Source organism: Anabrus simplex, chromosome 6 (assembly GCF_040414725.1).
Source record: "Anabrus simplex isolate iqAnaSimp1 chromosome 6, ASM4041472v1, whole genome shotgun sequence".
NCBI classification, from domain to species: Eukaryota; Metazoa; Arthropoda; class Insecta; order Orthoptera; family Tettigoniidae; genus Anabrus; species Anabrus simplex.
Window position 1 is genome coordinate 167925970 of NC_090270.1, and position 288358 is coordinate 168214327.

Below are 288358 nucleotides of genomic sequence, written 5' to 3' on the forward strand. Positions count from 1 at the left end.
TTGCTTAAGATGTATTTGTTTAGAGAAAATATTCTTAAGGCTTATTTTTATGTGGTTTATGATGGTGGAAATGATGAAAACTTTCGCGTATTCTGTGTCAATCGCATCTTAAGATAACTTATGTGTACTGATGTCTTGTATCTGTTACCTACCATGTGTTAGCATGGTTTTGCTACTCCGCTCCAATTGCGTGTGATTTCGTTGTTGACATTGTTTATTTTGTGTGTAGACAGAGTATTTATTTACCGGTGCCCGTGTATTATTCCCCACAACTGTCGTGCATGATAGAACGCTTACGTAAGTGCCAGACAGTGAATACGTTTTTTTTTTTTTTTCGTAATGGAATTCTGAGGAACCTTGAATACTGTATTGTTCGTTAATATTATGTGGGATATCGTTGTTATAAGAGGTAAACCAGCGACATTATCACCCCATCGTGTGTTTCGTGGACCGTATCTTGCATAGGACCGGACTCGAACCAACATGCGCTCAGTTACAAAGCTAGGCGACTATTATTGTACGACATTCTGTGAACTTGGTACTTCATCGTCTTGCGGAGCGCCTAGCACGAGCAGAAAACCGCTGCCCAGTGCCCAGCGGCGCCGCCAGCCTGCTTACGTGAAGAAAAGTAATCTACGAGAGACAGAGAAACACGTAAACTTTCTAATTTTTTTATAACTCTTCTCCCTGCTCCATCACCAGTTGAGAAATGTGCTGTCATGTGATCATTAACATGGGACGCCATTGGCCATTTTCGTGCGTGCTTATTTTGTCGTTCAAATGAACGAAGTAGTTCATTTGTGCGCTCGCGGCATTTCGTTCAAATGAACGAAGTCGTTCAAATGAACGAGGTAGTTCATTTGTGCTGTCTTCATGCAAGCAGCCCTCGCGCATTTCGTTCAAATGAAGTAGGTAAAGCTATCTTAGCAACAGCACCAGCGGCGCAAGAGAGATATATTCCATGCTGGACGTGAGCTAGTACGTAAGTTTTACAATAGATGGTGCTTGCTTACGTCTTCGTCCTCCTTTAATATGCTGTATGCTCGCGCGAACGACTCGTTCAAAATATTTGAACGAACTCGTACTAGTTCAAATAAACGAGTCGTTCAACACAGTTCGCTGTGAGTAGGGATGGGTCCAGTCAGTTCATTTGCTTGAACTAGTTCATTCGATACCGTTCATCGCCTTGAGTCGTTCAAATGAACTAGTTCAAATGAACGAGGTAGTTCATAAGCAGGTGAGAAATGTGCTGTCACGTGACCATTAACATGGCACGCCATTGGCCATTTTTGAACGAGCTCATTTTGTCGTTCAAATGAACGAGGTAGTTCATTTGTGCTCTCGCGGCATTTCGTTCAAATAAACGAGGTCGTTCAAACGAACGAAGTCGTTCAAATGAACGAGGTAGTTCATTTGTGCTGTCTTCATGGAAACGCTCTCGTGGCATGTCGTTCAAATGAACGAGGTAGTTTATTATGAGCTCTCTTGGCAACAGCACAAGCGGCGTGAGGAGAGTTAGTTTACCGTACCGCACGCGAACTAGTACGTACATTTTACAACAGATGGTACTTGCGTACGTCTTCGTCTTCCTTTAATTTAATGGCAAACCATACAGCCTTGACCCCACCCCACCTCCTTCGTTGTTTAAAGCTCGGTGGTTTTAAGGGGCGTATGAATCAGCTGTTTGAGAGAGAAGAAGCTACTGTATTTACTGCCTTTATACACGGGAAAACATTGCACTAAGGTGATAATTGTCCTTTTTATCTGTTAAAGAGCTGGGAGGACGAACCGTATGAAACGTCCTATTAATAAGGGATGTTCCTGAATAGCTAACTAATAAAATGTCAGATGTAAGTCCTTTAAGGCGTTTGCTGTATAAAACTAGAGTTTCGTCTTAGGCCTGACATTACACTCATCAAAGTGGAATGTGTCAGGCCCTATCCACTGACGATGACTGGGTGTATGCACGTGAATTTATCAGAAGCCCATTAACTTTTGATATGCTCTATTGGTTTCAAAAATCTAATTCCCTCATCGATAAACATTCCCCATTAATATTACAACATATTACAGTGAGTTGTGACTGACATTATGAACTTGATATGCGGTCAGCTGATTCTTAACCCAGACGTAATTAATAGTTTCGTTGTCAGGGAAGAAATGTAGGAGATACACAATTTCAATTTGTCTTCATCACACCATTGTTAAAGCGTAGTTCTTTGCTCTATTCACTTGATCATAAGAATGTATGGTAATTTCGAAGGAATATGATAGAAAAATATTTTGTATGCGACAAAGTGACAATAAATACGTACATAGGTTAATGGGAATGCAAAATTCCCTCTGTAGATCAGTAGTCTACTTCCGATCAGCAAGATTGGGGGTTCAAACCCGGCAGAAGTACTCGGATGTTTGAAGGGCGGAAAGAAATCCGTTCGAAACTATATCGTGCGATATCGGCATGTTTAAGATCTCTGGTAACACATATGGTGTTTACCTTAAGTCAGTCAGATCACCCTCCTGGTGAAATAAAGCAGAACGTCAAATCAAAATGCCTGTACATGGTAGCTGAAGCATACTTAAAATAATAATAATTTATTTATTTATCTGTTTACCCTCCAGGGTTGGTTTTCCCCTCGGACTCAGCAAGAGATCCCACCTCTACCGCCTCAGGGCAGAGTTCCGGAGCCTGAGACTTTTGGTCGGGGGATACAACTGGGGAGGAGGACTAGACCTCGCCTAGGCGGCTTCACCTGTTATACTGAACAGGGGCCTAGTAGGGGGGGGGTAAAAAGGGACAGACAAGGAGGAGGGAAGGAAGCGGCCGTGGCCTTAAGTTAGATACCATCCCGGCATTTGCCTGGAGGAGAAGTGGGGAGACCACGGAAAACCACTTCGAGGATAGCTGAGATGGTAATCGAACTCACCTCTACTCAGCTGACCTCCCGAGGCTGAGTGGACCCCGTTCCAGCCCTCGTACCGCTCTTCAAATTTCGTGGCAGAGCAGGGAATCGAATCCGGGCCTCCGGGGATGGCAGCTAATCACGTTAAGCACCACACCACAGAACAGAGGTGGGCATTATTATTATTATTATTATTATTATTATTATTATTATTATTATTATTATTATTATTATTATTATTATTATTATATTTTTGCTAGTTGCTTTACGTCGCACCGACACAGATAGGTCTCATGGCGACGATGGGACAGGAAAGGACTAGGAGTAGGAAGGAAGCGGTCGTTGCCTTAATTAAGCTATGGGAAACCACGGAAAACCATCTTCAGGGCTACCGACAGTGGGGTTCGAACCTACTATCTCCCGAATACTGGATACTGGCCACACTTACGTGACTGCAGCTATCGAGCTCGGTATTATTATTATAATACAGCAATTGAATGAGTGCACTTGTTACACACATGACCACTTCCTTTTAAAATTAAAAATTTGGGCTTGGAGCTGTAAAAACGGTGGTAGGGTGATAGTGATTACATTTTTATACAGGGAAACTGAACAGTTTTTAAAGCCCAAAACTGAAATATTGATAGGCCTATTTGAAGGGAAATAGCCAAATTTTAACTCCTGATTCACCTTAGCGTAGTTTACGGTATTATTTGCTTAAGATGTATTTGTTTAGAGAAAATATTCTTAAGGCGTATTTTTTATGTGGTTTATGATGGTGGAAATGATGAAAACTTTCGCGTATTCTATGTCAATTGCATCTTAAGATAACTTATGTGTACTGATGTGTTGTAATTGTTACCATGTGCTAGCATGGTTTTGCTACTCCGCTCCAAATGCGTGTGATTTCGTTGTTGACATTGTTTATTTTGTGTGTAGACAGAGTATTTATTTACCGGTGCCCGTGTATTATTCCCCACAACTGTCTTGTATGATAGAACGCTTACGCAAGTGCCAGACAGTGAACACGTTTTTTTTTTTCGTAATGGAATTCTGAGGAACCTAGAATACGGTATTGTTCGTTAATATTATGTGGGATATCGTTTTTATAAGAGGTAAACCAGCGACACTATCACCCCATCGTGTGTTTCGTGGACCTATCTTGCATAGGACCGGACTCGAACCAACATGCGCTCAGTTACAAAGCTAGGCGACTAATACGACATTCTGTGAACTTGGTACTTCATCGTCTTGCGGAGCGCCTAGCACGAGCAGAAAACAGCTGCCCAGTGCCCAGCGGCGCCGCTAGCCTGCCTCGGTGGAGAAAAATCATCTACGAGAGACAGAGAAACAGGTAGACTTTCTAATTTTTTATAACTCTTCTCCCTGCTCAATCACCAGTTGAGAAATGTGCTGTCATGTGATCATTAACACGGCACGCCATTGGCCATTTTCGTGCGTGCTTATTTTGTCGTTCAAATGAACGAGGTAGTTCATTTGTGCTCTCGCGGCATTTCGTTCAAATGAACGAGGTAGTTCATTTGTGCTGTCTTCATACAAGCAGCCCTCGCGGCATTTCGTTCAAATGAACGAAGTCGTTCAAATGAACTAGGTAAAGCTATCTTAGCAACAGCACCAGCGGCGCAAGAGAGATAGTATTCCGTGCTGGAGGTAAGCTAGTACGTAAGATTTACAATAGATGGTGCTTGCTTACGTCTTCGTCCTCCTTTAATATGCTGTATGCTCGTGTGAACGACTCGTTCAAAATATTTGAACGAACTCGAACTAGTTCAAATAAACGAGTCGTTCAAATGAACTAGTTAGTTCATGAACGACCCAACTCTAGCTGTGAGACGTGCAAGCGTAAACATCGAACGCGCTGTTCTGTTGTGTATTGTGAGGTGGAGTATTTCTAGGGGTATTAGTACAAAGTGAAAGAAGACGGTAAGCTTCAACATTAGGAAAAGTATAGTAAAATGTGCATTTCCTGATAAACTAAACAAAACCGGGCCGGCAGAGATTCATGAGTGGATTGAAGCAGTTTTAAAATTCAATGTAGATCAAGTGGAAGCAATACAATTGGACAATTTGGAAACAGCAGTGTACATAAAATTAACCAGCAAACTTCTGAAGGGGTGAATTCTGACTTCAACAGCAAGAAAATCTCAGGTAAAGAATTTCAATGTTTCATTTTGGAAGTAATTATAACATGTGCTGATGTGTACACGAAACTAACACGTAAAATGAATCTTCCTATTGAAATGGTGAATGAACGCGTGGCAACTTATTTCAGTAAATATGGGAAAGTTAGGGAAATTAGTAACGAAAAATGTTCTTCTACATACATATATAATATATACAGATGGTTCATGGTGTGGGTTACTGTAGTCACGTCCTAGTTCACGGTTGAGTGGCCTAGCAAGTGTTACAGGTCGTTACTGGTAATCAATTATTATAGCAATGTGAGAATGTTCAAGAACCAACAAGACGGTGGGAGTGGAATGGACTTATTATAGAACAGGAGACGTGTGCTATGCAAACTACCAAATGTAAAACTTGCCAAAACATATTTTTATCAATAAAACTTTGTTAAAACACACAGTCACGAACTCCACGTTTAGCTTGAGGAGAGCTCAATATACAGTATACTGGTCGAGGTGGGGGACATACCGATTCTGATGATTAAGGATGTAGAGAGGGGCTGAAATCCGTAACGTCAGCGTTAGGCTGCATCCTCAGTGGGTGATTTTTTTTAAATTTTTATAATTTGCTTTACGTCGCACCGGCACAGATAGGTCTTATGGCGACGATGGGACAGGAACTGCCTAGGAGTGGGAAGAAAGCGGTCTGGCTTTAATTAAGGTGCAGCCCCAGCATTTGCCTAATGTGAAAATGGGAAGGTACGGAAAACCATCTTCAGGGCTGCCGACAATGGGGTTCGAACCCATTATCTCCCGAATCAGTTGGTGATTAATATGGCGCGATTGCAAATAGATTACGTCGTAAAGCGGCGAATAGCACGTTCAATGCGGCAAGCGGCGAAGGTGAGTAAAATCGTCGCACCAGGTACTCTTAACTTTGGAGCGTGGGTCGGCGACCTTGGGGCTTTTATCTTAGTGCTGTCACTGGTTCCACTTACTTCTGCTAGGCTGCTCACTTTCGTCTGTCCTATCCGACCTTATCTGATCAACTCCTATTATTTTCCGACCCGACGTCATTACGTTTCCGAGGCCTCGGGAGACTTTCATTTTTACGCCGTTCGTGCCCCTTGTATTTCTTGTACTTCTTTTTCGAAATGACCGACCCCTCCTCTGATTAGAGTTAATAGAGAATGGTTGCTCAGTTGTACTTCCTCGTAAAACAATCACCACCACTACCGGTATGCCACGAACCTGCTACGCTGGCGTAGCAGGGAGAAGAGGTGATACTCCTACGTGGCGCGTCGGTTATGTCCCATTTGCGATCACAGCAAAAGTTGTCCCATTTGCGATCACTCCCATTACAGTGGAAAATAAGAATATGAAGAAAAAACAGTTCGTGTCCCATTTGCGACCACTGTAAAATTATCAGCAGCCTGTCAGGGATTTCCAACGTCCATGCAGCAAGAGCGTACTCCTCACAACCTCTCTCTTGAAGGTTTGTTTTACGTCGCACCGACACAGATAGGTATTATGGCGACAATGGGATAGGAAAGGGCTAGGAGTGGGAAGGAAGTGGCCGTGGCCTTAATTAAGGTACAGCCCAGCATTTGCTTGTTGTGGAAATAGGAAACCACAGAAAACCATCTTCAGGCCTACCGATAATGGGATCTGAACCCACTATTTCCCGAATGTACTCTCATCTTTTCGCCCTATCATTATAACTTAGAATTATAATTTTTTCAACTTATTTTAATCTAAACATTATCTTAACATTAAGTTCTGGAATCTTGTACATCTAATCCGAGCGTATAGACAGAAATTATAATTTTATTTTTATAGGTGAAAGTAGGCTGAGTGGCTGTGCGTTTTAACGCGCTACGGCTATGGAGCCAAGTTCTGCATTCGGGAAACGCGTGGGTTCGAACCCCACCGTCGGCTGTTCTCCGAATGGTTTTCTGTAGTTTAATTTTTCACTTCCAGGTGAATGCCGGTGCAGTTCCTATCCGTAGGCCAGAGCTGTGTCCTCCCACCCCTTCACCATAACACATTTCATGTTCATTAGCTCCTCAACTGAGGTTGTGCCAGGAAGGGCATCCGGCCGTAGAAACATCCCGTATAAATTAATCTCATCTCATCCCGACCCAGTATCAAGAAACGAGACTAAGAGGTAGACATGCATACAGATAGATGAAAGTAGGCTAATTATATTTTGAGCGGCTGCTTACTTAACGTGTCAGTATGAAAAATCGAACAGTTTGAGCATTATTTAAGCAACAATTTAATAGTGGCCCCTACTGTAAAAGAAAGTGTAAATTAACTGTCAAGTTTGAGACGAGCTACAATTGCTTCAAAAAGGTTAGCACGATTGAAGAAGCACAATGTTACAGCAAAATACTTTGTTTTAAAATTGGGAAGTGTAAAATTGAACGGTTTTAATACGCCCATTTTGTCCTACTTCTTAAAACTCATTTAACCACCTTTACATCCACAACCATCTCGTAACTCTAAATAAAAGGTTCATTTGAGTCCTGTTTATTCTGTTAGTCCCGATATTAACGCATCAGTCCCAAACGGTACGTATAAGTAATTTAATGAGTTTCAACATACGATTCGTAAGAATCCTAGTATGTACTGTAGTTTCGCCGGTTACTTGAGGTTTTTTTTTTTTTTTAGTGGCTTTACGTCTCACCGACACAGACAGGTCTTATGGCGACGATGGGATAAGAACTGGCTAGGAGTGGGAAGGAAGCGGCCGTGACCTTAATTAAGGTACAGCCCGAGCATTTGCATGGTGTGAAAATGGGAAACCACGGAAAACCATCTACAGGGCTGCCGACAGTGGGATTCGAACCCACTATCTCCCGGGTGCAAGCTAACAGCTGCGCGCCCCTAACGGCACGGCGATGTCTTCCTGTACCAGTTAGCTCTACGCCCGGCCGCCTTTGCCCCCAGGAATTAACCTGGTACTCATTTTTTGGTGTAGGCTGAGTGAACCTCAGGACCATATGCACCTCCGGAAGTGGAAATCTCGTTTCTTAAATTTTACGACTTCCTGACGGGGATTCGAACCCACGTCCTTCCGGGCGAACCGAGCACGCCTTTACCGCCTCGGCCAGGCAGTCCCTATACCAGTTCTTCAGTAGGGAATTCCCTCACAGCAACCTGTACCTGACTGTTTGTATGTCATTTTAAGAGTCATTGATCGCAAATGGGACAATGCTTAACCCGTCAAAAATAAACTGGTCTTGTATTCTACCTGAGTGATCGCAAATGAGACTGATCGCAAATGGGACGACACCGGCGCGTCCCAGGTGGCGGATAGGGGGGTCCTAACCGGCTTGCCGGCGGACTTGAGGGAAATCAAATACCTCTCGCGGACCAAATACACAACCCCCTGTGGGTGGGGGACGTCGACGAAGAATACACCCACGGTATCCCCTGCCTGTCGTAAGAGGCGACTAAAAGGGGCGACCAAGGGATGATTGTCTTGGAACCATGAAACTACTTGTGATTAGTACCACCACGCGGAGAACATCATGGGTCGCTTTTACTTGCGCGTAGTACCACTATGTTAGGTATCAAATAGGTTTGTGATCACTAGCACACAGGAGCACCGTGCGGTCGGCTTTTGCAGTACCTGTGATTAGTACCACCATATGAGCAGGACCATGGGATGATAGCTACCATGGTTCTGCCTTGCCTGTGATTAGTACCCACTATATGAGGAACACTACGGGATAGTGGAAGGTCCCTGTGGTTAATACTCTTTTGCGTTGCCTGTAAATGGCGCCGCAAAGTGAGAAAAACATAGGTCTGTATTATATGTCGAATTTCATAACCTGTGAGAAGTACAATAATGTGTGGAATACTGCAAGTCTCTGCTACTTTTGATTAGTACCGCAACATGACAAATACCATGGTTCTACGTTCCTAGCGATCAGTACTGTTATGAGGGGCCGATAACTTGGATTTTGGACCCCCTTTAGACTGCAAGCATCATCGTTTCAGTGTTGTGCTATAGCAGCAGTCCCTTGGTCAGTAATCCTATTCTTTTACGTCAGTTTGCGTGAATGTAAAGCATTGCGGGTCGCATCCACTGATTGTTTTAAATTCATGTCTATCCATTCGTTCTTCGTACTCACGCTTTGAATTCTGGTCAGTGGAGAAATTTAGACTATTAATTTGTCATTCCATTTCGTCTCATTTTGTACCATTAGGGGCCGATGACCTTGATGTTAGGCCCCTTTAAACAACAATCATCATCATCACTACCGGTATGACATCATCGGTTGATGCACTAGAGCCGCAGACTTGAGAACAGCTAACAATAGCTCTGGACTCCGACGTAACAACACGTGATGGGAGGTGTCCTTTGAATCGTATCGGTGAGTTCTACAATAGCGATTTGGTGCGAAGTATTCCTCTCTTCTGCAATATATCGTGTCATTTGGACAATCAGTTGCTTCAAAATCACCCAGAAGATATTTGAAAGGATAGAGCGGCTTGTCAGAATTCCAAAACGTGCAAGATCATGTATGCCGAAGTTCAAAAGGCTTGTTGGGAGCTTCTCGAAGTTAAGGCGTCCGAGCGTGCGTTCAAGGGAAGGCGAGCACATCTACAGCTCCAGTGATGCATTAATACGAGGACCAATTCACAAGTCATGGCAACTACTTCTTTTCTCTCGAAGAATGTCCAACACAGGAAATATACTAATTATATTGTGAAAGTGTACGACAAGGACTTTATAAAGTTTGCACCATATGTGGTAGTCTCTGGCAAGGTAGAAGCAGAGGCATGGCTTCTAGAAATCACTGTTATATTTGTTTTAGTCTCATGCTACTTGTATACAATCACTTGTATGTATCGCACAAGCTGCTTAACATCCGTAAAAGTAGTCTCCTAGGTTGTCTGAAAACACCATCGGCTGCATGAGATACCTACCTCACGTCGGAAGGCTTGAACAACGCTTTGTTCGTTGGCAAAGCGTAATAAGATCGAAGTCACAGGGACTATGATCTACGCAGGCTGCTAGACTTCGGGTACTTTCATTACGCACCGCTGTCTTCAGACGACGAACATAAGCCTCCTGATCATGGCGGGAATCATGCACCCATACCCCCATCTGCCGGCAACATTACGAAGTTCATGTAACGCACTTCAAATGTATATTGCCGCATCTTCGAGAAATTAAAAATAGTTACCATGACTTCTGAATCAGCACTCGTATCAAACCCATACTAACGGGACTATTCTTTCAGACAATACCTAGCATGCGGTACGCTAAGTATTCTACACTGCCTGAGAAAAAATTGAAGCACCCAGAAGGAGAGGAGGAAAAGAAATAAAATTTCACGTGTTGAGAGGGTATGGGATGTTATTTTGGTGACAAAATCGAATCAAATTTACAAATAACCTGGAAGTACAAGCCCACACTGCACACCCTTAGGCCTGGATGCATGCTCGGATTCGGTTGGGAAGGGTGCCATAAAGCCGTTGTATCCTCTCTTGAGCCAAGCTGGCCCACAACTTTTACAACTGGTCCTTGATATCCTGGATATTGGCACTGGGACAGAGCGGGTGTCCGAGCTGGTCCCATACATGTTTTATCGGTGACAGGCCTGGGGAACTGGATGGTCTTGGGAGTACCTCAACATCACGCAGACAGTCCACAGAGATATGTACCGTGTGTGGACGCGCATTGTCCTGTTGAAAAATGGCACCACGAGTCTGTCGCATGCGAGATAACACACAACGTAGGATGTCCGTGACGTAGCGTTGTGCCGTCAGAGTTCCCTCAGTCACGAACAGCTGTGACCTGAAGTCATACGCGATGGCTCCTCACACCATGACGCCAGAAGTAACACCGCTGTGCCTCTCCTTAACATTGGAAGAATAGGATCTATCCCCAGGTCGCCACCGTACTTGAAGACGATGGTTATCCGCGGTAGTGCAGAACCGCGATTCATTGCGGAACACAATGCGACACCACTCATCAGCAGTCCATGCTTCGCGGTCATGGCACCACTCCAAACGCAGTTTGTGTTGTGCTGTTAACAGTAGTCTACTCTCCGATATTAATCTACTGTAAAGGGAGTCCTTCCTTCTTTATGGTTCTCTCTCATTTTTATAATCATGTTCACAATTTTCCTCGTCGATATGATCCGATGACTACGCTGGCCCACAACTCTTACAACTGGTCCTTGATATCCTGGATTTTGGCCCTGGGACAGAGCTGGTGTCCAAGCTGGTCCCACACATGTTCTATCGGTGACAGATCTGGGGGTCTGGATGGTCTTGGAAGTACCTCAACATCACGCAGACAGTCCACAGAGATCTTAAGACAATCATGACAAAATCCATTGCCAGTTTTTCTCACATCTGATCTATTTACATATAATAGTTAATGCATAAAATTATTTCAACTGTTTAATAAATGAACACACAATTAGGTAGAGAAAAACACGAACAGAAACTGTCTTTGCAACTTCTTATTGCCTAATGCTCATTAATTATTTGAAGTCTTAGAATATCACAATAGTGCCCATCTGTTGATGACAAAATTAACAAATAACAAATGAATGAATCACACAAACGTATATCACACTTTTATACAGTCCATCTTGATTTTTTTTAAATTACCCTTGGCACTTCCAGCACTTCACACTTACAGAACACTACTTAGCTGCTCTACATGTTCTCCCAATCATCTTTTCCTTTTCGGACATTGAATGCACGTTAAAACATAGTCACTTATCTCGGACATTCTTTCGAGTTCACTGTAAGGCTCAGCACACAGTCGATATAACAACCTAACAGTAACACGACAACACTGTTCAGTTGCGGTGGTTGTAAACTAAATGCAGGGCGGATCACCCATTCGCGTGCGATATATGTGTTTGGACGTCCGATGATACACTTCAACATCTGTTTAAATTTATTCCACGTCAGTCGAATCTTCGCACAAGTTGTAAGTCGGTGTTGGATTGTATCTTTATGTTGACAGAAGTTGCACAAATCCGTCTCCATCATACGAATATGATGAAGTCTGCTGTTTGTCGGTATAATGTCATGGATTATTTTATACCAACTTCCTTTTACTGCGTCTGGAAGTATGCTTGGAGATATTCCTTCATACTCGATTCCAGTTGATTATCATAGCTGCTTTTCGTTTTGTTAGGGGCTAAATACTGTAGAGACAGTATACTGTTATAAACCTTTCCCGTTGAGACATCTGGAGATGTGACGACGTCCCTTGGCATATGACTTAACTCGACTCTCAGTCATCTTGCGTGAGGTGCATGATGATGGATGTCATAATAGGCGGGTGGGTTAATGCGTTGTTGAAGACTGCAGCATCTCGTGAGGAAATTCTTCGATTTATGATCCCCTGCTTTACGAAACAGCTTTAAGTTTCTTGTTAGAAACACGGTTTTTGCTTTCTGTTTAACATCGATTAGTCCCAGCCCACCCTGCGATTGAGGTAAGGTGAGTGTACTTCTGTGAAGTCGTATTAATGATCATTGCCAAATGATCCAACCAACAACCGAAATTATTCGTTTACCAATCATCCTTGGTATGAGAAGGATTTGGCTCAGATCCCATATTTTGCTTAAGCAGTACATATTCACATACATTATTCGTTGTTGCAAGAGGAAAGATCTATACCTAACCTGTCGCATATGCCCTTTACAAAATGCAAACCGTCGGCCCACTCAGTTAAATCAGGTCATTCCCAGAATTTTAGTTTCTTGTGTTAATGTTACACACTCTAGAAGTACCTATTGCACACGGCCCATTTTCCCAATTCACATCGCCTTTGTCTTCTTTGGGTTCAGGTGAGCCCCGGAATATCTCCCGTAATCCTCGATTACTTTGAACAAATGCTTGATATCAATGTTTTGATCTAATATTAGATTAACGTCATCTGCGAAGGCGACAATACCTAGATTACTAGGACTGAAAGTTGCTGTAGATTGCTAAGAAGGGGTTCTATGGAGAGAACAAAGATCAACATAAACAGCGGACACGCTTGTTGTACTTCTCTATGGATGTGGATTGGCTTTGTTAAATAACCATTCATGTTAATCCTTGAAGAGCCACCAGTAAGAATTTTACCCACAAGAGTCGTGAATCGAGTGTCAAAGCCAAGGGCATTTAGTGTTTCACTTATATATTTGTGGTTTACCCTGTCAAATGCGTGGTCAAAATGTAGTGATATTAGAAGTTTCATTTTATTGTTATAATATCCCGAATTAAACATAGAGAATTTATTACACATCTTCATGGTATCGCACCAGACTGCTGTTCGGATGTGGTGTCCTCCATAAACACAGTTAGTCTCTTTTTCACACATTTAGTTAATAGCTTATAGTCAAAATTTAAGAGCGTCATGGACCGAAAGTCAGATAACTTGGTCGGATTTGTCATATTGAGAAGAAGGACCACAAGGCCTTCTTTCGTCTTGTTGATGTTCCTTCCTGTAGTACAAGCATCATTCATTGCTGCAACAATTTCATCTCTAATGATGGACCATAATATAATGTAAAAGGCTCTTCCTAGACCATCGGGGCCAGGAGATTTATTCGGTATTGCCTGCTGGATTTCCACTAAGATGATGTCTTGGGTCAAACTTTCTTGTTCCCTATGCTGAATTCTTCCTCGTAACGTTAACAATTTCATCGTATCCAGGAATGGGAGCAAGGTCTTTGGTTGCCACTTCTTGCAACATAACTAGGCCTATATCCACGTCCTGGTCACGAATAATCTGTTTCAGAAACGACTGTTTACTTGCATTTTGAATACAATTTATATTTAGTGTCATCAGTGTGTATGTTAACAGCATACTCGTGAAAAGATGCATGATTCTTCTCCTAATAAATTCAACGAGGATGGGGAGAGGGACTCTATCGTCTATCTCCTGTAGCCGCGGGTCTCTGCTGTTGTATGGCTTCTGTGTTTTCTCCCTCGAGGGTCGATGTGTTTTTACTTTTGTTTTGCTTTTCGAAATGGCAACTTCTTGGCTTTCTTGATTCCCTGACATCGTCTCTTGTACTTCCATTAAATTCGAGATTTCCGCTTCGATCTCATCGTCCCGTTGCATGCTATTAGTCGTACTGTCTTGAATAACGCTCTTGTTCATTGTTTGAATACCTATGCCCCCTCTCCTGGTTTCTCTAGTGTCTTAGCATTTATTATATTCTCCGCTTTAGTGTTGACAGGTGTGTTTACAATTTCCTGTTCAAGGTTGTGTATTAGAGAAAGTTCTGTTCCGACATGACCTTCATTCTTGTGTTGAGTACTATTGGATCTTTGTTGTTGCTCGTGTTCGTCTTGTGGTGATACCTATATTTGTTGCTGTGTGGATATGTTTTTCGCTGAGGCTGCATGGCTGACTTGTGTTGGCGTTAAGGCATTGGAGTGAGTAAGTGAGTGATCAACTGCGTGTTGTTCTGCAGCCTGTGTTTGTACTGGGGGAGGTTTGTCTTTGTGAGGTATGCTTGTGGGTATAGTATAGAGCGCTAATACAGCGGATGAATCAGTGTGACGTCCCTGTTCGCAATTATATCACTAGGTAATCTGGGCCCTGTTTTGTTGTTCTCGCCTCGCCTAATGGTGCAATCTTGTCTAAAATGATCCGTAGTGTTGCAGTAAAAGCAAGATGTAGGTTGCCCTTCAGATATTACCTGCGCTTTATATCCCTCTATGGCCACGATTGGTGGTATGGCATAGCTCTGATACCACTGTAAATGTTATAGAAGTAGGCTGAAGATCATCTTTCATTTCTGATTTCCCAGACTTTCCTATTCTGGCTAAAAAAATCGGCATTTCTGTTGGTAGGTTCATTATTCTGACCAATTTACTACAAACATCTGCACAAGTTATAACAACATCAGAGAAGGAACCATTAAGTTTTTGTACCTGTGATTTTACGTTTGTAGTTAGCAATATCTTCTCCATCAGTAGTTTACTGGTTAGTTTAATATAGACAGCGGTTTCCAGATTGTCGAGTTGAATGGCTTCCTGTTGATCAAATGTAAGTTGTAAGGTTTGCTGAATCCACTCATGAATTTCTGTTGGCCATGGTTTATTTGTCTTGTCGGTAAATACACATTTTATTGTATTTCTCCTAATGCTATTGGTTGCCATTGTCGCTTTACTTTATTTTACTGGAAAAAATATTAACGCGCCAACGTCACACGCAATGAATGCAGTGTACAGAGAACCGCTCACTGCCCCAGCTCAAACCGGACTTCCAGTTGACACGATTGAACAATATTTCCATGTCAGCAGTGCTCGTCAGACTGCTGCTAGTCTCCGATCAATGGTGCGGGATAACACAGAAAGTTGCGCAAATGTGAAGGGGTTACGATGTGCTTAGTACACAATACGGTGATCCTTCCCTGTGGTGTTCAGATGTGGTCGACCGGAACCTTCACGATGAGTATGCCTGCCCTCACATTCCCAAACAGTCTAATGTCAAGCCACTGTTACATCTGAATGCACCACAAATCTGGACATTGTACTATTCGACCAGCCGGAGACCCACTATTGAGGCCCGTTTCATACTTTTTCAGGTGCTGAGAACGCTGTCCCACACGAGTATGCGGTATCTTCATGTACTTAACAGCGATCACTCAACATCTGACGCTGTTCACGTGCGTTATACACTATACCTTACCAGGTCTAGTAACAACACTAAACACGAGCTACACTAATGCAGTCTGGTGACATTCTGCCTGTCACAAAAAATTGCAACTCTAATTTACATACCCGCCAATGGTGTGTACTAAGTTACATCGACATCCGACCATTTTCTCCATGCTTAAATATTTCTGTCAGGCAGTGCACATTAAAACTTGGGGCTATGACCCCGACGCAACCCCTTTCCATTTTGTTTTATCACACTAACGAGTAACCAGTTATTTTTCGACAAGTCATGCATCAAATACACAGGAAACCTGCTTCAAGAAGAAGATGCATATGCACTTATTTTTGGAGTTATAACTAGATTTGGTGGGCTCCATTTTTATAGGACTTGACAGTTCAGGCAGCGTATTCACTTTCCAGACACAACATTTTGCCTACTTGCTCTACACTTTTAAGAAATACCTGCTCCACTAATAAGCTAGCATAATTATATATAGCCTATTATCATCTGGACGAAAAAAGCTTCTTATTGTGAAATGAGTGAAATCCATTGAATGCTTCCCAAGATGAGTCTCACGTACACACTCACAAATACTTCTCTCTATAATATTAGTACGGACAGTGCTACGAGTTCCTGAAATTCTCGTTATAAATGCGCTTATTTCCACAGTTCTTTCAATATTGTCAGTATGAGTAGAGTCCTATTAGATACAAGAAATTTTACACCATACATTCCAACGCAAACCTCATAGGATAGGAATTTACAGCGAGAGATAGAGAAACAGTTTTTAATTTAGTGATTCGTATCTTTCTAGGTACAGAAGGTATCTACCCACCACAGACAAGAATAATAAGGTAGGTGTGACCAATTATTAAGAACTGAGACCGAATTTTCCTCCGTTTCATCCACTCTCTTCAGAGTCACAATATTTATAAGATGTCTGTTGAGGTCTGTTGGTCTTTCTCTACTTCCAATTACTCTTCCCATGTGGGTGGAGGTGGTAGAATATATTCACAGTATATTATGCCTGTCATAAGAGGCGACTAAAGAAAGGATCCTGCCGGGCTGAGTGGCTCAGACGGTCGAGGCGCTGGCCTTCTGACCCTATCTAGGCAGCTTCGGTCCTAGCTCAGTCCGGTGATATTTGAAGGTGCTCAAATACGTCATCCTCTTGTCGGTAGATGTACCGACATATACAAGAACTCCTGCGGGGCGAAATTCTGGCACCTCGGCCTCTCCGAAAACCGAAAAAGTAGTTAGTGGGACGTAAAGACGATAACATTATTATTATTATTATTATTATTATTATTATTATTATTATTATTATTATTATTATTATTATTATTGTACAGGAGGTACACCCACCCCGCGCATTTAAATGAAGCGCCCTGGAGAATGCCATCTGAAATATAAACCTTGCAACAACTAGTAAAATAAATTTGAACATTTCTCAACAGATGTCGCTACTATAAACTTATGTTGTGCCCTCTAGTGTAAAGATGAACTATTAAAATACTAGATGAATTTTGTACGTTAAGGTTTCCTAAACTGAATTGTTTATACTTTGTTTTCTATCTCTTCCCGCCAACTTAAGAGGTTGGCCAATGAAAAATTATGTAGGCCTACATTTATTTTTCTGCCAATCAAACTTTCTGGTATTTATTTCATTATGCAATGAGAATTGGGGCTGTGTCAGGGCCTTGGCCCAGAGTTTCCCCTCGCCTATAAAAGCAGGTACATTTTCGGACCAGGTTGTCTTAGTGATTGCTCCAGTCTAGAGTGTGTTCGTAACAGAGGCGGGGGCCACCTCATCTATCTTCTTGAGGTCCACCAGCTCAAGGTAATGGCAGTTCCAGTTTAAAATCTGATAGTCTTTCAAAGTTAGATGGAGGGGAAGGTTTCAAATCCTTAGTAATGTAACTTTATTTTCTAAAATGTAAATATCAAACTTTAAATGTAAAATTCAAGCAAGCTGAATTAACTTAACCGGAATCAGGGAATAGAGAGTGAGGTACGCTCTCGCGTTCTCTCTCAACTTGATTTTGAGGTGACTATTACTTTTTAACCTTTTCTATCTTGTAATTTCTGTAATTTAAATATTTTTCTCCATCTAGTCACCTCCGTAGTATAACCGGAATCAGGGAATAGAGAGTGAGTTACCCTCTCGTGTTCTCTCTCAACTTGATTTTGAGGTGACTGCTTTTGAAACTTTTTTAACTTGTAATTTCTGTAACTTAAATTTTTTCTCCATCTAGTCACCTCCGTAGTATAGGCTTAGCCTCTGTAACGTCGGGTCATAAGCCCAAATAGGGTTTTATGCATTTATGTAAATTTTAAGGAGCGCAAGTGCTCGCCCCCTAACCATTTTGGTTTTTGGGCCAATAACTCTTACCTTTTGTTTTTACCGAAGGCCTTGTAGAATGGGTACATGTTACCCCTGTTAAACTCCATTTCGTTCATTTCAGGTTAAATATACCAGACTGTTGAACATATAAAACAGTGAATACTGTTTAATTTTGTTAAATGTAGGTTGTGCCTTTGACAGGCCTGGAAAGTGTGTATTTTCCGAAATAGATTACTAAGTGTAAACTTGTAGAGCAAGGATGCTCTTACTAGTGGTGTGAAAGAAATTGGGCGATCCGTCTCCTTAATGGAATGCGCTCAAGAAACATTTGTAAATTAGGAGCTTCAAGCTCAGATTGTTAATTGTCGATTTGTTGATTATTCTGATTTTTCCAACAATGTACCTAAGCTAACGAGCTAGTTCTGTACCTGAATTGTTGCTCTCTTAGCAAAGTGTAAAATTTAAAATTTGAAAAGAAAAAAGAAGAGAAAGAAATATAGCTCTAATTTTAAAGTTTTAAATTAATCTTCTGACTGTCTTATATCCACCCATTTATGCCCGCACCTTCTTTCACCTGTGTGATCCACACTAACACGGTAACGATTATTATTATTATTATTATTATTATTATTATTATTATTATTATTATTATTATTATTATTATTATTATTATTATTATTATAATATACGTACATCATCATTATAGACCGTTATGCCTTTCAGCTGCCTGCTGTTATTTCTTGATGGATACAGTACTTTTGCATCCATCTCTTGGCACAGGCCAGAGTAAAGTGTAGCTTCCACTGAAGTCCCAGTCAACATCCATGGCTGTGACAATATGGAAGTTGCTGGGGTATGGGTAGTGCTGAGTAATGACATTCAGAGCATGACTAGTGCATCTGAGTGTTATGAAAGGTGCTGGTCATAGGGTCAGTCGTGCTGCAATAGTACTTTCTGATCCAGTGAGGAAAGCAATGGCAAACTACCTCACTCCTCATCTTGCCTAGTACGCCTCATTTTGGTGCTGCCATTGGTTTTTGGGGTTTCCTTATAACCGCATAACCTTGGATGGTGCTATTTGAGGATCCAACCAGCCTCTGGGCTGATGACCTAACAGACAGACATGCCTTTCAGCGTTCAGTCTACAAGTCTCTGCGAATTTACTAAACGTCGCCAAAATCCTCTATTTGCAACTAGTGCTGTGGCTTCATTTAGTTCTACACCTCTTATCTTTAAATCGTTAGAAACTGAGTCTACCATCGTCACCTTGGTCTCCCTCTACTTCTCTTACCCTCCATAACAGAGTCCATTATTTTCCTAAGTAACCTATTCTCTTCTATTCACCTATCATGACCCCACCACCGAAGCCGGTTTATGCGTACAGCTTCATCCATCAAGTTCATTCCTAACTTAGTGCTTATCTCCTCATTCCGAGTATCCTCCTGCCATTGTTCCCACCTGTTTGTACCACCTATCATTCTCGCTGCTTTCGTGTCCCTTATTTCTAACTTATGAATAAGATATCCTGAGTCCACCCAGTTTTCGCTCCCGTAAAGAAAAAATGGTCTGAAAACAGACCGATGTAAAGATAGTTTCTTCCGGGAGGTGACTTCCTTCTTACAGAATACTGTTGATCGCAACTGCGAGCTCACTGCATTAGCCTGCATTAGCTTTACTGAACCTTGATTCAATCTTACTACTATATTTCCATCCTGGGAGAGCACTCATCCTAAATACTTGAAATTAACTACCTTTTCCAGCTTTGTATCACCAATCTGGCATTCAATCCTCTTGGATTTCTTACCTACTGATATCAATTTAGTTTTCGAAAGGCTAGTTTTCATACCATACTCATTGCACCTCTTTTACAGCAGGCTTTCGGCACAATCTGCCATTAAGACTAAGCCGTCAGCATAGGCTAGACTGCTTACTACATTTCCACCTAACTGAATCCCTCCCTGCCACTTTATACCTTTCAGCAGATGATGCGCGTAACCTACGAACAACAAAGGTGAAAGATTACAGCCTTGTCTAACCCCTGTAAGTACCCTAAACCAAGAACTCATTCTACCATCAATTCTCACAGCAGCCCAATTGTCAACATAAAAGCCTTTGATTGATTTATAATAATCTCCCCTTAATCCCATAGTTCCCCAGTATGGCAGACATATTTTCCCTCGGTACCCTGTCATATGCTTTCTCTAGACCTACGAAACATAAACATAACTATCTATTCCTCTCGTGGGATTTTTCAATTACCTGGCACATACTGAAAATCTAATCCTGACAGCCACTCTGTGGTCTGAAACCACACTGGTTTTCATCTAACTTTCTCTCAACCACTGATCGCACCCTCCCTTCAAAGATGCTAGTGAATACTTTGCCTGGTATACTAATCAATGAGATACCTCGATAGTTGTTGCAATCCTTCCTGTTTCCTTGCTTATAGATAGGTGCATTTTCTGCTTTTGTCCAATCTGAAGGTACCTTACCAATACTCCATGCTAATCTTATTACTCTATGAAGCCATTTCATCCCGGCCTTCACACTATGCTTCACCATTTCAGGTCTAATTTCATCTATTCCTGCTGCTTTCTGACAGTGGAGATTATTTACCATCCTTTCCACTTCCTCAAGCATAATTTCACCAACATCATTTTCCTCCTCCTCATGAGCTTGGTTGTTCGCAACACCACCAGGAACATTTCCTTTTACGTTGTGAAGATGTTCAAACTATTCCCTCCACCTCTCCAGTGATTCCCTGGGATCTATTATGAATTCACCTGAATTACCCAAAACACTGTTCATTTCCTTTTTCCATCCCTTCCTAAGATTATTTATTACTGTCCAGAAATGTTTCCTGCTTCTTGACCTAGTCTTTCCAGGTTATTACCAAAATCTCTCCACGACTTCTTTTCGGATTCAACAGCTATTTGCTTTGCTCTGTTTCTTTCATCTTCGTACATTTCCCTGTCTGCATTAATATTAGAAAGGATCCTGGAAGGCTCTCGTGCCACTAGCTGAATCTGCTATTGCTTCCTCTTACTTGTGGCAGGCTCCTCGCTTTCATCTTTCCTATCTGATCCCTCTTGGTCTTGGATGTAGACATTTTCTAAGACAAGTAATTTGAAATTCTGCTGTATACTCCGTTGATGTACGGTATAAAATGTCTGTAGTTTCAGAACTATACTTGGACTCGTGAGCGTTACAAAAACAAGTTTTAAAATTGAAATCATTTCTAAACAATATATGCGACGACATTGTTCAGCATCTCGTTTTGAAGAGAGGATGAATATACCCAGCAAGCAGAATCTGACGTCGGTAAGAGGTAATGGGGTGAAGCAATATTGCCGCCATCTTGAAGCATTAAAACAGTCGTAATGAACGGCTAACAATTAGATTAACTCTGGACTCTGGCGTGGAATATTCATGTCCTGCCTGACACCCACCATATTTGGAGGGATGTATTTTGCTATCTCGTGTCTACTTCGAACTAAAGGTTCATTCCTCTACCAACTCTCGGCCGCAGTCTTATCAAAAAATGAAGTTTATTATTGTAACCTTCATGAACGTGCATTTTGCCGATATTTCTTTCCTTCATCTTAAAGCTTTCAGTGGACTTCCATCGTACAAAACTGATCTGTATCTCCCTTATATTAAAATAAAAACTAATCTTGCATTCATCTCGATCATCTCGAACTAGCTCCAGTTTCCCCCGGTGCGGTGAATGAGCGCTCTCCATTTACTCCTGTCCATGTAAGTGTTTTCTTCCATAACCTGATGCAAATCCAGGACTCGTTCATTTAGATCATTTTTAATTTGATTGATCCACCTCTTTCTTGGCCGACCTCTTGATCTTTTGCCTTCGATTTCCTTCTCAGACCACACTCTTACGCTCTTTGTGGGTCCATTCTTTTGACATGAATAAACTATTTCGCTTTGAACAGTAAATCTTGCATTATTGTACTTATATTTATACAGAAGTTTCTCCGTATGGTATTGTACAGATTTCATTCTTTTGTCATAGTGATGATGATCCAATGTGGGAAGAAATTCAGCGACGAATTAGGCAGCTTGAAGAGGACGAAAAAAGGGGTGAGCTCAACACCTTAGTTATACATTTTCCTGAAGAGAAATTTTCTCGCTTAGTACCAGTCATATAGAATTTCTACATTACAGTATTTACTAAAAGCAGAGTAATGATGATGATGATGATGATGATGATGATGTTTTAAGGGGCCTAAAATCGAAGGTCATCGGCCCCTAAAAACAGTAAGCAAATGTGTGTGAGTTTAACTGCTTAGGAGTGTGAAAAACTGAATTAATGCTCTACTCTTGGTAAGTAGTCATGTAAGCTCACCGGACAATAAATTAGTCACACTATTGCACATACACAGATGGATCGTTAAGCCATTACAGATGGCACAGCGAACGAGTCCCGTGCTCAACAGCACGCGCACTGCTTCTACGTGAGCATAAAAGCAGTAGCGATGTTTCAAGCGGACAGTGTACATCAACATAGCTAGATGTAAGGATGTGACCGAGTGGCAATCGTGTTTGGCCGTGCCCATGGCCATAACGTGAGTACAGTTGCTGTATTTGTTGGTGTTTCGCAGCGGACTGTTCATCTTGTCTACAAGCAGTGGTGTACTACACTTGGCCACGAAACATGACGTCAGAAGTGTGGTCGGGTAAAGCTCCTGAGTGAGAGAGATCGGAGACGCGTTTCACGGCTTGTGAACAAAAATCGCTTCCATATCCGACAGGAATTGCTGCAGTCAGTTAATGAAGGTTCATCCCAATCTGTTAGCGAGAGAACATGGCGACGGGAATTGCATGCATTGAACATTTGGAGTCGGTCACCTCACAAGAGGCCACCAAAGGCCAAATGAAGCATTTCATCCTTGATGTGTGCAACATTCTAGGTGATCAGGTGTTGCCTTTCAGTCAACATCGGCATGATGAGTAAGTTCATCTGGCTGGACGCGTATGTGGCTGGTTTTATGAACACTCCTCCACCCTATTACATATCGATTGGGCTGCAAAATCACCTGACTTGAACCCCATTAAAAATCTGTGGGGCATGTTGGAACAGCAGATAAAACGCAGACATCAGCACCTCCTCAGTTTGGTGGGACTGCGCGGTCAAATCCTCAGCGAGTGGTTTAACCTGGAAGCGATGTACCCGCGCAACCTTGTGGACTCGCTAAACGAATCCAGAGGTGGAGTTGCATATTAAATGAAGCTTGTAATGATTTCTGCAGGGTTAACTAATTTTTGTCCAGTGTGCTTATTACCGGTAGTGTTACGATTTTATAATATACTTACACATAAATGGTTGCATTACATCTTCAATGCTGGAGAATAACATTATTAATTTATAATTAACGCCTCATGGGTAAATGAACAGCCACGGAGGGCCAAGATCTTAGATACCTGAACTATGTGCAGGAAAGATTCATGCAATGTAATTTTGTGTATGGTTTCCCACTGACTCGTGTAATATAGGTGTAGCAACCTACTTTTAGTCGTTTTACTTCTGATTTTCTCTTGTTGTACTAACCTACAGTTAATTGGGTGGCTAAATCTCTACAAAATAGAACTCAGAATTAGAGTAGGTGAAATGTTATCTGACGCTGTAATGGCCGAGAGGAGTTGTCCCGCAGCGCAGTGTTATCGGACCTTTATGTTTTCTTATGTATAAAATTAACATGAGTAAAGAACTGGAATCAGAGATAAGGTTATTTGCGGATGATGTTTCCATGTACGCAAATGCAGGGGGATCTAGGCAATGTTGTGAGATGAGTTGGACAGCGGACAATCGTTAATGGGATGAAGAGTCAAGTTGTAATCTTCACCAAGAGGACAACCTCTCTCAGTTTTAGTTACTGTGTTGATGGAGTGAAAGTACCTCACGAGGATCTCTGTATGTACCTGGGTGTTAATATAAGGAACGATCTTCATTGGGGTAACATTAACGAGATTGTTAAGGGTAGGTGGTAAACCCTATCTTTACAATGTTAAATTTGTCAAATTCATGATCCTAATTCGCAAGAACTTTAGCACAGAAATCAATAAACGTTGCCACACTGAAACAATGAGGCTTTGTGCGTATGCTGATTGTTGTTGTTGTTAGTCGTTTAGTCCTTTCCGACTCTCCGTGTCCCCATAGAACAATGTGCGCCATTTCTTTCTGCCGTGTACTATTCTCCGAAGTCTTTCTAAATTGAGAGTCGTAGCTTCCTTCATACCACCAATCCACCTCATCCGTTGTCGCCATCTTCTCCTCTTACCATCAGTCTTCCCAGCATTAAGGTCTTTTCCAGTGAATCATGGTTTCTCATAATATGACCGAAGCACTTTAGTTTTTGTCTGAGTATTTGACCTTCCAGAGAACATCCTGGGTTGATTGCATGTAATATGGATTTATTAGACCTCTTCATAGTCCATGGAACTCTAAGGAGTTTTCTCCAACACCATAATTCAAATGCGTCTATTTTTCGACGTCCATCCTTTCTTACTGCCCAGGTCTCGCTCCCGTACATTGCTACTGGGAAGACCATAGCCTTCACTATATGAATCTTCGTTCTTAAAGTTACGTATCTACTCTTGAAAATGATATCAAGGTTGGCCATTACCTTCCTCCCACGGAGCAAACGTCATTTAATTTCATAGCTGCAGTCGCCACAAACAGCTTATTATTTTGGAGGCTAAGTAGATGAAACTAGGAACAACCTCCATGGTTTCACCGTTTACATGTCACGAAGTGATGGGTTTAGTTGCCATGATCTTTGTTTTCTTGACATTCAACCTTAGTCCAGCCTTTTCACTTTCTTCTTTCACCTTCATTAGGAGATACTTTAGTTCTTCACTTTCTGCCATCAGGGTGGTGTCATCAGCATATCTGTTATATTTTTCCCACCAATTTTAGCTCCAGTTTCTGTTTCATCTAATATGGCAGTCCTCACCACATACTCTGCGTATAAATTGAATAAATAAGGTGGTAATATACAGGCTTCACGTACACCTTTCTCAATATTGACCCATTCTGTTGTTCTATATAGGGTTCTCACCGCAGCTTCCTGATCAGAGTAGAGATTCCTCATAAGGCAAATAAGATGATATGGTATTCCCATAGGCCGGCCCCGCGGTGTAGGGGTAGCGTGCTTGCCTCTTACCTGGAGGCTCCGTTTTCGATTCCCGGCCAGGTCGGGGATTTTCACCTGCATCTGAGGGCTGGTTCAAGGTCCACTCAGCCTACGTGATTACAATTGAGGAGCTATCTGACGGTGAAATTGCGGCCCCGCTCTAGAATATCAAGAATAACGGCTGAGAGGATCCGTCGTGCTGACCATTTGACACCTCGTAATCTGTAGGCCTTCGGGCTGAGCACCGGTCGCTTGGTAGTCCATGGTCCTTCGGGGCTGTTGCACCATGGCGTTTGGTTTGGTTTGGTATTCCCAAAGTCTTGAGTACTTATCACAGTTTATTGTGGTCAACACCGTCAAAGGCTTTAGCATAGTCAATAAAGCATAGGTATAAGTCTTTCTGGAATTCTCTTGCTTTCTTCATAATCCAGTGAATATTAGCAGTTTGATCTCTGATTACTTTGCCTTTAAGGAAACCGGCTTGTTCTTCAGGTAGTTATCGATCTACATACTGCCGAAGTCTATTTTGCAGGCTCCTGAGCATAACTTGGCTAGCATGCGATATAAGTGCAATTGTTCGGTAGTTTAATCATTCTTCAACACTGCCCTTCTTTGGAATTGGGATGAACACTGAGTTTTTCCAATATTTTGGCCATTGCTGTGTTTTTCATATTTGCTGACATATTGAATGTAGCACTTTCACAGCGTCCTCTCCTATGAATTTGAACAGTTCTGCTGGGATTCTATTATAACCACTTGCCTTATTGTTTGCAATACTTTCTAGGGCCCACCTGACCTCACTTTCTAGGATATCTGGTTCCGGCTCTGACACCACAGTAACTTCATCATCAGGAGTATTGAGATCTTTCCTATACAAATCGTCTGCATATTCCCTCCACCTTTCTATAAACTCCTCTGCTTCTGTAAGATCTTTTTCATTTTTATCTTTTATCATTCCAATTAATGCCTGGAATCTTCTTCTCATGTCTCCAATTCTCGATTAAAGATCCCTCGTCTTACCCAGTCTGTTATTTTCCTCAACTTCCTAGCACTGTTCATTCAAAAAGGCATTCTTATCTCTTCTAGCTAGTTTCTGAAACTCTGCATTTAATTTAGACACCTTCGATATTTCCCCTTTGATTTTTACATTCCTTCTTTCTTCTGCTATTTGTAGTGCTTCACCCGATAACCATTTGCCTTCTTCTTATTCTTTTCCTTGGGAATATGCCTTTCCGCTGTCTACTTAATAACACAGCACACTTCTCACCGTAGCTCTTCTGGGACTCTATTTCTTAAAGCTGATCCATTAAATCTGTTTCTAACCTCTACTGTATATTCAAGAGGTATGCTATTTAGGTTGTATCTGCTTGATGGTTTGGCTTTGTCTATCATTTTTAATTTAAGCGGGAATTTGGAAATTAAGATCTCGTGATCTGATCGAATCAGCCCCAGGCTTTGTATTGGATGATTGAACAGCGCTCCTCCACCTCTGGCCACAAAGTATGTAGCCAATCTGATTCCGACATTTACCATATGGCGAGGTCCAGGTGTTTAAAATCAACATGATCAACATAATCATTCATAAAACAAAACTAATTAAATAAATTTTAATGCTGTTATTCTGTCAATTCTGAACCACTGGAGAATATTGGACAGACTGATTATAGATTATTTGGCCTCCCCAATCCTCGGTTCAACCCTGGTCCATTGTTTTAAAAATTTGCTTCCACAAAAATAAAGGTAAATAACTTGCTCCATAAAGTCTAATAAAAGGCATAAATCATATTGAACCTAAAAAATTAGATATGAATACCCTTAGTGACAATAAGTTATAAGATGAAAATTTAGAAATCTTAGGTGTCGTTTGGGCAATTGAAACAGTGTGTTGGTAATGACCAGTGAGTTGTCTTGAAAGAATTCTAAGAGTCTCTGTACAGCTTCATTTGTTGTGGTAAGGCCAAATTTTTCCGTTACTCCATCTACAGTTTGATTTGTTACTTTGGCATTCCGGTCGTCAATAATGAAGACGACATCCTTTTTCGGTGTTAACTGTAGCAATTATCGTTCATAGAACTGGTCAATATCTTCCTCTTAAGCTTGTGCCATTTCACTATTCGTAGTGGGGTTTGTTTGTAACGAAAATGGTGTCTACGCAATGAGAACGTCAGTGATAAATGTCAAAGTATTCGTAAATGTTGAAAGAATGATGTCTTCATCAGGCACTTGAGGGGAATGGAATATAGAAGGCGGTGAGAAAGAAAGACGTCAGAGTATTGTTAAAATTTATTATTGAAAAATAACATTGGACTTCACTGGAGACACATTAGCAGAACGCTACGTGAATAAATTGGAAGAAGACTAGTCCTGATTAAGGAAGACTAATACTACAAATAATAATAATAATCGTCTACGGGAACATCGCGAGACATCGGCGATAAAAGATTTATTTAACTCTGTAGAATTGAAATTGTACAGGCGGACCGCAGAACTTCTGCATCAGTACATCACAAGATCCCAGCAAGGCGACGTATCAAACGCTAAAGTTTAATCTTGGAAAGCTGAATAATACAAATAACGGTCGCTCAAGATATAGAAAACGTCATATTACAGTCAGAGTGAAGCCTTACTAGACATCTGGAAAAACTTTAAAAACATTATAAGAGATCATTTTAAGAAGCGGTAGTCACAAAGTAGAAATAGTACATAGCAGGCTGTGGACGTATTTTTCTGTTCCAATCGCGCAAGAGACAAGAGACATCATGGGCTAAGAAGCAGAGGCAAGAGCTACCTAGGCTATGGCGGCACGAGTTGACAAATCCAGCCCATGACGACCGGCAATGACCTAGGACCGTCCCAGATGTTTCCGAAAGGATGAGAAGATGCCGTGAACCCAAACACAGCATGTCCTAGTCAGCGGGACATATGCCAACAACGATGGAGCAGGAGGAAAGATAAGTCATTAGCCAGTCCTTACGTGAGTAACGTAAAATAATATTGTTCTTTTTGTGGAAAGTGCCATTCTATACTCTATGTTTTTCTTCATGATAAACGAAGTGCTATCTTTAATTTGTCCAAAGAAGTGTTGTTGCGTGAAAAGACAACCAGAGTAATGACGTTAGAGGTTATTAGGTAATCATCTACCATGAATAAAAAAATCTATTACTGTACGAAGTGGTTACCCAGTGATAATTTAATTTGCCTTTCGCAATGCTGTCAATGTTATATGAGAAGAGGTTAAGTTAGCTTCAGTGTGATTACAACGACATTAAAGATATATAGACTGCTATCTGCCGACCATCTTTGAATCACTTTGAACTTCTGGCAGCCATGACACTTGTAGGCAAAACAAACGACAAGTGTCATGGCAGAGTGACGGTACTTGTATAGACGTATACGTTAAATTCGTTATTCTTTGTGTTTCATGCAATAAAACCGGCCTTAGTTATGATAAAAATCTTTTTAAAATACATGTATTAAATGTACAGTAGAAGTTGTGTGATGACAGTGTTTAACGAATGTGAATAATTCATTTGTGGTTATGTGACAATAGACTGTTGATTCTAAGGTAGCTCCAGATTCCTGTAATTGACAATATTTAATGAAATAATGATGAATGCTCAAAGTAAGTAGGGGGTTACGGTTCACATGCCAACCATCGCCAGTTCACTCGTAAGTGCCGTGAAACGCTATTAGATATGTTCATTAGGGAACAGTTTGTTAGGATACGGTATGTCAGCTGTTAGCCCATATAAAAATGTAAACTAACAAAACCTCAAACTAATACAATAGGATGAAATATCTGATCATCTTGTAGGTACTGAACGCAAATATACAAAATTAATACACCATAAACCATATTATAAACACAACTTCTATTAAAAATATCACTTCATAATTGACATAATTTTGTACTCTATTGTACTACCTATAACATCTAAGTAGAGATGGAAGAGTTTATGCTCATTATAAAAAACCTAACTAAAATAATTGTACAAACATACACCATATTTTACACTGTGGTCTCTATATATACACAAGCAGGCCTATTCAAAAGTAGATTATAAGTGCCATCTCCATAATACTTAAGGAACAATTTGCTATGACACCGTGTCAGCTGTAGCCTATACAAAAATATAAACAAACAACTTCTAGTATAGTAGAATAAAATGTTTAATCGTCTTGTAGATTTTGAACGCAAATATACAAAAGTACTAAAACAGTATTATAAGCACAATTTATGTTGAAAATGTCACTTTATAACTGACATAATGATATACTGTTTTGTAAGTGTCTACCTACTGTAGAATCTCCAAGTACAGTTGAGACAGTTCCTGATCATAATAAAAAAACTAAAACTAAAATAATTGTACAAATATACACCATATTTTGTACTTTGGTATCTACATACACACACAAATAGGCCTATACAAATGTAAGGGGTTGAACTTAACATCAGATTATTAACCGCTAGTTCAGTTAAGTACAAATCAGATAATTAAAACTAATACAATATCTCAAATGAACCATAATTTAGATTTCCCCCTGTAGTTGGGGGATGCAGATTTAGAATACACCCATGGTATCCCCTGCCTGTCATAAGAGCCCACTAAAGGGGGCAACCAAGGGATGATATTAAACCCATGTGATTACTTGTGATTAGTACCGTTATGTGCAGAACACCATGGGGCGACGTTACTTGCGACTAGTACCACCTTGCGAGGAAAACCACAGGTCTACGTTACAAAGAAGCAGTACCATTATCTGAGAAACACTACAGGTCTGGGTGTTGTTTGTGATAAGTGTCATTACGTGCATTCCACCAGTTGGTTCCACTGTGTTCAGAATGGGACTGTGTTACCTATAAGTAGTACCACGTTATAAGGAACACCATGGGTCTACGTTGCCTGTGGTTGGCATCACTTTGTGAGAAAAACCACAGGTTTGACTGGCGCAGTGATAAGTACCACTGTGATGAAAACCATGGGTCTGCGTTGCCCAAGAGTAATTCCATTATGTGAGGAACATGATGGATTTGTGTTGCCTGTAGGCATTACCATAATGTGATACACCATGGATCTAAATTGCCTATGATTAGTAGCACTATGTGAGCAACACCATGGTTCTGCATTGCTTGTGAGTAGAACCCTTATGTGCAAAACACCATAGGTTTTTGTTACCTGTGAGTGGAACCATTATGTGTGACATACTATGAGTCTACATTACTTGTGATTAGTACCCAGCAATATAATAATATGAAATTTAGTGCCCATGATAGTACCATGAGCCTATGTTAGCTGTGATTAGTACCACTATTGGAGGAACAACATAGTCCTGCTTTACCATTGATTAGTACCATTATGAGTGGCCGGTGACCTGGATTTTAGACCTCTTTTAGATAAGTATCATCCCAGTACTTAAGGCATTATCATTCGTTTTAGACTCCAGTTAGGGGATACATTTTGAAATTTTCAGTTTCATTTCATTCACCTCATACCATTAGGGGCTGATGACCTAGCTGTTAGGCCCCTTTAAACAACAAACATCATCATCATCATTTAGATTTTGGCCTCCATTTTTACAAAAACATACAGAAAGTGAGTACAATTTTAAATATAATAAACAACCTATCAATAAGCACTTACATAATGATGTTTAATACTGTAGACTGCATCCTCTGAATTTGCAAGTACCCTGGCGAACAAAGTTACTGTCCTTTAAACAAGATGAGCTTTGTGAACAACTGGCGTACAGATTTTTGATGCAAGGTGTAGGATTGCTTCTTTGCTATGTGATGCAAGCGAGCCTCAAAATAGATCTTCAGGAGTAATTTCAGTAAAGTGGAATAATGTGATTCTTCACCATATTCACAAGATGTAAATAAATGGTCATAAGCCGTGAAATGTTGTGTATCGGACAGTAGTGAAAAAACTTGTAGTTGAAGTTTCAAAATTTAGTTCTTTTCAGGTTTTAGATTCATACTGACATTGCATCGCAGCACTCGTTCAGCAGTTTTACACAATTTCACTATTTCCTCAGAAGCACAAAGCAGACCACCCCTATCCTTAACCTTCACCATCAGACAGCTTCCTGGAGAACCATTTATTATGGAGAGACACTCTTCACATCTGACGGTTTTACTGGCTTTTTTTACAGTCCAACCAGCAATATATTCCACAACATTTTCAGAATATTCTGTCGATTCTGAAAAGGCAGTAGAGCAGTATGCATGGTCATTAACTGCACCAAAAGTTACATGAAAGCTGTTAGGATCATGATCTGGAGCTATATTTAAAACAGGTGTCTCATCTGGGATACAGTTTCTAGACGAAGATGGTGTTATTTGTGTTAAGAGACATCTCCTGTATGCAGACTTGAACTGTAAAGCAGTAGGATAATTAGAATTACCTCCACGGTTCCTGATGGTTGCAAAGAATAATTCTAAATTATCTTGGCTGAGCTTTTTTGTTAAAAGAAAGTCTAACTTAGGGGTTTCTGTCCAAATAAGTTCATTTGAAATACCTCTGATGCTCATTAAATCCAAAATGAAGCCAAAAATACCCACATACCTTCGAGATTTCAAAAGTAGTGTTCTATTAACATCATATAATGATTTCAAGTAGTCAATTGAATCATTTATAAAACACTGGAGTGGTAATTCATTCTGTTTTCTTACTGGGCTCTTTTTGTACTTGCCCATAGGATGACATGAGTTTAAAACATCAAATATATCATTAATTCTTTCCACAAATATTGCTGTTGATTCTACATCAGCAAATTCTTCAAGGCCCAAGTTACGTAGAAACCTGAAAGCATCTGCAACTGACTGACTCAAGGTTTGTGCAGCCAGTTTCACTTTCATTTTCTGTTGCTCCCATTGGATGTGCTGCTTTGATATTTTGTTTGCAACATGCAGTCCTTCCTTATCTTGAATTTTGTGGAGCTGCTCAAAGTAAGTCCAGTCTATGAGTGCCTCATTATGACATAAGGTCCTCTTTTCAGCAAGTAAATTTCGAATTAACTTCAACATGTGAGCTACATCTAAAAAGCAGTAGACACTAGATGAATTGCATGGATGTGGGAAAAAGCTTGTTATGGGTGCATTGTTTTCATCAAATTTTATGCCTAATTCCTTTAGCATGCTAATATTTGAGGCTAGGCCATCGCAAGTTAAACCAATACATTTTGCACCTGTATCATGAAGTTTCCTCAAATACTGTAGCACTAAATTTACTTTAAGCTGGCTAGTTAAACTGTTAACTAAACAGTAACCAACTGGTATCTTCCATGAATCATTGACGGCAGTGACCATAAAAACCAGTGCTTGTGTTGCTATTGGGACATCATCATCTTCAAGTGACCCATGGCCTAAATCACAAATAGCCCACAGCTTGAGTTCCATCAAAATCAATTTGTTGCTTGATCGCCATTTCATCAAACATTAGACATAAATATAAATTATCCTTGCTAGCAGCCTTCTCTTTAATCTTTTCAAATGCTTGCTCAGTAAAACCAGGGTCTCCATTTACATTAGATGCCCATTTTCTGATTGTACTTGGGTTGGGAAGAGGAATATAATTTCTAATATAATTGTATGCTTTTGATGAGTAAAATTGTAAAGTGAGAGAGAATTTCTTAACATCATCTGCATATAAATTTTTCTTCTTTCCCTGCAAGAGATTTGCAATGAAGTCCCCATAAATGTCTCTAATTATGGGCTCTCCTACAGTGCACAATCTCTTGGACAACCCTCTCATAGTTTGCTCATATGATATTATTTTTGACTGCTGTCGTTTCACTTTTTGTTTTGCTAATTTTAGTTCCCTTTGCAGTAAATGACACTTGGACTCCAAATGTTCAACAGTTTTTGCCATCTTACGGGGACTGGGGAAGAATGTAACTGTGATCACTTTTAACTGAATCAAATGTGTGTATAAGATTATTATTTTCTTCTGACTCTGAAGACTCATCATCAGTACTACAATTTAGATTCCTTTTTACTGGTGACCTCCTTGTGTTAGGTGATAGTTTCCTTAGATGTGGAGAGAAATCAAACTTTGAGGGTACAGCATTATCCTTCAGGTATTTTCTGTCATTAGCATACCTGAAAAACATAAATAGATTTGAATTTATATTGTTTATATGCTGTATTTTACTAATCTTTGATGTCAGTTAGAGCAGTAATGAAAGAAAAATGTCATGGCACTTCAGTTCTATCCCTGTGGGAATCTCAGTTTACTGGTTTCTCTGATCATAACTGAAGTGGCCACTGTGGTGGCTCATTTGCTAAAATGCCTGCTTAGGTTAAACCTGCTGTCAAACCTAGTTACCAGGTTCAGGATTTTATCAGAGATTTTCCCTTGCCCCTTTTTCATAAGTGTCTGGTAAGTAATAGGTAAACTGTTTCACCATTAAGGCATTCATCTCATTATCACTGACTTTAATCCTGTGAAAGACCTAGCAGTTTGGGAAAGCATTCTTTCTGATTATATTAGACATGTTTGCATAATTAATAACTGGTTTGACAGAAGGCAGTTTGGGTTTAGGAAAGGTTATTCGACTGAAGCTCAGCTTGTAGGATTTCAGCAAGATACAGCAGATATCCTGGATTCAGGAGGCCAAATGGACTGTATTGCGATTGACCTATCTAAGGCATTTGATAGGGTGGATCATGGAAGACTACTGGCAAAAATGAGTGCAATTGGACTAGAAAAAAGAGTGACTAAATGGGTGGCTATATTTCTAGAAAATAGTACTCAGAGAATTAGAGTAGGCGAAGCTTTATCTGACCCTGTAATAATTAAGACGGGAATTCCTCAAGGCAATATTATTGGATCTTTGTTTTCTTATAGATATCAATGATATGTGTAAAGAAGTGGAATCAGAGATAAGGCTTTTCACAGATGATGTTATTCTGTACAGAGTAATAAATAAGTTACAAGATTGTGAGCAAGTGCAAAATGACCTCGATAATGTTGTAAGATGGACAGTAGGCAATGGTATGATGATAAACGGGGTTAAAAGTCAGGTTGTGAGTTTCACAAATAGGAAAAGTCCTCTCAGTTTTAATTACTGCGTTGATGGGGGTGAAAGCTCCTTTTGGGGATCATTGTAAGTACCTAGGTGTTAATATAAGAAAAGACCTTCATTGGGGTAATCACATAAATATGATTGTTAATAAAGGGTACAGATCTCTGCACATGGTTATGAGGGTATTTAGGGGTTGTAGTAAAGATGTAAAGGAGAGGGCATATAAGTCTCTGGTAAGACCCCAGCTAGAGTATGGTTCCAGTGTATGGGACCCTCACCAGGATTACTTGATTCAAGAACTGGAAAAAATCCAAAGAAAAGCAGCTCGATTTGTTCTGGGTGATTTCCGACAAAAGAGTAGCATTACAAAAATGTTGCGAAGTTTGGGCTGGGAAGATTTGGGAGAAAGGAGACGAGCTGCTCGATTAAATGGTATGTTCCGAGCTGTCAGAGGAGAGATGGCGTGGGAGGAAATCAGTAGACGAATGTTTGAGTGCTGTCTTTAAAAGTAGGAAAGATCACAATATGAAGATAAAGTTGGAATTCAAGAGGACAAATTGGGGCAAACATTCGTTTATAGGAAGGGGAGTTAGGGATTGGAATAACTTAACAAGGGAAATGTTCAATAATTTTCCAATTTCTTTGCGATCATTCAAGAAAAGGCTAGGAAAACAACAGATAGGGAATCTGCCACCTGGGCGACTGCCCTAAATGCAGATCAGTAGTGATTGATTGACAACAGGAGCTTAAAGTTAAATTCATTAATTCATAAATGAAGAGTTTAACTTCTAGATTTCATTTCTCTATTTTACATGTTAGGCTCCACATATTGGAGGAGCTAAGCATCTTTCCCCTAATAAGAATTTATATTGCTGTAGGCTAATAATAATTTTTACCTGAAATCTGAAGGTATAAAGTGATCTGAACATAATCTGCTTGCATTGGTTGGCTCCCAATGGTCTCTCCTTACTGCAATCAACCATTTCTTTAACAAAGGTGTATTGTTCAAAGGAAACCTTGAAGGAAACAAATGTGTCATGATTAGAATGGCCTATGGGATATGAAATTGTGTTTAGGCCTATACTGAAATAATTCGCAAATACCTAATTGTTCATACATACTTGTGAAATGTAACGTTAATCCCTTTCTGATGGCGATTGGTGCAGTTAAATGCTACGCACGACGTGGGCATCTTGAAAAATAAAAACTCGTATTTTTACAACATACTACTGTTCATCTTCTTCCAACCAAACGACCGCCAGATTTTGTGGGCTTATTTCATGAAAAGTTTTTTAATTATTAATGTCAACAGTGTCTGCAAAACGTCTGGACTTTGCAACAAAAATAATCACATCTACTCATGAACTGATAATACGGCTGAGGCTAAAGTGACACGTGGCTTGGCCAGTCTCAAAGTGTCAAGTTCTCTTGCCTACAACTATCATGGCGGCCGTAGTTCACTGAACTTCAGACACGGGCGCTGTAACGAGTATGTTTAGCAGTCTATATATATCTTTAATGTCGTTGTGTGATTATAATGCGACATTGTGATGAACATTAGGCATACGTTAGGGCATGTACTATTAAGCTAAGATGGAATGAGATCGTATATAAGATGTAATAACGTCGTAGGAAGATGTACGGAGATCTTTTACGGATTTTTATATACATTGAAAACAGAATGAAATAATCAGATGGATGACTATGATGACAGAATAACAAGCGTTAAGTTGAGATGAATTAATATGATTATTGTAATGTGGAGTGAAACACGAGATGTGTAATGTGAAATGAGTAATTTATATGTGAAGAATGGTAGAAGGTTATGATGAATAGTGTTGGTGATGATTATTGTTTCGTCGTAAATGAAAGTGTAGATTATTTTAGTTAGCGACGATAGTAGTTCAATTTACGTAATTCGAGATGGAGAATGGTTATAATTAGTTCTCAAATGTCTGTTAATCCTTCAACAAGCCATATATAGCACTAGTTACGATCTAGATAACGTTCCTATGTTGACACCTACCTATTGGATCATCAAATAATTCCAGATAGGAAGAGTAGCACAAACGTAGCCTGTATTTATACGATTTCTTCTCATCACAAATATTCTCATTCAGATAAGAAAAGCTAGGGAGCTTATTTAATTGCATTAATCGATATCACTGGTAACGTCCCTTCATAATTGAAGGCAAGTAGTAATTGGTAGGATCTTCTTACCAGCTATATCACTTGATATCCAGGAGAATCTAGTTGATTAGTGGTCAGATATGAATGATAGCACAGCAACGGATTGCATATGATTATAATATGGTCACTTAAATTACATTTTTGAAATTAAAAATTATTTGAGTGAACAATTTGAGTAAATATAGGTCATGACATTGCGATCATGTTATTTTAAAAGAAGTAATGACATAATGAATTGTCTTTCTCTCCATAATACCAAGAGTTTTGAAGTTTTTCTAGTGAAATATGTTAAATATATGTAATAATTAAGAAAACATTTCCTGATAGCAAATGGTACTGATGATAATTATGAACAGCTATGATCAAATGAATCTATCGCGCTGTGATGTGATTAGATTTTTTTGTAAAAAACAAGAGTTCAGGAAGCATTTCATGCAACGTTTAAGGAAAGATGATAGCGTGATTTTAATTTCTATTCTTTACTTAATCAACTCAAAGGATTTGCGTCAGACACATTTTCATAACTCCCAATCAAGATTGTAAATACTGTAAACATATTTATTCTTTTTATTTAGTTGGAGGCCTCTAATTTGACAACATTTTAAGCTTAATTGATGAGACATGAAGTCAGTTGTTTATTATTTATTCTTCAACATAACATTCAAAGTATTTAATTCACCTTCTAAGACTTTTTTATTTATTATTAATAAATAATAGTATATAAAACTTAACTATTCTCTCAACGATTTCCTAGGTTAAGTTTTTAGATTTAAGTGATTGTTAGTTGAGGATTAGAGTATGTCATGCGGAAACTAACCAGAGATCGAACAGGAGACGTCCGTTACGAGGGTTAGGTTTAGCTGACAGCGTATCCCGGTGATCGTCTGTCGATGCGGAACCCATAGCCCAGAAATCCGATTTACTTAGAAATTAATATTATATCCGAGCTAGCCTGGATCTTACGCGACTCGACCTGGACGCGGGAACGGCGCAAGCTTCGGTGATTGGAGCGTAAATTTGTTTGACAGTGATATTAAAAGCCTGGCCTTGAACGTATCGGCATCATTCTATCAGTTTTAAAATTGCATCCCATTATAGTGCTACGCACCCTGTTGCTAGCTATGAAGGCAACTCAATTTTTCCTTTGGTTTTTATGTCCAGAATAGTAGACCATGTAGTCATCTGTTGCAAATTCACCAATACCAGTCCATCTCACTTCACTTATTCCCAATATATGAACGCCCAGTCTCTTCATTTCTCGCTTGAGTATGTCCATCTTTCCTTGATACATGGATCTCACATTCAAAGTTCTTAAACAATACTGTTCTTTGTAGCATCGCACATTTCTTGTGGCTTCTCAACCTAATCCCCCTTCTCCGCAGATCAGACTGAGGAACTTGAAACTCTGGAATATTTTGAATTGAGCAAAGCCATGGGGCTTTCTTGGGAAAATTACAGTGGTGGTTTCCCATTGCCTTTCCACTGCCCTCCAATCCTGTTGGCTCACTGACCTCCCGCTGGGGTTGAAAACCCAACCTTCCCCTGGATTGCTCAGCTTGACAGGTGCACCACGGGTAGGCAGAATTTGGAGAATTGATGTGTGAGAGGCTAAGTGAACTCTCTTGGTGAGCTCATATATTCGCATCACACCCCTGTTTCCAGCCAGAGTCTCAAGATGTTCGTAGGGACTCCCCCATTTCGTTTCCTGGGCCCGCATATACTGATAAACTTTAACAAATAATATAGACCAACAAGTACATTTTTCCTTAAAAGTCAAATTTAAAAAAATAAATATGAATTTGCATTGCCATAAGTTTTTAAAATACGTAAGTTAGAAGTTTTGAACTGTGTCAGTACATTTTCAATCCAAAGAAGAAGATATGGTGCAAATTTCATGTTCCTAGCACTCGTGGTTCTAGAGAAAAGGAGCATAAATTTTAAAAACAGATGTTTCGAGGTAAATTGAAAAAAAGATGAAGGATACCTAAGTGCATTTCTGGCCTATATTCTGGATCATCTGGATCAATTTTTGCATCTTCACATGATCTCTTCACCTTCTTCTGTTGCTTTGTGATGATCACTTCAGCAGCACAACCGGTTAAATCACCAGTCTGATGTTTAAATCCGCTGTCAAGGTTCTTGGGATAACGACAAGAATGCTCCTGCTGTCAAAGGAAATCACTCTCCAGACCATAACTCCAGTGTGTCGACTAGGTAGACAGCTTGATTCCAAGCGCTCACCTGGCCTCGTCCTTACCAACCTACGGCTATGACTGGCACCACGCCAGAAATTGCTCCTATCTGAGGCACAACAGATCTCCAATGAGCTCTAGCTTGACACCAATGAAGTCGCAGTTGGCAGTTACTCGGGGATGGTAACATGAACGCTATAAGACATATGGCTCGGAGCTTTCCCTCAAGTAGTCGCTGTGTCGGTCTGCTGCCAATGGCTGCTGCAGATGAAGTACGATCCAACACAGCCATGTGGCGGAATGAACAGCCACCTTCTCGTAGCCCTATTATACGGCCTCGTTCAAACTGCTGATACTGTCTTTTTCGCCTCTTTAAGGGTATGTTTGACTCACAACTACTTCACAACGTCGATACCGGACGATAACTAACGCTCACGAAGTGCACAAGTAAACTTGCTTTGCAAGGTCATAGTGGCGCAACTAGCCCATTCTTCGTCGACTAGGACGTAAATTTGAATAGGCGTCATCTTTCAGACGTGCAAACACGTCTCCTGAATTTCGTTTATCTAGCACTACTCCTTCCTGGTGCTGGAATTTCACTTTCTACCAGCGTACATAGATAAAGTAGATAGCACAGACTTACGTAAGTTTAAGGTTTTATAGACTGCCGAAAACACTAATTATAACACTATTACATACAAGTAAAAATACACCTATTAAGACAAAAAGAATGGCATGTTTCATTCCTCAAGAATACCCTTAGATTCTCTCAAATCACTTTCAATCATGCCTATATACTCTATGTACAATATTGTTTACGATGTGTAAAATTGTCAATTGAGAGTTGTTGATATTACGAAGAAGTTATTACAAATAATATGTAGTAGTACTATGTGAGCGAGGCTAATGTTGTGGAACCTGCCTTCTGTCCACTGGAGAGGGGAGAGGGTTATGTTGCTCCTTCAAGTTGTAATGCATTTTATGTATTAGAGAATAAATGAAAGTTAATGATTTTGATTAGCCTTAATAAAGTATGGAAACGAATTAGAGAGTATCTTGTAAGACATTGTTTTTAGATAAATAATTAATACCCAAAAAAAAAATCGTCTCGAATTGCGAAAGACGCTGAGTAAATTCAGAAAATTTACTACAGTTAAGACTATCTTAACCCGTATTCCAGATATATGTCAGAAATTTCCTTCTATGGGATTCATTAAGCGGTAATGCAACGGGTGCAAATGCTGTCCAGATGTTAATTAAGTAGTGCGAAAAGGGGGAAAGTTTTTACGTGTATCATCATATCGGTTGGCTTGGCTTGGCTTGGCTTTATTAATTTCTATTCTTTCTTTTAATATCCAAAGATCTGCTTTTATTAACGACTTTGTTCCGTGTGGAGGGGAGGGGAAGTAGGGGAGTGAGGGAATTATTGTAGGCCATGGTTCAGTCCATTGGAGAGGTGGGAGGATGTTTCTTCTTCTTGTTATAATGTTTTTTTTTGTATTAGGGAGTAATTCAAGCTAATGATTTGATTAAATAAATGTATGGAACTGAATTGGGGAGTGTTATTTTTAATGATAAATAATATCCTAAAAAGCCGTCTCGAGTGGCGAAGGATAGAGAATTGAATACGGATAAGAATATCCTAACCCACATTCCAGACATTCTTTGTTTAATAGTATGTACTTTTGCGGGTATGTTATAGGAGTGTCTGTTCAAAAGGTGCTATAAGACAGTTGTGGAAAAAGCGCAAGAAACGTAAAATTAAAGGTACATAGAACGTACCCATGCTCGGGTTTGGTACTACTTCTAAGAAATTACATCTTTCTGATCTGGATTGCTCACGGCAATCGATAATATTCAACTACTGTAATGCACGTGGACGAGATACTGATTTATTTTCTGGAAGCGGAAATAACACATTTTGAACAGACACTCCTCAGTTAGTGTTTTTGACAGTCTGAAAAACCTTAAAGTTACGTAATAAATAAGTCTACATTCGAAAATATGGCTTCCTTCTTAACAAAATATGTATAGAATTAGAAAAAATAATGTACATGATGCTGCCATAATTGCACTTTCAATAATACTGTGAATATTTCTCTTTCCAGCTCGCATTCGTAAAAAGATGACGAAATACATAAGGTAAGTCCAGAATTGATGAGAACTACCAGTATTGAAGAAGCCCAGTGATTTTACTCGTGTGTAATAAGGCCAATTTAAGGAGGCGTACTCCAGTTAGTTCAGGTAAACCAGGTTTAGAATGTAAACACGTCAAGTTTATAACATTCAAGTGTACGTCCCAGATTCATGATGTTTTAGTGCTTCGTGCGGGAAAATTTTAGGATTACATTTAGCCTCAGTATAATTCGTTCTTTTGAATTTTCCATAACTCAAGAAGTGAACATGCACCGTGATTTTCATGTTATTCAGCATTCTTGTTCGAGGCCAACGAGCGTGTTTCCCGACCATTTTCCGCTTATATGCCCTCCTTTGCTGTTTGTTTTACGTCACACCGACACAGAGCCTTATAGCAACAATTGGCTAGGAGTGGGAAGGAAGCGGCCGTGGCTTTAATTAAGGTACAGCCCTAGCATTTGCCTGGCGTGAAAGTGGGGAAAACGCGGAAAACCATCTTCAGGGCTGCCGACAGTGGGGTTCGAACTCACTATCTCCCGAATACAAGCTGATAGCTACGTGATCCAAGCCGGTTTCTTTCCAGACGCCCGGAGAAAGTTCAAATCCATGGTTGCTCCAGAGTTCTCCGTCTCTTTCGCTGAAAAGGTCAGACAAGTACGGGTCTCCCCACAGAGTTTTGTATCAAGCATTAGTACACAGCAAGCGTCGATGTCTTAGTAGTCATCAACAAGATGGACAAACAACTAGAGATCCCAAGAAGTTATTCGTCCTCCTGGGAAGAAAACAAGCCACGTTCGGCTGGAAAATTCTCGCCTACCAGGGCGGGTGAAAGACTTTCCCAACTAGGGCTGTAAAGTCTTCCAGCGTTCGGGCGAGAAAGGAGCAGAAGGGGAAGCCACTACACGGTTGGAGGGGAAGCCTTCTCCCAATTGGGTATCACCACAACCCCGAAGAAGACTGGCATACCACCTGCCGGCTCTCTCCCAAGGAGTCCAAAAACGGTGGGCAAGAGCGAGAGTCCACGACGCCCCATTCCTTGGTCCTTTGCTGCGAAACCTAGTTCTCCAAGGAAGTAGTCCCACCGCTCATGATCGGCGAACTCACCCTCTACGCGGTGCTCAGCCTACACATCTCCCTCTTCTGAGAAGAAAACGGTAACGCAGACAAAAATAGACAGAAATGGAGAATCTGACGACAACGACCGAGAATGGAAGATAGCTGCGCGAATGAAGAACAAACAGTTGACCTAATTTCATTGCGCTACTCAATAACATAATGACACTATTGCAGTGGAAATGCAATAATTATATTCGTCGCTTAGCTCAGATACGTTAATTGATGTCCTTTAATGCGGCCACCATAGTCTGTCTACAGGAATTTCATTTGAGACCTGAACACGACACGAATATGAGAAGATTCCGTATTTACTCCAAGGACCGAGTAGCTGTGGGTGGCAGGGTAACTGGAGCGCGTTCGTGCCCCATTATGTTCCAACATCTTCGGTGAAGAAGTACCGTTACTAACTTAACTGGGCGCAGTTGCGGTTCGCATTCCGCTGCCAGAATTGACAACGGTGTTCAACGTGTACTTCCCACCGGACTATGATATTTACATGCATGAACTGCAGGATCAGGTCACTCAGTTACCTCCTTTCCTTTTGCTGGGAGATGTGAACGCGCGAAACACCCTCTGGGACTATTCATCCTCCTGCGCATGTGGGAGGATGACGGAGCAATTGAGCAACCTGTTCGACCTTTGTGTGCTCAACTCGGAGAAACTACTACTGTAGCGCAAATGACATTCTCCCACCTAGATGTCACATTGTGTAATCCTGTGCTAGTTCCCCTGTTACGGTGGCAAGTATACAGTGACCTTTGTTGATGACCACGTTTGTTCCGTTACAACTGGAATTCTGGATGCTGCAAAGGAAACTATACCTTCCTCATCTGATATCCCCCGCCGGAAACAGGTCCCGTTGTGGACCGACGAAATTGCAGCAGGCATACGTGATCGGCGATGGGCTTTTAAGCATCATCATCGGAATCCTTCATAGGCCAACCACATGGAATTTAAGCGCTTGAGTGTTGAAAGTCCATTTCCTGATTCGAGAGAGTAAGAAATTTACGTGCGAAAGGTGTCTTTCATGACGGCACATACTCCGTCATCCGCTTTATGTGTGACAGTGGATTAATCAAGGGTATGCGAATTGCAAGTGCTCTATTACTCAGGGAACTTACGTCCCCCGTTGATTCGTTAATGAATTTTTCGTCTTAATATTATAGTTTTTGTTTTATTTTGTAATTCATTTCAAAATGTCTTCGTTGAATAAATCATGTATCGTCGCCATAAGAACTATCTGTGTCGGCGCAACGTAAAGCACAATAGCAAAAAGTGATTTTACTTTATTTTTTCCACTTATTTCGTTCAGAGAGGATAGTTACCTAGTTGTGCTTCCTCTTAAAAACAAAAGTCACCACCACCAGCATACTTCGTTATTGCAAGTGTGGATAGAACTCCACCGCATCGTCAGTGCATACAACTCACCAACAGTATCTTAAATATCAGTTGATGGAGATATAGTAACGATTCCTTTTAGGCATTGCATATCACATCGCGTCACATTCTGCAGACATACAGTTTAGTGCGAGGCAGGGGATCACTACCTCTCCTTCGCCTCCAGTATTTCGCATTCCTATAACGAGCCTGGAGTGGAAATTGAAAAGTACAGTCGCGCTGTACATGAACACGGATCCTGGGCCGACAAAATTCACAATCAAATGCTAAAAAATTTGAGCGACCGATGTGTCGATGATATGGAATAAAGGAGTGTTTCCATCTCTGTGGCGTGAGGGAGTTGTAATACATATTCCCAAGCCAGGTAAAGACCCAAAGCTCCTGCATAGCTACAGGCCAATATGCATAAGAAATGGCATCTGCATTTTATTAGAAATTATGGTAAACCGACGACTTGTATGGGTATTGGAAGAGAGAGGTCTGCTGACTAACTACCAGTATGGTTCTCGCTCTCGTCGGTCTGCCACTAATCATGTGGTTAGACTGGAGAGCACCGTTCAGGAGTCCTTCCTCCAGAAGGAGCGCCTAGCCGCCTATATTGTGACCTGGGAAAGGCTTACGACACTACCTGGTGATATGGGGTTATCTCCACCTTACACCAGTGGGACTTTCGGGAAAATTTTCCTACGTTTATTTGAAACTGCATGTCTCCCAGCTCTGTCAAGTCCATGTAGGTAATGAATATTCTCAGGATTACGTTCAGGGTTCCCCACTGAGTGATAAAATGTTCGTAATTGTCATAAACGGCATAGTTGCCGCTGCTGGGCCGGCGAGTCGTTCCGTTGCTGCATATAGACGAGTTAGATCTACATTTGTGCTCCGGAAGGACGAAGTTTGCTGAGAGACAGCTACAGCAAGCTGTTAATCGAGTCGATAGATGGGCCCTATAAACTGGTTTTCGATTTTCAGCGACGGAAACCTAAGTTATACACTTCTGTCGACGTCGTCTTGTGTTTTCTGAACCAGAGCTCCGCTTGTAAGACAGTGTCCTTCTTGTGGTAGACACCTGCAGGTTTCTGCCTCTCCATTTTAATACGAGAAATAGGCGGCAGCCCAGTCATTCGCCAGTTGAAGGTAGCCTGCTTGAAGGGACTTAACATTATTTTCTCAGCGGTATTTCGTGGGGACTGACCGTATGGTGGTGCTACTTTTTTTTTACACGGCTACAGCTCTTTTCCGTTAAGACTATGGTTATGGTTCGGCATCGAGACATGCGCTAAACATTTAGACAGTACACACCATAGTGGTGTTATGGTGACAACCAGACATTTTCGTAGCAGCCCCATTCCCAGCCTAGTAGCTGAATCGTTCAAGACTCTCTCTTGTCTTATTCTTCAAGCGATCGCTACTTTGCGATTTTTTATAATCATCTTCACATTTTTCCTTGTCGATCCGTTTTTCATTTGTTATTGCACCACTTTGAGTATATGGTAACACTTTTGTTAGGTGTCAATAACATTTTCCCTTTGGTTTCTCTGTTTAGACTTTTCTACTACTTCCACTGTAATCATCGGCTTTCTACTTCTACCTTGACGCGAATACGAAGCCCAGTACAGTCCTGCAGTGTTTTACTGCGCGATGAAAAGCAGTCCGATTAACCGTGAATTCGGAATTAGTGAAATCCTAAATACTGAAGGTTTACTTTAATTGAACTTCATAAACCCGAGTTTCCTAACTCAATAATCACGATCATTATCTGACGTCATCTAAAGCCTGTGTATGTTTCACAGGCCAGAAGATCTGGCAATGTATGAAGAAGGTGATCCTAGTGTAGCGGAGTTCCCTCGACGAGGCCGTCCCTCCAAGAAGACCTCTCTGGAAATTATCGAAATAACAGGTAAGCTTAAATACAGAACTAATCATAAGGATTTTCTAGTGTAGGGCCGCTCAAACTTTCTCGTATGGAGAGTCAATAGTTATTAAAAAGGCAGTTCGTGGGCCACAGAGTAGTATACATTATGCCTTATTATTATAATATATATATATATATATATATATATATATATATAATTCGCTGGGGCCATCAAGGACCACGTTAAGTCTTGTTGCATTTGACACTGAACTTGGCCTTCTTTAGAGCCCAAATTTCCCTCATTCTTTGTGAGTGGGCCTGCTTACGCTCCTCTGTCCAAGGGGCACCGTGTCTTCTCTTCGGTTGCTCGTCTCGGTTTAGCCCGTTCGTCAATATTTTCTTGCGGAAGAGATCTCTGTTAAGGGCGTCTTCAGCTGAGATATGGAGCATTTGCAGGTCTTCTTTAGTATTTCTAAACCAGGGAATAGTGGTTTTGGGGTTTGAATCAAAAAAGTGAAAGATTTCTTTAGTTAACTTTCTTCCGTCCATTCTTTTAAGATGACCGTAAAATCGTGCCCGTCTTTTTCTGATTGTGTCAGTAATTTTCTCTATTTTGCTGTAGACTTCCTTGTTGGATCTCTTTTGATGGATTCCATTTCTGTACTTTGATCCCAAGATTCCTCTCACAATTTTGCGTTCTCTTTTCTCCAGTTCTTCAAGGAGTCCTTTGTTGGCATTTAGAGACAGGGTTTCGGCTGCATATAGAACTACTGGCTTCAGAACTGTTTCATAGTGACGTATCTTGGTGTTTTGGGAAAGGCATTTTTTGTTGTAGATTGTGCGGGATGTTTGGTAGGCTATTTCCAGTTTGCGTACTCGCTCCTGAAGTGCTTCTTTGTCCAGTCCATTTTTCATGATGATCTCACCCAGGTATTTGAATTTGTCTACTCGGGTGATGTCCCCGTATTTTGTATGGAATTTTGGTGGAGCCTCTTTGATGTTAGTCATTACTTCTGTTTTCTCAAACGATATCTGCAAACCAGTTTGTTCGGCAATTTCCTTTAAAATTTCAACTTGAACTCTAGCGGTTTCTATGTCGTTTGAGAGAACAGCAATATCATCGGCAAATGCTAAGCAGTCTGTTGCGATCCCCTTGGATTTGGTTCCTATTCTCAATGGACTGTAGTTGGTTTCCTGTAATCTCACCCGCCAGGTTCTGATGATCTTTTCAAGAACACAGTTGAAGAGTATCGGGGATAGCCCATCACCTTGTCGGACTCCTGTTTTGATGTCAAAGGAATGCGAGAGACATCCGTGGAACTTCACCTTTGTATTTTGTATCGGTCAGGGTGGCTCTAATTAATGCCAGCAGTTTCAAACCAACTCCAAATTCATTTAAGATGTTTAGCAGGACTTCCCGGTCAATGGAGTCGTACGCTTTCTTAAAGTCCACAAAGACAGACACATACTGCTTGTACCTTAGTGTACAATATCTGATGATCGTTTTGAGATTTTGGATCTGTTCAGCTGTTGAGCGACCTTTTCTGAACCCTCCTTGGTATTCACCTATTTGATGTTCGACTTGTGCTTCCAAACGCTCCAGGATAGCAAGTGATAGAATTTTGTAAGTCACGGGTAGCAAAGATATCCCTCTGTAGTTGTTGATGTTCTTCATGCTGCGTTTTTTGTGTAATGGATTTATTATTATTATTATTATTATTATTATTATTAGCCTCGCTATTAGTAAACATATAAGAACTTCGCACGTTGTCTTAGTGATTAGTGATATTATGCTAACTAATCCAATTTTATAAATCAAGTAAAAACATGCATGCAGTAAATTCCTAGTGAGAAGCGTTGAACTGTTTTTTTTTTAAGATAACAAAGTACTGATGCGCCGTTTAGGTGTAGTGGTGCTGTGTAGTAACACGTCTTACAGCTGACCATCACGCACCGTCAGTGTCGATCTCAGTCTTGATCATCAACTTGGAGAATGTTTGCTTCTCTGTTCAGAGCTGAATATCTTCTTTTGGCAACAGTTTATATAAGTAGGTCATTAGGATAAAATATTCCCTTCATTGTGTCATCGCATTGCTAGTCCAGTATTTCTAACTGAAGTTCACCTTGCGCTTTCTCAGCTTCATCCGCCTGTGGGTGGGGGCGTTAGAATAACACCCACGGCATCCCCTGCCTATTGTAAGAGACGATTAAAAGGGACTCCAGGGGACTATGACCTTGCGAGAATGGGTTGGCGACCACGGGGCTCTTAGCTGACTCCTAGCAATGCTTCCACTCACTTGTGCTAGGCTCCTCACTTTCATCTTTCCTATCGGACCTCCCTTGGTCAACTCTTGCCCTTTTCCGACCCTGATGGTATTATGTTTGCGAATGCTAGGGAGTCCCTCATTTTCACGCCCTTTGTGGCCCTTGTTTTTCTTTGGCCAATACCTTCATTTTTCGAAGTGTCGGATCCCTTCCATTTTTCCCTCTGATTAGTGTTATATAGAGGATGGTTGCCTAGTTGTACTTCCTCTTAAAACAGTAATCACCACCACCACCACTTTGTCCTCTTCAAAGGTGAAGAAAACAAAGACATTTCCGAATCTTTTGTACAAAATCAGTAAATCTGGACGCATATTGGTCTTCAATGCTCTGAATTGCTTTTGCGAAAGAATCGTTCTTGAAAGGTATGTCAGCGTATTGGTCTTGTAATTCATTTTTGGAAAATGTATCCAGTTTCTGTCAGATATTTGTTTTCTGAATATAAATTTCAATTGAAATTATTTTACTGCACAGTAAGCAGCATTTGATTGGCTTATCTTTCTCCTGCAACACTGTATTCAAAGTGTTTAAATGTTTTGTCATATCGGCAAGGAAAGCTACGCAGGATAGCCAATCGGCTTTCCTTTGTCTTCAAGAAGTTGCCGGATATCCTGTCGAAGTGCAAAATATCGTGCCGATGTGTATCCGCGGCCCAGCCATCTTCCTCCTTCCTCGTGGTAAATTACGTCACCATATTCACTGTTGAGTTCATCCAAGAACGTTTTAAAACTTCGGTGTGTTAAGGCACTACTTCGAATGTCATTGATTAATTTCATGGCAGTCTGCATACCTCCAGTGAGATCTAACGCCTATTTCGGTGCATATTGCAATGAAGTTTGTGCACCATGCCACCGCCCCTTCCCCCTACCAAAGATACCACTTTTTTCTTTCCACCATTCCCGGATGAATTCCCGACATACATAGTGCACCATCTGTAGTTATAGTGCAGAGTTTAGTCCACTCAAGTCCGACACTATCAATACATTTCACTACCTCTTCAAATAAGTCGGTCCATTTTGTGGTACCATACATGCTTCTCACTCTTGTAAGCTCTTCAGCTATAATGAAATAAATATTCACACTTCTAACAAATATCAAAAGTTGAGCAGTATAGCTTATATCAGTGCTCTCATCATATGCGATGGAAAAATATTCAAACACCTTGCCTTTTTTTAAATAAGCTGCTGCTGCCGAACAAAAGCTTTTCCATGTTCCGCAATCAGCTTTAAAATCTGATACCTTACTTCACTGTTTTGTGACCGAGCAAGTGGCCGTGCTGTTAGGGTCGCTCAGATGTGAACTTGCATTCGGGAGATAGTGGATTCAAACTCCACTGTCGGCTTCCCTGAAGGTGGTTTTCCGTGGTTTAGCATCCACACCAGGCAAATTCTGGGACTGTACCTTAATTAATGCCACGGCTGATTCATTCCCATCCCTAACCCTGTCCTATCTCATCGTCGCTATAAGACCTATCTGTGTTGGTGCGTCGTAAAGCAAGTTACAAATTGAATTCCTTGTTTCACACTTCCACCTTCTAGTAAAGTTCGTTGTTTTTTCCTTTTTTTGTGATTTTAGCAAATAATTCTTTAACTTTAGTTATACGTTCATGGTCAATAAGTTTATCAAAACCATGAGAATGTTTCGTCTGATAATCTCGTTTAATATTGTACTCTTTCATAACTCATATGACTATGAGTTCACTGCATATAACGCAAATCACTTTACTTCCATGCTCTTTCACGAAATAATTTCCCACCAAGATTCGTTAAACCTCTTACACTCGCTATCAATCTTGCGCCGTTTCGAAAGTATTTTACACTTGTAGGAACAAACACGCAGTGCACATTAACAGGTTTCAAACACAACTGATGACAAAGAACTAAAAAAGCAGGCTGAAAACCCAAGCGATATAGGCAAGGGTAACATAACTGTATTGAGAGGAGAATGACCTGATTGTTATTCCGGAGAAGCTGTGCTTGAGCAAAGAGAGGGCGTTCTAAAAATACATACTTTCCTTACCATTTACCTCCTCTGTCACGCATTCCTTGGACCAGAGTTCCATAAACAATAGTTATTATTGCGATTGTGAAGTTTTTGCCTAAAACCAAGGAAAATAGTTGCAGCTTCTATGTGTTGCCTGTGTACTTTTCGGGTGTCGAACTTTGATTCTGTAAGGCTAACGCCCCTAAGCCTGGGGCCGAACGTCCTAAGCTCCGAAGGCTTTAATTACTCCTATACGAGCAATAGATACATATTAGGCCTTGCACCATCTCCATAGCTCCATGTACAAGTTGTGAGCCCCTAAGATAGCTCTCTAAAGATAGGCCCATAAGAATAGTGTATAGCGGGCATCTTGCCGTTAAGTCTCTCCCATGCACCCTCCCAGCACGTGGCTCTGTTTTGTACGCACATCACATGACTCAAGCACGAGGATCTTTCACCGGGCGTGAACAACAAACAATCGCAACCACCCCAAAATGACGGACAACGCCTGCCCGAACCGCCATGGCATCCCACCAAACAAAATGGTTGACAACAAGCCACAGGCACGCCCACTTTACCCTATCAACGCTCTAAACCGCGCCCCCTCCTACTTTATCCCCACCAACGACCTAAGGCACGCCCCCACCTACACTCTTAGCCATGCCCCCTTAAACCCCACCGCCCTAAGTCACGCCCCCTTTACTCCCACCACCAACCAATTACTAACAAGCCATGCTCAATCTCAGCGGAGGAGGCCTCCTCCCAGGCGCGTGTGACGGAGGCAGAAGCCCAGGATTTACACTACTATTATTCTCGTAGGTAACCTGTCCTCCTCCATTCGCCTCACATGACCCTACTACCGAAGGTGGTATATACATACCACTTCATCAATCGAGTTCGTTCGAGTGATGTACGTATTTTTACTCAAGAAAGGGTACCTGAGGCGAGGCTCTTAAAGGTAAGGATAAAGTATTGGCGGAGTTTATTAATATTCATAGTACAATCACTTACCTTGTTTGTAAACACAGCCTGGGAGAAGAGGAAACCCTTAGGCTATATATAAGACCACTGTGCATTGTTTGGTATGGAAATTTACGACTTATTTTCTTCCACCCATTGATTATTTCATTTTTGTTTACAATTTTGGATTGTTGCTGCTTGTTATGTAGCTTATTTTAGGGAGAGCACTGTACACCTTCACAGAGTAGTGACATAAGGAATTACAGCCATACTTAACAGTTTTTACAAATTGTGTATGGACTCTCTCAGCTCTTCGGGTGTTATATGAGTGTATGCCAGAGTTTCTGCTATAGATAGTGTTTTTATGAACCACATTATGCCCAGTTTGATCTAGCATCATAGCTGCGACTCTATCACGTATGCAGTTGCAGAACATTGCATTTCTTGTCAAACTAATTCTTGATTTTATATTACCAACCTTAACCCATATAATCAATTTCTCTCTTCTATACTCCACATATCCAACACTCTGGAAGAAGGCTATTATGCTACCTCTTCCGAAAAGTCAAACGCCTTCTAACGAGGGAGACTATCGTCCAATGTGTATTTTATCAGCTTTATCTAAAATCTTAGAATATGTAGTCCATAAACAAATGTCAGAGTACCTTCAAACGCACAATCTCCTTAATCCTTTCCAGTCCGGTTTCCGACAAGGACATAGTACAACTACAGCCTTACTCAAAGTGACTGAGGACGTTCGACAAGAAATAGACAGAGGACGAGTCACAGTTCTAGTACTACTAGATTACAGTAAAGCTTTTGACAGCGTAGACATTGACATATTACTTGTAAAATTGAAGGTTCTACATTTTTCTCAGAGTACGATTACTTGGATGCATTCCTATCTTCACGGACGTCAACAATGTGTGAAAGGTAATAATGGAATTGTTTCCTCGTGGTGCCACGTGAAGAGAGGAGTCCCTCAAGGCTCTGTACTTGGACCTCTTCTTTTTGCACTCTTTGTGAATGACATATCATCGAATTTAAGACATTGTAAATACCACATGTACGCTGACGACCTTCAACTCTACACAGACTCCACAGCACAAGACTTTCAGGAAAATATAGACTTACTAAACATTGACTTACAGCCTGTTAGTGAATGGTCCGCTGCCCATGGCCTGCAATTGAACCCTACAAAGTCGCCGAGAGTAATCCTTCAGAATGTTGCAATTCCTTTTGTACCACAAGTGAAGAACCTCGGCGTTATCATGGACGAACGCATGACTTGGTCTGGACATATCTTACATGTCTGCCAAAAGGTTTTCTCTGCTCTTCATTCTTTATATAAATATAAATACATATTTCCAATAAAACTTAAGCAGAAATTAATCGAGGCTCTTGTAATGCCACATTTCGATTATTGCGATGTTGTTTTCAATGATGTGAGGCCACTGCTGTCCCTAAGGCTACAACGCGCTCAAAATGCATGTGTGAGTTATATATGCAATCTAAGAAAATATGACCACGTGTCATCATCTTTCCTAGAACTAGAGTGGTCGCGACTCCACGTTCGCCGTAATCATCATACTCTGTCTCTCCTCCACCGAGTCCTTACTACATCTTCCCCATCTTACCTTTCTTCGCGTTTTCATTATTTTTCAAATGTGCGTAACAGAGATACACGGGCTCAAACATCAGACCTGCTCGTCATTCCTCACCATCGAACTGCAGCATATAATAACTCATTTTCTGTATTTGCCGCCCGAGAATGGAATCGCTTACCGGATGACGTCAGAGGAATATCAACCACAAGGTAATTTAAAAGAGCGTTAAGAGGTACAGCAGGATACGAATGAACTGTGCATTTCTAGTCCTTTACTGATGGTGTTAGTACATTGTTACCACTAGTTATTATTATTATTATTATTATTATTATTATTATTATTATTATTAGGCCTATTATTATTTTTGTTGTAAGTATGTTTATCTCACTGGGGTGGAATTTTATTTCTGTTATAAAGTATTTAGATTGTCTTTAACTGTGCTATACTTAGTATTAATTACGGTAGTGTTAACTTTGATTCTACTGTATGTACAAATTGGTTTAGTGTAAGAGAAGGCCCAATGGCCTTAACTACGCCAATAAAGACAGTTATCTATCTATCTAAATACTCCGTAGGCGTTAAAGGCTGTGATTTATAAAGAGTTTTAGTGATCCTTTTCTTTTGTAAAGTGTCAACTTTCACAAAGAGTTCCTTACTTACTGCAATATCCCCAGACAAAATCATATAAGTAAGGTGACTTTCAATGAGAGCTTGGTAAATAGATTTAAAAACTTATGGTTGAATTTATGTCGTGGTCTGTGGAGCACTCCAATTATTGTTGGAGTTATTTTTTGCATATAACTTAGACTTGCTCGTTCCAGTCATTGAATCTATTTTTAAACCCAGAAATTTGATAACTTGTAATCTTCGTAAAGGCTGATCGAAATATGTTAATAAAAAATGAAATGGCGTATGGCTTTTAGTACCGGGAGTGTCCGAGGACAAGTTCGGCTCGCCTGGTGTAGGTCTTTTGAGTTGACTCCCGTAGGCGACCAGCGTGTCGTGTTGAGGATGAAATGATTATGAAGACGACACATACACACAGACCCCGTGTCATCGAAATTAACCAATTATGGTTAAAATTCCCGACCCCGCCGGGAATCGAACCCGGGACCGCTGTGACCAAAGGCCAGCGCGCTAACCATTTAGCTATGGAACCGGACAGTATGTTAATGAAAGATCAAGATGAGATTCACATGAGGTCTTGTGAAAAATGATGTACTTGGTCTTGCTAAAATTGGTTATACTGTTGTTTACAAGCCAAGTTTGTAATAAGCTAATGGCGTACTGTATTTTTACTTCAAGTTCCTTCATAGAAGTACCAACATAAAACAATATATGTATAATCTTCAAATAGAGACAGTTGTCCTTCTAGGGACCCTATATCATTCACAAATCTTAGAAATAAGATCAGACCCAGCTCTGAACCCTGTGTCGGTGTGATGTAAGACACACTGTAAAAAATATTTATAATTTGACACCAAAAGGGAAATCCGAGACATCGTTCGTCAGGACGAGTTGGCCGCTATATAAGAGCCCATTTTGTCAGTACCGGGTTCGAGGGAAATCGTTTTAACTTCGGAAATATCAGTCCGATTTCAAAAAACGAAATGTCGTTTGGAAGCCTATATCATACCCTACAAAACGACTTAAAATCATTTCAGTTGGAGAAGCCGTTAATGACGACTGCCTTTTTGAAAACAAATTGTGAAATTTTAGACACATTTTCATAAATTTCAGTTTTAAATCTCAACAAACCAAGCAAAAACATCCGATTATGCCTACCACTGCTAAGGTGACTAAATGACAAATATAAATGGGACCATAAACAGTTCTGCATGACAAAATCGAGTGCGCAGCTATCAAAAGAATATCTTCAGCGCAAGAAGAAGGTTACACAATAATTTTTATCTTATGCTAATGTCTCGTACTGTGTTCTCAATAAATAGAAAGGGATTTATAGATAAGGTAGCAATTACAGGAGAAATAAGTAATGAATACCGTATTGTTTAGTTCATTAAGAATATGTAATCGTCATTATCGGCCATTACAGAGGACTGTTGAGCGTTATAGGTGCGAGAAGGTTACACATATCTTTCCAGTCATTGCAAGTATAAAAAGACGAAATAAAATTACTTTATTTTAGACATTTTCACACATTTAAAGTTAACGGCAGTGCCACTCCGCCAATTTTTTTCGATTTGTCTCAGTGGGTTCTTAAAAGTGTAGGACAAAAGGATATCAAGTAGTGAAAATTTGAGAAAATTATGGTGGTAGGATATAAACAAATCTTTCTTTCGTAAAATATTGCGAAATGTGGACAATACCAGGCTTCAAAATATCAAAAACGCATTCGAGAGGATACAGTGGCTAGTCAGAATTCCAAAAAAGTTCAACATCACCAATGCAGAGTTTCAAAATGCTGCTCGGGAGTATCTGAAAATTAAGGCAGCCGAGCGCCGTGAGGCTAGTTCCGCATTGCTGGAGCCTTAGTCGAGCACATCTACGGCCCTGAGATGGAAATAACTCATTGTCCTGAAGACGTGTACATTTGTTTATAATTAAGAAATAACGTCTCTGCAATTTTGTTTTAAACCCGTACTGACTAGATACTTCATTTCAGTAATAGCTATCACACGGTACGTATTTTATGTGACCCATAACATGCCCGCTCAAATTTCTTCTTTTCGGAGGAAAATCATTTTACAGGAGCTGAAAACAACCCCCAAAATATGAGTGCAAATAGGTAGTAGTTTTACCGTTTCATATAAATAAATATGTTATTTTTCTTTTGAACAAAAGGAATTGCAAAATTAGTGCTGCCAAGATAATTGAAGAATTCACTTTATGCATTTTTCTCTTTGATGTAATAAGGGACAAACTACCTCGAAACTAAAATCAGATACCAAAAAGCTTTCTTAACGTGATAAATGAAATATTCTGGCAAAATGTGCGCTATAATTCCCCTTAAAACATAAAACATTTTCACATTTCCTCGAAAAATGTGTTTTGCGAAAGATAGCTACTTCTAAAGGCATATAGGTAATGATTCTTCCGAAGAGAAATTAAATTTAAGCCAACAAAACCCATTGCAAACCTTGTATTATATATTTATATGAAAAAGTCGCATCAATTCCTTATTATAAATATCCATCATCCGATGAAACGGAAGTAAACCATCTCCCAAAAAATTTACAAGTTAGTTGCCGAACGCGACCAAATTCAAACGAAAAATTGTGGAAGAAAATGTGTGTTAGACTTAATTTTTAAACAAAGTGGATGAGCTTTCATATTGTCTAGAAATACATATTATATTCACGGTGGTAGCTACCCCTCAAATCATGCGGCCCTTTTCCATGGACATATGCACGCTTTGACAACAAAACCTATTGTAAATATAGCATACAATCTCGTTTCAATAATGACATAATTCCCTGATTGTAATATCCAGCATTCAATATTACGAAGGAAAACCCCTCCAAATATTAATTCAGATATATATATATAAAGTATGCCTGATGCCACCAATTCAAAACGACAAATTTTGAAGGAAAATACACGTGGTTTCTGTGAAATAAACGCGAAAATAATTTAAAGTATAGTTTAGCCAATACATGAACGTACGAAATCTTATGCATAAGATTGGTATTTAGTCTTGGATTATTCCTTTTAAGCTCATTTTATTTAAAATCTTCTTTAGATACCGATTGGTAACATTATTACACTAATGAGATCAGTAATGTCTGCAACCATTTCTCTTCTTACCGGGCGAGTTGGCCGTACGGTTAGGGATGCGCAGCTGTGAACTTGCAACTGGGAGATACTGGGTTCGAACCTCACTGTCGGAAGCCCTGAAGATGGTTTTCCGTGGTTTCCCATTTTCGCACCAGGCTGTACCTTAATCAAAGCCACGGTCGGTTCCTTCCCACTCCTAGACCATTCCTATCCCATTGTCGCCATAATAAATATAATTTTCTTATTGGATTATCATGTTCATAGCCCGCAAAGTATCACTCTAGAACTAGTGTCCCATTATTGTAACATATGAGGTCATAGGCCTTTAAATACCATACTTTTTCATTTCGTATTTGACTCGCAGCAATAGCTGACGATTAGATGTCTGTCTTTCACTGTAACATCTCAGATACTAAACTCGAAAAGTGTGTGTTAAAGTCGAATCGCTGTTTGAGCACATTACAAATTAAAATAGGATATGTTGCCTTTACTGGTTCTATACGTTTGACAATAAGGGGTGGGAAAGTAGGCGACCGATTATTGGGCCTAATGACGAGTCATGGAGAATACATCACGACACCGGCAAAGAGCAGAGAAGCATGTAATGCCGATTGTAAAATTATATTATGCTTAAAGCAGTAAAGGTTACGATAATGTTCTTTTCTTTCTTCGGTAATGCCACTGCTCATTGACCATATCTCATATCATATATAATCTCATATATCATATCATATCATATCATATCATATCATATCATATCATATCATATCATATCATATCATATCATATCATATCATATCATATCATATCATATCATATCATATCATATCATATATCATATCATATATCATATCATATATCATATCATATATCATATCATATATCATATCATATATCATATCATATCATATCATATCATATATCATATATCATATCATATCATATCATATCATATCATATCATATCGTATCGTATCGTATCGTATCGTATCGTGTCATGTCATGTCATGTCATGTCATGTCATGTCATATATCATATATCATATATCATATCATATTGTGACAGTACGGACGGTTGCCCCGACGGTGTCAGCACGAGCCCTCTACACTCAGGATCTTGACGGGTTCTTCTCGTTATGCGGCTATTTCAAGGAACCGCGACACCACAGCTAGCTAGGGTGGTTAATTGGTGCATAATTATGATGGTTGGCATCCCTGATCATGAATGGAGGTGAAATACATCGATTACACGATGTCGAGTTGGGAATCCTCTTGGGCGACCCAAGATTTCATATCTAAAATATGAAGTTACATGAATTACTTATGTTATACGGCTTCAAGTACATCGATATCATGCTGATATTCCCTATTATTGCAGATCATATGATGCTCGCATCGAAGTTGATCGTATTACTAATGTTGGAATTAATGATTTATCATGAACCTGAGGTTGGAACTAATTCACAAATATGGTTGCTTACAGCTAAATAATAATGAAGAGAACTGAGATATTCTGGATTGGATCATGTTTATTCAAGATAGAACTTCTAACTAGATTAAGACGAAACCAAAGCGTGCCTTAACATCTCAAACATACATCTATTGCAATCACAACCAATCGTTTATCTAAATTTGACTCAATGTAATGCAGTGATAACGTTGCGTAATTTTCATATCTCAAAATCTAATCGTGGATACGAACATCAGTTCACAATAATGATTAATGTTATCCCAGAGATTGACAAACATTATGAGATCTTATTGAACATACTGTAATCTGCCTGAGTGAAATAACCTACGTGATAATACTCATTACTGATTGTCTTGTCGTTGATACATATGTGTCAGACTCAATACCATACATGTCGTACATATTAAGAATTTTTACATTTATTTTCGTCGGTTTGGTCCAGATAATAATGCTTTTCACGGCTTGACTGAAATAAACTGAAATTAAACGATTACTATTACATCTTAAGTAAATTACGTTGTCCTGAAGACGCTCGCCTCCACGCGAAAATAAATGCACAACTATCCTCATACATACCTTCGAGGATCTATCTAACCTAACAAACAATAGATGATATGGATGATGAAATGACAAGACATAATATCAACAAGACATATTCAATTCACATTCAAATATCAAATCAAAGTATCACATGATATCTACTCTACGTATTAATTAACTACTATGCCCATGAGGTGCTACTCTTAACCTACACAAGATATCATGGTACACATGCTCCTAGCCACGTGTGAGGTGAATTTCATAAATGTCGCAAGCATATCGCTACAGATCCAGTCGAAAAGCATAAACAAACGAAACGTGAATCTCCACTGTGGTAATCATGACGTCGTGATAATAAATCAGATCATAATAGTCGACACAGTTTCGTAATTAATAATAATCACCATCATAACCCCAATATACACTTACATACGTGACATACATATCCATTAATACCGCTTGAATTCAAAGTGCGCACAACACACCTAAACGGCAAGTGCTTCGTGGCGGATTATTTAGTGAACTATCAACACATCTCTTACGAATTCCATTACTCTCAATACACGGCATTTTTCAGTATAAGAACCAGTTAAGTACACTCAAGCTCACCACAAGCCTCGGCCGCATATCACAGTATCATAAAGCACTGACTTATTATCTACGACAATAAATATCAACATCACTGGCACTTAATATTCACTTGGCATACACATTCTCACTTATATATTCATATAACGTAGTCTCATATATTTATGACTCGTAGCTTCATACTAAATACATTACTTACCTGGATATTATCTTCCTGTAATACCACGATATGCCGTAATTTCTTGCTCACCATAATAATAACCATGCTGTGATTAATACTCAACTGATAATTCACCATTTGATTCGCGATGTTCACTCACAACATTACACGCAACAAACCACATCACCATTACCTGTGCGTAGCTAGCATTTACAGTACTTCACAATACAGATACGCCTAGATTATACACCAACACGTGCTACATATGTTCGCATAAACTCGTCGACCACGCAGCAATACGATACAAATTGATATGAACAACATCGAAGTCTGCTCCCTTCAATAAACAATCACACACTCACATAACACCGTGAAAATTCCAATATCACATCGCCAAACGCGTATATACACTGAAGAAAATGGGAATTGCAACATCCAGGAGTGGTGCTACATTCCTGCAATTGAACCTGCAGGATGAGTGTTCGGTTGTGCTTCGATAATTACTCTTTCAGGTCCCTCTGACCGCAAGTTTGGACAACAAACAATACAGGATGTGCCCACCACGAGCGGCAATACATTGTTGAATTCGTCGAGGCATGGAGTCAGTAAGGCCCTGGATCGCTTCCTGAGGAATTGTGGCCTATGCTTGCTGCACTGCACGGGTCAGTTGTTCCAGAGTTGTGGGTGGCTGAGGGCGGTTGGCCAGTTGTCGACCCATCATGTCCCACACATGCTCAATAGGACTGAGGTCCGGGGATCTGGCGGGCCATTCTAAGGTTGTGATGTCGTGGAGAGCTTCTCTGGAGATGCGTGCAGTGTGAACTCGGGCATTGTCCTGCTGAAACATACCATTAGCAATGTTCGCCATCATAGGGGCAACCACTGGATTGAGTACCCTATCAACGTACTATCGAGCAGTCATAGTGCCCTCAACAAGCACCAATTGTGATTTCACATTAAAGCCAATAGCTCCCCAGACCATATTGCTTGGTGTTGGCCCTGTGTGTCTCTCGACAATAAGATCTGGGTGGCCCCTCTCCCCGGTACGTCGGCGCACACGATTCCGGCGATCACCGCGGGCAAGACAGAAGCGCGATTCATCACTAAAGGCGACCCTATGCCATTCGACGACCCACGTCGACACCAGGCCAGCCTCACACGTCGCTGTTGTGGGGTCAGTGGAACACCTTCTGCAGGGACACGGGCTCGTAAGCCAGCTGTACGCAGGCGATTACCAACTGTTTGTTGTGTAACGTGGGGTGCCACAGCTGCTCGAATTTGCGCTGCTCTTGCATGGGGTTCCATCCGGGCCATCCTAATAATGCGGCGAACCTCTCTCACAGTTGTCTGTCGCGCTGGGCCTGTGCCAGGTCTACGAGTGTGGGTACCTTCATTCGACCACTGCTGCCATACACGTTGTACCGTAGATGCCTGTCGGCCAACACGTGCAGAGAACAGTCCTTAGCGATAATCCAGCCTCACACAGCCCAATTATCCGAGCCTTTTCAAACGGTAACAGTTGTTGATAGCGAGCTCTTCTCTGTCGTCGGGGCATGTTTGACGGGGAACACTTCACTGCACAGACTGCAAGTCAACTACGCTACACCAGAGTCCGTATACTGGAGTTGATTCCTCCGCGACCAATCATGTGGGAAGACCTGTAGCAACAATCCAATGGGTCTGGAACTTTGATCGTTTACATACTTACATGACATCGTTCCAGATCTTGAAAATCAACACAAACGACCAATGCCTTCATGGTGTTGCAATTTCCATTTTCTTAAATGTATGTCACAAATTGCTAACCCTTTTTTTTCTAGTTGCTTTACGTCGCACCGACTCAGATAGGTCTTATGGCGATGATGGGACAGGATAGGGCTAGGAGTGGGAAGGAATCGGCCGTGGCCTTAATTAAGGTACAGCCCCAGCATTTGCCTGGTGTGAAAATGGGAAACCACGGAAAACCTTTTTCAGGGCTGCCGATAGTGGGGTTCGAACCTACTATCTCCCGAATACTGGATACTGGCCACAATTAAGCGACTGCAGCTATCGAGCTCGGTAACCCTCTTTTTGAGACCTTTACCGACTACAGTCTCGGTAAGACGGTTTAACGTTAACAGTATCGCGTAATAACTGTTACGAAGCAACAAACGTTCCACTATTGGATGAGCAGCGATTAGGAAATCATTCTCTGTACAATCGGACGGCAGCTTCTGAATTACGAGTTGCTTAACCGTAAAGAAGCAGCATATGCGCCAACTCTTTAGAAAACTCAAATTTTCCAGCAAGAGCAGGCTGCAGTTTTATTGCGCTTGTAGTACTCTAACAAATCATGTTCGTTATCTGTCTAGCAATAACCAGTTCGTGTTCTTGTTATGATTCGCTCAACTACTCTGACCTTCGTTCAGGAGTGTTGTGTTTGTCACAACAGGTCGCTTGACACTGCGCAGGAGTGACTTACAGTATACAAAAGCAAGCCTCTGTACCTACTGATTGTTTTAAGCACCTTACATAAAAGTACTGTGTTTTACAACGTCATGCCTGTCCAAAATATAAAATAAAATATTATTACGTATGCCTTGCAGATATCACTGCTATCCCGTATGATCGCGGTGCATTACCCTTCTCCCTGTATCCAGACTATTGTACTCTGTGATGGTGGATTTGGCGAAGGTTGTTGTTTTATGAGGCAAAACTATTCTTCCTCCTTCCCTCTAACAGCAAGACAAGAAGCCAGATTCGGCAAAGCCTCCATCCCATCACTCCTTCCCCTTATCTTGATAGTATCCTTGCCGTTCTAGTTCTCATATTGCTTCTTTACTGGAGTGTCTTATCTTCTAAATCTTACAGCTGAATTTGTTTACGAAAGATGAAAACGCAATTGCTATAATTATCTTGAAAGTTATCTTTCTTCAATGAAGTTGTTTCAAATCCCAGACATTTTCCTTGCCAGGCTGACTTAGAGGCGCTGGCTTCCTGAGGCAAATTTAGTGGGTTGGATCCCACCGTCGTACGGTTGTATGATATTTGAAGGTGCTTAAATATGCCAGACTCATGTCGGTATATTATTAACAGGCGCGTAAAGAAACTACTTCGGGACTGGCACCTTGGCGTCGCCGAAAATCGTGAAAGTAGTTAGTGGGGCATATAACCAATAACATACCTTTTTACATATTCCTGCTTTCCCTGGTAGATGAAGCACGTTTTCTGTATAATCTAATAAATGCTCATATTTTATTCCATTGATATTTTCTTACCGCTATTATGAAACTTCTATTCCTGAACAGATCTGCCGATAGAATGGTACACCATGAAGAGGCAGTTGAGGAAACGAGGCCAGAGTAAGAGAGGAAGGTAAGTAAAGAGTTCTTTAGAACTTATTTTATCTACAACATGAGATGAACAATGAATCATCAACTGTTGTGTTACAAATGACTTCTTCATTTCTCGCATTCTCTGTGATGATTGAGGCAAAACTATTCTTCCTCCTTCCATCCAACAGCAAGACAAGAAGTCAGGTTCGGCAAAGCCTCCATCCCATCCCTCCTTCGCATTATCTTCTCATGTAATGTTTAAATCACTTACTTTGCCATTTAACTGCTGAATTACCGTATGTTTGTTTTGATGAGACATGTCTTTGAAATTTGTGGCTGGGGAGTGGGATGGGGGTCTCAAGCGACGAATGGTTGTAACACTTTTCATGAAACACTTATTATTGCCCAAAAGTATTATATACCAGATGAATCAGCTGCCCTTACCAATATTTTATGTTAGATTGCCGTGATGTTGTTATTTCTGTACTAGCAACCCATATGGTACTAATGCACTGTAAGCATATCCTGCAAATGATTTTGAACAATATTATCGTTCTCACCATGTGACTATAACCGTCCGAAAAATATGACATCCTTTCAATCATTTATGGTACGTCAATCTACCATCCAGCTACGTTAAGATGTAATGCCAAGTGACCGGTTTTAACAGAACGCGAAATTAATACTACGATTAAACTGACGTGAACAGCGTAAGAATCATCGAACTGGAGGAATAAGGTCCTCTAAGGGTCTAAGGTATGTTTATTACAAGTTTCAGTCACAGCTCTGGAAAAGCGTATGTGGTCAAACACTAGCCTACCTATTAAAGGAACGTCGTACTGGTAGTTACTCGGTCTAGAAAGCCAAGAATAACGGCCGAGAGGATTCGTCGTCCTGACCACACGACACCTCGTATGACTAGCGGTTGCTTGGTAGGCCAAGACCTTTCAGGGCTATAGTGCCGTGGGGTTAGTTTAGTACTGGTAATTATATTCCTACTACGTACTTCTGTTTTTACATCGATATGAAGCTTCAGTGTTTAAACACAAGCTAGTGTGTGCCACACGAAAGTAGTGAGACGCTGCTATCATTACTTTTATGCACTGCGGATAATCACTCACTCACTCACTCATACACTCACCAGTAATCTGCATTTAGAGGTGTCGCCCAGATTGCAGATTTCCTATCAGTTGTTTACCTAGCCTTTTCTTAAATAATTTCAAAGTGTGGAAATCCATCGAGTATCTCCCTTGGTGAATTATTCCAAGCCTTAATTTTCTCCCATCTCTCCATTGACAGCTCGGAACATTCTGGTTACGAGGGAAGTATTTTTATTCGAACGCTTACAACATAATAAAAATGTGTGAATAGAATAAAGTAAAAGGCCTAATGTCTACGGTGTTGGCCGTTTCCATAATATTACGTTTTCGCCTCTTGTAGCAGAAATGACGTACATATTTAGCGGAGTGGTATGATTCGAGCACGACCAGCGCCAGTTGACAGTGTACCTCACTAGTCGGGTGCAGTGTTTGCGTCAGTGCTATCACTCAATCCCTGAAATGTTTTGAAAATTCTGGAGACACTGTTACAACGTACGCATGAGAATCTTAAGGAGGATATAATTGGTTACGATAACAAGCCTTTGAGCAGCTTTTTGGCTGACACTTTGGAACAAAAACGTAATGAAGAATTCGATATAGGATGCATGGAGTATGTACAGAAATATTACAAGAGAAGGAAAGTGATGATTCAAATTATAACAACTTACTGTGGAAATAACAGTCCTCCGAGGCATGGAAGTATTAGTCAAAGCGATTATGAACCATTACCCCTAGAAGATCCAGTAGGTAGAGTTTTGGAGACGATAGATGACGCCAGTCACACAGGGTGATACGACTCATGTCGAAAATGAGTGTAGCGCTACAAATGCATCCGTTCAAAGCGAAATGCAAATCAGTACTGGACTATGCAATCCGAACAAAAACCCGAAGACGTGAAAAGTCAGAGAGAAGAGGGGAAACGACAGTAAAATTCATAAATAGGCCCGTATGATTAAAAATTTGATGAAGCCAGGGACTATGTTTCACGGGTGCATCACTGGCACCTATAGTAATAAGCAATGGAGGATGCTAAACAGTTTTATAGCGTCATTGGAATTTATACAGAACTTGAAACAAGAGTATGAAATAACCGCAAGACACGCATCACACTTCCTGACCAGAAAGGGCATCAAGGAAAGCAACGAAATTCTAAAAGCGACACATACCGGTGGACTATCAATAGTAGGGCAAAGGGGATACTGAACCAAATTTCATGTTCGCCACAGCTAGTTTTTTGCTGAGTCAGCATTTTCTTGGTGTGCAGCGCAGCATGGTCAATCACGTCATAACGTAATCTAACCTCACAGGCTCCCTGTAGGAGCCCAACGGTCAGGTTAGTGACCTGTTTTGGGAGAGAGGCGCTAGCTATTGGGTTCCTGACGGGGATTCGAAACTACGTCCTTCCGGGCGAGCCGAGCACGCCTTTATCGCCTCGACCAGGCAGCCCCTAAACGAAACTCATGGTGTACCACGCTGTTGTCATTACAACATTTCTATATGGTTGTGAAACTTGCACCCTTTACTAACGTGACGTGAAAAATCTTGTGCGGTCCCACCAACGACAATTTCGATCCATCCTTAGGATCAAAAGGGAAGACCATGTCACCACATAGCTGTTCTTGAGAAAGCTCATGCCAAGAATATTAATGCCATCATTGATCGTCAGATTAGATGGATTGGCCATGTCCGTCGGATGAGTGATACCAGATTTCCACGCCAAATCTTGTATGGTGAACTATGTTCCGGCACCAGACCTCGTGGAGAGCTCATGAGGCTCTACAAGGACCAGCGTAACCACACTATGAATATGACGGGTCTCAATCCACACACCTGGGACACGCTTGCTCAAGACCTTACATTTTGGTGCCAGACCATCCCTACTGCTCTCAATCTGCGAAGCAGATGTGAAGAGGTCAGGAGAGAAGCACGAAAACTCCGTGCAGTACAACCACGCCCTCCTCCAACAATTCTGTGCAATATGCGTGAACGCTTATTCCATGTCTGTTCAACCATCAAAAGTGCATCCACAGACAGACGCGAATTATCTGAAGAAGTTAATTACTCGGAAAAAGTTAAAGACGACGACGATTGTTATTCAATATTATTATTATTATTATTATGCATATCCCATTCCATATGTTAATACTGCAACTGCTATGTAAATCGTTATCAATTACGGAATTTTAAATTTAATCAATAGCCAGATATTAGTTCTATTACCCCATTGACAACACTGACTCTCTAACAGTGACCACTACGAAGTAATGAATGAAATGCTGTAAGCAAACATATGTTAAAATACTACAATTGTAATTGTTTTTTAAAATAACAAAACATCATAAGAAAAAGGCTATGAAAGACTTAAAAGTCAAGCAAGAGGCTTAACAAATAAAAATGTAAAATAAAATGTGCGGTGCGGTTCTCTCATCGAGGCGTTCCTTGGGGGTGCGGTTATCTCTGCACCGGAAATAAAATAAAACAATAACAAAAATTATGTCGCCTGTGGTGATAAGTTCATAACGTGGATGTGATCATTTAATTCTTGTCATTATGCTGAAAATTTTGTGAAATCGAAGTTGAAAAATTAAGGAATACTCCGACATTTTCGAAGAAGTCAATTAAATATTTGTTTATTTTTGTTGTGAATTTATGTAAAAAAAAGTTGTAAAGTCGCCATTGTAAGAACTAAGGCATTTTCGAAGAAGTCGATGAAATATTTGGTTTTTTGTTGTGAATTTATGTAAAAATATTAATAAGAATTTTTTAGGATTCACAAGAGAGACATTTATATTTATTTAAACATTATGAGTGTTGGAAGAAATACATTTATTTTGGTATTGGAGATCTCATGTAGTGTGCTTGTTGTAACTTGCAATCTGTTAAACAACCTTTTGTATCACCCTGTATTTGGCACGTGGTGGCTTCGATAACGAAATCGCTGCGTTTCGCAATCCAAAACTCTAGAATGTGTTGCCCGTATAAGGGTAAATTGTTTTAATTGGTCGGAATAACGATCGTTTTCATTGGCGAAAATTGTGGGTCGAATCGTAGTAAGCTTCCCTGATAGGCTGTTTGCATGTTTCTCAATCTCCGGCCTTTGGCTCCTCGGTAGGAGCAGGGCTCTGGTCCGCGTCTTTGGTTTTCGTACGCACTTCGAGTGTGGTCCCGTCAGCGGTTCCAGCCACCTCAGGGTGAGCATGTTTCCTTTTCTTGAATTTTAAATTAACATGTAAATTTATTTGTTTCGGAGTTTACCTTAGACCCTCGTTTTCACCGTTTTGTTTTGCAATGCCTTAGCTCGTCAGCTAGGCATATCTTTTCTTTTGGAGGCGATTACCTTTTATTAACCTTTTTAATTGTGTAATGTAAATTTAATTTTTCATCAGGGGTTGCCTCCAGTAGTCCCGCGTCAATTTAGTGTACGCCGTTTGGAGCTATGCGTCTTTCGCTGATGTGTATTACGAAAACAGCAACTCTAAAGGCCTCTGCTTAAATTTCAAATTGCTTTGTCATTTCCCTTGTAAATTATACGCAATTCTCTGTGAATTTCCTTTTCAATTTTCCTCGTAAAATAGTAATTGATTTTATATTCTCTGTCAAAGTTTCATTGTAAAATTCTAATTGCATAAGTTGCTCTCATTTTTAAAAATGTAATCTTAATTATTTTTTTATGGGTTTTCGCTGGACACCTTCTTGTGGATCAGAACTTCTAATATACCATTTGATTTTCTGAAGAACCATAGATAGGAACCTCGTGGTTCGATTCGCCTTGGTTTTTCTTGATTGATCATGTTTGTTCTATATTTCTGTTATCCAACTATGTTTCAGTTTCCTTTTTGTTAGTAAATGCAGACTGAAGGGTAATTGTTCGCACGTCTTTTTCCCTACAACGTCACGTAAGATCATCTCCTCTTAGGGATCCCAGTCCGCTTCCCACATCCTTCTCTAGTTGACATGTTGGTAATCCTGCTTATCTTTGTTTCCAGCCATGTGTATTTTTTTGAAACTTACGATGTTATTATTAATATCTTATCGGTTGACATATGTTCCTTCAGGTTTGTTACTTTGATTATTACTTTATTACTTTGATTTATATGTGCGTTACATTAATGTGACCAGCTCCAAAAAAGGGGGTACATCTGTTAGCTGAGGCGTGGTTGTAGCAGAAAGAGGGCGAAGGCGGTAACCCTTAACTAACCTAAAATAACCTAGCATCATCTCCAAACGTACTTTCTTCTTAGTATGTCACGTGTGGTCTCTATCCCTTTCCATTTGAGGAAGGAGGAATTAAACTACGAACTGCGTATTCGTAAATTGAATTCGACAGGAAGGGTTAAAGATGACACAAGCTTATGAAAGCAATCGCTCAACATACCGATGTCAGTCCTCGAGTAATCAACAGACGAAGTGTGCGCATCTTTGACAATCGTTAGAGATAAAATAACCGAGTTTGAGGCTATTATTTTGTCTTTTTGTTCCTCCGAACCGTCTAATGCTCAGTTAACACGTGTGAAAGCCCAAGTGCAGCATTACGTGGATAGGATTCGCGACTTGTTAGCTCTTAATTTATCTGTAAACGAGCGACAGGAGTGTGAGCTCTTATTGTCGCAGTTCTCTGGGATTTTCGATAAAATAGTAGGCTTGCTAGAAGGCATTGCGTTGCCTAGTTCTAGCTCTGAATTTCAAGTGTCGGCTCCGTCCGAAAATTGTGAAAGCGAAGTAATTTCTGTATCGTCCGCTTCACAAACTAGTACAGTGGTAACTTGTGATAATGTCCGCCTGCGATCTTCTTCTGCTATTTTTATAAGCGCTTCTCAGCCTGTTCCTCATGTGGAAATGCAGAAATACCCCCATGTCCAAGTGTCACCTGTATCAAATGCTTCGGTGGTTTCTCAGATGTGCGAAAATGTTTCACAGATGCGATTATCTGCGCCGATTTCATTGCAACCTAACGGCATTCCTATCCTCACTTTCAGTACTCCATCCTTTTCCCAAGGACGTTTGAACCAAGAATACTATGTAACTGTGATTCCTTCTCAGAACCAATCTAGTCCTTTTCAGGTACTTCCTACACTTGCTGTTTCTCAATTTTTTCCAATGTACCTCACCCATTAACTGCTGTGTTTAACGGGTGTATCAAAGTTAACCGCTAATTCGATTGATGAGATCATGTCATTCTTACGGTTTTTGGTTGAATTTAAAGATCAGGCTATTGTATACTCTTTAAATAGTGACAATTCTTCCAAATCTTATATCCACAAGTATCTGGAGCTCTTTCTGAGCACATCATTAAGAGCCATTTCTGAAAGATGGACAGTGGATCAGTTTCACGCACATGTGGTATACTTCTTTATTCCTTCCCGTGCATTGTCTTCATTGGTGCAAAAGGATTATTTCCGTGTGCAGCATTTGAATGAAACCTTGTCTGAATATATTCAGGACATTAAGTTCAATGCTAGGATTTTTATGCTCAACTATTCTGAGTCTCAAATGGTTGCCAGCATTGTTGAGGGTCTTGCACCTAATTATCGGTCTATCTTGCTCTTTCACCGCGACCAGCTACATTCGCCCAATTGGAAGCTATTATTGTTTCTGCCGAAGGTATTAGGTACGCCGACCAGATACGCGTTGCTTTAGGTCCTCCTCCTATGAGCATGTCTTCTCAGGTCACTAGTACCGCTTCTTCTCCTTCTTCCAAGCCACGTAATTCTCGCGCATGTTTTAGTTGTGGCTGCACTGATCATTTCCAGTTGAATTGTCCTAAAATTAGGTCCTTAGGCAATCCAAAACCTGATGTGGGTAGAGTCTCTTCCAGCAATAATTCTTGTCGATACTGTGGATCGAATAGACATTTTTCTAGACAGTGTCCTTGCAACTCTTCCGGCTCTGGGGGTCCTGGCAATGGTAATTCTAGATGACTAACCGCCAATTCTTGTGGCAAACCTCAAAGAGTAGCTTCATGATTCGTCTGTTATCACTGTAGGTTAGATGATGACTTACATAATTCTGTGGCTGATGATAGATCTCAATCTGAACCTACTGTCAATTTTCTACAATCTTGTGGTATTTCTGCTATTCCACCTTTTACCTTACATATGCTTAGAGGTGAACAATGAACCTGTCTGTGCTTTGGTTGATTCTGGAAGTAGCATCACCTTGATGAGTGAAAGCTGGTATAATTCCATGAAGACTGTTTGCAAGTTCCCTTCCTTAAAACCTGTATCTTTAACCTGCCATACGGCCAACTCTAATTCCTTGAATGTGATTGGATGTCTGAATGTCAAAATTAGAATCCGTAATTTCACGTGCTAGTGGCGAAAGATTTATTTTGTCCTTTCATTTTGGTTGCAAATGTTATTGCCAAAACTGGTATGATATTGGACCTTCAGTACAATGAGTTCCAATTTAAATTTCTCTTAGGATCTTTACATTGTGTAATCGTTCCCCTGTTCTTCTTTATCATTTCAATGCTGTCTCCGAGGAAACGGGTGAACCCAAAGCCTTTGACTTTGATCATTTGCCTGACGATCAAGCTAACCAACTTAGAAATCTTTGTGATAAATTTCCTGATGTATTTACCAAGAAGTTAGGTGTAACCAAAGTCTTGGAATACAAAATTGAACTCACTGACAATGTACCTGTTCGTTCTCCTCCGTATCGGTTGTCGCCTTCCAAGATGAAAGCCCTTAAGGCTATTATCGATCAAATGCTTGCTGATGGTGTAATATGTCCCTCTAAATCTGCTTATTCTTCTCCCATATTTCTGGTCCCTAAACCACAGATTGACTTCAGGCCTGTTGTCGATTATCGAATGTTATATAAGAGAGTTTTACTTCAATCCGTTCATCTTCCTAACTTACACTCTTGTTTCTCTTGGTTTGCTAAAGCCAAAATTTTTACCACTTTTGATTTGAATCAGGCCTATTATCAGATACCTCTTGCTGAAGAATCCAAGCACCTCATTGCTTTTGCTACTGGTTGAAATCTATATGAATTTGAGCGCGTCCCATTCGTCCTGTCGACGGGGGCTGCGGTCCTTACTCGGCTGCTAGATAATGTCAGACAATAAATTCAAATTTGTATATAATTATTTGGACGATTGAGTTAGTTTCAGTCAAACCTTTGAAGGGCACCTTGTTCATCTCAGTGAAGTCCTTGAAATACTCCGTAAATCAGAGCTAACCCTCCAGGCTAGCAAAGTTACTTTTGCACAGCCCCAGATGTCCTTAAGCCATAGTGTGTCTGAGAAAGGTGTCTCTATTGACCAATCTCGTACTGCAGCTATTCAAAATTTTCCCACTCCTATATATGTGCCAACGCCCGTAGCCGTGTTGAAACACCGGATTCTGTGAGATCTCCGAAGTTAAGCAACATTGGGCGTGGTCAGGAGTTGGATGGGTTGCCACGCGCTGTTGGTGGGGGTAAGGGAATGGAGGAGCGGAAAGGAACTGGCCACCCTATCGCACGTAAACTCCGACTCAGGAACACCTCTGCGGAGGTTCGGACCTGCCTTCGGACAGAATACACCCTTACCTTACCTTACCTTACCTAAAGATGTCAAGGCTGTAGCTAGGTTCGTTGGCATGGTCAGTTTCTTCCGTAAATTCACCCCCAATTTTGCTGAAAGAGCAGCCCCATTAAACGCCTTGATTGGGGTGATACCCAACTTGAAGCTTTCTATGACCTGAAATCTGCCTTGAGTAACGCTCCTGTGCTGACTATGCCAGATTTTTCTAAATGTTTCATTCTCCAAACCGATGCCTCATCTACTGGTATATCTGGTGTTCTCCTTCAGGAATTTGAAGAGGGACGTCGTCCAAATTCTTATACTTCCCGTAGTCTCAATCCTGATGAACGTAACTACTCGATCTGTGAATTAGAAGCTTCAGCTGTTGTTCCCTCTCTAGAAAGATTTAGAATGTACCTCGAACACCTCCCATTTGATCTTGAAACAGATAATCAGGTATTGAGTTGGATATTGGCCAAACCAAGAAGGACCGGTCGTCTTGCGCGTTAGGCAGTACGCATCTCAGCTTTTCAACTTGAAGCTCGACACATTCGTGGCATCGAAAACGTTGTTGCTGATAGCCTCAGTAGGATGTTCTACCCTGGCACTACTGATCCTCAATCAGAACCTGCAGATCCCTCTCTTGAACAAGTTTCGGTCTTTGTTAATGTAGTTCTCACTAATTCCCCTTTCCTTTTCAAAGATATTGCTAAACATAAAGAATAGGATGCTGAATTACAGGCTATTGTTGACAGGATTAAGACTGGTGAACATGTCAAACCTTATATCCTTAAGAATGGTGTTCGGTGTTGTCCTGCTCGTGGTCGCAGAGACCCCAAAATTGTTGTTCCAGCTAATTTGGTTCCTGCTCTTGTTAATTATTTCATGAATCCCCCGTCGTTGGACACCTCGGTGTGTTCAAAACTAGAGAGAAAATTCGTAAACATTCCATTTGGAAATCCATGGACGGTGAAATTCGTACTTTTATTAAATCTTCCGAAACTTGTAATATTAGTAAACCTGCTCCCAATACTCGCCTAGGTCTGTTGTCATCTGCGTAAGCTTCTCGCCCCATGGAGAGATTGTTCATCAATTACATTGGTCCTTTTCCGCGATCAACTTTATTTCTGCTATCCAACTATGTTTCAATTTCCTTTTTTTATAGTAAATGCAGACTGAAGGGTAATCGCTCGCATGTCTTTTTCCCTACAACGTCACGTAAGATCATCTCCTCTTAGGGATCCCAGTCCGCTTCTCACATCCTTTACCTAGTTGTCATGTTGGTAATCCTGTTTAACTTTGTTCCTAGCCATGTGTATGCTTTTGAAACTTGCGATGTTATTATTAATGTCTTAGCGGTTGACATATGTTCCTTCAGGTTTGTTACTTTGATTATTACTTTATTACTTTGTTTTATATGTGCTAAAATTTATGTGGCCAGCTCCAGAGGGGTTTCAAGTTACATATGTACTCTGCCCGTTTACGCCGCGACTAGCTACTCGAGAAACACGAGACACCCTTAGGGGTATTCAGTGAGGGATTTGACAGTTCCAAAATGGTGTGGATCAAAGGAAATGGGCAGATATCGGCAAATAACGACTCTTCAAATACAAACAAATGGTAGATGATTTATTACAAAAATATGTCATCCTGAGGACTATGGTTATGAAATATGAAAACAAAATTTAAAATTTTACGTTCAGTCTCGGTACTCGTACAGAAATAAAACAAATGGGATGGTACGTGTAAATAAATTCCTACTAATTATGACAATTTTACATTAAACATTAATTATGATTTTTATAACTGTTAATTGAATTTGTTAAGAAAATGAGGCTCGTCCGCATACCGAATTATGCCAGAAAAATCTGGAACAAGATTTTAAAATGTTTGAGTTACACGACTGGTCAAAAATATAAAGAAACGAGAATATAAATTTAAAATTTAAGTTCCACTTAATGATGTTTGGTTCTGTGTCCATCAAAATTAACTCGACATTGTGAAATTGTTATCTGTTCGGCGTAACTTCCAAATACACCTAAGTTCACGTGATAAAATAAGAAAATAAAGATGAAATAAATCTTTGACCATGTGCAATGACCTTAACACAACGCCGAAACTTAGGACAACAATGGTGATACACACATCAATAAATTACAATGAAAATAAAAGTCACTCAACCTGTGGAAATTAAATGCAAGTAATAAATCTCCCGTTACCATCATCTACCAAGGAAAGAAATGCAACAAACTACCACTAGGAAAATGCTATCTTACAAATATACAGCACGTGTCCAGACGTGTTTCATCGAATTTAATGGAGATGAAATAATCCCATAACTGACGATATGAAAAAAACAAGAGTAACTGATCCGGTTGAAATAGTCTGCATGATGGTGACTGATAAGGTTGTCACTACATACCTCGAACGCGAGTAGTTACGGAAATCTATTGAATATTGAGGAATTGATCGTTATCATACAGCTACGCTCTGATATGATTGTGATGGTGCTAATCAAGTGTGACAAAAGGCTCTAATAATCTCATACGCTCAATTTTATTTAATGAGAACACATGTGGTTTACCTCGTGGTTCAATAATACTTTGTGAAGACGCTACCGTCTATGTTTTCCCTCATGGAAGACAACCAATCGCAGATATGTCAAAAACTAAAATTTTCCCTAAATATCCATGTACACAACATCGTAGAAAATAACATACATGTGCTTAGGGTCGTAATGACGCGAGGATTCGTCCCCAAATAGCACATAAAATCACATAAGCCTGTAAAACACCTCTCCACATGGCACAATGTGAGAGGAAAATATCACAATACAATTCGCAACATCCGTCCAAAATATAAAGGGTAAAAATCATATAAATGACTTGGACCACATGTAAGTGTAATAATTAAAAAATGTCGGATTCAAAAGAAATCTATCCGTATCACTACAGTACGATTTGCGCGTCAGAAGAGCTTAATCCTTATGAAAATGTAGCAAACACTTTTGAGAAACAATGGGAGAAATAAACTCCGAAGAATAAAAATATTATATGTACATATTCCTCAACATCATAGTAATAGAATTAGAATAGAAGCGCGCGGCTGTGAGCTTGCATCCGGGAGATAGTAGGTTCGAATCCCACTATCGGCAGCCCTGAAAATGGTTTTCCGTGGTTTCCCATTTTCACACCAGGCAAATGGTGTACCTTAATTAAGGCCACGACCGCTTCCTTCCAACTCCTAGACCTTTCCTATCCCATCGCCACCATAAGACCTATCTGTGTCGGTGCGACGTAAAGTCCCTAGCAAAAAAAAAAAAAAAAAATCAGATACTCGTCCGATGACATGACTTATTCAAACTCGCACAATCAGTGTTCTCGGACATTCAGTCAACACGCACATCACAATCGTAAAATTGAATAAAAGTACAGGCTCAACGTCGTATAATGAAGGAAAATTACATGGTCAAGTTGCTTAAATCTAACCAAACGACAGTTCAACTAATAATCCCTTCGAGAAAATATGAACTACTTATTACAGCTACATAGAAAAGATAATACCCATTGAAATGAATTGTCAACTTAACTTTGACGTCTTGATAACCCTGGTTTCCTTCTAGGATTGATTGATTGATTGCTTGATTGATTGATTGCTTGATTGATTGATTGATTGATTGATTGATTGATTGATTGATTGATTGATTGATTGATTGATTGATTGATTGATTGGGCGGGATGGTGGGTCCAGGACATGGCAACGAACACATCTATCTTCTAAAAGCATTTTCAAATAAGATTTTCATAAGTACAGTACTAATTCATATTGTTACTTAGGTTAGAAATTGCCGGGTGAAGTTCTAACCTGTAATGCAATAGGTACATCGTTACATAGGAGCTGGTTGTAGGAGTTTAAGGCAAATTAATTTGGGCTGCGAAAGCCATGAAATAAATGTGAGCTAAATTTTCCGATATCTTGTATTACAATAATGCACTTATACGTATTTTTATACAGTTACCAACATACAATAATAAAGTTTACTATAGGGATTAAGTTTACCTACCAGATATTTTAGATTCAGGAAGTTAAATGGACTGCATTGTTATTGGCCTATCGAAGGCTTTTGATAGAGTAGATCATAGGAGACCACTGACGCAGGTGAGGGCTAAACAAAAAGTAATTGATAGTGTGGCTAAATTTATAGAAAACAGATCTCAGAGAATTAGAGGTGGTGAAGCTTAACCTCATCTTGTAATGAAGATGACTGTTATGCAAGGCAGTATTATTGGATCTTTATGTTCTTTATATAATACACAAATGATATGAGCGAAGAACTGGAGTCACATATAAAACCTTTAGCATATGATGTTAAACCGCATAGAGTAATGAATAAGATGCAGGATTGTGACCGACTGTAGAAGAACCTCGACAATCTTGTGAGATGAACAGCAGACAATGGTATGATGGTAAATGGGGTGAAAAATCAGGCTGTAAGTTTGACCAGCAAGTGAAGTCCTTTGAGTTTTAATTATAGTGTTGATGTGTGGAAATGTCACAAGGGGATCACTGCAAGTCCCTAGCTGTTAATATAATGAAAGATCTTCGTTGGGGTAATCACATTAACGGGATTGTATATAAAGGTTACAGATCTCATCATATGGTTATGATGGTATTTATGGGTTGTAGTAAGAATGTAAAGGAGAAGGTGTATGAGGCATTGGTAAGACCCCAATTTAATATGGTTCAAGTGCATAAGATCCTCACCAGGATTACTTTATTCGAGAACTGGGAAAGATCTGTAGGAAAGCAGCACGATTTGTTCTGGGTGATATCCAACAAATTAGTTGTGTTAAGAAATTGCAAACTTTGGTCTGGGAAGACGTGGAAGTAAGGATACGAGCTGTTCGACTAAGCGATATGTTGCGAACTGTGGGCAGATAGATGGCGTGGAATGACATTCGAATACGAGTGAGCTTAAATGAGGTTTTAAAGCTAGGAAACGTCATAATATGAAGATAAAGTTGGGATTCGAGCGGATAAATTGGGGTAAATATTCGTTTATAGGAAGTGGAAATAGTGACTGGAATAACTGGCAGAGGAATGTGTTCGATAGACATCCAACTTTTCTGAAATCATTTAATAAATTGTTAGGTAAACAACTGATAAGAAATCTGCTACCAGGGCGACAGCCCTCAATGCAGATTGGAGGTAACTAGTGACTGATTATCGCTCACAATGCGGTAACTTATATAGAAAATTTAGTTTATAGAAATTATTCGCTGGTGTTCAAAACTGACGTAAATGTTCTCTTGTAGCGTGTATGCAGTCGATCCTGAAACTTCACTACTATTATCAGAGTATGCTGCTGAAGAACAGGCGGGTGAGTATAATATGCTGGGTGTTCCCAAACATGTGGGAAGTAATCTGGCGGTGGACAGCACATCACCAGACAATACAAAAAGTCCCTATGAACATATGCCGTACCCATGTTTTAATTATTTGGAATGGAAGGATAGTTCATATTTCGGATGAAATGTGGAGTCAGACATGACGTTACGGACATTGCAATACTCCACCAGAGTGTGAACAAGATTGTCATCGAATACGCGCAATGCGTCCGACAATCAGTGAAGTGGGATGATCTGGCGTGCATTCAGGCGCATGGTGGAAATTTAAAGGATTTCTCTCTTAGAATACAGTACCTCTGCTTTTACACCACAATGGCGACGGGTGCTCGACATCGGACGTGCCAGTTAAGCCTATTACCAATACTTCCCGTGCAAAGTTGGAAAGTCTGTGACTCGTAAATGATCGACCATAAGGCATACGTTCGTAGGGACTTCTTGTGCTATTTTAGAGTGAACTAACCGCATGTCAGGTAACACTATGTATATTCCGAGAATGTAGGATGAAAATGTCGTTACCGGAAGAGTACAGTGAAATTTCTTGGAAGTCTTTTGTGAATTCAAAGAAACATCCAATTTCCTTCATGTGATCTCTTCATCAAAGAATAGAATTTCTAAGAAACATTGAAATAATTGAGGGGCGTTTCCACAAAACCTGTTATCTACAAAATTTGTGGTGTTGGTATATGCATGGTTTCCACTGTTTTCAGCACTCAGAAACCTATTGTAATTGTCAGGGTTTTCTAAAGTTGTTCTCTATCAGTGAAATTTAGTGGAGAATTTGGTGAGTTTTACAAGACTTGTTGTCTACATCTTCAGTATTTTCACAAAAATTGTTGTCTCTAGGGAAGAAAGGTAATATAATCGGTTTGGATGAAAAAATGTAATTTTCCTGGAAAAGTTTAAATAATGCATTCCCTTTATTAGTTTGATCCATTGTTAGAGTTAGGTTGTTCTGTAGTTTGGTTCTGCCGTAAATAAAAGCAATAGATAAGTATTAGTCTCCAGTACAAATGGTGCAAAGGGGTCACAAAAGGAGGGAGTGTGATGACAAGGAAGTGACGAAGAAATCACCCAGGTACGAATCTCAACCAGATATATCTTGAAGGCATGGAATAAGATCTGAAAGCAGTAAGCCTAAGCGTTGTAACTGTAATGCTTCGCACCTTACTTGTAATCATCTTATGTGGTTTAAGGAGAGATTTCAGTGCAGTAAGACAAAGGTTGAAGAATATCTTTATTTTTAAATGTATTATTGTTGCTGAACGAGGACAACAGAGCAGATGCATAGGCAACGTAATGATTCGCCCTGGACCATTTACAAAGGTTATTACCCCCTGTACAAAATTCTATTTCTATCATTTTTGTCCCATGAATTACAGGAGTGACATAAGCTCAATCTATGCTTTACAGTGACGAGATTCAAAATTACTGTATGGCTAGCCCTGGAACATTCAAAAATGTTATTTTTTCTCCTTGTTAATTATTAATCATGGCTGGCGGTGGCTCGAATGGACTATGATATTGGCTGAAAATTTGCCCTACTTCAATATCCTACAGTGTACAAACTGAAAAAGGGGGAAACATTGTTGTGTGTTCTAATACCTAATTTCACGAGCTAGAGTACGAAGAATAGCTAAACGCTTACTAAGGGGAGAAATGCGTTCTGAAAAGACGGGGAGGTAGGTGAGGAGTGAGGAGCAAACCGAATCCATTAAGGGAAACATACTGAAGTACAAATGCGGAGAAGCTCATTATTCTACGAGGGACACAGGCCGTTGCTCTCTGGTACCAACACTTAGCATTAAGAAGATGTGGGGACGTTACTGTGATGTTCGTAGCGGCAATTCCAGGTGTTCATTATCGAAGTATAAATCGGTTTTCTACAAGTACTTTAATTCAGTCTAGCTCGAGCAGTCGAGGAGAGAGGTTGCGTAGCGAAGTGCGTGCCGTAAACATGGTTGGCATTGAACAGTACCGGGCCGCTATTGGGAAATGGCAGGCAAGGCAGAAGAAGGAGGTCAGGAATGGATTGGTGACGGACGGATTGAAAATGAGTGAAGCGGTGCTGGTGGTGACAGTGATAGCAGTGTTACTGGTTATTGGGGGGGTGGAAGTAAACCCAGGCCCAAATACCAGTGGAAAATATAGCACGGAGGATTTGGCCGCACTCAGGGTGGTCGTAAGTGAAGTGATGCAGGAAAAGTGTCAATGGGATAAGGTGCAGGAAATAAAGGACATGATGGAGGAGCAGAGAAGGGAGATAGGGAACATGAAGAAATGGCTTGAAACGAAGACAGAGGAATCGAGCAGGAGAGTGGTCAATAACGAGAAAGAAATCGAGTTATTGAGAGGGGAAGTGAAGCATCTGAAAGACGAGGTGATGAAGATGAAGAAAGAAGCGGAGGGGTACAGGCAGGAGAGATTGAAAAAAGCCATATTTTTATATGGAATTGAGGAAGGGGCGAGAGAGAGCAAGATTGAGCTGATATTTAAGGTGGTGGAAGCTATACGTGATGTTATGAAGGTAAACTTTAGTGAGGTAGACATTGATGATGTAGAGAGAGTTGGTAGAATCAAAGGTCGGAGGCCAATTAGGGTTACATTGTTCTCAACCCTAATGGCAGATTCTGTGTTAAGAAACAGCAAGAATTTACAAGGGCGGAAAATAGGGGTGAAAGGAGACATGGGAAGAGAAGGAAGTGAAAACGCGAAGATCTTGAATAGGCACCTTTGGAGAGCGAGGAACCAGGGGCTAAAGGCCCGAATAAGAGGTCTGAGGTTGGAGGTGACGAACGGGCGATGGGTCAGAGTTCATTCAGTTTCTAAGCTAAAGGAAATGGACGAAAACGAGAGGGTTGAGAGTGGTGAGAGGTCAAGGCAAGATGGGAAGAAGAAAGAAGAAAAGAAGAGGAGGAGGGACGTGGCAGGAGAGCAGGGCATCTCGGAAGAGAATGGGCAGTGCAGCCGGGAGACAGAAGACCAAGATAGTGAAGTGGACGGTGAGAGTGGACCGCAAGAAACTGGGAGAGGAGAGTGTAGTGGTGCAGTGAGTAAGAAAGGACAAAGGGAGATGGATTCAGAAGTCCAAAATAGTGAGGGGGAGAGTGGGGGTGAGCAGCAAGAAGAGGTGAGTGCAGGGTGCAGTGGTGTAGCGAAAAAGAAAGGTCAAGAGGAGACAGATCGACAAGAAGGTAAAAAACTTATGAGGAAAGTCAGGAGTAAGAGCTTAAAAGACATATGGGGAAAAGTACGTAAAGGGATGGAGGATACAGAGGGAGAGAGGTCGATAAATACTAGAAGTAAGAATAGAGTGGGAGACCTAGAAGGGAGGGAGGGAAAGTTATAACAATTTTGGAAGATAGGATGTGTGAATATTGAAGGAGTAAGGAGCAAATTAGGAAACAAGAAAGTTAGGGAAATAATTGAAAGTTTCGATGTTGTGGCACTCTTAGAGACGTGGTTGGAATCAGGGAGGGAGATTGCATGGAAGGGGTTTGAGATAAAATATAAATATAGAAGAAAAGAGAGGAATAAGGGACGAGCACCAGGAGGGATGATAGTTCTAATTAGGGAAGAAATTAGTGAAAGAGTAGAGGATATAGAGACCGATATGATGGAAACCATATGGCTGAGATTGAATTTGGGAGAGAGAGAGGGACGGAGGAAGAAAGTAAATCTAGCTTTTGTTTACTGCCATCCTAGTAATTCAGAATATGCAAATAAATATTTTTTTGAAGAGTTATTGGTGGATATTGGTAGGATAAGGGGAATGTATCCAGGGGAGGAGGATATGTTGTTATTTGGGGATTGGAACGCGAGAATAGGAGAACAGAGCCCAATTTATAGTAGGGAGGATGGAATGTGTTTGTTAGAAAGCAGAAGGAGTGAGGACAAAATTACAAATAGTTATGGAGAGAAGCTCCTAGAGATGTGTGCTGTGGGAAACTTGTATATTCTGAATGGGTGGATAGAGGGTGACAGGACGGGGAAATTGACATATGTTACGGAGAAAGGGGGTAGTGTGATAGATATGGTTCTGAGCTCGGAAGGGATGATTGAGGAAGTTGTAAGTATGGAAATAGGAGATTGGATTGAGTCACACCATTTCCCGGTGAGGGTTATGCTGAAAAGAGAGGTAGAGAAGCGTACAATGAAGGAAAATGAGACAAAGGATAAACGAGGGAGGGGTTATAATAAGTACAAATGGACAGAGAAGGTGGGCCGGGATTGGAATAGGGTAGTAAAGGAGGAGTTACATCTTCTGAAATATGGGTGGGAAGGGGCGTTAGAAGAGAATGATACTGATAAAGCCTTGGAATTGTTGCTACATCCAATAAAGATGATAGCGCAGAAGGTGAAAGCTAGAAAAGGAAATAAGAAAGAGGGAGAAGAATGGTTTAATAGGGAGTGTGAAGGATTGCGGAGGAGGGTGATGGACGCTTTAGGAGAATATAGAAGGAAAGGTGGAAGCCAAGAAAGGGAGTTTTTCTGTAGATTGAGGAAGGAGTATAAAAAGAAAATTTCTGAGACAAAAAAGACGTGGTTAGAGGAACAAATGGAAGCCATAAATAATGACTGCAAGACTAACAATTTTGAGAGAGTCTGGGATAAGATTAATAGAATTATTAAGGGTGGAAGGAATATGGAGAGAACGAGTATTGAGGAAGTGCAATGGGTCAGGCACTTCGAGGAATTACTAGGAAAAAAGGGGGGTGATAGATGGAGAGGTTCGGGAGAAGAAGTAATTTGGAGTAATAGGGGAGTGGCAATTTATGACTTGGATAAAGAAATCACAAGAGAGAAAATCCGGGGAGTGATAAGCAGAGCCAGAGCGAAGTCGGCCGGGGGGTGTAATGGTATAAATAATAAGTTTTGGAAGGAAATTAGTAAAAATGAGATAATGATAGAGGGCATGGTGAAACTATTCAATAGGATATTCGAGGGAGGAAATTACCCTAGGGAATGGGAAACAGGAATCATATGCCCTATATACAAGGGAAAGGGTAGTAGGAACGATGTGAACAGTTATAGGGGTATATCTCTGTTGGATTCTCTGAGTAAAATATATACTGGGGTGCTAGCGAACAGAATAAGTGGGTGGGCGGAAGAAAATGGAATTTTGACAGATTACCAAGGGGGATTTAGGAAAAAGAAAAGAACAGTGGATAATATAATGATAGTAAAGACTATTTTAGAAAAGTATAGGAATATGAATAGAAGTACGGTTTATGTAGCAGCAATAGATTTTGAGAAAGCTTTTGATAAGGTAAATAGAGAGGCCCTACGAGAGAAATTAGGTAGGCTAGGGATTTCGGAGAAGATGTTGAGGGCAGTGGAAGGAATATACAGGGACGTCAGGTTTTGTGTAAAATTGGGAGAAGGGAGAATGAGTGGACCATTAGAGTCCAAGGTGGGTTTAAAACAAGGTTGCAAGTTATCGCCCATGCTGTTTATTTTATTTATAAACGATATTCTAGAGGGGTTTGGGGCAGGAAATTGGGCTGTACCGGTAATTAATGGTTTGGAAGTGCCAGGACTGATATTTGCGGATGATGTGTTATTGATGACGTTAACTTCAGGGGCGATGAATAGGGCCTTAGAGTCAGTGATGCTATTTGCGAGGAAATGGGGATTGAAAATTAATGTAAATAAGTCTAAAATATTGATAGTACAGGTGAACAAAAGAAGAAAGATGGAAGGGAATTGGGTAATACAGGGAGAAAGATTGGAACAGGTAAGGAAGCTGGAATATCTAGGAGTTATTTTTAATGATAAAGGAACTTGGAGTGACCAGATCAAAAGAATGAAATATAGAGGCTTGGCAGCCTTAGCCTCAGTCAGAAATTTGATACTCAAGTTCCCGGGGATCAGTTACAAAACACTGAGACTCGTGTTCAGGTCGGTAATAGTGGGGAGGGTATTATACGGGGCAGAAGTTTGGGGGCTGGATGAAAAAAGAGAGGAACTAAGAAAGATTGTTAGTAGTTTTGCTAAGTTAGTGATGGGCTTACCGAGGTGTACAGCAAATGTAGGGGCGGAATTAATGTGTGGGGAGGATTTGGAATCAGAGGGCGTGAAAAGAATAGTTAGATATTGGATGAATTTAAAAAGACAGGAAGGTGGGAGAGTTTTACAAGCTGCATATGCACAGCAATTTAAGAGCATGTATAAGGGTGGATGGCTAGAAATAATAAAAGGATATTTAGAGAGGATAGGATTAGGGCACCTGTGGGGGGAGGTTTGGTCAAAGACAGAAGTGAGAGGGATGAAAATACTGGAAAGGAGAATTAGGGATATCCATAGGCAGAAATTATTGGGGGAAAGCAGACTAAGAAATTCGCTGATTGTTTTGACGAAAATAGAGGAGATAGCAGGGTTGAATATTAGATACGTCGATAGGTCAAATCGATATGGGATGATGTGGTGGCTTTTAGGTCTGCCAAGGAATAAGGGCTGGTTACAGGGCAGGGATAAGACAAGGTGTGTACTTTGTGGAGATGTGAATGATGAGTTTCACTTGCTAAGAGACTGTGAGGAAACGAGGGGGTTAAGACATGGATTATTGAGTGCCGAGCATCGGGAAATACTGGGGAGAGGGGATGAGAACGCAATACTGAGATGGATTCTTAAACAATGGGAAAAAGGGGGTGAATTGAACAGGTATTTTTGTGCGACAAAAAAGGCCTGCGAGAGTAAAATGAAGGAGAGTGAGTTAGAGGGTGGGCAGGGGAATAGGGGGGTAGAATAGTTATCTGTATAAGGGAAAGAGATAGTAGGTTAAAATTTTAATGGTTTAGTGTATATAGGGACTGAGTATTTAGTTAGGGGAGTTGGATAAGAGGACAAGATGGCATGGTCTGTTTGTTTTATGATATGTCAGTAATTGTTATTCATTGTAATTTTATTAGGTTATGATGGTAACTATTTGTGAAGACTTAAATAGTGTAAATAATTTGTGAAGGCTGAGACGTGGTAAGGGTGAAGTGATATATTTATTGTGATATTTGGAGTTGACGCTGATTGGTAAGTTTTATGATATGTCAGTAATTGTTATTCACTGTAAATTTATTAGGTGAATTATTTGTGAAGACTGAAATGTGGCAATGGGGAAGTGGTATATTTATTGTTGATGTATATAAGAGAGAGGGTAGCATGATAGTGTGGTATGAGATTGAGAGGTGGTATATGAAGCGATGTGTTGGTATTGAAGGGTAGATGTATTAGCTTTTGGTTTGGTAGGAGGTTATTTAATGCTAACTAAGTGAGTGTTAAGAGGGACAAGAGTTTTGGATGGTAGAGATTGGAATGTGGTGTTGGTGAAGAGATGGTATATGAGTGTTTGGTATTTTAAGGTGAAGATGGCCTGGTATCTAGATACGATTAAGTTAAGATGTGTCATATTGCTGAAATGAGGTGTTGGAGAAGTGGTGGTATAAAATGGTCGCAGTTACTGAGGACTATGGTGGAAATATGGTGAGAAGCGGTGTTAAGCGGTGTTATTTGGTAAATCTGAGATGTTGTAAATTTAGATTCAGGAGTGTATTGTGGAAGGTATATGAGGTGGATCTGGAATGGAAATTGTGGGTAAGAGGTGGTATCTGAATCCGGGAGTTTGTATGTAGATGGTTTATTTATTGCTGAATTATTTTAGATTTATCGATTGAAACAAAATGTGGTGTGGGAGAGGTGTTGGTATAGGCGAAGATGGTTTGGTAATGAGATGGTTTAATTTATTGCTGAAACTTTTGGAGTTGGAGAGATGATTGTATTAAGTGCGGGTTGGTAAATGTAGTGTATGATGGATTGAAGGGCAATTGAGGAATGTTGGTTGTTATGGTATGGACAGAGAGTAAGTTAGAGGACAATGAAGATGACGTATGTGCTGAATCCACAAGGACACGTAATCAGTGGTGGTTGCGATAGCAAATGTAATGCTGAGCATGGCTTGGGTTTTAAAATGAGATCAAGCATGGCTAAATAATGGACTAGTTGCAACATGAGAGGTAGTAATGCATTGAAATAAAAGTGGTATTTAAGGTAAGTGTGGAGGGAGACCAGTGTTGAAATTCGATTGTAAGTTATTATGATTTTCTGCTGGGTTAGGATTGTGTTATTTATTGTTGTGAACGTGGAGGACTTTTGTTTGTGTTATGGCTGGTTAGAATGTAAGTGCTGACTGTCGATGTTTTGGTATTGATCGGGAGTATGTCAGGGAAAATGAATGTGACGGAAGTTGCTGTAGGCATAAGGACAAGTGATGAGTCGGCTGGATCCTCGAGCCGAGGACTGCTACAGAATTGTTATCATTTTTGTTATTATTTATTCCTATTATCTCTATTATCATTATTATATTATTATGTATTTAGTTATTATTATTATTATTATTATTATTATTATTATTATTATTATATTATTATTATCATTATTTTATTATTATTTTTTATTATTATTATTATTATTATTATTATTATTATTATTATTATTATATTATTATTATCATTATTTTTTTTTATTATTAATATTGTGTCTTATTGCTTTGTGAACATGTAATGGGGCGGAAAGCCTGTTTGTTCATAAATAAATACTACTACTACTACAAGTACTTTAATTAGGGTTTCAGCAATCCCAGATCAGATACCTGTTTTACTCGTGCAGAATTATTAGTGAAGATTAAGAATGAACAAGTTTTGTAACATAAAAACATAATCCGTACAGACTACAAACTTCATAAAATAAGATCTAAGCAGTTTTTTAATATAATGGGAATGAGAAGAGACAGTACAATAACATTCTGTTTCAACTGTCAACAAAACCAACCTTTACCCAAGTTAACTGTAGGAGAAATTTTTACAGTCGACACGTGTGGCTGTGCACATTTCTGGTAATGGAAGAAGACAGGAAGAACAAAGATGTTGCACATTATACATGGTTAGAAACACATAGTTCTCGACGTTCAAACAAGATCGTTTCTGCCCTAAGACAGTGTGTTAACAATCTAGGAAATCATCCAGTACAAGAGAAAGAAAGTATATTGTATTCCGGCTGTTCTCAGACTCCTGTTGCTCACAAAATAAGAATACAACAATGATGGCCACCCTAATGCGCATTATGGAAACATCTAAGGTGTTTAAAAAAGAATACATTTATTTCCCATCCGAGGACATAGCTTCATGCCACCAGATCATGTACTTAGCAGTATATTGCGTTGGTGTATATGTTCGTAGCGTTTTTCTACAAACTGGTAAATATTTCCGAAACACTCACCAACGCAGAAACCGCGTTTAATGTTCATTTGTCACTGGGGACGTAAGTAGGTTTCTGGTGACTTGTACCAACTGATGCGACGTAGCTAGTTCCTGGTATCACCTCTACTTAGCTCCTAGTTCCTAGTACCAACCTTGGTCGCGCTGTTTAATTTATTCGTAGTTAGTTGCTACTGGCATAAATAAATTCTTAGTTAGTATACAACAAGCTATTGCTAACATGGATGTTGTTCCGTGCGGAGGTTGCTTATGTCAAAATTACTGATTTTAATGATTTCAAGAGTAAGTTTGAAGATTTGTTGTCGTTTAACGTTAACCACGGCTTGATAACCAGGGAAAGGAATTATTCTTTAGGTGCTCTCCAATAAGGTGTGCTAATTTTGATATAAATCTTCCTTCTTCCTATGTACGGTACGTTATACGTATCGCCCGGCTAGTGACAAAATCATTGGCCTGGATAGCTTAGGTCCGGCATGTGAAAAAACATTGGTCTGGATAGGTTAGGTCCGGCATGTGAAAAAACATTGGTCTGGATAGGTTAGGTCTGGCATGTGAAAAAACATTGATCTGGATAGGTTAGGTCTGGCATGTGAAAAAACATTGATCTGGATAGGTTAGGTCTGGCTAGTGACAAACCCATTGGTATGGATAGGTTAGGTCCGGCTAGTGACAAAATCATTGGCCTGGATAGCTTAGGTCCGGCATGTGAAAAAACATTGATCTAGATAGGTTAGGTCCGCCTAGTGGCAAACCCATTGGTATGGATAGGTTAGGTCCGGCTAGTGACAAAATCATTGGCCTGGATAGCTTAGGTCCGGCATGTGAAAAAACATTGGTCTAGATAGGTTAGGTCTGGCATGTGAAAAAACATTGATCTGGATAGGTTAGGTCCGCCTAGTGGCAAACCCATTGGTATGGATAGGTTAGGTCCGGCTAGTGGCAAACCCATTGGGCTGTGATCAAGCAAAGGGGTTCTGGGGGCGTAATCCTCCAGGTTAGGGCCACGAAGCGGCTTTAGGCCTCTTGACATCAGTGCAATCTACACACACATCACTGTGCCCAGTTTTAGAATTAACACGCTTCGTTTTCTCCGGACGAAACGTAATGGTTCGTCCTGGACCATTTACAAAGGTTATTATCCCCTGTACAAAATTATATTTCTATCATTTTTGCCCCATGAATTACAGGAATGACATCGGCTCAATCTCTGCTTTACAGTGACGAGATTCGAAGTTACTGTATGGCTAGCCTTGAAACATTCAAAAATGTTATTTTTCTCCTTGTTAATTATTAATCATGGCTGGCGGTGGCTCGAATGGACTGTGCCATTGGCTGAAAATTTGCCCAATGAAACGTCACTCCCATAATTCAAGTCAGTGTGATGTTATTATTGTTATTAATTACATATGCTTATTCCTTCCATTCTTCCTCCCGACTACAACGATGATTAGTGTGTCAGTAACATTGCCTTGTCGTTTTAGGTATTTTTATAACATCCAAGTTGATCATAACATCTCATGACATCTCTCAAAGAGAGGAATATGTCGGAAAAGTTCCATTTTCTCCACTTGGCACTCCATTTTCTAGCGTACACAGCTGCACTGAATAACTGCAAATGACAAAACTTCAGTAGGCCTATGTAAGCTCAAATACAAACACTGAACTACAAATAAACAATGACAATCCATAAATAAACCCATAGCAACCGGAGTACCAACTCGAAAAACCAAAACGCTACGGACGTATGCACCAACGTAATAGAAAAGGATTACAAGAAATATAACACTATCACTGTACCTTCTGAACTATACTGAATCGGCATGGAAAATGTTACATGCTCGGGATAGATTGGAAGTTGTATAACCTCACGCATTCCACCTCTCTCGATTCTTATAAGCTATAACCTTCCCTTGTGCTTTGGTATGTTTATGTGCCCGCACTAACCACCATAGTATACCCATCATTTTCCTTTTTGTTATGTTATCTACATTTGTCCCCATTCTCCTCACTATATTACAAAGTTCCCCTAGTGACCTCTTACCTCATTTTTACTCTATGAAGCAATATTTTTTCCAATATCCTTAACTCTTAGAACTATTTTATTTATAAGTTCTTTGCATGTCCGAGAAGTTTCATTTCTTACAATAATGTTTTTATCACTACTTTCAGGCCATTCTTTGTCTGTTCAATTTCTAAATCACTTATATTTTTTGCTAGTTGATTTACGCCGCACCGATACAGATAGTTCTTATGGCGACGATGGGATAGGAAGGAGCTAGGAGTGGGAAGGAAGCGCCCGTGACCTTAATTAAGGTACAGACCCAGAATTTGCCAGGTATGAAAATGGTAAAACGCGGAAAACCATCTTCTGGGCTACCGACAGTGGGGTTCGAACCGACTATCTCCTGAATACTGGCCGCACTTAAGCGACTACAGTTATCGGTAAATCACTTATAAATGTCAAATTTAGGTGAATTATGTTTCCTGAATACCTTACTCTTTATATGTGTTTTTACTCCATGTTTTCCAATTATGCTATTGGATATTTACTTTTGACGGGTAATATCTTATCTAAGGTAGTACTGAACAGAGCCAGAGACTACCCATGAAAAAGTTATAAAAATACAGATTTTCCTTGATTTGCAAGATTGAGTGATTTCTCTTAACACAATTACACATTCGAAATCCTCTTCTGGAGTATACGTCCTGGATAAAAGAGTCACGAATCGTCAAAATATGCGCACTGGGAATGAGAAAATATAATATTTAAACTTCAATACTGAGAATATTATGTTGAAGCAGATGAAATGTCCGCTTTTCAAAGCAAGTAGCATACTTCGAGGGTGTATCTTCAGAAGCTCACACTTTTTGAGACATTTATACCGTAAACTAAATAACCAACCTATGTCTAGCATAGTTTCCACTTGTGCAAGGTTCTTTCATCTTCCCGTACCCACCTTTCTTGTTCCTTTCCAAACGCAACGGTTTCAGTTTTACACTTGCCATGGCCTAGCAGATACAATCATACTGCGAAGGATCGATATTCAAATATTTCCTTCAATTGATATTGCAAAAGCCGATGACTCCATTGACTTTTCCCTTAAACAATGTAATCATCACCATCATCGTCATAACTCACTCACCCCGCCTCCCACTAGTACAAATTCTTGCAAGTGCGTACTCGATGTTGCTCCTCATAATTAATTTTAAAATTTATCTTGTTTAACTCTATACTTTGTCCTCAGGGGCAACATCTAGTTGGGGAAAGTCGAAATAAAAATGTTAAAATAAAGCAATAACCAAGACAGACTGTGGTGGTTCCACCCACATTAAAACAAGTCCAAAGAATTAGTGACCAATGTTCACATTCTCTCTTTGTTTTTTAAATTTGTGTAATCTCCTTGTGGAACTTATCATTATCTTGGGTTATTCATATCTGGTTGTTAATTGAATATGCTGTGCTAATAATTAAGTCATTGCTTTCACGTCAGATTTAATTCTTAAATAGTAATTGAAGAGCACGAATCAAATTAAGCTACTCTAACAAGATTAATCAGGAGAGAGTTTTGAATGTCGTCGTTGCCGGGACAAAACCTCCTATGTGATAATATCGTCGCTGGAAAGGTAAAAGGTTGTATTCCACAAAGCTCTTCCTATCAATTATTCTCCTTAGGACTGGTCACGCCTCCCAGCCACATATGGATATGCAGTCCATCAGGACAATGTCCGTTGTGTTCGTTTTCCTATGTCGACGATTAAACGAAAATGAACCTTACATGCATTGTACACTAGAGTGCGTAAATACGCAATGCAAACGTACATTCCTACAGTACGGTACTGTAAGGTTCATTTTCCTTTACACATGGGCATAGGAAAATGAACACAACAAAATTTGTTCTGATGGACTGCATATCCATACATGGCTGGGAGGCGTGACCAGTCTTAAGGAGAATAATCGATAGGAAGAACTTTGTGGAATACAACCTTTTACCTTTCCAGCGACGATATGTTTCGAGATATACTGACCAGCAGCACATACATTATGAAGAGCGAGAATGCCTTGACAATATTGCACCTTAGATGACAGAACCTTACCTGCCAAAGTTCTAAGCTAAAATATTTCACATAGGAGTTTTGTCCCGGGCTACATAAGGGCTATGTAAACATATATACTTCACATGATTAACTTTCCTAATAATAAATGTCTTGTTAATTTTTCGTTTTATTTTTTTGCAGCAAGAGGTCATGAAGGGCGCAGAGGAAGGTAAGATATCTATATATACAAAATCTCTAGTCTGTCTGTCATTCACAGTGTTAATGAGAAAATGAAAATGTTTCACCAGCTGAAATTGGTACCAGTTACAGCGAAGTTATTGTCACATATTCATCATGGTGACGTTGGAACACAGCTATGTCTATCTGCATGAGTTCATACTACGTATATTCTGACTTCTGTAGCCTTCCACAGACATATTGAGAAAACTGGAGCGTTTGAAAGACTTAAATTGGTACCAGTTATGGGTTTCAAGAACAATGCAATGATCACCATCATACCCTTGATATAACTAAAAGGACGCACACATGCGATGTTGTCAGTTGTGTACACTGTTTTATTTACTAATTATATACACTTTATACACACACATTAATAAACTGTTATCTTGAACAAAACACCGCTGCGAAGAAGAAGAAGAAGAAGAAGAAGAAGAAGAAGAAGACTGCTCCATTAGCATGTCAACCGCTTACCAACAACACAACTAAATCACAACAGTTAACATACTCGACTTTCACCAGCGACTCTCGCTAACAACTCTAACTCCAACTCCTCAAGGCTGTCTCTTTATATACATTGCCTGGCCAGACTTCTAGAAAAGTATGACACAACATGTTTTCTCGTAATTTCTAGAGCCTCCGATAACCTATTTACAAATGGATCGAACGTTCTGTAACTCTCTAGTGATAACGATACGTTGTTCTGGACTATTACCCTGTGTTGCACAACATTCCATTGGATTTATACATCATATTTACAAGTAATAATAAATGATACACTATTAATTACGTGTTCTTATATTCAATTAAGTCTTATTAATATATATACAGCAGAGGTACCATGACATAACCTCACATTCTTTGTTACACAAGACAGATCATACAACACGCAAATACTACCCGTACATAACTAAGTTAATAATAATAATAATAATAATAATAATAATAATAATAATAATAATAATAATAATAATAATAATAATAATAATAATAACACCTACTAATCGAGCTCGATATGTCTACTATTTACCCACGGATTTAGGAATTTTTTCCAAGTTATACTAGCCCATTACACTTGCATCACCCTTCAGTGAAAAATACTATATTTCAGTGAAATGAATTAATCGTTTTTTTTTTTTTTTCATTCTGGGGTTTATCTCTAGCAATAAGCACGAGATAGAGCAGTCCACCTGTCTGTGGTCGTTAATGCGACAAGTCTATACGGTCTGAGATCATGGTTAGCCGGTTCGATCGGGCGAGTGGCCGTTCGGTCAGGGGCGCGCAGCTGTGAGCTTCCATCCGGGAGATGGTGAGTTCGAACCCCACTGTCGGCAGCCCTGAAGATGGTTTTCCATGTTTGGGGCTGTACCTTAATTAAGGCCATGGCCGCTTTCTTCCCACTCCTAGTCCATTCCTATCCCATTGTCGCCCTAAGACCTGTCTATGTCGGTGCGATGTAAAAACAAATTTTTAAAAATGACAATAACCGGTTCGAGTCCCGTTCGTTGAAAATATTGGAGGTGGTGTTGAACAATTTCTAATCACTAGAATGCGTGCCAAAAGCCTGGATTAAAATCCAAACCTCTCCGCAGTGCTCGTATGGAGCGAGGGCGTATGACGCTGTTGATGGTGATTCGCTTTGGACAGTTGAATATAGCTTTCTCAAGAGTACGCAGACCCATAAAAGTCAACGTACAATTCCGAGCTAGAACAGCACTCAATATGGTTTGAAAGGAAATACTATAATACCTGTTTTGATTCCATTCGAATGCCGTATAAAACCTGGAAAGTATAACTTTAATTCATATTATAGGTCGTATTAATAGTCCATTTAGAATTTCCAATTACGGTATAGATGATCATTTTGACTGTCGAAGACAGGTTTATGTGCTCGTCCGTTATATAAAATAACTGAAGTCAGTACCTCAGTAAGGGAAAATTAGAAAGCAAATCCCAGAAGAAATACTGACAAAAAATTAATATTTGGCAGGGATATTATGGTGATTAAATTATATACGAGGGCGAATCAAAAAGTAAGTTACACTTCCAAGTTATGGACATTTATGAAACCACCTGCACATAGGCAACACGGCTGTGACAACATACAATGTAGGTTCACTTTTTCACACAGTCCCCAAGAGACCGTAAAAATTTCTCGAAACGGCCAATCAACTTTTCGATTCTGAATGCGCAGAAATCACCTACAGCGGTATATAACCACCTGGAGACAGCTACTTTCATCTCCTCATCGTTTCGGAATCGTAGTCAAACGAAATATGTTTTTTAGCTTACCGAACAAATGATAACCGCGTAGTGTTAAGTCTGGACTGTATGGAGGATGTTGCCATACCTCCCACTTAAATCGCTGCAGCAGTTCGGACGTTTGGCGGGCCGTGTGAGGTGTTGCGTTATCGTGCAACAAAATCACACCGGCGCTCAATTTGCTCCGCCACTTTTTTTAACTGTCTTACGCAACCGGTTCAACATTTGACAATACGAAGCCGAGTTGATTGTCATGCCTTTCGGCATAAATTCTACGTGCACCACAGGTGATGGTGGTTACTGTTTTAAGAACAAGTGCAACTAGACAACCATCCTCTATATAATACTAATCGGAGAGAAAAATGGAACCGGGCGAGTTGGCCGTGTGGTTAGGGGCGCGCGGCTGTGAGCTTGCATCCGGGAGATAGTGGGTTCGAATCCCACGGTCGGCAGCCTTGAAGATGGTTTTCCATGTTTTCCCATTTTCACACCAGCCAAATGCTGTGCCAAATTAAGGTCACGGCCACTTCCTTCCAACTCCTACGCCTTTCCTATCCCATCGTCGCCATAACACCTATCTGTGTCGGTGCGACGTAAAGCCACGAGCAAAAAAAAAAAAAAAAAAAAAAAAAAAGAAAAATGGAAGGGATCCGACACTTCGAAAAATGAAGGTATCGGCCAAAGGAAGACAAGGGCCATGAAGGGTGTGAAAATGAAGGACTCCGTAGCCGTCGCAAAACTTATAGCGTCGGGGTCGGAAAAGAAAAGAATTGGCCAAGGAAGGTCGGATAGGATAAATGAAATTGAGGAGCCTGGCACAAGTAAGTGGAAGCAATGCCTGGACTCAGCTAAGGGCCCCATGGTTGCCAACCCCGCTCCTACGTTCAGAGCCCCTAGGGCAGCTTTCAGTCGCATCTAATGACAGGCAGAGGATACCGTGGGTGTTATTCTACCGCCCCCACTCACAGGGGGTTACGTGCACCACATCCTCCATGTCAAAGAACACTGTCGCCATTACCTTTCCTGCTGAGGTTGGATCTTGGCCTTCTTTTGTGGTGGTGATGTGGTGTGCACCCATTCCATCGATGTTCTCTTTGTGTTCGGGGATGAAGTGGTGGACCCACGTTTAATCCCCGGTGATGATTAGCCTCAAAAATTCGTTGCCCTCCACAGAATACCGTTGCAAAAATGCCAGTGATTATTGGAAACGTTGTCCCTAGTCTGGAGGAATTCATGAATATATATCCAGGTATGAAAATAATACATGATAAATTAACCAAAAGAGAATGCAAGGGATTGATATGGTGGCTGATGGGAGTTTATAAAAATAAGGCTCTAACAGAAGTGGCAAATACATGTTTATTGTGTGAGGAGTTAGGAATTGCACATTTCTAGAGACAGTGTGAAATTTATAAGAGCATTACGGGTTAAATACTTGGAAGCGGAAGAGATAAATAAGATGGAAAGAGAATCTGAATATTATACTCTTGTCAAATTAATGAACAGGGAATGGAGAAGGCCAGGGAAACTATCGAAATCATTGACAATTGTAAAAAGCTTGTGGAGGAAAAAATAAAAGTGGTGAATGAGGGAAGGGTAAATGCTGATGAAAGTTATGAAAGAGGGATACACAGATATGGATTTAGCCTATACTGTTTCCCATGGATACTTTTCGGAGGGGAAGATTCATGGGTAAAGCAAGGCATGAGGGACATACAACATCTTCATGATCGTGTTAAAAACACGAATCTTCATCTCATATGAAGTCCATAAGTTTAGCCATGTGTGGAAATGTAAATATAGCTGCACAGATGGACTCTGCGTATAGAAGGAACATCCAGCTACATAATGACAGGGTTAAGCAGAACAGGTATGTCCTACATATTGTAATAAATTGTGTAAGATTTTATAGCCCATTTGAGTTAGCGTTGAGGGGTCATGATGAATCAGGCACATCACAGAATCCTGGTGTTTTTCGTTGCTTGATTAATTTCAGTGCTAAGCTTCATAGTGTTTAGAGAAGCCACTTAGAAAAGGCGACGGTTTCTAAGGGCACCTCTAAACCTATTCAGAATGAATTTCTTCAGTGTATGTTAGAGGTGTGCCAAGAGGAAATAACCAAAGAAATTAAAGATCCAGAGTTTATGGCCGTCATAGCTGATGAAACTAGCGGCGTTGCGTCAATACTTCAGATGGTTATTATCTATAGGTACCTAGTAAATAATAAACCTATAGAAAGATTTCATTCGACCTATTGGTCATGATTCTGAATCATTGTCTGCGGCCATAATATCTGAACTTGATTCTCATCTCCAAGGATGCCCAAATAAACTTATAACATAGACATGGTGCATCTGTCCTGGGATGCACAAAAGGTGGTGTCCGAGGTCATTGTCAAAGAATATTTTGCTGCTTATTACATACATTGACATGCTCATCAACTTAATTTGATTATATCCAATGCAGCATCAATAGACAGAAATGTGCGGATATGTTTTGCAAACCTTCAAGGACTATGTACCTTTTTCTCGAATTATCCTCAAAGAACTACCATTCTTGGTGCAGAATCGCTTGCCACGTTCGGTTCCGACACGGTGGAATTTTCATTCCAGGATTGTCAATACCATTTTTAACAGAGGTAAGACCTTATTGGATGCATGAAAGTTATTGAAAGGAGGTGGCGGATTAGTAACAATAACACACTGTCTTTTTCAAGCTTCTGGATATTTATAGGGCCTTTGAAAGATGGCGATTTTAAATACTGGCTTCCTTTCTTTTACAAGATAATGTCTCATGTAGACATTTTGTTTAATCAACTGCAGAAGTGTGATCCACCTCTTGTTCTGGCTGAGCTAAAGGCATTAGAGAAATACAAAAAGTTAGAAACAGCGTGGTAAATGAGAAGCCGCAGGAACATCCAGAAAAGAGAAGAAGAACTGAAGAGCAGTGTGTGAAAAGGGAGATATTTGAAGTGTGTGATGTTATTCTAAGGGAAGTCAATGACAGGTACAACTTCACGGGACACCTTGTAGCTGCAACTTTGTTTCACTGTGAAAAATTTTCCGAATATGATAGTCAGTTTTCAGAAGAGTCTCTGAAAGCTGTAGTAAAATCCTATCCATTCATTGTCTTTAATCTAGACTAGAGAGTAGTTCCGAAATATGTCTATAGATCATTCCATGTGTTATTCCTGCTAAACAATTAAAAAAGATTATACATGTTATACCTGAAATGTACAAGACAACGGTATTTTTAATCCGAAATAAAGCCAGGTGTGCTAACAACAAATTCCTCCACTGATAGAATTTATGAAATACTGGTTGTCGTATCCGTTGTTATGTTGTTGAAGCGAGGATCATGAGCGTCCTTATGCTAGGGACAATCATATATACTCCCCCCCCCCCACAAAGACATTCAAAAAAGTATCAGCCTGATTCGTTGACGTCCATACTGGTTCGGTTTATTATAAACTGGCTATTGTGCTAGTCAATGATGGGTTAGGTTTTGTACAACAGCAGCAGTAATGTCATCTAGCGGTGATAAACGGCAGCAGAAAAGACAGGACCACGGCCGACTGGATCCCTCGCTGCGCTCCCCTAGCTAGAGCGACGCATGAAGTCGGCCGTCGACAGGACATACATCCGTTAAAACAATAGTAATCAGTGTATTGTTATTATTTATTGTATGTAAACGATAACCTCCGTGTACTTGAGTGTGTCGAAACGTGGTGAATGCTCTGCAACGCGTCCTTTACTACGTGAAAATCGTGATATTCTGGAGAGCCATTAAAATAACAAAGAAAATTGTATTAAATTTATCCTTGGGAAAATCAAATCGTCAACAATTTGTCTTTCAATAAAATGTGTGACGCAATGTTAAATGAGCTGTGGTGAGAAGTATAGAATGAATAGTCACAACACACGGTCCACGGCCTGTACAGCTCTCAACGTGCTGTTGCTAGGTAGCATCACGTGCAGGGATGCTGGAGACATTACAAACACCCAGTCCCCGAGCCAAAGGAATTAAACATTTAGGGTTAAATTATCCGACCAGGCCGGGAAACGAACCCGAGACCCTAAGAACCCTCTGAAGGACACAGCTCTTAAAAGGTACTATATGACCTGATCAGGAATCACACAGCAATAGGATCTTTTCATTTACAAGGACTGAAGTTGGAAAACGTTTCATACAACGATATTTCATAATTTTTCCACTTTTGCTTGCCCCCATATGAATGTTTCATGGTCATGTTGCTTCAAGCTCCCCTCGTGATACCAATGTACACAGTTTACAATGTAACCTGCAAGCGAACACTCCAAGAGACGCACTCGTATCGTACTGCAACTATACTTTTCAGTGCAGATACAGCATGCGACAATTCTAACGGCGCTAATTGCTGAGTTTTGCATGGAAAAGTCACAGTCCGCTGTTTTCTTGGGATGAGCGATCTATATTCTAAGCATGGTTTTCGTGCGGTTCAAAGCGTTCGAGGTCAAGAGTGTCCCGAGTGAGATAGAATGGTCAGCTCTGTGTCCGGCCGATTATGCCCTAGGAATTAACCTGGTACTCATTTCTGGCGTGGGCTAGGTGAACGTCAGGGCCACGTACCTCTCCGGAAGTGGATATACCGTTTCTAAAATTATCGACTTCCTGACGAGGAATTGAACCCACGTCCTTCCGCGTGAGCCAAGCACGCATTTACCACCTCAGTTGGACAGTTCGTCATCAACCATCCAGTCTCATCCAGTGCAAAATACGCTACATACTTTTAGGTCCTAGGAGAAAGCAAGCGAAACGGGTATTGCCTCAAAGTATCAGAGGCAGTTACACGCGGCCGCCATCTTATGACATTCATGAACAAAACAGGCGTTCAGCCCCAAATACATGTTCACAATAAAATAATCCAACCTAAGCCACCACACTCCACCATATAAACAAACACAAACAGAACAAACACCACATAATAACCCCTGGTGAGAGGAAGGCCGCCAACCCAATGATGACTCGACCGGCCCTTCCCGTGGGGACCTCCTGAAGGCCCCAAGATCCAACCAGATTACAATGCTTACCCTCTCACCATTCCACTCCTAATCGTAAGCCACCACGTTCACAACAATAAATAGAATAATCAAATCTCAATAATAATAATAATAATAATAATAATAATAATAATAATAATAATAATAATAATAATAATGGACAACTCCTATCACAAAAAAGGGTAAGGAAAGAAATTACCGTATCCCCTGGGCATGCCATGAGGTTCGTTGGATACTCCGGAAGGCCGCCATCTTATGGATTAGGCCTTACGCCAGGACCGGCTTTTATACCCTACTAAAATGAACTCCGTGTTGTACTCTCATATGGTGTGTATAGTAAATACACTTAGTAAATATAATGACATATATTGGTAATTACATTGGTATGTTTCATTTCTAGACATTAAGAGGTTAACTACCGTAAGCGGCGTTTCACTAACTTTACAGGAGAGAAGATAGAAGCTGCTGAAGCGCATGTTTTGTTATCTTTCAGGCAGATCGAATCGACAGTTCTGACCGTGGTAAACTATTGTAAGAGCCAACATGGTAAGGAGTGCGGCGGACTGCATGAGGTTGAACTGCTGATTTGGTGCCATTGACCGAGCTCGATAGCTGCAGTCGCTTAAGTGCGGCCAGTATCCAGTAATCGGGAGATAGTGGGTTCGAATCCCACTGCCGGCAACCCTGAAGATGGTTTTCCGTGGTTTCCCATTTTCACACCAGGCAAATGCTGGGGCTGAACCTTAATTAATGCCACGGCCGCTTCCTTCCCATTCCTAGCCCTTCCCTGTCCCATCGTCGCCATAAGACCTATCTGTGTCGGTGCGACGTAAAGCAAATAGCAAAAAATGTTGCCATTGATGCTTTCACGGCCCGTACTTGTAGACATAACTGAGCTTTTGGGCTTATGCCGTGTCAAGAAAACAAGGGGAACCTCTTTACGTTTCGCAGAGAACTTTGCTACGCGTCTTCAGAAGAAAATCTCGACTGTTCACCAGTGGCGGCTGGTGCAGAAAATAAGTTGTGTGATGTAACCCATCCCCCCTCCAAAAATAATGAAATATTGAGAAACATACCGGTATGCGGTTTTCAACAAAGACTCTAATATTACTTTAATATTACTTATTTTCAAGAGGCTCTCCACGGCAAAATATTGACGAACTCAAACACTTGGTGTAAGCGCGCGAAAACAGAACTTCCCAATGTTACCAAAATCATTGAAATAAAACCAGCAACGTCTTAATGCAAAATAGCATGTTATGTTTTTATAGCGACATTTAAAAACTAGACATTTTTATTAAAGCAAATCCCAATATCATGTCCTTATTTTGACAACTTAGTACAATGTTTATAGTTCATCCATTTACAAAGGTGGCTATGGAATAGGCAAGTTGGGAGTATTCTATCCTCTTTGGTATTAAAAGACCTGGTGGAAACAGCTCTACAGTATTTTGTTTTCCCGTTTGCTTTGAGTGATCCCCTCGTAAATACTACCGCCGAACCAAGAGGGTGCCACCTGCCGCATTCTCATATCGGTCGTTATGCAAGTGCTGCCTCTCTGTGGTCGAACGAAGAATCGCTGTGAAGTAATGTCTTGGAGGTCTTGGCTGTTGTTTCCACAGCCTATCGGAAAAGTTGTATACGCATGCGCAAAAGGCAGAGTTCCTGGTTTCTGGCTGAAAGGTTAGAAATTCTCGCTGAGCTGTGATCGCACAGCCCAGCACAGCCACCCGGCGCGGAGCGCACAACTAGTTACCTGGTTGTGAGAGGAGTTGAATAATTTCCTATTCCTTGGCTGGCGTCTTTCTCAATGCTCTGTATTCGATTGTAGGTAATATTTTAAAAGTAATTTATTCTTCAAATAGGCAATATGCTGCAGCACTTCAGCACATAAGGTACGGCCGCCCCTGCTGTTCACGAGGAAGCCTTCTGAAAACGTGGAACAAATTTCTCTGCGAAACGTACAGAGTTTCACCTTGTTTTCTTGGCATAAGCCTAAAAGCCCATATCATGTTGTATGATTATTTACCATTGTTCAGCCCTGAATTCTCCTTGCACATACACAGTAGTATCATCTAGATTATCTTCATTCCTGCGAAACATACAATAGCGTACTCATAAAAAGACACGACCAAAACAAGTCACATACGATAAAAACCTCAAAATCGTTGTTTTTACATTTACTATAGTTTCCTCTGACGTCCAGATTTAAATCATGAAATGAAGGAATACATTATATAGTGTCATTTATGAAACTAACTGTGGAGTACAATAATGACCCGCGTGTGTTGGTCTATTAGAGAGTCGAAAAAATTGAGACAAAGAGCTGTTTTATCATAAAAGACCATTGTATCGGACGAGGTACATTATTCAAATATCGACTCTGATTCTTCCGTAAAATAATAGTACACTCAGGTTGCGTTAGAAAGTGTAGATATATCCTGTGTATTCAAGACGTCACGGTATTTTGACAGCTCTGTGTTTGTGCAAGTTTCATTAATGAACTGTTTTGTTATGATGTTGATCGAAACCTTACTTTGTTTACAGTGAAGTTGATCCTGAAACTGCACGATTATTGCGACAGTTTGCAGCCGAGGATTTATTGGGTGAGTTTATTTGCTTATTAGCTGTATGAGAGAACCATGAAATACTTGATAAGCAACCCATAAAGCCATCAAACACCATTTAGTTCAGAACGGCTCCTTAGGACATACCGTCTACTTTAAGCCTACTCACTCAAATCCCTCATGCACATTCTCACCACCATCAAGCACAAAAACAGGGCATTCTCGCCATATTAATTTGTCAGCCATCAAATATCCAGAAAAAGATGGACACACTCAAAATCCCGTTCAAGGGTAATGGTTACAACGATATAGATTCATTAGAGCTCTGAGGGACAGCTAAACAAAGTTCACGGAAAGAGAAGTGAAGGGAACTGCCTACCTGCCTTACATTCACAATACCATAGACAGAATTTCCAAAGTCCTTTGGAAGCAAAAATATAAAAACCTTGTTTGGCACTGTCACGAAACTGCTCACAGTTTAGGTAAAAGCAAAGGCAAATTGTCCCCACTATTACACCCTGGGGTGTACAAAATTCCGTGTACTTGCGGCAAGGTGTACATTGGCCAAACATGCCGGTCCATTGTGTTACGACCGCTCTACTACATCTTACCTTCTGCCTTCTGTCGCATTCTACCGTCCATCTGCTTGCTCGCCCAGCTGTTCACTGACTGGCCTGTTCTCCGGCACTGTTGCTGCTCCCTCGTTGTGACGTCACACCTACGTATTTTTCATCGAGTAACTTCTCGAATGTCTTCACCACGTATATAAGCAAGCTATTCCTTAGTTTCCCCGGTCAGACATTGAGTTGGAAAATAACACGAGTGGAGAGAGCGGAACTGTTCGCTAGCGGCTGGCCCGTTGCGACGTTTTACCTACTTTTAATTTGTGAATAGCTGCATTGTTTATCAACAGACTGGGTGAGCAAAATGTTACAACTTTTTATATCTTTCGTGGTTTATATCAAGATTTGAACTTTGAATGTTAAATTATTTGGTGGCTTCATGGTCTCCATTCTAACTGAGTCCTTCAGACTGATACCTTTATCTATCTCATACACCAAAATAAACTGTGCTTGGACAAGTGATAGAAGTGTTGCCACATCCTGGACTTTTTCTACAGGCCCGAGTGGTCGCTTACATTGCCATCGTGATAGCGTTTAAGCAGCCTGGAAGGATTTCCCCCCTCCTTTTCCTCTTTTCTTCCCTTCTCACTCAGTTTTCTTTTTCTTTCCCTTTTTTCTTTTCCGGTATTGAGTGGTAAAAATTTTGCCTCCCGAAGTGCTTTAATTCTCTTGCCCTCTTTTGGGTTTCAAATGAAGATTGTAAGGGTGGCCTTAAATCATTATTTTCAGATATACTAATGTACCCCCCCCCCCTTTAATTCTTAACCATGTGATTTTTTTAAAAAAAAGTAGTAGTAAATTTAAATAGGTGCTAATTCTGGTTTTTTTCTGTCGAACTCTGGTCTTGGGCTTTTCTTGAAAATCATAATCGTTATTCCCAAGAATTCTTAATTATTATTCATATTGATTGTATTTTGGTTGTCAAACGGGCTGAGCCCTTGCTAAATGTTTGTAATTCCCATCCTTTGTTTGTTATACACTGCCTATTCTAGTCATTTGAAGTTTAAATACAATTTGTTTTAAATCAATTCACTTTTCTTACATTTGGTTCGTTGTACGTTCTCTCTCACTCTTTACCTTTTCCTTCTCTTTTTTTTCTTTGAACATTGTACTTACCACGGACAGCCCTCTCGGTTATCCCGCCGTGGCGTCCACTGGCTCTGCTGATTGATGAATAACAAGTCTGATATATTAGGTTTGACCCAACGAGGCATCAAGCGCATGCCTTTCCGTGGTCCGACAAGTCACCACCAGTGAAATAACATTTGCTTGCTTCTAGCGTTATGGTGTCCTAATGATTACCGTTTGACGATCTTTGATGTTGTGGGTCGACCATCCTATCATTATCTATGCCAATATTTTCGTCCTTTTAGCCATTTGTATGAACATAATATTTATTAGCACCCCACATTGACAAATACGCCACAATTGGGACTCACATCAAGGAACACCAAAGAAATATCGGTTTCAACCAGCCAGACAAGTCAGCAATAGTTGAGCACGCCCTATCGTCAGGTCATGATGTCGTGTCCCAAGATGTTCAAGCTTTTACCCACACTAAACACTACAGGCAGGATTACACGGGAAGCTGTGGAAATACGTAAAAATCCTAACAATTTCAACAGGGACACTGACTATCGATTAAGTAATACCTGGTTGCCAGCCATTAAGGATTTACGTAGGCAATTCCCTTCCCTGTCCCTTCACTATTGTTATTTCGTTTCGGCGTTTTCCAAATTCCTACGTTCATCATCAAAAATAGTTGCTTCATTCCAAGCTACGTGTTATGTGTTAATGTCTTATTTTCATAACAGGTGTAGGTCTACACCGGTTATGCCCCCCTCCCCACCTCTCACACCGTCTCACATCATCCTATGGTTTTCTCCACGTACTTTCTTTTCATTCTTCAGCTCTGTTCTGTTCTATCCTGGTGTCTTTCGTTACATTTTATTTTAGTTTGTATTTATTTCTTCTACCACATTCTATACGTTCTTTCAACATGTTATTTTTACGGTAAATGCTCACTTTTCATGCTAGAGACTTCTGATTTCAGAAAAACTTAATAGCATCCACTATCGAAATATAAAATGGCATTTATTTCATAATATGAAGTAATCGCCCCCTTAAGTAAAATGAAACTTTACCATAGTGAAATAAATTTCCGCAATGTTTTATTAGAAATCATCCCTGATTGGTGTAACTCCGTTTCACAATAATGTAAACACGGATAGTCAGATTGTGAATCAACGAACACCAGACATAACCTTGCTGAAGTATTTTTCCACCTGATTGCAGTCCTGTACCCTTCTTCACCAAAACTGTCGTCTCTGCATTCCCAGCTATTGGTCTAGGACTCTAGGTTAACCCATTACCGACAAAAATATCTTGCATATAGCACAGTATATAATAAAGTTCATATTACCTTAATTCAGGACCGAATGACCATGTTTACGACTCTGGTACCTGAGTGACTTTTCACTGCTTCAAAAAACATTCATTTTGATGTTTTACCACATATCTCCATGTACATACCCCTCATGTCTTTCATAACAAAAATGTGCCAAAATGATTTATAGTTAAATATTTTATTTAAAATATGCAAATTCACCTTAGCTTGAAATAAAATATTGTACGCAACACCGCTAAAGTGATAACTTTATATTATTCCTTTCGAAATTCCATCCGGCCCGGACTTAAGGTATGGGTTCCTCAAGAGCGTCACTTTTAGGTTTCAGTAAATATGGATGTGATTTTACGGCACTCTTGGTGAAAATTAACCTTTAAAAAGGAATAAGCAGAAATGAAATTAGGGTAAAACGCGTCGAAATAAAATTATAACTTTAAACAGTAACATTTTAAAAAAAATTTTTATTTTTTTATTTTATTGTATACTTTCCAAATAATGCATCTTTTGGGAAATTGTTTAAATTAATCAAAGATCCTATCTAACTTGAAATTAAACTTAACTTGATTGACTGAAAGTCACAGTCCCCAAAATTCAAGAAAGTATGTCACACTGTGCCATCAACGAAAAATAAGAAATTCAACTCTGGACTGATGAACATCAGCGATAAACACACGATGAACAATAAATTACGCACTGTAAGTGGAAAGCACATAGTCACCAGAATATCAATTGGTCATACAAATGGTCCACAAAATCAACGAATAACGCAGTAATTCGCGAGCAAAATCATGGAAATTACCACTCATCAAACTCATAAGGGCTTCCGTTATACGATTAAACTTTTTACATGATTATTAAATGATATAATTACGACTCAATATCGTATAAATTCAAGCCGTCAATCCATAAGGATGACTTAACACACATCACGTTCACGTTGACGCTTCAAATCAAAAGCGGATAACCTACGAATCATCCATAACCTAGTGGCACCCAACATAACATTAGCCTGGCAATAACTTGAAAATTCCTCATCAGCGACTCACTGACAATCGTCGATTTAACATCATCTGTGATTTTCCACACAGGAGACATTTTATCAAACATTCTATCAATAAAAACGACATAAGAAACATTTCTCTAAATTAACCACACGCGATATACTTGGCACTCAAAATAATTCCCTTTAGTTTCATCAACATCGTGAATACTAGCTGTCTGACAATGTTTAGAATTATTATTATTATTATTATTATTATTATTATTATTATTATTATTATTATTATTATTATTATTATTATTATTATTATTATTATTATTAGGGCACCTGTGCCTCCCATTCTCACATGAATAATCAAATTGCTTTTATAAGGTATTCTAACCATCCATTTGTCAAATAACGTTATTGAGGATCGTGACAACCTTAGAATTCCCGTATCGTAAATACAGAATGTAACAATAAGATTCGGGGCACATTCCTCACACGTGGAAGAAGAAAATGTATTATATGGTCATGGGTCCGGACACGCTTTATTTCCATCAATCAATCTCTACTGATCTGCATTTAGGACAGTCGCCCAGGGGACAGATTCCCTATCTGTTGTTTTCCTAGCCTTTTCTTAAATGATTTTAAAGAAATTGGATATTTATTGAACAGATCCCTTGGTCAGTTATTCCAATTCCTAACTCCCCTTCCTATAAACGAATATTTGCCCCAATTTGTCCTCTTGAATTCCAACTTTTACCGAGCTCGATAGCTGCAGTCGCTTAAGTGCGGCCAGTATCCAGTATTCGGGAGATAGTAGGTTCGAACCCCACTGTCGGCAGCCCTGAAAATAGTTTTCCGTGGTTTCCCATTTTCACACCAGGCAAATGCTGGGGCTATACCTTAATTAAGGCCATGGCCGCTTCCTTCCCACTCCTAGGCCTTTCCTGTCCCATCGTCGCCATAAGACCTATCTGTGTCGGTGCGACGTAAAGCAAGTAGCAAAAAAAAAAAATAAAAAAAAAATCCAACTTTATCTTCATATTGTGATCTTTCCTACTTTTAAAGACACCACTCAAACTTATTCGTCTACTAATGTCATTCTACGCCATCTCTCCGCTGACAGCTCGGAACATACCACGTAGTCGAGCAGCTCGTCTTCTTTCTCCCAAGTCTTCCCAGTCCAAACTTCACAACATTTTTGTAACGCTACTCTTTTGTCGGAAATCACCCAGAACAAATCGAGTTGCTTTTCTGTGGATTTTTTCCAGTTCTTGAATCAAGTAATCCTGGTGAGAAACCATACTCTAGTTGGGGTCTTACCAGAGACTTATATGCCCTCTCCTTTACATCCTTACTACAAGCCCTAAATACCCTCATAGCCATGTGCAGTGATCTGTAGCCTTTATTTACAATCCTATTTATGTGATTACCCCAATGAAGATCTTTCCTTATATTAACACCTAGGTACTTACACTGATCCATGTTAGAACTTATTCTCTACAACTCTACATAGAACATTAATCGTGGGAAACACACAGGAACAGAACGTACTGGTGTAGCACAAGAAACTCTTTTTTTACGTGAATTGTTCAAAATGCCCTCCGTTAGACTTAATACATGCATCATCCCACCGTCACGGTACAAGATGCAGCTAGTCTTCGTGCACGGAGGGCATTTTGAACATTCCATTGAAAAAGGAGTTTCATGTACTATGCTGGTACGTTCCGCTCCTGTGTGTTTCCCAGGAGTAATGTACTATAGAAAATGTGTTCTAACATGGAAATAAACAGTTTCTGGACCCATTTCCATATAACATATTTTCTTCTACGCGTGAAGAATGATTCCATAACGTTTGGTCGTACTTTACTGTTACACTCTTCATATGCAAAATCCATAATAAGTAAGATAAGTTTATCTTAGGGACTCACGATTATTCATTTTATTATTATTCTCTGCGATCCACTCTAATGAAATTTAATTTAGGAAGACTAAGACGTTTCTATAAATTATGACAACCTATGACGTAGAAGTAACATTGTAAATACGTAGGTGGATCAAAAGGTTAGTTGCACTAACGCGTCGCAGCAGCGCGCTGTGTCTCGCAAACGTGGGCACAGCGGAGGAAGGGACAGACACTGCCCACACGTCTGTTAGGCAGGTCGCTGTGGTGTCTCGTCTAGTATTGTGTGAATAGCGGCCAAATGCAATGGCGCGTCAACTGGAGGTGCGTGCGACAATCCGATTCCTATGAGCCAAAAGGAAGAATTGCACGGACATTCATCGTGAAATTAGTGCTGAGTATGGGGAGCGGGCCATTTCGCGGCAAGGTATCGTAAAGTGGTGTCCCTTGGTAAATTACTCCAATCCCTAATTCCTTTTTCCTATAAACCAATATTTGCCCCAATTTGTCCTCTTCAATTCCAACTTTATCTCCATATTATGATCTCTCCTAATTTTAAAAACACTACTCAAACTTATTCGTCTACTAATATAATTCCACACCTTCTCTCCACCTTTCCAATGATAGGTCGGAACATACCGCTTAGTCGAGCAGCTCATCTCCTTTCTCCCAAGTCTTCTCAGCCCAAACTTTGCAGCATTTCCTTAACGCTACTCTTTTGTCGGAATTCAGCCAGAACAAATCGGGCACCATACACTGGAACCATACTCTAGTTGGGGTCTTACCATAGACTTATATGCCCTCTCGTTTGCATTATGGTTGAGCATAACAGCAGGTCGCACGGATATCACGGACAACCATCGCGAAGGCAGGCCCGCAATGTCCAGGACCCGTGCAAAGGTTAACAGTATGAATGCGATCATTAGACAGAACCGGCGCATTAAACTGAGAGAAATCGCGACGCAGCTGAACATGTCGTATGGCAGTGTGTTCGCCATTGTTCACGAGGGCCTTGGATATCGTAAGCTGTGTCAAAGATGGGTCCCACGTCTTCTCACCGATGAGCACAAGGGACAACGCTTCCAATCTTCCCTGGCATTTTTGGAACGCTATGCCGTAGACGGCAACGGGTTTCTGCGGCGAATCGTCACAGGCGACGAAACGTGGGTCCACCACTTCACCCCCGAAACGAAGCGAACATCAATAGAATGGGTGCACCCCTCATCACCACAACGAAAGAAGGCCAAGGTTCAACCTTCAGCCGGTTAGGTTATGGCGACAGTGTTCTTTGACATGGAGGGTTTGCTGCACGTGGAATTCATGCCGAAAGGAACGACGATCAACGCAGCTTCGTATTGTCGAACGTTGCACCGGTTGCGTAAAGAGAAGCGCCGAGAGAAATTGAGCGCCGGTGTGATTTTGTTGCACGATTACGCAACACCTCACAAGGTCCGCCAAACGAGAGAACTGCTGCTGCGTTTCAAGTGGGAGGTCTGGCAACATCCACCCTACAGTCCCGACCGAGCGCTATGTGACTTTCATCTGTTCGGTAAGCTCAAAACGGAGCTCGGTGGTCGACGTTGTTGCAGACCGATGAGGAGGTGAAGGCCGCTGTCTCCGAGTGGTTGCAGAGTGCTGGAGGAAATTTCTATGCATCCGCCATCGACAAGTTGGTTGTACGTTCGCAGAAATGTTTGGAGTCTCTTGGAAACTATGTGGAAAAGTGACGTTACAGTGTATGTCGTTATAGTCGTGTTGCTGTTGTATAGGTGGTGTAATAAATGGCCATAGTTGGGAAGTGCAACTTATTTTCTGAGGCAGGGAATCGACACATTATATTTCACTGATTTGGACAGCAGTAGTACTGGCTGTTGTCAAAGTTCTTGTGGGTGGTGAGTGATTCACCAGAGTTAGTGTCAGTGTCAGTAGTGTTGGAGTGAGTGAGCAGTAGCACCGCTCGTCGTGGTTATCGTCGCTAGTGTATTGGAGGAGAACAACGGAGACTAATGTTAAAGCGTAGGCGCTGTTGGTTAGTGGTGTGATGAAGAGTTCAATGTACGCAGCGGATGAGTGAAATGTTTCTAAGAGTGATGGACTTCTCTGGAGTCGAGCCAAGGAACAGTCGTTGTGCTCGTGATTGCTAACAGACTGCGTGTTCGAACCTGTGTGCGTGAAAAACTAGTTGCGCAGACTTTCGATGGAGCGGAGGTGCTTGCAGGTCAGCTGAATGGTATGCAAGGTAAATTAATAGTAGTAGTTCCTGAGGCTGTATTCAACCACTGCTACTCGCACAAACTTAATTTAGTCCTCTCTCAAACCGTGTCATGCACAAAAGAATGTCGTATATTTATCGCAACGATGAGTGGCTTTACGACATTTCTTAGCAATTCTTCTACGAGAACTAACTTGCTGGACAGTATCCTCAAGAAAAGGTTTCCTAAACTTGCTCCAAAAAGGTGGAACTATTCTAGCCGTTTACTACAGGCCATCACGGAATATCGTGCTCCCCTCCAAGAGCTTTATGAAAGTATTTTGGAGAAACCTGGGAACTGGAATAACAATACCATTGATGAGACAAGCGGGTTTCTCGCGAAGTTAATAGAATTTCAGTTCAATTTTATTCTGAACGTTTTTAATGAAATATTTTAATTGACTGATGTTACATATAACATCCTAGGCATTGCATATTGCACCAGAGAAGTGAATTATTTAGAAACTAAAGTATCTATAATGCGAAGTAGTGGATTTGCTAACATCTGGGACAGAACAGAAGAGAAATTTGATCCACCAAGGAAGAGAAGAAAGGAAGAAACTTCATTTTCGATTAAAAAGGAGTATAGAAGGGTTTACCTAGAAATACATATTATACTAGCACAGTTAAAATATCGCTTCAGTTCATTAGGGTCGTACGATGTCGGCATGTAAAAGATCTCTGGTGATACATTTGGTATTTACCTGACAAAATTAATTAAATCTCAGCTATAGACGCCCAAGTGAGATCCGGTTTACTTTGTCTGCCATCTAGTGGATCTAGAGTAAAACGGAACATCGAAATTGACGAGCAGACAGCCAGATGGCGTCAAATCAAAATGTCTACACACGGTAGCTGAGGCCATACGATTATTATTTATTTATAGTTCATTAGGGGATTTGTCCTTCATTTGTTGTTGTTGGGTATTCAGCCCGAAGGCTGGTTTGATCCTCTGCAACTCCGCCAACAGCTGTCATAAATAGCCTAGGCCTCACTGAAGAGGCACAGTAGGGAAATGAGGAGTGAGGTAGTTTCTCGTTGCTTTCCTCACCGAGCCGGCAGTTGCTATTACGTATAGTCTGCCAAGCCCACTGAAATGCATCCACCAACCGACCCTATGAGCAATAGTTTCACACCATTCATAACAGGGACTGGCTGCATAAGGAATGGTATTACAAGCATCACTCATACCTCAGTCACTTTCATATTGTCGAAGCCAAGGATGAGACTGAGACAGGTCAATGAAAGTAACAAATTTGATATAGCCCATACCAGAAGACATAATGCATTGTAAACACTACATCTCGCCAGCACAGGCATTGTCCTTCATTGAAATATTTGATTGTGAGAAATATTCATTTTTTCTGGCGATTTTCCTGACGAGCAATTTAGTAAAGTGATTGAAGTTTATGAAAAATATTTTGATATAGTACGACTTAAATCCGAATCGAGGGCAAGATTAACTTCTGAAAACTTCAAAGATAAGACTGTGGCTTAAATCTAGAAATTCCTATTGACCAGTGGTCTCCACAGCGGTCTTCCCGAGTTTTATAAGTTGTGCACATTGATTACAACTATTCCCGCTACATCATCTGCGGAACGCTCTTTCTCGGCCCTAAAGCGAATAAAAGCTTTCGTCCGCAATTCCCAAAGTCAAAGTCGTCTCTCTGCGTTAGGAATGATGTCTATAGAGAAGGACCTTCTTGTTGAGATGAAAACACGTGAGGACTTCTACAGTGACGTCACCAAGGAATTCTGCAAAAATAATCGCAGGGTCGAGTTCACCTACATGTAATTAGGGTGAGTAGAATTGAAATTTACTTAATACATTGTGTTACTGTATGGTTACTAGTTGAATGCCTCGGTGGAGATTCCAGGATACGCCACTGTTCCTGAACCAGTAAATGACTTACAGTACATGGCTTGATATATCTTACTGTGAAAATTGAAAGCCCAGAGAAGGTTGACGTTCATTGTTCCTATATGAATGTTGAGTCCCCAGCCTGAAGGCGGTTGGAACCTCAGCAGACACACCACCAGCTGACATAAGTAGCCTAAAGGTCACTGAAGAGGTGCACCTGGGAAGCGAGCAGCGATAGAGTTTCCCATCACTTTCCTCAACGAGCCAGAAGTTGGTGTTTCACATCAGTGTGCCAAGTTCTCTGAAATACATACACCAACCGACTCTCAGAAAAATACTTTCTACCATACATCACAGGAACTGGCTGTATGGGTAATGGCATTATAGGCATCGTTCATACCTTAGTCACTTCCGTATGGTCAAAGCCAAAGTTGAGGCCAAGGAATAAAGCTGAAAGTAACAAACTTGATGTACCCTATATCAGGAGATACTTTGAAGTCTGTACACTGTATCCCACCAGAGACTGATCTGGGCAGAAGTTCAGAATAGTCAACATTCACTAGTGAAGGCAGAGAATGTCAACCTTTCCTACTAAGTTACAAGGAATGTTCACGATGACTGAGACGTAATTTAGGGGATATTTAAATTATCACGTAACTAATTTTTTGAAGCCTGATACCATCACTTTAATTTATGTTGCTCAAATTCTTCAAAGATACATTGAGTATTAAATTGTAAATGAGCATAATCTGAAGCAACTTGCGAATAACTTGGTAACTAGATTATATTACTCTTAAGAAATTCCGCATATTAATGAACAACAATTAACAAGACACTTAGAATTGCATACAATATTCTTATATAATATGACTATGATCTGACGTCAAGTTCAAACAAATTGACTACAATAATTCAGGTCTTATGAAATGGAATGTTTGTCTGTTATCTCACTTTGAGCACCTAGAATACTGAAATCGATAAGTAAAAAAATAGCGTTACTTCGGATGCATAAAGTTTACAGCAGATGTGCTCACGCTGCACATTTCGTCCCGCGGCACGTATTATATACGGACGTGCGATCAATGTGCGCTTCAGCGACAGCGACGTTGTGCTTACGTCACAGGCTGTGAAGGTCAATGTACTGTTAACGTTCATTTGAGTATTAAGTGAGTAATCTTCAGTATAACTTATGTTGTAAGAAATTAGTAATTTCTGTTCTATCTACGTGTATTGTGTGTTTGGTATTCAGCCCAAAGGCTGGTTTGATCCTCAGCAGCCCCCCATCAGGTGTCACAGATCGCCTAGGCTTCAATGAAGAGGCATTCTTGGGAAATGAATAGTGAGGTAGTTTCCCGTTGCTTTCCTCACGTACGTAGTCAGCAGTTGCTATTGCATATCAGCCTGCCAAGCCCACTGAAATATACGCACCAATCGGCCCGATGAATGACATTTTCACACCATTCTTAGGAAGGACTAGCTACATCAGCAATGACATTACTAGCATCGCTCATACCTCAGTCACTTTCATGTCGTCAAAGCCAAGGAAAGAAACTGAGACAGATCAATGAAAGTAACAAATTTGATATAGCCCATACTAGAAGACAAAGTACACTGTAAACACTAGATCTCACCATCAAGGGCTCTTTAAATATAGGCCTACTGACCCGATACCAGAAATAATTTACCGGTATCTCAAAAATTTCTGTACTCTACGCACTTAATTACAATTTTCACTGTTATACACTGAAGGAAATGAAAATTGGAACACCCAGAAGGAGTGGTGCTACATTGCTGCAATTGAACCTGCAGGACGAGTGCTCGGTTGTGATTCGATGATTACACTTTCATGTCCCTTTGACCGCAAGTTTGGACAACAATCAATACAGGATGTGCCCACCACGAGCTGCAATACATTGATAAATTCGTCGAGGCATGGAGTCAGTAGGGCCCTGGATCGCTTCCTGAGGAATTGTGGCCCATGCTTGCTGCACTGCACGGGTCAGTTGTTCCAGAGTTGTGGGTGGCTGAAAACGGTTTGCAAGTTGTCGACCCATCATGTCCCACACATGCTCAATAGGACTGAGGTCCGGGGATCTGGCGGGCCATTCTAAGGTTGTGATGTCGTGGAGAACTTCTCTGGAGATGCATGCAGTGTGAACCCGGGCATTGTCCTGCTGAAACATCCCATTAGCAATCTTCGCCATCATAGGGACAACCACTGGATTGAGTACCTTATCAACGTACTGTCGAGCAGTCATAGTGCCCTCAACAAGCACTAATTGTGATTTCACATTAAAGCCAATAGCTCCCCAGACCATAATGCATGGTGTTGGCCCTGTGTGCCTCTCGACAATAAGATCTGAGCGGCCCCTCTCCCCGGTACGTCGGCGCACACGATTCCGGCGATCACTGCGGGCAAGACAGAAGCGCGGTTCATCACTAAAGACGACCCTATGCCGTTCGTCGACCCACGTCGATCTTTCTCGACACCAGGCCAGCCTTACACGTCGCTGTTGTGGGGTCAATGGAACACCTTCTGCAGGGACACGGGTTCGTAAGCCAGCTGCACGCAGGCGATTACCAACTGTTTGGTGTGTAACGTGGGGTGCTACAGCTGCTCGATTTTGCGCTGCTGTTGCATGGGGTTCCATCCGGGCCATCCGAATGATGCGGCGATCCTCTATCACAGTTGTCTGTCGCGCTGGGCCTGTGTCAGGTCTACGAGTGTGGGTACCTTCATTTAGCCACTGCTGCCATACACGTTGTACCGTAGATGCCTGTCGGCCAACACGTGCAGCGATAATCCAGCCTCACACAGCCCAATTATCCGAACCGTCTCAAACGGCGACAGTTGTTGATAGCGTGCTCTTCTCTTACGTCGAGGCAAGTTTGACGGGGAACACTTCACTGCACAGACTGCAAGTTAACTACGCTACACCAGAGTCCGTATACTGGAGTTGATTCCTCCGCGACCAATCACGTGGGGAGACCTGTAGCAACAATCCAATGGGTCTGAAACTTTGATCGTTTACTTACCTATATGACATCGTTCCATATCTTGAAAATCAACACAAACGACCAATGGTTTCATGGTGTTGCAATTTCCATTTTCTTAAGTGTATTTTAAGAGGAGTATGCTTTAGAAATATTCCTTATATAATTTTAAATGATCTGATAAACACATCAACAATCCAACCATTTTTACTGGGAATAATATTATTTATACAGTATGTCCTCAAGCAAATAATAATATATACTTATCATATTTGTGGTGTTGTACTTGGATAATAAATATCTCTGTTTTCACGAGTGATGAAGCTCACTCGCGATTTAGAGGCTAGCTATTATCAATGGATATCCGATGGTAAGTTTTAAATACTATTTTCAGAAACTCAATGAACAGGGAAAGTCACACTGTGCAAACACTGTGCAAAATTAAACTTAAAGTATGCAAATATATTACGTTTTACTGAATGAATAACAGGAATTTTACTTTTCTTAGTGGAAATTCTGTCATTCCCATCCAAGAAATTGAAAAACGTGCCTTGCAGGCTTCAACCCCGTATATTTGTGCATTGTAACGTGAAAGTTGTAACGTGTTAGTTTTCTTTGAATGTGTTAGTATAGGAAAATAAAACCATGTCTATTCATATCGAGCGGAGTATAAATAAAGCCCGAATCTTTTTAAAAGGTCGGATTTTATTGCGATTATAGTGTCTTTAAAAAAATATACTGTACAGTACTCCAACATTTTGTTGAATGGTGCGTCACAGCTTTTATTCCGTACTGACAAGGGGCATTCCGTACTCGTCACAACCGATTTCGCTCAAATTTATAGAACATGCAGGGCTTGGCTAGAAATGAAACTACCCAAAGTGGGAACGCCAGATGGCCAAGAGCATAGAAAATAAAAATAAAAATAATAATGTTGACGTGGTTCTCGCACCGTATAAGCCACTTACGTTAGTGCATACGCCGAGCAGTAGTTAGTGTAGCGGTAAGAGCTTGGACTAGTAATTCGGTGGTCGTGGGTTCGACTCCCGGTGTGGAGACTGTTTTTTCCTGTCAACTTTCATATTATTCATTTTCCAATTAAGCAAAGAGGTGAATAATTCATTTTACAAAGATTCGATATTCCGCTCACAGTGGACCATACCCAACATGTTATCGTCACTTTAGCAAGTTTAGTTATCGTAAACGTTTTTCTCTTCCTAATGTAATCATTTGCATACTATGGTCGACACACGCCGCGCCGTACCGAAGGTCACCTGACGAAGTGTCCGATGTAACATTTAAAGGAACCAGACAGACATAACGCATAAGAGTAAAGGAATCAATATAATAGTGACCCCCGTCTGTGTTGCATGAACCTCGGCAGTTAATCCGTCCGTTTGTGGTGCTACCGATTTCGTAGCGAGTCATTTTACTCTCACTGTCAACGTAATCGTGTGACAATGAATCCTGCAAATATAATGGACATGATTGTTAGTCATTACAAACACAAAAGAAGATCCACAGAAATTACAGTAAAGAAGAGAAATGCAGTAGCATTCATAATCAATGTAATAGATGTAAACAGTGGCAACCAGTAGTAATAAGATATATCACGAATATATATATCAAGAATATGAATATGCAGAAGAAGACTTGTCTGATTGTGACAAAATTATGGATGATCAAGAACCTGACTGTGAAGAAGAGTTGTTAAGAGGTAATGGAAGCCAGTTGTCTGCCAAGCTGACCGAAGGGGAAGAAGTGGGGTGATATATCTTTTGAAAAGGCAAAGGAGATAATTGCATTCCAGGATTCAGGGAAAACTAAAAGATTAAGCTTTAACACAGTACAGAATCTATATCGTATGGTGCAACACATACACCATCTACGATATTTACGTCACGTGTTAGAGAAAAGGGAGAAAGACCAGCGCTCAAAACTTCAAGTGCTTGACGATTATGTAGCTGAAAAATTCAGGTTGGCGAAAACTGTTCTAATGTTCACGACAGGGATATTTGTGTTTGGGGTTTGGAGAAAGCCCGAGAAATAGGACTAACTCGATTCACTGGATCTATCCTTGGATGGGTTGCAAGGTTTAAACATGTTGGCTCATGGGCAATAACAAAATGTGTAACCACTAAAACCAGAAATACAGATGATGACGTGAATGAAAGATGCGACGAGTTTCGCAATGAGGTAATGTCCTTAATGAACACTATGGATCGTACACAGATTTATAATACCGATCAAAGTGGTATACAGAAAGAACTTCTCATCGCGAACTCTGCATTTCAAGGGAAAGAAGTCGGTAAGAAGTTCGGTGCGGAGAGATCATGTAACAACTCAATCCTACATCATCCAAACCGTTTCGTCAGCAAGTGGATACGTGTTTCCAAAGATGCTGGTGAATTACGAGAAACCTATAGGTCAGTTTGGAGTTCGAGCTGTGCAACACATACTGAAAGCGCAAAATCCGATTCAAATTGCCTCGAAGTCCGGCCTAATCACGAAACAAATGCTGACGCAATTCTTTCAAGATGTCTACTTCCCACATGCAGCGAAGGAGTCTCTTCTTCTGGTTGATTCGCTCGGGACACGTCGTGACATAACTTATATCGATGCTATCCGACCTCGAAACATGGCAATTGAGGCTTTAACGGCCGGCATTAAAAATCATGTCAGTGTTTTCCGGGCTTCTAGGCCGTGGTCCAGAAGCATGTGATGGTTCGGACGTTTCACCGAAGACGAAGCGAAGCCCACAGTGGAATAAAGTGATGTACATCCATCTCATTATATAGTGCAGGCGACGGTGTGTTGTTCGCCTATTGGGCTGCCATGCTGGAAGGGAAGCAATTGAAATCCTGAAGCACACCGACAGATCCAACCGTAAGGAGGAATCTGAACGGGTAAACAAAGCCTGGTTTCCGGTCCTGAAAGCCTTAAATCCTGACGGACACGATGGCCATGGCAGAACAGAAAAAGCAACAGGTGATCAGTTGCCTGTCTCCACCAATGTAGGTCGATGTGCATCGGGCTCCTTAATGCTTCAACCATTGGCCGAAGAACAGCCAATCAGCGACCGCCCCTCCAACATGGCGGACCTACAGGCGAGCAGGGCACCGTGGCCTGCAGTATATAATGAGGTGGAATTACAAAACCACTGGTCGGTAGATGCAGAGTTGGTCTTGGCCCTCCAGTGACCACGGCTGGTCCGTGGTCCAACAGCTTTGCACTCTGACCGGCCAACCGAGCAGAAGAGGGGTGGCTACGGCTCTACCGTGGCCCTACGCCTCTGCATTCGCGAGATGGGACAGGGCTGGATCTCACGGATGGCCCCAACCGTCGGCTGTCCTGAGAATGATTTTCCGTGGTTTTCGATTCTCCTGAACTAAGGTGAATGCCGGGTCAGTTCCTAGTATAGACCACGGCCGCCAACCCCGTCACCTTCTCCGAGCATCTCCTTCACCGTAACAAATCTCCCGGCCTGAGAGACGGCGTTACCGTCTAAGAGGCCCGCCTCCCCCTTTAGGGGAGAAATGAAAACATGTTAGTAGTAGAAGTAGCAAAAGCACTTCGTTCCACTGTGAGCTTGGCTGCAGTCGAAGTCAGACGGAACCCATGATAATGCCGAACGCAGTCTTGGGTGAAACGTCGGGACCATCGCATGCTCCTGGACCACGGCGTCCAAGGCCGGAAAACACTGACATGCTTTTCAACACATGGTGTATACAGTCAAGACCATCCCTGCTGGGTGCACACCTTGCATTCAGCCACTTGATGTGCTATTCTTTCAACAGTTTAAGGCGCTGCTGAAGCGGATTGAAGATCACAGTATTCTTAAAGACTCTCAGTTCACACAATCGTCCAGGCATTCAATTTTGTAGCTGATGTGTATTCTACACAATCAGTGTTCTGCGCTCCAGACTCGCCAGCTTTGTTCGGTAGGTTCTACTCCTGAACTGTAGCTGAATATGATGACTTCAGAACAGAGAGGTTTAAAACACCGCCAGAACGTGTTTTTGATGTTCAAAAGTGGTGTGACAGTGCTCCTACTGTGGTAAGCAACTCTATTTTCGGCACTTTATACTTATTGTGTGGAAATGTTCATCCTCGCCATCTTTTGCCAAGAGCTACCAACAAGCCAGTTTTTGAACTCGGTGACTGAACATGCGCATGATTGTAAAGTGCAATGTAATTGTTAATGGCAAATACTGTGCGCACACAGTATTTGTAATGTACATGTAAAACTCTTACATGCAAACCAAAACTTTTTTGCAATTGCGATCGCAACTTGCGCTAACTCCCTTGTTAGTCGAGCATTGCTTCTACTTGTGCCATCACCAAGACCTTCATCTTCCCTACCCCTCACCCTTAGTCAAATCTTGTTCTCTTCCCTACCCATCGCCATTAGTCAAATCTTGTTCTCTTCCCTACCATCACCTGTAGTCAAACCTTGTTCTCTCCAAACCCACAGAGTACTAGGTTTGTTCGGAGTAGGGAGTCTGTCATCGGCACACCTTTTACGGCTGTTCCGTTTCTTTTGTCGGCCGGCCCCGCGGTGTAGGAGTAGCGTGCCTGCTTCTCACACGGAGGTTTCGGGTTGGATTCCCGGACAGGTCAGGTAATTTTACCTGGATCTGAGGGCTGCTTCGAGGTCCACTCAGTCTACATGATTACACGTAGATGGCGGCCCGGTCTATAAAGCCAAGAATAACGGCCGATAGGATTCGTCGTGCCGACCACACGACACCTCGTAACCTGCAGGACTTCGGCCTGAGCAACGGTCGCTTGGCATGATTGTCTTGTTAGACCTATACATCCTAGTAACACAACAAGCAATTTTACCACAACAGGCGAAAAGCATTAGAGTATGTTGAAAGAAGGCCTTAATTTGATGCTGGCTCTTAATACTTTGAGACTTATCCATCATTGTTTTGCATTGTAAGGTGTCTTCTTCTTCTTATCATTGTTCTTCTTATTAGCATTTCCCCACTTCTTTGAGTCGACACTTAGACAAGTGGGATTTGGCCCAGTGCTACGGCCGGATGCCCTTCCAGGCACAAAGCGTATGTGGAAGGATGTGCTCACTATTGCGTGTCTTTGTGGTGCTTTGTAGTTGATCAATGTTGTGAGCTGACGAAAAGGTATACGCCAATATGACGAACACAGACACCCAGTCTCCGAGCCTGCGGAATTAACAATACGCAGTTCAAGTCCCCAGCCCGGCTGGGAACCGAACCCAGAGCCTTCTGAACCAAATTCCATCACTTTGACCATTCAGCCAAGGAGCCAGAGTGGTAAATACAGATACTGAGTGTTTCCGCTGGCAATGACTGTCTGGAGAGCGGACAAATTTCGGTTCGATCATATTTCCAAAACTTTCGATTTAAATAAAGGCTCATTTAGGGCTAACTAACATCCACTCCCTATGCCGAAGTTTGTGCATAAGTAAACTATGTAAACAAGTTCTTGTTGTAGATTTTGTAGTAGAATTATAAAATGGTATCCTACACCAACCATAAAATAATAATGTAGCAATTCTTTTTGTTCCAGCGGCAAGGCGACATAGGAAAAGGTAAGGATAAATCTGTTGAACAGTACTTTGGTTAGACTACTCTATTGACTGTCAATGTTATTAAAAAGTAGATTAGAGCAGAGATTAGCTTTGCACTCGCATGGCCAATGTTCGAAACCCAGTGGATTTTGGGATGGGATTTTCACTTGATATGTAGCATCAGGAAGGGAATTCAGCCATAAATCCGTGGTCAAAATCCAACAGGAACCAGAGCAGCTCCAGCGACACCAGAAGTACTTGCGATATATATATACAAGAAATAAACATTATAGGAAACTGGTAATTTCAAACTAGGACGTATTTGATCACAACAGATAGTGATAGACTACGAGTATTTGCTCCTCAAAATACAGTATCAGTTATCAGTAGTATAGCAATCACGCGACCAGAGAACCTCCTCACAAATGAGGATGTAAAACGCGGCTGCACAAGCTGTGAGGGCACAACTGACGCTAGTAGTATGGAATGTGTATGACCACAGAGGATGCAAGGTAGTCGAGCCAACATTTAGACCCGTTTGAACGGGTCTGCATAACAGGCCTACACGAGGGTGGTTGATCATCGAGATCGTGGACTCAGCACCGTCACGCGATGTATTGCCATATGGATAAACGAAGGTCGTATGTCACGAAGGAAAAGTTCTGGAGCCCGTCATTACACCATACACAGTGTGGAGAGGCCCATAATGTGGCATGCCGTAACGGAACTCAGCGCAACATCCACTCAAATCATGCGATACTTGTGGCCACTACTATGTCCCAGAGAACTATCCGGAGGATAATGAATAAAGGTAGACTCGGTACAGATTGCCACCGACACCGGTCCATTGTCAAGTACGCCTTCCGTGGTGCCGAGAACGGGAATACTGGAGGCGGGAATTCCGCCGGATTGCGAGTCACGCACTTTACGCTGCGAAGAAGAACGCATGAGAGCGTGTTGTCTCCGATGTCGGTGGAACCATGTCGTGCATATTGTGGAACGACACAGCTGCCCTAATTACGGTGAGGACAGCCATATGGAACAGTCTCGCACATACTGTGGAACGACAAAGGGCCCCTAATTGTGGTGAGGACAGCCATGCAGAACCATCTGGTGTGTAGACTACTGTCGAACAACACAGGAGCCCTAGTTATGGTGAAGGCGGCCATACGGAATACACTAGTGCATATTGTGGAACGACACAGCGGCCCTAGTTATGGTGAGGATGGTCATTAATTACGACTCCAACAGCTTTCCGGTGTTTGCGTAAGGTTCACCGACAGCCCCTCGATATGTCAACGAGATTCTCCACTTCCTGCCATTTCTGTAGCGTGTGCTGAATGGTATTCTGAAACACGGCAACGCTCGCCCACACACAGCAGTCGACAGACTCTACGGCCTCCGACACCCTACTTTGGTCTGTCGTCATTAGAGCACCTGCGTTATTATCAGCTCATATGGTATATGCTCTGACGCCTGCAACCTGCGACGAACCTTCCCGAATTCTTTGAGCGTTGGAGGAGGAACGGAGGATTCTACGTTAGGACGACATAAAGTTCCTGGATGACACCATGGATAACCGCCTGTTTGTACCTTTCTACCAAGCATTGGTGTGTAATTTGCAGATCACTAACTGTTCATAATTTTCTTGTCCTGAAGACAAAGGTTTCATACAGTTTTCGTGCCTCATAGAGGGTGCTTTACTTGTCCAGTAGTGTGTATTTAATTATACATATCAGTTATTTGGTATTCTTTAAATCTCTTCTTGGCTATGTCTTGAGTAACCGAGAATTGTGAATAATGTTTAAAGGAACGTAATTTCTTCCAGTAGTAGGTCATATAAAACGAACATAACCATTCACTCTTTTATAAAGAAGTGTTCGTTGTGCTGCATTTGAAAATAATAAACAAATTTCTTTTCCTTGCAGTTCATTGGATCCTGAAACTGCGTTGTTATTACAGAAGTATGTGCCTGAAGATAATCAGGGTGAGTCTGAGATTAGATTAACGCATATTTAGCTCATTTCTAAAGGTCCTCATGGGCGCGTTTTCACACAGGATATGAACGATACTTAAAAACACTTGGACCATTTTATTTGGCCAAGGACTGCAGTACTTGTGAAAGCAGTGGTGGCTCGTATTCGCAGAAATGCAGTGTGGAGGCGATCAATCACGGCTCGTGAACTAAATATCTCGGAAAAATTCATATCCAGTGTGTTACGCAGTGACTTTGGGTTGAAAGCTTGCCGGCGAAGCACAGGACACTTTGTCACAGCCCAGCTAAAGAGGCAGAGGAAGCTAAAATCAGTTCGACTAGACAAGAACCAGTACAGTAGCATCATCAGAACTGCATTAGGCACTTACCTCTCCAGTACTTCCAAAGCCATCAACCTTATCCTGCTACAGTATATGCATCATTGGTGGGAGTGTTCTTAACATTAAACAAAGATACACCTTTAAGTGCTCCTATAAGGCGTCTTTTTAGTAAATGCAAGGATGTAGGCCTATCTCCCTGCCACGAGGTCGAAGCTTAACGATGCGAAATTTAAGAAACAACTAGTTTGTAAAGTAAATCAAATTATTTTGGATGATAAAACCCTATTTAGTACATATGTATGATTTAATATCTGGAAAATTTACGGTGGGGGTAGGACACCCCTAGGGACGAGGGGTGGAAATTGGGTGAATTAATAGAAAACGACAAAATTAATGTAAAATCTGTAGATTTCGGAGTAGCTGAGAGGAATATTGACGCTCTGGATGCCGTTTAAGTCAATGTTCAGCCACAATCAGCATGGGGTTGAGAAGGGGTGAAAAAAATGTCCAAATGGCCGAGATTACGGATGAATGTGTGTGTGCTCCAGAATAGCTCTCAACCAAACTTGGTACATGTATGTCTCACTGACTGGAAAAATTACTTTGGGGTGAGGCACCCCTAGGGGAGGGGTGAAATATCAAAACAATCGAAAATGACCTATATCAGTGTCAAATCTAGAGTGTTTGGGGTCGCTGAGACGAACTCTGGCACTCTGGATGCCTTTTAAGTCATAGTTCGGCCCCAGTCGAAATGGAGGTTGAGAAGAGTTGAAAGAGAATGTCTAAAATTACCGACATTGTGTGTGTTTTTTCTTCTTTTTTTTCTTTTCAGAATAGCTCTCGACCAAGTTTGGCAAACACATGACTTACGATCTGAAAAAAACTACTGTGGGGGTAAGACATCACTAGCATCCCTAGGGGAGTGGTTGACGTAAAAATAAGCTAAAACGACCGATATTAGTGTCGAATCCATGGTTTACGGGGTCACTGAGATGAATTGTGACACTCTGGATGCCGTTTAAGTCCAAGTTCAGCCTCCATCACCATGGCGGTTGAGAAGGCATGAAAAAATGTCCAAACTGACCGATATTTGTGTTGAGTCCACAGTTTTCGGGGTCCATATACTAAATGATGACAGTCTCAGTGGCAGATGGAATCGAATACATTATATCTATAGCGCGAGGCGTAAATACATGCAGTTATAACTTACTTATATCATTTGTTTGAAAGAATCAAGTACTTTCCAGACAACCTGGACTGCTACAAGGAAATAGTTTAACGCGAAATTATAATCTCAAACTAAAACTTAAAATTAAACACATATATAACAATAACTCTAAATCTACAAAAGAGTTCGTAAACTATTAACCAACCTCACAATAAAGAAATCTACGAAAATTCACTTCAGACAGTTAATACTTCTTCTTCTTCTTCTCCTTTATCTGTTTCCCCTCCAGGATCGGTTTTCCCTCGGATTCAGCGAGAGATCCCACCTCTACCGCCTGAAGGACAGTGTCCTGGAACTTCAGACTCTGGGTCGAGATACAACTGGGGAGGATGACCAGTACCTCGCCCAGGCGTCCTCACCTGTTACGCTGAACAGGGGCCTTGCGGGGGGATGGGAATAGTGGCAGGGATAGACAAGGAAACGGGAAGGAAGCGGCCGTGGCCTGAAGTTATGTACCATCCCGGCATTTGCCTGGAGGAGAAGTGGGAAACCATGGAAAACCACTTCCAGGATGGCTGAGGTGGGAATCGAACCCACCTCTACTCAGTTGACCTCCCGAGGCTGAGTGGACCTCGTTCCAGCTCTCGTACCACTTTTCAAATTTCTTGGCAGAGTCGGGAATCGAACCCGGGCCTCCGGAGGTGACCGCTAATCACACTAACCACCTGCAAATCCTAAAATTATACATTTAAAGAATGTAACCGCGCAGAGCCGGGTACTGCTGCTAGTATAAACATAATTCGCTTACAGCAAGTGCTGTACGAGAAAAGATCACTGCCATCTTGTCTTACGTAACATAAAATCAGCTCCACAAAACTGTTTGTTAAGGTAAATTCTATTATATTATACTGTTGTAAATATCTACCTAAAATGTTATAACTCTTTTTTTGTTACAGCTCCAAGACCTCAGCACAAGCGTAAAACTAGGTAAAACAATAATACTATCAATATAATATACTACTGCAACAAAAGAAAGAGAAAACATACTTTTTGTAAGTCAAGTTCTAGTTATTGTCATCCTCTGAACACGCTCCACTGGCTTTGTGACGAAATGCCGACAAACTGAGTGTGTTCGGAAAATAAATAAAAAAAGCATAGGTTAATGGCACTATGTATCGAACACCCTTTAAATATCGAACAGTTCACACATCCCGTTGCAAAATAAGGATATCGAAAAGTGTACATAACATCTGAGATTTCTAAATTCACCCTTCCAAACGTAGCTTTATGTCAATCGATAGGTCGAAGTCGTTACTTCGTTGGCGAGCGCGGGAAAGTCTCAGAATTTTGGAGTTGGCGAGATTTTGATGAGCTTGCTGTATTGTTACTAAGGTGCAGTGTCCCTGTGATTATCTGTTTTTGTCGGTAAAATAGTGTCTTCAGAAGGTATCCTTTAAATAATAGGTTGTGTTAACATACATACATGTTTATTATTTTCTTGTATTGTGAGTTTTCACCTATCTTCATATTTTTTTTTCTAAAATAAAATATTGTTCGATATTTGACTCCCATTTTATAATATCGAAAGGACGTTCGATAAATGAGGTTCATTTAATACCAAAAAAAACTTAATATCGAACACCACTGAAAATTAATGGGCTGTTTAAAATTTTAATTTGTAGTATTGTTTTATTTGGCGCCGAAGTCCGGATTTCTGTGGTCGTGACTGTTGAGGCGTCTATTTGTAACTTGAGAGGGCCTGAATTTTGAACTTCATCGGCTATAGTTAGATTTCCTTTACGATGTCTTGTGTCTGTCTGATACCGTACGTTGTTCTAATCACATTATTTAACAATCCTGTCACTATCCAAAGTTTCTCGTCGTCGGCGGCAAATAAAGTGGCGTCGACAAGAAGGGGTGGGTGGGGGAAGTTACCCCGCACTCTTTGAAAAAAATATTATATTTTAGCCATTTAAAGCTAGAAAGCAGAAAATAATTACTTTTGCAGTTCTTATTTCCTTAACTAGTACTCAGAGCTTGACTATGGTCAAAATTAAGATGCCCAACGGGGGAATTGTCCCAAAAGCCAAAGTTAAATCTGTTGAAAAATGAAACGATGTCAGTATTCGTTATCTGCCTTGATTGAATCTGTTCAACAGGTTCAGTCCGGTATAATGTCGCAAAGGCAGGCGTCTAAGACATGCCAGGTCCCTTTAACAACGTTAAACGACAAACTATCTGGACGTCAGAAGATTCAGACTGCCCTTGGGCGAAAGCCGTTCCTGAGTCCACGAGAAGAAGAGGGCATTAGTGAATGGGTAAGGCTAAGAGAGGATTTCCGTTGAAGAAAAATAATTTACTTCACACTGTTCAGCAAACTGTGCAGTCATCAGGAAGGAGCACACCGTTTAAGCATGGAAGACCTGGTAAAACCTGGTTCAAATGTTTTATGGGACGGCATCCTTCCCAGTCTCAGAAGAAGGCTGAAACCATAAGCAAGGGCATGGCTGCTGTCTCGGAAGAGAGAATACGTGGTTGGTTTGCTGGACTGTCGTACTACCTGGAATCTGAGGATGTAAGTTCAATTATGGAAGACCCAAGCAGGATCTTCAATGCAGACGAGACAAATTTTCTGTTCCATAAGGTGTCAGGAAAGTACCTTGGAGTCAGAGGGGAACAGCTTCAAATTACGGCAACCTCTAAAGAGAAAGAAGGCATAACAGTGCTCGGAAATTGCTGTGCTGACGGGCGTTGTGCCCCAACAATGATCGTCTACAGCAACATACGACTTCAGAAACTTATCAAAGATAGTGTACCTGAGCCTTGGATCTACAAGAAAACTGAAAGTGGCTGGATGAAGGCCCCAACGTTTCTGAACTACCTTCAACACTTTAGGTCATGGCTAGAGGTAGAGAAAATTACGCTTCCTGTTATTTTATTTCTTGATGGACACAGGAGTCACTTATCCCTTCAAGTCAGTGAATATTGTCATGACCATGGAATAATTTTGTATTGCCTTTTCCCTAATGCCACCCATCTTCTACAACCAGCGGATGTGGGGGTATTTGCACCTCTGAAGAGAGCATGGGAAAATGCTCTTCAAGACGAGAAAATACGAACTCTCCGTGCATCAGTAACCAAGGTAAATTTTGCACCCATGTTAAAGAACGTTTGGGATGATGCTGTTAGGCCAGATATTGTGAAAAGCGCCTTTCGTAAATGTGGTCTCTATCCACTAGATCCCAACGCTGTGGACTACACAAAATGTGGTTGCAGATGTTTTGAAATCTCCACTGGGAAGGCAACAGCAAGAAAGTGACGAAGGCAGCCCATCATCCCTTTCCACTTCCAATCAGAAATTAAAGTTTGTGCTTGATGATCTCGAGGAATTCTTGCATCCTCGCATTCTCGATAAGTTCAATGACAAACTAAGACGTGATGGAGAAAAACAGAATGATGGTGAACCAGATTTGTATGCTTATTGGAAAAGTGTTACAACTCAGTACAATGCAACACGTGAAACAATATCGACTAATCAGAAAGAAACCATGACAGACAGTTCATCAGAAGATGATGGTGATCAGGAAAGAGATGATTTCACGTGGAATGATGAACGTTTAGAGGTGTATGTACCTTCTCCCAAGAAAGATCTTCCTGGTGCCGTCATTTTGAAGAGTGGAGTAAAAGTTCACAAGCCGAAAATATTGAATGAGCATGAAATTGCTTCGGAACTTGCTTGCTCACCCACCTCAAGTAGTAGCGAGGATTCTTTCAAAGATTTTCTCAAAGTTCCTCAAGTACCAGAGAAACCTCATCGGTTTAGATTAAGGAAAACATACCCGATATCCTCAAAGGAGTACCGGGAAGAATTGAAGAGAAAGAAAAGAAACAAGGAAGTCTAAAGACATGTTCTGCTCTCTGCGGAAGGGTAGAGATAAGACACTCTTTTTTGTGTTTCTCGGGATATTTTAACGTGTGTTAATATTGCTTCCTCTACTTTTGCGATTTATATTTAAGAATCATTCTATTTTTCTCATGTTATTACAATCATATAATGTCTAAAATAAAGTGATTTAAAATAAATATTTATCTTCGGTATTTAAAACCTTACCGTTCGATATATAAAAATCATGTGCGATAAATAAGACCTCACTGATCGATATATAACGCAGACCGTTCGATATATGAAGGAATACAACTGTTGCATTTAAAGGCGCCTAGAGCCTACAAATTGTACATTTTTAAAATCTGAACAAGCCAGTTGCAACCAGGGGATGTTCCGTTCAGGTTTCATAACTATTTCATAGGTCCGTTCTTCACTGGAAAAAAAAAATACTGATCAATAATTCATAGAGATAACCTTAAGTGTTCGATATACAGTGCCACAACCCTAGTTTCAAAAATCAGTTTTTAATCTAATAATGGACGTGTTATTGTATGCTATTCGTTAAAATCTTCATAAAAGTCAAATCTGATGAATTGTTTGTTTTTATACTTCTCCGGTGGCATGTGGGCAGATAACCCTGTTGGTTTGCACCTCAGAACGACAATAACCACAAACAAATCAATCACGATTCGGGAGATAGTGGGTTCGAAACCCACTGTCGGCAGCCTTGAAGATGGTTTTCCGTGGTTTCCCATTTTAATACCGTGCAAATGCTGGACGTGTACCTTAATGAAGGCTACGGCCGCTTCCTTCTCACTCCTAACCCTTTCCTATACCATCGTGAAGATAAGACCTACCTGTGTCGATGCGACGTAAAGCCAGTTGTAAAAAAAAAAAATGCAATCACGGAGTGTTATCTCTCATACCAATCGAGCTGGCTACTGAGTGCAAATAATATGTAACGAAATAAGCATATTATGTATATATATTATAACAAACTTGTGCTCATGAGGAAATTCGTTCCAAAAACTACGGAACTGCAGAAGAGAGAGGCACTGTAAACGAGTTGGAACAGCCCTTAGTCAAGTATTGTACTAGCCGCACATTTTTTCGTGAGTGGCTGTCATGACTGACTAATTTGTGTACGTGTGTTTTATTAGTCTCCATTAAACTAATTGAAAGCTAGTATTAATTCTCATTAACGTCTGCGAGACGGCTACCAAACTTTCCCACGACCACCCGCTCTCCTTCCAGGGTCGTACTGAACTGATAGTATTTTATATGAAGAAAAACAGTAGTGTATTCTTATAAATAAAGTTGTTCGTGTCTGTTTGTTTGTTTGTTCCACCATCACATCTAAACGGCTGGATAGATCTCAACCAAACTTCATATTTAGAGTATACTCACCCTGGGGAAAGTTTCTATATGCATATCATTTTAAAATCTTTGAAAAGACGGGGGTTTTATAGAAAAAATATAAAAATAATAGGCTAATATAGGCAAAATATCGAATTTGTCGTATAAGGACGAGACAAAGCTCAATTTAATCCTCTTGACGCAAAGAACAAAACTCGGTAAGCCCTATGGGCCCGAAAACCATGTTTTAAGGCCCTAAAACCAACCGTTACGGAGATATTGGCACCACACTACCCCTGCTCTAGGAATCGGATAAAGAAATGAACTGCCGTAACCATGGCAACGTCAGCTCCAGGATTCTAGAGCAGTGAGATTATGTTTGGGCATAGCTGCCAACCAAAATTGGTACAAATAAGACTTAATATCTGGAAAAAATATACTGTTGTGTAAGGCACTCATAGGACTCCTCTGGGCGGGGATGGAAAGGGGGTGAAGTACGAGTATAAAAATCTTACTGTATATAGAAATGGAAGTGTGTGTGCAAATGACACATCTCCTCCTAAACCACTGGAGCAATTTCAACCAAACTTGGTACACGTATTACTTACTATCGGGAGACGATCACTGTGGGGGGTAAGCCATCCCTAGCGCCCTTAAGGGAGAGGGTCAGGGGGGGTAGTTACAATAATAATCGAGAATAGTGTCGAATTCATAGTTTTCGGGGTCACTGAGTTGAAAGTAATACTCTAGAATTTTTTAAAGTCCAGCCCCCTTTTAGGTGGGGAGCGAAGGGGGGGGTGAGATATAGAAATAATTAAAAACAGTTTCGAATCCATATATTTCAGGGTCTCTGAGATGAATAGTATTACTCCGGATTTTTTGCAAGTCCAAGTGGGGAGCGCAGGGGGTGAGATATAAAATTAATCGAAAAACTACATATAAAAATATTATCTTCTTCTTCTTACTATATATAAAAATTGATGTATGTGTGTGCGTGGGTGTGTGGGTGTGTGGGTGTGTAAATTACACATCTCCTAAACGACTGGAGCAATTTCACCAAACTTGGTACACTTATCAATTAGTATCAGGAGACAAACCGCGTGAGGGTAAGACACCCCTAGCACCCTTATGGGCAGGGGGCGAGGGGGCGGTATAAAAATAATCTAGAATATTATCGAATCCATAGTTTTCGTGGTAGCTGAAATAATTAGTGACACTCCGAATTGTTTTAAATTCATGTTCAGCCCCCTTTGGGGTGTGGGTGAGGGGGAGTGAGATATAAAAATAATCGAAAACAGTGCCGAATCTACAGTTTTCTGGGTCACTGAGATGAATGGTGACAATCCAGATTTTATATCTCTTAGTGGTGGAGGGCGGGAGGGGGACAGTCTCATTGACAGTTGAAATCCTGTACATCGTATCTACAGTGCGACGGATAAATACATATAGTTATCACTTATTAATTTTTGACAGGATCAAATACTTCCCAGTCGATTCGAGCTTCCATAAGGACGAAGTTTTACTCGAAAATTAAATAATCTAAAACTTGAAATCAAACACATCTAAATAATTTAAAAACTACATAATAGATCATAACATATCAATCTGCAAGTCAAAAAGGAATTCTATAAAAATTCACATCACACATAACTAACTGGTAATGCAAATCTTAAAGGTGCATATTCAGAAACTATCCGGGCAACGCCGGGTACTACAGCTAGTCATTTGATAAAGAAAAATGTGCACTCTAACCAAATTGTATTTTGGATATCAAAATATACAATTTGAGTTTTCCAGTTTTGTTTTACCGATTCTGGGATTTTTTATGAAAGACTGGCATAGCAGATAAATTATTATGAAAATTTGTCTTTATAGATTTCTTTCAGAAAAATAGGAAAGTCTACTTTTTCGGAGCTTCATTTAGTAACTTATTTCTGTAATTTCCTGCGGGTTTATATTTTTCATTTAAAGTGTTCCTGTGATTTGATTTTTAAAAAACTTAGGAATCAAATTTAATAAACAACAAAAATTAATGAAACATTGTTTAATTTAACAATAAAATATCTGGAATCTTGCAGTCACCATAACATACTGTAAGTTGCGTTGCAGAAGTATGTGATACCAGCTAAGAGTTGAATAGTACATTTTGTTAGATTTTCCCCCAAAGTAATCTTGTAAAGTCAAACTTTATTCTGTGTAGTGCGATACACGAGGAGGAAGCGAATGTTTTCGTCAAAATAAGTAGTTGTATAGACCGTGATTAGGCTGTGTCTATGTGGAGTCGCAAGCGCTCTGAAACAGACAGTAAACACAGCTTACCTGACCGTGAAAGCTTACTTCAGTACATCAATCTTCTTTCCTTCAAAGTCCTGATCAGAGGTCGGTAAGTCCAACAATACGCCTATATTTAGTTCAAAACTGGCATAGATACTCCACTTTGTAGGAAACCGCGAGATGAGAATTAGAGAAGAAGGAAAGCAAAAGAGTATGGAGAAGAAAAGTTGTCACAGATATGTTAAATATGAAGTCAGGTTTAAATGGGGAAGTGCTATTAATATATCGGCTAAGAAATGGCTCAACAACCAAAACTTAAATTTTGGTGCTAGTACTGTAGATACTCCAAGCCTTGGCGCACATGGTGATTTTTTTCATGTGCGGTCATTTTTAATGATTCCTTGAAAACATTTAAATCACATTTATGTTGTCTTGAATATTGTCTGTGATATAATATGATTAAGTATATGATCACAGTAAAATGCATTCAAGACTGGCATAGACAGTACACATTGTTGGAAACCATGAGATGAGAGAGATGCGTATGCGTATGAAATCTCAGAAGAATGTAGAAGGGCAGAGAATGCAAAAGGAATGAACGTGGTCGTTTAAATACTGAGATGAGGCACCTACCTAAATTCATTACTCTTTAATTTTTTTTTTTTTTTACAATTTGTTTTATGTCTCACCGATACAGATGGGTCTTATGGTGACGATGGGTTAGGAAAGGGCTAGAAGTGGGAAGGAAGCGACCATGGCCTTAATTAAGGTACAGCCCCAGGCTGGTGTGAAAATGGGAAACAACGCAAAATCATCTTCAGGGCTGCCGACAGTGGGGTTCGAACACACTATTTCCCGAATGCAACCTCACACCTGTGCGACCCTAACCGCAAGACCAAACCATTCGGTAATTTTATTTCTGAATCAGAATACAGTGTTAATGCAGGGCCTACTTTCAGAATGAATTTCTTAAAAGTATGATTTCTAGAAGTTAAAATTATCCTTGCGCAAGAGTTTTAATTTATTTACTTTCAAATTATCCACTCATATGTAAGATTACTCATATAGCATTCATAGTTCTTAGCATTCGTTTGAATAATCGTTTGTACCTTTCAGAAATATGTTGTTTTACAATGTTCAAAAAAATCTAGTTCTGATGATGCGATACTAAATATGAATAACAATGTAAAGAATATAAGAATTGTACTAAAACGAGAACTAATACTACAATTTATTTTAATTTCTCTAACAAAATATAACTAAGTTTCAAAACAGTAAAACAGAAATTGTTGCACCAGGGACATTTTGAGAATGGACCAAACGATTTTTAAAATACCATAATTTAGGAAATATGCCCTGTATTTAGACAAAACCTTCAAGTTACCTTGATTAAATCCATGTTAATGAACCAGAATTTCGTATAAGCATAATTAAAATTACAGAAAAAATAAATTTCAATAGGACTCCCTTTAAGGGAAAGAACAATCCTATAACCACCCCCACTACAAAATGTTTAAATACATGTCGAAGGCCAGTGCTTGGAATTTCCCCTTAGGCTTAAAGACGACTAATTTATCAAACGTCGACCTACTGTATTGTCATTTATAAATTTCATTAGGCATAGTCACTCATATAATCGTATTTCCTTATCTTCCAATGTGAAACTTAAGTTAATTTACTTTATTAAGGGTATGCATATACTTGAGACATAATTACTTGTACTTCAAAATAACTACCATTCAATCTTTGTCCTAGCCAAGTGAGTCCAGAAACTGCGAAGTTACTGGCCCGGTTTGCAGATGAAGAACTGAAGGGTAAGTTTAAAAATAGTGAAACACTCTATGATCATAAAATTTACCCCACAAGTAGGCCTACATTACATTGATTTATGTGACTAGTGATAAATTCACAAATTACAGGTACAAGTAGCCAACATTAAACAAGTCTAGGAACGACAAAATTGGTGGTATAAACAGATCATGAGCTTCAAGCCCTCACTTAACTTTTCCTGAGCTCCTAGCTCAAATTTACAAAAGAGCACAAATTTTATACAAGGGCAGAACTCCTCTAATACATGGAGCACTTGCTCCGTAAATTACAATATCAAGCCTCTTCAGAGGCACTTTTACAACACTTGAAAAAGAGCTAACGTGCTCTCAGTTTCTTAAGCCTACTAAAGGCAACACCAAATAAAAAAAATAAAAAAAAATCTTTCTCTTTGGTCTTCCATGGCCCAACTTACAAATTGAAACAGGGGTATCTCGTATCTAACCTATAGGGCCTTTGCGGAAAGAACAGGTTAAGTAAGTGGCCTGAAACACAAACTGAATGGAGGCGTACAGTGTTCAAAGATACCGGTAGTGAAAACTTAAAAACCTAAGGGGCACTAGGTCGGTGAAACAGGGGCTATTCCCAAACTACCAGTCTTGCCTAAGCCACGGACGAAGGAGGTCGCAGTGAGCTGTGGGTCCCGGGAGGGGGAGTGGAGTTCGAGAGTGTGGAGTGCTGGAAGGTCGCCGAGAAGTGGGCCGACAATGATTGGTATAGAACAGTACAGAGTGACGATAGGAAGATGGCAGAGGAAAATGAAGAAAGAAGAAAAGAAGCCAGGTGGGTGTAAAATGGATATGGAGAGGAAAGGAGAACTATTGTTATCGGCAGCAGTGATTATAATTTTATTATGTATTGGGGGGTCGAGTTGAACCCAGGCCCGTCATCTAGTAGAAATGAGGATAGGGAAAATATGGACGCAATCAAAAGAGCTGTAAGGGAGGTGTTGACAGAAGTTTGCCCTTTCGGGCAAATAAAAGAGATGATTGAAGAACAAACCAGTAAGATTGAAAAAATGGAAGTATGGATAAGAGAAAAAACGGACGACATAGCTGCACAGGCGAGAAATAACACCGAAGAAGTGGTAGCATTAAGGGAAAAAGTAGGACGACTTGAAGAGGAGAATTGCAAGCTGAAAGCAGAAGTGGAAGCAAATACTTTATACAGAAGGAAGAAGTGCTTGTTTATTTATGGAGTGCCTGAGGAGTCGAGAGAAGGCAAAGTACTTACAACTTATAAAGTAGTGGACCTAATACAGGGGAAAATGAAAATAAATTTTAGTGAAGTAGATATTGACGATGTGCAGAGAGTGGGAAGAACTAGAGGCAACAGGCCTATAAAGCTACAATTGTTTTCAACGTTGATGGCGGATGTTGTGTTAACAAATGCGGGAAACGTCCAGAGGGAGAAAATATGGATAAAGAGAGACGTGGGAAGTGACGCGATCAGAAATGAGAGGATACTCAGAAAACACAAGATACTGGCTGTAAAACAGGGGCTGAGGGCAACTATTAGAGGTCAAAATCTAGTGGTGTCAGACAGAAGCTGGAAGAGGATCTGGTCTGTGGATAGATTGATGGATTTAGAATTGAAGTTAAAACAAGATGAGGAAAAGGAGAGTAGTGCAATAAACTGTAGGCAAGTGAGGCGAAATACAAATAACAGTGTGCTGAGGATGGACGTAGGGATGAAGTCAAAGCAGGCCGAAGAACAAGAGTGTAGTGCAGCGATTAGTGGAGATGATAGGCAAAATACCAGAAGTAACAATGTACCGTGTGAAGAGAGGCAGGGAGAAGTGCCAAGTGCTAAAGTGACCAATGACAGTGTTCGGAGTGAAGAAGTGCGGGTAGAGAGGCGAAGTGAGAATATGGCTATTTGCAGTGAAGAGGGAAGTAAGGGAAGTGTATGCAGTGAAGTAAGGGAAGCGCAAGGTAAAAAGGTAACGGCAAGGTTAAACTTGGGGAGTCTCGACCAGAGTAGGGCCAGATACAGGAACAGAGATCTGACAGAAATGTGGGGTACAAGTGGATATGAGAGGGGGGTAGTTACTAGAAGTAAAAAACAGTAGTAGGTGGTTTGGTTACTGAAAGTAGAGATGAGAAGCGAGAATGGTTGGTAGGGTTTGGACATCGGAATATAGATACTTGTGTAGGGTAAGAAAAGTTGGCTGGGTAGTTAAATTTAGTTATTATTGATGTAGCATTTCTGTTTTGGTTTAGATTACATTGTAGAAGACGTAAGTGCTATTCCCAAACTACTGAGCTGACTCGTATAAGGGTAAATTAATACATTACGGAAAGGAAGAAGAACCGTTACAAACGTAGTCACCTCAAACCAAGATGAAGGGGAGCTCGAGAGGGTACGTCACTCTCTATCCCCAATTTACAGTTAAAGATTTTATGAAGTTCTTACATTAGCCGGCAGAAGTTACATTTTCAGAAAAGTAGGTTACATAGTCGATAATTCGGACCTTTTCCTCGGGCTAAACTGCGGGGCTAGCAGGAAAGAAAGAAAGAAAGATGTTATGTGGCCATTACCTTGTAGAAGCTCTGGCAACTGACGAAGAAGCCTCCCGCCTCCTGCTTGGCACACACACACTCAGTAAGATGACGATCAATTGGCCAAGAGACGTGAAAATCCGCAGTTTATAAACCCTCGGGGAAAGTTCGAGACCTTTCACGAATAAACCAGCACACCCTCTCAATTTTATTGGTTAATTTAAAATTTACGCTCAAAATCGAAGAAGAAGAAGAAGAAGAAGAAGAAGAAGACTGTGATTGGTAGAAAATTAATTACAGAAATTAGGGATTGGCTGAATTCAAAATTGGCGGAAAGAAAAGATAAATATTGCCAACCCAAAAATAAATGAACATCAATTAAAAAAAAAGTATGAGTACAAAACTTCTTTAAATCAAAAGTTCTTTCACTTCGCACCACGGTGCATGATCATAGTTTTAGTAGTGACATCTGTGGAATAATGTCCAAACTTCTTGATGAATGGCAAACAAAACAGGTAGAAATACAGTCAGTTCAGGAAACTTCACAATAACAAAATTACATCATATTTTAGTGGTGACATCTTCTGAGTAAATTTATAAGTTGGTCTAGTTTCAATTTCACTGTTTCACCAGTAGAGGAGTTCTTTTAGGCGCTAGATTTAAATGCGAGGCGTTGGGATATACCTCCTGGTACAATAATAATAATAATAATAATAATAATAATGGTTTGTCTAACTGGATAATGATACACGGAAGTACTGCAAATTTAAGTGCTACTACGGCTTACTGGTTGATTCTCGCAGGACACCTGCATGGATAAAGTCCTTTTAGACCCCAAATCTAATTTTATATGCAATTTTTAGTACTTTTTAAAAATTTGATATCGCTGTGGCTAATGTTTTGAATTTTTAACAGTTTACATACTTTTTTAAAGTTTCATCAAATAAATGACAGATTGTGTTATAAACTAACTCTTTTCGTCATGTCGTAATGATAGTTACCTTTTCTAGGTCTTCATTGTGAATCCTTGACTCATTGTGTCTCCGGGGGTGTTAATGGTTCTTCGTCACTTGCAGGCATGACTATCGGGTATCAAGGAAGACATACCTACTTAGATCAAAGCCTTAGATAATCTGGCTATGTTTATTCCATCAAAAACAATGAAATATGGTGGGGAGCGTATTTACAAATATGTCCATAAACAATGGTCTGAGGTCAGTGAGGCTGGACGATTTCAGGATGAAATTAGCATCCACCACAAGAGAATGCCGGAAGGGCTATTTACAGAAAACCACTTTGAGGTTCACATGAAAACAACAACAACCTGGAAGTCCATCTGCTCGGCTCCATGAACAACTATGGGTTAAGATTCCGACTTTTGGAACGTCTAAATATCAGGCACCGGTCTCCAGACTTTCTCTTTAATTAAGGCTGTCCACTTTCTGACAATCAGCGTAGAACGAGTTACCTGGACCCTTAATTGAATCTGAGTAACCTCCAATTCACATCACGGTCCGATCATTATCATCTACTAAAATTAAGTAAACGTGGCTGATGACCAAAGTGATCCCTCCGTGAAATTAAGTGAATGTGGCTGATGGCCAAAGTAATTCTCCAAAGCAAGGGCACGGTGTGATAAACATACTGAATTTACATGCACTTCAAGTGCCAATGAATTAATAATAAAAATGTTAAACTCAACGCTGCATTTACAAACACTAAGTGTTCAAGGAAAACTAGTATTATTTAAACCAAATGAAGTGAAGTTAATTCGCAACCTAAAAGACAACTGTAACTTTCAGGTTAACTTAAAGTTTAATACTTGGCTTTAATCAAATACAGTAGAGACAATACACGACACTTACGGATTTCGCCTTGCTAAAATGGGAGACAATTCGACGGTGGCGCTCCTAGTGACTTGACCTGAACAAATCGCGCTAAATTCAAATATCAATGGAAATGTATATACGGAAATGGATAAATAAATTACCTCTAGAAAGAAAGTGATATTGAGATATTAACTTCGAAGTTGCTAAAGCAATTCTGGATAAATGAATGAAGAATTATTTAAAAGGTTATTATTCAAGGACTGAAATTAAACATATAAACAAGGTGTGAAATGGACTGCTGTGAAATGGCTTGATCTTTCATTTATGCATTACTTTTTTAGCTTTAGCATACCTGCCTGAAATCTTATGGTTGGATTTGTCTTTTTTCCTCATTTAAAAACAATGTATCATCACATTAAGACATTTGTCAATAAAAATATCGGCACATTCCTTGCACATATGATGCAATGAATTAACATTTAATAGCTGGACAATTTTCCTCTTAACATGAAGCCTACTAACAGAAAGAAAATCTATAAAATCCCGGCTTTAATCTGAGAAGAGGGATAAAAGAAAGAAAAGTTTGAAAATGTTGTCGATAGTGATGCTTTGAGGAATATTTACGTACAATTAGAGTAAAAATGTAACATACCCTTGGCTGTATAGTCGAGGATTTTTAAAGTCGCTGGCCTGGAAATGATCTGAACAGATCTTATAATTCTTATACAAGCGTAACGTCCCTTCTTTCTTGTACACTTTATCCAAATCGCTTCTGTGACATTTCAAAACCCACAGATCACACCTACAACAACACATCGGTATTGAAGGTTAACTGCTACACTATACAATAAAATATGCGTATTATATTTTAAGCCCGTTAAAACATGGGTCGAGCAGGTCAGAAGATTATGAAGTACTATAAAAATCTCTGTCACTGGAAGAATATATATGCAAACACAATATTACTTACATGTTCTTGTCACGAGGGAACCTGAAGAACGAGCGCGCATTTTTCTCTACTTCGTAATTACTGCAGCCAAACACAGCACATACCTTTCCCCTCATGTTGAGAGGAGATATCAAGGAATGACACACGCTACTATTTAATTATGTCAACTCACTGAAAACGCATAAATAACACCAAAACCTTCACACAAAAATACACGTGCTCTTATGACAGAATCAGTACCGTTCAGGTCTATCCGCTAGAGTGTGCTCCAATAGCTGTCCCTCGATATCTCGCTCAGTGTCGTGTATTGTCTCTACTGCATTTGCTTTAATTCAACACACGCAAGTCGATTCTAGTTTAATAACTATTCAGACTAACATCTGATGGTAAAGAAACACTATCCCAAATTAACTAAGTTGTGTTCAGAGTACTGGCTAACTCCCTACGACAGTTAACTGAGTATAATGTAATTTTCTCGTCGTACACAATTTGTTAGGTTGAAGTCAGTTATTGGAATAAATCCATGAGGACCTTTGAAACGAAATCCTGTGCTACTATAACTTTAACCATGCTATCATTTTATTATAACGTTAAATCAAACCCTAAATATAAAATATTGAAGTAAACACGATTCGTGGGTAGCCCTTAAATATAACCCAGTTCAACTACATCCGCTAAAATAACCCTACTAAAATTGTAAACATGAAAAATTACTACTTTATGTACAACATGGCCCTTAATCATGGGATTCCATGGACTAATGGTAGAGTGCTACTACGTTCTAGGAAATCCCATACGGTACCGAATCTATGTTTCAAACTAGAAAAGTCAATTCTCATCTAGGAGATGTTTGCTAGGTACATCATTTCACCGGCCCTAGCACGGCCTCACTAACCCAAGAATCTCTTCCATGCACTTCAACCACCAATCTACTCCTCCACTTAATGACACACGACCGCACCAGCTATCCATCACACCTACCTAAAATTCACACGAGAACCTGGTAAAGAAACATAAATGTCGAATGCCTAAAGACGTCCTACTAACGTCATCCAAGATAAATGCACAATGAGGAAATCCACTCTATAATTTGCCTATGGAATAGAAACGAAATTCAGATAACTTCCCATTCTCTAACAATCAATAATGTTGTAACATGGCCTGAGTATTATCGTTTCTATTTCCGAAGAACCTTGTATAAATGTGAACTCCTCTTAGCTCGGCAAAAAGGGTCTCTCTCTACCTTCGACCTCGCTCTCTGATCAGTGAGCAGTCTCATGGCAGACAGGATTTACTACATACTGTACACATTGTACACTTAAGAAAATGGAAATTGCAGTACCATGAAGGCATTGGTTGTTTGTGTTGATTTTCAAGATATGGAACGATGCCATGTAGATATGTAAACTATCAAAGTTTCAGACCCATTGATTGTTGCTACAGGTCTCCCCACGTGATTGGTCGTGGAGGAATCAACTCCAGTAATACGGACTCTGGTGTAGCGTAGTTGACTTGCAGTCTGTGCAGTGAAGTGTTCCCCGTCAAACATGCCTCGACGACAGAGAAGAGCACGCTATCAACAACTGTCGCCGTTTGAGAGGGCTCGGATAATTGGCTGTGTGAGAATGGATTATCACTAAGGACTGTCTCTGCACGTGTTGGCCGAAAGGCATCTACGGTACAACGTGTATGGCAGCAGTGGTCAAATGAAGGTACCCACACTCGTAGACCTGGTACAGGCCTAGCGCGACAACAACTGTGAGAGAGGATCGTCGCATCATTCGGTTGGCCCGGATGGAACCCCATGCAACAGCAGCGCAAAATCGAGCAGCTGTGGCACCCCTCGTTACACAACAAACAGTTGGTAATCGCCTGCATCTAGCTGGCTTACGAGCCCGTGTCACTGCAGAAGCTGTTCCATTGACCCCACAATAGCGACGTGTAAGGCTTGCCTGGTGTCGAGAAAGATCGACGTGGGTCGAAGAATGGCATAGGATCGTCTTTAGTGATGAATCGCGCTTCTGTCTTGCCCGCAGTGATCGCCAGAATCGTGTGCGCCGACGTACCGGGGAAAGGGGCCACCCAGATCTTATTGTCGAGAGGCACACAGGGCCAACACCATGCATTATGGTCTGGGGAGCTATTGGCTTTAATGTGAAATCACAATTAGTGCTTGTTGAGGGCACTATGACTGCTCGACAGTACGTTGATAGGGTACTCAATCCAGTGGTTGTCCCTATGATGGCGAACATTGCTAATGGGTTGTTTCACCAGGACAAGGCCCGGGTTCACACTGCACGCATCTCCAGAGAAGTTCTCCACGACATCACAACCTTAGAATGGCCCGCCAGATCCCCGGACCTCAGTCCTATTGAGCATGTGTGGGACATGATGGGTCGACAACCGGCAAACCGTTCTCAGCCACCCACAACTCTGGAACAACTGACTCGTGCAGTGCAGCAAGCATGGGCCACAATTCCTCAGGAAGCGATCCAGGGCCTTACTGACTCCATGCCTCGACGAATTTATCAATGTATTGCAGCTCGTGGTGGGCACATCCTGTATTGATTGTTGTCCAAACTTGCGGTCAGAGGGACCTGAAAGTATAATCATCGAATCACAACCGAACACTCGTCCTACATGTTCAATTGCAGCAATGTAACACCACTCCTTCTGGGTGTTGCAATATCCATTTTCTTCAGTGTAATAAAATTCTAGGAGGTTCGCTGTCTGTAATGTCATTTATTTCGCCAAATTTTGATATATTTATCCGTTTTAGGTCGACCCGAGATCCTATAAGTAATTTTTAGCTTTAGTTTGTTTGTTTGTTTGTTCCACCATCACGGGTAAACGGCTGAATATTTAGAGTATACTCATCCAGGAGCAGGTTTCGATATGCATATCATGTAAAAACCACTGAATAGACGGGTTTTTTAAATTTCCTCTTACACTATTGATTATATGTAAAATCTGTGGACTATTTGTGAAACGCCCCTTCATTTTAAATAATTGTTGTTATGTACATAATTTCGCTTACTATTCAAATGACCGGGCGAGTTGGCCGTGCGGCTGGGGAGCGCTCAGCTATGTGCTCGCATCCAGGAGATAGTGGGTTCGAATCCCACTGTCAGCAGCCGTGAAGATGGTTTTCCGTGGTTTCCCACTTTTACACCAGGCAAGTGACCGCTGCTCAGCTCGTAGACCTGCAGATTACGAGCTGTCATGTGGTCAGCACGACGAATTCTCTCGTTATTCTTGGCTTTGTAGACCGGGGTCGCTATCTTACCGTCAGATAGCTCCTCAATTCTAATCACGTAGGCTGACTGGACATCGAACCAGCCCTCAGGCCTGACCTGGCCGGGAATCGAACACGGGGCCTCCGGGTGAGAGGCACGCACGCTACCCCCACACCACGGGGCCGGCACTCAGGATTATCAGTTTACGAATTTATTATCTATATATATCTGCCTGCTGTCATTTCTTGATGGATACAGTACTTTTGCACACATCTCTTGGCACAGGCCAGAGTATAGTGTAGCTTCCACCGAAGTCCCAGTCAACATCCATGGCTGTGACAATATGGAAGTTCCTGGGGTATGGGTAGTGCTGAGTAATGACATTCAGAGCATGACTAGTGCATCTGAGTGTTATGAAAGGTGCTGCTCATAGGGTCAGTCCTGCTGCAATAGTACTTTCTGACCCAGTGAGGAAAGCAATGGCAAACTACCTCACTCCTCATCTTGCCTAGTACGCCTCATTTTGGTGCTGCCATTGGTTTTCCTTATAACCGCATAACCTTTGGTGGTGCTATTTGAGGATCCAACCAGCCTCTGGGCTGATGACCTAACAGACAGACATCTGTATATATATAATTGGATGTTGATACATTTAGACTCAAAAACTACTGGGCCGATTTCGCTGAAAATTTCACAATTTGTCCCTAACACATGGGAAAAGGTTTATAAAGTGGTTTGAACCAAATCGGATAGAAAGTTTTATTATTGTGAGTAATTTTATGTAATTTTATTAAAATGAAAAGCCGCACCAAGATTGGATCGACTTGATGAACAGATTGTCGGTAGGCGACAGCAGCTTACGTTATATCATGATAGTCCAGTAATAAATGCTGTATATTGAAACAGGAACGCCCGTACTTCTTTTTATCGGAGAGCATGAGGAACGACAAGGAGTGTACGGCCCATGCTAAGAGAGTGAGAGAGAGAAGGGTAGTGAAAAAAAAATTTTCATGATTAAGTGGATCCTTCAGTTTATTCAATAGATATGCAAAGAATTGTCACCTTTTACAGCTGAATCGTGGAGTTGTCCCTGAAGGCGTGGAGGGAACGTCGTCCTGCGGCGGCTGCGTCGTCTTGCGGTCGGCGTCGGCGTTGTCTTCCGTCGTTGGTGTTTTCTCTGTATTAGTGTTGATGACTCGAACCTGAGGCAGGAACGGGGAAAGGTGGAGCTTCCGCATCGGACGTCATGGGACTCTGGTGTGACACCTCTCTAAGGCGAAGTACGCCGAAATAGTTCCCACAGTCAATGATGTTGAACGCACTTTAGCAGCAAGGATAAAGTCAGAGTCACAGTTCCACGAGGATAAGATGGAAGGAATTATCGTATTTGGAATAATAAACAAACGAAAACAATCTAGGACCTTCCGAGGTGCAGTGATTAAGCACTTCATAAAGAAAATTAAATTTACCGGGTACAGTCTCTGCACTGTACTCCATGAGCACAATATTCACACACTTGTTGAAATAAACGACAGTCCAAGTTCTGTTACGTTGTAATTTTCAGAAGATTATCACTGGCACTTAAGATCATACGTGATTCTGAACAGGTTATGATGGGAATTTGCATGGTTCCTCGGAAAGAAATCACGATACTGTATTCCACAAGTTAATACTGTCTTTAAGAGGGAATGTTGGCACAGTTTATTACGAACACAGTTCAACGGATAGACACAGTCCTTAAATGAAATGAAGGTCGGCACAGTTTTATTACGAACACAGTTCCGAAAAATGGATAAGCACAGTCTTTAAGTGAAATGCAGGCTGGCACAGTCTATGCTAGAAACACTATCGCTGTTTTCACACTGTCTTTAAATGAAATCGAGGCTGGCACAGTTTATGCTAGAAACACAGTCTTTAAATGAAATCAAGGCTGGCACAGTTTATGTGAGAAACACAGTCTTTAAATGAAGTCAAGGCTGGCACAGTTTATGCTAGAAACACAGTCTTTAAATGAAGTGAAGCCCACGGAGAAAGCTTCTAACACTAACGTTGCTGAACTCAAGTATACAGCCGGACCGAGTGACGAATTATATCGCGACGTGCTTACTTGCACACACACACTGAACTCACGGCTTATTGCCGACTCCCCTCACTCACTGCCTACGGCACACTGCAGCTGCACACTGCCCACTCTCTGCTTTACCCCAGGCTGGCGACTCGCTTATATTGCCGAAGGTTGGTGGGCGTGGCTACACATGTGGGCCCCAAGAAAATTTTATATCTTGCCCATCTTTACACCGATCGACACGAAATTTCGGCTAGCAGCGTTCATTATTCCTGCCTGCAAGGTGACGTTATTGAAATATTGATATTACATTTCGTTCATGCAGTAATGCTATGGAACACGAAAGAACCTTCTGCGTGACGTCGCTTGTCCTTGGCCGGTGTTCTAGAACATCGCGAGCTTGCTTGCAGTTCCCACTATGCCTGTGCGCTCGGCGCAAGTTTTAAATGCTTACGGCCGGGTGTTAGCGAGCTCCTCTTAATAAAAGAATGAAACGTGAATGCTCGTAGGGCGTTCCCGTTTTAATATAGGAGGATGGGAACACATCGCCATATTTTATAAAGTACCTTTCTTGATAGGAGGTTCATTCTTATGCCTTTAATTTGTAAACAGCAATCCAACATGCTGTGATCGAGATGTACTTTCATGTCATACGAGCAACTTTGGTAGGTCTTCCCAGTTTGAAGAATGCAGCTGTGTATTAGATGTGTAACATATTCGAGAAAAATATAGAATTTCAACAGTTGAATGACGCGACTTATCACCCACCCCTAACGAAGAGCAACTGGGGGTTCCCAACGAGCAAAGGCGAATCTATGTAATCTATCTATAGGTCTATATACAGAGATGTCATATTACGTGGATATATATGCATTATATCTCCTAAACCACCGGAGCGATTTCAACCAAACTTGGTAGACTTGTGACTTAGTATCAGGAGAAAAACCTCGTACAGTATAAATTTCCTCATAATCCTCCTCAATGGAAGTTAAATTACAGATCGTCTAGACGACCGAGTTCTGCTAGTTTTATATATGAACTTTGCCGCATCTTCCTACCTTCGATCTTCTAACACTCCATTTCTAAATTTAACAAAAGCTCGTTGTTCGAAACCATTAGAGGATATTGAGATGTTCTTTTAAAATGTAAATATTTCAAGTATTTCTTTTGCATCCTTTCAAGCTGATACACATGCATTTTGCACCTGGGGCTCCAAACCACGCTCGCGTATTGCAGTTTTGGCTCGAGCAAGGTGTTGTACAACTTAATACATGTTTTCAAGTTTCTAAATGGTTTCACATTTCTTATCACAACTCCTAAAGTTCTACATGCTTCAGTGACCACCTTCTGTACCTGAGGAGTGAAGGTCAGCTCCCGGTCTAATAATAATCCGAGGTCTTTCCATTCTGTTACAGCTCTCAGGTCATCGCACCCTAACTTGTAAGTGTAGAGGGAGGGTGCTTTTACTTCGGGTGAACGACATAGACACACATTTTGGAATGTTTAGATATAATTTATTTTCTGTCGCCCACTCCGTTATGTTATTAAGGTCTAACTGGAGATGTTGATAGACGCTAATGGTTGAAATGGCTTTGAATACTTTGAAGTCATCAGCATATAGTAGGCAATCAGAATAAATCACTCGATCAGGTAGATCATTTATAAATGCGTGAAATATTAACGGGTCCAAATTAGACCCTTGAATTACTCCTGATTTTACCACGTATTCTTTAGAATTAAATCTTCTATTCGACACATATTGTTTCCTTCCACTCAAGTAGGAAAAGAAGAAATACACTGACTGACAGTGACAATGCAACACCAAGGAGGAGTGGTTCGAAAGGGATGAAAGTTGGGGAAAAAACAGAGACGGCACGGATGAATAATTGATGTTTATTTCAAACCGATATGCAGGTTACACAATGCGCACGGCATCGACTCAGTAGGATGTAGGACCACCGCGAGCGGCGATGCACGCAGAAACACGTCGAGGTACAGAGTCAATAAGAGTGCGGATGGTGTCCTGAGGGATGGTTCTCCATTCTCTGTCAACCATTTGCCACAGTTGGTCGTCCGTACGAGGCTGGGGCAGAGTTTGCAAACGGCGTCCAATGAGATCCCACACGTGTTCGATTGGTGAGAGATCCGGAGAGTACGCTGGCCACGGAAGCATCTGTACACCTCGTAGAGCCTGTTGGGAGATGCGAGCAGTGTGTGGGCGGGCATTATCCTGCTGAAACAGAGCATTGAGCAGCCGCTGAAGGGGAGTGCCACCGGCCGCAGCACATGCTGCACGTAGCGGTGGGCATTTAACGTGCCTTGAATACGCACTAGAGGTGACGTGGAATCATACGCAATAGCGCCCCAAACCATGATGCCGCGTTGTCTAGCGGTAGGGCGCTCCACAGTTACTGCCGGATTTGACCTTTCTCCACGCCGACGCCACACTCGTCTGCGGTGACTATCACTGACAGAACAGAAGCGTGACTCATCGGAGAACACGACGTTCCGCCATTCCCTCATCCAAGTCGCTCTAGCCCGGCACCATGCCAGGCGTGCACGTCTATGCTGTGGAGTCAATGGTAGTATTCTGAGCGGACGCCGGGAGTGCAGGCCTCCTTCAACCAATCGACGGGAAATTGTTCTGGTCGATATTGGAACAGCCAGGGTGTCTTGCACATGCTGAAGAATGGCGGTTGACGTGGCGTGCGGGGCTGCCACCGCTTGGCGGCGGATGCGCCGATCCTCGCGTGCTGACGTCACTCGGGCTGCGCCTGGACCCCTCGCACGTGCCACATGTCCCTGCGCCAACCATCTTCGCCACAGGCGCTGCACCGTGGACACATCCCTATGGGTATCGGCTGCGATTTGACGAAGCGACCAACCTGCCCTTCTCAGCCCGATCACCATACCCCTCGTAAAGTCGTCTGTCTGCTGGAAATGCCTCCGTTGACGGCGGCCCGGCATTCTTAGCTATACACGTGTCCTGTGGCACACGACAACACGTTCTACAATGACTGTCGGCTAAGAAATCACGGTACGAAGTGGGCCATTCGCCAACGCCGTGTCCCATTTATCGTTCGCTACGTGCGCAGCACAGCGGCGCATTTCACATCATGAGCATACCTCAGTGACGTCAGTCTACCCTGCAATTGGCATAAAGTTCTGACCACTCCTTCTTGGTGTTGCATTTGCTCTGTCAGTCAGTGTATAACAAATGAACGAGAGAACTTTAACTTATTTAATTTATTTAAAAGTATATCATGATTAATTTTGTCGGAAGCTTTCGTAAAATCCGTAAATATCACATCCATCTGATCGCCACTCTCCAGAGCTGTGCATACCGACTGCGTGAAATTAACTAAATTTGTAACTGTACATCGTTTCGAAAGAAATTGTTGCTGTTTTTCTTATGTTAAAGGTCTTATGTGATTCGATGTTCTGAGATATAGTAAAATTCAAAAATTTTCGTCACTGCTGACAATATGGGTACCGGCCTGTAGTTATTAATCGGCGTGGGGTCTGCTGACTTAAATATTGGGCACACTCTCGACACTTTCAATAAGGATGGACATTTCGACCTTTTTGAAAATTAAATTGTAAATGAAGAGAAGATACTCCATGCAACCTTTAATTACATAAAGTGGAATTTGATCTGGCCCCGCGGATGGCTTTTGGTTTAAGTTTCTTCATCGTCTTTTAAACCTCTTTTATGTTTATAGCGCTGGTGTTTAAACAGTTTGTATTAACGCATGACTTGCTTGGACAAATATATTGCGCCGTGTCTGGAGTATATACAGAATAGAAGAAATTTACAAATCCTTCTGCTATATTTTGATAGTTATCTAATATGTTATCCCCGTATTTGAATGCATTGGAGTTACCCTTCATTTTTCTTTTCTTTTTAACATAAGCCCTAAAATATTTTGTATTGCCTGATATATATTGTTTTACTGATGCTATATACCTCTTATAAGCTGATATTATCGCCGACTTTACTTCCGACCTTAATATTTTAAATTGTCGATTGCAATATTCTGAAGTTTCCTTTCGTTTTCTGAAGTATTATTTTTCTTTTATTGTTTTTATTATGTTGTCCGTAAACCAAACCGGATACTCCCTATACTTTGCCTTGCATGTTCGAGGCATGGATACATTTATTGCCGAATATACGTTCGTGTAGAAGCAGTCTACTGCACTGTCGACAACAGTGCATTCGTATAATGCTCCCCAATTTATACTTCCTAGCTCAATGTATAAACGTTCAAAATCAGCTCTCCTGAAATTGTAAGCTGTCTGGGAGACTCCATAGCCTTCCCTACGATCTGAAGTGACCTGGAGTTTTACTTCCAGGGTGGGGTGGTGAGCGTCCTCAGACAGTATGAGATCATTGTTCTTTATGCATATACGTTTGTTACCGACCGACTAATTAACATTAAATCCAAAGTTCTATCATTGCAGTCTGGAACAGAGTTATACGAAGCCAAATTGCATACGTTCGTGAAAGCTCCTGTGTTTGTCTGTTTAAATTTAGATCTGTTTCTTTATTACGTATTACACCCTTCCGGGCTTCGAATGGATGACCCACGCATAAGAATGCCTCCACGTAACGGGGTAAACACCCACGGATGAGATTGGATTGAAGAGCGGGTCGAATTGCTTATCGAGCTTCGAACCGCTCCCCTTCCTACTTTCTGTGCCGGCCCGGCAGCCTGAGCACTTGGGGGGTGGTACGTTCGAAAGAAAAACAAAAAAAAACAAATACTTAAGATGGAGCCTTATGTCTATAATATGAAAGTAGGATCTCTGGGTTCAAATGCCTAGTGGATACTGCTTAGCACTGCTACAAATGACAAGAATCATAAAATAGGGGTTACGAATACGAATTTATTCAAATATGACATATTAAAGAAGTTGACACAGCTCTATACAATGAACTCTCCACATATGGGAGGAAAATAAAATAATGATCACTTTAAAATATGAATCGCCCATGGGCGTCGTCTGCATAACGGTATGATTGAGGTTTTTGCGATTTGCTATCGTTCATCTTTCCTCATTAGTTCAGACCGTTCATGAAATTTTTATATTATTCTGTCCATCACACCGTGAGATGATCTGATGTCCCTATTCACAAATTACTTGTTGTTCTTAGCACGAACATAACCGGGGCCTACGCTACATAATTATTATATTAAAAGAAACATTTACATGATACACAAACAAACACACATACCATTTAGCTAAACCCCGGACTCCTCATCTGTCACCAAGACCACACAACGTGCACATAGGTTCTGTTTGAACTCAAAAATATATGCACATAATTACGAAACATACACAGATATATGGATATATACACTTCATGCATAAAGTAGAGCCACTCCTAGAAAGAAACAGCATGGTTAACACTGTCTCCGGCCCAAAGCGCAAGCCTGGAGCAGCCCGCTCAAGGGCGCCATCATAATCCGGAGTCGAACTGGCCGACTCCCGACCGAGAGGTACTGTGGGTTTCTGTAGATCCCTAGAATAGCTACAGTCTCATATCACCGGATATCTGGGGGAGATCCCTGCTCATTTATTAAATACCTTTTAAAATCACCATGATATTATCATTATACAAGTATTCTTAGCTAAGCCATTTAAACCAAACAGAAGAGCACGGGGTTGACCCAGGGCTCCAAGTCTTAATACAATGGTCCAAAGGGATCCCTCTGTCACGAGGGCGAGAGCCAGACATTCACAAAAAAAAGGAAGGGCGGCCATTCACTTCGCACGGCCATTTCTCATTCATTGGCCACGCCAGATTCTTCTCTCCCTCACACGTCCACCCTTTTCATCTCGGGGACATATATCCATGGCCCACTTCATTTGCTTATTCATATTATCGTGGAATTCCCATGAAATACTCTTTTATTCTCTCCCTTCTCATTATTAACGCTGAACGTCGACTGTGGGCACGATCACTTCTAACTCATCTCATCGTAAATTACTCGGGCATTCGGCCCTCTCACTACGTCTCATATCGCGTATCTTCTTCCCTTGGGCATAGGGCTCTCATGACTATATCGTTCCTGCCACAGGAAATATACTTATATTTAAATCTTCTGACCAAAGATTAGGGACTCCTGCCTCTGGGCCTCACCCCGGCTATAGATTAGAAAAAACACTCCAAACCATTCTGGCCAATTAATCAAAAATCACGGGAGACTTGCACATGGTCCCTCACACCTACCTAAATAACACAACATATACCTCTCCCGGTCGGGATTTCTTCTCTCTTGCTGTACATGCACTGATTATATGTGTAAGCTAGGCATGCATTGTCTGACTGACCCATGAGTTTCCCCGGCATATGCAACAGCCACGTGGGACAGTAACTACCAACATTTTGACATGGTTTTCCCTGCTCGCCAGCATTATTGTTCCAGCCACCCCTACGGGAAACTCAAATATTCTCTTAACCTTGTTCCCATATTTGCTAGGACATTCTACATATTACTAAAAATATAACCCTCACGATAAGCTAATCATTAAGAAAAAAAATGAGTCGTCCGGGAATTTAGCTCCCTTGAATTTACTCCAACATTATAAAGATCAATAAATTTTCCTTATTTGGACATGCATTATCTTACAACATTTTGATATTTACAAAGAAAGCTAATCCTATCCCCCGGTTATGTCATCATGCTTAGAAATTAGATTTGGACATCACTCATCTGTTTGGTGGCCGTTGTTTCTCCTTCCACGGGAGACCCATGGTGAAGTTCTTAGTACTGCATGACCACGCGGTTGGTGGCGGGCGTGCAGTCCTTCATCCCTGGTCCATACAAGTCCGACATCCTGGGAAACTCGTTCACAGCTGAAATCTTACAGTAATCCAAAATGGGTGACACTTTACACTCGTCACTCGGCCTCTATTTCCAGAGTTTACACCACGAATCAGACGGTCTTTCAAATCACGGCGGGCGCGTTCACAGCAGGGATCGGGTGGCTCACGAGACTCGAGCCCCCTGATTCAGAGTAACACTTTGGGTGATACCAAATTATGAATTTCACTGACTCATTAAAGCCGGCACTGTCTCAGCCGTATTCTGCTACTTGTTTGTAAATTATGCTCGCGGATTAACTAGTTTGACACGCAGCACAGAGACAATTCACCTAGGCTCGTTTGGCCTCCCGTTACACTTCACAATGGCGATGGACACAATAGCACTTTCAGCAAGCGGTCAATGGTTTCGGACTGTAAACTGGAGCACCGCGGGACACAGTGTCCTTCTCAACGACCCGCAAAGAACAACTGTCTTCTGTGATGGCCAGCCCGGCCTATATTATCTTGCCCGCCGGAAGCCTGGGGGCGTAAACGTTCACGGTTCATTAAGAACAAGAGCTATTTTCGTACCAAGAATTGAAGACATTTAAATAGTGCATCTTGTAGCCCTCTGATTCCTCTTTCATTTGAGCAAGGCGTGCTGGACCTACGATCGGCAGTTTTTATGCAATTTGCTTCCCGCCTTTGATTAATTCATAGCGTCCCTCGGGGGGTGGAGTCATCTTTTGAGCGCGACTCTTAGCTTGGGTGACGCTGTTGTATTCACATGTGTTAGCGATATGTTACATCTGGACAGCTGGTGACCTCATTTCTTCCCCTGAATAAGTTATTACATATTTTTAGTCTGGGAAACGCAGAAAATTCCGCTCTATTCAATGGTGTGTCTCGCATAATTTTCCTATGTCTGAATCAAAATATCATCCCATTTTTACGTGCATAAAAAACCGGAAGTTCCTTATGTTAGTTTGGAACTCTGGGAAGCTAAGCCACACCTCGGGGCGTATCTGACTACTCCAGCATCGCGTCCTCTTCTAGCTCTGTCTGCAAGTTGAGAGGGTTTTTCCGCGGGGGCTTGGCTCTTGCTCTGTCTTCCCCATTGTTTTGCAGGCGCTCTTTCGCGGGTTCCGTTCTGGCCGGACGCCGCTCGATCCCCTTCGCCCATACTGCTACCAATGACGCGACCTTTAGGAGTAATTTTAATGGAGTAGAAAGGCACATATCATTCCCATGAGCTGTACAGGACACTGTACGGTTTCAGTATTGATGGCATGTTAAAATCTCCGGCAAATATTATATTGCTGTTTACCAACTGGATCTCATACTGAGATTCCAACCATCCAAATACCTCCGAATATATCTCTAACTTTGAAGAAGGTGGTACGTAAATACCGAAAACATACCAGTCGTTCCCTTGAACGAGTAATTTTAGAAGCAATCCTTCGGAACCTCTCGTTACTTGCTCAACTTTCAAGACAGAAAATCCGCTCTTGACTGCTGTGAGGTGTCTCCCCTCCCCGTCCCACCCCTGGCTCTACCGGCTCTGTACACTCTGTACTGCCCAATGTTGACCTCCCTATCGTACACACTAGAGTCAAGCCAGCTTTCACTTAAGACACAAATGTCTACATTACTACATAATAGGTTCTCATTGAATATCTTTTTTTTTAGTCCACGTATATTTTGATTATAAATAATCAGTTTTTATCCTCACACTTTAAATATTTTCTAGATTATCAACAATATTAATAACAACAATACGAGAACGCTTTTTTATAGTTCCATTTCTTGCCCATAAGAAAGCATAGTCCTTTTAACTTCTCTTCTGACGTGCAGTTGCCAGCAGTCTTGTCCTCTCCGGAGCCAGACTCTCGTTGACATATACCGGTACCGTGTTGTCTCCAGGTAGCCCAAGGTGTCTTGCGCTCAGATTCGTTTTCACTCTATGACGTTCTATAAAACTATCTTTATAAAATCTCCTCAAAAACTTCACAATAATTGCACTATGCTCTTGCCTCGGTTGCTTTGGCAGACGGTGGCATCCATCTACCATACAGTCCGTCTTTTCCATGTCAAGAGCCTTTCCAACTGTTTCACAGTCTCGAGCACATTCTCATTGCTACACTCAGGAACACCTTGTATTGCAAGGGTGTTCCTTCTTGAATGCTGTCCCGACTCCGTTACCCGATTTTCTAAAGCCTTCACCCTAGAGCGCAGCTGAGAATACTTCTGTCTTCGAGACTCAATTTGAGCCACACACTGTGGGCGCACATTGCCATCCAGTTTGTCATGACATGCATTCAGTGAATTCCCCAGATCAGATTATATCTGGTGCTGTTCTGACGTAATGGCTTGTACTTCTTCCCGTAACTGTTTAAAAGGTAAATCACATCACTTACCGAATATAATTGATTTTTTAGAGTCGCAGTCTTTACAGTTTCAGCCACTTTTCTTCCCACATCAGTACCGGCGCACTTCCCGTGATACCAGTTTCTACATTCACCACACTGTAGTCTTCCCGCTTTTCCTAGCTCTTTCTTGCACTCCGTACACTTATTCATGTTGAGATGAGAGCCCCTGTATTTATTTTGTAAGTTTATTATCAGTTTATCAGAAGCTCGACTTTCGCGTGCTACTCACCCTGTCGCCATCTTATAAGCGAATGGAATCCGGAATGGAATCAAGATAGGACACAAAAAAGCCGGGCTTAAATTTGAATGTCTTGCATTTGCAGACGACTTAGTGTTCTTCGCTTAAAATCTAGAGATTGTCACTACACAGATAGCGGTTTTTCAAGAAACAGAAGGCAGGACTGCAAATATCCTTTGAGAAAACTAATTACATGAATATAGATCCCAAAGAGCCAACATGGACAATGAAGACCAAGTTCAAATTCAAATATCTAGGGGAGATTCTGACTACTAACAACAATGAGAAGCCAGCTATCGAAGAAAGAGCGAAGAAGATGGAGATTGCGTTAAGACTATAACAGGAAACTTATAAGTTCAAATCCCTCTCCTATCAAGCCAACTTCAGACGCTACAATACCATGGTGAAACCTGAATGCCTCTATGCAGCAGAGACAATTGCCAGAAATGGGATTACCGAAACAGAAAGAAAGAGCGTAAATTTCTGAGGAAAATTCTGGGACCCAAGAAAGCGAAAGGAAATGAGTTTAGCTGCCGTCTGAGAACAAATCAAGAGCTGTATGAAAAATGCGAGAATATTTCAATCTCGATAAGAAAAAGGCGACTGACTTTCTATGGACACCTGAGAAGAATGGGACCGGAACACCTAGCAAATAAGATCCTCATCTTCCAGGAAAGAAGAAGGACCGAAGTACCATGGCTGAAAGAAGTTCATCAGGATGTTAAAAAAGGTGGCATTGAGGAGGAAGGTATTACAAACAGAACAGTGTTCAGAAGGAAACTTGCGTAGGTGACGGATCTGTTCGTAGATAACCCCAGGCGAACAAGAAGGGTGTTCTCGGATGAGGAACGAGCAAAAGCGAGCCAGAGAATGAAGGAGTATTAGCGCTGAAAAAAGAACATCAACGGTCAAGGAAGTTGTGTAATCGTAACCTATAGCAGTTGAAACGATCCTAAATAAATAAAGTAAATAAATAAAAAAATAACTTCATAGATAAAAATATGTGAATGCTTCAATGATTCTAAATATATCAGAAATTACCATTGAAAAATATTGGTATTTGTGTGCATTAGGCTATCAGGGAAACAGAAAGTAATGCGCAGCATACAGCCACCATTTCAAATACTTAATGTAATAGCAGAGGTTACTTGGTATACACGAGCATATCAGCAAACTGGTTCTATGCCTATCAAACCAAATGGTACATGTGTAGTGTATAATATGTCAAAGGGAAAAATACATGTTGATGGTAAATATTGGATCTGTATAACTATTTGGCTACTTTAAAGTTCCCTTTCAAGGATTTGAGTCATTCCTTATACTTATTCTCTTAGAAATAAAACACACAATGAATCCTAACCAGCAATATTCTATTTCGTTTACAGACAGACAAAAGAAGGGGCGCATGGGGAGGTAAGCCAAAGTCTGTATACTAGCGTGTAAGGAGTATATGCCATATTATGTCACATGGTGGCAGGCTATCTTGATAAATAATAATTACCAAGGGGCGAATTTCTATGACTTGTCATATTTGTAACACGAACCTGTTTTGATTTCTAACTGTGTAAAAATTAACGTTTAAGTCTTCTGAAGTAGAGATGAATCAATTAAAGACCATTTAAATTCTATCTGTCGTATAAAACCTTGTCCAAACAAATACACAACGTATGTGACTTACTGAGCGATCACAATAAATTGATGAGATCCCAATATAATGATGAAGTGAAAAGAAATAGGACGAGTTTAAAAATGCTGATTGATGTAACATGTACATTGTGCAAACAAGAGCTTTATTTTAGAGGGCTTTTGGAAGCAGATGACTCCAGTAATTCTGGCAATTTTAAAGCAATAATTAAGCTGTTATTAAATAAAACCGCATAGCTAAAAGAACACTAAGAAAATTATATTTTCGGGGCTTTCAAAAATAATTCAAAATGAGCTAATTGAATGTATTCAAGAAGAAACCCAACTTTTCATTGGCAGGGATAAAAACAGTGCTCCTTGTATTGTATTTTACTGTATTGTTGACAAAACCACAGATATAACAGAAAAATCTCCATGTGCAATAACTGTTGGGCTTGTATATCCTTCAGAGGACATTCAAGAATATTTTCTGGGAATTTATAGCATTCAAGAGAACCGAAATGCTGCAGGTTTATGCACTTTGGTTAGCGGTGTCCTTGGGAAGTTCAATGCCCAAACTACACTTACAGCTCAAATCTACGACGCAGCAAGTGGTTATGGTAGCGGAATGAAATGGCTTGCAAGCGAACGTGTGGGAGTTTTCTTTTCATTCCCCTTTTACCGATTGCTTTGTACATCGTTTAGACTTACTTCACCAAAAACGTTGCTCAAAAATATCACGAGTAAAAATATTTTTCCACTCTTCAAGGCATACCAGCTTTCTTCCGCCGATCACCAAAACTACTGCGGTGCTGGATACAGTGACAGAGTAAAGAATGTCCACACACATTGTGAAGTAAGGTGGAATTCGAATGTTAAAATTATTTCTGCTGTGAGTACAAAAGGGGCGAAATTTTCACTGAAATAATGAACTGCCAGGATTCAAATGCCTTAACAGTCCAAGAAAAACAAGGCTACAAAAATAGTCTTCTTGATTTCAATTTTGTATTTCTTCTCTCGGTTTTGAGAAAAATATTTGAAAACTGAATTACTCCGTAACATCATTCAGAAGAAAATAAATTGGATTCACTTGTGTATTACTGATGTTTTCGAATGCATTACATTTTTGAGGAACTTACGAAATTGGGATAAATGCATTGATTTTTTTCAGTTTGCCGGAAGGGCCATGGGATCTGTATCATCCCTCGAACGCCTTGATTTGAAGGAAGGATATTTTGGTAAATCTAAGTACACACAACTGTGTTACGAAGTACTGGTCAACATTATATCCCAATTAGATTTCCAAGATGTGAAAATAACACTTCTTAAGTTATGTGATACAACTCAATGTTCAGTAGGATATGTTCAGTTCCCTTCGGAAGCGTTGAATTCATTGATACAGAGCTATGGCAAGTTCTTTAACAAAGATAAATTACAAACAACTCGAGACAGTATTTTCGCCACTGGATGGGGAAACATTTGGTGGTTTAAATTTCAGTAAATTAATAAAGCAAATTATTATTTTGTTTACTTGCAACAATCCCAGCTAAAAGTGCTTGTGTGGAAAAAGTTTATCCTGAATGAAACGTGTTGAAACTTATTTAAGAAACTCTATGACTCAGGATTGCCTATTAGTATTAACCTCTGTATCCACTGAAATGAAGATTCTCCACTAACTTCAGAAAAGTTTTTTTTTTCTTCTGCTATTTGCTATTTGCTTTACGTCTCACCTACACAGATGTCTTATGCCGAAGATGGGATAGGAAAGGCCTAGGAATGGGAAGGAAGCTGCCGTGGTCTTAATTAAGGTACAGCCCCAGCATTTGCCTGGTGTGAAAATAGGAAACCACAGAAAACCATCTTCAGGACTGCCGGCAGTGGGGTTCGAAACCACTATCTCCCGGATGCAAGCTCACAGCTGCGCGTCCCTAACCGCATGGCCAACTTGTCCGGTCTTCATAAACGGGAAACGTGGTATGAAGTAATTGGTCGCTAGCTAAGAAGAAAGAACAGCATATAAAACTACTGCTTAAGTAGACCTAATTCTCGTTATTATTATTCTCAGCCTTGATCTTCCGCATATGAGTTCATTGTACTTTTTGAAGTAAATCTCATGTCGAATTGAACTTTAAAGCATGAAAGTGATACATGTAGTGCAGCTAACCTTGGTCGTTAAGTTATTAACATGCACTTAAACTCTAATTTAGGACAACTAATACGTATGTGCATTTAATTTTATTATGCTTGGCCTCCCTCCTCATCACCATGAACTCACGAGGCGCCACTGCTTCTAACAAGTGAAGTTTTGGAGAAATCAAATCATTCCGCCATTGCATTGCTGTTTGATGATGCCACAAAGCTACTCTGGCTAGTTGGAGTAAAGACGGAAAACACACTTCTGTTTGTAAGCGATGCCTCCCCGTACATGACCAAGGCAGCGAATGGACATGAAATACTTTACTCCAAAACGATCCATGTTACAAATCACGGGCATGGTTTGCATATAGTGGTAGATGAGGTTCGAAGAAACTACCCCGGCGTAGACAGGCTTATCTCCATTTCGAGTACAGAAGATGAAAGAAACAGCCTTTGCTTTCTTTTCTCTTATTAAGCTATTATACAAGGGTAAACGAGACACAGAGAACCCGAACGCGTATAGAGGAATAGCGTTGGAATCTACATTACTGAAACTCCTAACAGGAATCCTCGCCAAAAGGCTGGCAGAGAAGCTAGAACCCCTTCTACCAGAGGAACAGTTTGGTTTTAGAAAGGGAAGGTCCACGACTCTGACAGTAGAAAACCTGTTGGAACAAATAAAACAGACGATAGAAAGACCAAAAGGAAAACTATATGTGGTTTTTGATGACTACTCAAAAGCCTTCGATATGGTCAACAGAAAGGTATTAATAGATAAACTGGAGGAACTAATTAGAAGAACGAGCACAACGACCCTGATATCGAACATACTGGCAGAAAACTACATACAGATAGATGATGGAATAGACATATCTGACTGGCTGTCACAGACAAACGGCGTCCTCCAAGGCGATCCACTCAGCCCTATCCTGTTTAATGTTCTCACGAACGATGTCACCAAAGGAATGGCAGGAACAAGCACATACGTATACGTTGATATAGATAAACTGCAAGTATCGCTAAACACACTATGTGAATGGGCGGAGAGAAACGACATCCAGATAAACGAATAAAAGACGGAAGTGGTAGTATTTAGGAAAGGACGAAGACTCACTGAAGCAGAGAACATCAAATGCAATGGCAAACTACTCAAGAGGGCTAACAATTTTAAATATCTAGGTATCACAATTCAAACAACGAGAAAGAGTTTCAGTTTACATATAAGATCTAGAGCAGTAGCGGCCACTAGAGCTATGAATGAAATCAGAAACATCACACAACTATCGATTAGCACAGCTATGGACCTGTTTAGGTTAAATATACTACCTGTTCTGACGTATGGCCTAGAATTAGTGGGAGAATACCTCACGTACAAACAGCTGGAAGAATTGGAGCGAGTAAAAGCTAAATACCTGAAGAGAATTTTAGGAGTCCCGCAGAATGCAAGATCGAGGCTAGTGTATGAGCTTACCAGGAAGACCTTCTTAATAGAGGATCTGAGATGCGAGCTCATACTTCCAGGCAGTACCAGCTTCAAACAGCTTATACAAGATCTGCATGAGAAGAAAAACAACATACCGGAGGTCTTCTATGCAACATCTGCTATGCAAGACAAGACCTGGATGGAAGCTAATCATGATATGCGACACGTGACGACGAGGTTGGCGATCCATGGTTTCCACCACAAGGTGTGCTGTAACAAATTATTTCACGAACCAAATAACGAATGTGTGTGTGAGTTGTGCTTGGAATTCTGTGATAGATACCATACTATAAAATGCAGGAATAGACAGAAATCCATCGTAGCTTATAGCAAAGAAAAGTAATGTGGATGTAATGTAAATGTAATGTGATGATATTGTGCACGGCATGTGCGCGTTTCCAATAATAATAATAATAATAATAATAATAAAGAGCTCTGTTCAGAGGAACAATACATAATCACAACAATGGCGGATTAATGTCTCAAGTGTAAAAATGAAAGAGTAATAATAGTGGTTTTATATATGCTTTGACTATCACTGTTTAACTAATGGAGAGGATTACATTAAGCAAGTGGATTATTATCAAAGTAACAATACAGGAGGAACAATTGTTTCGACTTTTAAGGTGATTTTCAAAATAAGATATACAAGAGAAATAACTGTTACACATTCAGAGAGCCTACGTGGTCCTTCTTAAACTAAGCTTATTACGGAATGGCACAGTTTTAGAGATGACTGCTATATTGTCAGAAAAACTATTATATTCAAATATTTATAAGTGTTGTATAATTTTGAAAAATGTGCATTTTTTCTTTGCCTTGTATTATATGAATTGATGTCAGTGACTTTAGGAAATTCGGAGTTGGTGAGCACTTTATTATGCAAGACTTTATGAATAACAAGTGATGCACTTAATGATATTAATTGCTGAAGTTATAATATATCGGTTTCAGAGTACATTTTATTTCGAGAATATAGTTAATGGAATCCACACATAAATCACATAATCCTGTTTTGTAACACCTCCAAAGTATTTAAGTTATTTTGGGTTTCTTTGCCCCAAATGAAACACAAATAAGAAAGGTATTTCACTGGATAATTACGGTCTTTGGATTGACGATTGTTGCTGCATTCGGACGTGATCAAAGAGTACATGCACATGGTAGTTGTGTAAACAAATACAAAAATAAGCTGACTACTTTATTCCGATCATTTGTAGTCCCGGCGTACTTTGTAAGGTCACAGCTGCGCGTCCCTAACCGCACGGCCAACTCGCCCGGTGAGGAATCTGAATCAGATTAAATAACTTTATTCATATGCTCCCATGACATCATGTGATGTCGAGCGGAGTTTCTACGGTTATAAAAATATCCTGACAACCGAAGAGGCTTCCAGTATGCCAACTTGAAAATGCACGTGGTTATCCAGCGTAAGCCTAATTTCATTGACAGTGGAAACGAATGCCAGGTACGGATATTTTGTTCCCATTTCTGTAAATAATTTGTTAATTATAAACTAGCGAAGTACTTCGTCACAAGACTGTTATTTTTGTTTTGTTTTACATTTTTTGCTATCACTGAAGGTGAACTCGAACTGAGGAATTTCTGATAGATGATAGAAATAATACGTAATCGGGAATGATTATGAGGTGTTAGTTATATGCGAATTAATTAAACTGTAAGATGACATTTTATACATATATTAATTAATCTCTACGGACATATTTTCGTCTTTTTTGAGTCACATTTGAATGTTTTTTAGGTCATACTTCTTTCCATATTTTTAATACTTCTAGTTCATTAAAATCCACCCCTATTCATTACTATGTATAAAAATAAGCCTTCTCATTTTTAAATAAATTTCGTCATCGGAACAGATTTCAGCCCTATATTTTCTTCACACATCACAAGGTTCCGAGGTATCGTTTATTGATTTTGATGAGTTCTTGATTTCTTGTAGTGGATCAAAGATACGATAGGCTCGCATATCTAATTAGTGAACAGGCGTATTTGGGAGTGTATATTGTACCCCCAGATAATAATAATAATAATAATAATAATAATAATAATAATCGAATCGTCTCAGCAACCGCGTGCAAGCATATTAATGACGCCATTTAGCTCCTTGCACGTCAATTTTGACGTCCCGTTTTTCTCTAGGCCTACTAGATGTCAGAGTAAACCGGACCTCTCTTGGCCGTCTATGGCTGAGTTTTAATGAATTTTCTCGGGTAAACACCAAATGTGTCACCAGAGATCTTTTACATGCCGACATCGTACGACATGGAGTGGTGAACAGACTTTTTCCGCCCTTCAAAAATTCGACTACCTCTGCCTGACAGAAATCCGGGTGGAACCCGGAGGTCGACTGATCAACAGATACATCCCGAAAATAATGCTTGTTCAGTTATGCAGTATCACATAGACTGTTGTTGGAACAGAATTAAAACATTGCGAAAATATTTCGAAATCAGTCAGTTATCACTGAACTGCATTTACGACTGCCCCCAGTTGTTTACCTAATCACTTCTTAAATTATTTCAAAGAAGTGGGAAACTTTTCGAACACCTCCCTCAACAAATATTTCCAATCCCTAATTCCTCTTCCTACAACGAACATTTGCCCCAGTTTGTCCTCTTTATCATGTAACATTATAATTCTTCTTACTTGTAAAAAGCCCCATTCACGCTTATTCGTCTACCCATGTCATTCTACTCCGTCTTCCCACCAAAAGCTCGAAATGTACCACTCGCCTCCTTACTCCCATGTCTTCCCACCCCGAACTTTTGCAACATTTACGTAACACTCTTTTGTTGGAAATTATTCGGAACAAATCGCACTGCTTTCCTTTGGATATTTTCCAGATCTCCTATCAAGTGATCGTGTTAAGGTCCCAATCTCTGGAACGATACTCTAATTGGGGTCTTACCAGCGACGTATACGCCCTCTCTTTTACATCCTTACAACAACCCTTAAATACCATCATAACCATATGAAGAGATTTGTTACAATTATGTACAGTCTCGTTAATATGATTACCCCAATGATGTTGTTGCCTTCTGTTAGCACCTAAGTAATTAGAGTGATTCCTGTGAAGTATTTCCACCGCATCATTAAACACGAGAGATCGGTGCGACGTAGAAAAATGAGAGGACCTTCCCTCTTGGTGAAACTTATCATCATACAATTGTCAGGTGTCCATTCCACAAAATTGCCAAGGTCTTTTTGCAGTCGCTCACAATCTTGTAACTTATATAGTATAATATCACCCGCAACGTCATCGTTTGTATACATAAGAAGGCAAAGGTCCGATAATACTGCCTTGCTGTACCCCCCCCCCCCCGACCTCCTCTTAATCACCACAGGATGAGATAATGCTTCACCTGCTCTTATTCTCTGGTATCTCTTTACGAGAAAGTAATCACCCGTTTAATCACTCTTTTGTCTAGTCCAGTAGCTTTCATTTTCGTCAATAGTCTCCCATGATCTATCATATCGAAGGCCTTGAATAAGTCAATATCCATACAGTCCATTTGACCTCCTGAATTTAAACTATTTGGAATATCTTGCTATAAACCTGCAAGTGAGCCTCACTGGAATAACCTTTAATAAACGCTAACTGCTTTGTATCAAGCCAGTTAATAATTGGTAAGAAATGAAGATGCTTGTATATATTAGCCTGCGGTTTCCTATTACATTTAGGGGTGTGATCGAGTCCTATGAAATTTTAAAACTGTCGCAAATTCCACGACTTCGGGAAAGAAATATGTTATATAACAGGCTAAGATTAGGATATTTTTTAACATTTCTTTGCTAACGCCTTCTTCTGTAGACATAATGACGACTTAACATTAGTTTTCGATAATTATTACGGTAACAAATATGTACACTTTACCTCTAAAATCAATGTTATTTGTAGCAAATAGTAATATGTGTTTTAAGTCTTCCAGTCAATTCACAGTCCGTTCCCATTTAGATAATCACTATTATTTCTAAAGGGGATACAATCTGAATTTTTTTCAGAAAAAAAAAAAACAGCACACAAACTCACAACTTTTACAGTTACCATTAAGTCGTCCTTTGAATAAAACTGATGTATACATTTGTGCAAATACATTTACAGTACCATAGCCTATAGATGGTTTCAAAATTTACCTGTGTCAGTATTATCCGGCTGGAGTTGAGTACTAGATGACAAATAGACCCTGTTTAGTTTTTAAACAATTAATGTAACTATAACATGTTTCTGTGGAGACCCACAAGGTCAGTGTCACGATATCGCATAGAAAGTGTAAGAGATCAAGCATTAACGGGGAAATGTAGACGTATACGTTTAAAAGAGGCGATGAATGAACTACCTACGTTGATATATTATGTATAAATTCTTTTGTAACTTACTTAAATCTGTGGACCCATATGACTAATTTATCTCATTTAACAAATACTTAGATCTTATTAAAATGGACAACATCTTACGATAATTTCAGTACATTTCAAATCAGAATTCCTTGTAACTGTACTTGACAAAAAATATATTACTTCTTTACAGCCAAATGGAACCGGAGACAGTCAAGTTAATAGCTAAGTACGCAAGCAAAGAATTGGCGGGTAAGTATAAACCCTGTAAATATTAGACGTATTTCTTGTTCAGGAAATTTAACTCTACGTGTGTTAGTCATATTAAAACAATAGCAGAAAGGAATGAATCACTGAAAGAAAGGTAAATTGAATTATGCTAATTTTAGAGTAGAATTTATAGCTTAATTTGAGCAGATAAATAACCATGATTTGTGTTGTTTAAACTAACTATGACATACCACTCTAACTCGATAACGATGCACACGGTTAAATGTATTATTACATGTTCAATATAATGCACGGAAATAATAATCACCCAGAATAATCATTACTTCACTGCTTTTTAAATGTTAACTAAACAACCTCATTGGAGCTGTCTTCTCTTCATCTGATGGTATTATTCTTCGAAGGATCGAACATATACTGCACCTGTCCTTCAATTTAGTGGCAGATGCGTACGATATGGTTTCGTACAGGAAAAGAATTAGTAGCTATTGCGTCCAGTCTGATGTGAGGCTGTTCTAGTTGCGTGCAGAAGCTATCAAATACACTTCTCTATTTTCCTTCACACTTCGTCCATGCTTAGTATCGGCAGAGTTTAACATTCTGGCGTGATCGTTGTTTATTGAAAATCTAAACTTATGGATTAAAACAGTTGGTCATAGTCATAGTCATTCGGAATAAGGGTAATTCTTTCAATTTGGCCAAAACGTTACTAGTGACATGCACATGGTTATGTCTGTTCTTTCCCCGTTTATTTCTTATTACTTAATTTCTAAAGAAATTGTAAATGTAAAGTCCCCTCTTTTTTAAATATTATTGGTTGTTTTCTTACTGTTAATATTCTATATACTTATATAACCAGTGTAAAATTGAGTATTTCTTACCTGTATCTGATTAATACTAAATAAATAAATACGTATACTCCCTCCTTCGTTTCCCCCTGCCAAATTTAAATGAGATCTGAGTAGAGATAAGTCACTGTCCTTTGGCTCTGTGATCAATGTCGTTATTCATTCACGTATATTTGCATGCGGGTGGCTCACTAGTTTGCTCAGTTGTGAATTCCATCCGTCAGCAGGTTTGATCGTGCGATGCACCAGTTTATGGTAGTTCCACATTTCGAGAAACGGCTGAAGCCAATGGTAAACGAATTATGTATACATTTCTGTAAGTTTATCCTGTTTCGGCGAATCGCTCTGAATTTCCAACCACATATTTAACTGGTAAATAGGTTATTGCAGCACACATTCTTACATGATGTCTCACATTTACATCTTGTATCCACTGGGAGGCAAAGCCTGTTTTTGAACAGTTCTCCACAGACACTGACAAAAGTGAAAATGGCACCCACTTACTATTACTGTGGGGAAATCTTCTTCAAAGTACTGTATTTATGGAACCTCATCAAAAATCTAGCTTCAGTAGATCAAAATTCCATCTTACATCTTTCAGTTGGCCAAATATTCAATCAAAGGACAATTGCTTCTTTTGTCAGACAGCTGAACAAAGGCAATAGGAACAATACTATAATTTTCAGAACAAGGCAAATGGTTATATGTGAAAGTATAGTGAAAGTCAAAATGAAATCGTCACCTGGGTGTGTCTGAAGGAGAAAAACAAGTCATATCATGTTTTTGGTAACATAAAATTCTGTAGATGATAAATAAATATATTATATTTCCTATCCAGCCTCTCTTGGTCGAATCTTGTTCTCTTCCGACCCCCACGGTATGATGTTTGCCAAGCCCAGGCAGTCTTACATTTTCACGTCCTTTGCGGCCTTTCCCTTCTTTTTCCCTGAAAGAGAGTCGGACCTATTGGACTTTTCTTCTGGTTAGTTTTAAGGGAGGATGGTGGCACTGTTCTACATTCTCACAAAAACAGTAATCACCACCACCACCACCACCACGAAAAGGTCCCGTGGCTACCATGATATAAACGGTGACGCAGATATACAAGCTCGTATATTTGATATTTAAACTCTAATACACCACAATGTGAATTTTTATGTACAATATCAGAGGCTAATTCAAAAGTTTCCTATTTATTTATCGTGGAATAATTAAAGGTAGGCCAAGGTAAAAGACACTGTTTTATTCCGCACCAGTCCTTCATTTCTACAAAAGCAAAAGTTAATCCATCGATAATTTATTTATTTATTTATTTATTTATTTATTTATTTATTTATTTATTTATTTATTTATTTATTTATTTATTTATTGTAGTCTAACATCACATTAACATATTTTTCGGAGAAAATGGGATGGGAAATAATTAGAAATGCCAGACTCACTGGCTCCGTTGTGACGCTGGCCTTCTGGCCCCAACTTGGCAAGTTCGATCCTTCCAACCCACGCTCCCAAGTTGTGAGCCCCCGGGGCCCCATTTACTCGCATCTTACGACAGGCAGGGGATACCGTGGATGTATTCTTCGTGTGCGTCCCCCGCCCACAGGGGTCACAGCCTCCAAATTCGAGCACATACAATAATTTGGTCGACAGTAAATTATATGTTTTGAAACGCTGATACCTATCATACGTTATCCAGGCTTTGGGCTGGCATAATTATTGTATGAAAATAATTTTGGCGTGTTTAAAATCAGCTACAACTAAGCTTGGTCACTCATTTTTGTTGGCTTTAGGTAAGCGTCCTTATAATTTTGTTCCTTTGTACGTACCTCTTTACATTAGGAATACCTGAAGCAGCAAAAAGATTACGCTAGTTTTTCTATGTAAGAAATTGCCTTTAAGTAGGACCTCATGTCGCTGGTTTCTTCATATTTCTTAAGGGTTCTTTAAATTCTGTCATCTTTCTTCATTTCGTCTTCCTCCTCTTACCTCCAAGATTGAACTCCAGTTTCAGGTACATGCAGTTCGTCGCTTCTGCTTCCTTCTTTAAACAAATCATCGAATCGAGAATGTGGATTCCCAACTAAAGAGTTGATCTTGTGATGCCATACCTCTGCATCATTTGTTGTTCGATGTCACTTTTTGTAACAGCTCCATATAGTGATTGGTATCTCGCTGTTTTCAAGCCATACGTCAACAAAATAGTCGAAGAAGTCAGTACCAGTGGCGTATACTGAGGGCTACCAAGGCTATCAGTGAAGCCCAAACCTCAAATGCGAGCGATGGAAATCTAAAGCACATTATATTGTAAGCATCTGACACATTGTTCCATTTGCAAACTTTGAAAGGAATGAGAAAACACGTCGCACGTATTTCTGAGAACAAGGCTTCGGAGACTGATATTGCAGCCCAGACTCTCGTCCCTTCCCATCGACTCGCCTCACGCGGCTTGCTCCTGTCTGCCTACAGGCGCGGGGACCGGCGGAGGATAGCTGTGCTAGGCTTCGGTCCGTCAGATCGCTACTGCTAACTATCACCATGAGTTACTCATCGTATATACTTCCTCACCTCATCCTTCTGTCTTAAATAAAATAGATAACGGAGTGCTGGTATTTCACTCCCGTTTACTTCTACGTCCTTGTAGGAAGACACTGCAGGGCTGCTGTTATAGGAGTAATATAGCTTTCTTTTTATTGGTAGATCTGCTAAAATGAAACGCAATCTTTCAGGTTTAGTGTTCTCTTTTGTTGGTTGGAATCGAACCCGTGATCATGGGTCGGACACCTCCACTGATCTTCCGAGGAAGATAATTAACCATTGAACGATGGGTACGACCGCTGTAAAATTCAACATTGTTATTTAACGATTGTGATGATGTTAATAATAATAATAATAATAATAATAATAATAATAATAATAATAATAATAATAATAATAATAGTGCATGGCATCTACATAGGCTTGGTGGTGACCTAATAAGGATAAAATGAATGGCGAAGACGTCATAAACACCCAGTTCCCAAGTCAGGGGAATTAACACTATGAGGGGGTTGATTCTGAAAATTGAACCGGGGCCGTCGGACCAAAGACAAGCATTCTATCTATTTAGCCTCAAAGCTGGACTTCAATTTGCTAAACCTTAGACTACCAACTCGATTGATCAGGTGTTGAGTATTGGCGGTGGCAGAGGCCAGGGCAGTAGCTTGTGAAGCAGCCTTGACAACACAGCGGGCAACTCCGTTGGCTGTTGGCTGCAGCTCAAAATGCTTAAGGTTTGATGTTCCCTAAACCAACTATCGAAAAGGGGTAGCCTAAGTCTAGTGGTAGCCCACGTCTTGACACCAGCATACGCCACTGGTCAGTACCTACGTTTTTCTGTAGAAGGAGCCTGAGAATGTATCACCACCCATCCCTCACTGACGTCATCTGGCTTCAAAAATGTGAGAGCAGCGCACATTCGGATGTGGAGACGTATATCATCGTTCTCCTCGTAGTCGCCCGTCAGGCCAAGTTCTTGTACTTTTCTCTACAGACATTGCTTCATGTGAACAATACAACCACTTAACTGTGCTGACGGAAATACTAAGAAGTCTTCTCGTAGGGCTGATATCGTTTTTTTGCTAGGGGCTTTACGTCGCACCGACACAGATAGGTCTTATGGCGACGATGGGATAGGAAAGGCTTAAGAGTTGGAAGGAAGCGGCCATGGCCTTAATTAAGGTACAGCCCCAGCATTTGCCTGGTGTGAAAATGGGAAACCACGGAAAACCATTTTCAGCGCTGCTTCGAAGTCAATAGTGATTTTCTTAGAATTCCATTGGGAAACCGCGTCCAGGATAAATTAAAAGAAACGATTATAAGTTTCTTCCGTTTTATTAGGCAGGAGCGCAAAGACGACTGGACAAACGTTGCTTTCATCACTCCGACCTCCAAAGTCTGCGTGAATGGTGTATATCGGGGCGAACTGTTTGATCTTGAACGTGTCATCCATAAAAAATTGCGCACAATGCCTAAGACTTTCTCTACCTTTTTCGGTACTAAACATTATAATTCTTTCTCGCATGCCGTCGTCAGCTAAAAGATACGGGCTGCCATTATTCATCCTTAACGCCTCTTCATTAAGAATTATCTGAGCACTTGTTTTTGGCTCTACTTGAAGTCCGCGTGCATGATTTCGTTGCCGACGCATTGTTATTTTTAAAGTTTCTTGAGCTGGCATATCAGTGACAAAGTCGTAGCCCCTGTTATGCAGATCACCCAACTTCTGCACGTAAATCTGTGATAGTGGAGTCGCTTCTTCTCTTGTTCTCTTCTTTGCTTCGTGAACCTGCTTTATCACTGTGAAGGCCGCTTCTTCAGGTGGTCCACACTGATGAAAGACGGTCTGAAGTACACTGACTGACAGAGCAAATGCAACACCAAGAAGGAGTGGTCAGAACTTTATGCCAATTGCAGGGTAGACTGACGTCACTGAAGTATGCTCATGATGTGAAATGCGCCGCTGTGCTGCGCACGTAGCGAACGATAAATGGGACACGGCGTTGGCGAATGGCCCACTTCGTACCGTGATTTCTCGGCCGACAGTCATTGTAGAACGTGTTGGCGTGTGCCACAGGACACGTGTATAGCTAAGAATGCCAGGCCGCCGTCAACGGAGGCATTTCCAGCAGACAGACGACTTTACGAGGGGTATGGTGATCGGGCTGAGAAGGGCAGGTTGGTCGCTTCGTCAAATCGCAGCCGATACCCATAGGGATGTGTCCACGGTGCAGCGCCTGTGGCGAAGATGGTTGGCGCAGGGACATGTGGCACGTGCAAGGGGTCCAGGCGCAGCCCGAGTGACGTCAGCACGCGAGGATCGGCGCATCCGCCGCCAAGCGGTGGCAGCCCCGCACGCCACGTCAACCGCCATTCTTCAGCATGTGCAAGACACCCTGGCTGTTCCAATATCGACCAGAACAATTTCCCGTCGATTGGTTGAAGGAGGCCTGCACTCCCGGCGTCCGCTCAGAAGACTACCATTGACTGCACAGCATAGACGTGCACGCCTGGCATGGTGCCGGGCTAGAGCGACTTGGATGAGGGAATGGCGGAACGTCGTGTTCTCCGATGAGTCACGCTTCTGTTCTGTCAGTGATAGTCACCGCAGACGAGTGTGGCGTCGGCGTGGAGAAAGGTCAAATCCGGCAGTAACTGTGGAGCGCCCTACCGCTAGACAACGCGGCATCATGGTTTGGGGCGCTATTGCGTATGATTCCACGTCACCTCTAGTGCGTATTCAATGCACATTAAATGCCCACCGCTACGTGCAGCATGTGCTGCGGCCGGTGGCACTCCCGTACCTTCAGGGGCTGCCCAATGCTCTGTTTCAGCAGGATAATGCCCGCCCACACACTGCTCGCATCTCCCAACAGGCTCTACGAGGTGTACAGATGCTTCCGTGGCCAGCGTACTCTCCGGATCTCTCACCAATCGATTACGTGTGGGATCTCATTGGACGCCGTTTGCAAACTCTGCCCCAGCCTCGTACGGACGACCAACTGTGGCAAATGGTTGACAGATAATGGAGAACCATCCCTCAGGACACCATCCGCACTCTTATTGACTCTGTACCTCGACGTGTTTCTGCGTGCATCGCCGCTCGCGGTGGTCCTACATCCTATTGAGTCAATGCCGTGCGCTTTGTGTAACCTGCATATCGGTTTGAAATAAACATCAATTATTCATCCGTGCCGTCTCTGTTTTTTCCCCAACTTTCATCCCTTTCGAACCACTCCTCCTTGGTGTTGCATTGTCACTGTCAGTCAGTGTATATCTTCGCCTCTTGTACTCAGCCGTCCTTTACACTTTTTCTTCTCCTTCAGACACACCCAGGAGACGATACCAGGTTGAATCTCCCTATACTTTCTCTACATATAAACTTTGTAAAGTGCACAACGATATCCCTGATTAGTAACTGTCAACTCCATTACAGCACACAATAGTAAATACAGTATTCACACCAGGAAGTTTCGGTATAGAATGGTGTTCGTGGCTGAAGATATCAATCTCTAAATAATTCCCGCGAGAGAAAAATGTTGACCTGCAAGGAGCGAGCAGGTGCTCAGGCAGGATAGCGGGGATACCCCGAGATTAAGCTAATGAGGCCCATCCTCTGCTACAGTGACCGCAAATGTCCTGTGACAACTAGGGAATTTGTGTGAGTGGGCACAACTTTATCTCAGTGATCGCAAATGTCCGGCGACCGCAATTGTCCGGCAACCAAGTGGACTGGCCGGCTATACTGGGGTTGATTCCACTTCATGTTCTAAGCAGGCGAACAAGGCAGAAATTTACATTCCACTTGCCAAAATAGAAATGTTCCACACTAAAATTCTCGGTTCATGAAGCCTAGAAGCTAGAAGGGTCACTTGACATTTTTCATCACTCTTCTGCTGCAATACGGAAAGCCCTTCTCAGGGGTGGAGCCTTGATACTGTGTAAATGATGTGTGAATGATTATGTGTATAGTCCGCAGTGTGTATCATATCTGTAGAAGATGTAACGTACCTATATTTGTACGTATGTGTAAATTTGTATTTATCTGTAAATTTTCTCTTATTGCAGTTAGTTACTTCATTTTTTATTGCATCATGTGTCATTTTGGGTTATTCTGTACATGACAAATAAATACGGTATTCTATTCTACGCCTAAAATGGCAGTCTACATAATACAGCCGGGTTCTGGAATGTAAAATCATTCCGCCAATCTCATCACTTACATTTCATACCCTGCTTTGCATGTACTGTGAGCTTCATATGCTTCAATAATCCTCCATGGTGTTGCAATTTTCATGAACATGAAGCATGTACAGCCACTGAAAGTATTGTATAAATTCCTCGCAATAATACTTTTCTCCTATTTCATATGTAATATTTTCTTGCTAGTATCAACAAGGTATGTACTTAAATTGGGACGGGTTATATTTTGATAATAATTATGCCAGGAACATAAAATACGATGTGCTCATTCTTTCTTTTATTCACTATACATTGATTGAATATTTGTAATTCACTTTCAATAACATAGAAATATATGTTTCCAGATCCAAGACGTGGACTGGAGCATAAGACAAGGTAAGACAGTAATTACCTGGGTCAACTAATCCGTATATATAGTAGAATATGATGCTTCTAAAGTAATGTTATGGCATATCAGAAATGTTGAACTGAATAAAGATTGGATTATACAACGAAATAGGAAACATGACGAAAAGACATAAAATATATTTTATCTGAAACCTATAAATACTCGCAAACAACTATATAACATTTTCAGGAGAATGTGGAAGAGGAAATTGAAGGAAAGTGAAGAGGGGAATTATACATCCAGCAAGTAGCGAGTATATGGAGAATATTTCAAAATTATAGGTACAAACTACAGCGGTGTTTACAGGAGAGTGAAACGAGGAAAAACAGTAATAAACATAGCTTCGGGATCCAATTGTTACCCAGATATTACGTAACCACATTTGTAACCATTACGACTAGGCCTATATTTATACTTTTTATTCCTGGCACCAGGCTCCACACTGGATGTCAGCAGTGTATTTTATTTGTAGCGGCTTTTGAATAAATAATTATCTTGGTTCCTCACACGTTTTCTAAAGAATAGATGGCAGACTTCCATTTCATGAACGGACGTGGACAAGTGTGATATAACATTACATCTGCTTCAAATGTCGCTACAAATACGACGCCACTGACATCCAATGTGGAGCCTGGTTCCTGGAAAATAAAATACGAACAACGTTGTACCTAACGGTCACAAACTCTCACTTATGTACAATGGAGCCAAGGTAACGATGGTCCCTGTGGTAATAACGTGGGACGGGCTAGTTACCAACTTGTTTAAGAAGCACATGGACAAATTGGAAGTGAGCAAACAGCTACAGGCCTACCTACAGACCATTGTACTAAGAAGAACGTGTGAGAGTGTGCTAATCGACTTCAGGCGAGGCAACTTGGATAACGAGTTGTGGACGGAGGACTTACAAAGAATGATGGACCAGATGGAGGCGGTCCTGGTGCCGTAAATGGTGTGCAAAAACTGTGTATATAAATGCGTAGAATCATTGGATGTAACATGGACTTGAAAACTAATTGAATAAATTATTTATTATTATTATTATTATTATTATTATTATTATTATTATTATTATTATTATTATTATTATAGACAAATATGTTTTCTTCTCTTTCAGAAAGACACGTGAATGTCCTTGTGCCAGTAAACGAGTAAGTATCTATGACTAAGTGTCCAACCCTCATTAAAGGCTCTCCACAAGCATGGAATGTTCAGGCTCACAAAAAGAATAGTGTCCCACCTTTCCCGTCATTCTTATAAAATCGCAATTTCTTTGAAAGCAAAGGAGTTTTTACACACTTCTGTACCCATAACTTCTCGCTTACTTTTTCACGGGAATAAGATATGCACGACACCTACGATACATTAAGTTGAGCTTGATGTTTTCTTCTATTTACCGAAGGCAGGTCACTTCCCTTCACCTTCCCTATCCGACCTTCCTTGAAAAATTATACTGGTCAACAATGGTTTTGTTAAAAAATCAGATGATTCTTATGCATTTACATCTGCTGATTTCAGAAATGAAGTCAGAATTTTTCCATTACCCACCATTTTTTTGTTTTGTAATATTGAAATAAATATTTCCTCTTTATTAGCGTTTGTGATATTTAACATACCAATTAGGAGTATTTGACAGCTATATTTCATTTCCAGTCGAGCTTAAGCAAGCAGAGACAGCGGATGTGCTGAACGACTAGTGTCGAGATATGGGTATTTCAGTAGAATAATATCAAGCAGTAATTGGAAGATGGCAGAGTAGCATGAAGTGAAAAGTGAAAAGGAGAATGGAGAGTAAGGGAGATATGGAGAGTGTGAGGGAAGAGGCACTGGTGGCAGTTCTGTTAATCACCGGATGTGTGGAAATGAACCGAGGCCCTGGACCAGGCGGCGCCATCGGTTGGGTTGAAATCGAAGCATTAACGAGGTGGTTAAAGAGCCATGTCAAATGGACCAAGTTAAAGAAATGATAAGGGACCAGTCGAATGAGATAAAGGAAATGAAGAAATGTATATAAGATGGATTTAATGTATACGGTGGTGAAGGTGATCCAAAATAAAATGAAGATTAATTTCAGTGAAGTGGACATTAACGATGTGGAACGAGTGAAGAAAGTAAAAGGGCATAGGCCAATAAAGGCCAACTTATTATCCACTTTGATGGCCGATATTGTGGTGAGAAACACAGGGAGTTTACAAAGTGAGAAAGTGTGCATGAAAAGAGACATGGACAGTGAAGGGAATAAAAACGTTAGAATTTTAAACAAGGCGGCAAGGACTGACAGGGTTCATCAGGGGTCAACAACTGGTGGTGGAAGATGGTCTATAAAGTTGTCAATAGCTAAGTTACAGGAAATATATGAAAAACTTAAACAAGAAGGGTGTCTGATGGCGAGTCACGGTGAAAGGAATGTTGCAGAGAGGACGGATGGCGATGACGATGCAGGAAGCGGCAGCACGGGAGAGGATAAAGTCCAGGGCAGCGCACTTAGGATACTAGCGGTCAACCGTCACAGGTACATAACACTATCCTCCACCACAATAACACGCAGTTACCTATACATGGCAGATGCCGCCCACCCTCATCGGAGGGTCTACCTTACAAGGGTTGCTCTCGGCTAGAAATAGCCACACGAAATTATTATACCGTCACAGGTGGAAGGAAAAAGTTAAGAACTGGCGAGTTCTCTCGGCAGGGAGCAGGTACGTGGAAGAGGAAAGGGAGAACGAGAAGAAAGAATAAGAAGCGAGATATTGGGTAGAGAAAGAAGTTTGAGTTTAGAAGATCAGCAAGGAAAGAGAAATAAAGATCAGGAGGAAAAGACGATAAAGAGTGTCCCAAAATGTCTAAAAAGAGGATGGAACGGAAGCGGAAAGGGAGAATGCGATAATAACAAGAAATAAATCAAGTAATGTGTAGGGTAAAGTAGAGTAATACCTTTATTTTCCTTCAGATCTATACATACTTGCCCCTACTACATCTTAATAGAAAATATAACAAATTTTTTAAAAATAGGTATAAATGCAAAATGTCTTCTTACTCTAGGCGTGCATCAGCGTGGGTGTTACCTCCCACCCTGCGTCGCGGATGACCTGCAACTTCGGGCATGTACTCTTATTCCATCCTTAAAGTCATTACTCTGTACGTGACCATCTTGTGCTTACTCAGGTCTCCACTCCTCTTCCACTTTTCCCCACCACCCACAGATAACCTGCAGTGAGGAGCTTTGGTATCTCCTCTCAGCATGACTTATTCCAACTGCTTTCCACTTGCCCCCAGCTTTTATTCCGTTGAGTCAGGCAGCTCAGCTCTCACTGTCCTAGGACACACACTCTGACACATCTCTCTCCCTTCCGCCACTCAGCGCAACCAACTGTGCGGGGAGACTTTGGTAATCTGATGCTGATATGAGTGCCTCTCCATGTTCACTTCTTATTTATATCAACAAAAAACTAAAACAAAATTATAAAAACAAAAATATCACTCTCCATTCGAGTTTCCTTGCACACTTTCAACAAGTGCTGGTAAGCCGTCTGCAGAAGTAGGCCACCCCCAACTTTCTTTTAATCTTCTCCAATAACTCAACACTCTCGACCTCTATGTACTCATTACACATAACTCTAGCAGCTGCATTAGCCGTGCAATTGGGTAAGCCCATTACAATTTTACTAAATCAGCTAACTATCTAATTTAGTGTTTCACGTTCTCTTACAATCCCCCATATTTCTGCTCCATATAACTCCCTACTTACTACCACTGCTTTAAACACCATTCTCTGAATATTATAGTCAATAACCGGGAATTTTTTTTCCAATGTCCTTATACCTGAAAGTGCTGCTTAATTTGTTCGGATCATTTACAATTCCTACTTATAAAAATACCCAAATACTCTAGTTTATCAGTCTCCTCTTTGCCTTTCATTTTGTTACTCTTTTACCTTTTCGCCTTCATTTTCCTACTTTTCCCGCTTACCACCACCTTTGTCTTATTGCTAGTTATTCTCAACTACCGGTACCATTTACTAGCATAGTCTGATACCTCATTTACACATTTGTGTAAGCCCCCTCCTGTCAGCGTCATCAATAAGACATCATCTGCAAATATCAAGCCTGGGATTTCTTGTTCTAATACAGGACAAGCCCATTTTCCTCCCCATGACCGCCTAATGTGTCATTTGTAAATATCAAAAATAGAATTGGAGATAACTTACAACCCTGTTTCAACCCTATATTTGACTCATTTAAACAACTTACAACCCTTTCCTCTATTCTAATGCTACTGTATAATGCACTTCCTCGTATATGGCCTCCATCGCGCTTCTCATTTTTTGAATTCTCACCCTCCCCAATCCCCTCAAAAGCGCCCTCCTACTCACTGTATCAAGGCCTTTTTAAAATCCACCGCTGCTATATACACATTTCTTCTTTCCTTCAACATATTTTTTTCTATTATTTTCTTAACTATCATTTCATTATCCATCGTCCTCCGTCCCTTCCTAAATCCACTCTGGTAAATCGATAGTTTGGAAAACTCTTCCGCCCAGTTTTTCAACCGGTTCGCTAATATGCCCGTATACACCTTGCTCAAGGCGTCCTGTAATTACCAGAATTATTCTTTGTTCCTTTTTTTTATAGATAGGACATACGATACTTTTTTGGCACTCCTTCGGAAATATGGCACCTTCGAATCCGTTATTAAATAACTTGACTGTACTCGCCCTCATCGGACTATTTTTTACTGCTTCTTTCCAAAACACATTTGTTATTCCATTCCCACCCTCTGCTGTCCTACTTTTCGCTTTCCCTAACACTCCCAACAACTCTTCTCCTGCCCGACGTATCTTGGTCAACCCTTGTCCGACGCCGACGGAATTCCGTATGGAGGCCTAGGGATTCTTTCACTTTCACGCCCTCCGTGACCCTTATATTTCTTCCTCCGATACCTCCATTTTACGAAGTGTCAGATCCCTTCCATTTTTCTCTCTGACTTGCCTTCCTCTTAAAACAGCAATCACCTCACCTCAAATATCGAGAGCTTGATTCAACTCATAAGATCGTTTCGTGGTTTGCTTGACATCATCTCTGGTAGAGTCCCTTTGGAACTTCGCCCACTATTTTTTGGTGCCTCATTCACCGTTTTGAAGAAGAAATGTGGTGACATTCGTCCTATTGCTGTCGGTACCTTTCGGTATCGGCTGGCTGCAAAAATTTTATGCTACAGAATCCGTACACAAGTTATGGATTCGGTATCTCCACACGAACTTTGAGTGTTTACTCCCAATGGAGCTGAAGCTGTCCCCCTGTGGATGGAGCGGTAGAATAACACCCATGGTATACCCTGCCTGCCGTAAGAGGCGACTAAAAGGGGTACCAGCAGGGTCTCGAAACTTGGGAACGTGGGTTGGCAATCACGGAACCTTTACCTGAGTCTTGGCATTGCTTCCGCTTACTTTATTATTATTATTATTATTATTATTATTATTATTATTATTATTATTATTATTATTGTTATTTCTGAGATCTACAGTAAGAATACCTATTTGATCCGTTAAAGAGAAAATAACAATGTCCAACCTAAGCCAAAATTCACACTCTATGAACTGTAAAAAAAGAAAAAAAATACATATCACACTCTATGTGCTGTACAAAAAAGAAAAGAAAATAATGTACGGAATGAACAAAAATGAGTAGAACAATATTTCTATTGTTTTCCCAGAATCACACTCTATGAACTGTAAAAAAAAAAAAAAAACATATCACACTCTGTGTGTTGTACAGAAAAAGGAAAAAAAATGTACGGAATGAACAAATATGAATAGAACAATATTTCTATTGTTTTCCCAGGATATGCAATTTAAGCTGGATTGTATATGTCACAGACCTTCGTGCCCCTGCTGAGTAAACACGCGAACCTTTGCACATTCCATTCCTCCTACATTTCCTCTACTTGACTCCCTCTGAGTTGCTGATTCCTTACTTCCGTTGCACACACATTCTGCTACAACGTACTCTGCACACGTTGCAAATTTATCACTACACTACTTATCTGTTCCTGCTCGTCTTATGCAGCCATTCTTAATCTAATTTAAATAATCAGATACAACCAATTTTGCTTACCGATCTACCCTTAATTAGTGCATCACTTATCAATACCATATTAAACTGTGCTGTCTCTCTTATCATCCATCCATCATCACCTTTCATATTTGACACTTCAATTAGAGTCCTCCATCTAAACTTCACTACCTTTCTTATCATCCATCTATCGAACTCCACAAACCATACACATACAGACACCATCGCTTGCATAATTACCATCTAAACTTCGTTCCATCCATCATCAAAACATTCACTACCTCTCTTATCATTCATCTATCGAACTCTACAATTCATCCATCTTATACCTAAAAACACTTGAATAAATACCATACTATTACAATACACATAAAAACACCTTATCACCTCGTAACCTTTCTTATCCTTCGTCCATATATACAGACACCATCACTTGGATAAATACCATCTAAACTTCACTACCTCTCTCATCATCTATACCATATAAACTTCACTACCTCTCTTATCATCATCCCTCTTGATACTTCCAATCCAGTCGTCATATCATCACTTGGATAAATACCGTACAATTAATCTATCCATCTTTTACCTAAAAACACCATCACTTCAATAACAATTATACTACACATCATCCATCTATCGAACTCCACAGCCATCCATCATTTTCCAGGCCACGATTACTTCAACAATTAGATATACTGACACCATCACTTGAATAATACCATCTAAACTTCTTTACCTCTCCTCATATCTATCCCTCATCTAAACTTCGCTACCTCTCTTATCATCCATCTATCGACTCCACAATTCATCCATTTTGTACCTAAAGACCTTAAATAAATACCATACAATTACAATACACTTAAACACCTTATCACCTCGTTACCTCTCTTATCTTTCATCCATATATACAGGCACCATCAATTAAATAAATACCATCTAAACTACGCTACCTTTCTTAACATCAATACCATTTAAGCTTCGTTACCTCTCTTATCATCCATCCCTCATCATCACCTTCCATTCCTTACACTTCAAATCCAGTCGTCATATCATCACATGAATGAATACCATATAATTGATCCATCCATCTTTTACTTAAAGACACCATCACTTCAATTCTAATTATACTACACATACAGGCACCATTACTTGAATAAGTACACACATACAGACACCACCATAAACTACACTTCCTATCTTGTCCTCCATCATAGGCAAACTATGTTACTTACTACTGTTACTTGACTTTTTACTTCTCGTAATTATTCCTTCCATTTTTCCTTTTTTGTCCCATAGGTCCTTCAAACTCGAGCTTCTCCCTTTGATCACGGCACTTCTTACTTCTGCTTCCTCCCTCAAACCATTATTCTCGCTCCGATTCTGTCCACTTGTCTTCCCCTGTGATTCTTTTTCTTCCCTCGCGCAGACCTCCGACACTAGTTCGTCCATTAATTTCCTGACTGCTTCCATCCTCCTTGCATTTACTTTTTCTTCAGCTCTTTTCATGATCTCTTCCCAGGAACCCCATCTACTCAGTGTTCCTTCATTTACAGTATGTACATCAGCCCTGGTAGTTTCTTCTTGCCTCGAACTGTCAGCCCTGCTTTTTTCTTCTTGCCTCACATCATTCCTGGTAGTTTCTTCATGTCGCAATCTCTCCGCCCTGCTTATTTCTTCTTGCCTCAAACTCTTTTGCCTCGAACTCTCAGCCCTACTAGTTTCTTCTTGCCTCAAACTCTCATCCATTAATTTCAGTTTCGATATTGTCCACTTTCGGGTCCAATTCCTGTCGCTCACCACAAGTATCTGACCACTAATATACGCTTTCAATCCCTGAATTTTTGCTTTCACAAAATGTTTCTTAAGAATTTTAAAATTTCTACTCTCTTCTCTTCCGAAATCTCTCTTAATGTTCTCACACTGTAGATTACCAGCGTTCCTTATCACTATATCTGCCATCAATGAAGATAGCAGCGACACTTTTATGGGCCTGTGCCCTCCCACCTTGCCAACTCTCTCCACATTATCTATATCTACCTCACTGAAATTTATTTTCATTTTTTTTTTTTGTATAACATCTACCACTTTGTAAATAATGTCCACTTTAGATTCTGCCTTGTCTTCCTCCACCCCATAAATAAATATGGATTTCTTCTTGCGCTCCTGTCTGCAGACTTCAATTTCTTTCTTCAAGTTTACCATCTCTACTTCCATATTTTTTTATTTTCTCTCTTAGTGACACCAGTTCTTTTTCACTGCCTTCTATCATCGCCTTCGTATTTTTCATATAATCCTGGATCCACTGTCTCGTCTTTTCTTGCTCCTGGACTTGTTCTTGAAGCATTTTCTTTAATTGTTCAAACGGACATACCTCCTGTATTACTTCTCTTACTACTTTCCTCATAACCTCTACGTCTACCCAATCCATCGTATCTATCTCCTTGCCGACCGCTTGACCTTACCGCTTCCTCACTCTTAATCCACTCCACTCAGCAGGCGCATGCCACACGACACGTCCGTCCTCCTCACTGGCTTAAGCTAGACTCGCTTCCGCTTACTTGTGTCAAAGTCCTCACTTTCACTATCTTATCCGACCTCCCTTGGTCAACTCTTGTTCTTTTCCAAACCTGACGGTATTAGGTTTACGAATCCTAGGGAGTCTTTCATTTTCACGCCCTTGTGGCTCTTGTCTTTCTTTGGTTGATACCTTCAGTTTTTTTGAAATGTTAAATCGCTTAAATTTTTTTCTCTCTGATTAGTGTTAATAGAGGATGGTTGTCCAGTTTTACTTCCTCTTGAAACAATAATCACCACCACTACCACCATCACCAGAGATGAAGCTGCTCCCCCTGTGGGTGGGGGCGGTAGAATAATACCCACGGTATCCCCCGCTTGTCGTAAGAGCGACTAAAAGGGCCCGCAGGTGCTATCAACTTGGGAGTGAATGTTCGCAGCCACGGGGCCCTGAGCTGAATCGTAGCGTTGCTTCCACTTATTTGTGTCAGGCTCCTCAGTTTCATCTATCCCATCTGATCTCCCTTGGTCAACACTTGTTCTCTTCCGACCCCGACCGTATTAGGTATCGATGCCTAGGGAGTCTTTCATTTATACGCCTTTCGTAGGCCTTGTCTTCCTCTGTCGTTATCTTCATTTTTCAAATTGTCGGGCCCTTCCATTTTTCTCTCTCATTAGTATTATATAGAGGCTGCCTACCACTTGTATGCCGACGATCTACGATCTACGATCTACAGATCTATTATCATTCCAAAATTTCAGACATCAATCAAGCAATAGGTTATATGAACTCTGACTTAAATAATATCTGTGCATACGCTCATGAAAACTGTATTTTAATTAATCCATCAAAATCTAAAGCTATTATTGTTGGGCAGACGAAACAAATCAGTGCGGCAAAAAACAAAAACATTCCTCCACTAACTTTATCTGGTAAAATTATTCCGTACGAAAACTCGGTAAGAAATCTTGGTGTAATTATACACGAGAATCTTAACTGGGGAGAACACATTACAAATATCTGTAGAAAAGTGTACGCGTCCCTTCACCAACTAAAATATCATCAAAATATGCTGCCACTAAACATGAGAATTAGGCTTATAAATACTCTTATCCTCCCTATATTTTCCTACTGTGACGTAGTACTAATTGATGCTACGAGAGAACAACTAAACCGATTACAACGTGCTATGAACTCGTGTATTAGATTTATCTTTTCCTTACGCTATGATGTTCATGTTACCCCTTATTATCGACAACTTTCCCTTCTAAAATTTGAACAATATAGAAACCTCCACGTGGCAGTATTAATCTTTCGAGTATTAAAAGAGAATATCCCATACTACTTATCTTCACAACTCAATTTCCTATCCTCTTTCCACCAGCATAACACACGCTCTGGCAGTACACTTGCTATCCCGCTCAGCAGGTCAGCAGCATTTAGCCGTTCCTTTGTTGCAAATGGAGCTAGAATATGGAATTCTCTCCCCCACAACATTAGAGCCATAAAATCCTTAAATTCCTTCAAGTTGTCTTGCCGTGAGCATCTCCTCGATGAGTGCCGCCAGGCTGAATGAATCTGGTAGAGTGAATGTGTGTATGAATGTACGTTTACTGTGCTTATGGTATTTAGTGTCAATCAACTTTTAATTTGTAACGATAGTTTTAAGACATGACTAAGAATATTTATAGAGTTTATGTTATTTTGTTTCATATTTTGTTTCTAGTTTGTAATGGTAGTTTTAAGATTATGAATATTGCTCTCAGATGTACAATGTTAATGAAGTGTGGTTAAGTGTAAGAGAGGACCATGAGTCCTAACTTCGCCACTACAAATAAAGGCAAATATAATAATAATATAATAGTTGTACTTCCTCTTAAAACAATAATCACCACCACCACGATGAAGTTGCTGTCCATGCCACACGTTCCTATCATTCGTCTCCTCGTCAGCGATCGAAAGCTTTCGTTAAATTAGATTTCCGTAATGCTTTCAACGAGTTGCAACGTGGTGCTGTGTTATTGGCTGTGAAGAATAAGTATCTTCTATCTATCCGTATGTCTATCAGTGCTTTTCCCTGCCTAGTGACCGTCTCCTTAGTGAAGAAATTATACTGTCTCAATGTGGAGTTCAGCATGGTATTCCACTTGCACCTTCTTTTTTGCAGTTACTCTTCAGTCGATTGTTGACTCCATTAATGCAGAGTTAAACATTTGGTATTTGGATGATAGTATCATTGTTGATGAACTTGAATTCCTCCTTTCATCTCTGGATAATATTCGCACACACCTACGTCTTAATTTTTCTAAGTGCGAAGTGGGTTTTCTTGGCGTTCACCGGGAACAAGCTGAGATACTATACCAAAGGTATAATGCTTCTGCCCCAGGAATTCGTCTCTTAACAGCATCCAAAACTTGTCTACTACTGTAGGTGCAGCGATATCTCCCGAAGCTCTGTGCGGGATATTGGCAGAGAGGACGTTGAAAATGAAGTTGTTTATTTCACGCCTTTCCTTTCCTTTTTTTTTTTTACAAGTTGCTTTACGTCGCACCGACACAGATAGTTCTTATGGCGACGATGGTACAGGAAAAGGCTAGGAGTGGGAAGGAAGCGGCCGTGGTCTTATGAAAGGTACTGCCCCAGCATTTGCCTGGTGTGAAAATAGGAAACCACGGAAAAACATCTTGAGGGCTGCCGACAGTGCGGTTCAAACCCACTATCTCCCGAATATTGGATACTGGCCGCACTCAAGAGACTGCAGCTATCGAGCTCGGTCACGCCGTTCCATGGTTTTGAGATATTCAGTCTTCTTGTTGCTCCCCCTGTGGGCGGGGACATGTCGTAAGAGGCGACTAAAAAGTGCTTGAGGGGCTCTTAACTTGGATGCGTGGCTTGGCGACCACGGAGCCCAGATCTGAGTCCAGGCATTGCTTCCACTTACTTGTGCCAGGATCCTCAGTCTCCATCTATCATATCTTATTTCTCTTGGTCAACTCTTGTTTTTTCCGACCCGGACGGTATAAGAGCACTTGAGGTCTAGGGAATCTTTCATTTTCATGCCCTTGTGGCTCTTGTGTTTCTTTGGTTGATACCTTCATTTTTTCGAAGTGTTGGACCTCTTCCATTTTTTTCCTCTGAGTAGTGTTAATCGAGGATGTTGCCCAGTTATACTTCCTCTTAAAATAATAATTACCACCACCACCACCACCACCAACACCACCACTGGAGATGAAGCTGTTCCCCCTGTCGGTGGGGGATAGAATAATACCCACGGTATGCCCTGCTTGTCTTAAGAGGCGACTGAAAGGGCACCCAGCTGCTCTCAACATGGAAACGTGTGTTGGTTTCGGGACATTCAGACTTATTGTTGCTTCCCTTGTGCGTGGGGGCGGTAGATAACACCGCTGCCTGTCGTAAGAGGCGACTAAAAGAGGCCCGAAGGGCTCTTAACTTGGGTGTGTGGGTTGGAAACCCCGAGGCCCTGACCCAAGTCCTGCATTGCTTCCACTTATTTTTGCCAGGCTCCTCACTTACATATATCCTATCCGATCTCTCTTGGTCAACACTTGTTCTTTTCCGACCCCGACGCTAGTAGGTTCCGAGGGCTAGGGAATCTTTCATTTACACACCCTTCGTGACCTTTGTTTGGCCGATATCTTCATTTTTCGAAGTGTCGGACCCCTTCCATTTCTTCCTCTGATTATTATTAATAGAGGATACTTGCCAAATTGTAATTCCTCTTAAAACAGTAATCACCATCACTACCTCAAACTGCGGTCTTACGAACGACTTATACACCCTCTCTTTTATATCCTTACAACAAACCGTCGCCTACGAAATGTTATAAGGCCGGCAGATAAGCAGCTGTCGGTATGCAGCTAGCTAATAGTTCGACAATCACTCACCAGGTTCGTAGTTAAGCTCCCTACTTCCTCAACTTCTAAATGCGCGCAGTTCTTACAAATTAAGTATTTCTTATCTCAAATCCCCTAATATCTCACACTGATGTTTACAAATCTTGATTTCAACACTACCTTCTCAAACCGAACATGCAATTTCAGTATGCCAAGGTTTTTGAAAATAGATAAATAAATAGTTTCATAGATAGAAACTGCGCCGTTTTCTTGGTTTCTCCGTTAAGGTTTCACTGAAATTTTAAAACACTGTTGAGAGGTTTCTTATTGGGTTTTATACAGTATATCGCTCGCACTTCTGAAAATGGCTCGTGACAATGTTGCTTAAACGTGGGTTTAGAAATATTTCTAAAAGGAGTTGTGGAAGTCCACCATTATACAAGTGTCACATTTTATTTCTCTTGTGAATTTGTCTTTCAGGAGATTGGAGCAGTTTAGCAGTAATAATACGACTACTAATAATCATAGTAATAATGGTATTTGCTTAACGTCCCACTAACTACTTTTACGGTTTTCGGAGATGCCGAGGTGCCAGAATTTAATCCCGCAGGAGTTCTTTTACGTGCGAGTAAATCTAGCGACACGAGGCTAACGCATTTGAGCGCCTTCAAATAACATCGGACTGAGCCTGGATTGTACCTGCCAAGTAGTTTAGTAATACTTTTCGAGGAAGGTAGTGCACAGTTGCTATAAGAAAATGAGAGATAATTGTCAGAAACGATACAAAAGATGACTAGAATCATAACTAAGGAATAGAGACCTTTCATTATCAAATGGATGTACTGTATTATTCCATGCTTCAAAAATACCACGTCCCCACATAAAGTTTCAAACATTGAAATACACTGACTGACAGAGCAAATGCAACACCAAGAAGGAGTGGTCAGAACTTTATGCCAATTGCAGGGTAGACTGACGTCACTGAGGTATGCTCATGATGTGAAATGCGCCGCTGTGCTGCGCACGTAGCGAACGATAAATGGGACACGGCGTTGGCGAATGGCCCACTTCGTACCGTGATTTTTCAGCCGACAGTCATTGTAGAACGTGTTGTCGTGTGCTACAGGACACGTGTATAGCTAAGAATGCCAGGCCGCCGTCAACGGAGGCATTTCCAGCAGACAGACGACTTTACGAGGGGTATGGTGATCGGGCTGAGAAGGGCAGGTTGGTCGCTTCGTCAAATCGCAGCCGATACCCATAGGGATGTGTCCACGGTGCAGCGCCTGTGGCGAAGATGATTGGCGCAGGGACATGTGGCACGTGCGAGGGGTCCAGGCGCAGCCCGAGTGACGTCAGCACGCGAGGATCGGCGCATCCGCCGCCAAGCGGTGGCAGCCCCGCACGCCACGTCAACCGCCATTCTTCAGCATGTGCAAGACACCCTGGCTGTTCCAATATCGACCAGAACAATTTCCCGTCGATTGGTTGAAGGAGGCCTGCACTCCCGGCGTCCGCTCAGAAGACTACCATTGACTGCACAGCATAGACGTGCACGCCTGGCATGGTGCCGGGCTAGAGCGACTTGGATGAAGGAATGGCGGAACGTCGTGTTCTCCGATGAGTCACGCTTCTGTTCTGTCAGTGATAGTCACCGCAGACGAGTGTGGCGGCGGCGTGGAGAAAGGTCAAATCCGGCAGTAACTGTGGAGCGCCCTACCGCTAGACAACGCGGCATCATGGTTTGGGGCGCTATTGCGTATGATTCCACGTCACCTCTAGTGCGTATTCAAGGCACGTTAAATGCCCACCGCTACGTGCAGCATGTGCTGCGGCCGGTGGCACTCCCGTACCTTCAGGGGCTGCCCAATGCTCTGTTTCAGCAGGATAATGCCCGCCCACACACTGCTCGCATCTCCCAACAGGCTCTACGAGGTGTACAGATGCTTCCGTGGCCAGCGTACTCTCCGGATCTCTCACCAATCGAACACGTGTGGGATCTCATTGGACGCCGTTTGCAAACTCTGCCCCAGCCTCGTACGGACGACCAACTGTGGCAAATGGTTGACAGAGAATGGAGAACCATCCCTCAGGACACCATCCGCACTCTTATTGACTCTGTACCTCGACGTGTTTCTGCGTGCATCGCCGCTCGCGGTGGTCCTACATCCTACTGAGTCGATGCCGTGCGCATTGTGTAACCTGCATATCGGTTTGAAATATACATCAATTATTCATCCGTGCCGTCTCTGTTTTTTCCCCAACTTTCATCCCTTTCGAACCACTCCTCCTTGGTGTTGCATTGTCACTGTCAGTCAGTGTATTAAAATGAAATGGCGTATGGCTTTTAGTGCCGGGAGTGTCCGAGGACAAGTTCGGCTCGCCAGATGCAGGTCTTTTTATTTGACTCCCGTAGGGGACCTGCGCGTCGTGATGAGGATGAAACGATGATGAAGACGACACATACACCCAGCCCCCGTGTCAGCAAAATTAACGAATTATAGTTAAAATTCCCGATCGTGCTGGGAATCGAACCCGGGACCCCTGTGACCAAAGGCCAGCACGCTAATCATTTAGCCATGGAGCCGGACATTGAAATATTAACCTGGTAATTATCCGATACTCTTCCAAGAATTTGAAAACCACCGAACGAGTTGGCCGTGCGGTTGGGGGCGCGCAGCTATGAGCTTGCATTCGGGAGATAGTGGGTTCAAACCCGAAAGATGGTTTTCCGTGGTTTCCCATTTTCACACCAGGGAAATGCTGGAGCTGTACCTTAATTAAAGCCACGGCCGCTTCCTTCCTCTAGCCCTTTCCCATCCCATCGTCGCCGTAAGAATTATCTGTCGGCACGACGTAAATCAACTTGTAAATACTTAAAAACCTCATTCTTCGACTGCTTCAGTGGCATCTAATGTTAATTTTGCCAGCTGCTCTCCAATTAGGGCATAAGTGAAATATAATGAAACCGGTATACTATTCTATAAAATGTAGGCAAGCCCTTGATTAAAATACGCAGCAGTTTGTTAGGCAGCGTATTAATGCCCAGTGCATCTCTGAGCACATCACTCATGCAGAGTTTTTATCATATCGCTATGTCGCTTTAATCGCCAACCCGATGGCGCCAACTGCTGCTGCTGTTGTGTGAAACGCCTCTCCAGTAATCTCGTTAATTAGCAAGATTAACAGCCAACAAGTGCCATTTGTGACTTTCTCAGTGTAACTAAACTGTCATTGACCTGAAGCATCATTCAGTATGTCCGCGAAAGAAGCTATTCGTCGTGTAGCGTCTATTGAAGATGTTATGAAGGACTTCCAAGGCCGCCTGGAACACGTCGCAAGCTGCACCTGCCGCGCGGATGAGCTGCAGCGGCTAAAGGCTGAGTTCTCCCAGTTCCAAGAAAAGGTGTCTAGTGAGCTGAAAGACATAACAAAAAAACTGGGATTTACTGAACAGCGCCTCGAACAACAGGCCGAACTGCTTGATGAAGCTGAACAGTACAGCCGGCGGAACTGCTTAGTGCTGCATGGTATTCCAGAGGAGCCGGCAGAGAACGTTTACGACAAAGTTATCAACACGATGAAGGGCAAGTTAAATGTAGATATAACTATGTCTGATATAGATCGTTGCCATCGTTTAGGAGTGCTAAAACGAACCACAGCTCAGGTTGTTGCTACGGGTAAGCGCCCTATAATTATAAAGTTCGTGCGTTACCATGACCGGGGCAGAGTTTGGAGGGCCAAGCGGCTGTTAAAAGGAACTGGCCTTCTACTGACTGAATCCCTGACAGGTATCAGAAAAACTATTCTAAACAGGGTACGTGATCACTTCGGACTCCGACGGGTGTGGACACAGGACGGCCGCATTGTTGTTTTGAAAGACAATGGACAGAAAATGTTTGTTAGCAGCATGGCACAATTAATAAGCCTTATGTGAGCGACGAGATTGACTAGGAAAAACAATGAGTGATATAATAGCGTATAATGTTTGTGTATGTGAATGTGATAGTGCGTGTGAGAGTGATTGTGTAAATATTTCTGGAGGTGCTTATGAAACAACTAGGGTGAGTAGTTTGAATTTTTCTGTTGACAATGGCTAACGTAAATGAGTCAATTATTTATACCGAACAGCATGTCCGTGATGTCATTGACCCTACCCCTCTTCATTGTCGTCCGCCTTCACCCTTACCTTCCCCTTCACCAACTGTGGCAGGAGACATTCTTAAGGAAATGTTAGCTCCCCACCAACAATATTTTCAGTGTTGTCATATCAATGCACAATCGCTTCTTTGTCACTTTGACGAAATACAGGCTCTATTTAGTAACAGTAACTTGCATTGTATTTGTGTAATAGAGACATGGTTACAGCAGTCACTCAAATCTGATCTCGTAAAGCTGAATAACATGACGTTACATCGCCTAGATCGTTTAAATCGTGTAGGGGGCGGTTGCGCTATATATTGCCGTAGCGACTTAAAAAGTAAAATAATTATGACCTCAGATCCTAAGACTCCATTTCGACCTGAATTCATGTTTGTTGAACTCTTGGTTAATAGTCAAAAACTACTGATCGGAGTGGTATACAAGGCGCCGGACATACAACATATATCTTACCTAGAAGTGGCATTATCGAAGTTCTCCGCTGTACGAAAACATAATCATTCTTGGTGACTTCAATACTAATCTCCTAGTTACAAGTAACGAATCAACATACTTACAAAACTTATTCCATGGCATGGATTACAATATACTGACACTAGACGCGACTAACCATGTTCACAGAATAAACCACACGTCTCACACACTGATTGACCTTATTATAACAAACAATCCGCAGAAAGTGGTAAAACATGGACAGCTTGCTGTACCAGGTATTTCGACCCACGATCTCATATACTTACGTTACTCTCTCAAGGCACCAAAGTACAAAACCAGGTACATAATGCGAAGAGACTTCAAGCATTTTAATACTGAGATAATACGAAATGAAGCATATCAATTGCCGTGGAATGACATTCTACTGACTAATGACATTGATGATGAAATGTGAAATGTCGTATGGCTTTTAGTGCCGGGATATCCCAGGACGGGTTCGGCTCGCCAGGTGCAGGTCTTTCTATTTGACTCCCGTAGGCGACCTGCGCGTCGTGATGAGGATGAAATGATCATGAAGACAACACATACACCCAGCCCCCGTGCCGTAGGAATTAACCAATTAAGGTTAAAACCCCTGACCCGGCCGGGAATCGAACCCGGGACCCTCTGAACCGAAGGCCAGTACGCTGACCGTTCAGCCAACGAGTCGGACACATTGATGATAAGGTTGACAGACTGAACTCTTTAATATTAGGACTGTATGACAAACACGCTCCGAAGAAGCAAATTCGAGTTTCTCACCCTTCGTCTCCTTGGCTAACAAATGAAATTAAGTCGGTCATGGCAAATCGTGATGCTTGGTATAGGCGATTTAGGCGAACTGAAAGCACTAGTGATTTCGAAAATTACCGTATTCTCCGAAATCAAGTTAAGAAATTAATTCGTAACAGCAAGTATAAATATATTCAAGAGATAACAAACAGACGAAATTCAGCACTAATATGGAAACATTTGCATCAGATGGGTATAGGTCGCAGCCTGACCATGCAGACACCCAGTATACCACTTGATGATCTAAATTCTCATTTTACGAAAGCAGCATACACTAATAATGATATTACTGACAATAATGACTATGATGCTAACTATCCTAATAATGATAATAATAATAATAATAATAATCATCATCATCATCAACCAGTTGATGACCTAACTGATGATGATCTTAACGCCATAAATGCTCATTCCCGAGTAAATCAAGTAAAATTCACTTTCAAAAAAGTTGGGGCGAACGATGTGAAGCGTGTAATTTACTCCCTCAAGTCTGATGCTCCAGGTAATGACGACATACCATTATCTTTCATAAAAAATATTATTGGTGCCATATTACCTATTCTGACGCATATATTTAATCATTGCCTTGTACAGGGAGTATTCCCAAAAGTGTGGAAGCACGGTATCGTCATTCCTATTCCTAAGAAGAATTCTCCTAGTTTACCATCAGATTATCGCCCTATATCCATTCTCCCACCCCTTTCCAAAGTACTAGAACGCTTGGTACACGAACAAGTCCTCACTTACTTGACTAACTTCTCACTGCTTGACCCTTACCAATCTGGTTTCAAGAAAGGACACAGCACAACGACTGCCCTACTGAAAGTAACTGATGATATCCGACAGGCAATGGACACTCGACAAGTGACTGTACTGGTTCTACTTGATTTTTCTAGTGCTTTTGATACTGTTGTTCCTCAACTGCTACTTTCAAAATTGGATTCATTAAATTTCAGCAAGACGGCAATAAACTTTTTCAGTTCGTACCTCAAAAATCGCCGTCAGTGTGTCAAAGTAAATAATAGCAGATCTGAGTGGCTTAACAAACCCCTCGGTGTCCCCCAAGGGTCTGTACTTGGACCATTGCTGTTTGCAATTTACTTACACGATGTTGCCAAATCGATTACACATTGCAAGTATCATCTTTATGCTGATGATCTGCAGATCTACTACCACTCAAGAACTGATAAAATTCAGAGTGCTGTAGAAAAAGTTAATGCTGATTTAAGTCTCATAAGTAATTTTCCATTGAGTAACAATCTCAAAATTAATCCTCTTAAAACGCAAGCAATAATCATTGGTACAAAAAACTTACACGTCTTAAAACAATACGAAATTCCTCCTGTAGCACTAAACAATGCCATTATTCCATTTTGTGAAACAGTTATGAATCTTGGTGTGGCTATAAGCGAAACATTGAACTGGTCGCAACATGTGATGAAAGTGTGCCAAAAGGTATATCAAAGCCTGCATCCTCTGAAGCGGTTTAAAAATATATTTCCTCGGTCCTTGAAAATAAAGCTCATTCAATCACTCTTGTTTCCAATTCTCGAATACTGTGATACAGTTTTTATTCATATCAATAACGAGCAAAGCATGAGACTGCAACGTGCCCAAAATGCATGCATCAGGTATGCATTCGACATACAACCATACGCCCATGTATCCCCATTCTATACACAATTATCTTGGTTACGACTGAATGGCAGACGTAGACTCCACGCAACTACTTTGGTGTATCAAGTGCTTTCTGAAAACACTCCTCCTTACCTATCCACCAGATTTCGCTACCTTAGTTCCCTGCACCTGTTCAATACCCGGTCAGGCTGTACGCTAGAAATTCATGTGCATCGAACAGCAACCTACAACAGATCGTTCACTATCACCGCCACGAGCTGGTGGAATGAACTCCCCAATTACATCAGGGAAGCTAAATCTAAGACAAAATTTAAAATCCTTTGCCAGCGTCATCTTTTAAGCACTTCCAGTCTTTCTTGAGTGTGAATGGGATGCATGAATGAGAGTGAATATGGTTGTTTATTGCAATGTGTTCCTGTATATAATTTAGTTATACTTTACTCACCTTAGTTTAGTTAGTGATACTTTAGTTGCTTTAGTTATACTTTAGGTTGTAAAGATTTCATATGTTTAAATTTTATGTAAAATATACATTGTATATACATGAAGTGGTTAAGTGTAAGAAAGGGCCGGGAGCCCTAACTTCGCCACAATAAAGACGCTTTAATAATAATAATAATAATAATAATAATAATAATAATAATAATAATAATAATAATAATAATAATCTAGAAAGCCAAGAATAACGGCCGAGAGGATTCGTCGTGCTGACCACACGACACCTCGTAATCTGCAGGCCTTCGGGCTGAGCAACGGTCGCTTGGTAGGCCAAGGCCTTTCAAGGGCTGTAGTGCCAGGGGGGTTTGTTTTGTTTGTTTGTTTTAATCGCCATTTCATCAATAATGAATGGACCTACTTCTTCATTTACATGAGTCAGTGACTTGTCTTCCTCAATCAGTATAGGCCTAGCTTTTATTAGTGAATTGATCCCTGTCCCTCCTTCTGAGTACCAAACAAAGAATTTTAGGTAAATGCAGTATTTTCATATACCTCAGGGCCTGTAACTGGATGGAGACAGCTTAACACACATATTTTAGTGTAGCCTCACTCTATTTACATTTCTTTTTTCCGAAAAGCTTAAATTTGTTCGTTTAAAAAATCGGACTTAAGATATCTACGGTTTGCTTTCCTACAAAAATTGGTAAGTTGAGTTTCACAGCCATGTCGATTTCGTTGCTCCTTCAATTTGCAAAACTTTTCTTTCACGCCGGTATCTTTACTACACTTCAGCATAATAATATTAATTTAAAAAGAACACAAAGATATACCATAGCCACAGAAATATTGTCCACAAGACTACGATGCACCGAGTTAAAGCGCCTACTAAGAATCCCGATCTGTGCATCATATGGTACAGCAAATTGAGGAACTACGTGGAACCAAGCTTTACAGGTGAAACCCTCTCCATTTCCCGGCCTTTGTAGTATTACGTAGGGGACGCTACAACTCTTAGATACCCTCATAACAATATGAAGAGATACTTAATCATCATTTACAACCTCGTTTATGTGATTACCCCAATGAAGATCTGTTGATGTGTCTACTGTACCTAATGCGAGCCTCATGAGTTACTTTCACCTCATCAGCACAGTGATTAAAACTGAAAAGTCTCTTCTTCCACTAACAGCCTTTCCAGTGATTCCAGTTCTTCACTCATATCATTTATACATGGACCCCTACAAGAAAACAAAGATACAATAATACTGCCTTGCGCGACCGCCTTCTTAACTACTGCAGGATCTGATAATGTTTCACCTACTCTTAATTCTATTTTCTAGAAATTCAGCCACCCATTCAATCACTCTTTTGTCTAGTTCACTAGCTCTCACATTCGTAAGTAGTCTGCCATGATCTCTATCAAACGCCCTGGATAAGTCAATAGCGAATAGCAATAGTCCATTTCACCTCTTGAATCTAAAATGTCTGCTACTGTCTGCTTGCTGTAATCCTGCAAGTTGATTCTCAGTGGAGTAACTTTTCATAAACCCGAATTGTCTACTATCAAATCATTTAGTAATTTCGCAAACGTGTGTAATATAATCAGATTGTTTTTTTTTTTTTTTTTTTTTTTTTTTCATATTTCCCTTATCGCTTCAACTAAAATGGATATCTGCGTTGCTCTACTGGAACTCGTTTTCTTCAGCAGACATACAATGAAAAAACTGCATTAGCATAAAATACTTCTGAAAATGAAATAATTAATTTAAACTCCAATGCACACGCAAATAGTACACAAAAGAGATGCAGTTTGAAATAATGTGAAACGCGCGAATAATGCAACGTGGCCGCGAATCATGCTTATCAAACAGTGCACTTTTCTACTCCTCTGTATGGCAAAAACAAGGTGTATATCGTGTTCTAACTATGACAATTAACTGTTTTAAGTAACGCCAAGATATTCCAACACTTACCTGCAGAAGCTCCAACTATAGAAATTTATTTTTCGATGATACGATTTCGATGACATCTGCACGAGCAGGATGTCGAAATGTCCGTAAAGGTCTTGACAATTTCTGCCGTCTTGCGGCAAGAGAATATAACACAAAGTGAAGATATATTTGGGGACAAAACATGATGACCTCGCCTCACACCACTACTCTCCGGCAGCAGCCCGGTGTCTATTAGCAGCTTATAGGATTTACTACGTCTACCGTAGCCGGAGTTGCCAAATCGTCTACTGCACTCGACACGAAGAAAGGGAGTGTAAAAGAAAGTGGTTTGACAACCTCTCAACACCAAACAAGGATCACTTAGAACTCGTTAACTCAGTAGGGTGCAAAATGTGATTGACTACTGGCTTCCAGGAATTGAGGCCGTCATGTTTTGTCCCCAAGTAACTACAGAACTATTCACTACCGAGCTGTTACCTTACCTTATGTCCGGTTCTATGGTTAAAGGTTAGCGTGCTGGCCTTTGGTCACAGGGGTCCCGGGTTCGATTCCCGGCGGAGTCGGAAATTTTAACCACCATGGGTTAATTTCTCTGGCACGGGACTGGGTGTATGTGTCGTATTCATCATCATTTCATCCTTATCATGACAAGTAGGTCGCCTACGGGAGTCAAATCGAAAGACCTGCACCTGGCAAGCCGAACATGCCCTCGGGCACTCCCGGCACTAAAAGCCATACGCCATTTCATTTCTCTTAACAATGATTAAACCCTTTATAAGCGTTGCATATTTTTCCTTCTAATAAACGTGGTATACGCATTGTATAACTATACTGCATGTATACACTCCTTCTAAGCCGTAGGAATCTCTTCCTGCAGTTCACTGACGTATTTCGGACATTCGTCGCCTTGATGATCGCTTTTGCTGGTAATCCACGTGCAAAATTTTCCTAAAAGTCGCATGGTAGCACGAATAAACTTAACATGTCGAAAAGGCCGTGAAGATCAACCGAATCATCTTGTAACTCTTGAAAAAGAAAGAGAGTAAAGTTACGATATAATCTTCGAAAAAAAAATTGAATAGTAACACACACCTTTCAGCGATAGGTGTATTATTCTCATTAGGAATAACGAGAGCACTAATGATAATTACTAACCTCATTTTGCGCCCGTGTACGAAGTGCTGTGAGAACTTGAAAGTTCACACAATATAGAGCCACCTCTTTGATCTTTGATTAAGTCATTTCTGACTGTGTTAATAACAATTCGAGCATATTCCTTCGTAAATCTATGTTTTGCCGGGCTGAGTGGCTCAGACGGTTAAGGTGCTGGCCTTCTAACCCCAACTTGGCAGGTTCGATCCTGGCTCAGTCCGGTGGTATTTGAAGGTGCTCAAATACGACAGCCCCGTGTCGGTAGATTTACTGGCACGTTAAAGAACTCCTGCGGGACTAAATTCCGACACCTCGGCGTCTCCCAAGACCTTAAAAAGTAGTTAGTGGGACGTAAAACAAATAACATTATTATTATTAAATCTATATTTAACTTTAAAACTTTCATCATCCAGCAGAATGGAACAACCCGTCCCTACTTGATTCAAGAACCGGAAAAAATCCAAAGAAAAGCAGCTCGATTGTTGTGAGTGATTTCCCACAAAAGAGTAGCGTTACAAAAAAGTTGCAATGTTTGGGCTGGGAAGAACTGGAAGAAAGAAGACGAGCTGCTCGACTAAGTGGTATGTTCCGAGCTGTCAGCGGAGAGATGGCGTGGAATGGCATTAGTAGACGAATACATTTGAGTGGCGTCTTTAAAAGTAGGAAAGATCACAATATGAAGGTAAAGTTGGAATTCAAGAGGACAAAGTGGGGCAAATATTCATTTATAGGAAGGGGAGTTAGGCATTGGAATAACCAAGGGAGATGTTCAATAAATTTCCAATCTCATTGAAATCATTTAAGAAAAGACAAGGAAAACAACAGATAGGAAATCTGCCACTTGGGTGACAGCCCTAAATGCAGATCAGGATTGATTGATTGATTGATTGATTGATTGGTTGATTGATTGATTGATTGATTGATTGATTGATTGATTGATTGATTGATTGATTGATTGATTGATTGATTGATTGATTGATTGATTGATTGATTGATTGATTGATTGATTGATTGATTGATTGATTGATAAGTACCCTGTTTTATTTTAAGAAGGTTTCTAGCCTCCATAACATGTAAATGGTCTATATTTTTTCTATGTTTAAAATATCGTGGAAATCATGAACGTTAATGTCCATTCTTTCAATGTTCAATGGATAAGTCGGATATTTCACCACGATTATATTACGGCAGACAGTAAATACCACGAAAATAAACTGCTCACTCGTTTGCTTTTCGTCACTCGCTGCTATACAACGTTTATACAAGGGTCCTGGTCTGTATAAGTAATTCAGTGAACAACTATAACAGATATATACACAGGAGGCTTATACACGGTTTGTTAGTAACAATGAGTACAGAAACGTTGTATAAACCTGCTATAAAAGTGCATTAGTAAGTCTGATGAATAACTATAACAGATGTATACACAGGAAGATTAAACACGGTTTATTAGTAACACATTGCACATAACCGGTATATATAAATCTGGTATAAAATTTACACACTGTTTATTATTAAGACTGTAACTCTGTAACCACACTACAACACACATGTGTCATGCTTATTTGTTTCTCTTTTGTTGCAGTGAAATTTGCTGCCGACGTACGAAGGAAGCCATGTGCGGGGGCTAAGACTCTTAGTTCCCAGAGTTTGGATGAATTATAACTATTATAAGGAAGACTATCTTAAAATAAACATCCTTAACTCTGAGTCGTCCTATTACAAACTTCAGTAGGCCTATGTCGCATTCCACATCATGGTTTGGTGGAAGCCATAAGAGATCATCTGATTAAACTTAGCAGTCAGAAGTATTCCCAATGAATTAACATGTTTCGCTGCTTTATGTATATTCAGTCCTCAGCTCTAAGGCTGGTTGGATCCTCAACAGCTCTGCCATCAGCTGTCATAGATGGCCTAGGCATCACTGAAGAGGCTTACTAGGGAAATGAGGAGTGAGGTAGTTTCCCGTTGCTTTCCTCACTGAGCCAGAAATTGCTATTACATATCAGTCTGCCAGTCCCAACAAAATGCATGCACCTACCGACCCTGTGAGCAACATTTTCATACCAATAGCAGGGACTGGCTGTACAAGGAATGGCATTAATAGCATCGCTCATACTTCAGTCACTTTCATATTGTCAAAGCCAAGGATAAGACGGAGACAGATAAATGAGCTCCTTCAAAATAACACAATATGCACTACACTTAATAATAATATTCCACAAACAGTATTAGGCCTACAGCACTTGGAGGTAAAATAATGAATACCAGTACCTAATAATATTTCACAAACAGAATTATAGCACTGCTTTTCAAAGTTACTTTCTGATGTTCTTTAACAAATGAACTGACAATAACTACATTTATGTAATTACGAAATAATACTTCAATTACCGGTATCAATTTTCTAAAGCTTCGCTCCAGCTCGAAAGTCTAAGGTGTAACATAAAAGACTTCGTCCAGTGGAGCATTATCCGGAAACGTGCACATATTAACTCCAAGTCTTGTAGGCCTAGTTCTGTTTCTGAAATAATATTATTGGATATTTACACTTAATTAGGGAAAACTACTGGTCAACACCCAAAATCCTTCAGACTTAAAATAATCAATTCCTATTCATTTCTATGTTAAATGAGTGAATATAACGTTTGAAACGGTCGGTTAGCTTATTTCTCATTTGCTTGTAGAACAGGAAATGGCTTTATTATTGAGTGAAATATTCTAATTTTGGTAAATAAATAGCTCATTACAAATATATGTTACCAACACTTTGAGTAAGTATATTTTGTTCCTAGTGCACCCATAAGCTATTTTGATTGCATAAACAATCTTTTTTGTGCTTCTAGAAACGTAAATTATGTGAAATGTCTGTATTTCGGAGAAGATATTTACACTGTCTAAGGAAAGCCTGGCCTGAAATGAAAATGATGGATCCCGGAAAAAATAATATTCAGGGCATTTCTTTAGGTAGTTGACATGGTAAAATGTTATTGCCTCTTGACACATAAAATTTGAACTTGGTGAATTTGGTGAAGGTAATGAATCGAGAAGGAGAAGATTTCAAGTATTTAAGTAGAACATTACTTTATTTCATTGATGGACAATTGGTGGAGGGGGGGGGGGGATATTTGTCGGCTCGCAGTTTTGTAAACGAGTCAGTGAAGGGAATGACTGTAAAGTATGATCTAACTGCTAATGAACTTCTGAGGACGTACCAAGAGTTAGATTTTAACATGTCACTGAATAGTCTATCCACTTCCTCATTCATCATCACTCACCACTAATCTGCATTTAGAGCTGTCGCCCTAGTATTTTCTTAAATAATTTCAAAGGTTGGAAATCCATATAATATCTCCCTTGGTAAATCATTACAAGCCTTAATTATTCTCCCATCTCTCCATTGACAGCTCGGAACATTCTGATTACGAGCGAAGTATTTTTATTCAAACGCTCACAACATAATAAAAATATGTGAAGAGAATAAAGTAAAAGCCGTAAAGTCCACGGTGTTGGCCGTTTCCGTAATATTACGTTTTCGCCTCTTGTAGCAGAAATAACGTACATATTTAGCGGAGTGGTATGATTCGAGCACGACCAGCGCCAGTTGACAGTGTACCTCACTAGTCGGGTGCAGTGTTTGCGTCAGTGTTATCAACCAATCCCTGAAATGTTCTGAAAATTCTGGAGACACTGTTACAATGTACCCACGGGAATCTTAAGGAGGATATAATTGGTCGTTGACCAGCTTTTTGGCTGACACTTTGGAATAAAAACAATATGGAGAATTCGATATTGGATGCATGGAGTGTGTACAGAAACATTACAGCAGGAGAAAAGTGACGATTCATATTATAACAACTTACTGTGGAAATAACAGTCCTCCGAGACACGGAAGTATTAGTCAAAGCGATTATGAACCATTACCCCAAGAAGATCCAGAAGTTCGAGTATTTCGGAGACGATAGATGAAGGGACTCCGGAAAATATTTAGGACGCCTGTCACACAGGAGAATAGGTTTCTTGTAGAAAATCAGTGTAGCACTACAAATGCATTCATTCAAATAGAAATGAAAATCAATACTGGACTTCTTCTTCTTCTTCTTCTAGACCACATTGGATCACTTTAATCAACCCTTGGTTTGTCGATTTCTTGGTAGGAACTGCCCAAGCCTTGCGGTCCTCCCAGTTCTTCTTCATACTGTTGATGTTCTTGCCCTTGTGTAGAGAATATTCTAGTTTGTATTTTCTTCTTTGTGAGTGTAAAGTGGAAAGTCATACGTTTAACTGTTGTGTTTACTTTTTCTTATCCATAGTGTCATCGGGTTTAAGGCCAATTTCTTTTAAATCCTCCCTAATTTCTTTTATCCGTCTGCATCCAGTTGTAGTATTTTTTGAAACAAGCTGCACTAGCTGTTTCAGAAGTCACGAATCTGGCATTCTCACGATTTGGCCAAAGTACCCTAGTCTTTCCTTGCGCATGGTATCAGTAATGGGTTCTAATTTCTGGTATATAACGTTGTTAGGTACTATTCGCCATTGCCCATCTTCTCGATAGCTTTTATTGATACAAGTTCTTCCAATTCGTCTTTCAGTCTTCTGTAATCTGTCAGTTTTGGATTGTTCGTTTAGATGGAATAACGTTTCTGCGGCATATGTGGCGTTATGACTGTATTATAATGTTTGATTTTTGCATTAATGGATAAACATTTCTTTTTGTAAGTTTCCCATGTTAATTTTTGTTCCTCAGATAACTTGTCCTTTTCTGAATTGACGGTTTTTCATTTAAATTATTTGTTATTAACTCACCTAGATATTTGAATTGTGTTACAATTTTAATTTTAGTACCGTTAATACATATTTCTTTTAATGGTGTTGGCTTCTGGAGCATAATTTCTGTTTTGTCACCGTTAATACATATTTCTTTTAATGGTGTTGGCTTCTGGAGCATAATTTCTGTTTTGTCAAATGATATTTTAAAGCCAATTTTATTTGCAATGATGTGAAGCTTTGAAATTTTAGTTTTGGCTTCATCTAAATCTTTGGCTAGTGACGCCATGTCATCTGCAAAATTAAGGCAATTTGTTTGGATTTTCCTACCTATTTTAATATTTGGAGGGCATTTCCTAAACCATTCTCGCATTACGATTTCTAGTGCACAATTAAATAGTAAAGGTGACAAGCCATCATCCTGCCGTAACCCAGTAGTTACTTCGAATGGGTCTGACAATTCGCCTCTGAACTTCACTTTTGATTTGGTATCTGTAAGAGTTAATTTTATCAAATTTACTAATTTAGGATGTGATCCCATGTGTCGTAAAATTTTTAATAAAGATTTCCTGTGGATACAATCATAGGCCTTCTTGAAGTCGATAAAAGTTATCAACATGTATCTATTTCTTTCTCTGTTGTAATCCATTATCAGTTTAAGGCTCATAATTTGGTCAGGGCAACATCTCCAAGGCCTGAAACCTGCTTGATAATCTCCTAGTTCATTGTTAAGTTCTAATTTAATTCTATTGGCAGGGCCGGATTAACGGGGGGGGGATAAAGGGGCTACAGCCCCGGGCCCCGCGTGCCAAGGGGCCCCGGTCCTTGGCCGAACCTAAAATTGTGTAAAAAGGCCTGCTGCTCCACCTTCGTGGATGTATATGAATATTTACGCTCGCAAAATATCGAACACGCACTCTTCGGTCCTTCTTATCAGCTGTCGGCGTTAATATTTCCTCACTGCTAGAATCAGTTACCGTCCGAAGACACGAATCATCGCTACTTACGCACTGTAATTATTGTAAAGGTTATTGTTGACGAAAATTTAAATCTGGCAGCTTGCGAGTACGGTCAGAGGGGGAAGGAGGGAAGAGGTCTAGGAAGTGAGCGGGAGGGGACAGAGGAAGCATGGTGGAATGCGCATGCTATACTATATCTTTGCATCAGGAAGAGAACTTCCAGTTCACCTCTGATTATTGAACCATTCGTAAGTTACAACTGTAATGTTCTTGTAAAATGGATAGAATATGTCCTAGTGGTGCCAAGAAACGTAAGATCTATTTTGTATGTCGATTTTATAGTAATGATGAGAAAAAAATATGTTTTGGCATTATGAAATATTAACATGTAAAATAGAGAAAAATTGTAGTCTTCCCTATTCATCAATTTAAGTGTAAGTAGTTCTAAAACGACTTCAGTGTGCTAGTGTTACGTGATGTTACGAAGAAGGGGCTCCACATTTTTTTAAATAGCCCAGGGCCCCCAAACACCTTAATCCGGCACTGTCTATTGGTAATAATTGTAGAGAAAATTATATAAGTAATTTCCAGGAGTGAAATCCCTCGGTAGTTATTAGAGTCGGTTTTGTCCCCTTTTATATGTAGTGGATGGATGATGGCTGTTGTCCAATGTTCTGGGAATTTTTCTGTGATGCAGATGTTGACTAGTTCTTGATGAAGGGAAACTATTTCTGAACTTCCAGCATATTTCCAAATTTCTGCAAAGGGCTGATTTTCTCCAGGTGCTCTAAAATTCTTCATGTCATTCAATGCTGTGTAAACTTCCTTTATTGTAGGAGGGTTAGTATTCTCTGTTCGGGTTGTTATCGGTTTATTAACATTTACGTGAAGGAATTCTGTTGCTTCTTCACAATTTAGGAGCATTTTGAAATATTTAGCCAGGATTTGTGGATTGTCGTGAATGTTTTGGGCTAATTCACCATTTCCAGCTTGTAATAATAAGGTTGGGCGTCATACTTTTGTGATGTTTGGAACATCACAGCATGTACTAAATTATCTGTGTAATTAATTGGAAAGATGTATATATTCAATTAGTGGTAGGTCATTTTAAATTATTATGTTTATATATATATAGGGTTTTTAGTCATCCATGTCACATCATCATATCATTTCTTTGTATCACGGCTCTAACGTATTCTGAACGAACGACTTCTTGAGTAAGGTATTACAACATCAATCGTATTAATAGCTTGCAGTAAATTTCCAGTAGCCGAGGTCAGGTGACCGGACTCACGTGCTAATTTTAGCCCTTTACCAGGAAAAGGACGGCATCAAGCTTGCAAGAGTCCTTACCCCTTCTATACTCTGAAGAGACCGTTAAAGCCTTGTTAACGCCTACTTTTCAAAGTTCGCTACATGACGCTTTGATTATCCGGGAAAGTTCAACCTATGTGAATGGACGTTATGGAACAAGATGATGGATATACAACAATGGATAGGAGAAGGGATAGTACATCAGATCTTACCGGACCACGCAAATGGTATATGGAGGGAGATTTTGGAGCCTATATACATCAACGACAAGAGCTGGAGAGGGTCTATCGGTCAATTCTAATCTATTTTATCATTACATCGGAGGAGGACTGTACGTCTTGACATCGGAGAAGGTCTTAATTGCTGAAGATCTTAACTTAGTTCACTTCGCATCTGAGCAGACCACTATCCAAAATTACTCTCATTGAGACCTGGTTATCTCAATGACGAAAGTTAGAGTCAACGAGAGACCAGTTTTGACTGGTATTGGGCAACATAAATTTTTTATGTCGTCACAATTCTGTAATACGGAAGAATACAAGTGTATTCTCTCGATGAACGTAACCAAATACAGTAGAGACAATACGCGACATTTCCGGATTTAGCCTTGTTAAAATGGGAGACAAGTCGCAAGTGGCGCTCCTAGTGGGTTGACCTCAAAATTCGCGCTAAATTCAAATATCAATGGAAATGTATATACGGAAATGGATAAATAAATTAGTCTTGAAAGAAAGTGTTTCTAAGATATTAACTTCAAAGTTGCTAAAGCAATTCTGGAGAAATGAATGAACAATTATTTAACAGGTTATTATTTAAAGACTGAAATAAGACATATAATCAAGATGTAAAATGGTCTGCTGTGAATTGGCTCGGTCTTTCATTTATGCATTACTTTTTTAGCTTTAGAATTCCTGCCTGAACGTTCACGGCTAGATTTTTCTTTTTTCTCGTTTAAAAGCATTGTATCATATTAAAACACCTGTCAACAAAAATATCGGCACATTCCTTACACACATGATTCAATGAATTTACATTTAAGAGCTGGACAATTTTCCTTTTAACTTGAAGCCTACTAACAGAAAGAAAATCTATAAATTTAGCCTCAAAAGCATTCAAACTTTCCCTATAAGCAAAGAAGCTTGTAATTCTAACTTGTCAGAGAGTTATACTAAATGCCCATTTTCTTTTGTCAAAAGAACCGTAAAGTATGAAATGCTCTCTCGCTGGAATGAACTATGGTTAACAAGTAAAAATGGCTCAGTAACCAAAGACCTGTTTTGTTTCAAATGTATATAGTAGGCTGGGATGTAAATATATAGTGTGCAACTTTCATTTAACTCAAGCGCTATCAGGATATGGTAAATTCAATGCTTACTTCGAGCGATTCAAAATTCCAACACAAAATGGCTCACTGTGCTTCTGCACTTAAGACATTCAAACTGTAGAACACATTCTGTTCAACTGTCCTGCTTTTGAGAGAGCACGTTTTGAACTTAAAATGCATTTGTTAACTTGCAGTTGCTATTTTGAAAAACCACTAAATTTCATATTTTATAAAAAATGCTGCACTTCTCAGTTTTCAGAATTTATTGACTATGTATTTAAACATATATAATTTGATACTGTCTACTTTATTAGCTGCTTAACATATGTATTGTATATATTGTATATATATTGTATGTCTGGTATTTTTAAATATTAGTGCGGTACTCTTAGTATTAAGGATCGTATATATCATACTTTTATTTTTCCATTTCTGTTGATGTCTATTTTGCTGTTTATGTATTTTGAATTTTATCAGAGAAATTGTATATTTTGTATAAACTACAACACTAACATACCTTATGGTAAAATAGGGTTCACAGCACTTTGGATATTAAATAATACTTGCCATAATGCCATTACATTAGGGTAAAGCAAATTTGCATCATCATATTGTTTCAACAAAATATGTACATTTCTTAAATCACCCATATTTTCTTCAGTGCTTGACAACGCATTACGGCATTCCAAATGGGGTAACTTGGAACACAACCAGCCACACTCATATGCATAAGTATTTTCCTGAATTTAATCAAACCCACAGATCACACCTACAACAACACATCGGTATTGAAGGTTAACTGCTGCACTATACAATAAAATATGCGTATTATATTTTAAGCCAGTTAAAATATGGGTCGAGCAGGTCAGAAGATTATTAAGTACTATAAAAATATCTTTGTCACTGGAAGAATATATATGCAAACACAATATTACTTACATTTTCTTGTCACGAGGGAAACGGAAGAGAGATCGCGCATTCTTCTCTACTTCATAGTTACTGCAGCCAAGCACAGCACACATTTTTCTCCTCATGTTGAGAGGAGATATCAAGGAATGACACACGCTACTATTTAATTATGTCAATTCACTGAAAACGCATAAATAACACCAAAAACTTCACACACAAATACACGTACTCTTATGACAGAATCAGTAGTTCTCAGGTCAATACGCTAGAGTGAGAGCTCTAATAGCTGTACCTCGATATCTCGCAGAGTGTCGCGTATTGTCTCTACTGTATTTGGCGTAACCTAAGGTTGTTTTGCTATTGAAATTAGGACTCATTACAGCTTTATGTAAGGAGTACTGTAGGAAGTGTTAAAGTCAGGAAAGTCACTGTTCAATTAGTGAGCTATGCACGAATCAGAAACAACGAGAGATGACGACGCCAGCACGAGAGGTCCATCAAACACCAACTGCTACATAGATCGTGTCCGGATAACAGAGTCTACAAATGATGAGCTAATGGCATAAATTACTGCAAGTCTCCGCGCAACAGTTCAGTTTATTAAATTTTATTTCATTCAATTTCTCCATCACGTTTTTCATCCTGACAAACAATTATTTAATTGGTTATTGCAGAAACTCTTGTTAATGATCCTTAATTTCCAAGTTGGTGTGTACTTAATTGTTAGTGTTGCGTCACCCCACCTCTGGGAGTATTTAGAGTCTCATCATTTATTATTATTATTATTATTATTATTATTATTATTATTATTATTATTATTATTATTATTATTATTATTATTTATCAACTATCGTCTTAAAGCCATAAGTTTGAAGGCTGGTGCCCATAGGATATTGCTTATGGAGAAGTATATGAGCAAGTATGTATTTATATTACAACTAGCGAATGTACCCGTGCTTCGCTACGGTATTCTACATTGTATTTGAATCTCGACGTAAATAGTGTACATGCAGTAAATAAGATTGTTTTAAAATTGCATGTCTCTTAGCGTTATCCGAGAAAGAGCATGGGGAGGTCCCCGTACGTTGTTTCCAATGTAAAAAGTTTGTTATGTATTTGTGATATAACGGCAGGCTCACTTGTCTACTGCCATTCACAATCGAGTTGGGAAGTTTACATTATAATTGCAGGCCCCATTGCCTACTACGCGGACAGAATCGATTTTGGGAGTATCGTTAAAATGGCAGCCCCCTTTCCTACTTCCAGACAGATTACAGTTGAGGAGTTTTTATTATAATGGCAGGCAATTACCCTACTATCACTCGAAGTTGAGTTGTGCAGTTATCATTATAATGCCAGGTCCATTTTCCTACTTCCAGCTACCTTACTGCCAGTCACACCAAGTTGGTGAGTTTCCATCAAAATAGCGGGCCACTATGCCTAATGAAAGTCACATTTTAGATGAGGACATTTCTTTATAATGGCGGGCACCCTTGCCTACTGCCAAACACAATCGGGTAGGGGAGTTATAAACAAAACTGCATGCTCACTTGCCTTCTGCAAGTCAAATCGAGAAGGGAACTATTCATTACAATTGTAGGCCTTCCTTACACAGGAGTTGGAGAAGGAACCCTTTCCTACTGCCAGTCAAAGTCGGTGTGGGGAGTACTGATTACAATATCAGACCCACCCTTTCTCGATAGCTAAAAATCGACATCAGTGAATATATATAGATCGACATACGAAAGTATATGCGTGTTTAGAATATTGAAGACCTTCATTTACAGATTAACTGCTACTAAACGTACGTCATATCGACAAAGGATTATACCATAAGACACGCCGGATTTAGTGGCCTAAATGGATGGTCATATGATATGTCATCTATTCTTGGGTCAGATTGAGTTAGAAACGTGGAACAGGGTAAAGGTTTGGTAAGATTATCTCACATTACATTACCTTTCGGATAATTATGTGACAGCTACATACATAGCATTTGGCTCACATATGCCTACTGGGTGGGCCGATTTTCGTGAAGAGTATGATGATTCTGTATTTCATATATGTAACTGAAAGTATGAATTATGCATGTGAAAATTCCAAATTGACTTAACATCGATTAATAGAGAAAAATCAAACGTAAATGGGATACAGATACGGCAAAAGTCAAAAGACCAAGGTTGTAGATCATTCCAAATTGAACGGAGATTGTGCAATCCGTTATGTGATAGGAATTTCCGAAGGTCTGCACCATCATTAAAATTGCCTGCATATTTCGATATTCTTCGGGGATAAAAAGTGAAAAATGTAATGATCTGGGATGTATTCCGTTCGTTACAGGCGAAAAGGTATAATTTTGTCAAATTTCAATTATCTTCTTTTTCTTCTGGCAGATTATGCCGCAATCTGGATTTTGGGCGAGGCGGATAAAAATTAGGACTTTCAGGAAACTAAACCAAAAATTATGGAGATGATCATTATTACCCCTTATAACGGAATGCTGTACGAAAATTTCGCCAAAATAGTCAGTGTAGAGGTACACAGTCGTTACGATTTGATTTATATAGATAAGGAATCTGCTCCATGTAAAACACCTTTTGGGCTATGTCCGCTGGACTTAACCTGCGAAAGTGACCATTTATGCAAAATGCACATGAAGAAAAAGGTTTAGAGGTGGAATTCCATCACGTTTGGTCGATTTCCAGTTAGGTTGGTCTTGTTCTGTATATATTGTGGAAGAGTAAAATCACCATTTCGGTTCCCTATAAACCGCCAGTCCATTCCGGAACATGAAATGTTATTTACGTTTAAAACCTACCTTTGGACAGGTGGATGCTAAATATAAATTTTGGTTCGAATGTCTTCAGTAGTTTTCAAGTTGTAAGGAATACGCTTTACACGCACCCGCTCGTGAGTTAAGTCCGATGGGACTTGTACAGAAAAACGGTCCGTTAATGATATCTCCCTTATTAATCCTGGTATCGAAATGATGCACATGAGAAAAAAAGTTTATAAATTAATTTCTACCAAGACAGGTAGATTTAAATTAACGTTGGTTGTGTATATTTTGTGGAAGTGCAAAATTACTGTTTCGGTTTCGTATAAACCCCCAGTCAGTTCAGGGATTTTGAAACAATATTTTCCCTAAAACCTATCAAGGACAGGTGTATTCTAAATATGAGTCTTGGTGGAAATACATCCAGTAGTTTGTAGCATTCGCGTACATACGGCGTAATTAAGGAAGAAAATAATACAGTTAAGAAAGTTGAAAGTAATAGAAAATGGATTATAACTGAGGACAGCCGGATAACGACAAATATGTAAATGCCAAGTTAACGTATTGGAAAATCAAATCCCCTCAATAAATTATGCTAGTGTGTGTTATGGATATAATAAAGCGGTAACAGAGGAGAAATTTAGATCCAGTGATTCCTAGGTAAACAAATAATAAGAAGATGACTAATGGTGTTATTACCTAATCTATTCGAGGGCGGTTATAACATCCAACGATATTCCGCCAATATCCCGCAGATAGGCCGATTGACGCCTCTCTTACCTTCTACCCGAGGAACAACCACGAATTTAAAAGCATGATGAGGAAAATGGCAATACGTTACTTCCCTGCTGGCATGCAGTCAGAGACGTTGCCATGGTAACCTGTAGGTTCGTTGTCGTTCTGTCGGTCACTCAATGCAGAGCATGATACCAGCGGAAAATTGTAAATTTCTCCGTCATGTGAAGAGTAAGGTAAATTATGAACATAACGAAAGTTCAAAAAAGGCTTTCACGGCCGCAGATCTTATAATCACAGCAATAGAACCAGCTTTTGGGTGGTTAGGCCGTGTGCATAATGCAGAGTTTCGTCCAGACGTGCCATTTGGACTCATCAGCTGGAATGGCACGCCCCTCCAGCTGATGAGTCCAAATGGCACGTCTGGACGAAACTCTGCATTATGCACACGGCCTAACCACCCAGAAGCTGGTTCTATTGCTGTGATTATAACGAAAGTTGTTTATAATGAAGAGACGTTTCACGTACGGTAAACTAAGATTACAGAAAATCAGTAGTATAAGAGAAAATGGAGGAAAACCATTCTGTTTTTCCTGTAAAACCACGTCTATTCAAATATTTTAAAATAATATGCATACAGAAACCTTCCCCGGGAGGAGTATACTCTAAATATGAAGTTTAGTTGAGATCTATCCAGCCGTTTCGAAGTGATGGTGGAAAAACCACTCAGGTTTTCCTATAAACCCCCCGTCTATTCAAACATTTTAAAATGATATGCATATCGAATCCTTCCGCGGGATGAGTGTACTCTAAATATGAAGTTTGGTTGTGATCTATCCAGCCGTTTCGACGTGATGGTGGAGAAACCATTCTGGTTTTCCTATAAACCCCCCGTGTATTCAAAGATTTTAAAATGATATGCATATCGAAACCTTGCCCGGGTTGAGTATACTCTAAATATGTAGTTTGGTTGAGATCTATCCAGCCGTTTCGACGTGATGGTGGAAAAACCATTCTGGTTTTCCTATAAACCCCCCGTGTATTCAAAGATTTTAAAACAATATGCACATCGAAACCTTCCCCGGGATGAGTATACTCTAAATATGAAGTTTGGTTGAGATCTATCCAGCCGTTTCGACGTGATGGTGGAACAGACAAACAAACAGACAGACAAACAGACAAACAGACAAACAAACAGACACGAAACGTAAAAACCACCGATTCGGTCTTGAGTTGACCTAAAACGGATAAATATCTGAAAAATTGGCAAAACAAAAGAAATTACAGACAGCGGACCCCCTACAATTTTATTTATATAGATTAAGGTGACCCGGTACGTCACATATTGTCGCACATCTGTTGGCAAGAGTGGGTACTTCACACTTTGTCCAATGGTTTTTAAACATTTTGTAGTCATTCTGTGAATGTGATACTTTGGATTTTTCTCTAATTTAAGATACTGTCTTTATTTTTCTGAAGGCTTTTGTTCTATCTTTAAACTGTTTAACTAAATTTTGAAAAGATGCTTCAGATTTTTGCGATGGTGCAATAGGCTACGTTGTTTGTTGAAAAATATGACATATGATTTGGTTTAAATTTTGAATTAACTTCAGTTGTATTGTATGTACACTGACTGACAGTGACAATGCAACACCAAGGAGGAGTGGTTCGAAAGGGATGAAAGTTGGGGAAAAAACAGAGACGGCACGGATGAATAATTGATGTTTATTTCAAACCGATATGCAGGTTACACAATGCGCACGGCATCTACTCAGTAGGATGTAGGACCACCGCGAGCGGCGATGCACACAGAAACACGTCGAGGTACAGTGTCCATAAGAGTGCGGATGGTGTCCTGAGGGATGGTTCTCCATTCTCTGTCAACCATTTGCCACAGTTGGTCGTCCGTACGAGGCTGGGGCAGAGTTTGCAAACGGCGTCCAATGAGATCCCACACGTATTCGATTGGTGAGAGATCCGGAGAGTACGCTGGCCACGGAAGCATCTGTACACCTCGTAGAGCCTGTTGGGAGATGCGAGCAGTGTGTGGGCGGGCATTATCCTGCTGAAACAGAGCATTGGGCAGCTCCTGAAGGTACGGGAGTGCCACCGGCCGCTGCACATGCTGCACGTAGCGGTGGGCATTTAACGTGCCTTGAATACGCACTAGAGGTGACGTGGAATCATACGCAATAGCGCCCCAAACCATGATGCCGCGTTGTCTAGTGGTAGGGCGCTCCACAGTTACTGCCGGATTTGACCTTTCTCCACGCCGACGCCACACTCGTCTGCGGTGACTATCACTGACAGAACAGAAGCGTGACTCATCGGAGAACACGACGTTCCGCCATTCCCTCATCCAAGTCGCTCTAGCCCGGCACCATGCCAGGCGTGCACGTCTATGCTGTGGAGTCAATGGTAGTCTTCTGAGCGGACGCCAGGAGTGCAGGCCTCCTTCAACCAATCGACCAAGAATGGCGGTTGACGTGGCGTGCGGGGCTGCCACCGCTTGGCGGCGGATGCGCCGATCCTCGCGTGCTGACGTCACTCGGGCTGCGCCTGGACCCCTCGCACGTGCCACATGTCCCTGCGCCAACCATCTTCGCCACAGGCGCTGCACCGTGGACACATCCCTATGGGTATCGGCTGCGATTTGACGAAGCGACCAACCTGCCCTTCTCAGCCCGATCACCATACCCCTTGTAAAGTCGTCTGTCTGCTGGAAATGCCTCCGTTGACGGCGGCCCGGCATTCTTAGCTATACACGTGTCCTGTGGCACACGACAACACGTTCTACAATGACTGTCGGCTGAGAAATCACGGTATGAAGTGGGCCATTCGCCAACGCCGTGTCCCATTTATCGTTCGCTACGTGCGCAGCACAGCGGCGCATTTCACATATTGAGCATACCTCAGTGACGTCAGTCTACCCTGCAATTGGCATAAAGTTCTGACCACTCCTTCTCAGTGTTGCATTTGCTCTGTCAGTCAGTGTATGTGGCTATTTCAGTGCCCCAACTGCATTGGATCTTCTCTGAGTACTGCCTTCTCTGACCATCTGGTTCAGACGCTGGAATATTCCTTTGAAGACCTACCGAGCTCCATAGCTGCAGTCGCTTAAGTGCGGCCAGTATCCAGTATTCGGGAGATAGTAGGTTCGAATCCCACTGTCGGCAGCCCTGAAAATCGTTTTCCGTGGTTTCCCATTTTCACACCAGGCAAATGCTGGGGATGTACCTTAATTAAGGCCACGGCCGCTTCCTTCCCACTCCTAGCCCTTTCCTGTCCCATCGTCACCGTAAGACCTATCTGTGTCGGTGCGACTTAAAACAACTAGCAAAAAAAATCCTTTGAAGATCTTCCATAGTTGACTGTAGAGGTATCAACTGTGGTGGGACTAGGTCCCAAGTTACATCTCTGGATGTCATGCAGTGAGGTGACTATGATTTATGAGTAGTGAGAAAATTACAACTAAGGTACTGAACCTTAGAAGTTGCCTCAAGATGTTCTTTGGCTACTATTTTACGGCATTGAGGGAACCCTAGACTATGTAACCCAACAAAAAAAAAAAAAAAAGATGTTAAAAGTCAGAGAAAAGAGGAAAACGAAAGTAAAAATCATAATATGTGAATAAAAATTATATGAGGCCAAAGATTATGTTTCACGGGTACATCACCAGCACCTTCAATAATAAGCAATGGGAAGATCCTAAAGTAATCTAATACAATTTTAGAGCGTCAGTGGAATGTATACGGAACTTGGAGCAAGAGTATGGAGTAACCGCAAGACACGCAGCAAACTTCCTGACCAGAAAGGGCATCAAGGAAAGCGACACATACCGGTGCACTATCAGTAGTAGGGCAAATGGAATACTGAGCCAAATTTTATGTTCGCCACAGCTCGTTTTTTGCTGATTCAGCATTTTTGGTGTGCAGCGTCAGCAAGGTCAATGGCGTCATAACCTAATCTAACCTCACAGGCTCCCTTAGGGAGCCCATCGGTCAGGTTATTGACCTGTTTTGGGGGAGGAGACTACCTATTGGACCGTTCCCCAGTCGACCAAAGCATTACCGGTCTCCTGAGGGTTGATACCCGAGGGCGGTGGTCTGTTTGAGACCCGAAGCTGTCACTACGACTTGTAATGTACGCAGTCGTTTTATGGACTAGCTAGACAATTGGTGGTGATACAGAGTGGGCCATTAGTCGTATGGGAAAGTGGAGGGGTATGGATGGCAGTACAGGTCATACGAGTACGGCCTGGGGATGTAGAGAGGGAAGAGACTGAATTATTTTGTTTGATTGCAAATGGCGGAAAGAGTTCATTAATTTGTTCCTAGAGAGCGTAGTCTATGCGGTAAGAGTTCATTAGTTCATCGCTAGATGAGGAAATAAAGTGGGCAGAAACAACAAAATGGCGGTTTGTTTTGAACAGGGAGTAAAGAATACAGGAGCTCTGAGAACGAAGCCCAATGACAGTGCTCAATCAATCAATCAATCAATCAATCAATCAATCAATCAATCAATCAATCAATCAATCAATCAATCAATCAATCAATCAATCAATCAATCAATACTGATCTGCATTTAGGGCAGTCGCCCAGGTGGCAAATTCCCTATCTGTTGTTTTCCTAGCCTTTTCCTAAATGATTTCAAAGAATTTGGAAATTTATTGATTTATTTATTGCTAAGTTATTCCATTCCCTAACTCCCCTTCCTATAAATGAATATTTGCCCCAATCTGCCCCCTTGAATTCCAACTTTATCTTCATATTGTGATCTTTCCTACTTTTATAAACGCCATTCAAACTTATTCGTCTACTAATGTAATTCCACGCCATCTCTCCGCTGACAGCGCGGAACATACCACTTAGTTGAGCAACTCTTCTTCTTTCTCTCAATTCCTCCGAACCCAAACTTTGCAACATTTTTGTAACGCTACTCTTTTGTCGGAAATCACCCAGACTAAATCGAGCTGCTTTTCTTGGGATTTTTTCCCGTTCTTGAATCAGGTAATCCTGGTGAGGGTCCCATACACTGGAACCATACTCTAGTTGGGGTCTTACCAGAGACTTATATGCCCTCTCCTTTACATCCTTATTACAACCCCTAAACACCCTCATAACCATGTGCAGAAATCTGTACCCTTTATTTACAATCCCATTTATGTGATTACCCCAATGAAGATCTTTCCTTATATTAACACCTAGATACTTACAATGATCCCCAAAAGGAACTTTCACCCCCATCAACGCAGTAATTAAAACGGAGAGGACTTTTCCTATTTCTGAAACTGCCTGCTGTCCATCTCACAACATTTTCGAGGTCACGCTGCAGTTGCTCACAATCTTGTAACTTATTTATTTCTCTATAGAGAATAACATCATCCGCAAAAAGCCTTACCTCCGATTCCACTCCTTTACTCATATCATTTATATATATAAGAAAACATAAAGGTCCAATAATACTGCCTTGAGGAATTCCCCTCTTAATTATTACAGGGTCAGATAAAGCTTCACCTACTCTAATTCTCTGAGATCTATTTTCTAGAAATATAGCAACCCATTCAGTCACTCTTTTATCTAGTCCAATTGCACTTATTTTTGCCAGTAGTCTCCCATGATCCACCCTAAGGATGGCCTACCGTTGTAATGATTAATTTCCTTCTCGATTTGACTTGCAGAAGGCAAGGAAGCATCCATTTTTTTCAAAACTTCCCTACCCCATTGTGTTTGGTTGTAGGCAAAGATGCCCTCCATTATAAACAAATGTACCTATCTAAAATGTGACTGGCATTAGGCATAGTGGCCTGCTATTTTAACGGAAACTCACCAACTCGGTATGACTGGCAGTTACGCTGGCTGGCAGTAGGAAAAGGGGTCTCTCATTGTAATGATAACAGCACAACTCAGTTTTGACTGGCAGTAAGGGAAGTTGCCAGCCATTATATTAAAAGCTCCTCAACTATAATCTGTCTGGAAGTAGGAAAGGGGGCTTGCCATTGTAACAAAAACTCCCCAAATCTATTGCGACTGCGCAGTAGGCAATGGGACCTGCTATTATAATGTAAACTTCCCAACTCGATTACAATAGCAGACACACCCGTTCCCGATATCTACAATTCGACATCAGTGAATATATATATAGATCGACTTTCGAAAGTATATGCATATTTACAATATTTCAGACCTTCATTTACAGATTAACTGCTGCTAAATGGTATGTCATATTGGCAAACGGATTCTACCATAAGACGCCGTATTTAGAGTCTAAATTGCTGGCCCTATGATACTTTCTCGTATCTCATCTCAGTTAAGTCCATTGGGAATTGTGCTGAAAAACCATCCGTTAATGATATCTCCCTTATTTATCCTCCTATGCACATGATGCCCATGAGAAAAAGTTTTAGAAATTGATTTCGATTAAGGATGGTAGATTTCCATTTGTTTTGAATGTGCATATTTTGTGGGAGTGCAATATTATGGGTTTTGTTTCGGATACACCCCCAGTTAATTTACGTATTCAGAAATAGTATTGGCCCGAAACCCTGCCCAAGAACAGGTGTATTCTAAATATCAAGTTTGGTAGAAATGTATCCAGTATTCAAGTTATAAGACCTCAGACGAAGAAACAGACATCAAAGCTCAAAATATGCAGATGGTCATTATTACACCTGAAACGGATAACTGTACAGAAATTTCGCCAAAATAGTCAATGTACAGACACACTGTCATTACGATTTTATTTATATAGAAAACAAAAATATAATTGAGAACATTAAATGTGAATATTCAACACGCAGTAAGATGTACCACCATTTTATGTTATGCAAACCCAAACTTAGCATAACAAAACGCAATTTCTTGTACTTCATTCCAAAATTCTGTAATATCCTTTCAGGTTTTTTGCAAGCTACTTTATTAAGCCAGAAAATAAGTCTGAAGCATCCTGAAACTTTTGTCATGGATAATAAAACTGTTATTGCAGAAATAACTAAATGAAAATATCACGTCATCATATTCAATTTCTGTTCGATGCTCCACCATGCGCTGTTAATCATACCTATCATTCACTCACACCCATACTCGTACTTCAGGCATCATGTTTAAATATATTTCTTTCTATATAATAAGCATTCTAAATTACCACACACAAGGTTTCACCTTCCGCGGTATTTTACTGATATCCTGACTCGACTCGGTTGAGGTTGGTGTGATTTTGTTATGTAATAATAATAATAATAATAATAATAATAATAATAATAATAATAATAATAATAATAATAATTGTACCGGGAGCTACAGCTCAACCCCGCACAATTAAAAGAAGCGCCTTAAGGAACGCTAACTATCGAACAAATCTTGAAACTGCTAGTGCATGAAGTTGGGACATTGATCAGAAGATGCCACTACTAAATAGCAGAGGAATATGTAATTTTAAAGTTGCCTAAACTGACTAGATTTCTTTGTTTTGGTGTATCACTAGAAGTTCGCACTTTTCTCCATAGATGGCTCTTCTAAAAAGCTGAGGCCATGCACTCTGGTGCAAAGCGTTATAATTAGAGATTTAAAGAAGTTTTGTGTTTATAGGTTTTCGCAACTGAATTAACTTTCATTATTTTGATACTTCAAGGTTTGCAACACTTCCTCCTCATCCCGCCAGCGTTGGTTTTTAACCAATCATAAATTTTCTGTATTTATTTTTCAGCCAATCATAGGCTTCTTGTAAACTTTTGATTATCCAATAAAATGAGAGGCTGTGTCTGGATTTAGTCCAGAGCCTTCTCGAAACTTCCCCTTGGGTATAAAAGCTGCGGCTTTTTCAAGTTAACTTGTCTTATTGATCGTCGAACTTCTGAGTGTGTGTGTGTGTTTAGAGAGGAGGCGGTGTTACTCATTCCCCGGCAGACAGAACATTAGCCCAGGTAATGGCCACCAGTTTTCTATCTCTGTAGCTATCTCCGCAAACTGACCCGAGAGGAAGGTTCTAATATATAAATATGTAACCGCCTGTTTTCTAAAATGAAAACTTTCTTCTTTCTCCTGTAAAACTCCATACTTAAACTGTAAATCGGGGATAGAGAGTGCGTTGTACTCTCGAATTCCCCTTCAATTTATCTTCAGGTGAATATGGTTTTGTAACTGTTGTCGTCCTGTAAATCAATATTTAACTTGTCCTTCTAGTCACCTTAGTAGTTTGGAATTAACCTCTGTATCATTGGGCCGCGAGCCCAAGTAGGGTTTTAACCTTCGTTGTCAAGGAGCGCAAGTGTACGCCTCCATACACTTTTGAGTTTGGGCCAATAATATAACCTGTTCTTCTTTCTCACGAAGGCCCAGTAGGATGGGTACTATATACGCCTGTGTAAACTAAATTTTAAATTGTAGGTTGTGCCTAGAGAGGCCAGAGATTGTAAGGTTTTGTGTAAAGTTCCCTTGAGTAGGCTGTAAGGAATTGGAAGCGCAGTCTCCTTGGTTGAATTCGGAGAGCATGTAAGCTCTTTTCTGGTATTTGTGTAATATTGAGTGGTGCCCTTGGAAGGCCGTGAATTGTTACCGCTAGAGCAAAGTGCTCTTGAAAATTGTGTCTTGGGAGTTATCTATCCTTATTTACCTAAACGCAATATCAGCAATGTTGGAAACTTGTAAATTTGGAGCTTGAAGCTCAAAATTGTATGTTGTCAATCCTTGGGTTTTTCTATTCTTGCATCAGGATTGCTCTGTACATGACATTTTGTACTTTCACCAAGTGAAGAATTTTGTTTATTAACATTTAATTTCTGAAAAGAAATATAGGCTAACCTTATTTTAAAGTTTTAAATTAATCTTTGATATCGTAGATAGACCCCTTCCCACCGCACCTTCTTTTACCTCTCTCTGTTGCACGGAAACTCCGTAATAATAATAATAATAATAATAATAATAATAATAATAATAATAATAATAATAATAATAATAATAATAATAATAATAATAATAATAATAATAATAATAATAATAATAATAATATATTTAATGTTGTGTGAAAGAGGTAGTTACAAGTTCAATTCATTTCAAGTATTAATATGGTAGTAAAAATAATACTACTACTGTAATATATGTAAGAGTTAGTTACAAGATTTTTTTCAAGAACTAATGTTATTAGAAGAGTTAAGTATATAAAAAACAGAGACCTGTAAATATGTAAACAACGTAATGAGTAAATAAATACTACTTCTACACTGACTGACAGTGACAATGCAACACCAAGGAGGAGTGGTTCGAAAGGGATGAAAGTTGGGGAAAAAACAGAGATGGCACGGACGAATAATTGATGTTTATTTCAAACCGATATGCAGGTTACACAATGCGCACGGCATCGACTCAGTAGGATGTAGGACCACCGCGAGCGGCGATGCACGCAGAAACACGTCGAGGTACAGAGTCAATAAGAGTGCGGATGGTGTCCTGAGGGATGGTTCTCCATTATCTGTCAACCATTTGCCACAGTTGGTCGTCCGTACGAGGCTGGGGCAGAGTTTGCAAACGGCGTCCAATGAGATCCCACACGTGTTCGATTGGTGAGAGATCCGGAGAGTACGCTGGCCACGGAAGCATCTGTACACCTCGTAGAGCCTGTTGGGAGATGCGAGCAGTGTGTGGGCGGGCATTATCCTGCTGAAACAGAGCATTGGGCAGCCCCTGAAGGTACGGGAGTGCCACCGGCCACAGCACATGCTGCACGTAGCGGTGGGCATTTAACGTGCCTTGAATACGCACTAGAGGTGACGTGGAATCATACGCAATAGCGCCCCAAACCATGATGCCGCGTTGTCTAGCGGTAGGGCGCTCCACAGTTACTGCCGGATTTGACCTTTCTCCACGCCGACGCCACACTCGTCTGCGGTGACTATCACTGACAGAACAGAAGCGTGACTCATCGGAGAACACGACGTTCCGCCATTCCCTCATCCAAGTCGCTCTAGCCCGGCACCATGCCAGGCGTGCACGTCTATGCTGTGGAGTCAATGGTAGTCTTCTGAGCGGACGCCAGGAGTGCAGGCCTCCTTCAACCAATCGACGGGAAATTGTTCTGGTCGATATTGGAACAGCCAGGGTGTCTTGCACATGCTGAAGAATGGCGGTTGACGTGGCGTGCGGGGCTGCCACCGCTTGGCGGCGGATGCGCCGATCCTCGCGTGCTGACGTCACTCGGGCTGCGCCTGGACCCCTCGCACGTGCCACATGTCCCTGCGCCAACCATCTTCGCCACAGGCGCTGCACCGTGGACACATCCCTATGGGTATCGGCTGCGATTTGACGAAGCGACCAACCTGCCCTTCTCAGCCCGATCACCATACCCCTCGTAAAGTCGTCTGTCTGCTGGAAATGCCTCCGTTGACGGCGGCCTGGCATTCTTAGCTATACACGTGTCCTGTGGCACACGACAACACGTTCTACAATGACTGTCGGCTGAGAAATCACGGTACGAAGTGGGCCATTCGCCAACGCCGTGTCCCATTTATCGTTCGCTACGTGCGCAGCACAGCGGCGCATTTCACATCATGAGCATACCTCAGTGACGTCAGTCTACCCTGCAATTGGCATAAAGTTCTGACCACTCCTTCTTGGTGTTGCATTTGCTCTGTCAGTCAGTGTACAACACTTGGTTACAGGTGAAGTTTTTGTTTTGGTTATGTTATGTTAGTAAAAATAATAGTGGTTTCGGTCTCTTCTATTCTGTAAAGGTATGCTGAATGCATGTCAAAATTACTGTTAAAGTTAGAATGGAAGAATTAGTAAGCTTGCATACATCGAAATAAATCGAAGACTTATTATCATAGAATATTATTGAATATATCTGAGAGCCTCAGTGGCTCAGGCAGCAGCGCACCGGCCTCTCACCGCTGGGTTTCGCGGTTCAAATCCGGGTCACTCCATGTGAGATTTGTGCTGGACAAAGTGGAGGCGGGACAGTTTTTTCTCCTGGTACTCCGGTTTTCCATGCCATATGTCATTCCATCAACACTCTCCAATATCATTTTTTTCATCTGTCCTTCATTAATCATTGCCTAGAGAAGTGCGACAGGCTTCGGCAGCCGGCACAATTCCTATCCTCGCCGCTAGATGTGGCTTTATTCATTCCATTCCTGACCGGTCGAATGACTGGAAACAGGCTGTGGATTTTCATTATTGAATATATCTCAGGATTTTTGGTAGAGATAATAGTCAATTCTCTACAGTGTGATACTTTTAAGGAAGTAGTTGTACAAGAACATCCTTATCAATTCATTTCTTTCAAGAATAGGGGCAATCTGTGGGCCTATGTTTCTTGCGAACGATATTCTTCATGTGTGCAAATTTCCTGAGATGTATTTCAGAGAGAATACATGTAACGGTTTAAACTCAGTCTTGAAACGGAACATACTAATGAAGTCACAGCTCAGTTGTATGAAACAAATTTGTTTTGAAGGCTAAGTTCACATGCTTTTGATCAAACTCAATGGACACGTATGTTTATCGCCTTATAAATAATAATAATACACCACAATAATAATGTTATTGGCGTTTTCGGACACTCTGAAGTGCCGGAATTTAGTCTTACAGGAGTTCTTTTACGTGCCAGTACATCTAACGCCACGAGGCTGACATATTTGAGCACCTTCAAATACCATCGTACTGAGCAAGAATCGAACCTGCCAGTTGGGGTCAGAAGGCCAGCACCTCAACCGTTTGAACCACTTAGCACGGCACGCCTTATTAGTGTATTTGCATCAATGTACTCGAAAATACGTGCGAATCATGCTGTAAGAGTGTTGAATGGAAACAGATTTGATCATATAACGAGTTGGCTATTTCAAAAGCATTTGTAAATTGATATACCAGTGTTTCTTTTTTGAACAGTAAAATAAAAGCTCGATGTGCTTTTAATTATTTTAATTATCTCCTGTCCAGTAATCCCGTTTCGCTTACTATTATGCATCGGGATAGTGTAGTGACGTAAGATGGCGGCGGCCGCACGCTCCGGTTTCAGAATCCTGCTGTTCATTGCCAGTCTAAATCTACATATATATGTCTGTGGATTTGCCCATTCAGGGATTGCCATAACACAAAGCCTACTTAACATGATGATTTCGTAATTTAAAAGGAGAGAATAATTGTATCTACACTATTTTGTTATGAAACATAGAACTCCGGACGCTACCTGGATACGATTTTGCATCTCCTTTTTAAATTGTTGACCGAGAAAAGAGAGAGAGATTACGTCTACTTTCAGAAAGGTGTTGCTACGGGCTATACTGCATGTAATCACACGGCTGCAATTAGAAAGTGTTTGGTGACCGGATAATTAATAGGCAATTATGGCCAGCTCGTTCTCCTAATCTCAGTATGTGTGGCTTATTTGTGTAGAAATTTGAAACATAAAGTCTATTAGAACAATTTGCGTACAGCTGACGCCCTGGAAAACGAATTAGATGAGTGATACGCGAAATAACAAAAGATGAATTACGACGCGTGTCACAGAATTTTTTTCGAGGGCACCAGGTCTGCGCAAACAAAAATGGAAATAATTTGCAACCATTTGCAATGACATTAAGATAAGAAGAAAATAATTGCTTGCTTTTCAGTATTTCCTGTTTTTAAAATGATAATGAGGCTGTTCCCTAATTCCTATTTCTTGAAGAGTATAACTGTCTCCTGCAGGAAGGACAGGTAGGGATTTGCAAGAATACAGCCTGTCCTTGCCGTCAGCTTGCTAAGCGCGCCTCCCTTGAGTTCTTATACACAACCTTATACAGAATATGCTGTATTATTATTATTATTATTATTATTATTATTATTATTATTATTATTATTATTATTATTATTATTATTGTTCTATTACCGGGAGGTACACCTCAACCCCGCTCATTCAAAACAAGCACCTTAATGAACTCCTCTATCGACCAAAACGTGCAATTGCTACTACAGGAAGTTGGGACATTAATCAGAAGATGTCACCATTGAAGTATTGAGTAATTGTGTTATTGTGAAGTTGCCTAAACTGACAGAATTTATTCGCCTTGTGTTTGTTTACTTCAAGAAGTTTGAACTTTTCTCCATAGATGGCAGTACAAAAACTAAGGTCACGCACTCTGGTGCAAGGAAGAACTATTTGTTATCGAAAGAAATTTTGTGTTCATGGGTTTTCCCTAGTAAATCAACTTTAATTTATTTTTTATATATTTCAAGGTTTGCAACACTTCTCTCACATTCCGCAGGTTTTGAATGTGACCAATCACTAATTTTCTGTACTGATTTTTCAGCCTATCACAGGCTTCTTCTTGGTTTTTGTGGGTAAAATTTTGAATTTGTCAATAAAATTGAGAAGGTGTGTCCGGATTAGTCCAGAATCCTCTCGAACCTTCCCTTCGTGTTTATAAGCTGAGGCTTTTCTTGCTACCTTGTCTATTGATCGTCGTCTTTCTGAGTGGGTGTGTTAAAACAGAAGGCGGGTAATGGCCATATACATTCATTTTTTCTAGTTGTCTCCGCAAACTTATCCGAGGGGAAGGTCCGAATTTCTAACTATGTAACCAACATTTTCTAAAATGTAAATTTTCGTTCGGCTAATGTAATATTTCATAAAGTCTCTAACTGTAAATCGGGGATAGAGAGTGCGTTACCCTCTTGAGTTCCCCTTCAACTTGGTTTGAGGTGACTATGACTTTGTAATGCATTAAATTAACCTTCATTCGTGTCACCTCAGTAGCTTGGGATTAGCCCCTGTATCATTGGGCCAAGAGCCCCGTTAGGGTTTTATTCTCCATTCAGGAGTGCAAGTATACGCATCCATTCATTTTGTGTTCGGCAATTAATTTATCCTGTTATTCTTTTTCCACGAAGGCCCAGTAGGTTGGGTACTAGATACCCCTGTGTAAAACTATTTCCATTGTAAATCGTGCCTTGAGAGGCCAGAGATTGTAAGATTTTCATGTAATGTTACCTTGAGTAGGTGGTAAGAAATCGAGAGCATGTAGGCTCTTTTCTAAGTTGTAATAGTGAGGGGCGCCTCTGGAAAGCTAAGGATTGTAACTTTGGAGCAAGTGCTCTTGAATTTGGGAGATTTCTATCCTTGTCTAAACAATACCTCTTTTGAAATTGTAAACGTGTTAACTAAGGGTTCGAAGCCCAAAATTGTTAAATTCCCTATTCTGGGGTGTTCAATCCTTGTAACTGAATTGGCATTGTACCTGTGATTTCATTGTTATTTCACCTAGTGAAAATTTGTTAAGTTTGTTTTCTGAAAGAAATATAACCTTTATTTAAATTCAAATTTTGATATCGTAGTTGGACCCATTCAAACCCAGCACCTTCTTTCACCTCTTTCTGCTCCACGGATAACCCCGAAACAAGTGGTAGCAGAGCGTGGTTGAATGGGTCTAAATTAATCCCCGTATGGCGGCTAAACATAGGTCCGCGCTAAACTCTAAGAATTTTCTCAGTCGCTGGGAATTTTTTCTAAATTTGTAGTTTTCCTTCAGCATGTCTGGCCCTCGCGAAGTCCTCGCTCCTGGGTATTTGCGCAAGGAGGAATTGATGGTTGTGGCAGATATTGCCAAACTTAGAGAATCCCTAGAGTTGCCTATTTGTATCCCAGTCCTTGGGGAAAAAGAAATTGATGAGGCTCTATTCACCATCACTGACAACACCACCGAACTAGCACCGAACTAGTTTTTTTAAGTAAGCGATCCATCTGCTAACCAGCTTAAGAGAGTACAGGCTAGACTGTTTCATTTTTATAACAGGGCTAGGGGCCTATTGTCTCTAAAATTAAAAGAAGATCATGCTAAGGAGGCTAGTAATCTTGTTGAACATCTTTCAGAAATGTCAAATAGGGTTAGTCAGCTGTTGACTGGGGCAGCTGTTCCCAAAACCGACCAAGTACCTGTGATAAACATAGTAAATGAGGAGGATTCTTCCAAAGTGGTAGAAAGCAGAAAATATGTGGCAACTCAACAAATATCAGCCCCATTGGAAACTGAGTCTGGTCATCTGAAACAGATTCCACCTTTCTTTTTGAACAATGCGGTCACCTGGGTTCAGTAGTTTGCCCCATCCATTGGCTATGTTGCTGAAGGGAATTTCTAAATTTTCATTAAACTCCACTAACGAAGTCATTTCATTTCTAAGATTCCTTGTTGAATTTCAAGGTCATGTTGAATTTAAAGATCACGCTTTAGTTTTTCTCTCTCTCGTGCTCAAATACTACAAATCATGTATCCATATTCCGTAGGCGTCCTCTCAGACAAAATAGTTAAGGCCATAGCTGATAGATCATCCATAGAAGATTTCCACGCCCACGCAGTTTTTCCGGATGTATTTTCTGAGACACTTGGTATTACTGACCTTATCGAATACACGATTGAGGTTACGGATTCGATTCCGGTTAGGTTTCCGCCTTATATGCTATCTCCACCCAAAATGAAGGCCATTAAGGAAATCATCGATCAGATGCTAAAGGATGGTATAATTCGACCTTCGAAATCGGCGTATTCTTCGCCCATTTTTCTTGTACCGAAACCCAAAGTGGCTTCAGGCCTGTGATTTATTACAGGGCATTGAACCGTAAGGTGGTGTTACAATCTGTGCCCCTTCCTGATCTTCACTCTTGTTTTTCATGGCTTCGGAAAGCCAAGTTCTTTACCATCCTTGATCTTAATCAGGCGTACAACCAGATCCCTCTAGATGAAGAATCAAAACATCTAAACAGTTTTTGCCACGGATTGGAACTTGTATGAGTACAACCGCGTGCCTTTCGGGCCCCCCACAGGGGGAGCTGTTCTCACTAGACTGCTAGATAGGGTCTTCTCGGACATCAAATTTGAATGCTTGTATCACTATCTTGATGATGTCGTCGTATTTTCTGAGACCTTTGAAGACCACCTAAATTATCTAAAGTAGGTACTCAATCGCCTTCGTAAAGCTGGGTTGACTATCAAATTATTCAAGGTAGCCTTTGCTACACCTTCCATGTCATTCCTAGGGCATATTGTGTCGCCCGATGGTGTTTCCATTGATCATTCTAGAACACAGGCCATCCCTGATTTTAAACCTCCTAAGGACATCAAAGTTATTGCCAGGTTTATAGAAATGGTGAATTTCTTCAGGAAATATATTCCTAACTTCGCCAACTGAGCGGCGCCCTTGAACTTACTCCGTAGGAAAGGTGTCAAATTTGAATGGGGGCCGTCTCAGCAAGCCGCCTTCGAAGATCTGAAATTACCCCTTTGTAACGCCCCTGTTCTTGCAATGCCTGATTTCTCGAAGAAATTCATTATCCAAACCGACGCCTCGTCATCGGCCGTTGCTGTTGTCCTTCTTCAGGAAACGGAAATCGGAAGGCGACCCATTGCCTATGCTTCTAGGACCTTATCGGCTCAAAAGGCCAAATATTCCATCTATGAACTTGAGGGTTTGGCAGTTTTGTTTGCTGAAGAGAAGTGCCACCTCTATCTGGAACATGTCAAATTCGACTTAGAAACAGATAACCAAGCTTTAAGTTGGGTATTAGCTAGGCCTCGTCGTACTGGTCGTATAGCCCGCTAGGCCATCAGGATTTCTGCTTTCAGTTAGATGTGAGGCATATCAGAGGACTGAAAATGTTGTTGCAGACGGACTAAGCCGCATGTTTTCTCATGACGTGGAGACCAGCGAACAGGAAGATAGTTCTTCTCTTCCCACGCCCATACCTTCGGGCATTAATGCCATTCTAACTTGTGCCCCTATGTTGTTTCGGGATATTGAAAAATACCAACGTGAAGATCCAGTGCTGGCTCCTATTATGGAAACCCTTGCTTCTGGGGAACATGTCGTCCTTTTATGTATTGAGAAATGGGGTTTTGTGTTGCCCGTCGAGGCATGATCAAGAAATGAAAGTAGTGGTTCCAGATGTGCTTGTACCTATTATCTTCAAGTACTATCATGAGACCCCATTAGGGGGCATTTAGGTATCTTCAAAACTCGGGAGAAGATCCGAGAGATGTTCATTTGGAAAGATATGGACGGCGAAATTCGAGAATTCGTAAAGGCTTGTAAATCTTGCTTGCTTAGTAAGCCCACCTTGTCCACTAAGCTAGGGCTTTTGTCATCACATCAAGCGTCTCGCCCCATGGAAAGCCTATTTATCTACTACGTCGAACCTTTCCCATAATCTAAGGGGAATGGAAATAAATATTCTGGTGTGTGTAGATGATTTCACGAGTTATTCTCGACTAAGCTGGTAACCGCTCAGTCTACAATCTCTTGTTTGAATACTATATTTGCTTCTTTTGGTCCTTGTCAATACATAGTTTCTGATAATGCTAAGGCATTCACATATAACTTATTCCGCAAATTCTGTTTTGACCTGTCTATCTCACACGTAACCACTTCGGCTTATTACCCTCGACTGCCTGTGGCTGAGCGGGTCAATCGTAATCTCCGATCGGCCTTAATTGCATTTCATCATGAAGATCATTCCAGGTGGGATACTTCCCTGCATCGGTTAGCTTTTGATTTAAATTCGGCGGTTCATGAGTCCCATAAGTTCACTCGAGCATCTCTCAGGTATATGTGTGTTCCTAACACGCCGCTCTCTAACCTTGGTCACTTAATGACATATTACCAGAGACAATAGATCCCGATAATATTAGAGATCTATGGAAGAAGGCTAAAAGCAACCTGAAAGCTTCCCATGAAAAGGTTAGAGAAAGATATGATCGTGGACGGAGGCCTACCAATTTGAAGTCGGAGATCAGGTCATGGTTAAAAATGTTGTTCCTGCGGGCAAGCTTGCCCCCAGATTGCATGGGTCGTGTATCATTTTGGATTTTCTAACCCTGGTTACCGTATTGATCAGTAACCTAGCCACGAAGAGGATATTTATGGTTCACCTCTCTCAGGTGAAACCAGGGTAAATTCATTGCTGTTTTCCATTGACCACTAAATCTTGGCAGGAGTTGAAGGTTGTTTTTCTTTTAAGAAGATTCTTAGATCTTACAAATTAATTAGATGGTCGTATGGAGACCTTCTTCTCCGTAACTGAAAAGGTTAATCTGTTAGAAATTTGAATTGTAAAACCTTCCCCTCCAAGAAAATTCCTGTTTTCCATTACCTGGTGGCCATTACCTAGCCCCCGTCTCCCTAAATCCACGCCTTGCTGACACACACACACACACCATCAAAATGCCCGCCTCTCTACCTCCTGTAAAAATATATATAGTACTCTCAAGCTCCATCAAAACAATCTCTGTCAGCCGTCGGCAACCGTGTCTCAACATCTGGCGAGCGATACCGGAGTGGAGTAAGGGCCCACTCCACTCTAGTCATGTCTCCTTCGGAGCGACGTGCCGGAGTTCCATCTTTCCGGCAAGAGCTGAGGTGCGGCAACTCTACTGCCAACCCATCTGGGGACAGTGCTTCTACATCTGATCTGCGGTAACCATCACCACGACTACCCCTCTCATAGCAGCGGGAGAGGTGCATCTGAGGGTACTGGGAGGTGTGGGGAACCTGGCCTGGGTATCGGCAGCGGCGGGGTCCGTCTTGCCGTCAAACTTAATCGACATATCCTAGACTTCTACGATGGCAAGAAGACTTCAAAACCAGTTTTCCAAATTAATTTTCTAAAAATGACTTTCAGCAAGATATTCCTCATCTATAAAATTCCAACGTTGAAAATTTCTTCTTTGCAAGTTTCTACTATGTCACCCCAGGGAAGGACCTTTGGGGAGGGGAGGTCTGTACCAGGAGGTACACCTCAACCCCGCACATTTAAAAGAAGCGTTTTAAGGAACACTATCTCTCATACAAATCTTGAAACATCTAGTGAATGAAGCTGCGGCATTAATCAGAAGATGTCACTCATAAATAACAGAGTATTGTGTTATTTTAAAGTTTCCTAAACTGATTGTATTTATTTGTTTTGTTTTGGTGTACATCAAGAAGTTTGAACTGTTCTCCATAAATGTCCTTACAAAAACTGAGGTCATGCACTCTGGTGCAAGGTGGAAGTATTAGTGATCTAAAGAAGTTTTGTATTTATAGGTTTTCACAACTTAAGTAACTTTCATTTATTTTGATATTTCAAGGTTTGCAACACTTCCTTCTCATCCCGCCAGTTTTTGAGTCTGGCCAATCAGAAATTTTCTGTATTTATTTTTCAGCCTATCATAGGCTTCTTGTAGCTTTTGTTTAACCAATAAAATGAGAGGGTGTGTCCGGATTTAGTCCAGAGCCTTCTCGAACACTCCCCTCGGGTATATAAGCTGCGGCTTTTTGAAGCTACTTTGTCTTACTGATCGTCGAGTTACTGAGTGTGTGTGTGTTAAGACAGGAGGCAGGGCACCTCAGTCTTCGCCAGGCAGAACATCAGCCCAGGTAATGGCCACCAGTTGTATATCTCGGTAGCTATCTCCGCAAACTTACCCGAGGGGAAGGTTCCAACCTTTAACTATGTAACAGTCAATTTTCTAAACATGTTTATTTTCTTCTTTCTGCTTCTAAAACTTCATGTAAGCCCTAGGGACTTAAGCGGTAAATCGGGGATAGAGAGTGCGTTATCCTCTTGAGCTTCCCTTCAATTTATCTTGAGGTGACTACGATTTTGTAACTGTTTCTCTTCCTGTAAAGCATCAATTAACCTTTCTTTCTAGTCACCTCAGTAGCTTGGGATTAGCCTCAGTATCATCGCGCCACGAGCAAATAGGGTTTTATACTTGGTTTTCTTGGAGCGCAAGCGTACGCCTCCACACACTTTGAGTTTGGGTCAGTAATTTAACCTGCTCTACTTTTCCATGAAGGCCCAGTAGTTTGGGCAACATATACCCCTGTGTACAAAACTGTAGATTGTAGGTTGTGCCTAGAGAGGCCAGAGATTGTAAAATTTTGTGTAATATGACCTTGGGTAGGCTGTAAGAAATTGGGAGTTCAGCCCCCTTGGTTGAATTTGGAGAGCATGTAAACTCTTTTCTGTGATTTGTGTAACATTGAATGGGGCCTTTGGAAGGCCGTATTTGTAACCTTTGGAGCAAAGTGCTCTGGAATTGGGAGATTTTCTCCTTGTCTAACGAAACGCAACATTTGCGATGTTGTAAATTTATAAATTTGGAGCTGGAAGCTCAACACTTGTAATTTCCAACCCTTGGATTTTCTTTCTTGTATCAAACTGCTATTTGTACCTGTAACCTTGCTATTTCACTAAGTGAAAAATGTTGTTAAGTCTGAGATTTGGAAAGGAATGTAACCTTTTATTTTAAAATTTTATATTAAGTTTGATATCGTAGATAGACCCATTCAAGCCCGCACCTTCTTTCACCTCACTGCGCTCCACGGATAATCCCCGGAACAATTATTATTAAAGACTGCGGGAGCTATGGTGACCTCTGGGGCCATTTTTCCTGTTGTAGGAATTGTTTCATTAATGAGCATGCAATTGGTAATGTGACAGTCTTTCGCATGTCGACATTAACGACAAGGAGTTTCGAATGGACGGTTTTCCACCTTTCAACAGTGTCAGTACATCTGTCAGGTTTGAACACGCGATCTGGATGCCGACACATTACTACTGATCCACAGAGGGATCTTACCTCGAATGTAAAACAATGTACACACAAGTCTGTAAAAAAATGTTGCACTGAAATGTATATTCGTAGCAGATTATTACCTAATAAAAAAAGCTGTTTTAAAATTGAAATTAAGAAGGGTAAGTTTATTACTGAGGAGAACCGGTTGTTTAACAAAAATAGCATTTCACCCTGGATACAGTAACGGTTACGTTTCATGTAACAGTTGGCTAGACCGTTCGCGCTTTATGAACTAAGAATAGGAGGATAGCGAGCGGTGCCTAACGATCCTACAGCTCCGACATTTGCTTGTTGTCAAAATAGTTGCTGAAGATGAGGTTCGAATTCATCGCCCCTGTATGCAAGCTACAGCTACACGATCCGTACGACGTACGGAGCTCGCTCGGCAAAGAGGAAATAGAGATAATACTCTCCTATTGCCTTAACTCTAATCTGTACCGATCTCCACATACCTCCACCGCATTCGTCATATTCTGCTGCTTTCTTCCCGGCGTTAACTCTGCACACCGATATAGCTACGGGAATACTGCCAGCCGATCGCCTGTGTCAGATTCAAATGAAGTCATGAGCTCTATAGGCCTACTCGGAGTCAACTCTAGACCTAAGCGGACCCTTTGATGTTATATAAGAGCTGCTTACATTACCCGCCAGGTTCAGGAGTAGAACCGAGATGGCGAAGGGGAGAAAGAGGAAGTGCTCACCCGCCGAAGCATACAGTTCTTGAGCTGACTACCGGTATAACACCAAACTGACCGCTTAGGACTTGAGTTGACGCGGGCTATAGACTATATTCTACTTCCTGGATGTTCAAGGCGTTTCCAGCACTGTATGACTGTATATCATGATTTCCCCTGTGCCCCTCCTCTCTCCAACTTGCCTATATAGCTGGCTCTGTTTGCCTTCAAATTCATTTACACGTAGGCTCTTTCTCTTTTCTGCCTATGTGGTTTTTCCCTGACCCTTCAATACCACACCTTAACATTACGGTACCTTACCAACACAAACTTTTCCGTGGTAGCGAGTCTAACTCGGAAACCGGCAGATACTCCTTGTATCACTTCCCACTTTTCCCTGCTATCTATTTTCTACTTGGAAACTAATAGCATGTCGGAGGCAATGTAGATTGAGTCGATTGCCACGGCGCGGGAGCGGGCTACGTGGGCCCCCGTGAAAAAAGCCTTCAAATTCGGGGGGCTCTTTGGCTGTTGAAGAGAGAGCAACATCTATGTGTCACGCTGATGTAACTTCTACCTATATTTCCAGTCGAGTATGGGACTTTACGACTCGACCATAAGGTTTAGTAAACTTCATATTTGTACACTTGGCACGTAAGTTATATGACTATGTTCTCAACTGGTTGTACTTGATTACGTATCGATAAGGGAGCGAATGGATCCCTAACTACTTTATTTGGAACGCTGTTGGAACTTATGTGAAAATGAACTTTATACTAGTCAATAATCTCGAAAACTTTTAGTACTTCAAATTGTTTACATTTCTCTACTGCGTAAATGTCTTATCTTGAACTTGGGGACGTTTTCCCTGTAGGGCTAAATGCGTCTGCGCTGCATCGAGTATTTTCAACAACTTCTCATTGACAATAAGACACCATTCTCTAGCCGGGTAAATTACGTTATGCCCGTACTCAGTAATTTAAAATGTTGTTCTTTGATTCATTCTTGTATTCCATTGTTTTTCCTATTTTATTAGTATTTCTTATTCTTCTTTGTGAAGTTGGTTGGGAAACATCTGTGCTATTTCATGTTTGACTACTATATTCAGATAAAATCCAAGTCATATTGCTGTAACTGATCTTTGTAAAATTTCCTTTGTGATCTGTTGTGAAATGTGTTCTGATCTTTCTATTTTTTTGTGTGTGCTATGGTATACCTAACTCGTATATTCTGTTTGAATACATCTATTTGTTCATCTGAAGTTGGCACCCTTGTTGATTCTAGTGCCCTTGTATTTTCCTAACTGCTTGCACTCATTGCTATTTTATTTCTTCCCTTTGTACCATATACGGTTATCCTCTCCTTGCCCAGCACATTCTGAGTACCTATGTCACTTCCACGGTCACCTTTATTTTTCGTACACTAATAACCTAACCGCCACACTTGTAGCGGAGCAAAATGAAAATTTCAAATCATAGGAAAAAAAGAAGTATTCGGATATTTCCAAAAATAAATGTGTTGGTAAAAGAAACAGAGGAGCCACAGAAGGCGTGGAAATGAAAGCCCTCGCAAAGGGAGGTGGTCTCCTGTGGTCGCCAACATATGCTCCCAAGTTGAGAACTCCTGGAGTTCTGTTTAGTTCCTCTCACGGTAGGCACGGGAAACAAGGAGATTCACACATGTTGTTGGTTATATTTCCCATAACAAACTATTACCTCATTAGATCCATTTTGGAACTAACTTGGCTGTTCTTTTCTCCATGTGGTGAGGCATTTCGAACCATTGAGGGAGTTCTTCCCAACGAAAGGAGGGCTTCAGGCTATAGTAGACAGTGCCATTATTTCCTGATCCTGTAGTATTCATTGTTCGTTGCTAGGAAATGACTTCATTCTCTGGAGAAATGGACTCCTAAATCCCAAAGTGTAACACCATGCATAGACTCAAAATGCTACCTTGTCGAAATGGCGTGCCATCAGGTAAAATAATATTTGCATTAAAATCAATTATCAGCTATGAAGAAAGCTATGATCGTCGCATGATTGTTATAATTTTGGTAGACAGCATCCTTCATCGGACATTTAAGATGGAGAGGACGAAAGTAACATTTTCTAATTATTATCAATATAAGAGAACAAAACAGTTCCAGACTTTCTTCTTCTTCTAGTGCCGGCTCCTCACAGATGGGCAACTGTCATGGAATGTTTTGAATATGCCGTATGAGAGTTGCCCTCCACCCCCCCCCCCCACTGTGGACGAGGTGGTAGAATACATCCACGGTACCTCCTGCCTGTCGTAAGAGGCGACTAAAGGGGAGAGCAGGGTCTCTCAGCTTGGAAGCGTGGATTGGCGACCACGGTCCTTCTAGCAGGCACTGCTTCCACTTACTTGTGTCAGGCTCCTCACTTTCAAAACCTCTGTGGGTTGGGGCGGTAGAATAATACCCACGGTATCCCCTGCCTGTCGTAAAAGGCGACTAAAATGGCCCCAAGGGCTCTCAACTTGGGAGCGTGAGTTGGCGACCAAGGGACACTTAGCTGAGTCCACGTGTTGTTTCCACTTTTTTGTGCCAGGCTCCTGACTTTAATCTATCCTACCCGACTTCCCTTGGTCAACTCTTGTTCTTTTCCGATGGTGACAGAGTCTTCTTACAAACCAGATTAATTAATATCTAGTTGAATTACATTAGACACTTGTTAGATGTGAATGATAGCTGAATATTAGGGCACATATAATTACTGAACTGACACTTAAGAGTTTTTTTTTTTTTTTTTTTTTTGAAATTGATATTCCTCTTCGCGCTTTGCTCTTGAAAAATCGGTAGCCTTCAGATTCAAAAATCTCTTCATCTGGGTACCTTGTTTCCTGTAGGGCCATTATGGATATCTGATTTTCGTGAAGAGCTTTGTGAGGGTTTTCAGTTTGCCAGTTTGTGTAAGTGAATTCATGTTGAAAGTTGCTAGAAAGGTTTTAGATTTTGGCTTGAGTTTTTGACTCTTCGGGGTACACCGAGACGCTCCGACTCATCTCTTGCATGATGTCGAGTCTCCCCCAGAATCCGAATGAGAAAATTATAAAGAATTTCTGTTCTCTCTATCCTGAGCTGCTTTAGGAAAAGATGACAATCAACAGTTCTGGTTTGAACGCCGTCATTCTGGGCGTGACAATAATGGTACGATAGATTGTTTATTGTATACATTTTCCAATGTCATGTTAAATAAGGGCTAAAAGCAGATGAAGAAAACGAGTTATGTCAGCAATGAGGATAAAAACACTAAGCGGAGGAAGCTGTTATCGCTCCACAATAATTGAGCTTGTGAGTACTGTTCTTTTCAAATATCACGAAGATAACTCTCTAAGTCATTCTTCTATTTAAAAATAAAATAACCGAAATGTTATTACTGTTATTAGTTGAGTTGCTCATTAAATCCAGGTAGTCTTCGTATACCACTGTTCTGCAGACACACACAACAAGTACTCATTTCTGGGTATACACTAAGAACAATATCCAGAAGGATAAGCCGTGACACTTCTTTAGGTCTGCTGCAGAGTAATGAAACAGGTGATCCCTATTTTGAACTTCACGGCGGGTACCCATCCTTTTACAACTAGGGTTGTTAGCCCTAGAGGTTGCCTCAAGATGTTTTCTGGCTTCTGGTCATTTACCAGTCTTCGCCGTAACCCTGGCAAGGGACCAGTTTTTTCACGGTGGTATTTTATTTCCCTACTACCCTCTGACTCTGCTAGCGGCAGAGCCAGCGAGCTTCCCCAATTCCAAATGGGACGCGCCCGATGGAGGTAACAGGTAAATCCCCACACGGGTTCACGACGAGGGATTTATCCAAAGATTCACCCCCTGGGGTATGTTTCTTGAAATGTTGTGCCATCATGCTTTTTGACTTGACTTTGCTTTGGACTTCAGAGGTGGGTTAGTGGTGTTAAAGTGTTTTGTTTTTATTCATGTAAAATGTGTATTTCTAACTTCAGTGAATGCATTTACTGATGTGTGTGTTTCTTAGTACCATTTTACGAAGAGTGTGCATTCATCATAGTCATCGTGTTGGTCTAAATGTAGTGAATAAGGGTGAAGTCATTCAAAATCGGACACGCCCCCTTTTCTCTCGGCCTCCGCTTGACAGATAGATACAGCGTTGCCAAACGTACCTTCCGGCTTTAACTGTAGATGGCTCTGTAATCATCCATCAAAATATTCTATTTTGTTCTCAAACTTTCTTCAAATTCCATAAATTATCTTATTATGTCTTCCTATGACGTTATAATAACCTATCTACGATCTCATTTCACCTCAGCTTAATAGTACATGCCCTAATATAAACCTGATGCTAACCACAATATCGCATTATATTGCAATTACATGAATCAAGACCGACTACAATATATCAGACCGTAATATCAAAACCAAGATGGTGGACGTCGTGGGCGCAGTAGCTGCCGACTGACGAAGGTTAGGGTAGCACGCAATAACTTCATTTCGACGATAAACCAACTCACGATTTTCGGAGATGTCGGAATTTAGTACCGCGGGAGTTGTTTTACCTGCCAGTAAATTTACCGACACGAGGCTGACGTATTTGAGCACCTTCAAATACTACTGAACTGAGCCGGAATCAAACCCGCCAAGTTGGGGTCAGAAGGCCAGAGCTTCAACCGTCTGAGCCACTCAGCCCGGCGTCACATTAAATTATTGTGTTGATACCACTGAAAGAGCTACACAATATCTGGTTCAATCAGCCAGAAATTACGAAAAGATCACGTACATATTTTGCAAACGGTGGTAGGTAATTTAACATGATAAATGTAACATCATAGGGAAAATCACTGTTGCACCGATGAAAACGCTTCGCGAACAAGTACTCATCACATATAAACATCTAGAATCACACATATTGTGCTAGAATAGATGGACAACCCCACAGCAAAAGAAAACAACAAGCTGATTATTTCGAAACTTCACTTAGTCAAATAACGTTTTCTCTTAGATTACACTTCGCTGGATAGATGGAAATACATTATAAAACTGTTAAAATGATATTTATAACATCATTTGGAATGTTTAAAAAATTTAAGATTCGAAATTCCTCAATTTATTCACTCTCATAAGAACTATGAAACATAACGTGTTGCCTTAGTTTCGAAGTGGTGGATAATTTCTAATGTTCAGCACTCGATGAAAATGAAGTACACCCGAAATGATTACGCCAGCTCAATGAACAGCCCCGATGATGTTAAGCCTTCCTTACTGGAAACTCTTAAATCGTATGTTGACATATGATAGAGTAGCATTTCCAACCATGATGGTAAACTTAGAAATGAAGCGTTCAAACACTAAAGATATAATAGGATTTTCCCCATTGAAGAACATGTGTAAAACAACTCTATTACTCTTAAACAATGATGTCTTTAACCTACATGGACGAGCTACAATTTGGTGTAGACTGCTTGATAGCAGATATCCACAGCATGAATCGGAAGGTATTGGTACAATAAAACCCCTGAGTTACAAACAAAGCTAATCCCTGCAAGTCCCCACTGTGGGTGGGGGCGGTAGAATAACACCCACGGTATCCCCTGTCTGTTGTAAGAGGCGACTAAAAGGGGCCCCAGGGGCTCTGAACTTTGGAGCGTGGGTTGGTGACCACGGGGCCCTCAGCTGAGTCCTGGCATTGCTTCCACTTGTGCCAGGCTCCTCACCTTCATCTATCCTATCCGACCTCCCTTGGTCAACACTTGTTCTTTTCAGACCCCAAGGTATTACGTATGGATTCCTAGGGAGTCTTTCGTTTTCATGCCCTTCGTGCCCCCTTGTCTTCCTTTGGCCGATACCTTCATTTTTCGAAGTGTCGGACCCCTTCCATTCTTTCTCTGTGATTAGTGTTATATAGAGGATGGTTGCCTAGTTGTACTTCCTCTTAAAACAATAATCACCACCACCACCATCCCTGCAAGTCACTATTTCTTCTGTGTAACAGTATACAGATTGCTCCATCTGTCACAGTATAAGTTTTGTTATACACCAAGATCTAGCCAAATGTTCCTGCAGGCAAGCACAGATTCTTTCAAAATACAATTGCATCTAAATCACACGATACTTTGAAGCACATAGACACCATATCAATTATCACTATCTAAATGATTTTTTTTTTTTTTTTTTTTTTTTTTTTTTTTTGTAGAAGAATACGAATAGGTCCACCATTTAGAATTAGAAAAATAGTTTTCCCTAATCTCAGACTTACTGTCAGATGACATATGCACACTACTGTTTTGTAGAAATATTCACGATGTATGTTCCTGATCCACTTCTCTCTTAATGTTTCATTCCTTATCGAACTTAAGAATAGATGTATGAGAGGCATTGCCATAGTTCGATTTAAATCCGGTTCACAACACGATGAAAACAAACATATTCTCACATGACTGCGTATAATTACAGATCTTAGTGACCACTGACCCATATAAATACACTCACACACTTATATTCTACATAGACACTAATACTTATCGTCAACTTACATGAAATTACTCCGACTGAATAAGAAAACAAAAACGAATAGGCTCACCATTATCGGTTGGAAAGAGATCTTCCCTAACCACAAATTTTGGTTACAAACATAGCCTACGATAGTTTGGTCTTTGACTTCCAAATTTTCCGGGTGAATATTCCTTATCCATTTCTCCTGTAGAGATCTATCTTCAGGGAATTTAAAAGCTTCAGCAACGGTATAATTAGATCTACAACCACGAACGCAGCAGGAACGACCCATTTTGTGCTATGTTACAGCACGGCAATATAAACACTATTATACATTAAAAATACCATCAAATAAACTTCTAACAAAACACCATACTGATAAACCGTTATAGATTACTATTTTACCAAACATATACTTTATACTTCAATAACTCGATCAAAATAACACTCTTTAACAGAATGTAAACACAGATATGAACCAACAACATGTCTCAAAAGCTCGCCCACGAAGTCGCCATTTTCCTCCCAATCGATAGTAACATTAAGGTCTGTAGTCGGTCTTGCATGAATTAACCTCCTTTCATTCAGCATTGGCAACATTACGAACGCAGAAATCAAGTTATCACTGGTTAATCACTCCCTATATCAATGGACTAGTCTTTCATGTTAGGTGATTACCTAATAACCTCCGACACTGTGAATTCAGTTGACTATTCACGTAACATCACTCGTATAGGACACTTAAAATAGCACTTTTATATAAATATTTCAAGTAAGGAATGTAAATATAAAATGGCACTTTCCAAATAAATGTTATCTGAACTACTTACTAGAAGAATATTCTTAGTCAAGACTTATATTTTCCTCCTGCTCTTGTTGCTGCTGTCACATGTCCAGCTGGCTAGGACATGCGGTGTTCGGGTTCACGGCATCGTATTAGCCTCTCAGGAATGTTAGGGAAGGTCTTCGCTCATCTCCGGTCCTAATGGGCTGGACTTGTCGATCGTGTTACCATCATCTAGGTAGCCTCCGCCTCTGCATGTCTAGCACATGACGTAGTCGGTTTCTTGCGCAGTGGAAATAGAAAAGCAGATCAACATGGTCATTTTCGTCATCTTCTGGAAACAAAGCCTACTATGATCTATTAGTAATCTGTAATTACTGCATCTTATTATGATATCTTATGATATTTTAGAGTCTTTCAATGTCTAGTAAGGCTTCAATTTAACCGTAATATAATCTTTCTATTTCTTGCGCGACAGTTGTTATTACCGGTATTCCGCGACTTCTTGATATTGAATTCCTTTCGTTATATACGACTTCTTGCCAGTTGCTTGCTTGCTTGCTGATGCTTATGGGCTGTGTCTACGACATTTCACCCAGTCAATACTCGCTTACTCATGTAAACACACTAGTATAAATGAAAACCTCAGTTCGATAATTGATGCTTGAGCATGCAAGTAGAAAAACACAAAACACTGAACTTCACTATATCACATAACAACCATATTTTGCTAGAATAGACTGTTGTCATACGGGAAACTTCCAATCTTGCAATCACACTGCGTCTAAAGCTGCACCCACACGAAGAATCCAAAATAGCACTCGCAAGTAATAAATGATATGAGGAATCACTCAAATGGAACCTTCAAAAGCATGAGCAATTCTCACCCTATATTACAGACATTATTATAACACGATATTGGCTTCATCTAGAAACAGATTTAGCACTCGAATAATCTCGACTGTAGGATTACAGAGCAAACAAGAAACACTGGTTGGAAAAACCTGCTTGAGGCGCCTAAGATTAGTCATAAGTTTTTTACGTGGGGTAGCATATAAAGAACATTCAAATAAAATGTGGTTGGAGTCGCCATTACGGATATTTGTACCACACAAACAGTTCGTATCCTGCGTGAAATGGAATCGGGATCGATATTGTGGTGTAAGGGCATGATTAAATCGTAACCGAATGATGTTAATAATATGTCATCTAGTATAAGATCCTCGTATAAACCAAGGTTTAACTAAAAGTGTTGGTTGTAAATGATAATAGAAGTTACCTTTGACTTGTGCAGTCTGGCGGTAGAAATTCTGCCAGTCTTGAAGCCCCTCCTGTCGGATAACAACTACATAATCAGAAGCTGGAACAATATTGTTAGTATTCGGAACAGGAAGACGAGAAGCTTGTTTTGCAAAACAATCTGCTTTTTCATTACCGTCGATACCCACATGACCTGGTACCCATACTAAAGTTATGGAAATACCGACGTTGTCCAGCATATAAAGGAGACTCTTGACATTGTAAATATACCAATTATAAGATAACTCATACGAAACCAAAGATTGTAAGGCACTCAGCGAATCCGTATAGATTGTAGCTCGCGTATATCCCTGTCGCTGAACAAAAAGTAAAGCTTGCTGTATGGCGAATAGCTCCGCCGTAAAAATCGAACAGTCACTAGGCAAACCATATTGTTCTTTAACATTTAGAGAAGGTATATAATAAGCGGAACCAACTCCATTAATGTTCTTTGCCCCATCTGTAAAAATGTTTATGCTTCGTGGAATATGAGAAAATTTCACTCTTTTAACAGGACATATCTCGGTCCCCTGCAGACAAGGAACGTTAGTAGAGCCATTACGCATAGGCCAAATTATTTGAGGCTTAAAATAAGAAACCTGATAGGGTAAGGTATAGGGTAGTAAAGTAACATTGTGTATTAAGGTACACTGTTTCGACTTCAATGTATTAAAAGCATGAAACAGTACAGGCAATCTGCGTAAACCCTGGCGCCGAACGGAATAATACTCCGAGAGTAACTGTAACTTCGGAATTAAAGGATGACTTGTTAAAGAAAACTTTTTAAGTAAATATTTCGTCGCAAGTATTTTTCTACGTACTTGTAAGGGAGCTTCGCAGGCTTCAACTAAAAGTGCATTGGTAGGTGTGGACTTTAAAGCTCCAATACAGGAGCGCATTGCTTTATATTGACAAGTGTTAAGAATATTCAAGTTAGTAGAAGATGCTACGTCAAAAATATGTGATCCGTAGTCCAATATCGTCCTAATAGTGGTTTTGCACAAAGATAGCACCACAACGGGATCTGCCCCCCATTGCCTACGGGTTACGGCCTGTATTACCTGAATATACCGTTCACTCTTCGAACGCAAATATAAAAATGACGTTTCCATGTAAGTTTTTGATCGATAAATAACCCAAGATATTTATGGTGACTAACCACTGGTATTTCATACTGATCAAAAGCAAGTGGCGATCGGTCATAGGTTTGGTGATGTGTAAATATCATTGCTCGACATTTTGCTATGGAAAGATTTAACCCATGGGCCTCTAACCATGTTCGAGCTTCATGAAGCGTGAAACTAATATGTTGTCTACAGAGCTGTAAATCTTCATGTGTACAATAAAGCAAAAAATCATCAGCATACGCCTGTAGTCGAGCATGACGTAAAATGACCGCTTCAAAATCTTTCATAAAAAGAGCGAAAAGAATACCACTCAGAATATCGCCCTGTGGCAACCCATTACTTACCTGCCGGGGCTGAATTGTACAAGGTGTCGATTTAAATCGGAGTGTTCGATAAGTCAGAAGTTGTCTGAGAATGCTAATAAATCCCTCAGGAATCTTAAGAGTTGCAAGTTTTTCCCATAATATGTTCAAAGGTACGGAATCATAAGCCCGTTGAATATCAAGAAAAACCGCTATGGTACTATGTTTTCTATGACGAGCTAATAGTAAATCGATAACAAAACTATTAAATGCATCAGATGTACTGCGTCCCTTAAAAAAGGCATATTGATAACGAGGCGTCAAGTTATAGTATTCTAATACCCATAGGATTCTTCGAAGTAAGATCTTTAGAAAGACTTTACGGAGGCACGAACCGAGGACTAAACCTCGATAATTACTTACCTCAGTGGGTAACTGCTTATTTTTAAGAATGGGAATTAGGAAGAATTCATTCCAACTAACCGGTGTACTGTGATTGCGAAAAATATCATTATACCTATTTAGTAATGCCTTCTTTGCTCTAATATTTGGAGCATTTGATATGATACATTATCTGGACCTGGGGAAGAATTTGAGCATGATTGGAGGACTGCCTCTAATTCCTGATAATCGCAGGGTTGTAGCAATACGGAAAAACGTGCGTCTAGTGGTTCTTGGGAATGAACATACTGTGGCACAACAAAATCTGGTGTCTCTCTAACAAGAAAATCTGATAATACTTGACCTGGGATGGTCTTGGCAGGGGAGTGCTGCGTAACTCTTGTGATTGCCCTGATGGCATTCCACAAGTCTGCAATTGGAACCTGACGCGTGAAGGACGATATAAACTCCCTCCAAGCGACACGACGTTTTTGATGGAAAATTCGGCGGGTTTGTGCCATGTGTCGTTTGAGCCGGAAGTAATTTTCATGTGTTGCGTGCTGCCTATATTGTCGAAAAAGTACTTTACGGGTTTGAATCAGCAAATGACATTCGTCGTCCCACCACTTAACATGCACAGGTTTCCTAGAAGATAAAGGGGGTGAAGCACTGATGGGGTGGTGAAGGTTAATATAATCTGTTAAAATCTGCAGTAAAGTTTGATATGAAAAAGTATTTTCCGGTATTTTTTGTAACGCATCCTCAATGTAAGCGGTATATATTTGTGGTTTAAATCTCCTCAAAGATCGAATCATGTTATGTTGAAATGTGTGGTGCGGTGGAGAAAAGGGTCTGCCTACACCATAAGAAATAACAATAGGGAAATGATCACTGGAATAAGTATCACTCAAAGTATGCCATGTAGTAGTAGACACCATATTGCGCTTACACAATGTTAAATCTACTGCGCTAGGAGGGGCAGAAGGCGCAGTCAAACGCGTAGGAGAGCCATCATTCAAAATAGCAAAAGCATGGTTATTTACTTCATTAAGGAACTGTGTACCTTGAAGTGTATCCAAATTTCCTCCCCACAGTGTGTGATGAAGATTAAAGTCCCCAAAGATAAAAACATATGGTTCGGTAGTAAATTGTTGAAAGAATTGGTTCCATTGTCTCTCAGTAATGGAAAATTCAGGAGGACAGTAGATATTCACAAGTAAAAAATGCATATAATATAATCCTATAACATATGTATGAGGTATGGCCTGAATATTTGAATGAACGCGATATGTCACGGACGAGTGGACCAAAAAGGCAACCCCACCGTAACCGGGTCTGTCATTACGTAAAACTTTGTAATTAGGATACTTAATGCGAGTCTCTAGATTAAACCAAGTTTCTTGTATAGCTAAAAAGTGAGGTACTCTTTCCTGTATTAATTTAAATAGCTCATGACGCTTGTTCATGAGACTTCTAGCGTTCCATTGAGTGATTCTGATCATAGAATTGAATAAAACTACAAATCCTGTCCCTTAACTGGAATACATTGTGAGCTAACGCGGGGTGATCACCCAATAATTGTACCAATTGCTGAATAGATTGATAAAGACCACTTTGAAGATATTCTCTTTGCCTATGAAATGACGAAAGCGGTTGCGCTATTGAGGCGCTACTCGTGGCAACAGGTTCGTCCAAAGGTGCCTCCATCCGACGGCTTGCGCCTTCGTAAACAGGTGTAACTCTTGAAGCTGCCATCTCCATGCGGGGAATCTCTCGAACCAAATTGTGATAACCTTCTTTATCATATCCTGGGGCTGGTACTGGCCTCGGTGATTTTAAAATTACTTGTGTGAATTTTCTCTTACGGGGATTCGACTGTGTAGCAGTCTGCCCCTCCCCAGTTAACGGGGGAAAATTTTGGGAATTGTCCACTAGATTATATTCACTAGGTTGGACTTTTTGTGCAGCGTCCTTGAAAGATAAGTTCTGATGGCTCATGATCTTTTTAATGTGGACTTGCTGTTGGTGAGTTGGACAGTCAACATCGCCAGTTGAATGGGTGCCGCGACAATGCACGCATTGCAGGGAAGTTTCCGTACAGTTCGCCGTAGTATGGTGCAATGCACATTTCCCACACCTGGGACTTGTTGCTCTGCAATGCTTATCAACGTGACCGTACCGTTGGCATTTTTTACAGATGATGGGAGCAAAAACATATGGCTCCACCTCTAAATGCACCTGATATAATGACACGTACTGTGGAAGTTTCTGCGCACGAAAAACCACTTTTATAGATCCAGTAGGTACATACTGTGTGCCTTCTTCGTTAACAATTCTACGGTTCAAACGCTTTACAGATTTTATAGTAGCAGGAGACTTTAAGTGCTTTAATATAGCATCCTCTGTCAAGGTCTTCTCTACTCCCCTGATAACTCCTACCCGCAATACATTAGAGCTAGGTATATATGCCCGTAACTTAAGCTCAACTAATATAGGGTGTTTCAAAAATGAATTTGCCTGTACGGCATATACAAATTCTATTTGTACCCTATTTCGTCCCTTGCGGGCTACTGATTTTATGCCTGGAATATTTTTCTCATAGAAAATTCTTCCCAGGGTCATAGGATGCATGTTACCGACATTGCCTGTTGCTGTGGACTCCACAAAAATAATGAAAGGTCCATAATGAGTACTAGGATAAAGTTCCTGCGACTCCGTCTTCGAAATCGAAGCAGCAGTCTCGTTATTCACCACCTCATTGGGTGTAATCGATGTACTCACTGTACTACTATTCTCACTTAGACTATCATCCTCATCCTGGTCCATTTGAACTGTCTCTTCCCGAGCAACTGTGAGGGTTGAAGGATCAGGAGACTCCTCACCACCACTTTGCTCCCCCATAACGTACGTATTACACTCGTAGAATCACTACTCTATACCGTCCACGCTACCTCCTCACAGCGACTGTCAACTCAACTGCACACGAGCACTGCTAAGAGGGAACTAACTTCTTGCCGGTATCTCGTGACGTAGCACTGAAGTACTCTGCCAATTAGATCGTGCAGTTTTATATCATGAAATGTTATAAATTCTATATCACCCATGACTTGTACTATTTGCGAAGATGTTTACTATTATTTATCTTCAGCTCTATATTTCTCTCTTCTCAATCAGCCTTCTTTCAAATGCTTCGTGTACCGTATTGCTCTGCTGGTATGTCTAGTGAAATCGATTTTTTTCTCAATAATAAATTTTAACAATATTCCGATGTCGTCTTTTCTCACCGCCTTCTATAATTTCTTCCCTTCGTTTACCTGACGAAAGTATAATTTATGCACATGTTGACGTTTTACTTCTGGCGTACTTACGGCATAGTCACCATTTTTGCTCCAGATAAACTCGAATGCATACAGTGAAATGGCACATTATTATTATTATTATTATTATTATTATTATTATTATTATTATTATTATTATTATTATTATTATTATTACAATTCTTTTTAAAAATATATGCATTTAATGGTCTGCCTATTATACTGGTGATTTTATTATTATTACTTTTTTTCTCGAATAGTAAAGTTGGTGCATTAATTCAGAGAATTTACTACAGGTAAGAATATCCTAAACCACATTCCAGACCTTTAAGTCGGATATTAACTGCTGTGGGATACATTAAGTACTAATGCAAATCATATGGACGCTGTTCATATGTTAATTAAGTAGGGCAAATAGGGGGGGGGGGATTTTTAAAAATGTATGATCAGTTATGTTGGTGTTATCTTTTTTCCAATTATGATACTTTTTTTTAAATTCTCCCTATTCGCCCTACTTAATTAACATATTAATAACATTCATACGTTTTGCATTAGCGCTTAATGAATCCCGCAGGAGTTAATATCTGACTTAAAGGTCTGGAATGTGGGTTAGGACATTCTTATCTGTAGTAAATTCTCTGAATTTACGCACCATCTTCAGCACTCGAAACAATCTTTTATATTATCATTTATCAATAAAATAATGTCTTACAAGAACTCTCTAAATTTTTAAAAAAGTACGGTAATCGTAATAATATTACCAGTATAACAGGCAAACCTTTAAATGCTCATTAAGAACTCTTGCTTAGTTTTAAAGAATTGTACTACAAGAAATAATAATGATAGCAACAACAATTATAATACTAAGGGAACACTACAAGTAAAGCACCTGAAGGGGAAGTGCAGCATGTCATTGACCTAACCAGGGTAGGGGTGTGACGTAATTGGAGAATCAGTGGACTGACAGTCGATTTGGATACAAGCCAGTGAAAGTGTAACAAATTTTTAAATGCCTCGCATTGTATGCAGGCGTGGTGACAAAGCAGGTCTTCATTAAGATAAGTTCCAAATTTCAAAATCCTAGGTGCTTAGACAGAAATAAACATAAATATTTCCAAATATTGAGTGTGAATTGATAGAATCTGATGATGTTCTTTTAAGAACAAGACATGTTATTCTTTGTTTAATACTATGTAGGTATTTTATTCCTTATACGAAGGGCGTACTTTGTTGTTTTACACTTTATTTTTCCTACCCAAATGAAGTACATTACACATCAGTTGTTACGTCCACCATCTCAACATAATCTCCTTGTAACTGTATGAACTTTTGCCATCGATGCATCAGTCTCTTCAGACCTACCTGAAACCATTCTTTCAGAGTGCTGTATAGCCATTCCTTGACAGCTGTGTCTAGTTCTGTAAAATCTGCAAAACAGCGACCACGCAGAGGTTTCTTCATGTTCTCGAACAGATGCTAATCACTTGCTGCCAAGTCGGAGAGTATGGTGGGTGTGGCAGCTCCATGAATCCCATTTGATCAATGGCACTGGTGGTCACTCAGCTAGTGTCGGGCCGGGCATGAAGCCATGAAGTCTGGATGTTTATCATGGCGTTGCAGTTTCTCTGCACACGTCCACATGCCTCTGCTTTTTGTCTGCAGACAAGAGTCTAGCACCCACGTGGATGACACCTTCCCCAACTGTAAGTGGCCGTGCATGATCCACTCCAGGGTGTTTCGGCTAATTTCCGTGGCTTCCTCCATTCTATAAATGTGATGCATTTGTTTACTTAGATGGCCTGTTCGACTCGGGAAATGTTAGCTAGTGTTGACACTGTCACATTCCTTCCAGGACTGGTTCCCTTGTCCACTGATATGTGCCCTGTTTTCCAACCTTTTACCCAGTTGTAAACTGTTTTCCGTGATGGCGCATGTTCTCCACAGACTGCCACCGAGCGCCGATGAATTTCTGCAGTGGTCACGCCTTATTTCCACAAGAACCAAGTCGTATAGCGCTGTCCCTGACGGTTGCTTTCCATGTTGTCTGCTCCTACGCTTATAGTGTTGTTATGAAATGGCCATGGCGAGTGCATTCATTGGCCCCTGTGTGTGTGCTGTTACCAAACGGTGGAATAAGACACTAGTTACACATCACCATGTTCAAAAGTGAAATGTGAACCATACCCGCACGTACAAAAAATAAAGTGTAAAACAATTATGTACGCCCCTCGTATAATGTTTCCTTACAGGTATGTTCTAGTGTAATATTTATATTGAATTTGTATGCTCAACGAACTGAAAAGCTGCTCAGCTCCATGACTAAATGGTTAGCATGTTGGCCTTTGGTCAAAGGGGTCCTGGGTTCAATTCCCAGCAATGTCGGGAATTTTAACCATCAGTGGTTAATTTTGCTGGCACGGGGGCTGGGTGTATGTGTCGTCTTCATCATCATTTCTTCCTCATCACGACGCACGGATCGCCTACGGGCGTCAAATCAAAAGACCTGTACCTGGCAAGCCGAACATGTCCTCGGACACTCCCGGCACTAAAAGCCATACTCCATTTCATTTTTCACTGAAAAGCTTTAACTGAGCTTGAACATTTAACTGGAAAGTATGGTATCCTTCTTAACAAAACAGCCATCTATGACATTGCCTGCACAGAAGGCTTGTTTTCTCACTGCCATTTCACAGATTCCATGTTCGGGCTGCCAACTCATTCAGTAATTATCACTAAATTCATGCTCCATGTGACTTCCACTAATTCTAATGAGAAATCTTTGTTTCCGTTCTACCAAATCGAGAAATGGACCTGTAGATTACTGAAATATTAAGCACTGGCCATCAAATATGCCAAAACAGTAAGCACCTTACCTAATAACTCAAAGAGCTAGTAGTTTTATGACTTTCCTAGTTATACTCACACTAAAAAAGAAGAGTTATGGCAACTGACAGTCTATATTTTGCATAATATGACACGTGTCTTCATATACCAAAATTGTAAATCAGATGTCACCATGCACTATAAAGTGAAGCTGCACAACCCTATCATTAGCCACATTTGCAAAATGGACTCTGAACGCATTTAATATTCGATTGTCTACAACATGTCTTCACATTTGAACTTAACTGCAGCAGTTATAGTTCATCATCATTGTCATCTGTGGTGGTGTTACATCCACTGTTTGTAGAAAACTTAACAAGTAATTTATAGAAATATTAGATGTTATATTAAATATCAAGGAACAGTAATAAGAATGTAACTCTTATTAGTGTTTCATACATCTTCATTTCCACACTATATTACTGTAACCTGGAGGGTTCTCAGTTTTATAATTCTGGCAATATTATTTTAACCTCTTGTAAGTCAGCTATATAACCACCTAGAAGTCATTCGTTTTATTTCTTTCCAGCTGTGAGTTACCTGGGGGCACCATAAATGAGACTCTAACTGGGCATATATATATTGGGTAGTTTACCAGCCCCTTGTGATTTAGTTTTATGCATTCTGTCACATTTATTATAATTCTGAAATAAATCGGTCCCTGTCTCTAAACTGTGGTAATATAATGAGATGTGTGATTATGGGCTAAAAACCAGCAGAAATCATGAGTGGCATTATTAATTCATCGTGAGTACCCCAAATGAACCCGTAAAGCGAGCACAGATACGAAGAATATGTACCTTATAACAGGTGGTGCACACACAGACCAGGAACAGGTATTGTATTTACTTGAATCTTGGCGCTGCATGGTAAGCCACACAATAGCTCATTTGGCAGAGGCACGGTGGGAGTTGTGATAGTGGACGGTGCTTGCAGGTTCAAATCCCATGCAAGTACTTTTTTTTATTTTGCCACCAATTGCCTGGGATATGGTAAGGTTGCATACTTGATAGCCTCCACAGACGGATTTATTTATTTATTTATTTAATCTGTTTACCCTCGAGGGTTGGTTTTCCCTCGGACTCGGCGAGGGATCCCACCTCAACTGTCCTAAGGACAGTGTCCTGGAGCGTGAGACATTTGGTTGGGGATACAAGTGGGGCGGATGACAGTACCTCACCCTGGTGGCGATTGACATTCCAGCCGAGGTTGGCTCCACTCAACTCACCTCGCTCGACTTGCTGCTGAATGTCCGATAGGTGCGGGGACTGGGGGGATAGGTGTGCTAGGCTTCGGTCCGTCAGATCGCCACTGCTAACGAACAACCAAGCGTTCCTCATCATATAAACTTCCTCACCTCATATTTCTGACTTAATTATATAGATAACAGAGTGCTGTGTTTCACTCTTGTTTACTTCTACATACTTGTAGAAAGACACTGCAGGGCTGCTGTTATAGGAGTAATATAGTTTTCTTTTTATAGGTAGATCTGCTGAAATGAAATGCTATCTTTCAGGCTTTAGTGTTCTCTTTTGTTGGTTGAATCGAACCCGTGATCATGGATCAGACACCAACACTGATCTCCCGAGGAAGCTAATAAGCCAGTAAACAATGGGTACGACCGCTGGTAATGCTGTAAAATTCGAAATTTTTTAATATAATAATAATAACCTCTGGAAAGTCTTGGTGGTGACATAATGAGGATGAAATGATTGACAAAGTTGTCATAAATACACACTCCCCAAGCCATGGGGTTTTAAGAGTAAGAGGGGGTTATTTTTGAGAATTGAAATGCAGCCATCAGACCAAAGGCAAGCATCCTATTCATTTAGCCATAAAACCGGACTTTAATTTGCTAAAGCCTAAGCTGCCACGTCCACTGATCAGGTGTTGAGTATTGACATTAGCAGAGGGCAGGGCAGTAGGTTGTGAAGCAGCCTTGGCAACACAGCAGGCTTCTATTTTGGCTATTGGCTGCAGCTCAAAATGTTTAAGGCTTGACAGACTTGACGTTCACTAACCAACCATCGAAAAGAGGTAACCTAAGTCTAGTGGTAGCCCATATCTTGATCCCAGCATATGCCATTGGCATACGGGAGTATTGTGACTGTGACCGTACTTTTGTTTACCAACACACAGCATACAAGAAGGACAGCAACCCTTGAGAGACTCTTGGGAGTGTGGGTTTGCAATAACCTCAGCAAGAATAAAACTTTAAAACCCTATAACTAAATCATGGGTCAACATCCCTAGCTGAGTCCTGACATTGCTTCCACTTAGTTGTGCTAGGCTCCTCACTTTCATCTATCCTGTCTAACCTCCCTTGGTCAACTCTTGTTCTTTTCTGACCCCAACGGTATTAGGTGTCGAAGCCTAGAGAGTCTTTCATTTTCACGCACTTCACGGCCCTTGTCTTTCTTTGGCCGGTACCTTCATTTTTCAAAAGTATTGGGCCCCTTCAACTTTTCCCTCCAATTATTATTCTTAACAGAGGATGATTCAAAGTGTTGGACTCCTTCCACTTTTTCCCTCTGATTAGTGTTAATAGAAGATGATTGTCCAATTGTACTTCACCGCCATCACCTCCTTGCGGGACTCGCCCTGTACCTTATTGATGAACATGTGATGCTGCTGTGGTTTATTTTATTGAAGGTGAGAAAGAAAAGAAATAGGCATTTCTATATATATCCAACCATTTCTGAACGTACTAACAAAGGTTTTTAGTTTTAGGCACTGTGGCCCCATTTGAAATGGGATGGTGCAAAATTCTTTGATTTTATAAGAATGTCCCAAGTGTATTTTAATGAGCTCTAGGCACTGTACCCCTGTGGGTGGGGGGAGCAGAATAACATCCACAGTATCCCCTGCCTGTTGTAAGAGGCAACTAAAATGGGGACCAGGGGCTTTCAACTTGGAACCGTGGGTTGGCGACCAATGTTCCCCTAGCTGAGTCTGGCTTGCTTCCACATACTTGTTTCAGGCTTCTCATCTTCATCTTCCTATCAAACCTTCTTTGATCAACTCTTGTTCTTCTCTGATTCCAACAGGATTAGGTTTTTGAGGCTTAGGGAATCTTTCACTTGCACACCTTTCATCACTCTTCCCTTCCTTTTGCCGATATCTTCAGTTTTCGAAGTGTCAGACCTCTTATTTTATCCCTATGATTAGTGTTAATAGAGGATGGTTGTCGAGTTGTATTTCCTCTTAAAACAGAAATGACCACAACCACCACCTCTATCTTGGCACTATACAACATGAATTAACTAAAGAAAACATCAAGATGAGAGACAGCATTCCATCAAAGAAAAAATTGTCATTAGTATAAGGTAAGAAGTAGGCCTAGGCTTCATTATTTATTTATTTATTCTAAAGCATTGATATTCAGTTACTGACTTTTTAAATACAAAAACTGAAAAATAAATCAAGAACACACTTAGAATATTGTCATTGATGCTTTCACGGCCCATACTTGTAGACATAGTACTGTATGGCTTTTAGGCTTATGCCGTGTCAAGAAAATAAGGTGAAATTCTTTACGTTTTGCAGAAAACTGTGCTCTGTGTCTTCAGAAGAAATCTCGACTGACCACGAGAAATGTAAAAAATTTCACCTTATTTTCTTGACATGGCATAAGCCCAAAAGCCAATACAATATCATGTCTACCGAGCTTGATAGCTGCATTTAAAGATAAAAATTTCATTGTTCCGTATTGAAATTATTGATGTTAAAAATTAAATATTTGAAAAGGAGGTTCAACTTATTCAATACTTAAAAGAAAGAAATGCAGTAATCACATTCCTATTTAAATGGGACCGGTTTCGACCTTAGTCAAGGTCATCATCAGCCGTAAAAACATGTACAATGTTTATGAATATTGGAGGTCAGTTTCACACTCTGATAGGCACAAAGACACGACACCACATTCTGTCATGCACAAAGTCACAACACTATCAACTAATATACGAAGATCAAAAATAACTTGAAGTCGCAGACGAATAGATTTGTAGTAGAAAGCCGCCAGTTCCTGGTGATCAGCGCAGCACATTTGTGACAAATTCTGGACCTTCAAAACATTCTCCACTCTACTTTGGCGTCCGACCGCAGCGCATGACCTTGAATGTGCCGCGCTGATCACCAGGAGCTGGCGGCTTTCTACTACAAATCTATTCGTCTGCGACTTCAAGTTATTTTTGATCTTCGTATATTAGTTGATAGTGTTGTGACTTTGTGCATGACAGAATGTGGTGTCGTGTCTTTGTGCCTATCAGAGTGTGAAACTGACCTCCAATATTCATAAACATTGTACATGTTTTTACGGCTGATGATGACCTTGACTAAAGTCGAAACCGGTCCCATTTAAATAGGAATGTGATTACTGCATTTCTTTCTTTTAAGTATTGAATAGGTTGAAGCTCCTTTTCAAATATTTAATTTTTAACATTGATAGCTGCAGTCGCATAAGTGCGGCCAGTATCCAGTAATCGGGAGATAGTGGGTTTGAGCCCCACTGTCGGCAGCCCTGAAGATGGTTTTCCATGGTTTCCCATTTTCACACCAGGCAAATGCCGGGGCTGTACCTTAATTAAGGTCACGAACGCTTCCTTCCAATTCCTAGGCCTTTCCTATCCCATCGTCGCCGTAAGACATATCTGTGTCGGTGGGATGTAAAGCAAACTTAGAATACATTAAAAATCAAGAAAGGGTACTCTTTGATTCATCCCGATTTGTATAATTTGATATATAGGATGATACAGAGTCAACATGGCTGAATGGCATTGATTCTTGTCATGGTGCAGGCAAAATGTTATGATTGGTTGTTTGCGTCGGTAAATTGCGGTGAAGTGAATGGCATCTAATTTTGTAGTTATGGTATGAGGACTAAGGTTATGATAGAGAGAACAGCAATAGGTGTTGGGAGAACTGGTTCGAGAGAACTAAGTTTGGAGTTAACAGAGCTGAGGCTGGTACTGAGAGAAATGGGGGCTAAGGCTGTAACAAATATGGTTTAGAGAACTGAGGTTGTTAATTTGTTTGACTGTATATCTCTTGTGCATGTTGTGAAACACATAGTGAAATATATTTTTTTATAAGCACTCGTACCAACTTCATTCTAACTGCAAATTTTAAGTATTTGAAGAACACTTCTCATGGGTAGGAGAAAACAGACCATAAAATGGAGATCATTGTGGTCATGTTTATTTTCTTCCATCCATTTGGCCATTCTGTTTGCTTTTAAAGCAGCGGTTATTATTTGTGATTCGACTGGATCTAATCTCCTCTTTCTTCAAAACTACTATTCCATAGATGAAGGTGATAGTCCAGGCTGGAATAAAGTGGTAGCTTCTGTCTTCATTAGTGGTTTAATCTCACCCCCTGTCCTTTATTATTAGAAACAAGTAAACTTGTCATGTAATTATACAGTATTCAAGAAAATTTTTCAGAAAAGCCATCAGCTTTGTGACATGTATAGAGTTTCCATTTGCCCCCAACTGTCAGAGTTCCCTGACTTCACTGACTCCACATCTTTTGCATATTGGTCTCTCAGGTTTTCCTATCTAGCCTGCAATGCATTTCCTGAAAATAAAAATTAGTAAATTGATACATGTTCTTTTTTAACAACATTGAGTTGACTGTCTAGCAGAAAATAACTGGCAATGAAATAAATATACAAAGAAATATATACCTAAGAAATTTTGTAGAATGTATAGGATGTAATATTCAAATTTCAAAACCTCAGCAAAATTCTAGCCGATTGATGTCAGCTTGGCTTATTTTTTCTGAATAACAATTATAGGAAATTTGTTTAATCACTAAATACAGGTTATGACAAAGAAATACAATTTCTATAACATTTAAAATCATGTCTTAAAGAAGAAAAATTTCATCCAACTCTTTCCCATGTGGCAGCATCCCGAGAATAGATGTGACATTCCCTCGCTGTAAAGCTATATTGATGCTGGGACGTTGTTGATCAGATATCACCGGAAATACAAGCAATCCATTAGCCAACCTCTTTGATAAAATTGAGGTCATCATTGCCCCAGGTACTGGTAGATTCAATGGCTAGTGGTATGAAAAAGAATTTGTCCATCAAATCACTGTATTTTTTCTTTTAACATTTTCCCTACTCGCAACTGCACCTCCAGCACTCATTGATGGAGGGGGAGGATTGGACTGGGTTAATGTGTTGGTACAGGTAAAATCCCACAGAAGGGATATAATTTCATCTCACCCCTTTTCTATGGCACAAGAGTCCATTCCATGTGACTTTTTACCATCTGAACGGCAGCAGCCAGTTGGCTTTTGTGTAGAAGTGATAGTGGAGTGACAGATGTGTCTACCTTTACTTTTCACACAGGAAAGGCTATGCAGGTCACTTCAATCAATATAGGCACCGCAAGCTGTTCTCAAATGTACAATCACAGCAATACGGAAACACTCATCGGATAGATGGAGACCAAGACCAAGAGAAGGTGAAGGTGATGCTTGGAGCCATGCGCCAGGGAAGAAGCAGTGACGAGCCAGGCTTTGTCTTGTAGACTACTAGTTGACTGCTGCAGAAGCAATTGGAGATGGCTGATAAGAGGAACATCTCAAGCAGCTTTTACCAATATAAAAGCACATAATTATAGTTTATGGGAGCAATGAGAATTATTCATTCTACTTTCAGATATATGGCCAGTGGTTGTTCATTACCTGATTTGCATTTGTGTTTCTTGTTGAGAAGTCTTCATCATCATCATCATCATCATCATCATCATCATCATCGGTTTGCCCTTCTAGCGAGCAAGGTAGGGTGTTTGAAAATGGGCGTCTTCCAAAGTTGCCTATTCAAAAAAAAAAAATTGTTGTTCATGACAGATTCCCAATTCCATCCTCTTCTCTCCACGTCTTCCCTCAGTTGGTCCATCCATCTTCTTCTTGGTCTTCCAGCTGGTCTTCTACCTGTTATTCTCTTTTCCAAATGGTAACCTTGTGCTATTCATTCATTTAACATACCCAAACCATTTAAGTCTAGATGACCTAAGTCTTTCCTCCATCAATTCATTTAGACCTAGGTTAGATCAGATCTCATTATTTTTCACGTGATCAAGTCATGTCTTTTGGAGGGCAGTTCTAAGAAAGTTCATTTCACAGGCTTGAATCCTACTACAATCCTTTGATGTTAGTGTGCAGGTTTCCAGAGAATATGTAAGGATGGGAATGAAATATGACTTGTACAAGATCATTTTTGTTCTTTGTGGGATCTTCACATCCCATATTAGGTGTCTAACGATACTGTAAAAGTTAGAGCCTTTGGTTACTCTGTTTTTTATTTCTCTCAGCTCTATTATTACTAGCCATTACACTTCCTAAATATCTGAACTGGTGTACTGCTTCAACTTGGTGGTCCGATATTTTTATGTTGCATCCTGTATTATGTCTGCTGATTTTCAATGCTACTGGTTTTGATAGATTCAATTTCATTGAGAAGTTTTATGGTATCAAATAGTGAAGGAAGTTTGCCAGACAATACAGAAAACTCTTGCTTTTAAAGAAAGAAGATGGATAAAAATTAGCCGTAACATTTGAAGAGTTTGCCAGTTTCCCGCACTGTATAGGTGCCCTGGATAAAAAAAACATCAGGACAGTATAGCCTCCACACAGAGGCTTGATTCTTCGTAAGTACAAAGGTTATTTTTCAATTGTACTGATTTCCTTGTGTGATGCAAAAGAACTCCCCTCATTTGTGAGAAATTGCAGAATGGATCCTGCAAACATCCCCCAAGCCTCAGCCATAACAAATTCCTCAGTCATTATCCCTATGTGAATGTTGGCAATGAATCCTTTGCCTCATATGAAAATATGCCGGTGAAAATCTGATCTAAAGGAAAAGAAAGAAAAAAACACTACATATTAACAAGTGCTTGAAGATACATTGATTGGTGCTTTGAGATAATAGTCAGTTTGTAGAGAATATTTCAGAGGCCCCTAAATAATAGTATGGATCTAGCAGAAAATGCACTGAAAGCTGCCAGTATGCTCCATGGCTTGGTGCGGCAACAAGAGGGCGAAGAGATGACCTATATAATTTAATGCTGTGTCAGTTTCCAGAAATTGGTAATGATACAGCCCTATCAGCAGGGATAAATTTGCTGATTATTTTGTGAATGTTGCACCACTGCTTTCGCAAAATGAAGCTATACACTGAGATATTGTTAAAACAGTGCTTTATACTGTACTGAAAGTAAAGTAATAAAACAAATCTGAAATGTTATTATTCTAAACATAATTAAAAATACAAATCTATGCCATTTTTTCCTTCCTTAGTAGCTATCTTTACCTGGCGGAGTGGCTGTCTCATTGATATGCTACGGTTATGGAGCCAAGTTCTGCATTCAGAAGACGAGTGATTTGAAAACCCTCGGTTGGCTGTCCAGAGAATGTTTTTCTATTGTTTCCCATTTTCACTTCCAGGTAAATGCTGGGACAGTTCCTATTCATAGGCCACAGCAGATTCCTTCCACCTCCTTACCCAATTTCATTCACCATCCATTTCACTGTCGTTAGTTCCTCAACCAAGGTTGCATCAGCAAGGGCATCCAGCCATAAAAATAATTTCATCTCACCCCATCCCCGACACCCTATGATGAAACGAGACATAAGGGGTGAAGTAAGTAAACTCGTGTCCTCACCCCGAGGTAGTGCAGCTCTTTTCAGGTACACCCCCAATGGAGGTAAGCTGCATGTATCAATTTAGCTACATACCAGCCCTCCTACCATTTTTTAATTTCTGGCAGTATCAGGAATCGAACCCAGACCTCCGAGGATGGCAGCTAATAGTGCCAACCGTTAAGCTATGGAGGCGGACATGTAAGGGATAGTAGCTATCTCTGCCGCAAAGAAATTAGTTATCTCCTGCCATGTCTGCTGCTTCTTCTGTCTCTCCCCATATTCATTGCTTTTCATGTTCCAAATAACAGCAACTACTTGTATCAGTTTCATCCACCATTTTCTCCTAGTAATATAAAAATATATACATATATCTGATGTTAGTCATCAAAAATAAGAACAGAAAGTTTGAAATTACAGTACTTTTAGTATTGGAAAAATGAAGACCGATAATTGTGATATAACATAGGCTTAGTACATTGCGAGTATTGGAGGTGAAATAGACACCAAGTTGAATGAAATAAAATGACAGTACATATTTAGATGGTATACTAATTGAGAAGCTAAGTATATTAAGTAAATTAAGTAAATCTTTTTATGTTAGGGTAAATAAATTTTAGATTAGACATGTTTATAAAAATAAATTTGATTTAATCAGTAAAAGTCCTTCTTTATGTTACTTTATTTGGATGTGTTGTTTGACTTGATTAAAATAATGTTATACATTTCAAATGTTTCAATACTACTTCTGTACAATTTATATTTTGTAATATCTAAAGCCATTTCTTTTAAGTTTCAACTCAGTTATTTTATAACTCTTCAGTTCTTCAGTCTGCCAAAACTAATTTTGAGTATACCTTGAAAAGTTTGTTACCACAGGCTGTGACAAATGTTTTTTAAATCTAGAAGTCAGGACTGAAACCTAGGAGCGAGGTATTTTTTTCTAGTACTAGCATCGTAAAGAGCCTCCGTGGCTGAGGCGGCAGCGTGCTGGCCTCTCACTGCTGGGTTCCATGGTTCAAATTCCAGTCACTCCATGTGAGATTTGTGCTGAACAAAGCAGAGGCAGGACAGGTTTTTCTGCAGGTACTCCAGTTTTCCCTGTCATATTACATTCCAGAAACACTCTCCAATATAATTGCATTTCATATGTCAATAATTAATCATTGCCCCAGAGGACTGGAAACAGGCTGCGGATTTTCATTTAATTTCACTCACATCATTAATATTCTGGCATCTGGCTTCCTGAAAAATAAAACATGGTAGTAAAAGGCAATGGGTATTGTGATTTTTTAGTTCTATATACTACAAAAATTACCACAAAATGCAAAGACATTTGATAATATGGATTAACTATTAGATTATTATAACACAAAAACTGGGATGGCACACAATATTTTCAATATTTCATTATAAATTAATTCACAGTCACAGACAAGACCTAAGTTCATTCCGTGGGTTCAAGATTTCTTGCCGTCCTAAGGTTTGCCATCAAAGAACATATAAACAGAAACTGCTAGGCTTCTTACTTACCAAAGAAGTGTCAATGGTTGAGTCATACTAAATCTTAAAGAGGTGCTTTATCTTGTCCATAAATCATGGAACCCAGTAAACATACCTCGATCATAGAGAAAATTATATGTTGATATTGAAGAGCTTGGTAAAGCTTTTATGCATTCACTGACAAAGATACACAATTGTTTTCTAATAATATTATTTCATTGAAGAGTAGGGGTCAGGTGCATTATGAATTTATTACTTCTATGTTGGGTCAACCATACATATGTCTCGTCTCAAATATATACAGTACCAGACGAGTTGGCCATGCGGTTAGGGGCACATAGCTGTGAGCTTGCATCCGGGAGATAGTGGGTTTGAGCCCCACTGTCGGCAGTCCTGAAGATGGTTTTCTGTTGTTTCCCATTTTCACACCAAGCAAAGGCTGGAGCTGTGCCTTAATTAAGGCCACGGCCGCTTTCTTCCAACTCCTAGTCCTTTCCCATCCCATCATCGCTATAAGACCTATCTGTGTCGGTACGACGTTAAGCCAGTTGTAAAAATATATATATATAAGTTAGTTTTATATATGTATATATATAGTTTCTTTTAAGGCTTAAATATTCTGTAATATGTGGTGAGATGCTGGAATATTTTTGAAATTGTAATATTTTTTTTTTAGGGAATCATCAAGATAATATGGAACTGTAAATGAACACTGCAAGATATGAGAATTGTTGTGAAGTGCTTTTTGTTGTATGTAAATTTTCTGTAATTGGTAATTTAATTAATGTCTGCAAACATGTAAAAAGACACTTGGACGTTTTAACTTGAAGTGGAAATGTAAAGGTGCTTTAATTCGAAACAGCCTATACCGCACGCATGGTTATTGCTGTTGAAATAGGTGTCGCAATAGGAAATCTCGAGAAGTTGCTAACTATCTTAATATGACCATATATGGTCATGCAATTTCATTTGGTAGAATAACGAGATTTCCTATTGGTGAAAATAGAGGGAATCTAGTGAAAATTGTTTCCCATTGGTCGGTTGTGATCGGGCCATTTCCGGACTTTTGGCTGGCTTTGGAAAAATCATGCGTGAGCTCGGCGTCTTTTACATCCGACTGCCCTAGCGAGCGCGTGTGCTCGAGGGCTTCCCTCGGGAACCCCAGTTTTATTGGGTAAGTGTTATTTCAATGTTATTCTCAATGTTTTCTGGTTTCGTTTAATTTAATTTAATTAATTTGGTTTTTCGGTATTTCCTTCCTTAATGTCATTTTTAAATTTAATGTGTCCGAGATTGCCCTAGATTCCCGCTAATGGTAATTTCATGTCTTTCACTTTTTTTTTTAAATTCAACAATCCATTCATTTGTGTTTTTCGATTCGTAATTGTATCAGTTTGTCAAAAGCGTTAAGTATCACCTGCTTTGTGATTTAACTTTGTTTTGGTAATTTTTCATTTGTTATTTTTAATATAGTTGAGCTAGAGGGTGTTTCTTGTAAGTCTTTTCTCCCCCATAACGCCATACATTCCCATAGACCTCGTAGGGCTGCCAGCACCTTCCACTCTCTTCTCTTAGTTGTCATTTTTAGGCCTGTAAGTGTTCCCTGTATTTGATTTAATATTGTGTACCGATGGCATTCGTCACGTTTATTTTGATGTGAATTCACTGCCACTGCGTCATTTTCTATTTCCTTAGTCATATTATAAAGTGTCTATATTATTTACTATTTCCTCATTCACATTTTATTAACATTTAATTTTATTATATTTACTATTATTTTTAAAATTTGTTATTGTGTACGCGTAGTCTCGAACTACCGTAACATTGGTAGCAGAGCATGGTTATGGAAGGATAAAGGGCTTACAATGATCATTCTCAGCTAACTTTTCGAGAACGGGTTGTATGAAGAGTCTTTGAGAATGGGTGGAGGTGTATATTTCCAATATGCAGTTGATGACTGAAGAAATCCACATTTTACAGAAAGTTTCAGGTGAATGATTTTAGCTACCTGATCATGTCAGTGCTTATAATCAGTGTTGGCCAAGTGTGGGCAGCCAGAGATGATGTGCTATATGCTCTCTGTAGTTCTGGAACAGTGGCGGCAGTTGTCTGTGGCAACTGTTGGATCATTTGTGATGAATCTACAGTAGTTCCATGTAGCAATTACTTGATCTTGGATGGCCAGAACAAATCCTTCTGTTTCTGGAAAAAGACCAGAGTAGGTCAGCCAAGTGTGCGACGCAGGTTTGTTGATGTGAGGCTGATCCAGTTCGTGGGGGTATTTCCCGTGAACAGGTTTTTGATTCCACGTAGCCATATTCATCTCCTTTGTAGGTGGAGTAGAAACAGGCATTTCCAGTGATGACAGATTGAGAGGTGTATAGTTTATATCAGCTCTCCAAACAGCCTGATGATGACGCGATGTTTCAGCTCTCGAGTTGTTATTATTATTATTATTATTATTATTATTATTATTATTATTATTATTATTATTATTATTATTATTATTCCTGATGTGACTTTTGTGACAGATGACGTTGTATCCAGAATTACTGCATGGCAAGTGGTTGAAAATTATACAGGAAGTGACCATCAATATATTGTTTTCCGTGTGTGTCAAGAAACTCAGCAATTTAGGATCACGTCATGCAAGCCAGTCAGGTGGAGCACAGCCTGTATGGACGAAGATAAGTACCTTGATATTTTATGGAATGGAACACAGAGTACTGCAAATAAATGTCGTGGTCACAAAGGAAAAATAGCAGCTAGCAAATGTGTTGAACTCACTATGGGGCTCATTCAGCAGGCATGTGATGCATCCATGACTAGGCATAAATGGTGACACAATAAGTGTCCAGAATACTGGTGGACTGAAGAAATTGCTGAGCTGAGAAGACAATATCTGCAGCTTAGATGAAGGGCATTGAGAGTATGAGAAGATAACTCACTTTTAGCGGAATACAAGTCTATGAAGAAAGAACATCAAAATGCAATTAAAAGGAATAAAATTAATAAGTGGTGGGAATTGTTTAAGGAAGTGGATGACGACCTGTGGGGATTCGGTTATAAGACAGTCATGAAGAAATTAGAAGCACCCTCCAGTCTGATCATGGAATCACAAACCATCAAAGAAATAGTGGATCATTTATTTCCTGATAATTCAGAGAGGATTGATGATGATGGAGGAAATGATCCAGAAAAATCCCACTCTTTACATCCAAAGAACTGATGACAGCTATTAACTCTTTTAGAAACAAGAAGGCTCCTGGATCAAGTGGTATTCCAACAGAAGTACTAAAAGTGATAGCTGAATTCTACCCTGATCTGCTGCTGAGAAGGTACAATCACTGCTTGAAAATGCTTTTTGTATTTGCTGGAAAATAGTCCAACTGGTTTTGATCAGTAAAAGTAAAACTGGGCTTATAGACCGTTATTTATGTTGGATACTTCTGGGAAACAGCTAGAGAAGCTTCTACAACCCAGAATATTTTTAGCAGTTCATTTAGCTGGGGATCTGTCTGATTGTGAACATGGATTTTACAAGGGTCACTCAACGATTGATGCAGTCAAGGAAGTAGTGAACATAGCAAAAAGAGCACAATTGGGCAATCATTATTCTAGAAGAGTCACGCTTCTTGTGACCTTAGTTGTAAAAAATGCATTCATTTCGGCAAGATGGAGTGATATTTTGGAAGCACTCCAAGAAACTTTTTAGTTGCAAGTGTATCTTATGTACATATTGAGAGACTATTTGAAAGATCACTCTTTAGTATATGATACGGAAGATGGTCAGAGAATAAAACGGCTCACAGCTGGTGTAGCGCAAGGGTCAATTCTTGGTCCAAATCTTTGGAACATTATTTATGATGGATTATTTTGGCTGAAGATGCCAGAAGATGTGAGACTTGTGAGCTTTGCTGATGATGTTGCTGCTCTGATAGTAGCCATAATTTGGAGATGGTTCAGCTTAAACTAAACCAGCTGATACAGCAGATAAAAGAATGGTTGATGAATTACAGATTGGAATTAGCAGATCATGAAACAGAAATAGTTCTTTGTTGTTTTGCACAAGGGCGAATTTCATATGGGTCTCTGGAAAAGGTTTCCAAATTATGACACTTAAATAACTGGTTCATGCTCTTCAACCAAGGGACCCTGTATACAGGTGCATATTTTGTGATTGGAGCCTGAAAAATGTATACAATAGACTTCGCGCCTGATAGTGCATGCAAGCTGGCTCACTTAACTGTTCTCCGCTTCTCGTAAATATTTTGAGACAATGCCGAACTTTGCATGTGCTATGCTGCTGTTCAGAAAATCGCGCCTTGCTTCCTTTAAGTGACTTACTTTCTACTTCTTCTGGATTTTACAGTGCCTATCCCCATTGTTTTATATTGCCTCTTCAACTGTTTTTGTGGGGACTCGTTCTTTAATTTCTTTCTTACCTATGCATTGTTTTTTGTGTTTTATTCGGCTGATGATGACCTGGATTGGGGTCGAAACCGGTACTGCTTCCGCTTATAATTAACACTACATTTCTTATTTATTTTTATTGAATAGGTTGAACTACCTTATTTATTATTTCAATTTAATAGACAAATAGACCCACATTTAATATTTTCTCTGATGAGGTCTGGTTCCACCTGTGTGGTTATGTGTGTGTACAAAACATTTGTTAGTGGAGTGCTGTTAAACCTAACTTTGTACATGAAGTGCCACCACATGATACAAAAATCTGTGTATGGTGAAAGAATCATAGGACCAATTGTTTTTGATAATACGGTTGATTCTGTTACTTATGTGAATACTATACTAACCTCCCTTTTCAGAGAATTAACTGACAAGGAACAGGATTTTGAATTATTTTTCAATAGTACTCAACCACTGCTTACACTGTGAATAATTCCATGAGAGAAATTCACAAAGTGTTTCCTCAGAAGGGAGTATTAGTAGGTAATTGTGTCCCAATTTATCTGCCTGTGATTATTATCTCTGGGATAAATTAAAAATGTCATGTATGAGACAAACCCAAACACCATAAAAGAACTGAAACATAATATTTGTCAGAAAGTTGCTGGGATTCGTCAGTATGAACTACAGCAAGTGATGAATAATTTCCTATAAAGGTGCCAAAAATGTAAGGAAAATGAAGGCATGTAGTTTCAACACCTCCTTTCATAATTTGATAAGTGGTGAACTTCTTAAAACTACTTGTGTTACTATTGTATGGTATCTCACTACTGACCTCAACTCATGCTTACCCAATATAAAAACACCACACTAGAGTAAAGCATTTTTCTGATCACACTGTATCTCTCAAAAATATATTAGATGATCAGAAACATATTTTTTCAGGGAGTAGTAAGAACCAGAGACATATTTATTTATGTTTTCTAATTAAATACTGATGGGCCATTGCATATGGCACATTTGATGCAAACAATGTTAGGATATTCTGGAGCCCAGTGATGTTCATTGCCTGTGTTCGGTAATCCTTTTCTTGGGAACATAAGCTTATCAGTCCACAATATCCTTTTGGTGAAATGAGGATGGTCATCATCCACTTCCAGCACTTGCTTGCAGTCCTCCACTCTGCAGGGATGGTCTTCCAGCAGTAGCTGTGACACATGGAGATGATGTCTTACAGGACGTGATGTATGGTAAATCATGAATGTCCCTTGCTGCAAGATGTCTATCACTTGAATGCTGCTGGGATTATTGTGAACTTTCTTGAATATACAGTCTTCCTGTACATAACTGGATACATGGCATGGCAGCCTGCAGTATTTTGGGGAGAGGGAGGTGGCAAATATCTCGTTTGACAAAGTCTGTAATTCATTTTAAAGAATTCTGATGACCTGGATACTATTTATTTATTTCTCAAAAATTATTTTTACTGTTTGCTCTATGTTGCACCAACACAGACATGTCTTATAGCAATGATGGGATAGGAATAGGCTAGGACTGGGAAGGAAGCAACTGTGATCTTGATTAAGGTACAGCCCCAGGCATTTACCTGGTGTGAAAACGAGAAACCACAGATTACTTTTGTCCAAATGAAATAATTTTTTTTTAGACTGTATAACTTTTATTGGATTTTGGTAGAACAAATATGAGCCTAATCAATCTGTCCCTGTAATCCCACAGTACCCATTCGATCACTCCATGTTCACACCGTCTGGGTTCACTACATAGTGGTAGTCTGGTCTCCTTGGCTTGCAGCTGTCCTTATATATCTGCTTCAACTGTGAGGTAGACCGGTTGCTTGCTCACTGGAAGTTCCATTACACTCTGGCTCAGCATGGGATGTTCAAGAAGGATTCTGTGGGGCACCTGGAGTTTGTAATACCAATATAAATGGCCTGTTATTGGACATTATAAATTTTCCAGCTAACTCATTCCTGATTGCCAGCGTTTCACCCCCGTGTGCTAGGCTGGGCTCATCAGTTGGTACCTAGCACACCTACCAAGACGCATGGCTAGTGCATACAGTGGAGGCCACTGCATAGGCTAATTGGAGCCACCGGCAGTGCCAATGCACTATGAGAGACTTTGTCTCATTACCAAAAATTGATGCCTGCTCGGCCATCAAATGATATAGATGTTGATTCCCGTAGGGAATCTGAAATATTTGTTCCAAATTAGTAAATTTATAATACCATTTACATCAATTCCATCAACATCTATATCATTTGATTGCCGAGCAGGCATCAATTTTTGGTAATGAGACAAAGTCTCTCATAGTGCATTGGCACCGCCGGTGGCTCCAATTAGCCTACGCAGTGGCCTCCACAGTATGCACTAGCCATGCATCTTGGTAGGTGTGCTAGGTACCAACTGATGAGCCCAGCCAAGCACATGGGGGCAAAATGCTGGCAACCAGGAATGAGATAGCTGGAAAATTTATAATGTCCAATAACGGACCATTTATATTGGTATTATAAATTTACTCATTCAGAACAGATATTTCAGATTCCCTACGGGAATCAACATCTGTATCACCTGGAGTTTGAACAGACACCACAACAAATACATATTCAGGGCTGCTGATTGTGGGATTTGAGCCCACTATCTCCTGAATGTAAGCTGACGACTACGTGAGCTGAACCCCGCTGCCGATTCACTTGGTACTATGTATTCCAGGAATGCTCTGTGTACAGACATGATGCAACTCTTCCTATAACACCGAGCGAGTTGGCCATGTGGTTAGGGGCGTGCAGCTGCGAGCTTGCATTCGGGAGATAGTGGGTTCAAACTCCATTGTCAGCAGCCCTGAAGATAGTTTTATGTGGTTTCCTATTTTCACACCAGGCAAATGCCAAGGCTGTACCTAAATTAAGGCCATGGCCGCTTCTTTCCCACTCTTAGCCCTTTCATATCCCATTGTCACCCTAAGACCTGTGTCGGTGAAACACAAAGCAACTTATAAAAAAAAAAAAATTCTAAGACACAACTCTCACCGAAAATCATGATACATAGTCCTTCTCTCAAAAAAGGAAATTGTAAAAATGAGTGCATGTTATTGTATGTTCCTCACATTTAATATTGTATCAGATCCAATGTTGCTTATTATCAAAATATAATTCATGCAGATATAAGCTCTATGGAAACCCACAACAAACATTATATCTATGGGGTCAGTTGTTTCTGAGAAAAGTGCACCTGCAAGAAACTTCTACAATACCATGTGCTCATTATTCTTTTGAGCGACTGTACATGCCAGGACATTCATTCAGCACTACGCTTGAAATAAGGTGTATTAACAACAATAATGTTCTCTGATAAGTGTGTAAAGGGATACCCATTACTGCCATCTATAAAGTACCATCTGAAGAACAAGGTGTGCTGGTATGTCATAACTCAATGGGAATTACTGTCCAGGAAGCAAATCACAGTTGTGCAGCAGGCATTCACCCTGAGCTACTGTTGCATTCTATAATCACACAATGTTTGTATCACATATTCCTTGTAATTCAGTGTTGCCATATTGTGTGGACATACTTCATAGGACTACATTTATCCATCTCATCTTTATTTTTATCCTAGATTTGTATCATCGTTATCTAGCACAATTCCAGCCATTGCACAGTGGGTGAATTCTAGTATCCAGCCAGCTAAAAATAGTATTTTCCATCCCTGTGTTTGGGGCACATTTTCTGTGAGTCATGTTTATAAGACTCCTGGGTACAGTAATTAAGTGTTGAAAGGTCACACACTGTCTGGTTATCTTATCTCACTGAAGGCCTAAAGTGGCTCTTCTCCATTAGGGGACAATATTCTGGCTAGGCGAGCACACAGTTTTTCTTAATGTGAGGGCTAGGTAAAGACATCAGAACTAAATATTTCTTTAATGTGCAGTGTGATTACATAAGATTTTATATAGTATGTAGTATTTGCTGAAAATTACTATATTATTGTCTGGAATGTGTGCTTAAAAGTCAGGTACAGGGTGTCCAAATGCTATCCAATTATACAAATTCGAGCTTACTTTCAAAGTACATTGCTTTGTTTTCTGTAATGAAAGTTTTTGGAGGAGTTAACTATACTTCAATGTATAGAAAGCTATGACTTTTTGCTGTGACCAGGCATGACCATGAGAGTAATTAATTTTTTTCAGAAGACATGTACTCTGTAACCCGGAAGTCAGTTTCTGAGCTGTGAAGGAACAGCAGGGAATATAAGCAGAACGATGATATTGCGAATGTTGTAATTGAACATTTAGGCCTTGAGGATTGTTTCAAGGATATATCCAAGTCAATAAGGAAATTGGTCAGTATTTTGTGTGCTAAAGTTTGATCATAATAGAAAAACAGGGACAAATTCCCGAAGTACAACAAAAGTTGGTTGGACCAGAAAGTGAGCCTTGCAGAAGGACGTGCATCACAATAATGTCAGGATGAGCCTGCCAGTACTAGCACTCAAGGACATCCGCATAAACTGTTTGCAGAAGTGAGTGAACGGTCTAATAGAATGTAAACTAGATCACTTCTTGAAGAAACTGATTCATCTGCAGAGGTCAGATTACAAGTGATTCTTGACTATACAGTACATCAAATTTGCCAAATACAAGGAAATATGTTGAATTTGGCAGATCAAGAATGTAAATATCAGTATAAACTTGTAACAAATTGAGGCTGTGATGGCAGTTCAGACTAAAGTTGCTATAGACAGAGATTTTCACAGGGTCAATCATTAAGTGATGAGTCTCTGTTTTGTATTTCAGTTGTGCCCCTTCAGCTTTTGTTTAGCCACCCAAACACCAGAAACCAGGATACAATTTGGCAAAATCCTAGACCTTCATTATCTTGTTACTGCAGGCCTATTAAATTAGAGTTTCAGAAAGAAACAGCTGACTTAATCCAGGATGAGGTGCAATACTGTATATTAGTGCCCAGGAGGAGAAGTTGCCTACTATGGTAGTCCTGAATGATGAAAAAACAGTACTGGTTGAACATGATCTACATTTCATTGTGGCAGATGGAAAATTCTGCAGTTCGTTGTCTTCCTATTAATCCTCCCATTAAGAGATGTATAATATTCCTGAAGTGACTGAGTTCTATTGCTTCTACCCATTCATTCAGCAGCTCCTGTATTTCCTCTTTACTACTCTATACCATCATATCTGTGTATATTGATGGTGCAAATTCTGGAACATTCTGTATAATTTGAGCTCTTTAAAAATATCTGAAAGATTCACATATGTGAACTCATAATGAAATTACTGATATTTCATTTGCATAAGTCTCATAAACCAGGGGTTGGAACAGATAAGTGACCCACCAAGACAGTCATAGCTTGAATCCTGGCCAATGCACATGATATTTTTAAATTGAAATATCTTGCTCCAGTAGTTTGGATTCCACAAACAGAAACCAGAGACCCCATGGCTATGACTGTGATATCAACAACTACAAGCTTGCTTCATTCATAAACCTATTTTCTTTCACAGTTTATCAGCTATGGATGATGACAGTGATGATGATGACGATGATGATGATAATGATGAAGAAAATGAAGATTCCTATGGTCGACAAGCCCATGTTGAACCTCAAGAAAAAGGACATATAGAAATTATTGAGATAACTGGTGAGTTTATATTCAGAAAATATTAAACTGTATATGAGCTCTGCGAGCAGCATATTTAATTTTATAACTTAGTCTTACGAACAGGTTCATTTGATGATATAAATCAATGTATTTTACTAGAAAGTCTGAATGACCATGGTAAAACAGAAGATCATCTCTTAAATTATGAACCTAAATTATAAAAATATAACTTATATGTAAGCTTACTGACTCTGACTGACCGTTCGGGCTAGCCTATATGGTAGCTGGTGTACCTCAATAATCTATGCACAATGGAAGCATGCTGGGCCCATAACTCACAGGTCCGTGGATCAAAACCACGCTCTGCTACCATGCTGTTACCATATCGTAGCATGTACGTACGGTGATGAGATAATATAGTTATAATAATAATAGATAGATAGATTAAGCATACAAGTGCTGGAAGAAGAAGAAGAAGCACAATTAATAATTATAATAATAATAATGTCAAAAACATGCAATGAGAAGGAACTAGGTCAAGAGAAAAATACAGGGACAACAGAAAACGAAAAGTTAACAATGTAAATACAATATACAGGGTGAAGCGAAATTCACGCACTCAGGTGTCGCAGCGCAACTCCTCGCATGCCAGCAATAAAAAAGTGTCTCTCACAAAAGATTGTCCTGCGAGTATATCCAGCAGAAAAAATACGTTGAAGAGTGGCAATCTGGCAACACTGTAACCACATGTAGGGTAACTACCTCTGTCAGCATGTATTAGCCGTGATGTACCGTTGGTGCAGTGGATAGAGTTTTGGGTTATCATGTAGGAGGTCGAGGGTTCGATCCTGGCTTGAGGCGCTTTTTTATTTGCTAATTTCCATCGGACATTACATATTGTAATACAGTAAGACACCGTTTCTTAGGCCACATGTATCCTACATTTACAAAATTTAGTAACACTGAACACGTAACGCATCTAGTAGATGAAGTGGTGCAAATAAATTCACGCCCAAGACGAGGAAAGGGTATCTTTCAAAGCTGACCAATGAAAATTTCTAGGATCGTAGTATGTAAGTGCGAATGGTTTCTAGAGGACCCGCTGCAATTGCTGTTGACGATTAAGATACCAGATACCATACCACCTGGACTACATTTACGAAATAAAAAAATATACGCCTCAACCCAGGATCAACCGCTCGACCTCCTGCATGCTAACCCAAAACTCTATCTACCGTACCAACTGCACAGCATGGCTAATATGTGCTGAAAGAGGTAATTAACCTACATGTGGTTACAGTGCTGCCAGATTGCCACTCTTCAATGCCCTTTTTCTCCCGGATATACTCGCAAGACGAACTTTTGTAAGAGACATTTTTTTATTGCTGGCATGTGAAGAGTCGCGCTGCGACGCCCGAGTGCGCAAATTTTGTTTCACCCTCTATATTTAACGATGAATAAATGAGTAATTAAACATTTCTCAACAAGATAGTAAATACCAGACAAGGGTTTGCTATGACAATAAAATATATGAAGGAAACCTCCGAAGACAAGGAAAATATGCCACATTTACAATATAGAATATCAGAAATACATCAAGAATTGTATGAATAAACATTAGTTGTATGATAAAGAGTGATAAAAGTCCAATGAAAGGAAGGGAAATGGAAGTAGGGATTGAACTGGGGAAAGGATTCTCTTCACCGGGTGTTGTTACCATACAAGATGTTTTACTACTGCAGAAAGTAGCATTGGTGCTAGAAAGCAGATAATATGAGATATAATGAGATATGAGATATATGAAGTACAGTTCGTGTTTGAAAAATTTAAGTAGGAATAAAGTCTTGCACATTTAAGTTTAATGCCGGAATAAGCAGGCAAAAGCAAAGTTCAAGCAGAGCAGATGGTCCAAAGAAGAATCCAATGTCAAAATAACATTATGATAGGTCTTGCTCACCAAATAATCCGAAGAATTATAGTCCAGATGGAAATGACCATGTAAACGTAGCAGAGGTGTTCAGTGCTCCACCACTCCGATACGAAGGCAGATTCCATTGAGAGAGGTGGAGCCCAAGAATATGTAGTGATATAGAAGCATCGAGAAGAATAGAGAAGTTGAAAGCCAGTATGTTCCAGGAATAAGAACGTCATAATCACGTGTCCATAGAGGTTAGCACAAGCACACATGGCAAGAGGAGAAGGCCAATGCGTGGAGAAGAAGATGACGTCACAGTCACGTGTTGAACGGAGTAGCAGACAGCAGGTGAGCAGAGCAGTAGAATGAGTGAAGCAGCAGCAGCATGGTCGGAGAAAAAGCAGCATGCAAAGGTAGGAGATATACAGCATTTAGAGGAGATCGTAACAGTTATTTTTTTTTTTTTTTTTTTTTTTTTGCTAGTTGCTTTACGTCGCACCGACATAGATAGGTCTTATGGCGACGATGGAACAGGAAAGGGCTAGGAGTGGGAAGGAAGTGGCCGTGGCCTTAATTAACGTATAGCCCCAGCATTTGCCTGGTGTGAAAATGGGAAACCACGGAAAACCATTTTCAGGGCTGTCGACAGTGGGGTTCGAACCTACTATCTCCCGAATACTGGATACTGGCCGCACTTGATCAGAACTTTAGTTTTTTCAAAAAAGAAGCTGTTATCTTCAGTTATTTTTACCTGTTATACTGTCCGACTCCATGGCTAAATGGTTAGTGTACTGGCCTTTGGTCACAGGGGCCCGGGGTTCAATTTCCAGCGTGTTTGGGTATTTTAACCATAATTGGTTAATTCTGCTGGCACAAGGGCTGGGTGTATGTCTCACCTTCATCACCATTTCATTCTCATCACAACACACAGGTCGCCTCCAGGCATCAATTCAAAAGACCTGCACCTGGCAAGCCGAAATCCGGTGGGACAGTGATGGCAGCCAACAGTCATCTTCAGTCCAGCCACTCACTCGACACTCTGACGCAACAAAAACCCCTCATTCAGACTCTGGTTGGACACTAGCAACAGTCAACACTGCTTTTGCCCTCACCCAAGCCACCAAACCCCAACACACCAAGTCCAACTCTGACTGACCGTTTGAAGCTTGCCTATCTATTATGGCGCACAGTGGCGTATACTGAGGGCTACCAAGGCTATCAGTGAAGCCCAAACCTCAAATGCGAGCGATGGAAATCTAAAGCACATTATATTGTAAGCATCTGACACATTGTTCCATTTGCAAACCTTGAAAGCAATGAGAAAACACGTCGCACGTATTTCTGAGAACAAGGCTTCGGAGACTGATATTGCAGCCCAGACTCTCGTCCCTTCCCATCGACTCGCCTCACGCGGCTTGCTGCTGTCTGCCTACAGGCGCGGAGACCGGCCGAGGATAGCTGTGCTAGGCTTCGGTCCGTCAGATCGCCACTGCTAACTATCACCATGCGTTACTCATCATATATACTTCCTCACCTCATCCTTCTGTCTTAAATATATAGATAACGGAGTGGTGGTATTTCACTCCCGTTTACTTCTACATCCTTGTAAGAAGACACTGCAAGGCTGCTGTTATAGCAGTAATATAGTTTTCTTTTTATTGGTAGATCTGCTAAAATGAAACACAATACTTCAGGTTTAGTGTTCTCTTTTGTTGGTTGGAATCAAACCCGTGCTCATGGGTCGGACACCACCACTGATCTTCGGAGGAAGATAATTAACCATTGAATGATGGGTACGACCGCTGTAAAATTCAACATTGTTATTTAACGATTATGATAATAATAATAATAATAATAATAATAATAATAATAATAATAATAATAATAATAATAATAATAATAACAACGGTGCATGGCATCTACATAGGCTTGGTGGTGACCTAATAAGGATAAAATGAATGGCGAAGATGTCATAAACACCCAGTTCCCAAGCCAGGGGAATTAACAGTATGAGGGGGTTGATTCTGAAAGTTGAACCGGGGCCGTCGGACCAAAGGCAAGCATTCTATCCATTTAGCCTCAAAGCTGGACTTCAATTTGCTAAACCTTAGGCTACCAACTCGATTGATCAGGTGTTGCGTATTGACGGTGGCAGAGGCCAGGGCAGTAGCTTGTGAAGCAGCTTTGACAACACAGCGGGCAGCTCCGTTGGCTGTTGGATGCAGCTCAAAATGCTTAAGGCTTGATGTTCCCTAAACCAGCTATCGAAAAGGGGTAGCCTAAATCTAGTGGTAGCCCACGTCTTGATACCAGCATACGCCACTGATGGCTCAGGTGATGAGTACCAGAATATTAACCATATGGCTACAGATGGAACATTCTTGTTGCACCTCACAAAAATGCAGGGGGAAATGGAACAAAGAGAACAATACATGGAAAGGCCAGACACGCTCTCCAGGCTGGCTGGGAGCTCCCCAGCCATCTGACTCACAAGTCCCTTCCAGGGAATACCAAAAGGGGCCATGACGGGGCTATCATGTAACAATACCAACTTAATTTCCATAGCAAACTTTTGGCAGATGTCTAACACCTGAAACATTCCATTTGAAATAAAATGTAATATTCTTGGGAAACAATTTAAAACCAAACATATGGTGCAACAGCTCATCAGGGCCTTGGCTTGCCAATAGTTGCTGCCCAACCAGATGCAGGAGTGCCACATGGTTCTTAATTTCATTAATAAAGTCAAGCCGGTCTCTTTTTACAATATTAACCCATAAGGATGTGCATATGGATAAAAATTACTCAGGTGTATCTGAAATGTATGTTCTAGTTATTTCTAAAGTGCTCTTCAGACCTCACCTCCCAGTACCTTTCTAGTGAACTCTTCTAAGTGTCATGACTAGAGCCCGGATTTCCATGCACTATCAAATCTCAAAATATGCATGCATTCATGCACTATCATATAGCAAAACATGCACGATAAACTGGAAATATGCGCAATCAAAATTCACTTCCTTTTGAAACATTTGTACAACAACTAATTTCTCCAAATTGCCTTGATTTAAGGTCGTCCGTTTACCTGTCAGCACATCCTTAAGCACAGAAGTTCTACATCACAAGAAGTGACAGTGCATAGTTAATTGAAGACGTCTGTGACAAAGTGAGGTCAAATTGTACGTCTTTTGCATTTTTACTACAATACGTCTTATATATGATGATCTTCATTACTATACAATGAGAAACAGCACTATATAAGCGATAGTCATCAGTAGAGCCCAGATTTCCACGCACTATCAAATCTCAAAATATGCATGCATTCATGCACTATCAAAATCAGGATTTGAACGGATCACTTTTTTCAACTTATATCTAGCTGCCACGGCTATACTTCTCCATGCGATGATGGCAGACACATTTGAATCCCCTCAATAACTGGCATTGATTGCCTGCTGCGATAACAAAGTGACGAGTGAGAGTTCCCGGTAGGAAAATCCAGGATAACAACGGAAGAGGGTTCAGTGCTGCTAGCTCAGTAACGCGGCGTCACAGAAATGCGATACAAGTTTTATTTTGTTCGTCTAACACAGACGAAAGAACGAGCCATCAATGAGTAATACACAATGTATGGTTCGATTTATAACAATGTATAACTGGGACAATTAAATCCCAAGAATTACCAAAGCCTACTAGATACTAGAAGGCCTGGACAGAGAGCCAATTTCTTGCATTAAAAGCGGGGTAATAGTTTTTCTCTTTTCCACCGCTAGGTTCGCGTTTATGTTCTGTTGTTTGGCGTGAATTCTATGATTACGTGCTACTGCAACATGTTTTATGAGAAGAAATAACATATTAAACTTCGTTTTATAAGGAAAGCCCTTATCTAACATGAAATATGAAGAGTTTTGTCGTTTTTTAAATTTATTTGGTCTCACGATTTACAATATATGGATGGTTGCTGAGATGCACTTAACATTTCTTTAGTTATGTGCTTCCAAATTACCGTGAAGGTGGTGGTGGTGATTATTGTTTTAAGAGGAAGTACAACTAGGCAACCTTCCTCTATAAAACACTAATCAGAGAGAGAAACTGGAAGGGACCAGACACTTCGAAAAATGAAAGTATCGGCCAGAGGAAGACAAGGGCCACAAAGGGCGTGAAAATGAAAGACTCCCTGGCCCTCGGAAACCTAATAGCGTCGGGGTCGGCAAAGAACCAGAGTTGACCAAAGAAGGTCAGACAGGATAGATGAAAGTGAGGAGCCTGGCGCAAGTAAGTGAAAGAAATGTCAGGACTCAGCTAAGGGCCCCGTGGTCGTCAACCCACGATCCAAATTTCAGAGCCCCTGGGTCCAATTGCCATCAAGTTTCTCTTTCCATTCTGTGGGTTAAGGTGGTTTATTGTTGCGTGCCTAACTGCACATCTGACACAGCGAAGAAGTATACACAAATATAAATTTTCATCTTTTTCCTAAAGATCCGAGTTTAGGGGACAAATCGTCCCTACTCTGGCAAACTATCGAATCTGCAAATTGTCAAAAGGTTAGAGGAGCTAAAAGAAGTTGTTATTACTCATGTCAAATCAATTTTTATATTTAATGAATGCTTTCATATGTTAGGCATAAGGAATGAGTTGCATATGTGAGGCTTTGTCAGAGGGTAGACTATATTTAACCAACAAAATCTACACCAAAACTTCAGAAGTACAGATTCCCTAGTTTGTCACTTTCGCTAGTTTGCCAGCGTGGGGACGAAATGGAGGCTTGCTATTTCTCGACAGGGCAGCAGAAAAGGATCTCTTTGGGCTCCTAATGATAACTCCAGAATATGTAGCTTGCACTTTGTCGAATCAGATTACAGTGTAAATACAGTGAGGGGAATTCTGCTCCCCGACAAAGTGCCGGCGCAAATTCGTCTTCTTCTTAAAAATGTATTAATATTTACAATGCAGGCATTAGGATATCTCGGAAAATGTAACCTTGTCCGAAAGCTGAAATTCCTCACCGCTCCAAAGTTTAAAGAGACGTTTCAGTGCCGCGACTGTGATCAAGCACACATCACATACGTTATACTTACAAAATTTTTCAGGCCTGTTCTTGATACTAATGCAGAGAAAGAGACTAAAGACTGTGATTTATAAAACAAATTCAAGAGCAAGCCTCCGAGCAGAAAGGTGTTGAAATTATAGAAATAGGGAAAAATCTTGTGTGTACTTCTATTTAGGCCTATTTCCCCATCCTTTATTCTTGTGTGATAATCAAGTGCTAAATGAAAGAAATATATGAAGTGTAGTGTGTTCTAAGTTGTTTTATATCTGATTCACACTGGGCATAATGATAATAAAATGTATTATTTCGCGTTATTGTATGAATCTTCAATATAAGGATATAGACAGAACATTAGAACAACAGAACATAAACGCGATCCAAGCGGCCATTGCCTGAACTACTTTGTTCGCCCAGAAATGTGTCTGCTTGTCCAGGCCTTCTATTATAGCGTAGGCAGCGGAATTACACAGATCGACGTGGGGTCTTCCAGCTTATGTTGTTGTTTACTCAAGCAACAGATGAGAAAGTGTTTGGTTAATTGGATTATGTACTAATTTTGGTTGTCATATAGGATGCCAGGAATACATTCTCTCCGTTTCTCAGTAATAGACTGTTGTAACCAAGGTTGAAGTTTACAAAACACAACTTTTATTGCTTCACTTTATGATATTTACACAAATAACTGAAATTTATTTTGAAGCAAAAAGGAATATTGAATCTTGAGAAAAGTCTGTCTTTATACAATATGTACAGGTTTGCAGTCTTTATATACACTTCTATCTTGAAAAGATAGTCTTTGTGAATTGACACGTTGATAGTCGAGAACTATCTGGCACACTAACATAAATGTTCATGAGAGTCCTTGTTTGTTGAAGTGCCTGAATTCCTAAAAAGCAAGTTCAATTGATTGAAGAAATTCCACCTAGCGAAACTAAGGGAGTTTGCATAAATTAGGGAATGAAAATGGCTTGTAAAAGAATTACGTAACATAGGCAGCGGAAACAGGTAAGGGAGTGGTGACCAGAGGTGAAACCTCGTACTGCCAGAAATTCAGTCCACCTGGTCGAAGCACATTTTCAAGAGGAGTAGCCTCCGTGCTCGACGTAGGGTGTATTCTGGAGCTGGACACCAGGGCAAGTGGGCGATTGAGCAGGCAGGGAGCTCCTATTTATAGTACACTCGATGGTCAGGCACGCGCACTGAGGGCTGCGCGTCGAAGCTAGCAGAATGATAACAGGCGCGCGTGCAGCTGGCTGTCGGAGCGAGACGGGAGCGCCGGACATACAACACCCTCCCCTCCTAAATACGCCGGTACGGCGTGAAACGGCGGCGGCGCTGGCGGCGACTGCGATGCTGGGGCGGAGCTGCTGATGTTTCTGTTGTATTGTCCGGAGCTGGAACTGGGCGGAGTGGCGCTGTCTCGTCCTGAAAGGAACCCATTGTTATTAAATGATCTAAAGCTCTTTCAGCAAGAGATTTATCTGGTTTAGCAATAACATCAATAGCTGGACAGGGGCGGTAGCGCAGACGTATCTGATCTTGATGGCGGCAGATACGTTTCTCCGTAGTCTGTATCTCGTATAGACGATGACCCAAAGATCTGTAGATGACTCCAGGTATCCAGAGTGGGTTGGATTTGAATGTCCTGGTGTAGACCTTGTCGTTGAGGGAGAACTTCGTTGGTGAGGTCTTATGCTGGGCCGGAAGAGGCTGTAACAGAGAAAGTAAAGTTCTGTGAGGTCGTCCATGGAGCTTCTGTGCAGGAGTGATATTATCAGCGCCGGGTAGAGTTCTGTAGTTGTTTAAGAGTTGGAGCAAGGCTTGGTCTTTAGTTAAGCCTGAAGAGACAGCTTTCTTCATACTTCTTTTAAATGTTTGTACGAAGCGTTCAGCTTCACCATTAGATTGAGGGTGAAAAGGTGGTGCTAGGATATGACGAATGCCATTATGTGTACAAAAGTTCTGAAAAGCAGTAGCTGTAAATTGAGGTCCGTTGTCCGAAATGAGTACTTGTGGTAAACCTTCTGTAGTAAAGATTTTCTGGAGAGCACGAATGGTAGCTTCGGTTGTAGTAGTCGAATGCATATCCACGACATATGGAAAGTTTGACAGTGAATCGATGACTATTAACCACATGGAATTTAGGAAAGGACCTGCGAAATCGATGTGAACTCGTTCCCATGGAGTAGTAGCAGGAGGCCATGAAGCAAGAGCAGAAGACGGGGCGTTCTGATTCGTTTGACATTGCTCACAATGACGTATTAGCTTTTCGATGGCGGCATCAATACCGGGCCAGTAGCAGTGTTGACGGGCGAGTTGCTTTGTTCTGGAGATACCCCAATGGCTTTGGTGTAATAATTCGAGAACTTGTTTCTGTAGGCTAAGTGGGATAACCACTCGGAAGATGGTGCCTGCTTCTAGTAGTACAACTCCGGCACGAGTCGTGAGACGATGCTGCATACGATGATAAGGTGCCAGGTGGGCAGGAAGTGTGCTCTGAAGAGGCCAACCGTTGCGGATGTAAGTACGTACAGTAGCAAGTGTACTGTCCTTATCCGTAGCTTTAGCTATGCAGTTAGCATCAATAGGAAAACTGGATACAGTATCTTCAAGTTCTATGTCCAACTGAAGACATTCAGATTCTTGAGAATCGAAGGCAGTATCAGGACCAACGGGTAAGCGGGAGAGAGCATCAGCATTACAATGCTGGGATGTGGCGCGATATACAATCTGATAGGAATAATCAGAAAGGAACATGGACCATCTTTGAAGCTTTCTGAGGGAATTCTCTGGGATCTTATTACCAGGATGGAATAAGTGTACGAGAGGCTTATGATCGGTAATGATCAGGAAATGGTTGCCATAAAGATATTCAGTGAAACGGCGAATACCAAAGATGATGGCTAAAGCTTCTTTCTCTATCTGTGAGTATCGACGTTGATGGTCATTAAGTGTTTTCGAAGCGAAGGCGATGGGGCGTTCTTGTCCATGACGATCCTTCTGGGAGAGAACGGCACCGACACCGTAGTCTGAAGCGTCAGTAGCTAGCGTGATGATCTTGTCGGGCTGAAAATGAGTGAGTTGTATAGCTTGAATTAAGGCGTTGTTGATTGTTTTCCATGCCTGTTGGCATTGCGGAGTCCACTGAAACTTAACACCGTTTTTACGTAGAGCGTTTAATGGAGCTGCCACTGTAGCGAAGCGTGGAATGAACTTATTATAATAGTTCGCTTTGCCTATGAAGGACTGAAGCTGCTGGAGGTTCTGAGGTGCTGGCATGTTGACTATCGCGGAGACATTCTGCATACTAGGACGAATTCCATTCTTATCAAGTATATGTCCGAGGTAGTGAACTTGAGGTTGAAAGAAGGTACATTTAGCGAGATTCGCTCGTAGGCCATTGTCTTTCAATTTCTGGAGAAGAAGGCGGAGATTGGTGAGATGTTCCTGATGATCTTTTCCAGTAACAATAATATCATCCAGGTAGTTAGCACAACCGGGAATGGAGGCGGTGAGTTGAGCCAAATAGCGCTGAAAAATAGCCGCTGAGGATGAAACACCGAATGGGAGCCGCTGGAGCTGGAGCAGTCCGAGAGGAGTGTTGAGTGTGAGAAATTTCTTAGATTCTTCGTCTAAAAGGAGCTGGAGATATGCTTCTTTAAGATCAACTCGAGAGAAGAATTGTCCACCAGAGAGACGACGGAATAAGTCTTCTGGACGTGGAATAGGAAAGATATCGGTGTCGAGTCGTGCGTTGACTGTAGATCGAAAATCGCCACAAAGTCGAACATTACCATCAGGTTTCTTGATTACCACGAGTGGAGTAGCCCATTGACTAGAAGTAACTGGTACTACAATTCCAGTTTGTATCCATCGTTCTAATTCTTTCGTGACCTGGTCTTGAAGTGCTAGGGGTACTGGACGTGCTTTGAGGAAGCGAGGCTTAGCTCCGGATTTCAGCTGTATGTGAGCTGTATAGTCTTTTGCTGTTCCGAGCTGAGAGTCGAAGACTTCAGGAAACTGCGCTAGGAGAGCGGTAACGTCAGAAGTAGGATGCAATGTAGATACGACGTTAATGTTGTCATGTATCTGGAAACCAAATAAGTTAAATAGATCCATGCCCATAATGTTTGATGCAGTGTAGTTGTTAACTACGAGAAGAGGAATGGCCTTCTGAATTCCTTTATAACTAGCCTGAAGCTTGATTTGACCTTTGATGTCAATTTTCTTCTTGTTAAATGTCACGAGCTGGATGTCAGCTGGAGAGCATGAAGGTGAATTTAAGTCGTGGTAGGTAGTCAGGGTAATAATAGAGACAGGTGATCCAGTGTCTAATTGAAAATCGACAGATCGATCAGAGAATGAGAGCGGAATGATGATTTTGTGAGAATCCTTTGTGGGAAGAATAAGATGGATCTGATCAACTTCCATGTCTTGGCGGGGCTGTATATGCTTCCGGCGCGCTGCAGTAGTCTTAGCAGGGCGGAGCGAACTTTGACAGACAGTGTGAATGTGTCCAAGTTTATTACATCGTTGACAAGTAGCTTTGAAAAAACGACAGTCACGACGTTCATGATGCTTGAAACAACCTCGGCAGGAAGGCAGGAGTTTCGAGGTGCTTTTAGAATTGGGCTTCCGTGTAGCATTACGAGAGGGAACCTGGCGAGAATGCTTGGTGGAGAGCGCCTTATCCGTACGGTTCACTGTAGCAGAGGACTTGCGGGCCTGAGGCGAGACTTGGGCAACTTCGTGTGGAGAAGCTATGGCTGCGGCAGTCTTGGTAGTAAGCTCATAAACCGTAGCAATACGCTGGACGTCTTCTAATGAAGGGTTACTCTGCTTGACAGCGGCAAAACGTATTTTGTCTTCAGGAGTATGTAAAATTATCATGTCCCGAATGAGAGAATCAGTGTAGGATGAACCACAACCGTCCTTGGAGCAGATGAACTGGCAGGGTTTAGCTAGACCACGCAATTCAGTTATCCATTCAGTATGTGTCTGATGGGGTTGCTTTCTGCTCTGAAAAAATTTATAGCGAGCAGCCACTATGTGAGGAGCTTTGGCATAGTGTTCCGTGAGACGGGCTAAGAGCTGCGTGAAGGGTACCTCAGATAAGTGTTCTTCTGGACTTAATTTACGTAGTAATTCACACGTAGCATTGCCAACCGAACTAAGAAATAGTGCGCGGCGGCGTTGATCATCTGTGACAGAATGGCAGATGAAATGCTGTTGCAAGCGGGCTAAATAAACTGACCATTCTTCCTTAGCCGGATCAAAAGCAGAGAACGGAGGAATAGCTGATGGCTGTGTAGAGACAGAAATAGCTTGAATAGCCTGAATTAATGCTGCCTGTTGTTGTTGCATAAACTGTTGTTGTTGCTGCTGTAAGGCTTGGAAGACCGTAGCGAGTTGTTCCGCAGTAGCCATTGCGAGATGCGTGCAAGAAAGAGGAAGGTAAGCTGAGTGTCAGAACTGGTTGGAGTGTCGTTGTTGTTTAGCACGTCGCCGTAGAGTTGATGACTGGACCCGTTGAATTGTAGTGTTGGTTTCGTGTGTACCTCGTCGCTATAGAGTTGGCAACTGGGACCGAAGAATTGTAGTTTGTTGCTTTTTTTACCTCGTCGCCATAGAGTTGGCGACTGGGGCCGATGAATTGTAGTGTCGCTGTTTTACCTCGTCGCCATAGAGTTGTGTTGTAACCAAGGTTGAAGTTTACAAAACACAACTTTTATTGCTTCACTTTATGATATTTACACAAATAACTGAAATTTATTTTGAAGCAAAAAGGAATATTGAATCTTGAGAAAAGTCTGTCTTTATACAATATGTACAGGTTTGCAGTCTTTATATACACTTCTATCTTGAAAAGATAGTCTTTGTGAATTGACACGTTGATAGTCGAGAACTATCTGGCACACTAACATAAATGTTCATGAGAGTCCTTGTTTGTTGAAGTGCCTGAATTCCTAAAAAGCAAGTTCAATTGATTGAAGAAATTCCACCTAGCGAAACTAAGGGAGTTTGCATAAATTAGGGAATGAAAATGGCTTGTAAAAGAATTACGTAACATAGGCAGCGGAAACAGGTAAGGGAGCGGTGACCAGAGGTGAAACCTCGTACTGCCAGAAATTCAGTCCACCTGGTCGAAGCACATTTTCAAGAGGAGTAGCCTCCGTGCTCGACGTAGGGTGTATTCTGGAGCTGGACACCAGGGCAAGTGGGCGATTGAGCAGGCAGGGAGCTCCTATTTATAGTACACTCGATGGTCAGGCACGCGCACTGAGGGCTGCGCGTCGAAGCTAGCAGAATGATAACAGGCGCGCGTGCAGCTGGCTGTCGGAGCGAGACGGGAGCGCCGGACATACAACATAGACATTCTGTATAACGTGGAAAAAAGGCCCCAAATTCTGGAAACCAACATTCATAAAAGACACTATCATGCAAGTATATGCGCCAAAGTCACAAGAAAAGTCATATTATGCAATATTAAACATCAAAATATTTGCTATTAAATCCAAAATCTTCAAAATATGCATTATGCATGAATTTTGTACTAAAAAGGCCAAAACATGCAAACATGCACGGAAAAAGAACGGTTATTTGGAATTGTTAAGCCATAATACGAATATTTGCAAAGTTTGAGAATTGTAACCAGCTTATTTAAAAACATGCATCTGCATGGAAATCCAGGCTCTAGACATGACCTTCAATCAGCTATGCAGCTTTGTTCTGGTCATAGTGAACGTGAAACATCGACTAGGTAAATTTCCCCCGTGCGCACACTCATATGTTTCAAAATGCCATTGTTGTTTATTGTCAACTGCTTTGATTTTATGGATGGAGAGAGCAGTGATTATTATTAGATAAGTATACTTTATAGTATTGTTAGTTTGTTATTTAAAATGCCATTTATTCGGGGCGTCGATCTAAGAAGATCTTTTGCCCCTACTTTGCACCACATGTTCTGAACCTGCGTGTATTTGGAAATGGCAGAAGTGTAAACTGTTGAATGTGAAGAAAGGAACGTTAAGGACGACACAAACACCCAGTCCCCAGGCCAGGGACATTAATCATTTACAATTTAAAACCCCTGATCCGGCCAGGAATCGAACCCGGGGCTACTGGGTGACAGGCAGACGCGTCGCCCCCTACACCACAGGGCTGGACTACTTTATAGTATGTGTGCATTTTTTGGCAAGATTGTGTAGAATTTAAGTGAATTGCATAAATTGAAGATATATTGCTCTCTGATGCAGAATGAAATTACAGACATCTTTGATGTTCCCAAGGTAAACAGCGACATCAAGGCTAGTGACGACTCAGAAATTGACAGTGTCAAAGAAAGTGATCTCGATTCGGGAAGTGAACAAGAGAGTGGTGACTGTGAAAGAGTTGATGTTGTTGTTATAGGTTCTCCTATGAGTATGCATCGTGATGCAGCCATTGATAAAGAGTCTGGCACCAAGAAGAAGCCAGTAATGATGACATTGTACAATGATACTAAAGGGTTTGTAGAATATGGTTGTTGAAATATGTGGCACTTACACCATCTCTTGGACATTATCTCGATGGCAACTAACAATATTTTTTGGCATTCTGAACATTGCTGCTATCGATGCTCAAGTCATCTATTAAGCAAAAGAGTCTCAACTCTGAGCCTACATTCCGTCAAAATTTCTTGAAAATGCTGTCCTTGGATCTCACAAAAGAACATTTGGCATCGAGAAGTAAAATACAGACTCTCCCAACAAATCTCTGTAGTTGTATTCAGTGGCTTTCTGGAAAAACTGAGGAAAGAAAAAGTAGACTACACTACACTACACTCCTCGGAAGATGCAAAGACTGTGGAAACAAAAAGGACAGAAAAAACACAGTGTGTTGTGTAATGTGTGAAAAATATTTTTTTGGGGGAACGTGCAGAGAGAGAGAGTGTGTGTGTGTGTGTGTGTGTGTGTGTGTGTGTGTGTGTGTGTGTGTGTGTGTGTGTGTGTGTGTGTGTGTAAAAGGAAGTAATGGACAGGAGTGTACTGTGATCAAGTCTGATCTTTCAACATCCTCTACAGTGCTTAGCCTCTGCTCTTACCTCTACACCCAACGAGTGATTTTCGTATGTGACTCTTTTGATACAAAAAATGTGTGTCTAATATAAACGATCTAATATAAAAACCTGAATGAAGCCAGTGAACCTGTAAGCTTACTGAGAATATGAATATTAAATTATCCATACTTATCACAAGTTGCATATTGCTATTATTACTCCAAAATTATAACAGTTGATTTAGTACATAAATTTATCATTATTTACATGAATTCCAATAATTACAATTTAGAATTAAGGTGGATATTAGCTTGTGGGTAATATTCATTCATCGCACATCCTTTTGTCTCAACAGAGAGTGCACGTCCTGCTGGGTTAATATTTGTAATTTTAAGTAACAGTCTTACATTCAGGAGATAGTGGGGTCGAACCCCACTGTAGGCAGCCTTGAAGATGATTTTCCGTGTTTGCCATTTTCATACCAGGCAAATGCTGGGGCTGTAAATTAACTAAGGCCATGGCTGCTTCATTCCCAATCCTAGCCCTTTCCTATCCCATCGTCGCCATAAGACCTTTCTTTGTTGATGCAATGTAAAGCCAATTGTAAAAAGTAACAGTCTGGTTAGCGGACACATTGTACAGACTTCTTTTAAATCCAATGGGACATTTCATTCAAACTGACTTCATCTATCATACTTTGTCCAGGGATTTCCATCCAAGGTTTTGTGCCTGTATTTTTTCAGGCCAGTTTGCATTTCATCCATACTTTTATTGAAATTTTACTTTAACAACTTTCAGTTATGATTTTTTTGTAGATGAAATTCTTAACTTTTGCATTGATATATCTAAAGAAAATTTCATTAACATTATATACCAGTAAATTACTGTTATTGTACCTCAGGATCAGATGAAGAATCATTTTGAGAGGGGGTTTAATTTGAATAGAATAAGCAGTAATCCTGAGGTATGTTTTTCTCTGTTTTAATTGTATTATTGGTAATCATGCATTATTTCTGGTATGTGAGCTCCATTTACAGTGAATTTCTAGTTGTGAGATGAACGTACATGTGTATGGCTGCCAAGAATTTATAAAATAGTCTGTTCAGTACCTCTGACATGGAATATGCCATGAGAATGCTAAAAGCAAAGAAGACTACTGTGAGAGGGAGAAAGGGAATGTCTCCTTCAGAGGGGTGCAGAGGTGAAACCCCGCAGCCTGTGTCAGTCCACCTGTCCAGACCACATTTTCAGATAGGGGATACCCCACGTGGCTGAAGTACGGTCGGCATACGGCAGATGTTCACAGCTCATCCTGCATGCCAATTTATACTGAAAATTGGTGTGACGTCATTATCCAGTGCTGCACTCTGGCGGGTTGACTGTAGATGTAGGCGCGTGGCGTGCAGTTTGACAAGGTCACCACAACACCCTACCCTCCTAATTACGCCGGTATGGCATAAAACATCAACGGCGATGGTACTGTTGGACTAGGAAGCTGGCCATGTGCAGTGCTGTTGCAGTAGTGCAGGTTACCTGGGAAAGAACCCATATTAATGTTAATGAGCTGGTCTAATGCTCTTTCTGAGATAGATTGTTGGTGTGGAGGGGGTAATTCCACCTCAGGGGCTGTGGAATAGCGTCTGTAGAGCTGATATTAGTATCGACACATGATCCTGCCGGTTGTCTGGACCTCGCACAGTCAGTTTCCCAAAGGACATTTGATGATACCAGGTACCCAAGCTAGATGCTGGCGGAAAGTTTTGGCATAGACCTTGTCACCAGGTTGGGACTTGCGGTTGGTGCTGAATGTCTTCCATTTGACAGGTTACAAAAGGCAAAGCAGAGTTCAGTGAGTTCATCCATGCAGCTTCGGCGCTGGCTGAGACCGTTAGATCCAGGGATGGTCCTGTAGTTTCCCAGATGCTGTAATAGAGCCAGTCTTTGTGGAGATCCAGAGTGGAAAGCTTTCTTCATGGACTTCTTGAAAGTCTGGACAAAGTGCTCAGCTTCTCAGTTGGATTGCAGGTGGAATGGAGGTGCCAAGATATGTTGAATGCCATTCGTTACGCAAAAGTCCTGGAATTTGGCTGCTATGAACTGAGGTCCATTATTGGAGATAATAGTTTGAGGTAAACCTTCAGTTGTAAATATCTACTGTAATGCACGAATGGTTGCTTCCATAGTGGAAGAGCTCATTTCAACTACGAAAGGAAAATGAGACATAGCGTTGATTACAGTCAACCACATTGAATTTAGGAATGGTCCTGCATAGTCAATGTGTACTGTTCCCATGGGCTATCTGCTGGCAGCCAGGGGGAGAAATGTGTAGGTGGTGAATTCTAGTGGGTTTGACAAGTTTCACATTGTCTGATCGTGTTTGCAATTTGAGCATCAATGCCAGGCCAATAGCAGTGTTGGTGGGCTAGTTGCTTCGTTCAGACACTACCCCAATGACCTTCATGGAGTAAGCTCAGCACTTTTTTGTGAAGTCTGGCTGGGATCATGACTCTGAAATGAGTGCCTGTTTCTAACAATAAGAGTCTTTCATGGACAGTAAGGCAATCTTGGAACTTATGAAAAGATGCTGCCTCAGATGATAGGTTGGGAGCGGTTGCCCATCCATTCTGTACATAGGCTCGTATCTGACAGAGTGAATTGTCCCTATCTGTAGCTTAGGCAATTTGGCAGGCATTGATAGAAAATGAGAGATGGTGTCCTCGAATATCTAGGTGTAAGCAGTCTCTTTCTTCAGTGTCGAAGGTTGTGTCAGGATCTGCACATAGGCGTGACAGGGCATCAGCATTATAAAGCTGTGAAGTGCTCCTGTATTTTATCTGATAAGAAGAATCAGACATTAAAAGAGACCTCAAAATCTATAAGTTTCATGTCCATATTGATTTTTTATATTCACAGATATGAAGTTTTGAAGCTTCCACCTAATCAATACTTTATTTATGTATTGTTATTTTACAGTAATGGTTTCGACCTTTTGAAGGTCATCCTCAGCTGACTAACATAACATGTAATTAAAACATCACTAATACAATAAGAACGTCACATAGTATAGGTAAAAACATTGTCAATTTGCAATATTCTTCATCCTAGCTTAAGCATCCGTCTATGTTAAATGATATGAGAAATAAAATTTAACATTACTATTATGTACATGGATGATATATGTTTAAAATACAATGTTCTTAAATTATAAACGTTCACTGTTCCATATTCAAACTTATAGCTAGATTAAATAAAACATTTTGAGGCATAAATGAGTTCATAGAGCGTTTTGTACTTATGTACTAAGTTATATCATGTGATCAGCCGTGTTTGTCTACTGATAGTATAATGGTGTAAGTTTCTTGAAGTAATGTTAACACTTATGTTGAAGTCAAGGTTGTTGTCTGGTATTTGATGATGTGGAACTTTGTGGATCTACATTTGATTGCTTGCAGTCCATGTTAAAAAGTTATAATTTTACCATAAAACTTAATAGAATTTGTGTAAAATTATGGATAGATCGTTAGTCTTGCGCCATGCTTCCCTTGGTCTTATGTTATCTATATTTTTGTTAAATGTCATTACAATACATAAATAAAGTACTGATTAGGTGAATTAAAAGAGACCATCACTGTAGTTTGCGGAGAGTCTGGTCTGGTACTTATTCACCAGGATTAAATAAGTGGATCAATGGCTTGTGGTTGGTGATGATTAAGGAATGATTACCATAGGGATAGAGATAGTCATTAAAATGTCTGACACCATAGATGATGACTAATGCTGCTTTTTCTATCCGCGAATAGTTACACTGATTAGAATTGAGAGTTTTAGAAACAAAAGTGATTGGTTGCTCAAGACTGTTGTCATCCTTTTTTGATAATACTGCTCCTAGGCCATAGTCTGATTCATTCATTGCTAATGTAACAAGTTTTCCAGGCTGGAAATGTGAATGTTTGATGGCTTTCACTAAAGCAGTTCTGATTGCCTGTCAGGCATGATGACACTGAGGAGACCACAAGAATTTAACTCCTTTTCTGCATAGTGCATTCAGAGGAGTGACTACCGAAGCAAAGCAGGAATAAATTTACAATAGTAGTTGGCTTTCCCAATAAATGACTGTAACTGCCTGAAATCTTGAGTGACTGGCATGTCGAGTGTAGTGATCACTTGGGCGGATGCCATGCTTATCAATTGTAACATACTCCCAACATAATACTAGCATCAACTTTTTTACCTGTTCATCTGCTCCATCTGCCAATGTCATCTGGTGCTTGCTGTTACGTATATTTCATTATATATGCCATCTTGTTGCTCGCCTGTCTTCATCTACTCCGTCCGCTGTATGAGTTCATCGCATACTGTGCACTCGCTGGCTTCCAATTCTTTCCACACTACATCATCCACTATGTCACGGAACCTTCGATGTTCCTTGTCTGCCCTTCTATTCTCCTATAAATAGACTAAGCATGACCGTGGCTCACCAGTCTGGCATCGACTGTGTAATTGTGTGGAGGGAGCCCTCACCTCGTGTGGCTGGTCCACACGCACTTCGATATTTCCGTCTAACTGGAATCTAAAATTGTCAACATGTGGACTGGGTGAGCAAAAATTAACTTTCATCTGAAATACATACAGTACTGAAAATTTTCATTCCTGTTTTGCCCTTCAGGCACCATTCGCATTAATAACCATACAGCCTTGGAATGGCCTAGTAAATTTTCTCTTTCTGTACAAGAATTTACAGTCCTCTCTGCTGCTTTACAAGTTACTATGTACTTGTGGTTTATGAACTCAACATGTGGACAAGAACTTTGATGTTAGTTACGAGTGTCTAAGGGAACTTAATGCACCTCGTATTGGTGTAAGAAAATTTTTCTAACTAAGCAGTCGGACTTTTTCCCTTTTCTTCCCTTCCCATCCCATCTTTTACTTTTTGCCAGACCTCAATAGTTCTCTTTCTTTCATGTTTGTTATTCAAGAAAGTTCTAGAAACACCCTGGTGGTCATTTTTATTGTGGCCTTTATTGTACAAACGTTCAAGATCTTTCAATAAGTGTTTTTCTTGAAGTGGTAATGTTGTGTTGGTGACTTAATGGGGACAATTCTACGAACTTGACTCGTCCCAAATTCTAGTCATGTCTTTTCTAGATCACCTTTTTCAATAACATTATTACAATTCATGCTATAAAATGAAGACATCTTATAAAGATTTTCTTTTAAATTCCCATTGTAGGCTTGTTCTAATAAATAATTTCGTGTGGCTATTTCTAGCCGAGTGCAGCCCTTGTAAGGCAGACCCTCCAATGAGGGTGGGCAGCATCTGCCTTGTGTAGGTAACTGCGTGTTGTTGTGGTGGAGGATAGTGTTATGTGTGGTGTGTGAGTTGTAGTTATGTTTGGGACAGCACAAACACCCAGCCCCCGGGCTATTGGAATTAACCAATGAAGGTTAAAATCCCCGACCCAGCCGGGAATCGAACCCGGGACCCTCTGAACCGAAGTCCAGTACACTGACCATTCAGCCAACGAGTCAGACAGGCTTGTTCTATTAACTTGTTATCATTCAAACGAAAAAATATACTTCTTGATATTGTTGGTTGTCCAGGAAAGTGTGCCTACTCTCTCTTCCATTGTTTTCCATTTGCTTCCTCTCCTCCCTTTTGTGTGTGTGTGTGTGTGTGTGTGTGTGTGTGTGTGTGTGTGTGTGTGTGTGTGTGTGTGTGTGTGTGTACTTACTACGGATAACCTCTGGCAACTCTAGCACTGCTTCTTTTCACTCTGCTCGCTACCTTGAAAGTGCTGGAATGGATAATAATATGTCCAATTTCTGGCCCAATATAATTTTGTTACTAAAGCATGAAAGAGGTAACAATTCCAAGAAAACAAGTTACACTACACAATAACATGGCCTAAGTATTGTACTTGTGGTTGAAAGAAGCTACACTAGTCTAGGTTAGTGTGCAAGCCATTCTCCTTTAACTTGCTTAATAAGTGTTGGAGATTCTGCAAATGTTCCAGGTTGTCTTTGTCTGTGATGACAATATCATCCATATAATTGGTGCAACCAATAATCGAAACCATGATTTGGTGCAGGTATCTCTAGAAAATAGCAGCTGAAGAGGAGACATCGATTTTTTAAATATCTATTTGTACTTCCTACAATGATAGGCTGCCTAAATCTGACAAAGTATACCATAACATTTGAATATTGAATGTCTGTGTAACCACAAAGAGTTTTCTGGAGTTAATCCTTCTCGTATGCAGTATAGAGGTGACTTCTTACAATTTGGGTGGAGCTTTTAATAGCCTAGATGGTTAAATCACAGTACAAATTCTTGGGAATGCCAACACTTCTGAAAAACTCAACTAAAAATTTTAATATGATTCCTCTTGCTCCGATGAAAAGTCCTATGACCCCTATGCAGGAGATGTTGTATGACTCTTTGAAGTAGCTGATGGTTGGCTCATAGATGGCTCGCTTCTCCGCATCTACCTCTGCTGGTTGAGTTGACCTCACATCTAATGGTGGGGTCCAGAATATATGCAAAGTCTTTTTCAGTCAGTTGTCTATTCTCCAGTTGCTTCCACCGTCAGCAACACGTGGCACCTCTTCATGTACCTTGTAACCTTTCTGGGAGAATGCTGCTGCAATTCTAGATCTTTTTCTGCTCTGCCTAACATTCCTAAGCAAGTCCCCCCATGGACATGAACCAAAAACATGAGCTAGGATTTCAGGCTCACTGCAGTTTGTGTAGTGGACTCCATCCCGGCTATGTCCAGAGAGGGCCTGTACAGGAACCACATACTATTGCATTTTCAGCGCGTCATTCCACTCTGATCTGGAGAGTCCATTTAGGGTGTCGATCCATTGGTTAGCCAGTGTGTATTCCTGATAGAGGATGCCTCCCTTACCGTGACTTATTAATGCACATCATTTGCTATTTTTTTTTCTTAGCATTTCTCTTAAGTTCCTTGTGTTAAGTTCCTTGAGTTGGGTGTTATCTGCATTTCTTAGGTCAAGTCTCTGAATCCACAGTTTCCTCTCTTCTACCAGATTGTGCAATGATGTTACATACTAATTTCCTGCCTTCTCTAGTGACAGATGTTAAGATGTTGAAGTGGTGCCTCCTATTCTGCCTTCCACAGACCAAGCCCCTTCATTTTACTTGCAGTGTATAGAGAGCTGTTTAGCGTGTCTGCAGGTAACTGAAGAATTTGTTTGATTGTGCTTCTCACTATCTTGTCGACATGAATTAAGAAGGACTGTGGAATTTTAATAGTATTAGCATTCTGCAGAGGGTATGTAAGAGTGAGCCATATGAAATGATTTACAACCAAGAACTTTTGCTCTGCTTTTAACAAAGGACTCTTTGCTAAATTGTCGAGATTGCATTTTAGGTCATTTATAACTTTTTCCTGATTGAAGATAATTTTGTGGTGAAAGCTGACTCCCAAATATTGAATATTTTTGTTTGGTTTAAGGTGTCAAATAATAAAAATGCTCTCTTCAATTACCAAAGGGCAGTAAGAAAGTCTTCCCTTTACAATACTTATAGCCACTGATTTTGATGGAATTAGCTGAAGACCAATTTCTCTAAATGCCTTGTTGGCCATGCCAGTTAGTATGGTGGCATGTTCTTGGCTATTATAATGGTGTCATCTGCAAACCCTATGCGAGTTATCTTCTGAAGTCCTGGAACAAGCTAATACCATACTCAGAGGAGACCGAGTCCTCCGAAAGTTCATCCAATATGAAGTCTGTAGCTAAGTTGTGTAGAGCTGGTGAAAGTGGTGCACCTTGCATATCTCCTCTTCTAAGTTGGATCAATGCAGATTGTTCCCCATTTGCTTCTATAACATTCGAGTTACCTGTTTGCAACTGAACTATCATTTGCTTTAGTTTGGATGGTAATTCTAGATGGTCTAATGTTTTCTCAATATGAAGATGGCCTAACATATCAAATAGATAAGCATCTTTTAGATCTATCCTCTAGAAATACTGTCCTGCCAATCACTGGAACAGGTCCACTGGACAGGGAATAGGGAAGATGTCTGTTTCAAGCTGACTATTGATAGTTGAACAAAACCTCCACAGGCGAATATTTCCATCTGGCTTCTTAGCTATTACTAGAGGAGTGGCTCATTTGCTGGAGTTCACGGGAATGACAATGCCTTTGGTTTACTATTTGCATAATTCCCTGTTGCCTTGTTCACACAGGGTGAGCAGAACAGGACAGGCTTTGAAAAATTGGGGTGTGGCGCTGGGTTTCAATTGTATGTGAGCCTTATAATCTTGAGCAGTGCCTAAGACGGGTTCAAAGACTTCAGGAAATTGAGCCATTAGCAGAGTAACATTGGCAGTGGGACTTAGTTCAGAAATAACATTTATGCCATCATGCACCTGAAAACTGAAAAGTTGAACAAATTCATGCCTGTTATATTAGTAGTATTGTAGCTGTTTACTATTAACAGTTCAACTGTTTGGAGAATATCCTTGTAGCTAGCTTGCATATCTATTTTGCCGTTGATAATGATCTTTTGTTTATTAAAAGTCACTGGGTGGATATCAGCAGGCTTAGAGGGTGGAGACCCAAGAGCATAATAGGTTGAGAGGCTAACTAGCGAAACAGGTGATCCAGTGTCAAGCTGAAAATTCACTGAGCATTGTCTGAAATGAAGAGGAATGAGGAGCTTGGTAGAGTTCTGGGATTGAAGAACAACATTATCTTGATTAATGTCATAGATTGCTTGGTGGGGGTCCTCTTCTGTTGACATACAATCAGGGATACGCTCTTACAAACTGTCTGTATGTGTCCTACTTTATTGCACTTCAAACACGTAGCCTCGAAGAAACGACACTTGCACTGGTCATGGTGTTTGAAACATCCATGGCAAGACTGTAGCTTATTTGCTGTTTGTTGCCTGGAGTTCTTCACTTGCTGTGATGTTTTTATCACGTTGAGTGATCTTGCGAGCTGGAGTGGTGTTCACTCTGTGCTTAGTGCACAGCTGGCTATGTCCCTGTGTGTCAAGGGTAGCAACCTCCCCGGAGCTGGTTATTTCTGCTGTCGTACGCGCTGTGACTTTGTAAACGGCAGCCAGGCAATGTACCTCTTCTAATGTAGGATTACTGTGTTTGATTGATTCAAAGTGAATTTTCTTCTCTAATGTATGTAATATGACCATGTCTCAAAGGAGGGAATCCGAGTAAGATGTACCACAGCCTTCCCTGTTACATACAAGTTTGCATGTCTTAGCAAGACTACGTAGTTCATCTATGCAGTCGGTATGCGTCCAGGCAGACTTCATACGGCATTGAAAAAATTTATATTGGGATGCCACAATATGAGGGTCTTTTGTGATTTGTTCATTGAAACTGCTGCACCAAGTATTGGCAGCAATATGGAAGTAAGGAAGGTGCGGGCTTAAGACCGAAGGCTGACTACCAGTGACGAGCAAGGGAAGCGATAACACAGTCAGCAAAAACCGAGTCGTTGCAATGCTGAACATTTATTACAGTAGTAAGTGCGCACAAAATAAAGTCCGTATTCATTGGGGGACCTGCCCTCCGACAATTCAAATACTACAATTCTCGATTCTTAACAATTACAGGGGCCATAGGCCGCGTACCGATTCAACTATCAAGAGGGTTACACTCATTTTACCAAGAATTTGTGGCTCAGCCTCGGGCACAAAGTCCTTTAGTGACAACATGTTGAATTACTTAAAAACCCAGTTAACACATTAACTTTTACAGAAGTAAACCCTCCTACTATTTACTGAGGCCCTTAGCCTCTACTAACAAGAGAACAAATATGTTACATTCTGAATATAAGACAACTCCCTCCCTAAGCCTGAAGTTGGTTGACAAGCATTCCTACCTCCACGCTCACGGCTAGGCGACTAAGCAGCTTGCTCGCTCCAAGCGAACTGAACGAAGTTCCCTACGAGCACCGTGCCATCCCTCTGCAAGGGAGAGGAGGGGCAAGGTGGAGAGAGAACGCGACAAGTGCGCAGGTCGGAGGAAAGCTTGCCAACACAATATGGAAGGTGCCACCAGGGCGGAAATAATTTTCGCTTTTCCCCGGGGCCATAAGGGGGGACAGGACAACATGTGTATTTTATTAAGATACAAGAAGAAAACATACTAATTACAAATATACAATATACGCAGATCGATCTGTATAAATTGAAAATTTAAAAGAATACGGCGAAGAAGAGTACCTCTTGGTACAGAAACAAGCAATTAACTGAGCGAAAGGAACTTCAAAGATATTCTGTTCAGGACTCAATTCCTATAATAGATCACAAGTTTCATTGGCTACCGAGTTGAGAAAAAGAGCTCGCTGACAAACTTCATGAGTAATACCATGGCATATGAATGTTGCTGTAGCCTAACATAATATGTAGCCCAACCTTCTTTAGTGAAATTAAAAGGGGCAAATGTAGGAACAGAGAAGTTTGTCTGCTGGACAGAAATTACCTGTAATGCTTCAACAAAAGTTGTCTGCTGTTGCAGCAACTGCTGTAGCTGCTGTTGTTGCTGTTGCATCATCTGGAGTATGGACTTGAAGGGGGTTGCATTAGGCATGATAACTGCAGAACGGTACACTAGTGTAATTTGAATGAGGCGATATGGCAGGTTATATTCAGAGTCTTATAACCGTAAGTAGTAATCAAAGTTAAGTAACCATCTATCACCTGAATTTTGTCATAAGTTATGAATTTCATTCTGGTCCGTATTGACAGTTGATCACTATCTACCATTTGATAATCTAAATTTTGTACGTTTACCTGATGTAAGGCACAGTGGAACCCTTTCATTATTGTCCTTGTCACTAATTTTTCACTTTGACACTTTGCCACTCTCGTACTTATCCTTGTTGCTAATTTCGTTATAAAAATGGGCGTTCGTAACTTGTTTTTCATTGCCAAGTTGATGACTTAACCTCGTCGCCAATTTTGTAAAAACTGGCAGTATGTGGCCCTTTCATAACTTAACCTCATCGCCAATTTCGTATTGTGTACAAAAGCAAA

At 40.6% G+C, this 288358-nt stretch overlaps 1 protein-coding gene across 4 annotated transcripts; it reads left to right on the top strand.

Moving 5' to 3' along the window:
- The first annotated feature begins 4788 nt into the window (after positions 1-4788).
- LOC136875615 (uncharacterized) lies at positions 4789-193200 on the top strand. Of its 4 annotated transcripts, XM_068228086.1 has the most exons (18): positions 4789-5072; positions 16507-16546; positions 22064-22131; positions 40702-40735; positions 45034-45140; positions 61747-61813; positions 75696-75760; positions 89288-89315; positions 99172-99230; positions 117769-117790; positions 119698-119756; positions 122210-122240; positions 130525-130583; positions 152040-152067; positions 160446-160504; positions 168411-168441; positions 169569-169602; positions 193090-193200. In XM_068228086.1, the coding sequence occupies exons 3-18, from the start codon at positions 22077-22079 to the stop codon at positions 193090-193092; spliced, it is 741 nt and encodes a 246-aa protein (XP_068084187.1). In that variant the 5' UTR covers positions 4789-5072; positions 16507-16546; positions 22064-22076; the 3' UTR covers positions 193093-193200. The 4 variants fall into 4 exon arrangements, 2 of the variants coding, with proteins under 2 accessions (XP_068084187.1, XP_068084188.1); XR_011018419.1 differs by lacking the exon at positions 152040-152067 and having other exon boundaries at positions 193090-193126; XR_011018420.1 differs by lacking the exons at positions 152040-152067; positions 169569-169602 and having other exon boundaries at positions 193090-193120.
- Positions 193201-288358: the final 95158 nt, after the last annotated feature.

Bases quoted from the DNA above. Each gene is read 5' to 3' on its own strand.
- LOC136875615 (XM_068228086.1), top strand. From the start codon at position 22,077: ATGTGGGAAGAAATTCAGCGACGAATTAGGCAGCTTGAAGAGGACGAA. The intron at 61,814-75,695 runs GTAAGTAAAGAG...GTTCTCTTGTAG, and splicing joins GGCCAGAGTAAGAGAGGAAG to CGTGTATGCAGTCGATCCTG. The intron at 122,241-130,524 runs GTAAAACAATAA...TCTTTGTCCTAG, and splicing joins CAGCACAAGCGTAAAACTAG to CCAAGTGAGTCCAGAAACTG.